A 288,358-nucleotide genomic window follows, 5' to 3' on the forward strand; every position below is an offset into this window, starting at 1 on the left:
TGGAGATATCATCTGAGGATACTACTCTTCCTGAACCTGGTCATTTACATGTGCGCTCTGATTATCCACAAACCTCTGTTAGACATCACTTGGGAACCAGTTAGAGGTTTTCCCTCTGCTCTGATTGTTTGTTGTCCTGCCAGATTCCGGAACGGGAATATTCCCCATCACTGGTGCTGTATTACAGAAGGGCTTGTTCATACCACAGCTGCCGCAGACACTGGGAAATTGATGTACCGCTTCTCCTCTTCAGAAAAGTGTTGATTGTTCAGGAACAATCCTCTGACTTCTAGGAGGAAAACATAGTGACACAGGGCCAAAACATAGCAAATCTGTTCCAACTTAATGTTTCTTGAACAGCAAATCGGCATATTATAATGTTTTCTACAGGATTGTGTGACACTGAAGATTGTAGTGATGATGAAGAAAATTACATTTTAAAATATATTCAAATAGAAAAAAGGTATTTTAAATTGTAGCAATATTTCGCATTCGTATTGTTTTTACTATATTTTGGTGATAATAAGAGACTTCTTTCAAATATTGTAAAAAATCTTACAATTAAACTCATGAAAGCAACTTCAAAAAGTAAGGTAAGCAGTAACAGGACACAGACAGTAAACATGACAGTACTTTTGCGATCTTTTGAAACGTTGAAACATTTCTGTTAAATATAAATTGTGTTTGACCATAAATCCATCAAAAGCATCTTCAAGTAGCAGAAAATTAGATTCTCTTTATACCTTTTTTTTTTCCTCCGGCTTGCAAAGTACAGGTGGTTGAACAGCAGTTTGGTGTGACACGCAGACAGGATGTGATTCCTTTAGGGACAGCTTCCCTCCGCTCTCTCGCTCTGCCAATGACAGCGTGTTTGACACCTAAAACACAGCACCTAAACACCACACCGATCCAGTGTGTGTGTGTGCGTTTCACACCAAATGTCAATGGTAGTCCATTCTGTCCTTGAATCAAGCTTTTTTAAGGACATTCTAATGCATGCCGTGTTTGTGACTGTGTTTTGTAACTGTTGTGAATTTGTTGACCTCGTAAGAAAGCATTTTACATTTACTTATACTCACATTATCATGTCTCAGAGTTTTGTAGATGTTCGTGACAAATTCCTTTCTAAGCATGCCTGTACAAATCTGTGTTTGTTTTTGTGAGGTAAAAACTTTTTGGGGGCAATAAAACATAAAAGAAGGTAAGTGTGGGTAAATGTGTTTTGTGCAGATAACTGCTTCAGTGCTTTTCCGTATCCCTTGCCACTTTGGACAAATTACAGCCTGACTTTATTTGGCGAAAGTAGGTATGTGGCTTTGCCCGCACACCGACCCATAACTACATCACTCATTGTGTTCAGGACCCTGGTCGACTCTGAGTGGTCCTTGACTCTGAGGGGTGGGTGACACCTTTGCCATGTGGAAAGACAGGTTTGATAAATGCATCCATTATGAGCTGGAAACAAAAGGGGGGATTTTAGCCCATGCGATAAACTGAAAGCGAGGAAATTATGATTCTGTGTAATTATCAAAGTCAGAAGGGTAACTATGTGCAAGCATTTTACAGTATGTGCATTCTCCATTGAAATAACTAGAAAAAATGCTATGTTTGATGATGTGTGTGACAAAGATATAATATGAAATTTATTAGACTGATGAATGTTTCTCACAGTAATTGATTGTGTTGCACATTATGAGTTTGAGACAGACAACAAATGGCTCATGTTTTGGACTGTTGTCCCCCATTCCTGTCAAATTGATAGCTTAAATCAAGAGAATTGTTCCTTTCTTCCTTCAGCGTTCCATCTCTAAACTCTATCTTGCAAACGGTGGAGTCAAGGGCTACTCCATCATGAAGCCAGCCTGCTCTATTTCACTTACAATTACCCATGATACCCTGTGGACCCTGGCACATCTGTGATAGTGGTCATACGGGAGGCCTGTTACTGGAATTGGCAGGGTAGATTCAGCCCCCAAGAGTCTCATAAACCCTCAGATCAAATCAGCTCCTACCTTTCGCTCAGGTTCTGTCACACTTCATCTAAAGAAGCAGGCATCTGCTTAACCTGCCATGCAGGAGCTGAGGAACGTCTGCTAATGCTCCATTTAGACAGGAAAAAAAAAAGACCCAAAAGCAAAACTATGGTTTGCAGTTATTATAAATGACCTACATTTCCTTTCTGATCTTAACCCCAATCAAAAGACACTTTGATGCTTCATTGCTAATGCTGCTAGGGCTATGAAATGAAAGATGTATATAAATGTTCCACATTGTAAATTGCATAAAGTGGCCTGAAGATTCCAGTCACAATTTAAATGTCTGAATATTAAAGCATTAGATAGAAAAATATCAAGGAAATTGGCCTCTGCAGCAAATGATGCAAAAGCTATTCTCACAATAAACATTTTTTATGCATTATGAACTATGACCTAAAAATATTAAACATTGTGTTACTTAAATAACACAGCTAAAATAAAGCTAAAATAAAAATATAAAATATTAGGTGAAAAAAAAATGGCTGGGCAACTTAATGAAATAAGTTTAAGTTGAAGCACTAAAATTACAAACTGTAAATTAATAAAAATTAAAACTGATCTAAAACTAAAACTGATATAAAAAATAATTAATTAATTAATAATTAATTAATTACATAAATAATAATAGTTTAACAAACAATAAACTCAAGTTAAAGTGAACACACACACTTGTGTATAAAATCATTGCCATTTAAAATAAATATAATTTTTCAGATTTATGTGAAATAGAAATCTTTTGTAATTTTATAATTACCTTTACTCTGACTTAAATTCAATCTGATGCATCCTCGCTAAATAAAAATATAAATCCTTTAAGAAAAAAACAAAACAAATATTTATAATTTATTCAGAAAATCCATGGCTAATTTTGAAAGTCTATTAATGTTTTGCCCACATAATTATGTTATTCCCGTATCTTTCTGCTGGGACAAACCAGTCCAATCTTGACCTTCTGATCGGCATCTACAATCTTAGATTTGCTCTCAATCATATATCAGATCCATCTTTTGTCAGCTGTATATAACTGAATGAAATCAGGACTTGTTATACTAGAGAAAATCAATCTGGAATGAGATGTTCTGCCTTACATATTTGCAGAAACAAACAAGAAGCTTTGGAGCCAGCCCATGATCTAAATCCAAAAAGCACAGAATTGATCAAGTGTAATGCAGACTGTACCAACACGCATGGTTTCGCCCGTATACTGCTTTAATAAGCAGGCTAGTTTAATGAGATAATTGGCTATGTGCAGTTTTGCACTCTTCCTTTGGCAGCCACTAGCTTCCCATTAGCCGTCTCTGTTCTAAACTCATAATAATATTCAGCTGATGACTGCCTACATCTAATGTCTCATGAGCTCTTGGGCAAGGCAAATTCAATTTCTGTGCCATAAAAAATGCTTCTGAAATAATCCAATCCCATTCCGGCTCATCTCTTTGCTGCCTGCTCTTTCAGGCAAACGCTGCTGATGCTGAATACTAAATGCCAGGCTTTTTAGCGACTCTCTATCCCTGTGCACCCAGCATCAAGGCAACAGAAGAGCCAGTAAGAATGAGCCTGTGATGAGCCTCCTCAGCTGAACGGAGGAACCAGCCGAGCTCAACTCTGGAGATCGATGATGCTCTCTTAGAGAGCCTGTGGCCCACTTTCTGAAGAGACACTGCTTTAATCTTCTAGGAAAACGATAATGCTTTTGTCCTGCCTCTTATATTACCATTCAGCATTCCAATGACGAATCTGCACATCGACGGCTTTCCAATAGGACTGTTCATTACTTTCAATTTATGTGGCGTTCTTAATCTTCATACAGTACATCAACGAAGCAATTCAAACAGTTTTATGTTCTAGCTGACAAGAGTAGCACAATTATGATGGAAAGGATTGAATATAAACACACGTGGGAAGAAAAATGGTAATGTAAACAGACCCAGCTTTTACTTTTAAAGCTGTCACCAATTCAATTGCAAAACTGCTCTCTTTATTTACTATGATTTTTGACCTACTGTTATTGCAACAACACCACTTTTTATGCTTCAAGCCCAACTCTATCATAATGTACACACTTTTAAGTGGTAATAGAATTGCTTAGAGAGAAAAAAATGAAGGAAAAAACTTCAAAAGGGACTAATGTAAGTCAATGTAGAGCTGAAAGCTTGAGTCTTCATGTGGGAGGGAGTGTTATTGGCTTTTTTCCCCCTTTTTGTAGTCTTTTATAAGACATTTACTCATTAATTAACTTATTATTTAATATGTTTTTTATTTACACATTTTATGGGGTTTTAGCAGTAAATAAAATATACAATTTAAAACAAATCCGAAACAACTGAACAGCACTGAAAGTCTTCTAAATTAGAAGTGTAAATTTATACTTAAAGGTCGATCTGCTATGAACTTGCACAAATGGACTCTTATGAAAGCTTATGATTTTTAGGTAAAATGTCCCTGAACATTGAATCTAGGAGTGGACATTCATGATGACGTCCATATATGTTGGATAATCCATACATTTTTGGCAATCTGTCACATTAGAAAATGTCAAGAAAGAAAACAAAAAGAATTGGGTAAAACGACACTGGTCCCAAAGGGTTACATTTAGGGGTCGACCTTCATGTTGATGTTTTATTAACAAATCATACATTTGTTTCATGATTTTTCAAGTCACTTTGTATTAAATTCATATGAAATCACTAACAAACACAATACTTAAACTCAAATGAGATTATAAACAACTTGATGGAGGATAAATGTACAAACTATACACATTTTGTGGGAAATGTTACTTTCTAAACGTGTTTTTACTTGAATATCATCTTAACTTTCACTTTTAGAAGACTTAGAAATAATACATTGCTACTTGCACTTAAGTGCTAACTGTAAGCAAATTCATTGGCCTTGTACATGTATTCTGCACTTGACAGTGAAACTGAATAGAACTGAATGTTAATCTATGCTGAATACTGTAGGTGTCAGGACACAGAGAGAAATATTTGTCTGTACGTATATTGAGAGACATAATGGTCAATGACCAGGTCATGTCAAAAGAGCAGCAGGTATTATAAGACACACAGGTCATATTCACATACTGTCATTCCAATATGGATATATTTAGAGTTATATTTATGTCCATGATGATGAGTTATGTAACTGCAACTGGCTGTTCAGGTTATATACAGTCCATAAAATTATTTATTTAAAAAATAGAGCTATAGTTTCAATTAACTCATGACAAATTAAATAATTATCAGAAAAACACAAATACATATAGGACTACTGTATATTGAGAATATGGAGCTTGAAGAGGGAAAATAAATGTGACCCTGGACCACAAAAGCAGTCTTATGTCGCTGGGCTGGGGCATATTTGTAGCAATAGCCAAAAATACATTATATGAGTCAGAATTATTGTTATAATTATATCTAGTATGCCAAAAATCATTAAGATATTAAGTGAAGATCATATTCCATGAAGATATTGTGTGCATTTCTTACTGTAAATATATCAATACTTAATTTTTTTATTTGTCATTTGCATTGCTAAAAATTCTCAATATTATTATTATTATTATTATTATTATTATTATTTGCACCATCAGATTCCAGATTTTCAAATAGTTGTATATTGTCACAACTGAGCAAAAAATATGTAATTTGGTGTAGATTTTTATGGTCAAAAAGTAAGATGAAATTGATAGATCAGTTGTCACTCTATATTTCCCAATAATATGTCATAGTCAGATGATATATAAATGTTTAATTTTATGATAAATAATCTCTAGACAATAATCAATCAATAATCTTTTTATCGTGGGGTCAAAAAAAATTACACAACTAACACATATAAAAAAAAAGTGTTAATCGTATAATATGACTATATGAAAGTGATTGTTTACAACGAAAATTTGATTTCACTGCAAAAAGACCTGTGTTCAACAATGTAAAGGTTGCTACTTGCTAAAAAAGATTTTACAACAATTTTTGCAGATTGTGTACAACAGGTTTTTCAGCAAAGTTTGGTTGATAATTTAGAGGCCTTAGAAATGTGTGCATCAGATATGATGCAGTAGGCTTCATGGGGTTAAGCAATGGAATACATTATATATTTTTAAAATGACAAACCAGCCCAGATTTTGTCCACCCACTCGCAATTCACATTTTAATGACAATCAACCCAGTCTGGCAACAGAATCATGCGAAAAGAAAAAACTTGGCGGTTTGAGAGATTACTGTTCTAATACCTGGAAGCTAATTTTGGTTTACTCAGCTCAGCTTTGCCTAATTAGAGTTTGCAGAGAGATAATACAGATGTTTAAATAAAATGCATTAATGATTTACTTCATAAAATATACAAATGAACCCGCTGGAAGATCTGCAGCAAACGTTTACCTGGGTGGCATTCAGAATAACAGTTACCAATAAACTCTTTCATCACAGAAGTCCTTGCTGCTTTAGATAAGACTGATTGTTTGACTTGAGCAAATGAAGGATCTTTATTTATTTTCAATAGCAACACTGAGCTGTCATGGCAGCGAACCCCTCGAGTGTTTCTGAAAGGCAACGAGAGATGTGTCGCAGACTGATTCTTCAACATCTCTATAATCAGAAGAGCTGAGAGCCGTTTTACTTGAATCAGATCAAATAAAACTCAACAGAGCTAAAGCGAGAACAATATTCCACCGCTGTTGTTTTTTGTTGAAGTCGGTGCGGTATTTTTGTTCTGAAAGTACATCATTGCCCACCTTATTTTGTTTTCATTGCCACAATCCCTCGGTAGCGCTCTAAAGCAAGTCTCAAAACACACTTCCTAAATGTTTAGTGAGTATATCACAGGCTTTTCCACTCAGCTCGCACTTTCAAAATGTTCCAGACTGCGAATAATGGTGCATTTAAACTTTCAAGGATGGTTTTAAAAAGCAGACAAGTATCATTTATAATGCTTGGCTACTGACATGATGAATGTAAGGAACAATGTATCTAGATTTGAAAATAAAGTCACCTTGAAAGTATAGAATGTAAATGATTTTCAAGCATCTGTGGTAAAATATTGGATATTTTCATTATTCGGTTGTTGGCTAATTGGATTCTCTTGCCATGTTAGCTTGTTATGCGTGGTTGATGTCTTCTTTCTCTTTACAGGTAACTAGTGTATCATAGATGCTTCAGATTCTTGACTTCATTTTGAAATGTGGCACACCTCACTTGGATATTTTCACTGCACTGTGTCAATGTATTCCCAATTACTAGCAAGAAATATCAGCGGTGTATATGTGCAGTTTTCACTTAGCACAGGACTGTCAACCCTTCAAGAGCTCCTACTGGGAAGTTTTCACTTAAGATTTCAGAAGTCTCATTTGGCTGGAATAAAATTGCGATTTTGGACAGTTTCCTATTACCTTTGTGATTTTATACTTCTTGTCAAAAAGCTAGTGTGTTTGTGCATTTGTAAGAAGCTTCATCTGCATGTTTTACCATTCTTGGCTGGCACAGAGAATTATGGGAAATGTAGATTTTGTCCACATGCCATAAAATGGGCTAAATAGCTAGCTTCTTTGTTGTTCTTGATTGGCTATTCAAAATGCATGCAAACTAAACTGAACTGTGTTCTTAACTATTATTGTAATATTTCCAATTATTATGTGCAATACAAATTAGCTTTTGCAGTTATTCTTGAGATGATCTCTTAAACACAGAAGTTTATTGGCATTGATGGTTACATGAAGAACTTTAGCAAAGAATGAGTTATCCTTGCACACAACAACACAATCAGTGTAGTCTAACACATGGACAAATTACTCAGAATCCTTTAAAGAATCTTTCCATCTTTCTGTCTGTCTGTCTATCTACAGTATATATGCCTTATGTCCGAATAATTTCTACATTGCGCATTATCATTCTAAAGACACTAGCAAAAGTAAATTAAAATGTTGTTTATCAGTAAAGTGTTAAAATCAGGTGAGCTGTTTTTTAAGGTAAGGACAAAATTAAATCAAGGGCACTCAAGAATTGAAATGAAAAACAGTTGATAATTGGATTGCTCATTTACATCTCATTACCATGCTTTCATTAAGTCATGGTTATCAGAAATTCCTCACAAATTATAGTTCTTGCCAGTCCCAGATGCGAGCAAGAAGACAGAAAACACATGAAACATGGTTTAAAGGCCTTCTCTGAAATTTTTGCAGACATCCAAGAAGTATTGGAGGATTTTCATCTTTAAATAGCTCTACAGGTGGTTCTGAGCTGAAAGTCTTGCAGATAGTGGGAATATCAGCGCTCTTCCCCAGGCAGCTCCAGTCAAAGTGACACGTTTGACTGACCGCAGAGGAGCAAAACTCAAAGCTGCACCCCGTCCACTGGCCACACAGTGCACCGACGGCACACGGCTCTGCTTGACAGCGATAACACGGGCTTTGATCTAAATCCCCACTGTGTGTTTAAAAGATGCTGCTACAGCTGTTAAAGTTGAAGGAAGCTGGTGAGTGAGGAAAGGAAGGGATCAGAAAACTTGCTCCTGAAGTCTTGCCCACCGAAGCATTTGTGCTAGTTAAACTGCCCGGGGGTTGGAGAGTTGGGGCATGTGCATTGTCAAAATCAGCTATTTATGATTCAAAAGGTATCTGGAGTTCAGGATAGAGAGCCGGCTTCCTTCAAAACCAACTTATTGGATGGAGAGAATATTATCCGATTATGTAAACTACCTTCTTAAGCCTCGTTCATGCAAACAATACCATCATGTCGTATTGTTGATCATAGAGTGCATTCTTACCATTTGATGCCCAAGTATTTTTGGCTGCTATAGTTTTTAAAAAATAAATGAATATATTGCATAAAGTTGCACTCTTCTCAGTGGTGTCGCTTTGCTGGACATGTCAAGATTTATGGCAATGAATGCAATCACTCACATGGGGAAAATCATCACTCTGTTGCTTCAAATCACTGCCAGTCTGCTTGTTTATCAGTAACTTTTTTATTACGTTTATTGCATGTTTATTGCATTATTAGATCCAGCTGAAAATATGTGCATTATTTTAGAATAAAACTACTAGTGTGTATGACTAAAATGCAGTTTTACCTCACTGTGTCAAAAAACTGAGGAATGCCCTACTTTTCAGGTAAGTGGGTCACTGTTTAGCACATAATGACAGTCAATCAAAATGGAAAGATGTGCTGTTAAATAACATTATGCTAAATCAGTCCTCATCAAGAGCTCAGATGAGTGTCAGAGAGTTGAGATTATTACAGACAGAAGCAAAGAGGTGCTGCTATCACTTCATGATTTTAAGTAAATTTGCATTTGATTGGAGACAGAAATCAGACAACCCAGACTGGAATATTTATAGATGTAGAGTTTTATTTAAAGGGACAGTTCACTCACAAAAATGAAAATGTTTCCACCATGTTACAATAAATAAATAAATAAATGATCCCACAAATTGTTTCTTTTGGAAATTTGCCTTGACAGCTAAATGGAATTTAAATTAATAAATGCTAATTCAAAATATCAATAAACACATTAATAGTATAAAAAATAATAATATAATATCACTCCATTTAGTTTACTCTAAATAGTTATGCCTTCATTCACTGAAAATCAAAAAAGGCACTTTTCCATACAATAAAAAAGATTGGGGGTGCTGTATCAAAATAATTTCTTGCTGCTCAAAGGCAGATTTGCATGAGGAAGACTAAAAAGTTATTCAATGACATTTTCACTTTCACTCTTGTTCTAAAATCGCTTTTGTTCCCATACGATGAGGGTGAGTGAATTATTTCTTAATACTTTTTTTTTTTTTTTGGATAATTTAATATTTGAAGATTTCTCAATTCTGCTCCAAGCAGCCCCCCAGCACTGCATATTTTAGCTGTCCGACAAATCTGAAGCACACGGTTCAGCTTATAGAGCCTATACTAATGATCTGATATGTATAATCAGGTTTGCTAAAAGTTGGACACGTCTGAGATGTTTGGCGCTGAGGAGGATCCCTGGAGCACAACTGAGAAACACTAGTCGAGCAGTGGACGTCAAGTTAATACGCATTACTGTGTTGTGGACTCCCTTCTGCCTGCTTAACACTTGCTCATATTAATGCAGGGGTGTAAAAAGTACTTATAGTGCAGATATGTCAAAATGTATAATCAATCAAAGGTACACTAGCAAAGATATTTCAGTGAAAGTAAAAAAAAGTATCCTTTTCAATTCGATCTGGTGGTTTCCAGGCCTGCAACACGAGCGATAAAAACCAGTGGTGATGCAACATAGTTAAGAAGAGCTCAACTTTATGCAAATGAGAAGCAATATGATGTGGCAACTACAGCTGAGTGCAGATAGTGACTTGGCAAACTTTCAGTGTAATGGCTTTTAGTGTAAACAGAGCTCAGATAAATCATTATTAAGTTGTTAAAAAATGTTTTGTGGCAACTGACAGTGACCAATTAGATGACTGAAAGGATTGGAAAAATAAAAAGGACAGATGGAAGGTTGAATAGTAAAAAGCAGTAATATAAAAAGTGTGTGTATATATATATATATATATATATATTTTTTTTTTTTTTTTTTTTTTTTTTTTTTTTAGAAGATGATTTTACAATGGTCTGATAAATTAATTATGAAAATATGATTTAATAATTTAACCTTGTGCTGAAAATCATTTACCTAATTTGGTGTTTCTGGTCAAAATTGACTGGGCTTTTAAAATTGTTTGTAGATATCTTATTTTATTCCATATATTAAGTTTTTTATTCAATTTTTTTGTCAACTAGTTTTCTTTTAGCTAACACAGTTTTTTTTTTTACTGATTAATTTACTAACTGGGGGTGTGGCGGGGGAAATCCAATATTTGGTATTAATAAAGTATAACAAGAAATGTAAGAGCAATACTTGTGGGCCGGTCATTTTTAACTGGGAACACCACAAGTGAAACAAAGACTGGGGAAAAAAAATTAGCAGATCATGAATTTATTATTTTAGGTTAAGAGTGTATATTCCAAATGGATGGACATTTTATATGCAATTCAAATACATAAATCTTACATCTATGCCTAAATATTTTTTGAGTGAGTTTGCTATTTCAAGTTCCTCGTCTTTTAATCGGACAGAAGACCACAGGCAGGTGATGAAAGAAGAACTCACATTCTGTTCTTGTGTCATGTCATATTACATCTTACAGCAGTGAGAGTTTCCCTGTCCTCATCACAGCTCTCTCCTGCAGACACTTCCAAAAGCTCTTTGTGTTCAACACGTCTCCGGCCAATAACATCAAAATAACCTGCCAAATCCAAATTCCCAGCCTCCTCCCACCAGACTGAGCGAAACTCACTCCTGTGAATCATGAATCAGCCTTGTTGATCCTGATTCTACTGAAGAATGTAGAACAACCACCTTTCTGTCACAAAACTTGTCTATGATTTCATGAAAATAAGTACCGCCTAATGTATTTACATGCAGAAACTACATTTTTGACATATTGCTCGCAGTGTCGCTCTACATTACATTTTCTTTTCTTTTTTTGCCCCATAAAGAAAGACTTCCCTTGCACTTCCTGTTTCATTTCCCTGTCTTTGAAGTGCACGCCACCTTCAAAGATTGGAATTAACATCGAGTGCTGATGTTTCGGATGAGACTCACATCAAAAGGATGTGTGAGATGACTCGTAGCGCCGTTACTGGCAAATCCGTGCGGTCAATTTTGAGGAAAAAGCTTCACATAACAACAGCTGAAAATGCTTATAGACATTGGCTCCTGGCAGGGTCTGTGAGGAAAATGATGTATCTACGGAAAATTGGCCTGACGCTGCAGAACATACAGTACTTGCAGGTTTGGAGGCAATAATAAAGAAGTTTAGAAACTGTGCTTAATGATTCTTCAGTACTGGGGAAAAAGCCACAAGAAAAGCTACATGACTTCAAAAAGCAATAATTTAGCATTAATCACTTCAACATTAACCCACAACTGGATGGAACCTACATAGTTTCTTCTCTATATTTAATTATAATTCATTAGTTTAAGAGCAATGTACAACCATAATTTGAAACATCAAATTGTATTATTCATAACTTGATACTCAACTATCGATATTATAAACCCTTTAAAAAAAAAGATGTATATTTGACGTGTGTCAATACAGAAATATCAACAAATAAAACCAAATACCTATTATAAACACTGACAAATCTGATATTCAATTTATAGCAGTAACAAACTGAAAAATATTTTATTTTATTGTGATCTTCTAATAAGAAGTTGTATTATAAATGCTTTAAAATGAAAGAAGATCTCTCATAATATCTTAACAATTGGGGTGACAGAGTAATAATAATATTTATTGTCATATTATCTGATTTTATAAATGTTTTCAGGAATGTCTGCTGGTGTTGACAAGAAGTAACACAGATGTGAAAAGAATGATAAAACTTGCCACAGCAAAACCGAAATAATTCAAGCGAGAAGATCAGCAATGAAATATGAGAGTACTGTTCTATTGTGTGATTAAACCTGTGATGTAGAAATTGACAACAATATAAGAATAGCTAATATTGCATTTTATAGCTGAGTGCACCTTGATTGGAGTGATTTGCCTCTGGATTTCTCAATTATTTACCTGTGTTAGAGCGCTGTGAGATGTTCAGCGTACATATCGCAAGTAAACTATCTTGCAACTCGTTATTTTGTGCTTTGACACCAAAAACACCTTTTTTTTGCATTCCACTATGTTTTACAGTCTAGGCTTTAACAAATACACTTTAACACAAATAAAGCTACATTTGTATCGCTTGAAGCAAAGAACATCGTTGAAGTGCTAGATACATTTTAAAGATTTGGTTGTGCATAAATGAAATGCAATTTCATGACACTCACATGTGCTGATTTTTATCACCAGGACACAACACACTGTCTATGCAGCATAAAATCAGCTATGGTTAAATAAAAGCAAAAATGAAAACAACACTCATGCTTTAGAATGCAAGTAGTAGATGCAAGACCAATCTCAGTTCAGTATAAAGATATTGACATACAGTAACTGATGGTTTGATTTGAGTGGGAAACATTCTAGGATATTTGAAACTTCTTAGTATTACAAAGTCTGTACATGAAGCAGTTCTGGCTGAATTAGTTGTGGAAGCTTGGAATAATGTTTGAGGAATAAAGTGCCGTCTCGTAGTACTATTATTACAGTAGAGTTTTCTGTTGCCTCACTAATTACTGGACCAAAATCAATCCTACAAAGCACGAATGAACAGAATCATGCAGTCCATGGATGAACTTTCTCAATGACAGAAAAGAGAGAGCCTGAGGAATGATTTTATCACTAGTTCTGTTCTGGAGTGGAGCTGAAACCTGCTGTGAAATCACGTTTATGTTCAGTCGGTGGGGAGGGAAGAGCACGTCTTTGGTCAGTGCCTGAAATGTCAAGTCCTGTTAACATCCAGAGTGCTACTTTCAGACGTACCGGACCTTTCCTTCATCTGCTGGAACCTCGGGAGGTCATTTGCAGTTTAAGCAGACAGAGTCTTCACTCGCAGTTTAAAGTAGCTGTTGGCTAATCGCAACTGTGTACGTGTTTTTCAAACTAAACGCATCTCAACATCTTAAACTACCTCAGCAGTCCTTTTATTTTTAGGGAGATGGTTCAAAAACCTTCTAAATGTTGCTTAGGACTCTCTTCCATCACATTCTGTTGACAGATATTTCAGATATTGACAGATATTTTCAATACTTCAAAAGCTCCATCTGTACAAATATCTCTGTCAACAGCATCTGTAGAGTCCTTTTTTCAATAAAATTACTTGTTTGTGCATATAAACATTGCTCTTTCAACAAATGTAATCACAATATAGCAGGGTCGCATTTCCAAAAAATAAAGTAAAAACTGTTAAACGTGTTTAATTATTGCGACAGATGATGAACTTTGCAATGTAATAAAAAAGATAACCAAAGCAGTTATCAGCATTTATAGTTTTAAATAATTTGTAATTAATAAATTGGTAATTGATTATTTTTTAATGTGAAAATAGTTTTCATATGGACTACCATCAACACACCTAAAGGAAACCCCTCCCCCACCACCACCACCCACATGCCAACCAAGATGTATTTGAAGTGAATGGGTGCCGTCAGTCTAAAAAGCTGATAAAACATCACAGTAATTCACAAGTAATCCTCATGACTCAAGTCCATAAGTTAACATCTTGTGAAGTGAAAAGCTGTGTGTTGGTAACAATCAAATCCATCATTGAGGTGGACTAAGGTAAACTTTAAGTCACTTCTGGCCAAAATAAAAGTCGTCCATAATTACATTCCAGTGGGGGGAAATCAATGAATAAACAAATAAATCAATCTTCTGTTGTCCTCTCACATTAAAATCCTCTGACATACTTGTTTAGACTTGTTCTGGACAACTTTTCATGTGAGAATGCAATAGTATAGCAGTTATGACTGTCAATATAACATGTTAACATAAAGTGATAAAGAGAATAACACTACCCTTGCATAAATTCCTCGTAATAATTCCAAATAATACAATGTATTCACTTCTAAAGCCACATATTTAAAAATCATTCACAGTCCTACTCAATATAAACTCATGTTCAAACAAAAAAGTCAGATGTGGTGCACCTCAAGCTGTGTCGCTGTGAGCATTGCTGGAGGGCAGCAGCAATATGGAAGACTGAAGTAGAGACAAAGAGGAAAGAGACAGAAAAAGAGAGCAAGGTTGAGAAGGTGTCTGTTCATCTCCTGCATTCTAATCCACGAATGCACCTGTTGTCTCCCCGTCTACGACTGTATACACTCCGGTTCTTCTTTAGCCAAGACATTTGGAGTTAAACAAAGACATGCTCAAACATCCTGTTGATGTGAATGAACAATATTTCAGTCCCTCAGAGACTCTGAGATGCAGATTGTCAGTGGGCAGGTTTTTAAATCTTCCTATAAGCTGAAAATCTGTGTCAAGCACCTGTCCAGATGGATGTGCATATAATTATTACTTTTCACAATTTTCCAGACACCATGTAATTAACTTAGCTGATGTTTTTTTCTTGCCTTTCACATTATCGTGTCGGTGAGATTAGGAAAAGGAGTGCTGCACAGTGGAATACAGCAGCTGAACATTGTCTTTATAGATGACACGTGGGAAATGTTTGTGTTTTTTGTGTCTAGAGAGCTAATAATCTTAATGATATCTCTGGTCTACCCACATCCGTGGGCAAAATACACCCTGAGCATTACCACACACTCTATCTCCTCTTCTCCCACAATTCTCAGTGCTCAAGTGCAATTCATATTGATCCGTATTTCTAAATCCTGCTCCTAGGGACCCCAACTTATGTGACATTCTTGATTAAACTTTAATCACCTTTATTTAACTTTAATACTAAGTAAACACACTCCGAGTAAGAATATACATTGTAAGAATATGCATAGGCCTAAGTCCTTTCTAGCCTACTCTATATACATCAGTATGCAAACACAGTCCAGATGCTCAGTATTCATGAATCTAATGCATCTACTTATATTCTAATGCGCAAAAATCAGTAGACACTGTGCAAATGATATTAAAGGTTTGTGAAAAATGTGCAAATTGGTGGAAATGGTGCATGTGCATATTACAGTAGCCTACAGTACATGTTTAATCTATAGGCATGCACTCGTTTTCTGGACTATATAGCTCCGGAAAATAGAGCATTAAAGAGATTAGCACAATCAGAATGGCTCTTAGTGGTCAGTCATTCATGAACGATTCATTCATTGCATCTGTTAAGTTACAAGTAGTTCCCTATTGGAGCCGGTTCTTTTCAGTGAATTGAAAACGTCGAGCTGAACCAATCTGACTCTTAGTTCACTTCTTGACCAAATGACTCTTAAGTGTCGGTTCTTTAAAGTGAATCAAAAACATACAGCACAACCACTGTAGACTCATTCCCGACTGAATCGCTCTAATGACTCTATTCTTTAAAGTGAATCAAAAACATACAGCATGATCAATGTAGACCAATTTCCTCAGCGAAACGAAAGTTACTTCTTCTCAATGACTCGAACACAAGCATCTAACAACTCTGAGACTCAGATCAGTATTGTGATGATTATACATTTTTGATTGTTTAATATGTCTATACATGCACATATACACACATACCGTATACACAGAACTTCAAAAACAGGTTATTGCAAGTCAGATTAATATTGACATCATAGCCATGAGCACATTAACATTAATATATCAATCTCTATTCAGTATTATCATATAATAAGAGCAGAGTTTTACTAATAGAAATCCTTAAAACTACATCATAACCTGCCTGTATAATTTTGAGGTTCAATAGTCATGCTGTTTATGTGCAAAAAGACTTGATTTACAAAACAAGCTGCCATTCTGGAAAAAAATTCAGCAAAAAAGTTCAGTATGTGTATTTTAATAGAATTCTGTACATTATGTCTATGTTGAGGTGTGTCGTATGCTATGCCATTCTGAGTGAAAAATGTGTTTATGTTGTCGATTTAAACTATTGGTAATTAAACAAGACATCACAATTATGAATCAACACAATATGTTCATCTGTTAGTAATTTCACTTATAAACCTGTTGTTTAGAGGCCAAAACATACCAGTAATTTTGAGTTTCGTACACTTAAAAGTATCTTCAGTGGGTTTGCATTAAAAATTTTAAACAACACTTTTAAAGCTGTCAGTTCACTTCCTAAGTGATGCCTTGTCCAAGTACCCACACTTGTGGTCTTGAGCTCTTGAGAGTGCATGCAGTTAAATCCACACTATCTTGAATACTGCTCCGGAGCGCTATTCGATGCTTAGTGTATCCCACCATGCATCATGTTTTAGAATAAATCATGAGAATTTTTGCCAAGATCTCATGAGTGGTCAGGGAAACCATTACAATGTAAGCTAAATATTGATATAATAATTAGATATTTCATATAATTTGGTAGAAAAAACAAAGTGTTGCATATTTATTTATTTATTTATTTATTTTTTGGTTCAAAGATGAGTAGTGGTAACATTTGCAACAGCTTTTTATCACTTAATTCGAAACACCACAAATTAAATTGTGCCATGTTATAGGGACGACTGAACAGACATTTAGAAGTTAATTTTAAAATGCAAAGTATTAAAATCTAAATAAAGCTATGGAAACCATTTTTAAAACAAAGGTCCTCAAAGGGAGTGCAACTGGCGGCCATCTTGGCTAAACCACATGGCAGCTACTTTCTCAGGTAAGCACAGCAACTATTTACTTGACCTGTTAAATGTCAAAGATTGTGGGTTTTAATAACCAATGTCAAATCTGCAAAAAACATAAACCCCAAACTTTTGAAAAGTATAATGTCACTGACAGTAGTCCATAATGTTGTAGTGCATAAAGCTGTCAGCTGTTTGGTGACTTTTAGAACTAAGAGGCTAGTTTTGTCCTGCAGTGCTTTTATGACATCTCTCTTAAAAAAAACAAAATCTATAAAATCTTTAAAATTATTATCAAATATTGAAATGATGGCTTATGGATTTTGAGTTTGTCATCACGTCTAAGGTATTTGGCACTTCCCCATTCATCAATAACAAACCCTTTTCAAGTGGTTAATGAGTATTTTACTATATTTATTTTTATTTTCTTAGTTTCATTCTTTTATGTAAACAAGCTTACTGATTAGCATTTTTTTATTTATATATACTGAGCCAAGCCATTTTCTCATATAAACAGACATGAGAAACAGTTAATTGTTTATGGTTCTTTGCCAGAAGTGAGCAGCTGGCTGTTTAAGTCAGTGTCAGAAATTGACTTTTTATAGAGGGACAACTTACCACCCTGGAGTTTTTTTTCAGGGACATTTTTAGTTTCATACGGGCATGATTTTTTACCCATAATATGGATTTTTGGTTATACAAAATGTTCTTTTTAAAGTGCCCCATTATGGATTTTTTTAAAATTCCCTTTCATACAGTGAGTTATTGGGCCTCATTCATGAAACACGAGCAGAATAAATGATTTGGTAAAATGTTCATGAAGGCATTCTGCATAAATTTTCGAATTCATGAAACAAAAATAACATAATATAATCATGATACAAAATAAATGTACACCTGCTCCCTACCAGGTGTAAATGGTTTTTGTCAAACTGATGACAATGAATTTTGATGCACTGCCATAATTCATTTGTCCTTGGTCTCTTTTTTTTATTTTTATTTATTGATTGTTTGATCGATTAATTGCAGCTAAGTTGATAATTGTAAAAGGCAGTGCTCGTCAATTTTACTATTTACCCAGCCGTATAAATACCTAAACATCCTACTTGTACAATGACTGCCTAAAACGATTGAAAAGTCAATATTACTGGTTACTGCTTTTTTATATTTAGTTAAAATTTTAGATACTAGTAGGCTAGTACATTGCAGCTGTTAACATCCCAAACCATAGCAACTAAAGTGTCTCATCTGGAAAAATGCTGTGCCACCAAAGTGTTCTCAAGTGCCACCTTCCAGTCATTTTAAGAAGAGTGCCTGACATTTTTCAGCTGGTTAAAAACACTTTGGTGGAAAAAATGTTATTGAATATTTATTGATAGGCATATGGCCTAGTTTTTCCTTGCATTTATGCAATATACTGGAGACAAACCTGAGAAAGGAAACCAGAATATTCCACTGCATTCCTGGAGATGAAATTTGCGTAACTGTAATTCATAGACGGGGATTATGTTTATTGTGAATGAGCCATTTCATGTTGACGTCAACATGAAACATTAGCACATTGCCTGCCCACTTGTTGGTCTTCTCATGTTGGTCTGAATAAAAATGCAAATTCATTCTTTGCTACTATAGGTGTTGCTTTTGGAGTGGTAAAAATATGGTTTCCTCAGTAACACTGTACACAAAGCAGCACTGCGCTCACAAACACTGCTTTATCAGCCATTACAGGCATGATGACATGAAAATATCTGTCTCATTTATGTCCAGTGTCTTATATTACACAGTGTGCATCCTTTTTTTACTCATTTTTGACTCGCTTCATTATGTGAAACTTGCTTTGCATAATGTCAATGTGGAATTGGTAACAGAACATATGAGATGTTGATGGTGATTTTATATTTATATATCAATAAGTAGTGTAAGTAAAGAGCTTTTAGTAAAATAAATAAATAAATAAATTGTCTAGCGATACCCCTAGTAGCATCAAAAAAACTTGAAAATATCTGCAAGACTGGTTCACATCTATTTTATAGGACAGCCGTTCCAGTTAACTTTTTTCTTTAGCGTTAGTTTTTTACTTCACACATTAGAAAAGTTAAATTAATTCATACAGCGTTGTGTCAGCAACACGGTAGCACCGTGTCTAGTTATGCAAGAGCCGAAGGCATTTTTCACAAACTGTTCCTCTGTCAGGGGTGCAAACTTCCAGGCTGTCAGAGTGTCCCAATGACTTACACACTGAATTTAGCTGATAAAGTGTCTGTCACCCTCGACTCATGGGAAAGTCACAAGACTTCACTGAGAACCCTCTCAGAAATTGAATAGGCAAAAAAAAAAAAAAAGAGAGAGAGAGAGAGCTAGCAGAGAGCAAGAGATTTGTGATGTTGTGAAAACCACAAAGACAGAGAGAAGTAAGATTATTTTCTTAAATGTACAGGAATAATATACCCCAAAAATGAAAAATCTGCCATTATTTCCTCACCTTTATATTGTTGTAAACCTGTATACTGTTATTATTTTTTCATAGAGCAAAGAAGGAGAACTATTTGAAGAATCAATATTGGCTAGATGGCAGAGGGGAGTATTTGTTATTTTCTAAAGATTTCTATTTCAAATGAATATTGTTCTTTTGAACTTTCTATTGAGCAAAGAATCCTGAAAAAGTTACCACAAAAATAGTTAGCCGCAGAATTCAAAAACTGATGAAATCAGCATATTAGAATGATTTCTGATAGATCATTTGACAATGAAGCCTGGAGTAATTATAATAAATTGTAATAATATTTCACAATATTCCAGATTTCACAATATTTTGATCAAGTAGATGCAGCCTTAAAAAAGTATCTTATGTTCCCCTCATTAAAGAAATTGTATATGTGTAAAACGTCTTTAATGAGGGGGAAAAATCTGAATCTTTTATTTTTGCACAGAAAAAAAATAACTTCATACAGTTTTGGAAAATGCATAAGTACTGTAAATGATGACAGACTTTTCATTATTTGGTGAACTATCCTTTAAACGGGAAGGCTGCATTTTTGATTCAATACAGGTTTGCATACACATATGCAAAAACAGAGAAAAAGAACAGATGAAAAGAAAGCATTCGTTTTTTGGACAGCGTCTTACACAGAAGCAGCTGTGAATACTGGGAACTCATAAATAGAAAAGCAACAATTGCCATCTGCCTGGTGTGTGTTCCACCTCTCCTATTTTCTCTCTCTCTCTGAGGTTTATTCGACCTACAGCTCGATCCATCAACACACACAGAAGCATATTCCTCTGTCTTTGAGAGACTTTGAGAGCCTTTGTTCACGGATTTCATTGTGTTCATCAGAATGTTATACATGTTGTTACACTGCAAATGGTTTAATAATTGTGCTGTTTGTTTGGTGCTGTTTAAACAACCAAAGATCTGCATGCTCTATAATAGGTGTAGGATTTGAGTTCGGTGTGTGGTGGAAACACAACAGCAGCTAATTGCTACAGTGACAGAATTTCAATCCAGCAGTTTCGGAGTGAACCGCAGGAGACCTGTGGGTCCTAATGTCACATCTGCTGTGATTCACAAAGCAAAACTATTCTTCAGTTCAAACCTGTGTTTTTCCATCTGCATGACTGGGGCTCCGTTCCACAATCTAGTGAGCAGCCTTAGGCTCTGGTTTGTTCACATTGTGAAAGCTGCACCATAATTACTCTTATAAAATACATTACCACTCAAAGGTTTGGGGTAAGATACTGTGTGTGTGTGTTTATATATACATATAGTCCACTAGTGGCAGTTAAACAACAATAACTTTAATTCCTTTTTTATGCTAATTATGATTACAGGTCGAGATTATCAATAAAATAAATAAATAATAAAAAAATAAATAAATAAAAAAAAAAAAACTTGTAAACTAATACATTTTGATGGTTACATCACATAATCATTTCTATCTGTTTTGCTTTCCTGGTATTGTAAACTTACTCAGTAGCTAACCTGGTGCAACACTGCAATATATAGAATAACTAATGTAATAAAACATTGCCACATTCACATTTTAGCACCACTCACTGGGCATTTTACTTTGAAAGCATTACAAAATACACAACAAATAACAACATCATTTTACAGAAATGTCACCACATTCATATTTTTTTTTTTTCAGTGGCCATGGATTGGTAAAACTGATATATTTATTTAGCAAGGATGCATTAAATGGATGTAAAGTGGTAGTAAAAGACATGTATAATGCATGTTTCAAATAAATGCTGTTATCTTGGACTGTTCTATTCATCAAAGAATCCTGAAATTCCACCAAAATATTAAGCAGCACAACTGTTTTCCACATTGATTACGATATTAAATGTTTCTTGAGCAGCAAATCAACATATTATAGTAATGTAATGATGTACAAGTATGATGCAAAAAATTCTGCTTTGAACAAAGAAATCATTTACATTTTTAGAAAAAATGCATTCAAATGGAAAGCTGTTATTTGAAATACTAACTTATTTCACAGTATTACTGTTTTTAATCAAACAAAAGCAGCCTTAGTGAGCATTAGAGACTTCTTTAAAAAATAATAATAATAATAATAAATATATATATATAAAAACCCAATGACCCCAAACTTTAGAATGGCAGTGTACTATGTTTAAAAAAACAAACTGTGCTGAAATTCTAAGTTGAGTGTTGTGTGAAAAGTGCTACAGTATTTATATTATGCTTGGGATTGCTGCTTAAATGGAGCGTTCCTAATTGGTCACTTTCGAGGTTTAGTCTCAGTTTTAGAAGGCAGCTGTCTACTGCATGTAGGCTGTAGATAGCGAGACAGAGCTCTCAAATCTCATTTGTGCAAGCGCATTCAAACTTGCAGCTTCAAGACATGTCATGCCAGATTAGATGTCAGTGACGTCAGATGTTCTCACATATCTCAAATTAAGTTGATAACGTTGCCAGATTGACATTTTCTAAACAAGTCTAGAGTGATGTTTCAGGGCATACAGATAAAAGTTGGCTCTGTGAACCAATAGGTTTCATGCCCGGTAGCTGTTTTTTATTCCTCAGGCTTTGGTTATGTCTTACACTTCTGCAAATCTGTTTTGCGATGGTTAAAACTCTTATGTCCAGTGAGAAGCATGTAGACAACCAACAAAATGACACTTATTATATACTGTACAAGTTTTGTGGATCTCTTTCTATGTAAGGCACAAGCTGGCAGAATCCCCTGAGTTTAGTGGTTAGCTTCGCAAACAGACTGTGAGCTGTGACACTTCCACTGTAAGCCTTTGGAGACGCATGAAATATCTGGATGAATCTCACATCTGAAGGTGTCCCTGAAAATCTTCACAGCAGAATTTTTGATTACTCAGAATCATCATGCATAAGACTCAGAGCTGCACATTTTAGGAGACTGTAATCTGGTTTCATATTGATATTTTTCCTCCTCACATTCTGTGCTTTATAATGTAGTATATGGAAAACCTGTTGAATGATTTTCCTTATTTCAAATCATTTTAATTTTACTGTGTTACATTCAAATTTGAATTGCAAATCTGTATTCTGTTTGGTACCTAATTTGTTTTTGTTTTTATTTCTGAATTAATATGAATTGACATTTTACTCCACTCAGAAAAAAATGCTTTGCCTTATTAGCACACCACCTATGCTATAGCATTGCGTTTTACCTTTTATTTATTTATTTTTGCATATATTTGACAGATGCCTAGAATGCATTCAAGGAATTTATTTTAGTAGTTCAGGCATTCATGGGAATCAAACCCATGACCTTGGCACCGCTGCTGTTTGAGCAACAGGAATACCGTTAAAAGTATTTCTGATGAGCATGCAGAAGTAGGATGTTATTATATATATTTTTGGTCATTCTAGAAGTGTTGCCAGTTTAGACGACTCAAACCACCTGTTAAAAAGAGTTTGGAGCAGAAAATCTCTGGCTTGTGCTGTGAATGTTGCCAAACTAACCGTAAAAAAAACCATGACTGTGAAGAATGTGACTTTCAGGTAATGTAGGTGTTTAGAAAGTCCAGGTAAAAATCTAGCAAAAAGTTGCTGGAGAAACAGGTAAATCTTGGTAAAGTTTCTAATGTGAATTTAGCAGTAAATCATGTCCTTGTCTTCATCTAAAACTACATTTCATCCAAGACAGCAATTGAATTTGCTTTGAACATTAGCTTATGCACATATGTACACACATCCCAGGATTTTTCTCCCTTTCTTTTCTCCGTAGGACAACACTTATATAAGTGTTATATATTTATATATTATATATTTATAAAATATATATATATATTTTTTTTTTGTGAGAATGAAAGCGTTTTTCTCCCAAGTGCTTCATTTTGGAAGTTAAGTACAAACATGAATAAAGAATGAAAATTCAGCTATTACATTTTGTTGTGGATACATTTGCTATTTATGGCTGCAAAACAAGGTGGAGAAAAAAGGGACAAGATGTCTGTTCTTAAATGTCAGCTCAGAAGTCTATTTATTTATTTTTTAAAAATGTTGCTCGTAGATTAAAGATCAATTCTGTAATTTTTCTGTATTTAAAATGAACTGATTAAGTGCATCTTTAACTTGCAAACTGTGGTGTGGACGATCAGGAATCTGAATTCAGAAGTCACAGGCCATGTTTTTGATTAACTGTGAAGAACTGGCTCAAAGAGTAATTTATTTAGGAATCAGAATGCACCGGTTGTGTTTTTGATTCGCTTCGAAGAACATGGCTCAAAAGAGTAATTTATTTAGGAATCAGAATGCTGGTTGTTCAATTTTCATATTCTCATGGAGTCATTCTTTTTGGAATCAGACATCACTGGTTCAGCTTAAAGTTTTGCATTCGCGGCTATAGATGAAGTAGCTTAAAGAAATTCAGTACAGTTAAAATATACTGTAAGTTGTTATTTTTTAGGGCTGTGATTTTTGAGGAACTGTAGTGTTTAAATGTTTGCAAATTTCCTGAAAATGTCGGTTTTTATCGGTTGTTTTCAAATATTTGGTACACTCTCATTTGAATATGTCTGTCTCTAGCTTTCTCTTTGTGTATTTCAAGTCATAAATTTTTCTTTATGGAAATACAGAACTATTATCCATTGAATTCTAAAAGAATTTCAAATCTGATGCACTTGTCGACAGTGCTGTTTACAGAAGATATATGAGTTGTGAATGGAGAAATCTGTCTGGCCTCTCGTCTTGTAAGCGTTAGTTTGATGATCTCTGTGCATTGTTGCTCTCCACACACATTTCCAGAAACCTTTATAGAACCTGCTGTACATCTCCTATTATGTGAGCTGAAATGATAGACATCACATGGTAGAAGAGCTGTTGTGCTTCTAGAGGAAATTGCTAACATTATCCTATACCACTCGCTGTGCCAACAAACAGCACAAATTCACTAGCACTCCCAGCATTTACCGTCACTTTAGCTTTTAAAATCTCTCAATGCTTTTAATGGCACCTTCTCAAAGTGACTGCATGCAATTCACAAGGGACAAGACTTCCTGTGATCCATTTTAATAGCAGCACATATAATTTAGGAAGTAGACTGTATTTTCCCAGAATGAGTTAGAATACTGTACAGACCCATGGATCAATACGAGCACGAAAGCAGAACAGTCCAGAACACACCAGTGCGAGGGAAATGAAAGATCTCAAGGTTGCTCTTCAAACGTCAGCTGCTGAACATCTGAGAGCTCACACATGGCATGTCCTGCACATCAGTAGCATATTGAATCTTTTAGAACCTATGTTCATAATATTGAGAGAGATGGAATGGAAATCAGATGATGAGATGAGAATAATTATGTCGTGTGCCACAAAATAAGCAACCACAGGACTGCATATAAACACAAATTAAATAACCATGCAGATAAGACTATCAACTTCTGTCTGGTTATGAATATCATGTAGCTATGATTAAAGGAATAGTTCACCCAAAAATGAAAATGTACTCACCGTCAGGCCATAGTTTGTTTCTTCATCAGAACCAGAGAAATTTAGCATTCGGTCACTTGCTCACCAATGAGTCCACTGCAGTGAATGGGTGCCGTCAGAATGAGAGTCCAAACAGCTGATAAATACATCACAATAATCCAAATCTAATCCACACCCCTCCAGTCCATCAGATAACTTCTTGTGAAATAAAAAGCAGTACGTTTTTAAGAAACAAATCCATTTTTTAAACATTTTTTACTTAAAGCCATTGCTTTCTGCGTCTATTATGAGTCTTCTATTCATAATATTTATAGTGAATATTTGAATATATTGCTAGTGTCTGATACAGAAGAGAAATGTGCACTGATCAAGCACTGTTTACAAGCCCAAACAGTTCTGAACGAATATGTTGGTGGATTTTGATATGAGAAGACAATGTGGATGGCCTTTTTTGCTGGATGATATAATGGATTTATGGACTTTTTTTCATCCAGAATGATGGATTTGTTTCTTACAAACCTTCGTTTCACAATATCAATTGGATGGATTGGAATCAGATGAATATTTTATGGATTATTGTGATGTTTTTATGAGCTGTGTGGACTCTCATACTGACAACACCTATTGGTAAGCAAGCTAAATTTCTCCAAATCTTTTCCAATGCAGAAACAAACTCCTCTTCATCTTGGATGCCCTGAAGGTAAGTAAAGTTTCAGCAAATTCTAATTTTCAGCTCAACTATTCCTCTGAATACACTAAATACGAATAATGCAAAATAAACTAGATTGTGCCCTGACAAACACACCCTCCTGTAACCCCTCCAATGGATTCTTCAACAGAAAGTGACTTTAGTCACCTGGAGGGGCAGAAACAGATGTGACATGTGTCAGGAGGGGTAACTTTTCCTGTCACCTTTTAATGTGTATTCTCTTGGAAGACTGTGAGTGTGGGGATGTGGATGGATGGATTGATCTGACAGGCATGTGTGAGAGAAATGTATAAACAAGCCGAGGAGAGCAAGAGAGCGAGTCGGTGAGCAATGGAAAGAAAAGCAGAGAGAGAGTGGAAAAGCAAAATAAAGGTTGCATGACGGTGCACTGAGTAAACGCTCAACGGCTGCAGTGTTTCAAACCTTGCGTCCATGCCTTACTAATTAATCTATGTAAATTAGCAGAGAACACTTAGCCAGACCTTAATGAGCTGCCTGTCTGCAGCACACAGCCTTCCTCTGAGCATAAACCCTTCTCTCTGCCTGTCCCTCATCGGATCTTACAAGGACATTCTGCTTTAATTGGCACATGAAGCAGAAGATCTTGATCATCACAGCTGAAATCCCCTAAACTTTGTCACGGAACTGGTCCATCATACTTTAAATCATGAGACTTGTTTCATTAGTGATCAGAATGATGAAAATGTGAGAGAAAAAAAAAATTATGAAGGCTTATGAATAAAGGACCACACATTACGTCCTAGCATTTGTAGTGGTTTGTTTCGCAGGGTAAACGGAATGATGGATCTGTTTCTGATTGGATGGATTTGTGTAATCTTGTGGATTATTGTGAGTGTTTTTCACTCTCATTCTGATGGCACCCATTCACTGTAGACAATCCATGAGTGAGTAAGGTTAAGTATTTTAAGTTTGTTGAACTTTGAGATGTGCATATTACTTATGAATATGTTTGGGTTAATATAATATTGAATGCAGAGAATTAATATATATATATTTTTTATTTTTTATTTTTTTTCTAAGAGTATTTTTCATTGCTATCACATTTAACGTGTTCAGCTAAATTATATTATGACAGTTTCTCTCTGCTCTGTGTGATTTCATTACTTTTTGCAATAATGAAATATCTGTATTAAAGTAAAATGCAACAAATATATTTTTAATGTAAATATAGTTCGATTTTTCAGATTTAAAACTGTGTATAAATACATATTTTACTCATACAATTATCCATTATGTTCCATTGACTATTTTAATATTTATAAAAATTCACTATAAGTGGCAATGGCATTGTAATATTTAAATACTACATTTTGTGTTATTTTTCTATTTACTAATCTGCTATATTTAAGCAAAATGCTATATTCAATAGGTTGCAATTCAAATGAATTGTTATAATAATTTTCTTACACTGTTTATTTTTTAAATAATTTAGAATTTCTATGACTTCTGGGCTGAACAATCAACAAATGTAAAGAAAAAGTACAATAAACTATCCCTCGCAGCCTTATTTTCATTGACTTAAATATGTTGTTGACTAAAGCATAAACTACGTGTTGCATAAAGCATTGGTTGTCATGCACAGCTCACAAAAAAATATGATGCAAACTCAGGACACTATTGCACATCCAACAACCAGTGTCTTTCTCAATTTCCTTAAAACTGCTCCTTTGCTTAAAAATGGAAAGCAAATCCTTATTCTCCCATTATTTCTTGCATGGTTTGTCAAACTTGTGAACAGAGCTCCAATGATGAAACGGCTCTCATGGTGTGCTGCACAGTAAGAGTTTGTCATGAGAGAGAGAGTGAGAGTCAAGGCTTCTGACTTTTGAATAAAAAGCAGAAGCAGCATCGAGCCTCTGCTTTTCTGCAAGTGTGTCACCATGTCCGTAAGCTGCAGATATAGCCTTGTGCCAGAGTGGGTTTATATTTTACATAAAATTCAGTGTTACGACTAGAAAATCATCCAAATTGGTCTCCCCATTTCTTTCTTTTTATTCTCATACCTTAAGCAGCCGTTTTCAATTACCAGAGCTACTAACCCTGTTTAAACTCATTGATTACAATTAAACAGCGTTTGCCAAGAAGATCCAACAGAAGCATCCGATCTCTTTGTGTGAGGTCTCTTTATAGCCGGAAAGTGTTAGATATTGACTGAACTGCTTTCCTGGAGTGAAAGACTGCTGGGTAAGATATATCAGAGTCCTCCCGCTGGCACACACTTATGGAAATAGTGTGAGATATGAAATCTGGTCAAATTGATGTTTACACCAGCCATTTCTTATATTTATTTTCAGCTTAGTAAGATGGGTCTAGCTTGCCTGAAATTTCATTTCAATTAAATTGCTGTTTGTCGATTTAACAAGTAATTTCACAATAAATATCCTGCTTCGTTTGGAAATATATTACATTATTGAAGTAATATTGGGTAGAAAACCGCAATTCAGTGCTTTAATACAGAAAGAAAGCAATTAAGACTATTTCCCCCATTCTGAGTCAGTTTTATCTAAGTAATTATAATAATTTGAATTATCCACAGTGAACACTGCTACAGAAAACATGACAAACTAGCTGAAACTGTACATAGACTGTCATGAGAAATAATTATTGTTAAACTTATTTTTTGTTCAGTGCACTGAAAAGACCTAAAAATGGTCATGTAAATTTTTTTTTTTTTTTTTTTAATAAAAAGATTTTATTTGCAGTAGCATTACTAAATCAACCAACCAGAACCAAATCAAAAATTTTTATGAGTTAAACCAGGTAAAAATTGTTATTTTAAGAAACAACTGAAGGTTACATTACATTATTAATTTAGCTGACGCTTTTATCCAAAGCGACTTACAATTGCTATATATATATGTCAGAGGTCACACGCCTCTGGAGCAACTAGGGGTTAAGTGTCTTGCTCAGGGACACATTGGTGTCTCACAGTGGATTCGAACCTGGGTCTCTCACACCAACACCATGTGTCTTATCCACTGCACCATCAACACCAGGTTACCTATTGTGGATATCTACTTTACTTGCTACTAATAAAAAATTGTGCATTGACAATTGAAAACAAATGATTTTATTATAACTTAATGAACTGCATTATGTAAGACTGGGCTAGTTTAAATCCATGATATCCCCATGAATTCTGAATACCAGTAAGAGAAGGATGCTCATGAGTGAATAAAGCCAGCGGTACATATTTTCAGGCTGGTCTCAGCTTCTCAGGATTTGCTCAGAGATAAACGAATCTCAACAGTATTTGTGGAGGATCCGATGCATAAAGAAGCATCATCAAAAACTTATGAGCATAAAACCTGTGACTGTGTCCTGATATAGAGAGATAATCAGTTTTCTGGAGAACTGCTATCCAGGGAAAAATTGCAATGAAATATAAAATGAAACCCATCGTTGTTGGCCTGAACGTAAACCCAATCAAATATTCATGACAGAAGAAAGATTGCCGCTGTCAGAAATGTAAAAATGCTCTTTAACGGAAGAATGCATATGATCACCTTTGCTTCAAATCGTTCAGTGTTTTAAAAGGTGAAGGAGCTCAAGAGGTAAATTCTGATAATGGTTCTCTCTGGGTGGGTAAAAATGGAGACAGTTGAATATTGTAAGGTTAAATGTGGGCTTTTATTGTTCTGGATTGATGTGCTTTTGGTGCTATAAACAGAACATTTGTAGCAAAGATTTGTGAGATTGCCAGGCTATTGCAGTGCAGTTGCTAAAGTGTTCTGTATGGTTGCTTGGTAGAGTCAAAATTAGCACTCTGTGATATTCTGGTCACTATATGGCTTTGGTCTAATCTTTAATAGGATTTTTACATTTTTATCATCCAGTAGCTTAAAGGAATATGACACCTCTCCTCAACAAGACAATTTGATTTGAGGAATGTATCTTTATGTTTTATAATTAGTTGAATAGTTTGCCTATAAAAGAAAATTTTCTCACCCTCAGATTTTGAGAAGTTTGGCATTTCATCACTTGCTCATCAATGGATCCTCTGCAGTGAATGGGTGCCGTCAGAATGAGAGTCCAAACATCTGATAAATACATCACAATAATCCACACCACTCCAGTCCATCATTTAATATTGATTTCAGCAAAAATACATGTCCTCTGTCCATAAAGTTGCTTTCTCCAGAAAAATAAATAAATAAATAAAAGGTCTGGTAATCTGGTCCAAATCCAGGGAGAAATAAACACTTTTTTTTTTTTTTTTTTTTTTTTTTTAAGAAAATACAATTCAAAACAGTTCTAAACAAATATGTCAGCAAATGTTGATGTGAGAAGACAACAGGGGATGGGCTTTTTCACTGGAGGAAGAGTTATTATTATGGACTGGTATTTCGGCCAGAAGCAACAGTTTAGGGTAAAATTGCTTACTGATGGATTTATTTCTTACAAACACTTTTCTCTTTACAAGATGTTAATGAATTGACTAGAGTGGTGTGGATTATTCTGATATTATCAGCTGTTTGGACTCTCATTCTGACGGCACCCATTCACTGCAGAGTATCCACTGGTGAACAAGTGAAGTGCTACATTTTCCAAATCTCTCCTTGTGAAGAAATAAACTTTTGTTCATCTTGGATGGCCTGAGGGGGAATACATTTTCAGCAAACTTTTGGGTAAACTATTTACTTTATTATAAAACTTTAGTATTAACATGAGTTCAAATCCCTACACGAGCAATAGTAATAGTGATGTTTGCTTTAGCAAGCACCGCTAATAAGTTTCATTTACATAAAAAGCCTTCACATTTGCATAATAAACATACCATTCAGCTCTCCGCCATTAATTCTGCAATTTCAAAAATGAGGAAAAAGCTTGTTTGGAAGGACTAATTAACCTTTAGGTTTTGTTTTCATAGACTAGTGGATCAATTGCCTTGTCTAATATAAAAAAAGAAAAAAAAGTGGCCTTTGTTTTTCTCCCCCTTTCTCTTGACATTTATGCCTGGGCCATATTTGTCCCCTGCTGGGAACATTATTGGCTTCTCTAATTGTTATTAATTATGTGCTTAGTATCTGAATACATTAGTAGATATGTGCACTGCCGCTGTGTATGTTGGCTTCTGTAGGACAGATTTAATTACAGCTTTTGAAGATCTTCAGATAGAGGAAATGGTTTAATTGCTGTCACAAAGAGATTTTTTCACTTCCTTTTAATTATTATTATTATTATATATATATTTTTTTTTAAATATGTGTGTTGAATGACTATACGTTTATCCCATTTATGCCATTTTCTAAACATCTGTGCTTCCCTTAATGGAAGCATCTGTCTTAGCATTATCATATTCAAGGCATGCCGTGATAAATCACAAAGATGATACATCGTCTTCACATTGAGTTGCTCTTCCCTGGGCAGTTTTGTAATGGCTACACCTGTGGTGTGTTTGTGCTGTGAACATTTGCCCTGAAGTGTATTGTGCTGTACGGTGGCCAAGAGAGATCAACACGCTGCAACTTCAGAAAACACATGCAAATTGAAAAAACACCAGCAAATAAAGAAAACGTCTTAATCAGTTTGACAACACAAGTGTTGCAAATCCCCACAACACATGCAAATTAAGAAACGCACTGCAAATAGCACTGGCCACAACGGAAATGTTTCAAGGCGACCAAAAAAAGTGTCAGACCCGGCTGGGATTTGCTTATTGTGCAGTGTCTACTGGTGAGCTGTTGGTGAACTGAAGGGTGCATTTTTATTTTTTTAACACCCTGATTGCATGATTCCTTAGTATTTTGGATATCATTAGCCTAAATAAACTGAATCATTACATGATTAACTGTGAAACGTTACTATATAAGATGGCTAACTTTAATATCCTCAACTAAATATAATTTCAAGGTTAATGAAAATAAATTTGCAATGCTTCATTAATTGTTTCTTAATTTGCATGTGTTGTGAGGATTTGCAGGGGGTTTAAAATAAAATAAATTAAGAAATTACATGCAATGTGTGTTTTACCTAAATGCAGCCCACAGGTGGAGTTGTGCTGAACAGGATTTGAAGTCACTGCCAGTGGAAACTCTAGAAACTCAAGCTTTGCTAAATTCATTGTAGGTTTTGTCTTTGTGCATGAAAAGTAGTTCTAGAAAATGAAAATAATTAGGAGCAATGTAGTTTGTACATTTGGTTTTCTGCTGGTTGGTGGCTTTTTTATTATTATTATTCAGTAGAACAATAAAGTGGTCCTTGGTGATTCATAATATGCAATTCAAACAGCTACCAACACTTTGAGAGTCATAAAAATAATATCAGAGAACACAGAAGATATACTGAGGTCTTATGAAGTGAAACGATTAGTCTGTGCAAGAAACATTATTTACAACATTATAACCTGTCATCCAGAGCCTCAGGAAATGGGGAAATCTGATTATTTTCAGCAAACTGGTTCTTTTGGACAGTTCGTTTCAATGAACAGGTTCAAAAAACTGATTCACCAATTAATTTAGGTAATCGTGCAATGATGAAAATATACACAATTATATTGTTAAAGCACCTGTTAATGTGAAACACAGATGTTTCATATGTCTAAAGCATATAAAGTGAATTTATGCAACTCACCTTTTACATAAACCATGAAAAAACACAAAAACTTTAATTTCACCCCTTTTCTCAAGTGTTTGATTATAACTGGCTCATCTGTCCTCAGTTCAGTTTGCTGTTGGAGGAACCAAAGCACCGAATGAGTTGCCAAAAATCAGCATCATAGGATCTTATCCACTGGCATTTATAAATACATGTCAGTATTTTGGCTCATTTCAAGTCAGAGTGCAATGTGCAATGTTTCGGACAGTTAAGCCTGATTTGGTGAACTGGTTAATCCAATGCATTAAATAGAATCAGTTCAAAATAATGATTTGTTCATTTGGCAACTGTTTCTTTCACAGACCAACCATTCTGCATCATAAAACCTCAGTATATTGTCAGGAGCCACAAGTATTATTTTTGTGCTTCCTGATATGCTTTTTTTAGACTCTCAAAGTTCCGATAGCCACTGCCTTGCAGTTTGTTAATCATAAAGGATCATGGTTTCATCTAAAAATCTTCTTTACTGTTCTACTAAATGGAAAAGATGTCCCATACAACTTGGATGGCCTGAGGGAGAGTAAATTAGCAGCCAATTTTAATTTTTAATTGAAGTTTTCCTTTAAGACAACTCGCTAAAATGAAACAATGTAACATAATCAATTAATTTTAGATGAATGAGTCACGAGCTGCAACTTTTTCCTTTCTGTTGTGGTCTGATTGGATGTGAACGCAAGAAATATATCTCTAAATCAGCCCTAATCAACTAAGTCTACAGTAGTTGTTCAGAGATTACTAACTAATCAATGTGTTATTTTACACATCCTTATTGTTATCATTTGTAATACGATATTGTAACATATGGCCTTCCTCAGTGCTGTCCAATAATGCATACATTTTCTGAACTTTCTGAGTGTATTATATTGGAAACACAATCCGCTGTGATTGACTCCAGGAAGCTGTTTTTGTATGCTGGCCATACTGATTAGTTTTGGATGTCTGCAGGCAGTCAGTGGAGCACAAGGAAAGGAAAGAACAAGGAAAGACATGATATAAAGAGAAGAAAATCACAGAGGCAGATAAATAATTACATAACCCAGAGTCTATACATCCAGTGGAACAATGCTGTACGATTGGCAAGGTCATGTCAGATGAACTCCACCAACACTCTACAGGCTAAACCACCTAACCATCCTTTATATTCTACAGTCCTAAGTTATTTATTTCAGATCATTTCAGTAATATTATGAGCATGCACATTGTTGTTTGTACATTTTACACAGCAGAGACCAAAAAGACTACTTTCTGTGGTGTTTAAACATGCAAAATATTTAAAAAGTGATGTCATCATGATATATTTTCTAATGTGTGTTAACAGTTGTTTAAACTTGTAGTTAGGGTGTTCAGGATGGTTGTCAGAGTGTTGCTATGCCGCTACCAGTGTGCTTACAGTGGGTTTTATGTTCCTAGGGTGTACAGAGTGGTTTATAGTCGGTTTTATGTTGTTAGGGTGTACAGAGTGGTTGTTGAGGTGTTGCTGTGCATTTACAAATGTATTCATAGTATTCAGGGCGAGCGTGATCTCACCAAGTGTTGCATATTCCTGGATCAACATCCTTGTTGATCCTGGAACAATATTCCGATCAATCAATCAGAATTGAGATATAACTTTTCAGGAAATATCTGTTTTACGCTTACAATTAGGGTTAGGTTCTCCTACACCCTTATTAATTAGCTATCATTTCCAACTGTTTTTGTCCAACTGTTTTCCAACAGTTAATGTTTTTAGCCTGTTTCTTGTTTTTGGTGGTTTTTAGCATAGTGTTCACAGTGGTTACCAGAGCATTGCAGCTGTAAATGTGTTCACAATAGTTTTTAGTTAGTTGCTAGCGTGTTGTAGATGGTTGCTACTAACTGCTACTACAGTTGCAACTACAACTTGCTAGGTGGGTACTTACTGCCCCAGTCTAGTTCTGGTCCTTAGATGGCTCAAGTCCCTCTTTCAATACAAATCCATGTATTTTTCCACTCATTTTATTGGCCGCCAAAACTCTAAGGCCTGTTTCACACATCCTGCATCTGCTACGTGTGAGTGGCGCGTATCTATTTTGGTCCCTATTTTAACATTTTACAGCATTCACGCTGACAGACGAGCAGCGTGGTGCTCTGTCCCAGAGTAGAATATCACTGAACTTATTTTTGCTGCATGTCACACATCAGAAAACATGTTGAATATAAAGTATAAACCTATTTTATCAACCCACATGCAGAGACAGACTACACAACACATTATATTCATTTGTCAAACATTACATGATTCAATATTATTTACACCATAGCGATACATTAATTGCAAGTTCCTTCATGAAATCTTGATGTAATATAATGTTTTAAAGCGACTAAATGCTGTTAATAATAATGAATGAAATATACTTTCTTTCTCTTTATATTTTTTACATTTACATTTACATTTATTCATTTTTAGCTGACGCTTTTATCCAAAGCGACTTACAATTGCTGTATGTGTCAGAGGTCTCACACCTCTGGAGCAACTAGGGGTTAAGTGTCTTGCTCAGGGACACATTGGTGTCTCACAGTGGATTCGAACCCGGGTCTCCCACACCACAGACGTGTGTCTTATCCACTGCGCTAACACCACCCCTTATTTTTATATTATTTTTATATCAATAAGGTACACAGTTATCCTATTTAAATCAATGTGATTAACGAGTTAGGTCAAAAGTAATCAAAAAGTAATCAGATTACATTACCTTAAATGTGTGATCCAATGGATTACACTATGAACTACAATTTTAGTAATGTCATTTGCGATCAACAATAGACTACAATTTGCAATCTACTGTATACAGCACTGGTAGTAGCTCACCCTTTTATAATTTGGGGCTGTTGTTATCAAAGATAATTTTTCAATCTTTACATCCGAATGTCTACTGAAACCTAACATACAACTGTCTCACTGATTTAAGTCTCAGTTGCACCTGATCTTTCTAATTAAAAGCAGTTGAATTTTTCAGGAGATAGAGACTGAATAAATTCTACTCTATTATTTCAAAGCTCTAAGATTACAGACTAAAGCCTTTCATATCAAAAGCCAGTGATATCTGGCTGAATAACTGTTAATTCATGGATAACACTAGCCCACTGGCACAGATTTAAAACACCGCCTCTATTATATTACAGATTCATGCTGAAAATCAACCCAAAGGTGACAAGCTCTCTTTTGGAGACTCCTCAGAAGCGGGGGATTTAAGAATTACGGGTTTGCATATGTTAGAATTGCACTGCTGCGTTTCAACATATTTCTTTGATATGCATTGGTAAGGATTATCTTTCTCCTTACATCTGACGCGATTCAAAATGTGCGTAGTAATGAGAAATGGTTTCTTCCATTGCTTTAATGTTCTGCAAAGCCAAAAATACGCTACCAACTTTGAGAAACGCAGCCACAAAGTTACAGCAATTAGTTGCATGGAGTATCAGTGCGATACAGGCAATAAATCTTGTGTCATGTTGCATCTTAAAATACATAAGACCATACAGTATGGTCAATTATATCCATATGCGTTTACAATACATAAATCCCTTTGACACTAACAGATTATACAGAGCGATATTCAGAGTTTCACTTCACCTAATTGGCCCTTTTCTGGACCGAGGTGCAATAGATGCATCTGCCTGGGAGTAAATTTGGGTCCTGATAGTGTCATCAATCACTCGGCCAGCAGCTTTGGCCGCAGGCTCGCACAGTGCCAGTGTGTGAGGATTTTCAGTGCCACGTTGTTTTGGTCGGGAAGACCACAGTAAGTGGCTTTGTGCAAGCTGACAGTCTGCAAACAATAGTGCTGTTCCAGAATTTATGAAGATGCTTCTTCTAGAATAAAGTATTGCATAACTCCTAAATAGAGAAAAGAAATCTATAGCAGTCCTTTAAAAAGTCCTTTAAAGGTGAAGTGTGTGATTGCTGCAGTACCAAACAGGACTTCAGAAATATGGACTCATTCATGAGCATTTTAAAAGAAGAATGTGTTTTCTTTGAATTTATATGGATGTGAATCTTTGGGTAAACAGTGATTTGATTCAAAAAGTATTTCACTTGATAAGTCTGGTTTTATTTATTTATTTGTTTATTTATTTATTTATTTATTTATTGATTTTCATTTTTATTTTATTTGTTATTTTATTTTTATTTATTTTTTTTACACACTGTATAGAGATTTGACCAAAAGTAAATGTGGACTTTAAAAAAGTATTCCATTGGAAATTAATAAAAAAATTATAAAAAACATAGCAATTATTTTACCCACATATATAATATAATATAATATAATATAATATAATATAATATAATATAATATAATATAATATAATATAATATAATATAATATAATATAATATAATATAATATAATATAATATAATATAATATAATTTTATGTTTAACATAAATGAATAACATAATGTTCATAAAGTCATAGTTTATAAAACTTTTATATTTTAAAGTGATTTTTGACAGAAATCGATTATGCCAAGTCATATTTCAAGACTGATGCAGTTGCTTTAGCAGGATATATAATCCAAGCCTTGGGAAAATTGGTGAATTAGTATAATCATGTCTAAATTGTAATAAATGGTATAAATGGTTCTTTTCTATGAAATAAGATTGCAGGTTTTTTTTTACTAAATCTGAAAATCAGTTTAAATAGTCGGACAAATGTAGAAAACAACTCATCCAAACAAAAATCCATCAGTTCTCATTACTGTTCTGAGGCTACTGACTTTGTTGTTCCACCTGCAGAAGAATAGTGTATTACTAATTTGATGAAACCGTCCAAATGCCTCGAATTGATCTTGACATAAGGGTAAATCTGTAGTGTAGCGGGTCTAATTCCAGCGATTGCTCTGTCGACGTCTCTCGAGGCAGAGATTTGTGGTTCACTTGCTCTCACGTGTAGTGGATATACCACTGTCAAATATGAATGTTATCTTACGGCTGAGCAATGATGTGGAACAAAGAAGGCCCACACAGAACCACAGAGATTCCCAAATACCTCAACATCCGCTTTTAAGATGCAGTGTTTCATGAAAGTTTAACAAAATGTTGTAGTTTTTTTTACAGATCAGACAGGAGGGGTGAAAAGTAACAGAAATAAATATGTATTGACACCAAAAGTGACCTGATGCCCTCAGTAAATTATTTTATTTATTAGATTTAAAATGCAACTTGTAATATATTAAATAAAATGTATATAAATAGGCAGACGGTGTGTTTATGAATCATATGCATGCATGCGTAAATGTCTTTTTGATGTCTTAAGGTGTTGAGAGTTAAGATATACAGGTGTTATATGGGGCTGGGGAAACTGATGAGAGTTATTTGGCATTAATGTGATGCTCTCACACACCTAATATTGACAGGGTGATGTCAGAAAAGCCACTGCAGGAGTCTGAGCTTATTTAGTGACATTATGTGGCGATCTGAAAGGTCACAGCATGGGCAAACAGAAAATAATGAAAAACGACAACACTGCATTAACCAAGGCAGCATTCTGTATACTATTAAAAATATTTTGTACAATATATATATATATATTGCTTTTTTTGCCTTTAGGAATAAAATTCAGAAGCTTAAACAATAGGAGCATAAAAACTTATTCTAACTTTAGAAAGTATTCCTGAATTATTATTATTTATTTTTTTGGCATAAATACATTTTTCATATTATATTATATAATAATTTTAAGTTGTGAACTTCAGCAGGAAAATCCTCTTGTGGATCTAATACTACAGCTGCTACTACTACTACAGTTGTGGATTTATACATTTTTACATTTTATTCTGTTTTTCAGGTTTGTGTCTTTATTTTCTATATGTAATTGCGTAATGAACAGTCTTGCTTAAATTAAAAGGAATAGGTTAGTAAAAAGCATATGATAAATTTAATTCAACTTATCTCCCAGAACTGAAAAATCATAATGCTAGACTGAAATATGATTGAAAAAAATTCTGGTTTCAGACTATAAAGTTTCAAAGAACATGTAACCTTAACTTATCTATATTTCTGTATCAGAAAAATCCTTGTTGCTTTGCAAATAAAAAATAAAAAATGTTCGCAGCATAGTGGGCTACATTTCTGGTTTTACCAGCACTAGCTATTAAAATCACAATTAACGTGCGTTTTTGTAGAGAATCTTGAACTGAAGCTGTCCATTAGTGATGTACAGCTGGTATGTGTGTTCGGACAACACAAATAGATTGCCAAAAAACAACAGAGATATGAAGCAAAGAGGTTGGGAACTGATGGAGCGAGAGAGAATAGAGATCCGGAAAGAGAAAACAGCAATGAAACTGAGAATGAGTCATGGTCTATCGTTGAGAGAGAGTTTCTCAGCTAATGTTCATCTTCTGTAGATACTGTATAGCCAGATCTGTGACTTCACCAGAACTTTCTTTGTACGTGTCATAACCACACAAATCTCGCTCCCATATTAATAGAGTGCAGTTTTTTCGATCAGATTGTTATGACTATGCCGTGAAACCTGTTGAAAATGCCTGTTTTATTATTTATTTGCTTACACTTTATTTAATTATAGGCACTCAGTGAGAAAAGTACAGACACACAGTAGCAGAGACACTTCATATTTGTTTCATATTCAGAAACTCTGACATAATTCCTACTGATTTAAATCAGTTTCAGTTTTGTGCTTGTGATGCTCCTCATGTAAATTAGATTTTGTGATGATACAGTTGTAAATAATTATCAAAGGCCAACTCCCGACAACAATTTAGACATTTATGTCATTTTCTTTAAGTGTACACTATCGACTAAACTTTTATAAGCTTTTGAATGTTTCTTATGCTCACCAAAGCTGCATTCATTTAATTAAAATACAAAATAAGTAGTAATATTGTGCAATATTATTGCATTTTAAAATAACTGTTTTCTATTTTAATATATTTAAAAATTTCATTTATTTCTGCAATCAAAGCTGAATTTTCAGCATCATTACTCCAGTCTTCAGTATCACATGATCCTTCAGAAATCATTCTAATATGATTGTTTGCTGCTCAAGAAACATATTTTCAATGTTGAAATGGTTGTGTAGCTTAATATTTTTGTGTAAAGAGTGTTTTTTTTTATTACTTATGAATGGGAAGTTCAAAATAACTGACCTCAGATTTTTGAACAGTAGTGCAGATATCAAGAAATCAATTTGTGTATGACGTAATATGGGCTAGACTTCATCTTTGAATTGCTATGATGAGATCACTCTGTGTTACAGTCATTTTTGTAGCTTGTTACTGGAATGGTTGCTGTTAGTGTAAAAGCAGCTGAGTTTCCATCATGCGACTGAAAATGTAGTTAAGTTAGCTAGTCACTCCCTAACATTTAACTGTTAGAAAGTGATACAAGTATGTGTTTTTCACAGCACCTGGCAATTATGTGTTGAAATCGGTTGGGCTTTATGCCAGACGGTAGAAAATTAAGGCTTCAGAAACAAAGGAAAATTGCAAACAAGACATCATAGCAACTATATCCGCTGCCTCCTTGTTTTCATTCACTCATCCCTCCATCCATCCACTTGACCCAGAAAGCTGGAGCACTGCTGTGACATGCAGGGAAAGCACAGCTGTTCCTTTCTTCACAAAAGCAGGCTGAGAGGGAATGAGCTGGCTGATATCCCACTGGCTCTTGAGCCTTGAATTCTTTAGAAAAGCATAAAGACAATGTAGAGTCAAGGTAGAGATGGAGAACGTCATGGCTCAGTGGGAAATGCATTCAAACAGTGAGAAGGGTTGAGAGTTGTCCTCTTGTAAGAGATGCATTCTGAAATATTCATGTGGGAAAGTGTGAAGGAGAGCATGCTAAATGGCACAGATAAATGCCAGTGTTTTATTTCAGGTATCTGATGGCTCTTTTTTGATGATTCTTTTAAAGATATTTTTTTTATGAGATGTACTGCTCGGTATGATATAAATAAGAACAAATAATAAAAATGATTCTGACAGTGTTTTGTCCAAGACAAATATCCCTTCAGAACCAATAAAGTACCATTTTGTTCACTTGAAGTTTACTTTCAGGCTGCTGGAGTTTCCAAGTCTTCCCTGATAAAATTTTCAGTTAAAGATGGCTAAAAACGCTACATGACTTTTAAAAGCTGAACAGATTTTAAAACACAAGCTATCATATACTTGCTGACTTTGTAAAGTTGTAAAGTGAGGAAAAATGGGGCATCATATACCAAACTTAAAAATAAAGGTGCCTCTCGATGTCATTGAAGAACCTTTTTGTCTAAAAATGGTTGCATAAAGAACATCTGAAGAACCTTTCTGTTTCAAAAAAGGTTCTTTGTGGCGAAAGAAGGTTTTTCAGATTATAAAAAGTCTTCCCAAAATGTCCAACCATGCATTGTACTGTCTCTACGTTACAAATACAGATTCAAAAACAGACAAAGCTATTGGCAAATATGCAAGAGTATGTTTATACAACAATGATTGTACTAAAAATGGAAACATTGCTTTTCATTTTTGAAACATTTCATGTACAGACGACAACATTGTCAAAACAATCCACAGTCCATGAAATTCACATTGCCTGTGCACACACACATTCCTATAGACTGAAGATGTAATATGCATGCATTACATAACATTTTTTTTTTTTTTTTTTTTGTTTTTTTTAAATGCCGTTTTCATAGTTTAATAATCATGATTCTATTTTTGGAGCAAAATAATTTTGTTTAACCATTAACGTTCAGCCCAAATTGGCATTTGAAGAAAATGACCTTCAGACCTCGAGATCTTCTCAGGTTCCAGGAAGGGTTGTGGAAAACCCTGGGAGTTTGATCTAATTACTGTAGCTGAATGCTAATGCACTTAACGTGCCTAATGGTTCAGGACTTGTCTCATATAAGCTTACTCGGTTGACCAGACATTTAAATCCAAGATGCCATGGATCAAGGCGAGCTAAAACGTGCTAATGACCATAATTGAAGCACTCTCTGAACTGAAGCAGGGTGGAGTGTATTGGCTTGACTTCAGGCAGCATTTTAATTAGCAAAGTTGTTCCACATCTTGAGCTGCAGGTGGAGGACCACAGGGATTGACTCTTCGAAATATCATTATGGTGATTAGCCACAGTGCCGTCGGAGAGGATTACAAGCGCTGTAACACTAGATTTGATGAATTAATGAAAACTGTATGTTTCTTGTGTAACCGGAGTGACCCGTGGCTCCTCGAGTTGTCACTTTTGATACAAAGAAGCGTGTTTCTTCTTCTTCAGTAACTTCTGTAGCTTCCCAAGGGCATCTGCTCTTGTTCACGAATAAAGTGCAGGACGGCATCCATCTCGGCAAGATGGTGTGCTATCAGCTGGCCACAGATGATGCATCAATGTGAGCTGCACAAAGGGAACGATATCCACCGGAGGAGGAGGAGAAAATACTGAGACACCTGAATAATGGAGGAAAGCGAAAAGAATGAGCAAATTTACAGAGCCTCCTCTTCTCCAGCTGAGGCCAGGGTAACCAATAAACCCTCATCTGCTATCAGAGGAAAGAGGAGTTTTTTGTTGCTGTTGTGTGGTTTATCACACAGGCCTCTGCAATAGCACTAATAACTAGAGCTGTCCGCTCAACAGGTTTATTTGTGCAATTAATTGGAAGGAAAATAATGTGATAAAATAACTAGTCATGCCCATGAGACACTGCATAAATTTAACAGTAAGGTTTATATTTAAAATGAGAGAAAAAAATGCTATTTAGAATTCAGAATTCCAAGTTTACATTGCATTTCTGTATTTAGATCTCACCATTTTTTATTTATTTATTTATTTCGTATCAGGAAAAAAAAAACTACATTTCACAATTTGGAAATTCCCTGTAAAATTCTGAGTTAATATTTTGCAGTTCTAAGTGTATGTCAATTCTGAGTTTATATACAGTAATTCTCAGAATTGTGAGAAAAAAAGTCAATTGTGAGACAAAAAGGTCATTTGTTTTACATGTTTGAAATGTTTACATCCATGACAAAAACAGGCTTCCATTAAAAACTATATTTTACTTTTAATTTACAGTACTTTGTTTAATCATTGCTTTAGTGATTGCTTTAGTAATCCCGGGCCTGCAACCTCGGTGTGACATGCTAATTCCAGTCACCTGTGTCTGTGACAGAAGTGAATTGAATCAGAGAAAAGAGAAGTGAGATGGAGATGTGTGACAGACTGACATAGATGAGAAAAGATTGTAAAGATGTTAATGTGTCTCAGCAAACAAACACATCTCGGCAGCACAGCGCCGGTACCCTGGGTCCTCGTCTGTCTTGGCTGGAGCAAGAGAAGCGGAGAGTGGCAGAGGACTTCTCTGGAACTTTCTCTGAGGATTAGGAGCTTATGAGGGGGAATTTCTCTCTGTTCTCGCCTGTATTTAGGCCATCTCTCCAGCTTTCCATTTACTATAGACTGGAACAGACTGAACTCATTTCAGTTCAGTTCAGTGCTGGGTTTACTGTGAGAAAGAAAAAAAAAAAAAAAAAAAAAAAAAAATGTGTGACCAGAACAACTAATGACTTTGAACTCTTTTAGATCAGTAAGCTTTTTTAACATGAAGTGTCATTTTTATTTTTGTAAATCACTGTCATAAAGATCAGCAGCACATGCACAATTCACATATCAAAGTACTGCTCACAAAGGCAAAAGTATAGAAAACAATAAACTCTTTACATATTGGCCAGGCCGATGAATTGTCTGAAATTTGGCAATTTGAAATTACTGGCATCTGATTATAGTCATAAATGGTAATTCCCCCTCGTATCAGTTCTAGAAAACTGTCAACTTTGTCACTTATGCATGTTTCAGTTTTAAATTGATTTAAACCTTGAGCTGTGCTGAAAATCCTTGATTTGCTTGTAAATATCTTATTAAAATCTTGGATTCAATCCTTTCTTTTATTTAGCTCAGGTTTGTATTTCTGTATGGAACTGACTGATCATAGGTCTCATTGCTCTGAAGTTACATACCTAAGTTTTTGAGCAAAAAAAAAAAAAAATGCCTACAATCGACCAGTTCCAAAAATAAATATAAAACCTGTGCTCTTTGGAAGAAAACAGCCCATAAAAAGATTGAATCCTATATTTGGTAATAATATAGCATATCTTAATGTTTTGACTGGGAAACCCACAAGTGTAGCAATGGGAATCCTCAAAAAAGAACAAAAAATACCAAAAAAGTTTGGAAAGTTGCTATAATCTGTGTGAAGTCAGTATATTGTAATCCAATAATGCATATCAATATCAATAATTGTAATAATAATTAAAATAATAATAATAATAATAATAATTAAATAAATACTCTAATCCATTCCAAATTGAGTGGAACACAAGACTTAATATTAAAAATATAAAATTACTTAATATTAAAAAATATAGCAAAAAATTGGTTGTTTGCATTTTGGAGTTAATGTTTTGGCCAGAAACCAGGGAGAAAATGAGATGCTAGTGAAAATGCAAAAATAAATAAATAAATACATATTAAATACAAATTGGATATGGTTTATTTCCCATCACTTCATTTTCAGGCGCACTACTTGCGTGCAGATTTTGTGTAATTTCCGGAAGTGGAAATGTATGATTTTGCAGATTTATATGGAAATGATATTCCTCCCACCCTGTAAATCTCACACTGACACAAATGATGCTTGCTTAAGGGAATCCTGCAGGAATGCTAAGAACACTGAAGCACACTGTGAGCTCAGATGATCAGCATCTGCTCTATTTCATTCTATTTTTCTTTGCTTATTATGCATTTTAATTCTTTTTTTTATTAACCTTTTACTTTACCATTTCTTTTTTCAGTTTCCTACACACTGTAAAAATCTGTTCTGTTATGTAACCCTTAAATATGCTTTGTGTGGAAACTAAATTAATTAGTCAAAATATTAATGATAAATTAACCTTACTACATTCTGGGTGCATTTTAATTATTTTATGTTCATAAAACGACCTTTACACAATCATATCTTATTTTATTTAGCGTGCCTTTATGTAAATATCCTCAAATGACTTCTGTGTATGAAATGTGCTTTATAAAAAAACTTGACTTGCTTAGGAAACATGGAGGAACTGTATGCATAATTTTGTCTGTTCTTGCAGATTTGGGGATATTTTATGGAGCTGTTTGTTGTGAAATCATTAGTGCTTGAGAACAGATAGAAGCTGTGTGTTAATCCAATAGTACCTTGAAAAGCAGCACAATCAGTGCATTTACATCCCAAACTGACCGTCAAACAAGAAGTGCAGTAGTTTGTGATCAAAATTGTTATCATTTGTTTTGCTTTTTCTTGTCATCACAGCTTCAGGTGACAGCATAAGTGGAAGATGCATTGAAGACTGAAGAACGAAATCCAAAGAGCTATATTATTGTCCCATAAATTACAGCTTTATGGTCCTGTAATCAAATTCCACTCCAGTCTTGGCATTTCTAAATGAGGCTATATGACATCTTGCTGTGCATCATGAAGTCATTTAATGGTATTATCACTTAATTTAGATGGACATTTATCTAAACTGGTATGATATGAATGTTGTGCACTACATAATAAAAAAGCAATTTTTTTAAGGGCAAAATTTATCATTTTAGTTCAGCTTGAAGTACCAAAATAACTTAAATATTTTTTTTTTCTCAGAATTGTGAGATATAATGTTTGACTTTTTTTCTCACAATTCTGATTTTATTTTTTTTTTTATTTTATTTTTATTGTGAGATATAAAATTACAGTTGTGAGTTATAAGTCCAATTGTCAAAAATAGTCAGTTTGTATCTCGCTACTCTGACTATATACAGTAAGTCACAATTCCTTTATAAAGTACTATGGTAGCAATTCTGACTTTACTGCTAACAATTTATATCTTGCAAAGAACAAAGGCTTATAAAAAGTATTATATCTTTCAATTCAGGCTTTATAACGCAACTGCAACCTTATATTATGCAATGCTGACTTTATAGATCAAAATTTCAAATTTACATCTTGCAATTCTGAGAAAACAAGGTCAGAATTATGAGTTTATAGCATGCACTTCTGGGTGGGAGGTCAGAATTGTGAGATAAAAAGTCAAATTTTATTCAGTAGCGAAATCAGACTTCTCTGTCGAACTCTAGATAAAATAAATAAGTGATCCTACACTTCTCCTAAAGAAACACATTTGAGGTATCATTCATGTCCGTAGCACAATTGCAATGCTGAAGTTTAATATTTCAGGTAAGAAGATTGTTCAGAATCCTAACCCTTAATACGAACAAAGTAATAGCGATGCTTGTCCTCTTTTTAGTGCTTCCAGCATGAAGAGGAATTCTGGGCAGCAATAGGAGAAATATGAGAGAAGGAAAAATGGTGGAGATTATTCACTGCCGGTGTGAGTGACTCTATTGAGCTTAGCTTTAGATCAAATAGACACGCTCCATTAGGCCCACATGATGGTAGCTGTAAAACATTTCCATATGAAAAGGAAGGAAGGTCATTTCTCCTTTCCGCTGGGACAGTCACACACCTCTCGTGAAAGAGAAAGAACCAGAATATCTGCAGGCCGGGTTATATGAGCGGGCAATGACATAAACTCGTATACCTAACTCTTTTGATAGGCTACCGCACATAGATTATGCTATTTAAGAACGTTCCTTTATGCATCTATGAACAGGAGAGTCGAGAGAGTTTAGCTCTGCAAATATTAAACTATGATTCTCTTGTGGTTTGGTAAAACAGGCTAGTTACACAAGATACAAGCCACTAATTTAAATTAGCTGAAGCAACATCAAGCTGCTCTTTTGAAAAAGTAGTAATCTACGACTAAAATAGCTAATTAAGTTCAGTTATTTGAAACGAGGGATAGTTCTATGAAATCAAAACATTCTATTCTGACCTTCTTTCTTCTTTGGAAAACAAAAAACTATATTTTGAAGAGCTGTTTTTGTTCATGAACAATACTGAAACAACACTGGACCATGATTTTGATTCTTTGATTATTTTTGTGTTTCACAGAATAAAGAAATTCATACAGTTTTGCAATAGTGCCATCAAATGATTAATCTAAAATAAGTTTTGTTTGCATAGTATGGGTGTGTGTACCATGTACATTTATTATGTATATGTAAATACACACCCATGCATGTATATATTTAAGGAAAAAAAATACGTTTATATATTAAATATGTTTATATATAATATAAGTTGAATATAAATGCAAATGCATGTAAATATTTTCAAAATATATAATGTATGTGTGTGTATTTATATATACATAATAAATATACACAGAACACACACATATATTATGTAAATACAATTTTATTTTGAATGCAATTAATTGTTTGACAGCACTAGTTTGGAACAACGTGAGAAAGGAATGAAAAACAAAACATGTTTAAAAAAGATGCGAAAGAAGATGGGGATGAAGGGGAAAATGTGTTCGTCAAACGGTTCACAAAAAAATAAACATGACATTTCTGTCTACTCTAGGCATTTTTTTTCTTCTTCTTTCATTTTACTATTGACATGTATATAAAAATACACTTGTTATACAAATAATGTCATAAAAATATGAAGGAAAAAAAGCATGTTGCTGGAAAAGCTGTACTGCTTTACAAACATCTAAGTCTCTGAAAAATCTAGTTACATTGTTTTTTAGTTCATTTCTCCCCGGCACTACTTGATCAAAACTGATGAAAAGTGATTCAAGCCCTTGCGCTCTTTGCTTGTTGATCTTGTACTTGTGCACCTCCAAAAGGCCTCATATTTCAGATGTTATCTTGGAATATTGGTATTAATAAGGTCATGTCTGCATAGCATAAAGCACATGCTCTTTTTTTCTGTTGTTGTTGTTTTAATGCAGAGGACATATTAACTTTTCACAGCAGGATTATCCTGAGACCTTCCTCTCCATGTTAGTGAACTCTACAGGATTAAAGACGGAGAATAAAGACAAATGTTTTTCCACAAATACGGCTCTGGAAGATCCCGAGGTGTAATCTCGCTGTTCTCAGCACTACACGTGGACCAGAGTGAGCGATCGCTCTCACTTAAGTCAAGATATCATTACTGGGTCATCCCTCTCTTTCTCCGTCCCATCAAGAGGGAGATTTTATCTCCTAATGTGACTCTCCCAATGAGGAAGGCACAGAGAGAAGACAGATATCAGTCAAAGAAGCCCCTGCCATTATCTGCTTCCACCATTTTTCTAACTTTTCTATGAGGTGGGCTTTTGAGGGTCATGCTTGCTTGATGGCGAGAACAAGCCTCATCGGTTTCTGCAGAAGCTCCAATATGAGATGCCGTTTGTTTCCTCATCTGAACATGCTGACTTGTTCACCAATTGATCCTCTGCAGTGAATGAAGAGTCCAAACAGCTGATTAAAACAACATGACTCCAGTTCATCAATTAACATCTTGTGAAGCAAAAAGCTGTGTGTTTGTGATAAACAAATGCATCAAGATGTTTTAAAATTCAAATTGTTGCTTGGACTGGAGTCATGTAAATATATCATTTAAATTTGTCATTTTTGCTTTGAAGATAAACAAAAATCGTATGGGTTTGAAACGATATGAGGGTCAGTAAAAAGTAAACTATTCACTTAAGTATGGTTATACAGTAGGCAATAATTTCAAGACGTTAAAGGGATAGTTCACCCAAAAATAAAGCAATAAGTCCCAAGAAGCCATGGTTTACAACAGCTAAGTTTTATAACAGCTAAGGGAGTCCGCTTCACGTCGTGGCTAACAACGCCCCCTAGCTGTTATAAATTCAGTGTAAACCACAGCTTCACAGGGCTTATTGCTTTTATAAAATGGCTATTCCAAGGTTTCACAGAATAAAACTGAGCAAATAAACTTAATTTATGATATAAATAAAAACAGTATTCTTCCTCAGAAACAGTTGTGGTTCCAACAAAGTGGTTGCCGAGCAACACACAGAAGTAAACAAAGGTGTATGTTTGTAGTGTAATTTACAACCGCTTCTAACGTGGCTCAACCAATCAGAATCAAGGTCCAGAACTATCTGTTTTATAATGAACATTCTGTCATTAATTACTCACACTCATGTTATTCCAAACCTGTAAGACCTCCATCTTCGGAGCACAATTTAAGATATTTTGGATGGAAGTCGAGAGCTCTCTGACCTTCCCATAGACAACAAGGGTGCTACCACGATAAGGGTCCAGAAGCATTGCAAGGAGATCAGTTAAATTATTCGTGTGACATCAGGGGTTCAACTGTAATTTTATGAAGCGACGAGAATGCTTTTTGTGCGCAAAAGAAAAAAAATTTAATTCAATTTGTCTCCTCTGCATCACCCTAGCTCTGTTTTGTACTATATCCAGCACGATGTTCTGTGTCAGTTGCACTGCACGTATACGTTTACTATGTTTTTTGCAAAAACAACGTATAGGTGTCCCACAGCTGACACAGAACAGCATATGCTGTTTGTGTCAAGTGGATATTCTCCAAAATGCCGCTAGTGTGACGCAGAGGAGATTAATTGTTGAATAAAGTTGTTATTTTTGTTTTCTTCGCATACAAAAAGTATTCTCGTAGCTTTGTAAAATTACGGTTGAACCTCTGATGTCACATGGATTACTTTACCGATGTCCTTGCTATGTTTCTGGACTTTGATCGTGGTAGTACCCTTGTTCAGTGTTGTGTACTCGAGACTCGGACTCGGTCTTGGACTCGGTCTCGAGACCGTATTTTAATGGTCTCGGTCTTGTCATGGACTCGTGTGCATTTTGACTCGGTATTGACTCGGACTCGAACATATTAGGAATCGGACTTATGCCCGAGTCCACTCGAGTCCCAATCAAAATATTTCATGATTATTACTGTATGTTAATGTTTATTTGAATTGATGTTAAATTGAAATTGATTGACACATCCAATGACTGGTGATTTTCTTTTGACGTGAGACGTTAAGCCAGCGACACACCGGATGTGTGGCGCAAGCGTCTCAGCTGTGTGGCGTGTCTGTTTTTAATTCGGCTCCCATGTTAACAGGTTAGATCTTGCAGACTGCCTGCGTGAGACACGCGTAAAACCCGTGCATGCTAGAAATAGAACCGACGCATATTTTTAACGTGACACGCGTGCATGTTGGAAGGGTTTCCAGGCAAAATATACTAGGAAGATATGTCATTTTGTACACAAATACATATTAATTAATGACATTTTGATATTTGAAAGTCTATAGGTTGGCATAAATTCAGATATAAATGTAATTTAGAAAATAAATTAATAATGATAGATTTTCAAATATTGCACCTGTCAAACATACTCTATTTTGTCCTATCAGTAGGTGTGTAAAAAAAAAAAAAAGTTGATATTGTTGTCATGAAGACAAGAGCCTGGTTTTTCGGCTGCCTCCCTCTATGTCACCTACAGCAGCAGCAGCGCGCCAAGCGCCGCGTGCAGGCACGCTTCTGGTGTGTAAAGACAGAAAACGCGAAGCAGCCACCACGCTTCTGGCACGCAGCAGAGATGCCACGCAGCCAGTGTGTCACCGGCCTAAGTTACCCTCCTGCCATCCGCCTGTAGTGATCCCGCTTTCCAGAAAGCCACATTGCTACATTATTTCTCTCAACTGTGTTATTTTTTACAAAGTAGGACAAAATGGTCACAGAAAAAAAATCACAAAAAAAATCGTTTAATTAAATTATATAATGAATACAGACACAGACTGACTGTCTCAACACTAAACATCTCCCCCCCCAAAAATGTCTGACAGAATGCATTGAACTTATATGGCATTTCATCCAGCTTTCTTCCCCTGGCACATACACACTTTTGCATGAAATTTTCCTGGACAGTCAGTCGGCTCTTGTGTGTATGCCCTCCGTAACTAAAAAAAACTTGGACTAGTGTGTATTTTACCCTTAAAACGCACCATCCAGGGAAATTAGCATTAGATTATCCGATGCTGTTACAGAAAGTGATAAAATGGTAACTGTTGTCAGTCCCCGCTTCCTCTGCGCCAGTAGAGAGAGTTTTTAGTCTGGGTGGATTGATCATGAGACCACATCGTGCTTGGTTGGGTAGCAGGATGGTCTCCTCACTTATTTTTATGAAAAGTAGTTGTAAAACTACAGTTGCCCATCTGTAATCTTCACAACATCTAAAGTGAACATAATCCAAGCCATTGTAAGGATATTAGCAGTCATTAGTTAAGCTTCAAGGTTAAAAGTTATGTAAAAGCTGTTACAGTTGAACATTTACAGGTATAGTGGTACAGTTATGTTACTTGTACTAGAAGTGTTATGTAGAATTACAATATAGAGTCATACAGTAATGTTATGTGTACTAGAAAGGTTATATGGATGTGTATAGTGGTACAACGATGTTATGTGAAAATGAGCACTTAATATTGACAAGTAACAATTCATAATACTAATAAAATTAACTTTACACCACATACTATGTGGCCCTTTTACCCTTTATTGTTTCCACCTAACATTTTACATACTCTTGAAGATTTCTATAGGTCTTGTCTGAGACCCAATCTCTCTGGTCTCGGTCTTGACTCGGACTCGACCCTTTCTGAACTCGGTCTTGACTCGGACTCGACCCTTTCTGAACTCGGTCTTGACTCGGACTCGACCCTTTCTGAACTCGGTCTTGACTCGGACTCGACCCTTTCTGAACTCGGTCTTGACTCGGACTCGACCCTCTCTGGACTCGATCTGGACTCGGACTCGAATGAGCTGGTCTCGACTACAACACTGCCCTTGTTGTCTATGGAGGGTCAGAGCTCTTGGGATCTATCAAAAACATCTTACTTTGTCTTAAGGGTTTAGAACGACATAAGGGTGAGTAATTAATGACAAGATGTTCATTTTGGGGTGAACTTTCCCTTTAATATTTACATGAAAGTAGAGTGGATTTTTCAGTATAAAAATGTTTGATTCCTTTGTTATTAGAAGGAATAATATATCAAAGGAAATATTGTTCTTGTCTCAGGCAGTGCAGTCAAATGTATTTTAGTTAAGCTGCTTTCATTTTCCCTGACAGACAGTGAGATGAATCCCATGGTCTCACCAGCCAATCCTTTTTTTTTTTGTTGAATGAGCATTTTGAGCTTTCACGAACAAATGTTTTGTTATCCTGATGTTTCCCAGCACTGCAACATCCGAGGATGCTCTTAACGAAGGTCTTTGAGGATGCTCTGCTCTCATACCTATAGCATGCATCCTTTTAAAAGCTCCACCAGGGGTTTGTGGGGACAATGCAAAGCTCCAAACATTTCTGCAGAAAAACATCTCTGAGCACTGAGCTTCAGAGAAGTGTTTGAAATGGCTGGTCTGGATGTGGCTTGGAGCCAGAAATGTCGAGATGTTCTTGCCTCTACTCAACTTCTTGTTGAAGCTGTGTTTATAAGCATTATTCTCTTTTTCTGACAGACTTCTTTGTGGAAAAAACCCAAGAAACAACAGGACTGCATTCCGGTGGGTTTTCAAAAGCAGCCACACATTTAAAAAGTAATTTGTGTCTGTTTATGTTTACCATTATGGCGTGATAAACCATTAAAGCATAGTGGTTCTCCAGTGAAAATGATGTTCAATACCCCAGTTTGTTTTCAAAGCTTTCTGGGTTTCAGTGACCCGTCAGCTTTGCTCTTATCTTTACAGAAGCAGCCGCTTGGGATGAAAAAGGTCTGTTTTGTGTACATATATTGTTAATGCTGTCTATCATACTGTAAGCTGTGCTACCTAAGGATTGTAAAGTTACACACTGTGTTTCTCTTGATAGCTATGAGATGGCAATGTTTCATTATAACAATGATAATAATGGAGTGGTCTTGTTGCTGGATAAAGTTCCTCCTGACATAAATGGAAAATATTGCTAAATCAATCTTCTAATCTGTTTCATATAATCAACCTTTTCTTGCTCTATTAAAAGGACATTAGCAAGGTTTGCTGTTGTTTCTAAAAGAGCTTCAGTAAGTTGAAGCTCAGAATAAAACGGACAGATTTTTAGTGCGTCTTTCAGTGTTTCGTCCTCTTTCCTCTTTTAGAGGTTCTTATGTTCCCAGCACACTGAACTATTTTGTTCAAGTCTACATCACATTTACAATAGCAACCATTCAATAAATATGCACATCATACCACAACGCAGGTAACAAAGATGCAACATCAAATGCTATGCAATCTTAGAGGAATAGTTCACTCCCAAATTAAACTGGAACTAAACTGGAAATAAAATAATGTAAAAGTTATAAATGCTATACTTGTATGCTGTGCTATGCTATGTGTTCTGAAGTCACATGAAAGCTTTATGAGTCATTTTTCACAAATCTGTCGTATACAGACATTTGGACTGTGTTTATGGTTCTTGACAAGGATGCTGTTGTGTGGAGAAGAGATACAAAAATTAAGAAAAATAACAGCAGGTTTAATAAATAGTGAAAGATTTTTTTTTTTTCATTTTTAGGTGAACTATTCATTTAAAACTTTCAATCTTGATTTCTGATTATTATCGCACACTGTGGTCAAAACAGAGTTTATCACATCATTAATTAGGGCCGTTTAATGCCTGTGCTGGAATCTAGTAGCTATTCATGAGCTGATGCAATGTGGGTTAAAATGTGGAGTAAAATATGTTGTATCCCTTGGCACCACGTGGTGGACATGATAATTGGGCAGCTTTGAAAGCCCATTTATGTCTGGAGACGTGAAAAGAATGAAGCTGATGTCGGGAAGATGTCAGGCATGTGTCTGGTGGTATTCAGGTAAACAAACTAATGGGCAGGAGTCCTGAAAGCTGGTTGAGAATCAGCTATCGCCTCTGAGTTTGGGGAGATCAGATTGGTTTAGATTTCTGTGCATCTGTAGTAGTTCTAACAAATCCATTAGGGTGCATTTACTGGTTCGTGTGTGGTGATGTGAGTGATTCTTGCAGATACTTCAGTCCTGCATCACAATTGTGTAAAGTAAACAGCCAAGTCAGTGTTGTCAGATCTCGTTAGAAAAACAAGCAAACATGTCTGTCAAAATAAGCCTAAATGAAAGAAACCAGGATCTAGAAAAGCGGCTGAAGCTGTGAGGATATCTGAAAAATGTTATTAGTGGTCTGTCATATTTTATTGAGCTATAGGGGCCTATCGCTAGCAAGCCCCAAAACACAGCTGTATTTTTTTATTTTATTTTATTTTTCTTCAGTGAACACGAAAAACATTTTTCATGCATAAAGGTACATCTTATACAAATTGTGTGCTTTATTGCATGCCCTTTGAAACCAAACAATAATTTATCAATATTCATATTGAAGTATGGAACTATCAATTCCCAAAAAAAAACACAATAATTATTATTTGTATACAAAAAATAAATATGAATAATAATTCTATTTTTAATAAAAAATAAGTTATCCTTCGATCAAAGTAATCATAATGCATTGGTATTGCATCTGTTTGGTCACTAAAAAGATATCAAATTATTATTTATTTTGTTTATTTCTGTAAAAAGGTCTAAAAAGGTTTGGGACGATAACTTTCATACTGACATGAACATATTGGAACTAAGAACTTTATTATACTGGTTCTCTTTATGTCAAAGCTATTGCAGTTAGCAGCATATCACCACTGCCCAGTTTTACGATGCAATTAGTAGTTCTTTACCCCCGATGCTTCATTTATAATGGACTTTTGTACTAGCACCGAGCATTCAGGCTTAATTCCCCTGGCTATCAACGTACCCCAAAGATTTGCTTAATTAAATGTTTACTATAAATGACTGAGTCAATGGAAACCAATTAATTCTGTGCTCAACAACACTGTGTGTCCATATAGGAGTTTAAAATAGGAAGCGGTTTACATGCAGACTATGCCAAGGTTTCACGGTGAGTTTTTCAATCTTAATCATTTTCTAAAAGGGAGTGATTGTTTAAGACTGTAATATTTTATAAAGGCAATTTTAGGTCGTCTGTGAATATCATAGAATTTTTTCCGATCTTAAATCAAGTCTTGTTTGTGAGAGATATTACCTCTAGTAGTAAGGGCTATTGATTTTGTCCTTGCTCGTATCTGAATGTAGGACAGGGACATATGTGAGCTGCCCCCTCAGGACAGTCATTAGTAAAAGGACTGACTGATAGAGGCAAACTACTGGAATGCCTTTTCTTGTCGCACCGCATGCTATAACCAGGAGCATTTTTTTTCTTCTACCATAACTCTCTCCCTTCAGATTATTACAAATCCACCTGCCATCCGTTGGTTTAAGAAAAATTGATATGGGCCAAAACTAGATTTTAAAGCATCTTGAATACGAGAACACTTTAAAGTAAAATCATTGCCTTAATGCTTCACTGCTATTTTAGTTGACAGAAATATGTATTTGTGTAAATTTATATGATAATGAGTTATGTTTTAAACCAGCAAACCAGGTTAATTTGCTTTAAGATATTTTAAGGTTAATTTGCTTTAAGAAATAATGTGCATTTCAATAAAGCATCTACATTTTATTCGTGTTTAAGATATTTCTATTGCATTCAGCCATGCAATTGGTTTAATCACAACTTCTGTTATCAATGTAAACATTATACCAACAAACTAGAGTTTAAAAAGATATCATATGTCTCATAACTTTATATGGCAGAAGAAAATACTGGATGTCCAAAAAACTGTTGTTATATTTCAAAACCAGTGTTTTTGTTTTTTGTTTTCTCAGCCAGAGAGAGAACTATGAGCATGAATTTAAAATAGAAAATTGAATCATGACAGTTTTTCCTGCCTCTACGACTTCACTGCATTTTTATCACAATATCTCAAAACACGCTGCCTTATAATTTACCTTGTTGTTTCCATTTTTCACCTGTTACGCCATCAGACAAAGTCAGCCTTTCTGGAAGACTGCTACAGGACACATATTTAAAGTAATGTACCAAGCTGCTGCAGAGTTTGCCAAGAATAGCCAACTGTTACTGAAGTCAGCAGTGTACAGCATTTTTCAAATTGCATTATGATTATTGTGCACATAGTTTTCAGGTAGTTTTAGATGAAGTTTAGCGAGTGGCACCACAGGACAGGATGTTGTCAGAGGTCAGACTCCCATCTAGTATCCAAGTAAATCTCTTTCCATGAAGTGAAAGAGTCATGCTGCAGGACTGAATACTTAACCTGGAAGCAGTTCTACAAAGCATTATAAATGTTATTTTTAATAGAGTTAAATCTCTCCTTCTTCAATTTACAACATGTGGAAACTGTGTTTGTAAGTTATTTTAGAATTAAAAATAAAACAACAACAACCGAAATATTGCAGTGACCATGCAAAGATGGCGTAAACCTGTGGATTTAGTTTCTGCCACTGAATAAAAAATAAAAAAGGTAACTGCGACTTTTTATCTCACAATTTTTACGGTTGTTTTTCTCAAGTTAAAAAGTCATAATTGAGAGACATAAAGACACAATTTAGAGGATTAAAGTCAGACTGCGAGATATAAACTTACAATTCTGACTTTTTTTCTCAAAATTGCAAGTTTATATCTCGCAATTCTGACTTCATAACATGCAGTTGCGAGTTATAAAGTCAAAACAGTGAGATATAAACTCGCAATTCTGAGAACATATCAGCCCCCCCCCCCCCAAAAAAATATTTTTGACTTTAACTCGCTTTTAAATCATGCAATTCTAACTTTATAACTCACAATTACGTGTTTATTTCACACAATGTTGAGAAAAAAAAGCTAGAATTGCGAGATATAAACACGCAATTGTGAGAAAAAAGTTCAAATTGTGAGTTTTTATCTTGCAATTGTGTCTATACTGTATATCGCAACCTTTTTTTCTTTTTTTATTCAGTGGCGGAAACGGGCTTCCATATAAACCTCATATTTTGGGGTTGCTTCAAGTAAATAATTGAGATCACATGGGTTCAGCTAACAAAAAAACCTTTGCTAATGATGAGGTTTAAATCTTAAGTCTAACTTTGGTCACACTCAGTTTTAATGTTATGTTTCATAGGGAACAGCCATGCAAATGTGAAATACTTGCTCATTTGCAAATGTCTCTGTAATATGCAACAACCGAAAGCCACAGAATTGCTAATAAATGTTATCTTGGCGCTTCCCATAATTCTCACTCATTGTGTTCTGTCACTGGGTTTTAATAGAGCACCATTTGCTAGTCTCTTTCCAGTGTTTCACTCCCAGGAGTGAAAATCCATTGATTTAATAGGCACTGGGAATCATTAGAGCTCTATTGCTACACCATTCACTGTGCATGATGGAGCACTCGCCTACCTGTAAATAAAGGTTAGACAGGTGAACGCAGAATTGGGCACTGCCTATATCTCAAAGCTGAGGAAAGTTTAATAAATGTGCAGTTTCTGTTAGCAGAACCTTTGCACTTAGAGGGTCGACAATACACCAATTAAACAGCACTGTCTGAGAAACAGTCTGTTGAGTTTTGAGAGATGATTGTTTGGTGCCAACGAGCTCTTGGCCCTCGCTGCCTCTGCTCTGCGGGCATATTGAAGTGTGCTCCATCACGACAGGAGATGCATATTAAACCAAACACAAAAAACGACTGAACTGGATCAAGCACAGCAGTATGCCACAGGCTGGATCTCACGGGGGAATGACTTGCTAATCTTCTCCAAATAGAGATGTTGCTCTGGGATATGATGGGATGATGCACAGGTACAAAGTATGACGTTTTAAAAGCTCAAAGTATAATAGGGGATAATTATCTTTGGTAAAACACTTATAAATTATATTCTTTTACAGCTCAAAAAGATGAATTGTATGAGGAACAAGTGTGGAGTAAGTGACTGAATAAATATTAAAGCTGTTAATCAATTAATGCTTTGTGAGTTTATTCTGATATCTGTGTCCTCCATCAGCATGGAATGCATTGTTTTGAATTCAGAGAAATTCAAAAAAGTTTTGCAGGGAGCAAGAAGTGAATAAGTTTGGAGACAGCATGTCAGAAGAAAGCTGATCACAAAACAAAGCCTCCACAGATGTGTTCATGATGGCTCAAACTTGACTACACCAGCTTATATAACACAATGTTTTTTTGTTTTTTTTTATATATATATATATGCTTTTTGGTTTTTTGAGTGTACAAAATATTTTGTACTTCTTGAAAGTTTTGCGAAGGGCATAAAAACTATGTAACTAAGCATGAAATCGAAAGTGATTAGAACACATTTCCACTGCATAATTCAGTCAGTGTTGTTAGAAGGAAACCTTCTTTTTCTACGCTGTCCTTCATCGTAATGTATTTGTGATTCTTGAAATTTTCAACTCTGGTTAGAATTAAGACTCTCGAATATAAAACATTGTTTCAGGAGCCTCTAAAAATCCACTCTAAACTCACTTCATGGATCAATATTCACAAATGATAGATTAAATGAACTTGACTCTCCTGTTTCCTTCAGAAATACATCAAATAATTACACATATGTGAAATGGGTTGCAATAGTCATTCTATGTTGACTTTACACTAGATGTAACAAGCTGCATCAACTCTTCTTAGGCCCTTTTTATGCTGTAGCATGAAGGTAGTTTATCTGGCTAGCCAGGTAAAATGGCTCAGAGATCAGATCTGGGATGCATTTCCCAAAAGCATATTTGCTAACTAAGTTAGCAACTTTGTTGGTTGCAATACAATTTCCCACTGACAACCAACTAAGTTGCTAACAGGTTAGCAACCATGTTTTTGGGAAACGCACCCCGGTTGAGAGATCTCAAACCGAAATTTGACCAATCAGCTTTAAGCAAATCTTGGACACAGTAAAGTCACTTCCACAGTTTATCTTGCTCCAAATTAAAGGGCACTACATAGTAAAAATAAATAAACAAATAAAATCATCTGGCTTTTTAATGATGATTATGTACTATTATTATTTTATTTAATTATTTTATATAAATAGTTCCCTTAATACACAAGCCATTTTAGTTTAATAATTATTATTAAGCTTTCGTTTTAAATGAATAAAAAATATATGAAGATAATACGCAATATAAATAAGCTTTAGAATCAATATCTTTAAACATTAATACATATGAGCTTCGATTTTTGAGTTGCTTTATAAATATTTTCAACGATAAACTTCACATCTTTTACTTGCACTGATATGGCAAGAACTTTTCTTTAAAGGGATAGTTCACCCAAAAATGAAAAGTCTGTCATTAATTACTCACCTTCATGTCATTCCAAACCTATAAGACCTACACACAAATGAAGATATTTTTGATGAATTCTGAAAGCTCTCTGACCTTCCAATAGACAGCAAGGATCCTAACACGATCAAGGTCCAGAAACAGGGTAAGGACGTCGTTAAAATAATCCATGTGACATCAGTGGGTCAGTCGAAATTTTTATGAAGCTAGGAGAATACGTTTTGTGCACAAAGAAAATAAAAATAATGACTATTCAACAGTTCGTCTCTTCAGTGTCACCATGGCGCGATTTTGGAGAGTATCACATATGTAAACAACATATGCAAAGTATGTACGCAGATACATTGTTTACCTTCAGATCAAAGCATTGACAACGTAAACAACGGATCCAATACGCTCTGCCTACTGACCTAATTCTTAAAAATTAAGAATATTATTATAAACAAGGCCCTAGTATTATAAAGTGTTACCTTTCTATCTTTGTGCAAGGATATAAGCTGTGAGCTTTCTCTCTTCAGCAATAAATCACAGAGAACTTTAAATTAATTAACTACCGAGATGATTAATTACGAGGGGCTTATTAGATTAGTGTTAGGAGTGGTGGGTCTGACATTTCCAGAGACTGAAACATCGCTGTAACAAGTTCATATATTAACAATTTTTGACTGAGCCAGGCAAACACAAACCATTCACCTTGGAATTACAGCAGTTTTCCCGGGAAAAAGATCCTATGTTATAATAACCAAGCAGACATGCTGTTAGCACGGCATTAACGCCAGTTGGGTAATTCAAGAGTAGACCATTTTGCAATGCGACCTCATGGCGAGTATTTAATGTTGTTAGCATTTCTATCACTTTGTGCGTTTGATTTCCTCTTGCAGGTAGTTTGTGAAGGCAAAGGAAGACCCCATGATCCTGTCAACTTTCATTTAGGAGCCAGTGACAACAGCCTTACTGCATTAAATCACTCTGTCGCATGGTATTACTGGGCGAAAGCTAGCTGAGCTTGTGACTGAGTAAGCCTGCTGATAAAATCACTCTCTGCTGTTGCACTGGGGTCTGCAGGCTCCAGATAGGGGCTCAGACACCCGGTGCAATCCAAGTATGGCAGGAACTAACAATTAATTGCTGGGGTTAAAGTTTGTCAGCAGCACCACAGCGTTAATGTAAGCTGATGTAAGCCTCGTTATTACTATGGTTTTCAGCTTGATGCGAGCTGTGTGGTTTCACTCTTTTCCTGCAAGCCTATTTCTGGCTTTTTCTTATCATTCAGCATTAACATGTCTAATCAACAAGCCCCGGAGAACAAATGATAAGGCTAAATGAATGGAAGTCAGCGAAGCACTGCGATCCAAATAGATCTCTCTGGTTCATTTCTTCTGAAAATGAATAGCAGTATCAAAGAGTAATAAACTGCTGTGTCAGAATATTTGTGTGTTGTAATTTTAATAACTCAAAGGAAACAGACTCCCAAGTGACAACTTGATAGCCTCACAAAACGTTTAAATGAGTCTGTTAATAAAGACTTAAAGGATAAGAATAAAGAGTTATTTGTGGTATAATGTATTTTTTGAGCTCTGTAACTCATATGTGCCTGTGTTGTAACTTAAGTATACATGTTTCCATAGACTTTCTGAAATATGCTCTGGTCAAGCTCTAATCATTAAAACTTACATGCATAGAGCTATGTAAGGAAAAAAAGAAGGAGCTAAAATTAAGCACAAATTTCACCCTTGCCAACCCTGACTGCTGCTGTTATATCTTTATCACTCTGACCTCTGTAAATCACATCAATAGACTCAGCTGGATAAAGTTTGCTGTTCTTCTTACCATCAGACAGCAGATTAATTACTATGATAGAGTCTTTACCTGCTGCGTCAGTTTAATGTTGTTTATGATAAGCCAGAGGACACTTTCCAAATGCCAGGTGTCCTAAAATGCATCCGACAGCCTCAGGAGTACAAAAGTCACAACATGTTCTCTGGCTCCAGGCATTTTATGGAGCTCATGCTTATGAAAACTACATTGTGACGATGAAGGAAATTGCAGTCATAAGTTTGGACATAGTTCAACTCAATTTTAACAAAAGTGAAGGTGTCCTAAATCATGTTCAGACAGAGTAGTCAGTCTCCAGAATGCCCAAGGCCACACGAAGCATCCAGACAGTGAGAAAACTCGGTCATCTGAAAATCAGAAATGTTAGACATGCTGTCCTCAACAGTGCACTTAAATTGGAGGTATTATTATGGTTTTTGAAATCTTTTACCTTATAAATGTATGAATGGAGGACGAGTTTCCTGAAGGAATATTTCCACCAAAAATTCTGCAATACTTTACTAAACCTCTTATTATTCAATGTGACCATTATAGCTGTATAAAAGTATTTGAGGAAGATAAAAAGCTACACAGAAAAAGCGTAAAGTTAAGTAAGTAATGACAGAATTCTCCTTTCTGAGAGATTTATTCGCCTATAATTAAATTAGCATGGCATTCTTGCATTATTGCATCAAAGTTCAAAGTATATCAGAGTTTCTTTGGCTCTGCAGGGAAACCCCAAAGGACAAACCTAATCACAAATATATGTTTCAGCTCTTGTTCCTGTGTAAAACACAGATCTGTCCATCAGTGCTGGGGTTTGCAGTGTTTACACAAAGATAATAACACCCTTCAGTAGGGCGGATTTGAGGTCATTCCGACCTATCAGCCTTGTTTTTTCCATGTATTTTCGACACGCTTGGCTGGAAATACAAACAATTAAGCTTATAAAAGTGCTCAACCTAAACTCAAACAAGTTCCTAATTAACTGTTTTGGGAGGTCAGCAATTATTGTTGTTCAGTTTACATCCCGAGCATCGGTGCATTCGGAAGGAGCTCCAGTCAGGTTTGTGTTGAGTCGGCTGGTTTACAGCCCTGGAAAGGGCACAGGGGGGATGAGAGCGGAGCATCGGCATTTGTTATGCCTTAAATAATTCAACAACACAATTCCAAGGCTTTTTGTCATCAGTAATTTCTCATACAGTCTATTGTGACAGAACAATTTTGTATACATGTCACATGCATCATTATAGAGAACAGAACAATGCTACAAACTGCCTCAATCTTTTTTTTTTTTTTTTTACAGAATATATTTTAATGTAATGTAATAAATAATGGGATTTTTGTGTAATTATAAAGTGAATAATAAATATAAATGTATGTATTTACATACATACATACATACATACATACATGTATATAGGCCTACTGTATAGTTGTCATTAATGTTTTAATAATAAAGCATGTTTCATTATTTTATTATTGTATATATTATTGTTGTGATTACTAACAGTAATAATTTTAATAGTTATTATTTTATTATTATAAATGTATATATTCAGTATAAATTAACCTTTCATTACTAGTGATGGTGATTTAGTAAAAAAGCATGTTTTTCTTAATTATTACTACCATCAGTTTATAATACACGGCTATATTTTACATTATAATACATCTATATATTTTATATAAATGAATATATATATATATATATATATATATATATATATATATATATATATATATATATAAACACACTCACTGTAAAAAATTAATCTGTAAAATAACTGAACAAGTATTGGCAGGTCATTACACACAGCATTATCCATTAATTTTATTAATATTACAGACATTTCTGTTAACTCTAAAACACAATGCAATGAAGTGTAAAATTCAAAATACTGGTAAAAAATATGGAAATTCCTTCAAATTGTACAATATATTGTGCCCTATTTTTATATATATTTATATATATTTATAAATATATATTTATATATATATATATATATATATATATATATATATATATATATATATATATATATATATATATATATATATATATATATATATATAAATTATATTCCGGTCAATATCCGATTATGCAATAAAAACTGTGCAAGCTAAAACACACGTGCATACCTCCTCAATTAAAACGCACCTTAAGGTGTGTTTTGCACTGGGACATAAGCCCTTACTAGCCACAAAGTAAGTCAAGCACGAAATTCAAGGTAAACCAATTCCCAGGGAGCTGATTTACAATGATATTGGTGCGCTGTAAAAGTTCAGTAAATAAACCCTTAAAGGAACAACCCACTTTTTTAAAAATAGGCTCATTTTCAACTCCCCTAGAGTTAAACAGCTTATAGACTATTTTCAGGCACTGCGTATATCACTGCATCTGCTGCACTCGTGGCACGGCAACAAAGTTCTTTGATTATTACGCCGAAATGCATATTTGAGCAAGATGCTAACGATCTAATCAGATTCAATAATCTATGCTAAGCTAAAAGTGCTAGCGCCAGACCCGGAGACTGGCTGAATGGATTCAAAAATGGTATAACTCAACTGTTTAACTCTAGGGGAGTGAGTTTTAACTCTAGAGTTAAAAAAGTGGATTGTTCCTTTAAGCACAAGCCAGACAAATAAGCATTTGTATTTTTGCTGCATGTCATTACTGTAAACCGCTGTTATGACATCTAAGTGTCTGATCATCCCAGCTCAATAATGTTCTGCTTTAATTTGAAGGTGATGTCATGTGCCTGTTATTGTTGTTCTTGCTGTGACGAATCATCGCTTGCTTTCTCTCCCCCGCCGTGTAAAGAGCCATCACATCAACACAACACAACCTAATCACAAACATCAATCTCTTCTTGCGCCTCCTGAACACTAGTAAGATGTCTCGACCGAACATAATACAAAAGCATTGTTCCAAAACATAGAGAGAGCTGCTGATGGCTAGGATGCAGTCTTGGAAGACGGCTCCCTGTGTAGGCAGCAGAAAGTACAGCTCAATTGTTTATTCAGCTGAGTTTCCAAAGTTTAAAAGGCCTGTTCTCATTACTCCCATGACTCAGTCTGATCTGTGTATAAATAGTTCAGTGAAAAAAAAGTGCTATTAATTTTTCATGAACATGGAAAAGTAGGGCTGAATATCAATACAGCTAATGAAATCAGAGTAAAGGGGTAGAAGATAAAATGAGGGACGGTCACTGGAGAGAGAAGAAAATGATGGAGCAACACACTTATCGCCACAGCAGTACATGATACTTGTCTTCTGGTGGAAAAACGTTACTGTGATTACATTTTTTTAATTCTAAAAAGGAGCAGTGCAACCAAAAAAGAACATTTAATGATCCTCGGGCCATACAAGATGTGGTTTGTTTCTTCATCACAACAGATTTGGCAAAATTTAGCATTGCATCACTTGCTCACCAATGAATGCTCTGCAGTGAATGGGTGCCGTCAGAATGAGAGTCCAAACAGCTGATAAAAACATCACAATAATCTACAAGCAATCCACACCACTCCAGTACATCAGTTAACATCTTGTTATGTGAAACATTACTTGTTTGTAATATACAAATCCATCACCAGCACATATTTATCTTCAAACTGTTGCTTCAGGCTAGAATAAAAGTCCTATTACCATAATATTTCTCTATCCATAAGTTAGTTTATTATAGGTTTAAAACAAATGAGCTAAGCCACCTAAGGTCACCAAGGACTCTAAATTCATATATATATATATATTTTAATTTCTAACTTATTATTTGTGGTATATACAGAATTAAATCTTATGATTGAGCATCTAATGTAATGAAAAACATGAATAATAGACATAATGTTCAAAGATACTGATCCAATGACAATCGTAACTAGACTTTATGAGCACTTAAAAGAAACACATCCCAGCTAATGTGTATTCAGAATTATGAGAAATAGTTTTCATGCAGTATAAGTGGTGCAATTTACATTACGTCTGTGGTCAGCTCATAAAGGCTAAATAATTAAGGTGAGTGAGATGAAGGCCTGTTTTTCTTCCTCTTTCTATGTGGCCAGCTTATTCAGTGTGATTTCTGAACTAATTTAATTTAGTTTATTACATTTAAAAGCTTGTGCTGCTCCCCACATCACTAGCAGAGGCTTTCATTTTCAAAGTGTCTGTTTCATTAAAGCACACAGAAACACTCCCTTATATAACATAATAGCATTTCCTATTTTCTGTTTCCCTCCTGTCATCTAGTAGCCAACACTCACATTGTTCACTGTACAAATGTAACTAAAATGTGCCTATAATCTAGTTAAATTAATTAATATTGAGCCTAATGTTAATATTAAGGTGAACTGTATAGCTAGACAAATATACAAAATTACCAATGTGAATATAATAAAAAAAAAAATAAAAAAAATAAAAAAAAAAAATATATATATATATATATATATATATATATATATACATTATTATACATTTTTTTTATTTTTTTTTGGGGGGGGGGGAGGAACTTGCTCACTGAGACTAAATTTATTTGATCAAAAATACAGTAAAAATTATAATATTATGAAAAATTATTACAATTTGAAACACCTGTTATCTATCTTATCTATTTGAATATATTTTAACATGTAATTTATTCCTGTGATGCAAAGTCTTCAGTGACATGATCCTTCAGAAAAAAATGTATATGCTCATATATTATTTTCATATACATTTTCATATACATTTTAATTATTATTATTGTTATTATATGTATTTTATATTTTTGTTTGTTGGAGAATATGAAGTGCCAGGAACAATCTTCAGAAATAAATGTTAGGTTTGTGTCATTTTCTATATGACTTGATTATATTTCTGCCTTTGCTGCACAGATGATGTGAACAATAAGCTATGTTAAGTAACCACAACAAAATGCTCAGCCTTTCTCTTATCTGCAGACAAGCAGCACTGCATATGTTAGACACTGTAGTAAATCAGGCTGCTGAAAGCCAAATCAGACCCTTACATTACTGTTGATGCCTATACGGCCGCCGGGGCAGACGCATTATACACATTACTGTTTATACAGTGCTGGATGTGATGAAGAGTGTGTAGCTGCATTTAAAAGCTGCTGGCTTTAGTTAGAGTCTATAAAAAAAGGGGGGGAAAAGTCAATTTATATTTAAAGACTGCCATCTGCTGGTCATTAAAGCTTTCTGGATTACAGTAAATAAACTTGGCCTACTAAATTAGGGTGCTAATGCACAACCACCTTATTTACTGAATTTTGTGATTGCTTTTGGGGGCAATTAACCTCACTGGACCTTTCCAGACCTAAAAAAAAAAAAAAAAAAAAAAAAACGTCATAAGTTAGTAGGCGCGCTATAATGTGACCAATAAAACATCTAAAATAATACATGCTGGGTGCATTCAGAGAAATAAAAACATTTGAATACATATCCCCAATGTTCCTGAAGTGGACAGAGGAATAAATCAACAAAAAACTAGTTCTACATGAATATTCAAGAGGATCAGTCAGCTTTGTGGAACGTTTGTGTAAATATAAACAAAGCCTAATCTTCTGAGTGACACACAGGAATAGCAGAGCGGATTACTGCTGGCCAGTAGCTAATTAATAAATCATCAATGAATTAATTACATATTATGCATTAATTAGGATGTAGAGAATCATTCATGTGTACTTTAAATCACTGCTCACTTCCTCTGTTTCTCATTAGCAGTGTGGTACGGTGTGTTTTGGTGCTGGGATAATGGTTCAGGGTAATGACTCCCCTTTGCAGGATGTCTCTGTTGAAATACACTCTAATTTTGTCCTGTGCTGCTCTCCGTAAAACATTGATTCACAGACATCTGCCATATCCACATGGGTCTTGCACATACCTGTCAAGTTTTGAATTTGAAAATAAGGGAAATTTTCCGGCGCCCACCGCGAGCAGTCCCACCACCCCAACAAAGCTCCAGTATCCCTTACATTTTAAGACAGGTGTTATAGCCCAAATGAAAACACAAAACGGTATATATGAAGAGCATTTATTTAAAGGCTTATTTGCATATTTTCTGTTAATTTTACATTGCTTGTCTTTACATTTACATTTTATTTTCATTCCACACATTCTTTTAATTTCATATTGCTTTTTTTTTTTTTTTTTTTACAGTTTTTCTTTTCATTTCACATAACTTTTCTTTTACTCTTTTAGTGAGTTGTTGTACAAATTTGTTGCAGACTTTGCATTCTTTAAAAAAGTAAATTCGCTGTCGCATTTATCACGGTATTTACACATGGGTTTTGGTTTTTTGGAAGGTGTGCCTTCACTCTCTATCGTAGCATCCATCATCCGTCTCTGTTTTTTCTTTTGTTGTTGTTTTTCCCGAGTTATAACTCATGTCATCTGACCTCACACACCCCTCGCGACAGGCTACTGCAGGTGGCAGTTATCACGAGACTATAACAGAGCTCAGATTGGGAATGTTTTTTTTTTTTATTATTATTTTATTAATAACGCAGGTTAAAATTAAAGAATTAAAATACGGGAGATTTACGGGAAAATACTAATACGGGAGGACGGCGGGAAAGAAGGGTAAAATACGTGACTTTCCCGGCCAAAACGGGATACTTGACAGGTATGGTTGCATACAGATAAATAATTCATCTGATATTATTCTGTATGCTTTATTTATGTTCTTTAATGAAGAGCCCAATGTGATTTCCTCAAATAAACTAGATACGGTAAGGCACAGATTTGATATGAATGCTAAATTGGCTTCACACAGTTGATTTTATTAAGAGTTCAGAGATAATTGCAGGGGTTAATGGGCAAGCTTTTGCTCATGTGTTAATCTGCTCAAAACATGAACGATGAACAGACTGCTGCTGATTGTTACACTGCACCAGCAACTCTACATCTGTTTAAAAAACCCTTTCTTCTCACACAAATATAGTGTCTCCTCCATGTGGCGAAACTAGGAAATAGCCTGGTGAATTATAAAGTCATCATACTCCGAGACAGTGGCGGCTCCAGACAATTTTGATTGGGGGGGCAATGGGGGGGTCCTGGTCTTTTCAAGGGGGGTCTCATGAAAACCAACAAAAAATACAGTGGACATGGCTAATAACTGCATATTTCTGCTACTAAACAACAAAAACACCTTTGCAATGTAAACAAATGACAGGCTACATTTGTTATTCATATCCTTCACACTGCATTTTCATATCAGGCATTTTTATTGACATTGATTTTTTTACATTTATTTCCAGAGAGATATTATTGAGTTTACAGGCTAAAGTGGTCTTGCTGTTGTAAACACTGTTGCTTTTGTAGAAAAAATATTTGCATCACATTTAAAATATAATTATATTTTAATTCATTTCTGAATTGTTTTTATTTTTATAATGATAATTCAGAGAATGAGAAAATCTGAATAAGCCTTACCAGTGGGGTGATAATTATTTTTACGTGTTAAAAATAAATAAGTACTGTAATATAATAAAAGTTTAGTCAAATAACATAAAAAAGACCAGACCCCTCGATGCCTGTGAAACTTTTCTCCCTCAAACAGCACGCTAGTGTTACTCTACACTACAGGCTACACACAGCAATATAAACAACGTATCTGCATGTTCTCACATCACATCGTTCTTGTTAAATAATAATAAGTAAATAAACACCAAAATCACTTCGCTGAGAATGAAACACCACTTACCAGCTGCCACGGTGTTGAAAATATCCTCTAGCAATTAAAAAATGCGCGTGCAGCATGAGGAATCTTCCTGGTTGGATGAGGTCGTAGTCAGGTGAACTGTCATCATGTTGGTCATTTTATTTACGGCAAAATTATTATTAATAAATTGTAATAATATTATGATTGGGCGTGGGCAGGCATTCACAAAAGTTTATGTTATTACAACAAAAAAATTGAGGAAATTTTGCTTTGACAAAAGGGCACTTAAGGGGCAAAGGAGCAGGTGCTCAAGTGAACCGGTTCTTTCGGACAATTCGATCAAATAAACCAGCTGAAAAAAAATGGTTCACCGGTTCTTTTGCGCTCGATGTAATGCCGTTGTCATGAGAAATCGAGTCCGCCCGAGAAATCGAGTCCGCTTAGGACCCCGAGTGATCCCATTGGCTCAACGAACATTTAATGGGTATTATTTTTTAGCGCCTGATTACAATTCCTGCTAAATCGCGTTTTTATTTTTGTCGTTTGAACTTTGCTATAATGACCATTTATGTACTTTAAATTACATGTTTCATAGACTAGTATATAGCCGACGAGCTGTTGTGAAAAAAAACATTTCTCGTTTTTTTTTTTTTTTTTTTTACTCGCGTATCAGTATAGCATACAGCTTACTCGATGTGTGTGTGTGAATTTATATTGTTAATCTAAATGATATAATATCGCAATTGCTTGTGCAGAACCGTGTTATTGTTGTATTATATACAGATATATTATTATTTTATGTAAAACGAATGTCATATTAATTTTACATGAAGTATGTCAGTATGCCTATTATATTTATATAGTGATACAAGGAATTTTTCCAGTTTGCGGAAGCATTGGAATGCAAGCTTGTATGTCTTTTAAATTCTCTGTGTGTATTTTCCTCTTCATTCTTTCTTCTTTTCATATGGACCATGAGTCTGAAATAAAGAGTAATAATAATATACAATTTAGTATAGTAAGTGAATAATGGTTGTTTGTGCACTGAAAGTAACTAAAAATACAGCTAGATAGTTTATATAGATAGCAATAATTGCTATATAATTATAACTTGCAATTATAATATAATGATTCTACTGTTGTTGTTTTTTTTTTGTTTTGTTTTTTACATATAAATGTTCAAGCAATATGAACACTATCAATGTAAGACATTTATACATTTTTCAAAATGCATAACATTTTCAAAGAATCTTTACAGAAAGACATACTGTTGTTTCTATATGGTCAAAAACACCCTCACTGTTTTAATAGTTGGTGCTAAATGCATTAGTCGTCATACATACAGCAAGCAAGCCAAAGGCAACGGTGGTTAATAAAGAAAAATCTGTAAGATGTCGATACTGGAGTAAAAAAACCTTTGGAGAAACCAAACTAACCAAAAACACTGGGGACCAGTTCTCCTCTGTATATTCAGTCTGAACATTTGGTAAAATATCATTGGTAGTTAACAGTGTTACTGCATTGATTCAGCTGTAAGGTTAGAGGTTAATTGTGCCATGTACAGGCAGCAACATTGTTTTCTCTGTGGCCCAGGTGAGGCATGCAGTGGGAGTGAAGAGTGCTAAGGTGCAGTCATCCATTCATAAATTCTTGCTTTTTTGCTGAAACTGGAAACAGTTAATCCTATGTGAAGTCCATTGTGGAAGATTGGGGAATCATCAGTCTCAACGTAACTCGAGAGCGTCTCGGGACAGGGCTTCTGTGGTAAAGAAAAATATTAAAATGTTTAGGAACTGTAGTATAATAACAATTTTTTTTCCTCTCTGCCTTTGTAATATACAGTATGCTGGACGAATTTCTTGACATCATACAGAACGGGTTCAGAATACAACAGAAGCAGGAAACATCAAAAATCGCTGTTAACCGTAGAGCATCGGTTTACAATTCTTGCAAAAATCAAGTTATGATTTATGTGTATGTTGTTATAAAAACAATCAAACAGACGTAAATGTTATCTGTTAAACTCAGTCTATTTTGCATTCAAACATTGCTTTAAATAAAGAGGCAGGTGATTTATTTGAGCAGAGCTTGTTTTCTGCCCCCACTATTTGGAAAGGCTAAAAAAATATGTATATATATATATATATATATATATATATATATATATATATATATATATATATATATATATATATATATCCTATTTTCTATTAAACAAAAAACTGCTGCAATGAAAATCTCCTTTTGATTTATTGTGCCTTAATTTACTATTAATTTCATTCATAATTATTCACTTAATGAACGTTTTTATAAAAGTATATGTGTTTGTTTATGTTAAATAAAAGATAAACACGAGAAAATAGTCGTATCTTCACTTAAAATGCATCTTGAACAATCGGGTCCCACCTAGCGAGGACCCCTAAGATGGCGGCCCTCGCGATGCCTGTGCGCAAGTCGCAACGGAGGCAGTTGTCACGAAGGACACAAGACAGGTAGTAATTCACACTGAAAATCTTCGTGTGATTTGTGGACGAGTATGACAGAACTAGAGGAGTGCTTAAACCCGTCCTGCACACGCAGGCATTTGGGTGTGGAGGGGAGGGGCGATTAATGATTTGATTTTCTTATTAACAACTAATATTATCCACTGTCCTTGTACAGTAATACGACACTGACAATACACACACAAATAATAGTAGTAACGTTAGTAGTGATAATAATAATGAATCATCTTAGGGGTTTTCGCTAGGTGGGACCCGATTGTTCAAGCCTTTTTTCTTGCGATCTTTGTCGATGAGGTCTGTATTCATTGTTCAGGCGTTTTATCAACTCCATCTGCTATTTTTTCCACATATGAACGGATTTTGCAGGTAGTTAATACGTTAATAATATAGATTTTTAGAGAACATTAGTAACTGTCTCGTGTCCTTCGTGCGGGACAGGTGCCTCCGTTGCGTCCTGCCTACAGGCATCGCGACGGCCGCCATCTTAGGGGTCCTCGCTAGGTGGGACCCGATTGTTCAAGATGCAATTTTAAGTGAAAATACGACTCTTTTCTCATGTTTATCTTTTATTTAACATAAACAAACACATATACTTTTATAATAGCGTTCAGTAAGTGAATAATTATGAATGAAATTAATAGTAAATTGCAGCAGTTTTTTGTTTAATAGCAAATAAGATATATATATATATATATATATATATATATATATATATATATATATATATATATATATATATTTAGCCTTTCCAAATAGTGGGGGCAGAAAACAAACTCTGCTCAAATAAATCACCTGCCTCTTTATTTAAAGCAATGTTTGAATGCAAAATAGACTGAGTTTAACAGATTACATTTACGTCTGTTTGATTGTTTTTATAACAACATACACATAACTTGATTTTTGCAAGAATTGTAAACCGATGCTCTACGGTTAACAGCGATTTTTGATGTTTCCTGCTTCTGTTGTATTCTGAACCCGTTCTGTATGATGTCAAGAAATTCGTCCAGCATACTGTATATTACAAAGGCAGAGAGGAAAAAAAATTGTTATTATACTACAGTTCCTAAACATTTTAATATTTTTCTTTACCACAGAAGCCCTGTCCCGAGACGCTCTCGAGTTACGTTGAGACTGATGATTCCCCAATCTTCCACAATGGACTTCACATAGGATTAACTGTTTCCAGTTTCAGCAAAAAAGCAAGAATTTATGAATGGATGACTGCACCTTAGCACTCTTCACTCCCACTGCATGCCTCACCTGGGCCACAGAGAAAACAATGTTGCTGCCTGTACATGGCACAATTAACCTCTAACCTTACAGCTGAATCAATGCAGTAACACTGTTAACTACCAATGATATTTTACCAAATGTTCAGACTGAATATACAGAGGAGAACTGGTCCCCAGTGTTTTTGGTTAGTTTGGTTTCTCCAAAGGTTTTTTTACTCCAGTATCGACATCTTACAGATTTTTCTTTATTAACCACCGTTGCCTTTGGCTTGCTTGCTGTATGTATGACGACTAATGCATTTAGCACCAACTATTAAAACAGTGAGGGTGTTTTTGACCATATAGACACAACAGTATGTCTTTCTGTAAAGATTCTTTGAAAATGTTATGCATTTTGAAAAATGTATAAATGTCTTACATTGATAGTGTTCATATTGCTTGAACATTTATATGTAAAAAGAAAATGTGTACAATTATATTATAATTGCAACTTATAATTAACAATTATAAACTAGCTGTATTTTTAGTTACTTTCAGTGCACAAACAGCCATTATTCACTTACAATTACTGATTTGTAATAGTACACATAACTGTTGTACTATTTTATGTACTGTGTTATATGAGTTAAAGTCAATTACAATTGTAATTTCTGTCATCATAATGAATTTATGTAGTGTGATAATTGCTGTATGATTTTCTTTGAAAACAATAGTTTCTTAAATAATATACAATCAGCAATTGCAATACATGAACTGCTTGTAAGCAAAACCATATATAACAACATAAGTACTTATTACAATATTGAAAAAAATGTTAAAAATTACATGAATTAGGTAGTAAGTCAAAATAAATAATCAAAGTGTGTGTGTGTTTGTGTGTGTATATATATATAATATTGTACGTAGGTTTGTTTTATTAATAATTATCTTTCTACTATCCCACAATCTTTTGAATTTGTGGGCTAAACGTGTTTTATTCATCACAACAATTATTATTATTATTATTTTAGAACTGGAAAATATATTCAAAAGCTGTGCTGAGGCGTTCTAGTAACCGAATATTAAAACTAATTACAATGCATTATTTATGAGATGTTGCTAGTTTTATGACATTTAAAAAACATTTTGATCGATTACATTCTGTATGTTGCTTTTATTAAATTATTTTAGCTTGAAACAACAAGCTACCGCAGCTCCGATTAGCCATACAAGTTATCGCGATAACAACTTTTGATCAGGCATTTAAAACAGCTACCGCCTTGGTCCAAAGCGGACTCTATTTCGCGGGGGGACTGGATTTCTCACCACACCGTCATTGGCGATGATTGCCCTTCATTCAAGCCTTTGGTTTACCCGCGCTTATAACATTAGCAAAGAATCAGTTCAGAATCAATCACCAAAAGAATCAGTTCAGTTCAGATGCGCTCTGTGTCAGTCTGCTTCACGCTGAATCACGCATGCGCAGTATCATCAGCTCATCGGTTCTCGAATCGGACGCGTCCGACAGAAACGGTTCTCGGTTCAGTGTATGAATAAATGTCGAAATAATTATTATTTATTATTGTTCTGCGTAGTTTGAAGAGAAACATTTTTGGATCTTTATCCCGAATATATATATTTTTTAATCAGGAAGAGGCTGGGGGGTCAAATGGGGGGTCAAGGCATTTTTTGGCAGGGTCTTGAGACCCCCCAAGACCCCCCCTGGCGCCGCCGGTGCTCCGAGAAGAGTGGATTATATTTATTGAGGATTGATTTAAAAATTAAAATGATTTTCAAAAATCAAATTCATTGAATAGCTTTACTAAGATGAACTAACTCTCAAATGCGTTAATGGTTTGTTCTAATGAAAAACGGACAGTATGTCATTTGAATTGCCAGTCAACAAATACATTCAGTGTGTCATTTTTTTTTTTTTTAACAATAAACAAATAAAAAAACAAAACAAGGGCGTTTGGTTTTGCGTAACTCACGGCGTCTGCGCAAACGTCAGCGCAGCGACGACGCGACGGGCGCGCGGCTCGGTTGGTTAAATGACGTCACTGTGTCATGTCGACGGGCAGCGTGCGCCATCTTGAAACGAAACCAAATCACGGGCTGATCCCGCTCGCCTCCGCTCACTCTCATTCCGCGCTCATTCGCACTGTCCGCCCGGCTGTGGTCCAGGATTAGCCGCGCTGAAGGCTCGAGGAACAGGCGCAGGCGATGATGGCAGGTAAACGCGCCGCGCGGGGGTTTGAGTTGGTAGGCGGGGGCGCGAGCGGCAGGAGTGCGGCCTAAACATCAAACCAGACACTAAATCAAACCCACATCCACTGCGCTATCTCAGTATGCATGCTCGGGCTGGCAGGGCTCTGGCTTCTGCGTGATTAATTGCTTCTGGGAGGCTGATCTGAGCATGCATTTCAATGCACTTGTGTTGTTGTTTTGCAGGGGCTGGTGGAGGCAATGATTTCCAGTGGTGCTTCTCCCAGGTCAAAGGAGCCGTAGATGAAGATGTGGCAGAAGGTAAATAACTGTTTGCATTGGTTTAAAACACCTTTGGGTGAGTATGCATGAGTGATGAACACATTGGAAGAGTTTTTTGTAGTGAAGGGTGCATAGCAAGGTATGATAGGAAGAGATGGAGTCAGGAGTGTTACAGATCCATGCCCAAATTTCGTAATTACTCTTCAAAAAAAAAAAAAAAAAAAAAAAACGTTTATAGAGGGAAGTTAATGGACAGATACTCTTGTGCTTGAAACTTTGCATTGCAGTGCTGTAAATATTGTTTATGGAATAACATAATGCTTTCGATGTTCTTTATTTCTAAGTTTCTTTGGGTAAAACCACCTGCTAAATGATTAAATTTAATAGGTGTAAGAAATAATGCGCAGAGGCAGTTGGTCATTGTCATAAAATAAACACAGACCACTTATTTTCTCATGATTTATATATATTTTTTGTTGTCCTGATTAAATTCATATGGCTATATGCATACATGTGCAATTAATGAACATGAAATAGTGTGTTTAATCAAAATTTGATGTTTCTGTGGTAGGAAAAAAAAAAAGTAAAAATATTGATGACTGGAGTTGCACTCCTAGGTGTGTCCAAATTGTTATCCAATCAAATGCTCTTAAGAATAATAATGCCACTCCCCTTTTATGCTACTTAAGGTGTGTTACAACAGCAGGATTTGGCAAAAATGTAACTAATAAACCATAATTCCTTAGTTGAATATTCACTGTGAATTTATATTAAACATTTTCTGAAATGTTAATTTACGTATGCAAATGATGCATCTAATTAAAAAAAAATAACACTGATTTACATGCCTTTTCATAATGCCAGGTTAAATACATATTCACCATGTTTTAAGACATATAATGTTACAAGTATAAAGCAAGTGATGTATGAACAAACAAATGTCTATAAAAGTCTTTGGAGTATAGATAGGAATGAACCTTTAAGTTTGGCGTAAGTTCTGCAGAATTGGACATTTTTGACTTAGAAAATCTTTTAAAGATATGTATTGTAATTGAAATATAAAAACTCAGTAAGTGTAAGATGGAATATTTTGGATTTTTCTTTACAGTAGATGTTATGAAAGACGACGTTATGAAAGCAAAATGGTCTTAAATTAAAAAATAAAATAATAATTGGCCAGTTAATAAAATTGCCTGAAGTCAGACTATCATTGACAAGTAGCAGATAATTGACTGCTTTTTTTATTTAAATGAAACTATCAGTCAGTTTCATTAGGAAATATGGTTGCATGGGAAAGAATGCAATGCTCGTCAAACTATTTTTTGAGTTTTTAATCACGTGATGGTGATTGTTAGCAAACAGGCAGTTAGCGAAGTACAGTAGTAACAATAAATCCAAATCAGAATGTATTATTATGGCATGGCACTTTGCAGATTGATGGATTGGTCTGCTGTTGGGCACACGCGTCAGTGAACAGTTTTGCTGTTTTCTGGGGCTCCTGTAGGGAAGCACATCCTGCCTTTGAAACAGTGGAAAGCATGTCCAACTGGTCCGACCAGCTCACATTATCCATGTGTCGTGTCCGAGGGTGCACTCCGCTCCATCCAGAGATCAGTCATTGAGGCCTTTCTATATTATTTTGCTAAAAATATCAAATCATGTCACTCTATAGGAGACAAAATGTAGCTGTTCTATTCCGTTCAGAGACCTTCGTAAGGAAGTTTAATGTTGAAACAAAAGTTTTTAGTATCTTAGTTGAGTGTTGTTTGTATGGTGGCAGTTGGTTGTTAATGTTTTTTCCTCTTCAAGCTCTCTGCTTTGCCCTCTGTAAAAAATAAAATGAATTTCTAGGAGACGGACACATTGACTGGTGTAATATCGTGCTAGAGAAGGTTATTTAGAGATCACTGTTTGGCCAGCTTGTGAGGTGTGATTGTTCCGAGCGATAGCCTAATCCTTCTTTGTGGAATTCTGTGGAAATGGAATTTTGAGTTGTAGTGATAAGGATGCATGCGAATTTGGATTCAAAACAGTACTGTCCATATTGTGTGTATTTTTAGCGGGCCTTCAGACTGTGCTTGCAGAATGCAAACATTAGAATTAAATTTGCTGTGACTTTCTCACGCTCAGCATAATAAATGGCTCTGGGATAGTCGCTGGCTCCTTGCCATCCAAGTAATTCCTAAGTGTGAAGACTTCCGGTTTTCTCTGCACTTTCTAGTGGAGGTTTTTGCTGGTTTTGTGTGTTTTAGAGCAGGAAACTGAGCAAAAAGCTGTTCTTATAGCCTTATTAACGTGTTGCATATGATTTATTGAAATGTGCAAAAATGAGTTCTTATTGACTTGATATTTGTTTGTTTGATTCATCAATTAGATGAAAAAGGTGTTTTATACCTTGCAATGAGAGCCATTGTTGTCAAGTAGATTCAGAAAGCAATAACTAATGCATTTTTACATATTTTTCTGTTATTTAACATTATTTTACAATTTTAATTTACAATTTTTTTTATGTATTTTCTATTTCTTAAATGATTTTATAAATGTTTTATCTTTTTAATTCCTTAAATAATTTAAATTTCAATTTAAAAAAAGTAATAAATATAATACAGCCATTTGTGTGAATTAAAATCTTATTAGACTTTTTTTTTTTGTATTTCTGTGATTTATATTGTAATTTAGCCATTTTTTCCAACTTCAAATTATGTAAAGGTAAACTTTGGTAACAAACAAACAAAAAAAAAAAAAATTCTCAGTTTCTCACTTCAGTTTTATTGCTGCAGTGCAAAATGGGATTGTCAACCAGACCAACTGATCAACACTTTCATGACAACCTGTCATAAATGTTGTATACACCTGGCAAACTCAATTATTTGTGTTACAGTTGAATCTAGTCCAACTTAATTAAATGTAAACTGGTATGCACTTCTGAACTGCTACAGATATTTTGAACAATGCAACTTGAACGTGTACAAAAAAGTTGTACAAACCCTTCAGCTAATGGGGCATTGGAAAGTAGACTGCTGTCAAAATTTAAATAAATGTTTTTTTTTTTTTTTTTTTTTAAGTCAGTAAATTAAAATAAAATTTAGTCTTACATCCGATTTAAAGAGCCCGTATTATGCCATTTTATAATTCATAATTCTTATATCATTTTGGGAGTCTCCTACAATAGGATTACGTGCATGCAAGGTCAAAAAATGCTTTCGTTTCTTAAAATATGCATTTAATATCACCTTATTTTCCAGCAATTCTCAAACGATTCATTTGAAGAAATTCAGTCTTTCCACCCATTTGCGTGAGCGTGCTCTGCTCTGATTGGTCAGATGGCCTCGTCTGTTGTGGTTGGTCTACAGCTCACAGCATGTCAGAAATGATTCCCATTTCAATATTTCTGTGTTTTGAATGCTCAATAGAAAATATAAACATCTATTATTTATCATACTTACAGGTTGTGATTCAGTGAAGCAGCTTGTTCAAAAAAACAGGATACTGATCTATCTTTCAACAGCAAGCGTTTTGTGAATCCCGCGTTAAACTCCGATTCAGATCAGAGAAGCAGTCGTTTGTTGAATGACTTGTTTGTGGGCGGGGTCAAGTTGTTCGCGCCTGGCCAGCGTAGAACATAGGCGCACATTATGCAAATGTGTTACCCCGTGATATGTAGCCGTCACAGAAGTGGGATTTGAACTTGAATTAAAAACAACTCGTTTAGGCTGTAGAGAGTCTTCTTTATTTTGGGAACCAATATCTTTATTCATGGTGTGCTTTTCAACTTTGCAGATTGTTTACATTCACAAGCAGCTACATTACACACTGTATGAAAGGCAATATTGGAAAGGGCGTAATAGGGGCACTTTAAACATGAACGGGGACATGTATCGACAGGGACGTGTATTTATACAGTATCGTCATGGAAAATATCACAGTACTATGTTGTATCAAATTTTATTTTTCCACCCTTAGTGTGTGTGTGTGTAGATAGAGAGAGAGAGATATGTATATAGTCAATAACATTTTGTAGTATACATTTGTCCAATAATTGATATTAAGTAGAATTTTTTTAAATCATGGTGAATGTATTGTTTTAGTTGCTTGTGTGCTGTTTCTCCACCCCTGAAACACATTCAAACAGGAAGTGAGTCATTTGTTTGTGGGAAGGACTGCAGTGCAAACTCCGTTTAAGTTATATGTGGATGTTTATAAGGCCGAAATTCCTTCAGGATCTCACATGAAGGGTTCGTGTCATGTGTGGAGGGATTCCCTCACGGTCTGTCCTGTCCAACATGGCACCCTCCGCTCACCAGCCAGCGCCGTCCATACTGCAGATACTCTCAGGCTCTTAAATCTTGCTCTGCTGCTTGTGTGCTGCTGACAGACACAGCCTGGAACTGTTCTATAATGGCCTCTCTCTACCTTTCAGGATGGGTATGTGTGCATGTATCTCCGTCTGCCTCTTACACTGGGTTCTCCGCTTGTTTTTGAGCTTTTCCTAGCGCTAACGGACTCCTCTGTGATGTAACGTGTCGTTTGGATTACTGTAGGATGCTCTAATTTGATGGTTTTGGGAGGTGCTGATGTTATGTTGCTGTAGGTTGTGGCTGATGTCTGATGTGGATGTTATTCGTTAATATTTGCTCGAGTGGTTTATTTACGAGATGGTCCTGTACCTGCCTACGCTTCCCCCGCTGCTGCTGCGGCTGTCTTGGTTTGTGTTGTGATACAGTACAGAGGTGTTTCCTCTCTATCTGTACTTGTGTCATCTTCAGATGCACATCACACGATGAAAAATCAGGATAGTTGATGACCATGACTCTTTACGCTAGATTGAATTTGACAAAAACATGTCCAGGGCAGGTCACCTTAAACTCCAAAATTAAGAGGGGGAAATAGTGCATATATTTTGCAGAAATAAAATGAAGGTCTATTTTAAGGACCAAAAATGTTTTAAATTTGTGTATTTATGACCGTTAAACCATAATTAAGTAGTCATTACTGTAAGAAGATAAATCAATATTTATAAGATATATTTTGTTTTATTTAGATTTTTGGTATGTGGAACTAACCGTTTTGTATAAAATCATATAAATAATAGCAATAATAATAATTATATTAGCTATTTTTTTCATAGTATAGATATTTGTCAGTTGTGTCATATAGCAACATATCAGTTAAAATTGGTGCAATCTAATGTGCACTCATTAAAAAACAAACTTGTTTTTAATTTTGATTAGTACAAAAGTTTATATAATTTAAGAAGGTGATAAATATTTAAATGGTATGTTCATATTAGTTTGCATTCATTAAATTGTAACTCTTATATTATTATTGGTGATATTATCATCTTTAGGGTTGGGTACCGAAACCATTGGCACCTGTACCAATATGGAACCAGTACCTTTGGAACCGGTATGCACCGAAACCGAATCAGCACGCAGATTTCGGTGCCTCTTAAATGCCTGAGCGATCGATTTAAATATTTGGCTTCGTAAACTGCACACAAATTTGCCATCGCCTCAGTCAGTCTGCTTAAATGTTATATGAAAACGGCAGTATCTGTGCATATTTTTGTCATAAATACAGTTGACAAAAGGTCACGAGGGAGCAATCGGTTTCTCATCTACTGTAAAGTTTTCGCTCCGTTCACCGTTCATCACACCACAGCTGTTTTCTCCAGCAAAAATCAAGCCCTTAACGCATATAAACGTATACTTTATACTTATTTTAATATACTTAATCTATTTATACATACTTTATGCATAAACTACTGTGCAAAAGTCTTAGTCTTAGGCAATCCGTTGTCAGACTGTATGTGCATTAGGGCTGTGTTAAAAAAAAACGAATTTCGAAGGTGAAAATTAATATTTGTGTAAAAGTTGATTTTAATTTGGTTACATCTTATTTGCTATCATTAAGTGGTGATGACTTGAACAGTAATGTAACAGGATGTTAAGAGGATTGTCATCAGTAAAGCCTTTTTTTCTGTATGCTGAATAATCTTTGTATTGATGTTGAAATATGACCGGCCATGTTCTCCATGTTTCGTGATGTTTGTGAGTCATCAGATTACTCTGTCACTGGTGTGACTAGAGATTGATTAATCAGATGATACACAGATGGTCCATAACACACCGAGACCACCACCTGTTTGTTCCTCATTAGCTGATTCCTTCCACTCTGGATTTCTCTTAGTTTAGTTTCTTTAGGCACCTCAGGTGTGGTGTTGCCAGTCCGAGACTCGAACCCACAACCTTAGGGCTAGGAGTCAAAATCTCTAACCAAATGAGTCCCCTCAAAGTGGTACATTTATTTTGTGTTATCCCAAACACTCTTGAATTAATAAAAATTAAAAAACACACAAAGTTACAGGGGTGTGTAAATGATATTCTCACACAGACTTTGATGGTACTCAACACAGAAGTTCTGTGAACTGTGCTGTTTCTGTATAAACTGAAAACTGAAAACTTTTTGCTGTTCGTCAAAACAATCTTTTTTTTTTTTAAATTCATGCTTGTTTTTTAAACCAAACCTGTAGCTAAAGCTAGCTCTGAACTGAGACCGAAGGAGCTACTGAATCATTTAGGTTTGCTCAGATTAATTCATCACTCATCAGCGTTTTTCACCTGATGAAGAGTTTCCTCAATATATCCACAGTGAAGAAACCAAACGGTCATTAGATTTGTTTCAGTTTGGTTTTGATTATCTCTTGTCCTGTGTTTTTGGCGTGTGATCCTTCAGCTAAATGAAGCCTAGGCCTGTCTCCATTGAGCTAAATGTTCTGTTTCAGGAACATTGAATCGTGCCTCTGTTTGTCCCTGTGTCCTCCCCTCCCCAAACGAGAGAGATCAGAAGGGGTGAAGCGGCAGGAAATGATCCACACGGAGCATAGATCCATTTTACTTCAGTTAAAACATCTACACTTAAATGTGTATGAATGAGACTTTAATATAGCATATATCGGCACAACGTGCATTGATCAGTGTTGCAAAAATAAGACCAGGAACATGCATTTAGGGACAATTTTGGCGTCTTTTTACTTTTTTGAAGCCGTGCATGTTGAATGTATGACAGATTCGGGATATAGGTTAGTTTTAACTATGGTTTGAGCTTAAAACATTTCAACTTAAGCATGCATGAAGATGAGTCATGAATAATGAATATTTAATGAAAGAAAAATGTGATTTGTCTTTGGCATGATATTCAATGATTAGTCTTGCACAATAAAATCAAAAACATTCATTTAGAAAGTTAATGTTGGTGTCAAAGCTTTCTTCTTTTTTAAAGCTGTGCATGTTTAATGTATGAAGTAAATAATTGTCTAATCTTGCTTTCTTCCTTTCGGATATGCAGCGGACATTATCTCAACTGTTGAATTTAACTATTCGGGGGAGTTATTAGCCACAGGAGACAAAGGGGGAAGAGTTGTCATATTTCAGCGAGAACAGGAGGTGATGCAACCCAAAGATTTTTACTGCATTTCATTTTTTATTTAGGAAGTGTGATTCCATGCGTTTACGTAAGTGTTCAATGTTTCTGTCCACAGAGTAAAAACCGCCTGCTCTCAAGAGGGGAATACAACGTGTACAGCACCTTTCAGAGTCACGAGCCTGAGTTTGATTACTTGAAAAGTTTAGAAATCGAGGAGAAGATCAATAAAATCAGATGGCTCCCGCAACAGAACGCTGCACACTTTCTCCTTTCTGCAAACGGTATGAAGACTCTGTTGTGATTTTGCCTTGAAGTGTCCATTCATCAAAAAAAATCCTAAACAATTCTATATTTATTTTTTTGTCGCAATATTTCTGTTTTTACTGTGTTTATACATAAATCAAATGCAACCTTGGTGAAAATTAGAGGCTTTCAAAAACAACAAAAATCTTACCATCTCAAAATGTATGAATGGTGGTGTATCTATAGCTGTTTCAAAATTATTTGAGCTGCCTACCTAGACAGAAAATGACACATTTTGCTCTGATTAAAGGAAAATGTGGTGCTTTTTGGCTTAATTTCCTCTTTTTAGAAACAAGTTTTGGATGTGCAATTTCTCTATTACTGACTTGCTTCTTTTTTTTCCTCACAAAGATAAAACCATCAAACTATGGAAGATCAGTGAAAGGGACAAACGAGCAGATGGATATAATCTTAAAGACGAAGACGGAAGACTGCGAGATCCGTTCCGAATCACAACACTACGGGTTAGTCTGCCGCTTCTCTTCAGATGACATTTTGAGTTGAGAGCGCAGCCAGTGAAGCACAGGTTTTTAGTTAATACATATTTAATAAGATTTAAAGTCAGATGTTTCCAGAACCTGTAGTCTGTAGAGTACATGCCATGTGATGTAAATGCGCAGTATAAACCCAGCTATCAGTGGAGCAGGACTGCACCTGAGAAAGAGACGCGTTCCAGACAAGTCAAGACAAGTACATTTTTGAAAAACTATACAGCAGTGTGCCATAATATAATCGCAACCTTGTATAGGTTTTATATTGGTTGTTATATTCTATTGCATATTTAGTGCTGTCAAACGATTATTCTCGATTAATTGCATCCAAAATAAAAGTTTTTGTTTACATAATGTGTGTGTACACTGTCTATGTTTATTATATACGCGCGCATGTATATTTAAGATTTTTTTTTATTATATATTAAATATATTTATGTATGATAGTATTTATATTAATATAATTATATTTAAATATTTTCAAAATATAAACTGTATGGGTGTCTTTGTATATACATAACACACATTATGTAAATAAAAACTTTTATATTGGATGCGATTAATCGTTTGACAGCACTAATATATTTATATCTATATTATGGGTGTAACGTCACACGTATTCGCATTGAACCATTCGGTACGAGGCTTTCGGTTCAGTACACACTACAAACCCAACGATTCGGTCGAATACTATTATATTTGGAAAATAAAAAGATTAAAATGTGTAAAATGTAATGTTCTCAGTGCCACTGTGCTCAACAAGGCAGCCCACCACCCAAAGAAAAACACACTATTCCTAGCTCACTGCAATATAGCTATAGACTTTAATTCAATTACCAGACCAGAAATAGAGGATCCTCCAATAACCAACAGGTGTGCCGTTTGGGACCACTTTGGTTTCCCCGTAAGTTATGAGGGTGATGATAAAAAAAAACAATGGTATGTTGCATCTGCTACACGACATTAAGCTACATCAGCGGCAATACTTCAAACATGCCAAACACATTTATGCTGAAATCACCCCATTGTGTCAATAACTGGAACTAGATGAAAACTAGAAACACACACGCTGCAAACATAGCCAAGGATATGAGACCTTACTCTGTAGTGGAAAACATGGGTTTTAAGAACATGCTTAAAGATGCTTTATATAGGATTGTGACAGAGTTGTTGAACTAGGTATTGCAATCCAAATGAAAAATATTGGAGAGGGGTTTTTTTTCACCCGGCCCCTCCCCCTAAGACTTGACACACATGCAGGTTGCCAGATTGACGACACCAACAGGAATGAGCGCACTTGATGATGAATGATGAACACCCCAACCAGGGGTGCCTAAATACAATTAGGTAAACTGGCAGTGGGCAGGTTTCACAAACCATAACAGAGACTGACATTCCGGCCCGGAAATGCACATTTTCAAAGAAAGAATAACTGTAGCATTGTTTTTCAGATAAACAAGTATGTTAACTTACCATGTTTCTTAAATATCTGCAAATGGATTATTGTATTTTTATGCTTAAGTGGAGTCAAAAACTTACCAACAGCATCTTTGTTGTAATTGAGCCCCATAACACTATTCCTTCACGATTCCTGCTTTGTACAAAATAAAACAAAAGCCCAAATAGAGAACCAGTTAGCCGAAGCACCAGTGTTTGCTCTTACAACGGACTGCTAGACGTCAAGGGCTACACAAAGCTTACCTGACTGTAACGGCACATTACCTTACCGCTGAATGGGAGATGAAAACTCCCCCTTTAGAGTCACACAAGTGAGGATTTGTCCAAAGGAATGACAGAAGCAGTGGAAATGTGGAAGCTGGAACGAGCTAATGTACCTATTCCTGTCACTGCTGACAATGGCAGGAATATAGTTAATGCTGTTGGAGCTGCTGGACTCGCAACACAAATAGGATGCTTTTCCCATGTCATTAATCTCAGTCTCAGAAAGCAATGGCAGTGCAGCAGATCTCTCGCCTCCTGGCAAAGATCAGAAAGATTGTGACCTTCTTTCACAGAAGCACAACAGCGACCCATGTGTTGAAGACAAAACAGGAGTTGCTGCAGCTTCCTATTCACAAACTCATCCAAGATATACCAGCTAAATGGAATTTATGCTACGATATGATTGAAAGATATCTTGAGCTGCAGACAGCAGTGTATTCTGCAGTGGCGGGCAAAGCTTTGAAGAAAAATGTTAAAGACTTTGTGACTTTGTTTAAAAATGACATGTCATCACAGTTTTGAAAACTGAGTCCGCTCCATCTGCGTCCATGTTCCTGCCTAAGAAAACGATGATCCTGAAATCAATGGTACTGTCTGATGATGACAGCACAGCAGTGAGAGATGGCAAAACTGAAATGAAATCAGAAATGACCTGCAGCAGAGACACACAGAACCTGGTCTGCAAGATTACCTACACAAGAGCACCGCTTTGGATCCACGATTCAAGTCATTGCTACACTTGGATTCTATCACTGGCCTGAGACTCTGACCTTCTCACCACAGAGATTGAGCACTGAACAACAGGTACTATTTATATTTTGCTGCTTACTATATTTTTGATCTAATTATTTGCATTCTTATGTTTTTATTTCAATATCGTTGACACTGTGAGTACACCTTGATGTGTTCTTTGTAATCTGTTCTGTATTGTGGTATTCCATGTTCCTGTGTATAACCTTCCCATGTGTGATTAATACTAACCTTTTGTAGTGAGTCCCATGCTATGGGGTATTAGCATCTGTCTCACAACTCTTCAGTCAGTCCCAGTCTTTGTAGAAACAAGGTTACACTTGATTTCTAACACCTGATCATTTTATTTTACTAGGGTAAGATTTTTATAGTTTTTTTTTTTTTTAATATTTCTCCAGGGCCAAGCCACAGGCACCACAGAGCCACCTCCATAGAGACTCAGACAGTGGACCTGGAGCCCTCAACATTACCTCCACAAGAAAAGAAATTGGCCATGACTGAGCTGTTTGGAGGACTGTTCATGACCCATGACCAGGAGCCAATCTCAAAGTCTGTGGTCAAAATGGCGAAGGGGGAGATGCAATTGTTCAGGGAGTGGATGCAGATCCACTGAAATGGTGGAAAGCCCAAAAGCACTTTATACCCTCATTTTGCCATGTTGGCACGGCGTTACCTGGCTGTGCCTGGAACATCTGTCTCTACCAAGAGGGTGTTTTCCACTGCAGGTGACATCAAGCAGATCTGTGCTGTCTGAAGAAAACGTGGAGACACTCATCTTTCTGAAGAAATCGTACAAATTGAGTAAAAACACAGAGTTCCATATAAAAACAAAATTGTGCTTTTCTTGTATATTTGTTTATAGCTTATACTACAATATTTCATTCAGTTTTTTTATAAGGACTTATTTGGTTTTGGTTTTTGTTTGATATGCTGCTAAGAAGACGGGCCAAGTATAGCTCCATCATTGTTCAAAGTAAAATAATAAAAGATCATACTTTGATGTAAAAATCAAGGAAATGTATCTAGCTCCCTTTTTTTTTTTGCTGTATCGAAAACATACCGAATCGTGACACCACTGTGTTGTATCGAACCAAATCATTATTTTTGTGAACAGTTACACCCCTAATATATGTTTATGTATGCAAATATTAACTTAGAATTTGAGAGGGGAGTTAAAGAAAATATTTCATGTTCTTTTCAATGTGTACCTTTTCTTGGCTTAATATTTCGTTGTTGTTTCGCAGGTTCCTGTGCTGATGCCGATGGACTTGATGGTGGAAGCAAGCCCACGCAGAATATTTGCTAATGCACATACATATCACATCAATTCCATTTCAGTAAATAGTGATTATGAAACATACCTTTCTGCAGACGACCTCAGAATAAACCTCTGGCATTTAGAAATCACAGATAGAAGTTTTAGTATCCTTTACCAAATCAGTGACGATCAGTTTTTTCCCCTCTCTGTTATTGAAATGTGCCTGATCTGAATTTGTCTTCTATGAATGTCTATACTATAAATTCCACATGCCTGGTTTTCTTTATTTTTATATGTACCTTTTAAGACTTGTAAGTATTCTCTATGCTTGTGAAATGACGTAATATAGTTGCGCCTATATGGTCCAATATATTAATCATTTAGACTGCAATAGGTTCACAATACAGTATGTCCCCTTGATCATTTGTATTTTACTGTAAAACATACAAATTTTTAGTATGTGTGGATTAAGACCTTTTCAACCGTTTCTTCAGAAACCGAGTCCCCAAGGAATGACCGAGGCCTGCATCTCTGACACGGCTCAATGACTTTAAAAGTGTGTTTGAAGTCATTTCTGTTGCTTTCCTTTACCGTTTCCCTCCTCAGACATTGTAGATATAAAACCAGCCAATATGGAGGAGCTGACGGAGGTGATAACGGCGGCCGAGTGTCACCCGCACCAGTGTAATGTCTTTGTGTACAGCAGTAGTAAAGGAACCATCCGCTTGTGTGACATGAGGGCCGCCGCGCTCTGTGATAGACATAGCAAATGTGAGTATTTTAAGTCAGTCCAGTCTCTCTTTTTTTCCATTTGTCTTTTCCCCCCTCTTTTTTTCCCTTTTATATTCTTCCGTCCCTTTATTTCCCATCAGATGGCGAGTCTGAACTCTTTACGTGGGAATGTTCCCTGACACACTGTCCTTTTCTCCTAAAACCCGATCAGACTCTCTCACTAAGAGGCAGTGGAAAGTTCTTCTTTTGTCGGTTTTTGCCATCCACTGTTTAATGTCAGCATGGCCTTGTGTTATGTAATAACTGGATTATGTAATTAATCGAGCACTCCGTTTACTCCAGACCAAAAAAGCAAACTCTCCCCATTTACTTCCTGTCAGTACAAAACAGAACACGAGTGCATAAAACTGAAGTGTTTGGATGGAATGAATGGACTGTTAGCATTATATATCCAGCATTTTATTTTAGTTTGTTAACTGTTAGTGTGTATATATGCAATTCAATCCTTTATTTGTGTTATTTTACCAAGTATTATGTTCTTTACAAAAAGAAGATTTGACGTTATGATTTATTCTAGAATACACATTTTGGCATTTGGCAGTCTGCTCTTTTTGATAGGGTTCATTTCTGGTCCATTGGTCACACTAAATATATGAAGATCAAGTCAAATGCATTGTGGGATATATACACGCACCACTGTTCAAAAGCTTGGGGTCAGATCTTTTTGGTAATAATAATTTTCTAAACACTCAAAGCTCTTTACTTTTTTTTAGGGGGGCATCTCCTCAACCACCTGGTAGAAGGCACTTGTGCTCACAAAGAGTATTTATTTGCTTTAAAAAAAAAAAAATTGTAAAATTGTAAAATTATATTCACAAAAAAGGTTGTATTAAAAAAAAAAAGAAAAGAAATTCATGCATTTATTTTTATATTTTTAAAATGCTTTTTTTTCTATCTTTCTGTCGTGTAAAGCAAAACGTTTGAATTTTCAGTATTACTCCAGTCTCAAGTGTCATATGATCCTTCGGAAATCATTGTAATATGCTGTTTTGCGACAAAAGGACATTTCATATCAATATTGAAGAGAGTATAAAGATTCTACAGTCACTTTTGAGCAAAAGTATCCATTTGTTTAAAAAAAAAAAATCTTTCTGATCCAAACTACTGGTATTATTCTTTTTTTTTTTTTTTTCTTTCTTTTTTTTTTACTCAAACAGCTTTTAATGTTTCTGCTGCAAGTCTGAAATGTCATCAAATGTGTTTTTTTTTTTTTGTTTGTCCTAAGTTTTTGAGGAGCCAGAAGATCCCAGCAGCCGGTCGTTCTTCTCAGAAATCATCTCCTCCATATCTGACGTCAAGTTCAGCCACAGCGGTCGATACATGATGACCCGCGATTACCTCTCTGTTAAGGTTTGGGACCTGAATATGGAGAACCGGCCCGTAGAGACCTACCAGGTACAGTAGAGATCTTATTGCAACAGCTGACATTCCAGAGCGTGTACGGTCATGTTTTCAGAACATGGTGTTTCACGTCTTCAATTAATACATTCTTCAAATACTGCCGGCACCTCCCCAAAGTTACACACGCTGCTTAAATATCATTTTGCAAATGATACGACAATTTCTTTGTTAGTTTTTGTTGCTGATTCACATTTGTTGTGCTCCTCTGTTTTAGGTACACGAGTACCTACGTAGCAAGTTGTGCTCTCTCTACGAGAACGACTGCATTTTCGACAAGTTTGAGTGCTGTTGGAACGGTTCAGACAGGTGCGGATCCGTATTTAATAACGATGGATTCTGAGTTCACACTGAATTTTACCCTCCCGGGTTCCAAGAACTTTTAAAATGTATATATAGTTTTAGTTATATAGAGATAAATTGTTTTAAGAGAAATATTATGACAAAATAATTAGAAATTAATATATAATTAATAATATAATAAAATTGTATGTTATACCAGTGTTTGGAAGTTAAACATTCTGGCAAAATATTACATTACCTTTTTTTTAATATATATATATATATATTATGCACGTGTGTATGTGTGTACACACACACACATATTTGGAATCACTATTTTCAAATATTTGATTAGTTGATTTAATAATAGAATATCGAATATGCTGTGAATTTATTATATATATCGTTTTTTTCCAATAATTCTCTATGTTTTCAAGGCTGATGTGGTGCTAACGTGTTAATGTAACCAGAGGGTGGCGTTGCCAATAACGCACCTAAAAGCTTTTTTTAGACAATAGAAGAACATCACATTTTTATGCACGCGCACACTGTAGATTTGTGTCGAGATTTGAGTCAAAACTTTTTCTTTAGCGGCTGATTTCCTTAATCTAGTGCTAGCAGCAGCCCACCTGTGACGAAACTAATTTGGGCCGAAGGTAGATGCACACACCTACACCAGGTGTACATTTCAGCCAGAATTGTTTGATTCAGTTTTTATTAAAATCTTTATAAGATTTAAAAGTGAACAATTGTAATGTTTACTTTAATGTTTATCCTATATGATAACAGGATTTTATTTCTGATTTGGTATTGAGGAAGTGGTACTTGAACACAAATGATGTGATTGAAAGAATCACTGAATCAGGTTTTTTAAACTGAATCAAAATTAAAATAGTGAATCAAAAAATAAGTACTACCTGGGAATCAGATTTCTGATCCTGCATCAAAACGGTGTTATACTTGAGATACAAACAAAAAAGATCTAAAAACGGTTTGCAACCTATTATGCAGATAGGAAAAAAATAGTAAATGCATCACAGTTTGCTTGAATGTAATTGAAAACGTTGGTGCAAAAAAAAGAAAAAAAAAATAGTTTTACATATCATTTGCAACAAATTGACATTTTTTTTTTATTTTCTTTTTTTTCATCTCATCGGCCCCTGCAATTCCATCCTCCTCAGTGCCATTATGACGGGTTCCTACAACAATTTCTTCAGGATGTTTGACAGGAACACGCGCAGGGACATCACACTGGAGGCATCGAGGGAGAACAGTAAACCCCGTGCCATTCTCAAACCCCGCAAGGTCTGCACCGGAGGCAAACGGAAGAAAGACGAAATCAGCGTGGACAGCCTGGACTTCAACAAGAAGATCCTACACACCGCCTGGCACCCGAAAGAGAACGTCATAGCTGTGGCCGCCACCAACAACCTGTATATATTCCAGGACAAAATGAATTAAAAAAGAGAGGGAGTGATTTAAAAATCAAGAAGAAACAATAATCAAGAAAACGAAACATCCCTTCCTCCCCGTTCCCCCCGCACAGGTCGGAGGACGCTCAAGAAATCTCGTACTTTGCAATGATAAGCCTAGTAGTTAAATCTGTAAGAGAAATATGGCCCAGTTATCAACCTGACAATGAAGCAAAGCACTTCAACTTAAGCAGTGAGCTGAGAGACGGACTATATATCAGTAATTCACGATGTTCCCAAACTAAAATGAATAAGGAAAGGCTGATATCAACAACCCTCCAGTAAAGGAACAGACATCAATCAGCATTCACAAAAGTCATACATGTATTTGTCTTTCAGCTGAGCCTAACGTTTTTTTGATCTGATGACCAAAAGTACGGAAGCGCACCAGGATGAGTAACGTCTCGCTGTCAGTCGTATGTATACTCGCTGTTCGAAATTCAGGCCTTCATGAGCGCTTGTTTAATGCCTGTTAACATTCCTTCCTCTGGGCCGACTCTCAGGCCTTCATGTTCTACCTTTTTAAGCACTTAAAACAGGTCTCCATTTTGGTCAGGTTTATTTTGTTCGTTTCTTTCGGTTTTATTTTTGTTCTGTTTTGATTTTATACTTTTTTTCTTGTTTTCTCATGCATAATAATATCTACTCACTGACTGTATCTATATATCACACCATCTGGTGTCGAACCACTTAATAAAAGTAACGTAACTACAAAGAGAAAGCGTTTTCACGTTATGAGCAGGTATGTATGATTTTTACGTTCTGTATTTGCATGTAATCTGCATATGTAGATCTGGAGCGCAAGTGGGTAAAATGTGAAATCATCCTGCCAAACCCAAATCTGCAGCATTATTGGGGATTACCATAAAAAAAAAAAAAAAAATTGGTGATTGAAATGACTTTCGACGAAAACAAATTGGCCCAAATTTTTTTTTTTTTTTTTAACTTTATGAATGCAACATTAGCTTGTAGGTCGGCTGAGTCAAAAAAAAAAAAAAAAAAAGTCTGAAAACACAATTCCCTCATAATGTTCAGCTGGGAAGCAAATCTCCATATTGTACTACTTGAATTTGCAGTTGCACTGTTTGATTGAGGACATTGGCCATGAAATGCATCAGTATTGCTGTCTGTTTCACTTGAGAGTTTTCATTTTACGTATTTGTTTTTTGTTTTGTTTTTTTTTTTACTTTCGTAAAGGGATTCTACCGCCTTAAGTCTTGTCTGTTTGTCCTATAACAGTCCTCAACCGGTCACCTTGAGGACTACATGATCTCAAAAACCCGTTGCCCATATGATGCCCAGCTACCTTTGACATGCATTATTTTTTTATTTTAGCACTCCATTTGTCTGTTCATGTGCTGCTACGGTTTGTGAGGCTTAGTATTTGGACACTAATATACGAGATGTCGGTGGCGACTGTCGCGAAACACTCAAATCAAAACCACATCAGAATGCGGTTTAAAGAAACCGATGACAACATACAGTTTGTGCGCTGCTGAATTTTGACATGCGGCTGCAAAACTGATGTCAAAATGACAAACGTAACTTAACGGTTGACAAATACAAAGTTGTTGTTGTTGTAGCTGATTGTGACGCTCTTTAAGTCTGGGAACTGACAGGTCGGATACGTACTCCCAGACCTTGTTCCTTGTTAAATGATGATGATGCTAACATTGTGAAAGTCTACACTTGTTTGATTATTTTTGACCAAAGTTAAATAAAATTTTAATTGTGTTTATCTGAATCGACACCCTGCCCAACACTTCTTCAAATGATTTCAGGTGACCTTAGCAAATTTGGTTTTTGGAATGGAGAAGAAGTATATATGTGACCCTGGACCACAAAACCAGCCATAAGGGTAAATTTCTCTAAATTTGAGATTTATACATCATCTGAAAGCTGAATCAATAAGTTTTCCATTGATGTATGGGTTGTTTCTGAAGACTGTATTTGGCCGAGATACAACTATATTTGAAAATCTGGAATCTGAGGGTGCAAAAAAATCCAAAATACTGAGAAATTCACCTTTGGAGTTGAACAAATGAAGTGCTTAGCAATGCATATTACTGATAAAAAATTAGGTTTTGATATATTAACGGTAGGAAATTTACAAAATATCTTCATGGAACATGATCTTTACTTAATATGCTAATGATTTTTGTCGTTATCCCATTCAATTTGACCCCTACAAGTAACTCCAGTGACTTAAGACTGGTTTTGTGGTCCTGGGTCACATTTTTTTTATTGTGCCGTAAATACTGTTTATACATTGCCTTCTATTTAAGTATGTGTCTATATGTAATGATAAACTAAGAAAACTTTTTTTGAAAGAAGTCTGTATGAGTATTTGAGTTTGTTTGATCAAATATGCAGTTAATATTTTGAAATATTATTCCAATATAAAAAAAATTAGTGCTGTGAAACAATTAATCGCACCCAAAACAAGTTTTTGTTTACATAATGTGGGTGCTTTGTATATTATGTATAGATATACCCACATACAGTATATATTTTGAAAATATGTACACATAAGTATCCTGTAACATGAAGACAGAATCCAGGAGAGATGTTACAGTTGGCAGACATTTATTTATTGATACAAAACCACTGTGAAATTTACACACACACTGAATACATTTCTTAAAGACTACAAAACATGCACAGATTTACACAATTTCCCTTGAACTCCTTGCCTGATTCATTAACAGTTTTATTTAAGGCAATCTCTGGGCTGAAACCCGGACCCTTCAGAAAGACAAAGAACATCTGTGATCTCAGTTCAGGTGAGGAACTTGATTCAACAATTTCTCAGCTTATATTGGACATTAGAGATTTCAATAACATTCAGAAAAGTGTTGATATGGTACTCCACGTTTTGGCTGTAAAGACCATTGCTTAAATTGTATAATACTGTGAACAGCTTGATTCCCAAAGCAAAAGTCTGTTTTTGGTGTCTGAAACGTCATAAATGCAGAAACTACCTCAAGATACATAGAAATGGTGACAAGGTAAAACAAGTCCTATATTGTTATATCATCAAATGTTGAGATATACCGTAAGATATACATACAATCCCTGTTTTGATATGGTTAAATCTCTTCCCAGTTCACAGTCTGCAGTTACACTGGAGATCCCGCATTTTAATTTCCCCTCTCTCATCCCTTATTTCATGATCCTCTCATTATATTCTCAGTAGTCTTGGTATGAGTAAATACAAAATGAAGAGGATGCATGACATCTTAGTCTATCTGACGTGCCCATATAATTCTAGCATAGCCTTCCCCGTGCCGATAGCCCTGGAATGGACAGGCATTATGGGAAAGGCCAGTGGAATACACAAGGGGGAAGCGAGGCAGTGAAATGAAACGTCAAACGTGACCTCGTCCTATCTGCGTCTACACAAGCGCTGATTCACGACAAAGCAGCTGAAAATGGTGGATGTGCATATATGAGATTTGTCTTGTTTCTTGTCTCTCCTGCTCCCTCAGAAGGTGCCAGAAGTAGTAATGCGCCTTCCGATGTACACCCTGAAAAGACAAAATTATTATTAATCAGATGTGGCCTTGGTGGTCATTTTAGGATCGGTCCTATGACATGCATTAGATGCGCTTTCAGCTTTCTCCTCCAGGTTTCTCCATTCTCGGCAGCTTTGAAAGCAGTTGTAAATCAGTGGACTTGTTTTTGGATCAGCAGAGCTGAGAGAGCCATCAGCAGAAAACTGCTAAGTCATGCTAACCCCTGTGGAGCGCTAGCATGCAGAACGATCAAAAATAACCCTGGATTTGTCACTGTAAAAAGATCCATATCTAGGATTTTGAAATCAATGTTGACAAATCTAATGTTTAAGATCAAACAATTACACTTGACAATTGAATTTCTGAAAAAAATTGAAGAAGTGAGCATTTTAGCTTATTGCTTTGTGGTTGCTAGGGTGTGCCTTTGATGTTTTGGGTGATTGTTTATTGGCCCAAGTTGATAGAAACCACCCACAGCTCCTTAAAATATTATATTCCCTGGATATGGCTCTAAGTCATGGATTTTTTTATTTAATTTTATTTATTTTTTGTTTGACAGGCACAATTAATATGACCTGACCATGTAGTTATTTTAGACATCTATAAAGTATATTTAATAGTATATTAATATATATATATATATATATATATATATATATATATATATATATAAATCATTTTATTTTACTTGTGTACAATTTTTGTCATTTTTGTACTTTAACTATCAGTTAGCTGCCAAAACAATCAGGGTTATTATTGTTAACCTTAACTAAAACCATAAATATTGCCATTAATTGAAATCAAATTAAAAGTATTTCAGCTAGTTGCCATATCTATTTTCATTCAAGGTCAAAATAAAAAAAACTGAAATAAAATAAAAAATGTAAACTTAATTCATGTGTCTAAATTTTCTATTACACAAGTTACTGGTTTGTTTGTATGTTTGTTTGTTTAATTGACTCACCCAAGACCCACAGCAAGGATGTGCGAAAGAACAAGAGAGGGCAGGAAAACCTTGAGGAATTCTGCGGAGAAGATTCCTCCCTTCTTCATCACACTGGTGTTCCTCATGCTGAGGGTGCTGGAACGCTTCGGGTGTCTCAGCACAAACTCCCTACAAACACATCATTTACTCTCATCTGCTTGATCGTACTCATTATTAATATAAGATGCTTTTCATGCCAAACTGGTTTATTAAGAATATTAAACCATATGTTTTCTCGAGGTTTAGGTACTTGGGCGGCAGGTTTTCCGGTCGACTCGACCAGTCCCAGATCCAGTCTGCATTTTTCTTCATCAGGATCTCCACCTCTTTTCTCCTCTCCAAATAGTCTTCCTCTGACTTAAACCAAACCACAACTAAATTAGACAAACTAACAGAAGACTTTCCTGTTTCTTGTTATTTTATTTGCCAGCCAGATAATTAAACTGATCTTAAGTGATTTTGACTAATAAATAACCATGACTTAGAAAAAAAAAAAAAAAAAAAAAAATTATATATATATAATACATACATACATGCATAAATAAATACATTTTGATTGTTTTTAAATACCATGTACTTCTGTTAAAACATAAACTGTTGAGAGCAGTGCACTTAGTGTGTTCATGCTTTATTGCACCTTTGCTGCTATTTAAGTGGGATAAGGTAATGATTAAGGTTAGGGACAGGTTTTGTGGTATGGTAGGTTTAAAGATGGGTCAAGAGTGTAATCATATTAATTAAATAATTAAATGCAGTGTTTTTTTGTAAGATAAAGAAAATGTAAAAACATGTATGAATGTACAGTAAGTGCACTGTATCAAATTAATCATTTAATACTAGTAGGTTTAAAAACTCTTAATAATAAATAAATAAAAGTGTGTCCAAAATTTTAGAACCATAAAAAAAATACATCTTTCTAATTGATTATTTCATGACTGTTTTAACTTTTATTTTAGGCCAGGAAACCACTATTTTAAATTTCCTTTAGTCTATTCTTCATCATGGAAACATTGAATCATCTAAATATCAGTACGAAGTAGTTAAAGGCACTTAAATTCTAAGTGGATTCGAAATGTTTTAAAGCCATAAAAATGCATATTTTATATTTAATATTATTATTATTATTTTATTATTAAATATAAATTGTACCTATCAATATTGATTTAACATGATTTTCTTTTTCAGAACTGAAAAAAACTAAACAAAACAAAAATGCTATTTTATGTTCCCTGGTGATTCTACATTTATTAACCATAGGGATCTTGAATCATACTTTATAAAGAATTCATCTACTTACAGGAAAGCAGTAGTACAAGTCATGACGAGGTTAAATATACTGCTAATATCTACCTGTGAACTGTTCTTTCCTCCAGAGCTGTGGACCTCGGAGCCTCTGCGCAAGTGCGATCTTGGAGGACTGGTGAGAAAATGATTTTAAGATTTATTATAACATGCTCATCCTAGCAAACTAACATTGTGCACTAAATGAAAGTCTGCTTGTACTGACCTGTCACATGGCAGGCTTCCTCTGGAGCTGCTCCTGCCCGACTCGTGCTGAGCATCCATCAGCATCTTCTCCAGGTCTCCGCTTGGGGCGGTGCTGGCAGACTGTTCCTCAGAAGCTCCTTTAGGAGTGCTGCCACCTCCATTATTAAAATGCAGCTCCACCCAGGAACCTGCAGCAAAACCAAATAACACCTAGGTTTTAAGTGCTGCATTAAGATTTAATTGCTGTAGTTTTAAGCCTATTTTTGGAAGTTCTTTATAATATAAATGTTAAAAATTTTATATATATTTTTTAAAGCCTGGGTCATAATTCTGACAATGTCATGGCAGCTGCATTATTTGTATTTATATATTTAATTATACATAACACTGCCTGCAAATGTTCCTGTTTAGTACACTTAATCTTCTGCACTCCTCACCCATTGTTGGCTTTCTTAAGAGGCAATGTATTGCAAGCATCGCAATCCATAACTTATGAATATTTTATCTACACGACATTGAAAACTGGGCTGGGCATGAATCAGTGATCATGACACAGCGACCAGAATATCCAGAAAAAAAAGAGAACATGCCAGCACTTGAGAGTCAAGCCAGCAGTCAGAGGAAAATAAACACAGCTCTGGCTAAAAATAGCTCATGATGTCAAATCATGTTTTCATTCAACATCCAATGAAATTAGGCTGTGTAAACCCCACCTCTCTGAAGTAGTGATGGAGACTCCTTTCTGTGAATCGGTTCTTTAAGACGGTTCGTTTTAAAGAACCGGTTACACTGGTTTAGTGATTCTTTGCGCTATTCCGTGATGACATATTTATACATTTTTAAGGTATTTTTTAATTTATATTTTTTGTGTACGTTATACTAATAAGTTTATTTCGATTAAAAAAAAAAAAAAACTGAACTATTTCGTGTTTGGCAAAACACTGTCCAATCAAGTCAAATCATTATGTCATCCGGAAAATATCAGATTCGGTTGTTAATTCTTATCAGGATATGATATATATCTAAAATAATATTAATAATAATAAAACATAAATAAAAGACGCCGTGTTCTCTGTTCAGTGCGTCCGCAAGTTGCCGAATCGAGAACGGTTCAGTTCGATTCCTGAATGAATCATTCAAGAGATCCGGCTCGGAGGAATGATTCATTCACAAATCGCACGTCGTGTAGCTTCCATGTTTATTATTGCAAACCACATGCGTCAATACCATAGACTGTATAAAAACAGGTCAATACTCTGTTTTTTGCACACACCTGCTTCTTCTTACCACATAATATGACGTTAGATATTAACAAGCCACATTACATTTTTATGTGAAACAGGAATTTGATGCATGGCATGAACGATCATCGTCTAATCACGGACATATATATTGCTATTATAGATGTGGTTTTGAGTAGAATCATGCATAAAATAACATTAACCTGAGCTGTTTTGACATACCCTGAAGGTTTTCCTCAGACACACTTTGTTTTTCAATCGACATTTAGCTCCCTTGACAGACAAAACAGTCCGCGGAGGATGATTCAGTCCGTCTAAATCCGTATCAGGAGTCGAGAAGATACAGAAACGCGCTTGTTTGTCGATGAGAACGGCTCTGATTTATATATTCTGCACGTCTAGTACCGTAAACAGCATGTGGTTTCATGTGACAGAAGTGGATCGAGATCTTTATTTCATGAATCCACACAGCTGGTGGTGACGCAACATGCGGCTGTGCTGTGGATGGAATTACAGGGCAAACAGAGACAACATTGGCACACTGGCACGAGGGATGCCAGATTGCGTGAATCCCCCTCTGAGTTGTTGCCAGGTTGTACAAGACCTACTCAAGGTCAGTGGCACAAACAAAGATTCAAAGCAGGTTTATTGTAGAGTTTATTTAATTAGGCTTTCTGTTTTTATCGGACATCTTTTATTTATGTTATTTTTATTGTACATTCTTCGTTTTAATTTGTTTTATTTTCAGCTTGAAACTTGTGTATATATATATATATATATATATATATATATAATTATTGTTTTACTTTTTTATGTCAGTTAAAAGTGTGAAATGGACAGGAAAGTTCAGTACGCTAACATAAATCTCTTTCAAGGTTTTATAGTCCTCCCTGGATGATTTATTGCACTCCTTGCTCAACCAGTGACATGAAGCTGTTGGAATTACTATTTTGTCATAACTGCAGGTGGGAGTAATGTTTTGAAAAAATATTTCAAAACTGTATTTTTTATTAAATGTAATTTTATTATCAGTTCTGTTTAGTGCCACTAGTGGCCTAGAAATGAAGCACTTTAACAGCAGTCATTTCATGTTTCGTTCTCCCGTCTTAGCTCTCCATTGCCATCTCCAGGGCTGGAGGATGAATCACAGCACTATATTAGAACGATGATGTTTTTCTGCAGTATTATTCAAGCCATGCACAACGATGCAGTTTCAATCAGCAACCATATGGAAGGAGCAGCATGCTGTGTGAATCCTGAATCACTTCCAAATAAACAAGAGCTATGCAACGAGTGGAGTAACACAGCCCACATGTATGTAGTTGGTTGTTATTTAATGCATAGGCTGGATGATGACGTGATGCTGTGGGACTGTGATGCAGTTGCAGTGCATTGACCAGCGGGCGGCTACAGTAGCTGTCTCTCTCTTTCAAGGCAACCTTGGATAGAAGCCAGCCTCAGCCAGCCTCAACGCATCCCACAGAACTGCCAGATCCAAGTGTGTATGCATGTGCACAAGCCTGCGCATATGTGTGTGCGTGCCATCCTCCCCTCCTCCTTCCTGCCGGCATCATCCCTCGCTCTCCATCAGGGATGGTGAGGGAGTGTTTATGGTAAGTGCGAGGAATCAAACATCTCTTGCTTCAAAATCTCTCCTCTAACATGCAGTAACTCCCTCCCGTTCCTCCTTTTTAAATTTTTTTCCTTCCTGGTGATCTGCCGTCTGTATTGCTGAGGAGCCAGCCGTCTGTGCAGACCACAAGCAGCTCGGTTCTAAAGGGATTCAAGCATCTGCATGGAATTCAAGGCATGACAACATGCATCCCTTGTCGTTTCAGAGCATGTGCTGTGAATCACACAGAATGATGGAGGACCAACAGCTCCCTGGATAAACCCTGCAGACTAAAACAACAATACAACTCAAACCATGCACTTAAGGTGAGTCTCAATCTTTATGCATTGAATTCCTTTCTAGCAGTGTGGCATCAAGTATACCATTAACATATAACGATCCCGTTATCAGCCTGCTGGGATATTTGTCAGAGCTGTCAATGCGAGCCGGTGCAAAAGGGGAGATACTGATCAAATGATGATTGTAGCTGGTACAGGATCCCTTGCGCAGGTTGGAATAATATCCACAGACTGGCGTCTGCACACTGAGCGTTTGTTGAAATGTCCTCAGAGGGCCATCTGCGATGCAAAGAGACTTGTTCTGCTTGACGTTTATGTTCTTCAAAATCCTGGCAGAGAAACACAGCACAGGTTGCATAGGTTGTATTTATGATGCAAGCGAAGGATGACGAAATGTGCATCTGTTTTGAGCATGTGATCAGCAGCCTAAAGGGGTGAACTCGTTGACTTCAGATGGGTGGGTTTAGAGAGAGTTTTAAAGAATGTTTTGAATGTAAACAACAAAATAAGAATGCACATGGACAGATTTATGTTTTAAGCATTGTTTGTAATGCAAATAATTGAAAGAAGGCATGGATACGAACTAGATGTTGCTTTTAAAACGAGTTTGTATACAAACAGGTCAAACTAAACTAAACAGTTTTACATCTCAATATATACATTTTTAATGAATGAAACGAATAGCATTTTATGTTTTATTTTATTTCAGATCATGTTCATTTTATTTCAAGTAACAATAAATGTTTAGCCAACTAACCCTTTTAAGTTTTAAGAGCAGCTACACATTTTTAGCATTCATTTTAGAGCATATTGCATATTGAGTTACTGAAATTCACTGATTAGATGCTTCAAGTAATCTCACATCCAAAATTTTAAAGAAACAGTTCACTTAAAAAATGAAAGATCTGTCAAGATCCCCATGCATCCCAGTGTTGAATTATCATCGGACCATAGCAGATCTGTATCCAGGAAACAGCTTGTGATATTATTCAGCTTTGATAAGGCGATAAGAATTTAGTAAGGGATCCGGCTGAGGCGGACAGTATTTGAGCTTTCCTCAGAGCTGTCATTATAGCTGTTTTATGTGTGAAAAGTGCCGTTATCTTACCTAATGATCCACATAATGTGTTCAGTTCAGCTGAGAAAAGCTGAATGGTATCTTTCATCACGTCTACAGTGAGATTATGCTAAAGAATAAAGTTAGAGATCCCTACTTCAGTACACGCTCATACTTAGTACTACACATAAATTATGTAATTGTTCAATTAAAAGGCTATAGGTACATTTTGGAACTGGTTATTGGATTTTCATTTACATTTTAAAATTGTTATCAGTCTGGCCATTATGTCGATTTTAACTAGTTCTAATGCTTAATTTAAACACAGTTTGATACTTGTTTAGGATGTTTGTCTATTAAACTGTATTATTTTTAGTATTTTAGCATTTAGTAAGCTATAGTCCTTCTGATTATTTTCAGTTTTTAAAATAGAACAACTGTCAAATGTCAGAAGTGATTCAGACATACAGTAGCTGTGCTGCTATGTCTTGAATGGAGTCACAAAGTACAGACGTTTCCAAGGATTTGATGGAGACACGTGAAAAAGTGCATCTCTGATGTGATTACATGCTCAATAAAAATGTGGTAAACTGAATGCTTTCAAAGCAAATGAATTACTTAAGAATGCTAATTGCGTTATATAAATGCAATTTATATCATAAATGTAAATATAAAAGTGTTTTAAACTTACAGATGTTTTAGAGATCTTTTCGGCCCTATTTTGTCCTTTTCTGGTGATCTGTAATTTACAAGTCAGTTGGCATGTTGCTAGATTCCTCTCATCTCTAGTCTGCTGAGAAGATCAGTCAAACATAAAGCTGAAAAGATGTTTTTGTGGGGATTGGATGCGGATTTAGGATTTGTAATAGCGGTGAGCTGAGAAAAGCTTCCAGTTTCTCTTTCCAGAATCTACACTGCTAAAACAGCGACCGGGTCTTTTTAATATAAAGCACTTTTGGTGCTCAAAGTTTGCTAATTGCTCTACAACAAATTTGTCTCAGATGTTTCTCCATGGAGGAAAAAAACAAACAAGAAATACCTCAACTGTTGACATACTGCTTAGATCGGTTGATTAGAATACATTTGGATTTCAAACTTTTGTATCTTGGCAAATTTACCACAATGAGATCTCTTCTGAAACGATAGAGAAGGTGTGAGGTAAGGTGTTTCTCACGAAAAAAAAAGAGAAGAAGCAGACTTTGGCTCCATTTGCTCTTCGCTTAATTTAATTTCTGCCAGTTGAGATGTGATTTGAGATCATTTATTGATTAAACTGGAGTCCAAAAGAAGTAGGACGCCAGCTACTCCCACAGTCTTTGTGCTAATAAAGTTTTAAACACTTGAAAAAGAGCAATCAGTGTCAATTAGTACATAATCTGATGTTTATACAAGAGATAAAAATCACTATTATTATGAGAGGACTTTTATCATTAATGAATCAATGGTAATTTAAACTGAAGAAATTAACAAATCAGTGCTGGCCAATTAGCATTTGTGTGACATCAGTGATTCTTCCCAGTGCTTATAGAAATGTATCTCTTCTAGTTCAGATCAACCTCACGTTTGTGAAGATGCTTTTGACAGGTCAGGATGTGAAAGAGAAAGGTGCTGCCTGTTATAAACTCAGTTACACTTCAGTTTGACTTGACAAGCAATGTAACGGAGTTAAGAATATTTTATGAACTCCACAGAAGTGTTGCCAGATCTTACTAAACCTCCGATAAGGGGGAACGTCTCTAAAGTATTAAATTAGATATTGATGGAAATAACCATAACACTGCCACTCTCTAAAGAGCAATGGCTACAGAAAATTATTCACACAATATTTTTTTCAGATAATATGTACTTATGTTTATATTTACATATTTAAGTGGAAATTTTTTTAATGTTTTTCAAATTTTATCTGTCAGAGAACAGACTCTCATTTGGTATTCAGCTCATGTGTCTCTGTTTTGTAAGATGTGGGTCTGTGACTTAATAAATGGCACTAATACAATTTTCTCTGTTGTAAAGTCAACATGCAACTCAGTTTGCAGCCCATTTTACTTTAGTTATCCTTATGCTTTTAACCGTCTAAAACAAACACCAAAATGAAGCCATGACATCAGCTGAAGGTTTATTGCAAGGGCAGAGCAAATAAATGTTTTATTCCTCTATTCCAAATAAGAAAAAAATGCATAGATGAATTGTTCCAGGATTGTGCATCTAAAGTAAAAATGGGTCGTATTTGATTTAATGTTGACTTTAAGATATATACAATGGAGAGATACTTTTAATTAGAATTTGTAGCTGTTGACTCAAAATTTTCAGTTTTCTTGAATTTGGATTTAAAGTTATTGTAAAAGATGTCTTGTGCTGATTTTAAACTTGAAGACTTGATATCAAATATTCTGTGGCTTTTAGTCAATTTCTGTTCGCTTTAAGGTCATCTAGTGTGGTACTTAAAGATGACAAAAAAATACATTTAACAGAATGGAAAATTAAGTGCTTTATTCTAGGAAAAAAGGAACAAAATACAATTTATGACCCATTCATCATTCCTGATTTAACTGGAAATTTGTCAACAGAAAATAAATTGCATTAATTGATGGGCTTTTTTATTTGTATTTCAAGCTGATTTTCTTCTAGTAAACCTTTTAAATTCTTGTTTCTTTGTGAACTGCAGGTGGGTGGAAAGATGTAGCTGAGGATCAAACGGAAACCAATCTTGACCGTTCACAAACTCCGGTCATCCCTGAAAGGGGCGGGGCCTGTGGAGTACCGCCCAACATGTCCAAGAAACCCCCCAGTGGGCGGAGCAAAGGGGACCGGCATGATGCCATGGCAGCATTGCAGGCAGCCAATGAGGAGCTGAGGGCCAAACTCACCGAAATCCAAATTGAACTGCAGCAGGAGAAAACCAAGGTTTGAATCTAGAGCTCTTTACGATTCACACGACTCCATTTCAGATGTATTATTATTTTTCTGTGTTATGTAGTTTGACTACATTCAGGCTGGAAATGGCTTGTCAGCGGCAGCGCTTTTTTTTTTTTTTTTATGTTGACCTCATTTCCTTCTGTTTATTTGAAAGATGTATTTTCTCTAGAGTTCAGTCTCTTTGTTGTCACATCATCTTTTTATGTCACAATGATTGCCTTTTAATTCTTGTTCTCTGTGGATGAAAGGATCGGAGCCAATGTTTCACAGTCCCTAGGACAAAATATTTGATATTTTCTTATTTGTAGTACTGGCTGTATAAATCTGTAATTGGCATATATTACCTTTCAAAAGTTTGGGGATACTAAGAAATTTGGACATGTTAGAAAAATGTTGTGTTTAGCAAATATACATGAAATTTGATCAAATGTCACAGTAAAGACTTTATATGTGTTGTTATAATAAGTGTTTCATGGTTTTCACAAGAAAATATTAAGCAGCACAACTGTTTTGACTCTGTTATATTTGACACAGGGTCGTGTGACCCTGAAGACTGGAGGAATGATGCTGAAAATTCAACTGTAATATTTTTACGGTTTTTACTTTATTTGTGATCAAATTAATAAAGCCTTGGTATGAATTAGAGACTTATGTCAAAAACATAAAAAAATCTTTTGGACCCCAGACTTCGAAACGGTAGTCAGTTATAATGAAACATTGATTTGGTTTAAAACCAGCCTAGAACAAATGTTCACCCAAAAATGAAAACACTTTAATTATTTATTATATAATTTATTAATTATTGATTCTCTTTACTCACCATCTTTTTGTGATTTATTTATTTATTGAAGTGTAAATAACTTTTATTTTTTAATTATTTCTTTTGACAAGCAGAGCACCCATGCAAGAAGCACTCGAGCAATTCAGTCCCTCAAATGTAGTTAAACCGACGTCATGATCCTCTTATGTTTTATGGATTGGGTTTATTTTGTTTAAGTGGCTGCGTGTGTGCTGTTAACTGCTTTATGGCTTCATTAGCACTGGGAAACAGTGTTAAATGAGGGTGAAATAAACTATAGGCATTCTGTCAAAGCAGGTTCACTGTCAGGCTAGCTTGGAAATGATTTCGCTTAGTCCATTACATCTCATAGATCACCATCCACGGCCTGATGATTGACAGATGGGTGTTAACCTCTGTGAACACTTCATTGGATTCCATTGAAGATTAGCACAAAGTATTAATGTCTTAGTTATTCTGCTGTGACACTGAACTGAAAAACTAGTGTACTAGATGATCTAAACCTGCTCATAAATTGATCAAAAAAGACTATATAATAATTCAGAATGCTATTATAAGTAGTTTGTAAATCCATTTAAAGTCCAAAGAGGTTCAAAGTCTGGGAAAGTTCAGTCGTAGGCTTTTGAAACTGATTCATAAATGTTGGTTTGCTGTCGTTGGTAGCGTAAGGGCTGCTTGTGTTTCATAATCGAGGTTTGCTGATTCTTATGCATGATGATCGCAAATGGTGCATGTAAAATAATAAAGGATATACCGTATGTAAAGATTTATGTCACATGATTAGGCCAGTCTATGTAAAACTCAAAAGTAAAGAGAGATTGTATAGTTGTTGTTTCTTATCATTTAATGACATGATGATATAATACAAAGTATAATTTAATTTATTTATTGACTTATATATATTGAGTATATGATTGATTTCAATAATTTTTGTATAACCATAGACCACATATAAGCTCTTTTTCAGCTTTTATGTATATTTCATTTACAGTATATTGGCTTTGAATGTGTAATTAAATCAAAGCAATACATTTTATAGTTTTAGGTTGTTTTTGTTCATTTTTGTTTTTACACTTAACTTGCTGTGAATAATTCTGAATGCCGGTTTTTACTAAATATGTTTTTGCTAATTTTTTTCTTTTGAAAATGTATTCATCAAACAATCTTGGAAAATGCTGCTTAACTGCAAAACTATTAAGCTGCGTATCCTACGTATGTGTTTCTGTGTCCGCTCATTAAGTTGCAGTATGTGTGTGTACATACTGCGGTGGCTCTCAAGATCAATACACACGTCAGGATGAAAATAAATGAGAGCGAGGTGCTGCCAGAAAGGGCACCAGAACGTACTGATGGCCACCAACCAGCATTAATGCTCAGAAAGGATTCTGTACTGTACATTTAAATATCACACAGGTTATTAATGTACCAACCCTTCTTCTTGAGCCTTTCATCATCTGAAACGTTTAAAGCAGTCACAAGGGACATCATTATTACTCTAATTAATCATCATAATGTCAGCCACATTCATATTAATGCTACCATTAAGAAAATGTCGGACTGATTTTAATAAGTGCTATCAGACAATGTATAGCGAATAGAATAATGAGGTTCAATTATCTCACAGTGGTCACCATGTGTGTGTGTGTGTATGTGTGTGTGTGTATTCCGTGCACATATCTACAGAGATCCTGCTATTGTCCTTGGTTATATTCAGGACTTTTTTTTTTTGTTTGTTTGTCTGATTCTGCTTGCTGATGCAGTATTATCTTTGATTTTAAAAGCAAAGTGTAAATGATCTGGAATAATGTGTTTTCTCCCTGTGCACATTCTTCAGCTGTGGGAGAGCTTTATTTTAATATTCTGTTTCTGACCCTTGTACTGCAGAAGTGGGAAAACACTCTAACAGGCCAATTACTGCCGGTGCCGAAAGTCAAACACACTGCTGTACCTTGTTTTCTGTAAAATTGCTTTTCTGATTGCAGGAACATGAAATGCAGTGTTCAGGAGCAATTCAAGCCATAGGTATTGGAGAGAAGGAGAGGGAAATTATTCATAATTTGTGATAAAGAGTGTTTTGTGTTTCATTGTGGAGATCTGCAGGGAAATCAATTCAGAGACGAGCTAGTTTTTGTTAAATAGCCAAAAGCAAATCTTGAATTCTGGCCTGCATGTGAATGAGTGAAGTCTCTGAGACTTACAGAGAGCCTGGAGAGAACAACACATGCTTATGACTGTAAAGTTCAGCCATAAATAAAAAGGGTCATTATTTACTTAACCTTGTCTTGTACTGAATACTTTCTTGTTTCCTCAGAACACACAATTTGAGATTGTTTTAGGTTTTTCTTTTAGAATGAAAAGGAAAGTTCAAAGTGTGATTTGTGAACAAATCATATATTGAGTAAGATCTGTTCAGTGAATCTGTTAACCTGATTCACAAAACCTCATATGAATGATTCATTCATGAATCAGATTGATCCGCTTGTCAAGTTCAACTCAAAGTGAATTATCAACTCAATGGAGGGAAGATTGTCAGTAACTAATGTGTTCAATTATGAGCTTTTTCTCACTGTAAATTTCAAATATTGGAATAAAGCTTCATTGTTATTGGATAGAAAGACTAGCCAGTACATTCTTCAAAATTTCTCCTTTTGTGAGTCATGAGTTTATAATGGCATGCAGATGAGTAAAACTAATGACTGACTTTTCATTTAGAATTATTCCCATGGTTATTATAGTATTATATACAATTATAGTTTTTGTTGATATTTATTTAAAAAATGTTTTTTTTTCTTCCTGTTTAAATTTTTCATAGTAGTTTTAGTGCTGCATTCCATTTCATTAAGTTAACACTTCTAAATTTCTTTGGGATTTTTTTTTTTTTTTTATATATATATATATATATATATATATGTGTGTGTGTGTGTGTGTGTGTGTGTGTGTGTGTTTGCATGCGTGCGTGGTTAAATATTTCTTGTATTTATATTTTATTTCAACCTTATTTCAGTGAAAAAAAAAAAAAAAAAAAAAATATATATATATATATATATATATATATATATATATATATATATGCAATTTAAGCTAAGTGCTCTTATAAACACCACACTTTACCACTGTCGAGCACAAGATGATTTCTTAGACTTGTTATGTGATTCAGAGATTAACTGCAAGCGTATACGCTAGTTCTCAGGCCGTCAACATGCACACACATGAAAATAAAGATGTGTTTTTGGTGAGCGCAGTGACAGCGCAGCGCTGTGTAAGAACTCCCAGCTCCTCATAGATGTATGCCGTCAGACTGCTGCTTGCAGAGTACGTCAATGCAGCTATTGTGATGGGCTTCCTTAGACTGACAGTAAGAGGGGATTTAGGAGCTGTCTCTACTGTTGTCAGGTCTGAATGAACAATACTCTTCATGTATGATGGAAGAGACTGTGCTGGTGTCTCACACGGCATGTCTCTGTCTGTAAATACTCACTACTGCCTGGAGTCGAGCAGAAAGCAGAGGATTGGTGGGGATTTGAGGCATGGACTGCTGTTGAGAATAGACCTTAAGCATTTCTATTTTTCTTGTGAAATGCACCATATCTGCTGAATGAAATACAGTACTTGTTTCTTGCTAATTTTGGGATGCTGTTCCAAAAATTTCAGTTTTGCTGTAGCATGTCATACTTTTTCAGAAAATATGATGTGCATTGCATTACTGCTTTCGACAACCTTTTGAATTTAATATTTGAAAATATTTTTTTAATCCTTTGCAGAATGTCGATTTCATTAAAATGAAAAAAAACGTTTGACATTTGACTGCTTTTGTAATTTTTGTAATTATAAATGGTTACAATGTACATGGGAGAGAGTTTTGTGTTATTGAGTACTATGTGTTTTGAGAAAATTGCTCTTATTTTTCTTTTTTCTTTTTTAAACACTTTTTCCATTATTATTTTTTTCCCTCCCCTAGTTTCAGTCCTATTTTCTGACCCCTGTTTCAGTCTCCCTCGGAGCAAAATGTCAAGATGATGTCTGTCAGAAAAGCAAGACTGAGATTCAGATGTTTTTGATGTTTTTCTCTGCCATTGTGTTTTGTTTCCTTCGAACATCAAAGATTGGCATCTGTGGATCCTTTACATGTTTTGTTTAGCCCTTTATCTTGCAGTGATAGAGAGGCTACATTACAAATAATGTGCCACAGTCTGTTCTGATAAACTGCTCCCTTTTGGTAATGCATTATTTTACATTAAATAAAGATCTTTTCTGGGTTGAATAATAGTTAAGCTCTATTCACAGCATTTGTGGTATAACGCTGATCACACTGAAAATTATTTCGGTGGGTTTAAAAGAAGAAATGTGAAGCTTGACTAATTTGTCTATCTATCTGTCTGTCTGTCTAGTGCAAAGAAAAGTGAGGCTCGTAAAACTATTCTTACACCATCTATATGATTGATCGATCGATCATTCATTCATTGCTCCTTTTATTAGTGTCATTTTTGTTTAAAACTAGTTTTGAGAAATAAAAGTACCTCTCATATTTTCTACTACTAGGTTATTAGGATAGTAATATTTTTTTATTGATTTTAGCCAATATTTTAAACCTATTATTGAAAATTTGTTACCTTGTTGAACCTTTGCTTAACTCGTGAAATAAAATAAAATTAAATGAAATGTTTATAAAAATTATAATAAAAGTAAAAAGGTACTTTTTATTTGTATGGTGTTAATAATTTCTTTACGTAAAAATTAATTAAAATTTTCGAATGCACACTTTGGGCCCTATTTTAACGATCTGAAACGCAAGTGTCAAAGCGCGAAGCGCAAGTAAGTTTGTGGGCGGGTCTCGGCGCTGTTGCTATTTTCCCGGCGGGATAAATGGCTCTTGCGCCCGGCGCAAATCTAAAGTGGGTTGGTCTGAAGCAGCTTCATTATTCATAGGTGTGGTTTGGGCGTAACGTGAAATAAACCAATCAGAGCGTCATCCAACATTCCCTTTAAAAGCAGGTGCGCAAGTTCCATTATGGATTGCTATTATTATGGCGTATTTACCAGGCGCACGCCAGGAGCGGTTCACAGCCGAGGAGACTGATGTTCTTGTAAGAGCAGTGAAAGACAGAGAAGTTGTGTTATATGGGGATGGGAGAATAATTAGCCTGAATAATTTGTATGCTAGATTTAGGCCTATGCCTATTTTGTTCACATCTTCGTGGCACACCACAATGATTTCCGTCATCTCATGTGTTAATATTTTTTTAGTGTAACAATTTATGATTTGCAAAAATAACTGTTGCATCTGTGTAGATTACATGAGCAAAGTGTATGCGCGTTGTGCACGCTATACATTATGGTCAAGCATGCGCCCTTAAAATAGCATAATGAACAACGCGCAACGCGACACTGACTTTAGACTAGGTTTTTTCTGGTCAGTGGCGCAATTGTTTAATGGAACAGCAAAATAGCACCAGGGATTGTTTGCGCCGGAACACGCCTCCTTTTTTGCGCTGAACCGCCCAGGGAGCGCAAGTTCATTCGCTAGTTTAGCGACGTGCGTCTGTGGAGGGAAAAGCGCGCTTTGCGCGGGTGCAAAATAGGAATGACACATGCGTCGGTGTACAAAGTCAATTGCGCTGGGTGCAAGATAGGGCCCTTTAAGTTATAAAATGACTACATTTAAAAAATGCTCAATTTTTTTCTGGAGTTATCAACATTATGCCACAAATGCTGTCAGTAGCGCTCTGAACTGATACTAAACCCTGAACATTAAGGTCACAGCTGGCTGTTCTTCACCAGAGGCTAATGCTAACTCTCTCAGAGGCTAACTCTCTTACGCTGCATTAAAATGCAAACTCCCTGTTGGCACAAAATTACTTCTCTTTGCTGTTTTAATCCTTTGAAAACAGGCCAAGGTGTCCAGTGAGTGTCTGACCCAGTTCTGGTCCAGGGTGGTGTGTGTCAGCCTTCTCATTTCACCTCAGGGTTACTGTCTCCATCTGGCTGCCAGCCGAGCAGAGATAGATTTATAAAAGGCGATGGAGTAGAGACTTTTTCTGCTTTCAACATTAAAGACATTCCTTCAGACTCCATCCTATTTTTTTTTTTTTTTTTTTTTTTTGTGGTTTTTGTGGTTTTTGCTACGGCAAGCATGTCTTTTATTATTGCTGCTTATTGGGTTAGGAAAGTATTTAACATTAAGTATTCAACTTCTTCACAGCTTGTAATACCTACCATGTGGCTTGTGGAGGAAAATTCAATGTGCTCAGATTTACAATTCCTAATAAAATGGGCAAAATAATATCATAGCAAGGCTTGACACTTACTTTTTTTTTTCCCCAAAGGAGCATGTCATGCCAAGTTTAAATATTTAGAAGCATATATAAAAATAATTTTTTCCTGTAAGAGTGGGCATTTGTAAACTGAATGTGTCTGGCTTCCGGTGTGATTCTTCCAGCTATTTAGCTGAACAGAACAGCTCATTTTGCTACTTTATGTTGCAAACTGGTTTTTCTTACCATATTATTTGAATGTATTATCTTAAACATGAACATATTGGTTTGAAGTGCAAACCGTTTGATCGTTTGCTGCACTTTATTCTTCTCCTTATTTCCCTGCAGCAGTTAATAAACCGGAAATCTCACAAATTACCAGAAAATGGTTAACTTCCACGTTGATAATGTTTATTAATTTTAATAAAGGGTTACAAGGAAACATATACAAGAAAAAGGTGTTTAAATTCAACAGTACTAATAATCTAACTGATTATTGAACTAATACTAGTAAAAGCTAGTCTATAACAGTTATATTGGATAATATTCATAGACTCTCTTTTCTTTGATGGGGCAGCCCATAAGCAAGAGTTTACATTGAGTTGAATGCTAGATACAGTAGCTTATTACGTCACAATACTGTTTCAAAATACCAATGATAACCAATATTTATCTTCAATTTACATATCTCACACATTTTGAAAAGCTTGCACTGTCGAGCGCTGCATAGTGCAGTTATTATCAAATTGTGGTGTATCTTGTAATGCGCTTTCTTCTGTAAATATATACTAAACTGCATCGGTTTTGCCTTTGAGGATCATTACTCTTTAAAAAAAAAAAAAGTATGTCAGATCTGTTTTGCAGGTTCTGTATTGCTGACACATTGAGCTCAAGTCTGTGATGTAGATTCAGTTTCATCCTTCAATGTCTCATTGCCTTTAATACACTAACACCTTCTTGGCTATATCTGTTTCATATGTGCAGGGCCTAAAATATTGTTTTGTGTCTGAATTTGAAGATGGCATGTCTTTGTTCTGTTACTAGTGTTGTTGTCTATATTGCTTGCCTGGGAGCATGTGTCAGATTCTGTCAGAACAGAGAGGACGTGTCCTAATGTGATCCCCTCGCAGGGTCATGTCCTGACACAATAACTCTCCTATTTTTAGGACACGCTCAATATATTCTGCACCACACTGAATTATGGAACATTGCCCACAAGCTGTAGTGCAGAATTGCGTTGCATAAACAATGACTCAATATTCATCATACTTTATACCAGATTTAATGAATTGTTTCCAAGTATTTATTATAGTATCCCATTTTTTTTTTTTTTTTTTTTTTTTTTTAATATGCATATAGTGTGTGAGAGCACCATACTTTCAATTAAATGCATTGTTCGATTTCAGTGTTTAAAGTCTGTCTCAAAGTCTCAAAGTGATCCCATTTATTTTAGTGAAGTTCATATCCATTTCCCCAGGTCAGTAAGCTGGAAAGGGAGAAGTCTCAGGAGGTCCGTCACGAGCAGCACAAGTCCACGGTGGTGGTGACTGAGTTAAAAGCCAAGCTACATGAGGAGAAACTTCGGGAGCTCCACAGCGTTCGAGAAACACTCCTGCGTCAGCACGAGTCCGAACTGGTGCGGGTGATTAAGATCAAAGACGGAGAGATCCAGAGGCTCCAGGCGCTCGTCAGTGCTCTCCGAGATGGATCCACCGATAAGGTACCATTGGCATGGAAGTAAAACGAAGTAATTCTATTTTATATGTACAGAGGTTATCATTTATTTACAATTCCTCAAGTGGCTGCAGTGTCCCTTTAATTCAAAATGACCACAATATTACAAAAATAAAGACATAATTCTGAAAATAAAATAAATTAATAAAAAAATGTATGTTAAATAATAATAATAATAATAATAATAATAAAGCATTCATTATCAATATAATATTTATAATTATTGTTATAGTTATTATATTTATACAATTATAATTTAATAATAATAATTAGAAATGATGTTATGCCATCTGTTTATTTTAATAACATCAGTAAATATTATTACTGATTTTATATATTAGATTTATATTAGATTTTGGAATTACCCAAACTGTGTTTTTACAGATATATTTTTTAAATGTATCTTCGTCGTCGTCGTCATAATCATTGTTAGTATTTGTTATGCGGCTGAATTTTAAAATGGCAATTCTTCTTATAATACTACTACTAATAATAACTAGTGATATCATTCATATTATAAATACTAAAATCTTATGATTGCAATATTATTAGTAACAGAAGTATATTATGTCATGTCAGTGAAGTTGTTGTACTCTCCTTTAGAGACTTACCAAATAAATATATATATATATATATATAAGATAACGGAGTTAAATTATGTAAATGTTGGAAAACTTTAGCGATAGTGAATATACTTCTCATATGTTCAGGTGAAGTCTGCTCTGATGGTGGAGGTGCGAGAGGAGTGCAGGAGGACTTTCGAAGGGGAGCGCATGCGACTGCAGAAGGAGATCTCCGAGCTGAAGCTGGTGAAGAGGCAGATGGAGGAGGCGTTAAACGTAGCCGTTCAATCCGACAAGATCAAAGCCGCCAAGATCCGCAGCGTCTACCATCTCCACCAGGAGGAAATCAACCGCATCAAGAGAGAGTGTGAAAGAGAGATCCGCAGACTGGTGCGTAATGCGCTTTAGCACATGCACTATTAATCAACTAATTCATCTGTCAGTACATTGGTCTAAATACATACCCTTTTATATATTTGCTTGGGTGGCAGCTAATAATTAAAGCTGGTCAGGTTGAGCAGAACACTTACCCCAGGTTTCTTCACAGGGATTGTGTGTACAATTAATGTGCTGATTGAAAATCTTTTGTTAACTGACAGAGCTTCATACGCTTTACATGGCACGACCACATGGGTGGTGCCATGATGGAAACAGGAAACTGGAAACATTTCCTATTGGTCAGTCTCATAATTTGATGAAAGGAATAATTAATTAGCATTTATTTAGCAAAAATTCACATAATGAGTACAACATGCTTCTGTAATAATTCAAATTGCTGTGCAAGTTCCATTCAATTCAAATCAGTTGATTGAAGCCCCGCCCCTAAATCCCGCCCACTCTGGCTTTTTTTTTTTTTTTTTTTACTTATACAAGCTTTATAACTACAAAGTTTAAAGCAATGCTTGATTTTCAGTCCGAAGTGTTTATAAAGTGTTTGGCTATTATACTTGTGTGGGCTGGAAGGAATTATGACACATTTTATCAACATTATTTTCTTTAAATGATTTAAAAACAGCAAGCGCTGCAAATCAGTATCAAGGAAACAATCATTTACCTTTGAACAAAACGTGGGTATTTTTACTGATGTTTGAGTGTAATTCCCTGCCATGCGCTGCCATGCGCTGTTTATACTAAAGCTTCAAAGTTTTATATCCGTTGGTTCACATTTTATATTTAGCCGTACGTGTGTATCTCGAAATGGCTGTGTGTGTCCTTGTGTGCTACACTTTAAAGTGAAGCTGCTTTCTTCCCTTCAGTGCCTTTCTTGTTCTGGGCTTTTTGCCATCAGTTTTTTCCTGGAGTCTGAAAATATCTCTGCAGTCAGTGGCCGCTGGTATCGATCACTCTCGTGTGGCTGAACAATCTACTCTGTATCGCTTCAGGATTTACTAAATGTGAGAAAGATTGTGGAAAACAGAGTTGAGTCAGGACTATGAGTGATATGTGTAGTACAGGTGACCCAAGTGATGGAGAAGATGCAGGATGGAAGTATGGATATTTAGGGCTGTGTATATGGTAGATATATATATAGGTTTACGTTTTTACATGACAGAGAAACAAAACATTGACTATTGCTTGTTTGTATATTTTTTGTTATAAATAATAACTGCTGCGCATCGTCACGAAAGCTTATCTTTTTCACGTGTTTTTAAGCCTTACCGCTTGTCGATTTAAACATTAAAGCATCCAAAAACAAGACACGGAAAAGCTGGTTACTCGCACTCGCGCGCTGTGTTCGGTGCGTACGAGAGAGATCGAGAGCCGCGTATCACGGACAGCGACACTGAACCGAGCTCTGTATTAATTCAATTCAATTCAATTTAACTGAGCAAAACTGTGCCAAAAAAAAATAAATAAATAAATAAATATATATATATATATAAATATATTTATATATATATATATATATAGAGAGAGAGAGAGAGAGAGACAGAGAGATAGAGAGCGAGAGAGAGATCGAGTGATATGTAATTATATAAAGTTTAATACTTTGCATTTGCCCATTATATTAAGATTAAATAATTACTCATACCATGATATAAGATTTTGGTAGTATTTCTCACCCCAATAAACATTTTTGTCCCCTTGTCTGTCCCTAATCTTAACCCATTCTATGAACTCATTTTGGAGCTATTGAATAAATGTTACTGTTGTATTATCTGGTGAGTTGTGAATGCAGAAGGTCTGTATATGATTAGAGGCCTGTTTCATCGTTGTTTGTTAAGGATGTATTGATCTTTAGATTATTTATTGTATTGCAGGGCCGGCTGGAGATGTTAATCACATAATCACGTTTAGCGAGCAGGGTGGCAGGGCATGCCAAGGTGAACACGGCTTGTATGTCCACGACTGTCCTTTATGGACAGGTCAGACCACCCAACCAAAACTACAAAGCAAGCACATCATTAGAGATTCTTGCTGAGCCAAGCACTGTTTGTGTTACCAGCAAGAAAGATGCCACAAGCCATGCAGCTGTTTGAGGAAAGGTCTGTTGTTCGTTTGGTAGAATAAAAAGAAAAAAAAAATCAGCATGCAAGCAACCAACCAATAGTAGAATGAAAGAATGAACTAGCAGGATGATGAATCACACAAGGCGTTTCCTGATTGGTCAGCTGCAGTGATGACATCAGCACCAGTGTGAAGGATGCTAAGCTGGCTGTAGAAATGATCTGATGGGAGGGAGAGAGACACTGTGCCTGTGTGATTTGAAATGAGAGACGTTCGGATCTTGGTTGAATTAAATAATGGGATTTATTCTGGTCTGGGTTGAAGTGAAACATCAATCAAGGTCATTTTCTCATATTATGTGAACTCAGAAGGCCTTGGTGTATGAGAATTTATATGCATTGCTGGTACACAGTCTGAGAGTGATGGGAGGAACACATTGAATGCTGAAATTGTTGGTAGGGCATCTGATGCAATCCACAGGGGAATGCTGGACATTGACTAGTGGGATGTTGTTTTAAATAGTGCAGAGTCTCCAGAAAATGCCTTATTTACATGAGCTTGACTCTTTATTTGTTACACAGATGCAAATGTGAAATAGCTTACTCTTACAAGTTTAATTCCTGGCAATGTGTGTTTTTATGTATTTTACACTTCGTAGTAAATTAAAAAACATTGCTATTATCTTAGCATGTAATGTCTTTCTGGATACACAGCAAATACATTTCAGTTGCTGAATTTTTACACTTTTTGAAAGATTTTGTTTTTCATTTATTTTCATTTTGTTTATTTTATTTTTATGATTTATTTGTACCAATATGTATTTGTGTATATATATTTATATATATATATATATATATATATATATATATATATATATATATATATATATATATATATAATTTTTTTTTTATTTTTTTTATTTTTTTTTTTTTTATTGACTTATTTATACTTGTATATAGCATATACACTGTAAAGAAATTACACCTATTTAAATTTGAGAGCTTTAATTAAGTTGCTGAATTACAATTTTTAAGTATAATCAACTTGGTTGTGCAAATCATTTGAACTGAAATGACATTAAAATCACTTAAAAATCAAGTAAAAAAAATCAAGTTGAAATTGCTCAACATATTTTGATGAGTTAAATGAATGTGAAAAACATAAGTTGCTATGACTTATTGGTCATATAACCGTAAACAGTCACCTAACCATAACACTCCATCAAGCTCATAGCAGCATGTTAAAAACATTCTGAATATGTCAGAACTGCCAACCACCCACGGTACTTTAGCAACATGGCAGTCTGTTTTTGCATAGGCAAACATAAGTCACATTTTTCAACATAGTTTCTCTCTTGTCATTCTACACAAGACAGATTTTGTTTATGAGTTTAATAAAAAGTGTGTAATACCTGTGCCACAAGCATCAGCAGATGGAATGCCTGAACTAATAATGCATGTTAATATTTAATAATGAGTAAATAAAATGCACATCACCTTTTATAATTCTTGGCAATATTTATTTTAGTGCCTTGGAAACTTGGAGTGAGACTCTCTTCATAGTTCCAGTGCATCACTCCTCTGCATGCAGACTGTAAGTTTATTAAGCATGTGTGAATGTGAATGGGTCATGTTTAAAGGCTGGGTAAATAATGTCGAGTGCATGGATAAGGGGCGTAACAGGATTACTTTCAGAAAAGGAGAAGCAGTCTGACACATGAAAGAGAGACTCGGTCGTCTGAGGCGTTGAGATGTCAATTAGAGAGGGGCTCAGACGCTCACGAGGGAAGGGGGATTACAGCTGTCCCGCCTTTTCTGAGGAGATAGCTGTGCCTCGGGCGTTTGAGGGAATTCGGATCAGCCTGGTGTATTGTTTGGAGAGGCTTTACATCATTAAATATTCTCAGAAAACAAAAAAGTGAGCTTCTTCGAGTTTCTTGTTAACAGTAACGCACAACGCGCATTAACACTAGTCCAGAAGTGATCCCATCAACAAAAGTGAATTAAAAATGACATTATCGAAAACCAATACCACCATATCTCCAATATACAAAAATATTTGTTGGTGCATGCTTCAATAATTTTTCTTTTCTTTTTTTTTTGCCTTTTTTTTTTTTTTTTTTTTTTTTTTTTTTACAGGATGACAAATGTGTTGATAAATAAAAGGAAGGAAGATTAATTCAAATATAGTAATTTTTAAAGCTTCCTCATGGTTTACCCTGTGTATCATTTAGATATTTGTCATTTAATAACTGATTCTCCACACTTAAATGATTTAAATGTCTCTCTCCTTCGTTGATGTTTAATATAATATTGGTTTAGTCCAATAACGATTCATTATGGGAAGGGCTTCCAGGATCAATGCTGAAATAGAACAAAGTGACTGACAAAATGCAGTGTAAAAAAAATCAGATGTTTATGAAATAATGATTAGAGTTATAATTATTCATGTGAGAAGAAAGCGGCTGTGGAGTGATGTAAAACTACCAAAGCACTAGCACTAGGTCAAATATACTGTTGAGCAGCCATTATACAAAAACATCTGACTGCAATTTAACCAATCAGAATCAAGTACAGTAGACATGATATGTAATAATAAATTCATATTCATGTTGGTTGGCTTCACATTCAAAGCACGGTCCCATGATAACGCCATTTGATGAAAAATTAGGACATTTCCACTGAGCAGCAGGGCTTGCTGTGTTCAAATCCATGTTAAGCAGCGCACCGACAGGAGTTTGGTGTCCGTCCCTCACGGGTCTGGAGCCCTGCGGTCTGGCCCGGAGCCCGGATACTGAATGTCCACGGCTGATATTTTTTGATTAAATTAATTCACCATGCACATGAATCACCAAGGAAACAGTGAGGCGTGTGTAATGGCATACATCATAATCAACGTATTCATGAAGCTCATGGAAAACCAGTGTGTTTAAAATGCTAATGTGTTGTGTAATGTAATGCATTTCTTTCTCTATAGCCAAGGGATGTACTATAAGAGAACAGGACCTAATTTTCCCACTGAGCCATGTAGCGCTTTATATATCACAGATAAACATAGACACACACTGAGATTTCCTGTGAGATGCTCTGAATAAAGTAGTAACGTGTCAATGTGAGTCACCTGACAGAGAGAATGAGTCATTGAACACCAGAAAGAGATTCAAAAGATGTTTTCTTTCATTCTTCTTCAGTTTGCTTTCTACAGAGAATTCAGCTGAGGGGGGTTGAATGTACATCGGGGCTAGTTGTCACAATGTTTTTATTTTTGCGGGTTCATTGATTGTTTTGTTTCATCATTGTTTTATTGTTTACATTTTGGGTGAAAATGCAGTCGTTTATTTTTTTTGTACCAAGGCCACATTTTTTAATAAAAAAATGCTGTAAAAACTGTAATATTGTGAAATATCATTACAGTTTGAAACAACAGTTTTTTTATTTAACTCCAAATTTTAGATTGTGAGGAATAAACTCTGCACACAATTCAAAATTCTGAGTTTATATCTCATAATTCAGATTTGTTTTCTTGGGATTATGAATTTTCTTATCATGCAACTTCAGAATTGAGAGAAACAAAGTAAGAATTGTAAGATGTAAACTCAGAATTGCAAGAAAAAAGTCCGAATTGTGAGACGAAAAGTTGGAAACAGGCTTGCGCTGCGTAATATCTTTGTGGAAATCATAATGCGTATTTTTTTAGGTTTCTTTAAATAGAAGGCAAAGAATCGCATTTGAAATAAAGATCATCTGTAAAATTTTAAATGTCTTTACTGTCAAGTTTGATTCAGTGAATTGTACCTTTTTTCTCCGGATATAAATATTAATTAGGTTAATCTGTAAAAATATATTTGTCTGTATACAAAAACAGTTTTTCGAAAAATACACCTGAAAAATATTCTCTGGAGTAAAAAGTGTGACAACTAGCCACAGTCTCTCCCTTTTCAGTGAGAGTTTGAATGGATTTGATCAGTCCATTAGTTCACACTTTATACTTTACTGTCAAAAAATATTCAGCTGATTACCATTTCCATGCAGGTTTTAGAAATGTATAATTTTAGATGTATAAATCGTATGCAGTGTTTGAATCCGTGCATAATTGGAGTGTAAAGCTTCTTTTGAACTGCTGTGTTAAAGTCTGTGTGAAGTATTTCTGGACTGTGCATGAGGACATTTTACCAGTTAGGTGATTTTATTAGAGCTGTGATTTGTGAAAGGTCAGCCTAAAGATTTTACATTTGTATGTTCAAATGTAAAAGGAATTCTCACAGAGAACTGAATACTGCTGCAAACCTCCATATAATGAAGCACAAGAGGTACAGTAGCTATAATATAAATGGATGTGTGTATTTGAGAGGGAGAAACTCAAGGCAGAGAAAGCAAGCAGCACAGTTCATTTCTTTTAGTTGTGCTTCTGTTTGCTGCTGTTTAGTTGCTGTAGGAGTTTATAAAATGGATTTATACAGTCTTTCTCTTACTGATACACTAATACGATGGGATCACTGTGTTCTTATAGACGTGGCTCGTGCTCTGAGTGTCAGAACACATCCTATAGCACAGAAAAGCCTGATCCTCTATAGGTTTCGTGTGCAGAAGCACTTTTATGTTGATTTATGTTGCATTTGAACTCCCATACTTTAGACCATTTATGCACTGTTAGAAACACAAAAAAGACACAACTGTTACTGGAGCAGAAACTGTTCAAAAGGTACTAATATGTAGACTTTAGGGGTGTACACATAATATGCTCCATTTAGGGGTAAATTAGGTATTTTGAATGGGTTCTTCCCCAGTGACAGCATTCGAAAATAAAGCTTAAATAAATCTTTAATGTGCACTCAGCCATTTTAAATAAATAAATAAATAAATATGTTTGTATGTATAGTACAACTAGCTAAAAAAAAATGCAATAACAATTCATAAAAACTGTATAGACAGTTTATGGATTTTGTGAAATAAAATAATACAACTAAAGCAATAAGGAAAATTAAAAAATAAATAAATGATGGAATATTGTAATATATTATTGGTATAAGCTGGAATCGCTGAAATAAATAAATATATTATTATTATCATCTTTATCATCATTATCATTTTTATTATTATGTCAGCTAGTCACCATGGCAACATTTCTCATTTTCATTTAGTCTGATTTGATGTACCAAAATAGCTTAAACTGAAATAAATATGAATAAAAACTAAATGTTATGTTTTTAAGGGGATGAATTAATTAATCAATAAACTATAAAAATTGTCTTACTTGAAATAAGAAACATTAACTGAATATATATATATATATATATATATATATATATATAGATAGATAGATAGATAGATAGATATATATATATATAGAGATAGATAGATAGATAGATAGATAGATAGATAGATAGATAGATAGATAGATAGATAGATAGATAGTTGACAAAGGAATGTTTCTGATTTTAATTTAGTTAAACTTGATGTACCAAAAAAAAAAAAAACAACTAAACTAAAACTGATTAAAAACTAAAAATGGAAAATTTTAAATATACAAACTAATTCAAAATCGAGTCTATAGCAAAGTCTCAATGATTCTCAAATAACCCTGGCCTGCTGTGTGATTTCCTGTCCTGGGTGAACATGGTAACTGTGTTTCCTCCTGTGGACTGCCGATCATGTTTTATATCCGGTGTAAGGCAGAATGTGTGTGACTGTGCTGTGTTCTGTCCTGTAGATGGATGAGATTAAACTAAAGGAGCGTGCTGTCTGTGGGCTGGAGAGAGAGCTCAGCGCTCAGGCGGGCCACACGTGGAAACTACAGCAGCAGAAACAGGCTGTAGACACTCAGCTGGCCCTGCTGCGAGACTCCAGCCCCAGACGAGAGGGCCCTTATTCACTCGCTGCAGGGGACGCAGCAGAGAACACGGCTAACCCTGTAAGCACCTCTCCTTCATTACTAAACCTCGCCGCTTGCTGCACCTCTGCTTTCATTCTGCTCTCCTGCTCGGGTCCGTTTTCCTCAACCCAGATCTAGAGCTATATAAAGCACTACAGTCTGTTTTCAGAAAGTCTCATTCATATTCTCCATGAACTGCTTTTGAGCAATAACATGGAAAGTCTTCAAGACAGATTTTTTTATTTTATTTTATTTTTTAAACATTGTTTTTGTTGCTCATTTTGGAGCTGGCTAGTTTTGGGTTAATGGCATATATTTTTATTAGAAATATTTGAATGCCTATGGAGAAAGTAAAGGGGGAAAACACTTACAGAAAAAAAAGCATTAGGAAAAGTGGTCAAATGACTGTTGCATTTTACTGTTTAATATTTATCAGCTATACGTTATTCACCATCAGTCCTTGAAGAACCTTTAACAAAATTTTTATTCCAAATCAATCCACGGTAAGAACATCAAAAAGGTCATTAATGTGCATGTGGTATTAACATTATACACAGCAACTGTCTGTCCTTGCATGATTTTAAGAAAAAGAAAATGTGTGGTTGTAAATTCAGTTTTGTGCAAAGGTTCAAGGAATGTAATAGATCTGGGTTTGAGGAAAATATTGTTGGTCCAGCTGTTTGTTTCATCTGCTGGAGTAAACACGGATCTGTCCCGAGATCCTCACGCTTGACAGCACGACTCTAACATCCCTACATCACACATTATTAACCTCTTATTGCCTGCGCAAACTCATCTATAGACATTAGTGACAGATTTTCATTAACAGCAGTAACTTTTTCAAGCTTAGTGTTTCTTTTCACTATGTTAGTAATGTTTGTATCAGAATGATCAAACCAAATACAACATTACTGGAGATCATCATTAAGTCTTAATTGAATTGTATATTCTGCACCTAAATTAACCATTAAAAACATGAGCTGCTGTATTTCTAAATGCCAAATGCCTGGCAGTTTTGGCTTTGTGCATGTTAGGTTTGGGCTTTTATTTATTTCCCTGCACACATGATAAAAAATTTATTTAAAACAACTTTATTTACTGAGTCTCCTGCTGCGACTTGAATAAGGGCCTATTTAGTTTGCTATATATTCTATTTTTAATCTTTCTCTGGAGTCTAACAAAGACATTTGTAATATTTGTTGTCTTTACAGTGGATTTCCAAAGCAACTTAAATTGCATTTAAGGAATTGTGTTTCTTTGGATTGCACAATTCTTCTTGTTGAGCTACAGAAATTGCATATCCATATATATATATTTGTCTTGTTTATTAGTTTATTTTTTATTAATTTTTTCTATAGCTTCATTGATGTGTAACAGACTTGTTGGTGTATTGTGATATTAACTTACTGAGAGAAGCAGTGTTAGTTTTAATTCAATTAATAGTATTAACAATTATTTTAAATATTACAATGTAAAATAACTGTTTCTAGCTGAATATACTTTCAAATGTAATTTATTTCTATGATGCAAAGCTGAATTTTCAGCATAAATACTTAATTCTTCAGAAATGTTCCCTATTATTTAATGAATAGCAAGTTCAAAAGAATAGCATTTATTTGAAATAGCAATTTTTTGTAACCTTATAAATGTCTTTACTGTCACTTTTAATTAATTTAATGCATCCCTGACAAATAATGTATTTAAAAATATATATATACTAATTGAATTTGAGTGCTGTATAACAGCCTTGTATCAACATGTTAATTGTACTAAGAAAATAATTTAGTCTTAAAGCAGCTGTTCATCATTTCTGTGGCACCAAACTAATGTTTAAAAAATGATGACTCCAACAAGTTTAAACTCTCCTCGGGTTGCCCATTTTCTAGTCAAAAATATAATGATATAAATATACAGTTATAAAAATAGACTTAGCTGTGAGATGGGCTTTTCGGTCTGTTATCATGCAGCAGAGAGCAGACGGCTGAAGGTGAGAGTGTGAGTGTGATCTTTCCCACATGTCAGGAAACGCATGGATGCACACACTTTGTATTCACACGTTCAGTCTTGCGTCTCTATCCGAGGCTTGTTTCTCAGCAGCAGAACTTGCGTGTCTCTGGCTGTGGGGTTGATGTCTGCTTCTGCTGTGGTGGAGCTGCTGCTTTCATTTTCTCTGCAGGAGAAGAGATGGATTTGAGCAGTGACCTTTCAGCTCTTTTTCAGATGTGGCCATGCCAGAGAACTCGTTCTCTATTCCCTCCTCCAACTGTTTCTGCAGTAACCTGACATTATGGGATATTTCCTAAATACAGCAACACCAAATGGAATTGAAATAAAAGAAATAAAACTGCATATATGTCAAGACTTTGGTGTTTGTCAGAGATGTTTAAGGAAGCTTAGAAAGAAAGAAAGAAAGAAAGAAAGAAAGAAAGAAAGAAAGAAAGAAAGAAAGAAAGAAAGAAAGAAAGAAAGAAAGAAAGAAAGAAAGAAAGAAAAAGAATTAACATAAAAAAGTGTTTTTTTCCAGTTACCTGCAGTTGTTTTTTTTTCCAGATGCAGCAGTTGGATGAGAAAGACGCTCGACGTTTCCAACTGAAAATCGCAGAACTGAGTGCTATTATCCGCAAACTAGAAGACCGCAACGCACTTCTGTCAGAGGAACGCAATGAACTGGTGAGTCTGTGCTAGTGTGAATTATTATTATTATTATTATTATTATTATTTATTTGTTAACGTAAAATATTTTTATTCTGTTATCTTTTATGTTTATTGTTTTGCTAAAATATTTATTTATTTATTTATTGTTATCTGAAAAAATGTTATATTTGTATAGTATTTTTTGTTGTTGTTGTTGTTGTTATATTTGTTCTGTTTAATGTATTGCTATGGTAAAAATCTATATATATTTACTATCCGTATGTATTTACCTTGTTATAGATCTATCTATCTTACTCTCTATCTGTCTATCTATCCATCCATCCATCTTTTGTTTACTTTTGTCCAAAAACGAATTCATTCTTTAAAAAAAAAATACTCAATTTTCTTTTCCAAACTGTGATTGCTTTGTGCACAAATGAGCAAATATAAATAGTGTGTGTCTTTTGTACAATGTTAACTGTAATAAAAGCATAATAAAGGTTTTTTATTTTTTATTTTGTATTTTTTGCCTTTCTATGTGTTATGTAATAGTGTGAATGTTCTCTGTAATGGTGGAATGTATGTGCGCAGTGATGAATGACTTTAGTGTTTCCTCCTCTCAGTTCAGACTGTCTTAAAGATCAACAAAGAGTGATTTAAACATGGCAGCTGAAACCTTCAGCAAGGGTTTGGACCACTCAATACAGTCCTCAACAATGACTTGATGTTCAAGTAGACTGAAATAGCCAAGTCATTTTAGATTTCAAATGTACAGTCCAGGTCATTTAGTTTTGCAACATCTCTGATCACATTTTGAAAGATAGCGTTGTGTTCAAAACAAGTAACTTTGAAGGTTTTATTTGTAAAAGTATTTTCTGAAATCAATACTAGTATAGCCGTCCTTCCTAAACTAAAGATATTCATGCATAAGTATTTAAATATTATTTAGGGTTACTGCATGCTTCTGCCACCTTAACTTTTTTGGTTACCCTCTGTTTCTGTGTGCTTGTGTCCAGTTAAAGCGTCTCCGTGAAGCTGAGAGCCAGTATAAGCCATTACTGGACAAGAACAGGCGTCTCAGCCGTAAAAATGAGGAACTGGCTCATGCACTGAGACGCATGGAGAACAAAGTGCAGTTTGTCACTCAGGAGAACATCCAAATGGTAATGAAGGGAACTGTATTTGCATAGTATGAGCCCTTTTTAATTGAGAGACTATATAGCATGATTTATTGCTTGTATTAAGTAGATACACCTGCTCTTTTGCAAACTAACAATTCAAAATGATTCCTCTTGAAAATGTAGTCATTGCAGTAAATGCATGATGAGGTGATGCTGGTTGAGCCGGTTCTATTTTGATCAGTTTATATCCAACAACTGCTCCAATGTCATTTGACATAATTGTCCATTTCCAGCTCAGGCACATTACTATTATTTTGATTGATGCCCTAGACGAAAGAAGCATCCATCTGCCTGTTCTACTACATAAACCTGTTTATATATGCTTGATACTAAAGAAGTATTTTTAGATTGAGTGCATAAAACATTAGCTTTGAATACTGAAGCATCTTTATGTAACATGGCCGTGTTTGCATGTATATAATTTGTCGGTTGAGTTGTTCTCATCGAGCAAGTGCACCACTTTGTTACTGTTCTTCTGTCTAAATGATCTGATCATTATGACAACTCCTCAGACATGAGTGAATATCTGTCAGTAGTCTCTCTGCACACATCCGGTCACTTGATGTTTTATTTTGCAGCGAGAGAAGGCCGGGACGATTCGCCGGCCCAGTTCTCTGAACGATCTGGATCAGAGTCAAGAGGAAAGAGAGATTGAGTTTCTCAGACTACAAGTGCTGGAACAACAGAACATAATCGACGATCTGTCCAAGGTATCAGAATTACTTCTCACATGGAAGCACAAAAAAAGTATTTTGAAAGCCACAATTAGATTAGGACATAGATTACATGGGGTCAATTTTATAAAAGTAATTATACATGCAAACTGTGTCTGTTTTAATTTCCAGGCACTGGAAACCACTGGATATGTGAAGAGTGTAATAGTGAGTCATTTTGCCTCTGGGAAATATTCACACTGTGAAATGCTAAAATATGTTTTTGCATATGAGCACAGTACGATACCTAACAAAACCCAGATGAAAATGTCTGCAGAAATATCTGTTTTCTCAAAGGGGGAATGAAATTAGCAACTGAAATGAGTGAGTAATGTACTGTATGTGAGGTTCAGACGTAAATAGTAGTAATGTAAATACAGCAGCATGCATTCCTTCCTTTCTTTCTTTCTGTAAAACTGGAAGTGGAAACAGCACCTTGTTCTTTATAGATATGAGATGTTCATGTATGATAGAGAACCTGATGCATGTTCATGTGTTTTGTTCATTAATTAAACCTTGTTTTGATCTTGTTTCTCAGGAGAGAGACATGCTGCTGAGATACAGGAGACAGGACAGCCTACGCCGGAAGAAGCCCTTCAGAACCTGTAGGGTATGCAGACATCAGCACTGAACTATGCATTCACAATTATCATCGTCAAACACATTTTTTATTTTATTTTAAGTGCACATAAGATAATCATGAAGGTGAAAAAAATAAAACAAAATATTCTGCCAAATAAAAACAACAACCACCAGACCTTTTATAAAGTAGTTTTCCCATTAAGGCAAAAAAAAAAAACCCTAAATTTAAAATCTTGACAATAATAAAATAAAAACATTATTATTTTATATTACTGCATAATTCAGCAATGTCTTATTCTTATATACTATTTACTCATACATTGCATTATTCGTGATTATGCATTATAAGATTAATTATACATATTTTTTATAATCACAGTGTGTATAGAATTTATGCTTGAAATTATAAAAAATTGTATTAGCTTATTTTGTTTAGTTTTGCTTATCATATACTTTTAATAATTATGCATTGATTATGCATTTATTTTATTATCATATTTTATGTATGAAATGTTTATTTTTTAAATATTTTCATTGTTGTTTTTTTTATATTTTATTGACTTATTGATATAATTTAATCATGCATTGAATATGCATTTATTTTTATATTATTTCTAAAAATTACGATTATAATTATTATATAGTTTTACCATTTTATGAATAAGCACCACTGCACCATTGATTTATCCTAGTGATGTTTTATGTATGTCTTTTTTTAAATTATATTAATTTACGCAACATTGAATATTAACCCTGTGGCTCTCACAGAAACTATCAAGAAATATATATATATTTTTTTTATGAAGAATATAAGCCTATTTGCTCTGTAAGTATCTGTAGCTATTTTTAATGTGAGCTAATTTAGATTATTTATTTTTTTTATCATTAATTATTTTATTTTTATTATTTGTTTCTTTTTTTTTTTTTTAAATCTCTCTCTCTCTTTCTCTCCATAGCCGGTGGTGGAGACGTTTTTTGGCTATGATGAGGAAGGCTCTATAGACTCGGACGGCTCCTCTATTTCCTACCTCACAGACCGAACGCCCTGTACGCCAGAGGATGACCTCGAAGAGGTGCGTGTGTGTGTTTGGCTGTGTTTGTGTGTCTCTGTAAACCATGAGCGTAAACCTGTCATCTCTCTGTGCTCAGGGAATGCTTAAGGAGGAGACAGAGTTGCGTTTCCGTCAGCTGACGATGGAGTATCAGGCTCTTCAGCGAGCTTACGCGCTCCTGCAGGAGCAGGTGGGAGGAACGTTTGATGCAGAGAAAGAGCTCAAGGTAAATTATTTAAACATCCCAGCCATTAAATATTTACATTCACTCCCTTTAACAACAACATCTCAGCTCTTAGCAGATAGCTGTATACTCCAATATATGAATATGATTCTTTTTGCAATATTACACCGTGTCATAACCAGCGAATGCAATTGAGCGTCAAGCTTTAAAAGCTTTTTTAACCACAACGAGGAAAAGTGCATTATGTCAGTCACTCGGTCTCCATTTCTGTAATAACATCTCTTTGGTACAAAATACTGATTCACAAAAATGTGCCACCCCCAAAATGTTCCTAGTTTAACTGTTAAAGACAAAAATTACAAATAAACATCACCATGAAATCAAAGTGGGCCACATTATTTTAAAGAACAATATATTTGATCGTTGTAATTGTTTCATTTAAATGAAATGCACCTGTTTGGGTAACTTAATAAATTTCATCTTTCCTCCAATCACCTTAGATCAATGTTCTGGTAACGCCCACTTTTTACAATCCAGTTAATTCCTGAAAATCTAAATCAAGTCCCGCCCTACATTTGTTTCTTTATTGAATATAATAGTTCACTCAAATACACAAAAAGTAAAATGGTTTACAAATGTCATTCTTTTTTTTTTTTTTTTTTTTTTTTACAGATGTGCAAAAATTATAATTGTTTGTCTGTTTTAGACTCGAGAGCAGCTTCAGGCCGAACTGATGCGGTATCAGACCAGAATATCAGATCTGGAGTGTGTTCTAAGTCATCAGGGACAGGTACAGCACCAGCACTGTTACTGCTAATAACATTTAGCACAGTTGTACTCGCATCATTCCATCAAAGAAATAGTTCACAAAAATGAAAATTGCTGAAAACATACTTACCTCACAGGCCATCCAACATGTAGAAGAATTAGTTTCTTCATTGGAACATATTTGGAGAAATTTAACTGTATGCTACTTGCACACCAGTGAATGGGTGCCGTCAGAATGAGAATCCAAATAGCTGATAAAAACAATAATCCACAAGTAATTTTTTTACAAACACGTAACATTTCAATTAACAAGATGTTAACTGATGGACTGGAGTGCTGTGGATTACTTGTGGAATGGTGTGATGTTTTTATCACCTGTTTGGACTCTCATTCTGACGGCACCCATTCACTGTAAAGGATCCAGAAAGATAATGAATGTGTCTTACAGTGACTTTCCAGCAGTCCTTGAATCACTGCTTGTTTTTAATTTTTTTCTTTTTCCTTTATTTATTTATTTTTCTCACCCAATGTCATTTGTAGTCTAAATCGGGATCTATTTTGTGGCAACACACACATGATGAAAACCCTAAAAGTAATCCCATATATTCATTTGCTTTCATATCATATGGATTTTTTCAGGATATGAAGTGGATTGAGGAGAAACAAGCTTTGTATAAACGCAACCAAGAGCTTGTAGAAAAGGTGGGTGACGTTCGTGTTCATCAGACTGATAGAAGACGGATATCACAATCAGAGCATGTTTCCTATTGTTTAAAATATTTCTATTAATAACTCAGTTTAATTTTTTTAAATTTGAACTTCATGACTTTGGGAAAAGTGTGTGTAAAGACAAGAAAGGCTTCTTTATTAAAGTAACAACGGCACCGGATTATAGGAATGACCGCAAAATGAGTCTCTTTCAGTAGTTCAGCTGTGGCTTTAATTAATTTCTTAAAGCCAATTTCAGGCAGTGAATGCTGCTCATTTGTTTCACAGACAGTTTCCTGTCAGATTACTTTGTTTTTGGGGTTTTTTTTCACCTCACACTTTGTATTTTTTGTTCCTAGATTAAAAATATGGAGACGGAGGAGACGCGATTGAAAAATGAAATTCAGGATGCAAAAGACCAAAACGAACTCCTGGAGTTCAGAATTCTTGAACTTGAAGTGAGTATGACTTGGAGATTTTTGTACTCCAAAATGTGTCGTGTGTTTGGAGGTGTGTCAGACACAGATTTAATCTACAGGAACAGAGGAATAATAATGATGCTCTTTTTTTTTTCCTCCAGGAAAGAGAGAGAAGATCTCCAGCCATAAACTTCCAGAACATCCACTTTGCTGAGGGCATGAGTCCCCTGCAGTTGTACTGTGAGGCAGAGGGTGTTACTGTGAGTTACTGAACCATATGCCTCCCGTCTCCATTGAGAGACCAGGGCTAGTTGTCAGAATTATGTAACTATACTATTTCAAAGTGCCCCTATAATGGGTATTGAAAGGGTCATATTTTGGTTTTGTGAGTCCCTAACAACAGGTTGACATGCATGTAAGGTCAAAAAACACTTTCATTCTCTTATAATATGCATTTATTTTGACCTTACTTGCTCAACGACTCCCAAATGATTCGCTCAATGATTTATTTTTACAAACCCCAATCTGCTGTGATTGGTCTGATTGGGTCTCCTTTTCATTTAATCTCACCTGTAATGCCTGATAAAGCAGTGTTTGTTTAGCGCAGTGCTTCTTTGTGTACAGCATTACCGGGCACCTAGTGGCAGAATGAATTTGCATTTCCAATCAGATCAACTGGAAAAGACCAACAAGTGAGCAGGCAATGTGCTAATGTTTCCTGTTCAACATGAAACGGCTTGGGATTCAATGAGTCAGAGTCAACTCTTTCTTTTGAGAGACAATAACTTTACACATGGTGCACTTTCAGATTTAAAACTTTCCATGACATTATAATTCACATACACTTTGTGTTACTCACTGCATGGAAGGTAATTTTCAAAAATCCATAATAGGGGCACTTTAATAATGAACGATCGGGTTGGGGCAAGTTGTCTCAATGATACTGTGGTAAGAATTTGATAGTTTTTTCATTATTAATTCAAAATTGTTTATTATTATTTTAATTTAATAATATTAACATTATATTACATTGTTTTGTAACATTTTTAATATTATATATATGTGTGTGTGTGTGTGTGTGTGTGTTATAATTTTAAATAATTATAAAACAACAATGCAACATTAATATTAAATGAGTATATATAGTATTTTAAATGGTATTAAATAATGATTTAATATTAATGTTGCATTGTTGTTTTTAAAATTATTTCCCGTTTTCGTTAAATCTTAAAATATTTTTTCGATGTCATTGTACAACACATTTTTTATATATATGTTGTGCGTTTTTATCATATAAATTAATTATATTATATTAATTATATATTTTTTATTTTATATATATATATATATATATATATATATATATATATATATATATATATATATATATATATATATAGTATTTTGTTTTTTTAAATAATTATTTTATATTTCATTACCTTATGTTTTCACAATTGTTTTACCTATTAAATCTTTTAAAATAAATGTTATTACATTATGATCCATATTACAAATTTTAAATACAGTCCTGTTTTGCTTTACATAGTATTTTATATTTTATTAAATAAAATAAAGATTTAATATTGTTACCTAACGTTTTTATAATTGTTCTACTTATTGAATCTTTTAAAATAAAACTTTTTTATATTATCCTACATATAACAATTAAATACATATTTTTTCCCCTTTTATATATATATAATTTTATATTTCATAAAAAAAAATATTTAACATTATACTAATTTATTGTGTTTTCAGATTTGTATTATTAAATCTTTTAAAATAAATCTTTTTATATTATAGTACATTTTAAATACAGATATGGCGTGTCTTTTAAAATATACAGCAGATTCTTATAGTGACAACTTACCCCACATAGTGATGATAACGCTATTATGATATTTAAAGATATAATAATATATTTTAAGTTAATAATCATCTAAAAATACAGAAAATTATGAAAACCAGTGCCACAGAAAACAACTCTTACTGTAGATATTTGACTAGGTTTTAATTATTTTAAGGTTCCTGTTGGTTTTTATTGCACATATCAGCTGAGAATTTTATTTATTTTATTTTTTTGCACATTTTCCATTAAGTTTTTCTGAACTGATATCAGTCCAAACATGTAACAGACTGTCAGTGATCCAGCTCAGATCTAATCTGCTGATGTTTGGAGAAGAATTTGTGGTTTAATATCTCTCAAATAAAGTCTTTCTCACACCACAGGACATTGTGATCACAGAGCTGATGAAGAAACTCGATATTCTGGGGGATAACGCCGTAAGTGTATGTTGATTTCATATGTAAATGTGTGTGTTTAAACACATGCCTGGGTGTGTTTGGTACACATGCATACTGTATCTCTGTCACTGATGTCTCGTCTTTTCATTGGATGACATGCACAGAATCTGACCAATGAGGAGCAAGTGGTGGTTATTCATGCCAGAACAGTATTAACATTAGCAGAGAAGGTATGTTTTTTTTTTTATGTTAATTTCATGCTTTTTTAATGACTGTTAAATGTTTTTGTATTTTGACGTCTCTTGTGTCCAGTGGTTAGAGCAAATTGAAGTCACCAAATCAGCATTACAGCAGAAAATGTTGGACATCGAAAGTGAAAAGGTAAATGTATTTAAATGCATTACACGCTTTAATTTCCATAAGCTCATCTTACTTATTTTGCCCCAAAATAAAAGAAAATATTAATTCATTCATTCATTCATTCATTCATAATAAGTTATTATTTAGAAATAAATTATAATTTACTGTAGATTTTTTTTAATGATTTGTATTACATCACATATATATCTATAAATACTTGGTGGTTTTGGTATAATTAACAACACACACACACACACACACACACACACACACACACACACACACATATATATATATATATATATCCTTTTTTTTATAAATATTTTTTTTTTATAGAATTGAATAATAATAATGATAATCTCACTCACTCATCTATGTAGAATAACTTTGTTAATGTGGTGTTTTTACATCAAAATAGTTATTTCCTCTTGTCTTTTTTCTCCCAAGGAGCTCTTTAGCAAACAAAAAGGATATTTAGACGAGGAATTAGACTACAGAAAGCAGTCTTTGGACCATGCACATAAGGTAAGGACTGTACATCAGATAACACATGGCCAATAATCCATATACTTTATTCTCAAGCACTGCAGAGGGGTTTGACTCTGTTGTGAGAAGCAGTCCTGTGCCCCCTGGTGGAGAGTGCATGCCATCTCTGGCCCACACCCCTCTGTGTTTCTCTCAGCGCATCCTTGAGTTGGAGGCCATGCTGTTTGACGCTCTGCAGCAGGAGGAGACAGGTGGGAAGGTGTCCGAGCTGCTGACCGAGCAGGACCGTGATTCGCTGAGAGAGGCTGTAGATCAGTGGAAGAGGCAGGTCTTGAGTGAATTACGAGAGAGAGATGCGCAGATACTCAGAGAGAGGATGGAACTGCTACAACATGCTCAAGCGGTACGTACTATGTGTGTGACTAAAAAGCGTCAGTATTTCGTTTTGGCCAATTGTTACTAGAGCTAATTATTGATGTTTTTTTCCCGTCTCAATAGAGGATAAAAGAGCTGGAAGAATGGATAGAAGCGCAGAAGCGTCAAATAAAGGAGCTAGAAGAAAAGGTAATCATATAGAGCACTTTATCATTTTATGTCAAGATCAGCACAATCATCTTCTCCAATAATGTTTTTCTCTCAAGTATAAATATAATGTTTAATTCATACTCTCCTCTTTGTTCTGTTGTGGTGTTTGTTTTTTGTTTTTTTTTGTTTTTGTTCCCATGTTCAGTTTTTATTTTTATTTTTATTTTTTTCTTTAGCCTTCATTCTTTGGTCGTAGCTCTTCCAGAAAGCAGGAAACGGTGCCATGCGGCTCAGTGGACTCCGGTAATACATGACAACTTCATACATTCTAGATTATAGGAGATTATATCTTAAATCACCCTTCTTCCACTTAAAATAACATTGTGGCTGAATATGTTAATATAACAAAATAACAAAACTGCACCAGAATCCTACAGCTACAACAGCTGTTGTTAATGTGAAATCATAAACTAGGAAAAGAAAGTTTGTGAAGACCGAATTGAATGTTATAACTAAACTAAATGTTTACAACATTTTGAAGGTTATATAGTTTGAGCGGAGTATAAAAAGATTTAAAGACTGAATATTAAAAGCTTTGTAGTGTTTATTATACACTACCATTCAAAAAAGTTTTTTGGGGTCAGCAAGATTTAAAAATAGCAAGGAGTTTCAGTTGGTTTTAAACATTTACAAAGTTTCTATTTAAAACACATGCTGTTCTTTTGAACTTTCTATTCTTTAAAAATCACACACACACATACATATACATACAAAAATAAAAAGATGTAAAGAAAACATTATAAATGATCATGTCACTGAAGACTGGAGTAATGATGCTAAAAATTCAGCTTTGCATCACATGAATAAATTACATTTTAAAATATATTAAAATAGAAAATGGTTATTTACAACTGTAATAATATTTCACAATATTACTATTTTTACTGTATTTTTAATCAAATGAATGCAGCCTTGGTGAGCATAAGAGACGTCTTTGAATAAAATATTTAAAAACTTCGATTCAGGTTCTAAGTGTAAATGTTGTTTTTGTTTAGCTCACAGGCCTCAAGTGTTCTTCTGTTCCAGAGGAGGGTGGCACACGTGTCATCAAAAGTCCCAGCCATCTCTTCTGCGCTGATACAAGACTTCAAACTGTTCACATCAACTCTGGAACATGGACATGGAATATGGTGCTCTCATCCTTGTGGACTAAAACTGTTTTTATCCAACTGACCTTTTGAACTTTGCTTTGTGTGACCTCTGTGCGTGTGGAATTTAAGGCGTTCTCTCCTTTCCCTGCTAAGCAGGTGGTGCTGGAGGCTGCTTCCCTTTGGAAGCCTGATGAAATGAGAGGTGTTACGTTCAGTCCTTCCTCCCACTGTTTACCCTCTCTCTGCTTTGGTTCTGGTGGTACAGTGCGTCTGGTGTTTGCGTGGTGGCACTCGCCCGCTCCTGTGCATTGAAAGAAGTGGAACTGAAAGATTAATCCTGGAATTATAATTATTGTCTGGTTTTCTAATGTACAGGAGCAGTGTTTCAAATAAATTTCTAAGAGGAAGACTGAAAAACTGAGAGGATGTTTCTGCGTCTTTTTCTTTTCATTGAAAATAAAGCCACACAGAGGATTCTGGGGTACAAACACGCCTCTGAATGGAAAGGTAAGATAAGCTTGATTTGTACATGCTTTGAATATGCTTTGTTGTGCAATTAAACATTAACATATTTGTTATATATTAGTACTTCTGTACTAATATACATTAATTAAAAGTTATTTGTTTTATTTATTTCAAGATCAAGGGTCTGGTAAATAGAAATACTTGGGCTGTATATAGTAAAACTCTATAATAATAAATAGCAATATTATTTTTTTTTATATAGTAATACAATATATGGTATATGGTACTTTTTATATATAGTACCTCTGTTTAATTAATTAATATATATATATATATATATATATATATATATATATATATATATATATATATATATATATATATATATATATATATATATATATACTAAATATAACATGTTATAACATGTAGATCTTATAAATATGTTTGTGTATATTATCATCATCATCAACATCATCATTTTTATTTGTTAAATGCAAATTCAGTTAATCTGTTTGTCCAAGAGGTTTTATTTTAAAAGGTTGGTCTTTAATGTCAGCAACAGTTCTGTCAGTAGAGGGCGCAATAGAGCAGTTTATAATTTTCAATTTTAAGGGTTTTAGACAAATTTGCAACAATGTTTTGTAGAGTCTGAGTTGTCAGAACTTCTGGAGAAATATTTTAGTGTCTAGCAGTACATATTAAGAGGTTAATGAAGTTTTAAAGCAATAGTGAGCTAAGTGGTTTTTAAGAGGCTAAACTAATAGAAATCATAATGTTATGAAGCTGCCATGTTGCTGAGCTCATATACTTTCCTGTCTGGTAAGATTCAGCTCTGGCATGGATGAGAGAGATAGTAAAGGAGGAGAGGAGACCGTGGTAAAATCTAGGTTTTCTGCCTCCGGCAGCTTCTTCCATCTCACTCTGTTACATCTTGCAACTAAGAAATGCCACAGCCTTACAATCAAAGAGAAACCCAGAAAGCGGAAGGCTCCGGAATATGGGCTGCAGCTCACAGATACCCAGGAGTCCTTTGTGTTTTCAGAAATAAGGAAATGAAAATAGATGTCTTTTACGATCGCTGCCTTTGAATGTTGTGCTTAACTATAAAACATGCAGGAAAACCCATTTTTTGCTACATGACGTGAATTTAAAAAGTGCATTTGATATGGAAATAAACAGTATGTTAGTTTATTCACATGCACTCTCCTACTAAAACTCTTTTTGAATTTATGACTGCTTGTGTCTGTTTTAACAGTTACATTGCACAGTAGTTGACAAAATTGTATAGATCTGTTTAGATACAATGCGTGTAAGAAGTGGTGAGATTGTGTCTCTGGTCACGTATGAATGGAAATGAATCATGTATCCATTATATTAGATGAAATGCAAGCCATCTTTCCTCAGGCTATTGTTAGACTGCAGCTATTGTGCTTTTATATGATCCATTCTGGCTGTAAAGTGTTTTAACGCACTCACTCCGAGGCATTCAGCATATGGGGCAGGAGTTCTCTCCTTTGGGCACATCTTCAAGCCTCCAGATGGACTTTCCCAGATCTCCACATGCACAGATGAGACCAGACACACTGTAAACGACATCTGCAAGCACTTGTTCTGTGCAGCATCTGTCTGTTTAGCATGAAATTGCAATACTTTTTTCTAGTACAACCTACTAATCTCTGAAGCATTAGAACAGAAAAAAACTTTTTATATATAATTTAATAATTTAAGGCATTGCTTATCATAACAATAGTGTTATACCCTCTATCTGCATTATGCCATGAACAGCAGACAAGTAGTGATCAACGATATTTGAGGGGAACTTATGTGGCAACATTACATTTAATACAACAATACATTTTATATAGCTTTTAGAGCAGTTTCTTTTTACTATAATTGTAATTAGTAGTAGTACTTATGCTGTTTGAAAATCATGCATGCAATATTATTTCCTAAAATATACGGTGCTGTCTTGTGTATATGATTTTCATGCAGCACTAATATTATTTTAAATGCATAGTCAGTATGTCAAGATAATGTCACAATTTATACACTCATTTACTTATAATCACAAACACTCGGTATTCATGGCCTCATATTAATTTATATTTGTACAAATGTTAAAATAATCAAAATATTTAAATATCTGTATTCCAAAAGGATATATGTATAGATAGATGTATGGATAGATAGATTCTGCTCTTCTAACGCTTTATCTTTTGTGAATGAGATTATCTAAAGAGTCAGTTCCAGAAACAGGACTTAGTATTGATTCTATCTGATCGGACTGTTTGTAAAATAATCGATTTACCTTAATCTTGAGGGAGCTCGTGTTTTTGCTAATCCAGTGAGTGGAGGATTTCAGCACCACGCCTCTCTGGACAGCTCCTATAACAGCACCTGTCTCTCTCTCTCTCAGTGGAAGAGTGTCTCTGGAATACCAGCTCAAAGATTCCTCAAACAGGCTTCCCATTTCTCCTGTGAGCCATGGCTGAAAGAAGACTCCTTCCCCAGGAGGATGACCAGGGTTCCCTGCTGTCCAGATTGGGCACCGACAGCCCTAAACCCCGGGTGAAGTTCGGAGGGATGTTCTGCAACATCGAAGGAGCTTTCGAGAACAAGACCTTGAATTTTGAGTCGTACAGTCCCAGTTCTGCCAGAAGAAACCCTCGGGGACGGGTGGACGATCAGAGGGACAATTTCAGCGACACGTCGAGCCTGAGTGACTTCAGCAGCGTGAGTGAAAAGGTGCGCACCCCGTCCTGCAGCTCACAGGGTCAGACCCTCGTGTACCCCACCGGACCCGGTCGCGCGCAGAACGGGCGACGAGAGGTAATCACTCCTGTTGCAACTATTCTTGTGTGCTATCATACATCTCTCACTACATCTTAAAGTATGCTAAGTTGTTCAATTTCGGTTTACCCGTTTGTGTCAATGATTTATATAAAAAGGAGACTCAGACACGTTAGTACTTGTGAAAAAAACTGTAGATATATATAGTATATATATATATATATATATACTGGGTAATATTGTGATGGTGTCAAGCACATGTATTTTAACCCTTTCAGATTATAAATTCAAAATAGCCGTTTGGCTATATTTTGATTCTTTTATTTTACATTTTCTTGGAATACCAGTTTCTAATGTAGTGGTGATAGTCTTTGTGATGGAATCATGTATCTTGATGACATTTTGTTTGTACTTGGTTCAATAAAACAATCGCGCATTAGTGAAACATTCTTAAATGTCTAGTAAATTCCTCGGGGAAAAAACGACAAATAACGCATTCACATTGTTTAATAGTTAACGTAAAATTTTTGAGTTGAAAGACGTGTAATACCTTTTTTTTTTTTTTTTTTTACAGTTTTTCATAATCAAAGTTATTGTAAAGTGAATGATTTATGAGTTCGCACTTGTGACCAAGAATACAGTAATTTAATATAGGCGATTATATAAAATATCCAGTTTTTAAACGTATTTATTTATTCATTTAACTTTTATTTATTTGTTTTTTATTTGCTAGTTTATTTATTTATGATAACTGGATTCTCCAAAGAATAAACATGCTCTCTTAACTTACTTTTTATTAAATTAGTTAATTTGTGCAAGTCCACATTTTATTTAAGAACAAGTATGTAGACTGCTCTGTAGGTTCCGCCTCGCGCTGGGTGTAGGATGGGGTGTGAATACTGAAGCAGCAGATGGTGAGCAGACACAGACAGAGGGCGGGGTGCTCTGGACAGCTTTTGTCTACAGTGACTATTGATAATTTCACACTTAAATTAAACCCCGATTCGCGGCACCCGTTCACGCGCTGCGCCTTTATTCTGACGTGAGCGCAGCTCCGATCATCATCACCATCATCATCATCATCATCATCCTCCCGAGTCCCGGCTCGCGTTCGCGGAAATCAGAGCTGCTCCCAGACCGGTGCCATGTCTTTCCAAGGCAAGAAGAACAACCCTCGCGTGACGGTAAGAAATGTTAGTGATTTAAACCCGAGGCACCGGCGAATGTTTGCTGGCTGCAGTAACGGAGACATGATGTTGAGGAGGAGGAGGATGGTTTTATTGTGCAGTCAAGGGTGAGCCTCCGCCGGCAACAACCTGCTGTCCTCCAAACACTGCTGAGAAAGCCGGTGAACATTTAAGAGCTGCACTAATGCATGCACCGATGTGACAATGTAGATGAAGACGCTGCTTCAGTGTTAATGTGTTTAGTCTGCCATGGCGGCGGAACCGGTGGCTTATTCCCGGTGTCTTGTGTCCGTTGTGTCTTTTAGTCATTCACGTCGGCTCAGTTCGGTACCAGTCGGTATGACGTCTTAATTAATATAAAATACAAATTTGGCTTTTACGTTAATAACGGGTTTGCACCGTTTACGCCCTTTTACGTTTACGTAGCGAGCGTTGATTTTTTATTTTTTCTTCTCCGGCCTAGACTTGTGTCTGGGGGCCCTGCCCATGAGCCCTGGCTGGCCCCTGGCAAACATTATGGGATGGGACTTTGATTAATGTATAGGTCTTACAGACTATATATCATTGTATGCCAATGTATAGCTACTAACTCATTGGAGATATAAAAATCTGTCTGTTGATGTAAAATATGCTAATAATAGTACAATGAAAGGCCACTAAATTACCCTCTCCAGCAGCTGTGGTCAGTAATTATAGAAGACAGAGCACATTACACACACAAGCACAAAACACCATACAGTGAATGTAACACAAGCAGTTCAAGTACAGTACTGACAATACAGGAATATAAAAATAAAAATAAAAAATAAAATAAAATGAGGTAAAACAAATATGGGGGAAATTCCCATTCCCCATGATTTAAAAGGTGGTTTAACTACATTAGTTAAAAACAAACAAACGAACAAAAAAACAACAACAAAAAAAAGTTTCTCTGTTAGTAAAAGTATTAACTATTAACACTGTCAGTTTTTATGTTTTTTACTTTTTAGTTTTTTTTTTTTTTTACCATTTAGTCTTGCATTCAAAGTAATGATTTTGGAATAATATAGAATATTTAATTTTTATTTGGATTTTTTTGACAGATAGATCAATGGGAATAATTGTATAACATTTTAATTTGTATTATGTTAGAAACATTAATATTTTATTTCTATTATATATTATTTCTTATATCAGTGAGTTAAACTTACCATATTATTTTGACATAGTTACTTTATTGTAGCTGTGTTAACTGACATCAAGAATAAAATATATATTTTTACACTTTTTTTTAATTGTATTTTTAATAAAATTTTGTAGGTGTTTTTTAAGGGGTATTACATAATTTCATTATTTAATTGCTTTTTAATATTTTTCCATGAATGTTATGTATTACCTTGTTACACAAAATAAAATGTAGTATGGTAATACATATTTTAAATGGATACTAATATACTGTAGTATATACTTATTTATATATATATATATATATATATATATATATATATATATATATATATATATATATATATATAAATCTCTTTTCATTTTATACATTATTTTACAGTAAAATTGCATGTATATGACAATTACAATAGACAATAGACCGTTATATTGTCATAAAAAATAAGTTATGTTAAAGACAATTAACAAGTTTCCATTGTAGCATTTTTACATTCTTTTACAAATGAAGTATTAAAATACTTTTTTTTTACCTTGTGTAGAGGTCAGTATTGCATACTTTTCATAGTTAATTTTATATAAATAATAATAATATTTGAAACAAAACAGTTTATTTATATGATCATGTCAGGTTCTAGTAATGATGTGGTATTATAGTGTATGCTTCACCAATAACAATGACCCAAAGACAGTAAAAGGGTTAATAAGCAAGGATTCATACATGTGCACTGCAGGAGTGAGAGAAGCCAGAAAAGAGCGCTGTTAGTACAGCCAAATTGGATCCAATTCCCTTCCGCACAATTTGGCATTGCAGCCTGACCGCTGGAGTCCCCTGTCTGACCCACATTCAAACCACAGAAACACGCACACTCAGCGTGACTTTGATTTGGAAACATCTGCATAAAAAAAATTAAAAAAGAAAAAAAAAAACTAAAGTGATGCAAATTACTAAAATGAGTTGCATATTCATGCAATGTTTAATAATCTACTCCTATCCTTCATTACTAAAGGCTCTGGATATTCAGTACTTTAAGATGAAGGGTTGTCCTGTTGTTACACGCTGCATCCCAGACCCCTCGCTGTCTGTCTCGTCTCTCCTCAAGCAACGTTATGGCCCAGAATCGGAAATGCTCGGCAGGGATTTTGGCGGTGCCAATGATGGGCCGCCCATGGAAGTGTCACATTGTATTAAAATGAAGCTCTGTGGGTTGCACACCACCCTGGCACAGCGAATGTGGTGAAATACCCTTGAGCAAAATTCAAAAAAAGTTTATTTTATTTCTTTCTTTATTTAGCCATGTCTGTTTGGACTTTGTGAGAGTTAGGTTTTGTGCTGTGTGTGTGCATAGATCCATTCCAGGGTTGATTGAACAGGCATTGGTCTCCTGTAACTGGGATTATAAGAAGTGGTGCAAAAACAAAAAAAAAAGGACAGTGAAAAGCATCAGTCACTACGAATTCATGCAAAACAGCAGCAGTCATGCATGAATAATAAAGTAAATAGAAAAGTGTTGTTACAGATGAATGGAGTTGCCTGTTATCTTTCCTTTGTATTCTCTGTCTGGGTTCTTAAATGTCTGGTTTTTAAATGATATAATCTTTTGATTAGCTCCTTAAAGAACGCTGCATATTGCATAAGACAATTTGCATGCATTATACAGCTCTTTGTGCATTGAAATCACTTTATATCTACATCCAAAGCTCTCTGGAACTGGGTCAGGATGGTTTCAGTGAAATTCAAAGCATTTTAGTTAAATTTAATGATCTTTTGGGTATCTTGAAGCTGAATATTCAAATTCCTGATGTCAGTGATGGCAAACCTGTGTTAAAGTTAGAAATGTGCATATGCAAATATTTTTATTTTCTCTTTTAATCTTCTATGGTTGAGTGAGCAGATGATAACATTTGCATTTGCAATGAATAATCACTTTGAAGTTACATCACTTTTGAAATAACACGATGCACTAAAGTAATTTTTTATGTCTTCTTTTTTCCACAGAGCGATAAACTCATTATTAAAGGCGGAAAAATCGTAAATGATGACCAGTCATTTTATGCTGACATTTATATTGAAGATGGAACCATTAAGTAAGATTTTATTTTTTCTTAAATCTACACTTTAGCCAGAAAAACACATTCTTATCTTCTAATCTAATCTCTACATTAAAAATGTTTTTTTTTTTCTTTTATTTTTTTACTTTTATTTTAACTGCAGTTAAATTCAGGGTGGCCCGGTCTGCATAAACAAAACTGGCCCAAAGGCAATTCAAAAATAGCCCAAAAACCCTATTTTAGATTTCATTATTTAAATTTTCTGCATGTTTTAAACAATTTCATACTTTACACTTAAAAGTATCTTATTTATTTTTTATTCTTTTTATATTATAGCGAGGGTAAAAATTAAAATAACCCTAATGAAAAATCAAAAGTAGTCCAGAAACATTAAAAACTTTATTGTTTATATATTTATTTTAATTGGTTTTAAATTTTGCATGCTTAAAATACATATAAAACCTTATCATCTACCCTCAGTTTTATCATTATTGAATATAAAATATTTCAATGCATGCATTTAAGTTAATCAGTTATTCGGGAAATAATCAACCCACATCATCAGATTAAACGTGGTCCTGAATTTGGCAGCCAAATTATATTTTACATTTAATTTAGTAGATTCTTTTGTCCAAGGTGATTTGATGAGGGACATCCCAAGCAGTTTGTGTTGATTTATTACTCTGGCTTGCAGGCAGATTGGTGAGAACCTCATCGTACCAACTGGTGTGAAGACAGTGGATGCCTACGGGCACATTGTGATCCCGGGAGGCATCGATGTGAACACCTGTCTACAGGCCCCTCACCTGGGCATGACCCCCGCAGACGACTTCTACCACGGCACCAGAGCTGCTCTAGCGGGAGGAACCACCATGATCAGTATGTCATGACATCGCCATCTTATATGGACAGAGGAGAAGAGAGTAGAAGACTTACAGTAGTTATCAGATCATTAAACTCAGAAAGGAAATCTAGTGGGACAGAGTAGGGTCTCTGCTAAAAAGTGTGTGTGCTGTACAGTATTAGGGCATAAGAGCTTGTCAGGTCTCATAAAATCAGTTGAATTGGGGTCACAGAGCTGTCACTGTCTGTTCTCTTCTCCTAGGCTTAACTTTCCTCAGATAAACTACTGTACTGGAGTCATTTAGGACACAAAAATCATTGGGTTTAAATGCATCATTTCAAGTAATAGTGAAACACAAAACAAATCTTGATTTAATGGAGAAGTTTTAAACAGTCTGTGTTTGGGTTGTTAACAAAAAGGAACACTAAACATTTTCCCCATCAAGATTTTTTTGTGATATTGCTTTTATGCAACAGTTAAAGAACAGGTTAGTACAGAGTATATGACATTTTAAACATACTTTAAAATATATAACACTTTTCAAAGAAAAAAAAAGACAGAAACCTGTTGCTTGTTTAAACAGTAAATGTGGTGCATGTACCAGACATACAGAACTTTTACAGCAATTTACCATGTGAAAATAACTATTTGTGTCCCTGGACCACAAAAAAAAAAAAAAATGAAAATATTGAGAAAATCACCTCAAAAGTTGTCCAAATTAAGTTTTTAGCAATGCATATTACTCATCAAAAATTATATATATATATTCAGGGGCAATTTACAAAATATCTTCATAGAACATTATCTTTACATAATATCCTAATGATTTTTGGCATAAAAGAAAAAAATATTATTTTGACCCATACAATTGTTGGCTATTACTTCAAATATGCCTGTGCTGTGCTGTTAATTTACCCTTCCACAAAAGAGGTCTCACATCAGAGTAAAAAGTCAAAAATTCATGGCATTAAATGTTGCATGCATTGCTAAAAATGGATGTCTCCCTCTGTATTTTTGTCTTGTTTTCCATTGCAATTATCTAAATATCCATAAATCAAGATCCATTTACTGGAGATGCGAAATTAAGATTAGTTTTTTTTTTTTTTTTTTTTTGACAAAATTAGCAAAATTAAGTGAGTTTGTTTAACCAGAACAAGCATCTGTCAGTATAGGTATATTAAAACTTATTTTTCTTATCTAAGTTTCTTATTTTATAGAACTAATTAAAATCGAGATCAGTTCGAAGTTGTATTTTCAAACTTTTTTTATTCATTTTGCTAATACATTACATTGTGTTCCTTAAATTTTCTATACTTGGTCTTTAAAAAACTTACATTTATGCCCACAAAAACCAGCCCACAGAATCCTGTATGCAGCTTATAAATTTAGCATGCATAATTATGGAAGAATTAGAAAAAGTTTTTGATGAGTTATTCTGTAGCATCTCAGACTGCTGTCATTGCTTGAAATATTGTCAGCTACCCATTTATGACCACAAGCATATGTTTGTAACATATTAAAGGGATAGAAATGATCATTCTGTCATTGTTTGCTCATTAATGCAGGTTTAGAACAGCTTGAGGGTGAGTAAACCATTTTTTAAGCGTGATTTTAATCTGTATGCTCTGCTCATCTTTTAGTTGACCATGCTGTACCTGAACCAGGAGCTAGTTTACTGGCGGCGTATGACCAGTGGAGGGATACGGCGGACAAGAGGTCGTGCTGTGACTACTCTCTGCACCTCGACATCACTCGCTGGCATGATGGGCTGTTTGAGGAGCTGGAGCATCTGGTCAAAGATAAAGGTGATGTGAGATTTCAGGTGTGACTTTGATGTTTTTAGCTTTCTACGTTTTTGCTAGGTTTTCTTATGATTTCTTTTTAACCAAATAAAAACACATTCAGCATTCAGCCTCAAAAATATAAATGGCATAATAAAAACACAATTCTGTTTTAGGTGTCAACTCCTTCCTAATCTTCATGGCTTATAAGGACAAGTATCAGAGCTCTGATACACAGGTAAATACAAGGCTAAAAATAAAGAGATGTTTAGTCTACAGTTCAAAAGTCAGAGGCTCAGCAAAGCTGTGTTTGTCTGAACAGAAATTCTGTAAAAACAATAGCATTGTGAAATAGTATTACAATTTAAAATAACCATTTTCTATTTGGATATCTTATAAAATATGATTTAATTTATTCATGTGACGCAAAACTGAATTTTCAGCATCATTGCTCCAGTCTTCATGAGCCTTCAGAAACCATTCTAATATGCGGATTTGCACAAGAAATATTTTTCATTATTAATGTTAATGATAGTAATGTTGTGGAGATACAAAATATATATATATTTTTTAGTATTTCAGGATTTCTTTGAAAAGAGCAGAATTTAAAATAGATATCCTTTGTAAAAGCATTAATGTTTTTACTGTCACTTTTGATCATTTCAATGCATCCTTGCAGAACAAAATCTTGAACATTTAGCAATGTAGGTTTCTAGATCCTGTTCCCAAGAACTAACACTGTCTGTGTGTGTAGATCTATGAGATGTTTAGTGCCATGAGGGAACTGGGTGCAATCGCTCTGGTTCATGCTGAAAACGGTGACATCATTGAGGAGGTAACCTAGAAAACTTCAATGGCCAATGCATTTTGAGTCCAATTATGTTCGTTTATAAAATATACCAGTTCCCTTTATTCTCCATACTTAAATGCATTGTTGGTTCTCTTCGTAACCTCAGGAACAGAAGAAGCTTTTGGATCTGGGAATCACCGGCCCAGAAGGACACGTCCTGAGCCACCCGGAGGAGGTTAGTCTTAAGGGATTGATCTGTTCTTCCACCGGTGAACATCAGCATCACTTCTGCTGTTCTTCTCCAGGTGGAGACTGAGGCTGTGTATCGAGCCGTCACCATTGCTAAACAGGCCAACTGCCCTCTCTACATCACAAAAGTGATGAGCAAACCAGCTGCTGATGTCATCGCCAAGGCCAGGAAAAAGGGTACGAGAGTTGAAAACGTTCTGCAATACTGTACCAGAATGACAAAGGAAACCGTGAGAAGAGGCAGTGAATATTTGTGTCATGAGCATTGATTTGTTTTCAGGCATGGTCATCTACGGAGAATCAATCGCAGCCGGCCTGGGAGCGGACGGATCGCACTACTGGAGCAAAGACTGGGCCAAAGCTGCTGCATTTGTGATGTCTCCTCCGCTCAGCCCCGACACGAGCACACCGGAGTACCTCAGCTCACTGCTGTCCTGGTGAGCTGCTCAAATCAGGCCAAATACCAGCTTCTCCGAAACATACTCTACATATAAAGATTAGGGTTGGCATGCCTCTTGCAAGGCTGCAAATATTTGATAAAACATGCCGGAAAAAACAGTCATATTCTGAAATATTATTTCAGTTTAAATAGCTGTTTCGATTTTAAAATGTTTTCAAATGTAATTTAGTCCTATGATAACAAAGCTGAATCATTAGTACAGTCTTCAGAAATCATTCTAATATGCTGATTGCTACTCAAGAAACATTTTTTTTTATTATTATTTCCAGTGCTAAAAGGTCTTGCTGCTTCATATATTTTGTAGAAGCCATACTTTTTAGGATTTTTTTTTTTTAATAAAAAGTTCAAATGAACAGCATTTATTTAAAATGAACAGCTTTTGTAACATTGTCATATATATGACCCTTAAATATTTATAGTACATGCATAAATATACACAAGTATCATAATATAATAGCTATATGTGAATTATATATATATAGAGAGAGAGAGAGAGAGAGAGAGAGAGAGAGAGAGATTAATTGCACTCTTTTTAAATCTTTTAAAGTTGAAGAATAAAGGCCAGATTTAACAGCTTGCATAAGCACAAGCCCTTTTTCAGCATTAAAAACTTCCATCAGGATTTACTAAAGAAAGCACTAAAAATAACTGTCCATGTATTGCATATGCATTTGTAGGAGTTTCCATTTCAGATGCTAAATTTATGGGAGGGAAGTACTAAATAAACCATGCAAGGTGATCTACTAAGGTTTGCTGGTATTTGTGCCATTATTTAACACCCCCCCAAAAGCATGTCCTATTTTGTGCCTACTCGCACCTAATTATCATCCACTCTGCTTGTTTGCAACCTTACGCTAATCTGTGCAGCTGTTGTTAGACGGCATTTGTCATTATAGAAATGATCTTTTCAACTGCATCTTTGTATTTCATTTGTTTATTGTCTGTAAACTATGCACAAAGCAGTCCAATATGATCTGTGTAGAAAATCAGACCTCTAGTCTTCAGAAAGCATTATACTTACTGACCATCATGAACTGTTTTAGTGGGGATCTTCAGCTGACGGCCAGCGCTCACTGCACTTTCAGCACGGCACAGAAAGCTGTTGGAAAGGACAACTTCACCCTCATCCCAGAAGGGACCAATGGCATCGAGGAGCGGATGAGCATCGTCTGGGACAAAGCTGTGGTCGGTCTCACAATACAGTCTCTGTAAAAGATGTAAACTTCAACACTGTAAACCACACAGTTTAAAGTTTTTATTCCTTGTGACATTTTGATCCTCCTGACATCCTTTGCATGTCAGGGTTCAAACATGAACTACTGAAAAAACTACTTTTATGCAAATGCTTGCAACTTCCATTCATTCGTGACAGTTCATTGTCTTATTAGCAGTCTCCGATTTTGTTTTTCTGTCACATAGGCAACGGGTAAAATGGACGAGAATGATTTTGTTTCAGTAACGAGTACAAATGCTGCAAAGATCTTCAACCTGTATCCTCGGAAAGGCCGAATTGCTGTTGGATCTGATGCTGACATTGTTATCTGGAACACCAAAGAGACGAAAATCTTCTCTGCCAAATCCCACAACCTGGTATGAGAATTTCATCTTTCATCAGAGGGAAGAAGAGATAAGCCATTAACAATGTTATTTTTATGCATGGAATAAAATGGAGTGGAAACAATTATGTCTAGCTATATAAATATTAGATATTCAAGTGGAAATTCATACTCCTCCTCTGATTTAATTCTGGCCGTGTGTCACCGCAGACTGTGGAGGTGAATATCTTCGAGGGAATGGAGTGCCGAGGTTTCCCTGTGGCGGTCATCAGTCAGGGCAGGATCGTTCTGGAGGACGGGAAACTCAATGTGACAGAGGGGTCAGGCCGCTTCATCCCCAGAAAAGCCTTTCCGGACTTTGTCTTCAAGAGAATCAAGGCCAGAGGCAGGGTAAGAGAGTCTCATCCCAGGGGTCAAATAACAGACTTATACAGTTGAAAACTAAACTTTTGTGTTATCAAGTTTCACTTTAATAATCAAATATTTTTTTTATTTCACAGATGGCTGATGCCCGTGGGGTTCCTAGAGGAAACTATGATGGCCCTGTTCATGATGTCATCAGTATGACCAAATCTGTGCCAGCCACTCCCACCACTAGAGGGCCCTCGTGTCCAGGAAAGACCCCACTGGGACCAGCACGAAATCTGCACCAGTCTGGGTTCACTTTATCTGGTAAGCACCTTTGATTTAGCTGTATTTGCTGTAGAGGAAAAACAGCACGGTTTTACAACTAAAAATCCTCATTTCCACCACAAATTATTTTTTTTTGAATATTTGTATAATGTGTTTATTTATTTTTACTGAAGTGTTTAGCTGTATATTCATGCAGTATGTAAAGTTTGGTTTTATTTTATTTTACATTTTTTCTTTTTTAATTAATTATAATATTTCTTGATCACTAAACCAGCATATTTGAATTTAAGGATCATGTGACATTAAAATCGAATAAAAAATTCACAATATTACTGTATTTTTGATCAAATAATTCCAGTCTTGTTTACCATAAGACTTCTTAAAAAAAAAAAAATTATCAGACTGCTATATTATATAGTATACATTACATTTATATTATATGATATTTAGCAAGATTTACTTTTAAGTATATTTAATTTGCGGTATTTACATGCTATGTTTAAGCATTTGAAATTAAGCACCTTGTAAATGGGACTGGTACTGAAATCACAATAAAAATTATTTTAAAAAGAAAAAGAGAATTGTTTAATTATGAGAAAACCATTTCAGTTGTGGTCATGAAAAAAAAAAAAGTTTTTTTAAAAAATGCTTTAAAAACTTAAATCACTGCCAAAGCTTTCTGTGCAAATGGACTTAAAATATACATTAATATATAAAACATATAACTGTCAATAGTATTATACTGTACATACCATATTTTTTTAATTTAAATACATGATTTATACATGACTAAAAGATGTTTGCGTTTAAAAGACGTAACGATTCATCTTGGACCTTGTGGGTTTGGTTTATGGCTTTAAACATTTAGTGAAAAATGTATAATGTACATCCAGAACAATGCTGTTTCAAAAGTAGTGTTATGTGTAATCTCTGTCAGTCTCTGACTGTGACCTACATCAAGTAGACATCATTTGAAGCTCATGCAGGCATTACAGACACTGCCTCATTACAGTGAACTCTGTATCATCATCCTTTTCTTTTTTTTTTTTTGCACATGCTCAAAGGCACTCAGATGGATGACCACATCCCCAGGCGTACATCACAGAAGATCGTAGCGCCACCTGGAGGCCGTTCCAATATCACATCCCTCTCATGAGTCTCGTCCACCAGGGGATCCAACAGCAGCCGTTTCGCCTTCTTTGGCTTCCAGTTTTATATCACCTGAATCATGCAAATATTCGTCACAATAAACCCATAAACCCTGCCGACCCAATAGGCTATGCAGCAACTCACTATAGCTTTCCATGAATTCATATTCACTATATAATCTGTCTCTCCTCTGGCCAGACTCACTCATAATGTAGCATGCTCTTTTATCAGAGTCACCCAGAATCCATTCTGCTTAAGCGTAGCATTGATGGCGTAAAGACGGCTAGTGATTGTTGTGTTTGTGAACTACTGAATGAACTACTGAACCCATTCTAGTACTGCCTTTCAACCAGTGCTGTCCTCCTGCGACATTAGATTCAGACGAGACGCTTAAAGGAGAAGTGTGTTTTCTATGGAAGCCTGTTTATGCCACAAAGTAAAAACAAATTATAAAAATAAAAGCTTTTTCCTCACAATTTTGACTTTTTACCCTCAATTATTAGTTTATATGTTACAGTTCTGAGTTTTAACTTGCAAGAATGTAACTGCGAAAACAGCTTAATTTGAGATAGTATAATTCAGAATCGCAAGATATAAACTCACAATTGAAAAATATATTGTAATGGTAAGATGTAAACATGGAATCCTGGGGATTATAGATATACTATACAGTATATATAGATATACTAAGAATAATATATTAGATCATTAATGAATTATGAGGTATAAACTCAGAATTGTGGGATGTCAGTTTGGAATTCTGAGGGGAAAAAAATATGAGATATACTCAAATTGGTGAAATGTCAGTTTGGAATTATGCAAAAAAAAAAAAAGAATTATTAGATATACTCAAGTTGGTGAAATGTCAGTTTGGAATTCTGAGGGGAAAATTTTATTATGAAATATAAACTCAAAATTGTGAGATGTAAACTTGGAATTCTGAGGGGGAAATCTGAATTATGAAATATAAACTTATAATTCAGATTTTTTTTCTTCTCAGAATTACAAGAAACAAGTCATAAGTACCTTTTATTCAGTGGTGAAAATGGGTTTTCACAGTTTTCTGCACCAGTAGTGATGCAAAATTGACACTTCATCTTTAAGAGATTGTGTTTTGTCTGTGCTTTAAAGAAAAATCGAGAGCTACCTACTGATGGTCTTATTGCTAAGATATATATATATAAAGAAACCGTTATTGTTAGGTTTGTCCATGTATCTGAGACTAGAGCAAAAAAAAAAAAAGGATTGTAGACTTCTGCCTCTAACTGCATTCATGATTTACCGTTTAGTTTTGAAGGCTAAGACTCATCACACAGATACAGCAATCAGCGATGCATTTTTTGTATGTTTCTAAGACAACGTTTGGTGCTCTCAATCTATAGATCAACACATGCCAATGTGTTACTGTGAGGAACAGTCACTTTTTTGAACCCAAATAAATGTTTTTAATTATTTTGAGGTTTATACTCCTGTAATGCATTTAATTGCCAACAGTCTTTTTGTAGTCTTAACCTGTATTTGCTGGAAATCTCCATATTAGACGATGTCATTTTCGTGAGATATTTCAGAGTTGAAGGTGAAGGTCAGTGAAGCTGAAAGTGATCTGTGGATTGTCTTTTCTACCTTCTTGTGTTCATTCTGTAAATATATTTTTTGTTTTTCATTTTTGTGCATGGTTTGCATGTCCTCAATAAAAATACAATTAAAGAAATATTGCAATTTTGTGACCATTACACAATAATGTGTTTATAGTTTTATTATTAAGATCTTAATGACGTCACTTTGAAAAAAAAAAAAATAATCTATTGAATTTCCATCACTTTCCAAATGAAGATATATATTATGACAAGCTGTTCAGGAAATAATTATATTTATAATATGAAGTCTGAATATGTAGAATGAAAGTCTGAATATATGGAATGAAAGTCTGAATATATGGAATGAAATATATATATATATATATATATATATATATATATATATATATATATATATATATATATATATATATATATATATATATATTCAGACTTTCCATATATTCAGACATTTGTTTTATGTATTGAGACTTTCATTAAATATATATTCAGACTTTCATTCCATATAGTCAGACTTTCATTTCATATGGTCAGACTTTCATTCCATATAGTCAGACTTTCATTCCATATATTCAGACTTTCATTCCATATATTCAGACTTTCATTCCATATATTCAGACTTTCATTCTATATATTCAGACTTTCATTTCATATAGTCAGACTTTCATTCCATGTATTCAGACTTTCATTCCATATAGTCAGACTTTCATTCCATATAGTCAGACTTTCATTCTATATATTCAGACTTTCACTCCATATAGTCAGACTTTCATTCCATATAGTCAGACTTTCATTCCATATAGTCAGACTTTCATTCCATATATTCAGACTTTCATTCTATATATTCAGACTTTCATTCTATATATTCAGACTTTCATTTCATATAGTCAGACTTTCATTCCATGTATTCAGACTTTCATTCCATATAGTCAGACTTTCATTCCATATAGTCAGACTTTCATTCTATATATTCAGACTTTCATTCTATATATTCAGACTTTCATTCTATATATTCAGACTTTCATTCCATATAGTCAGACTTTCATTCCATATAGTCAGACTTTCATTCCATGTATTCAGACTTTCATTCCATATAGTCAGACTTTCATTCTATATAGTCTGACTTTCATTTCATATAGTCAGACTTTCATTCCATATATTCAGACTTTCATTCCATGTATTCAGACTTTCATTCCATATAGTCAGACTTTCATTCCATATAGTCAGACTTTCATTTCATATAGTCAGACTTTCATTCCATATATTCAGACTTTCATTCCATATATTCAGACTTTCATTCCATATAGTCAGACTTTCATTCCATATAGTCAGACTTTCATTCCATATATTCAGACTTTCATTCCATATAGTCAGACTTTCATTCCATATATTCAGATTTTCATTCCATATAGTCAGACTTTCATTCCATATAGTCAGACTTTCATTCCATATAGTTAGACTTTCATTTCATATAGTCAGACTTTCATTCCATATATTCAGACTTTCATTCCATATAGTCAGACTTTCATTCCATATAGTCAGACTTTCATTCCATATAGTTAGACTTTCATTTCATATAGTCAGACTTTCATCCCATATATTCAGACTTTCATTCCATATAGTCAGACTTTAATTCCATATATTCAGACTTTCATTCCATATAGTCAGACTTTAATTCCATATATTCAGACTTACATTCCATATATTCAGACTTTCATTCTACATATTCCGACTTCATATTATAAATATAATTATTTCCTGATGGCTTGCCATAATATATATATATATATATATATATATATATATATATATATATATATATGATCATGGCAGTTTTTAAATATAAAAACTTTGTTAGACATGTTAATTATTGCAGAAATGTAAATGCATTTAATTTTATTTAATTTTATAAAAGCATTTGAAAAAAATAATATGGGTAAATGCATTGCAGTATGTGGAAATTTTCTATTATCATGATTATTGTGTGCCACAAGGGGTGGGGTCATTAGGCCATGATAATTTATGTTAATTAACATATTGTAAAGTAATAATAAAATGTAGTAGTATAACTTCCACTACAACAGTGCAATGGTTATTAAAAGCAAGCTTTGTTTGCCAAAATTCTAATGTTTTGCTAATAACCACTGGTAAATTTTCTTTCTTTCTTCTCTTTTTTTTTTACTTGTATATTAGTATTGTGCAATGTGCACACAGACGTTTGCCAATCTTTTGCACTTGACCTTCCATCTGCAGTGTGATGAATGATGTCATAGCAGATTCTTTAATTGAATAAAAAAATGCAAAATAAGAAAACATGCAAAGTTATAATCATGAAAATGCGACATGCAATGTTTTAAAACTTTATTGTTGCAAAATGATGGTTTTATCCACTATTTAAAAAGATAGATTATTTATACTGCACAATATTAAGCAGCAATCTAATATTCTGAAAAGAATCTTACATTCACAGATATTTGCTCATTTACATAGTGTTAGGTTTCTGTTGTAAGATGTTACAGATGGTAATATACTTGATGTTGTAATCTAAGGTTCTCCTCTGAGCATGCGTCTCGAGTTTGCAAAGTCATGATCACAGGAAAAGGTAAAGAGACTTCTGTGTGCTCTGGCGAGGCGAGCGAGTGTCTGTTTTCTCCAGAAACACGTGTCATGGTCTGGGGCTGATGAGGCTGGACAGCTGGAGATGTCATCAGTGCTTTATTCAGAGTTCACAGAGCTTCAGCACAAAGACCACATCAACAACAAGCATTAGCTCCACCTCATGCTGGGAGTTTCTTCAGCTGTACTCAGAAGCTTTGAATTTTCTCAAACCTTGTACTAATTAGTCATTTTTCAGATGCACAACCATTCAAAAGTATAGGGTCAGTAATTTAATGTGTATTTTTGTAAAGAAATTAATACTGTTATTTAGCAAGAATGCATTAGTTTTTATGATAATTAAAATGATTGTATTTCATAATTACTATTATGATAAGTCGTCTATGATAATTAGATACAACAATAAAAACACACAATGCACGCCGTTACAACTTATTCCTATTTCAAATAAATGCTTGAACTTTATATCCTAAATATTATCACGATTTCCACAAAAATATTAAGCAGCACAACCGTTTTCAACACTGGTAATAAATTTTTATTTTTTGTTTTGTTCCCCACATGCTTCAAAATGTCTTCTTTTGTTTTCAGCATAAGAAATTCGTACAGGTTTGGAACAGCTTGAGGGTGAGTAAATGATGACAAAGTTTTTAGGTGAACTATCCCTTTAAGTCATTCTTGTACTACTTCAGTCCTTCAGACTCAGAATAGTGTGTATCATGAAATGTTTGTCGAGTTACTCTGTGTACACAGACACCTTCTCCGCTAAAATATGCAGCGGATGTCTTTTACATGTGTTGGAGAAATATGGAAACACTTTTTCCGTAAACTTGTGCTTATACTTGTAGAGCAGAGAGTTGTCTCCGGCGTCTGAGAACATGACTCTGCCGGCCTCCCAGTCGAGCTGAACCCGGATCTTCTGAGGTTTCTTCTTGAGCGTCAGAGGAGCGCTGCTGGCCGTCCGCGCGCGGTACTCTCCTCCGTACAGGCAGATGGTCCACATGCCGCGCTCAGGGCTCGGCGGGAACCACTCTTTACGCTGCACGCTTTCTTTCACCACCCCCAGCGCCCACTCGCTGCAGTCGCCCACCTCCACGTCCCAGCTGTGCCGGCCGGAGCCCAAGCCCTCGGAGCCCAGGACGCACTCGTAGAAGCTGAAGCGTTCGGGGTTGTCTGGGACCTGCTGGTCTTCCTCCATGTAGCGGATGGAGGTGAGGTCGTCGGACAGAGCCACGCAGACGTCTGCGGTGTTGGGGTCGAGGATCACAGGAGCTGAAGGTTTGAAAGGTATTTAGAGTTTAGTCACTGGCAAGATCAGTTTTGAGGCAGTTGCAAGTGGTTAAAACGGGATATCTATAAACAAAAATGCTAATTCTACATAAATTCTAGCTTGTGAAACTAGACTCCTAGAAGGCCACTGGGCCATGACCACAGGAGCCAGTCGAGTCCTCCGCACAATCTGACTTTGCTGCAGCCTGGAATTGAGCTGCTGGGTTCATCTGGCCCCGGTTGAGCCTGGTTTCTCCCAGGGTTTTTTCTCTATTGTGTCACTGATGGAGTTTTCTTTCCTTGCCGCTGTCACCTATGGCTTGCTCAATATCCAGCGATATCATCAACTTGAATGCACAGATACTATCTGAACTGAGCTGGATGATGAAATCACTGAATTCAATGATAAATTGCCTTTAACTAAAAATTGAGTGTCATTTTGCATTATTGATGCACTATTTTCCTAATTAATGCTGTACAGTTGCTTTGTCACAATCTGTATTGTTAAAAGTGCTATATAAATAAATGTGACTTGACTTGAAATAATTAGTAGCTACAGTGTAAAAAACAAAAAAAAAAAGATTATTGGAGTAGGTTTCACATGAAAATACCATTCAGTCTTTCTACTTCAGCATATTATGTTTAATTTTATATATCCTTGCTGTTTCTGTGTAATTAACTGTGAAAAAAATATTATTTTTTTTTGTACACTAAATATTTTTAGTCTATTTGACACTTTATTCCCCTTTTTTATTTAATGGACACTTTGATTATATATATATATATGCAGTCCATCCTGGGACAGAAACAGAGGAGCTTCTTCAGATCAACTTAGGTTCTTACAAAACTGACAATGAGCCAGAGTCAACAATTCAACTCAAGTTAATGTTACATGTCAACTGACTTCTTGTTCAAGTAGTCTTGTGGCTGCAGGCTTCTAAACTACTAAATCTATCACTCTGCCTCAGTTTATTTAATGTTATAAAATGATTGATTGAAAAAGATATTTTTACCGTTCTGAAGTCTTCTTGTAGTTCTGTAACAGAAGGATCAGAGAGTTTTAAAAAAAAATCTCCTGCTCCGGGTTTTCTTGGACTGAGTTGATATGCATGCAATATCTAAATATTACTATTAAAATAATATAGCTTTATTTTGCTACCTTCAGAAATGCCATGTCATCAGCGCTCATGGCCTCTTCAGTTGAGCTAATGGCTCAAGTTTTGAATAATTTTACGCCATTTTATTTTATTTTATATCACAGATTTACCCACATAGAATGTTGTGATGTCTTGTAGCTCAGAAAGATCAGTGTTTATAACATTTATTAATTTACGTAATGTGTTACTTGCCATTTCTTTGTAATTAATTGGGGGGAAATGGTGTTGAAACCAATTTTTGCTGTAATTGTTCATTTTGAACAGACTTTTAAGGTCTAAAGTATTATTATTTTTAATGGAAACTGAGTTATTGTTTTATTGCACTACTTATTGCAGGTACAGTGACAGTTTTAATTTATTTTTAATCATTCCTTATTTCTAAATATTTCATTCAGAAACTACACAAACAAAGTTACGGACCGCAGCTCTGATTGGTTGTTTCTTACCGGGAGCGGATGAATTTCTGCAAATGGCAATAGGAGCACTGGGAGGAGCCAGAGGAGCTTGATTTATTTCACAGATTATCTGTCTCATATTCTACTGTCAGGACATAATGACAGGTTTAACAAATATGTAAAAAATATATTTTCACAAAAGTTACCTACTGCAGCTTTAATATATATATATATATATTCTATATTTGAAAACCTGATGTCTTTCTTAGCTCTTACTGTACGTGACGGCGGTCTGCATCTTCTCCCACACTCTGAACTTGAGCGAGCCGATGTGTTTGGCCACATCAATCAAAGCTCCAGAGATTTCCTCTGGATCCTGAACGGTGCAGTCCATCCTGGGACAGAAACAGAGGAGCTTCTTCAGATCAACTTAGGTTCTTACAAAACTGACAATAAGCCAGAGTCAACAATTCAACTCAAAGTTAATGTTACATGTCAACTGACTTCTTGTTCAAGTAGTCTTGTGCAGCAGGCTTCTAAACTACTAAATCTATCACTCTGCCTCGGTTTATTTAATGTTATAAAATGATTGATTGAAAAAGATATTTTTACCGTTCTGAATTCTTCTTGTAGTTCTGTAACAGAAGGATCAGAGAGTTTTCAAAAAAAGTCTCCTGCTCCAGGTTTTCTTAGACTGAGTTGATATGCATGCAATATCTAAATATTACTATTAAAATAATATAGCTTTATTTTGCTACCTTCAGAAAAGCCATGTCATCAGCGCTCATGGCCTCTTCAGTTGAGCTAATGGCTTCTCTTAAGGTCATGATCTCATCTGTCAGTTTGTCCATCTTCTCCTTCATCTTCTGGCTCTTCTTCTCCTCTTCCTCACTCAGAGCTCTCAGCATGGAGATCTCCTCATCATGCAGGAACTGATGGAGATTTTCAAAGTTCTCCTTTATCAGACGCACTGTGTTCTGGGCCTGTCTCTGTCCAGAGGGTTTAGAGACTCTCAGAAAATGTTGCCACCTTGATGTGTTCATGCAAAATGTTTAAAAATGTAGTAAGAGTAATTAAATATCTAATTACTGTAGTGCATAGTCACATGAATAGTATCGTGAATAGTATCATGCTTCACATTTAACGGTTCTGTTAAAACATGCTAAAGTCCCAGAACTGACTGAAAATCCTGTTAAAGTTGGCTTGTGTTAATCTTTTGTCTCGGAGATGTTACCCTGATGTGTTCTGAAGTTTCCTGGCAGGTTTGCTTGGCTGTGTTTAACATCTCCAGTTTCTCCTGCAGGGGTCTGAGAGCTGCTCTCAACTCCCTCTGAGAACAGTAGAGAGTTACGGTCAGTTCTCACTGTTTATCTCAAACTAGAGCGTGCAAAATAAAAACATCTTGATAAAACAGAACCAAAACCTGCTGGGACTCAATCCTACAATTTAGTGCCACTCTTTAATTTAATTTAGGTATAAAATAGTTATTTAGTTATTAATGGAAATGACTTGTAAAACTGCTGTGAATTTTTTTTTTTTATTATTTATATCACACATACAGTATTGTTCAAAATAATAGCAGTACAATGTGACTAACCAGAATAATCAAGGTTTTTAGTATATTTTTTATTGCTACGTGGCAAACAAGTTACCAGTAGGTTCAGTAGATTCTCAGAAAACAAACAAGACCCAGCATTCATGATATGCACGCTCTTAAGGCTGTGCAATTGGGCAATTAGTTGAAAGGGGTGTGTTCAAAAAAATAGCAGTGTCTACCTTTGACTGTACAAACTCAAAACTATTTTGTACAAACATTTTTTTTTTTCTGGGATTTAGCAATCCTGTGAATCACTAAACTAATATTTAGTTGTATGACCACAGTTTTTTTAAAACTGCTTGACATCTGTGTGGCATGGAGTCAACCAACTTGTGGCACCTCTCAGCTGTTATTCCACTCCATGATTCTTTAACAACATTCCACAATTCATTCACATTTCTTGGTTTTGCTTCAGAAACAGCATTTTTGATATCACCCCACAAGTTCTCAATTGGATTAAGGTCTGGAGATTGGGCTGGCCACTCCATAACATTAATTTTGTTGGTTTGGAACCAAGACTTTGCCCGTTTACTAGTGTGTTTTGGGTCATTGTCTTGTTGAAACAACCATTTCAAGGGCATGTCCTCTTCAGCATAGGGCAACATGACCTCTTCAAGTATTTTAACATATGCAAACTGATCCATGATCCCTGGTATGCGATAAATAGGCCCAACACCATAGTAGGAGAAACATGCCCATATCATGATGCTTGCACCTCCATGCTTCACTGTCTTCACTGTGTACTGGGGCTTGAATTCAGAGTTTGGGGGTCGTCTCACAAACTGCCTGTGGCCCTTGGACCCAAAAAGAACAATTTTACTCTCATCAGTCCACAAAATGTTCCTCCATTTCTCTTTAGGCCAGTTGATGTGTTCTTTGGCAAATTGTAACCTCTTCTGCACATGCCTTTTTTTTAACAGAGGGACTTTGCGGGGGATTCTTGAAAATAGATTAGCTTCACACAGACGTCTTCTAACTGTCACAGTACTTACAGGTAACTCCAGACTGTCTTTGATCATCCTGGAGGTGATCATTGGCTGAGCCTTTGCCATTCTGGTTATTCTTCTATCCATTTTGATGGTTGTCTTCCGTTTTCTTCCACGTCTCTCTGGTTTTGCTCTCCATTTTAAGGCATTGGAGATCATTTTAGCTGAACAGCCTATCATTTTTTGCACCTCTTTATAGGTTTTCCCCTCTCTAATCAACTTTTTAATCAAAGTACGCTGTTCTTCTGAACAATGTCTTGAACGACCCATTTTCCTCAGCTTGAATGCATGTTCAACAAGTGTTGGCTTCATCCTTAAATAGGGGCCACCTGATTCACACCTGTTTCTTCACAAAATTGATGACCTCAGTGATTGAATGCCACACTGCTATTTTTTTGAACACACCCCTTTCAACTAATTCAACTAATTGCCCAATTGCACAGCCTTAAGAGCGTGCATATCATGAATGCTGGGTCTCATTTGTTTTCTGAGAATCTACTGAACCTACTGGTAACTTGTTTGCCACGTAGCAATAAAAAAAATACGAATAACCTTGATTATTCTGGTTAGTCACATTGTACTGCTATTATTTTGAACAATACTGTATATACGTTTTTATATGTAGCCTATATATAGACATATGTATATATTACCAAGACCTGCACTCAAAACTACACCAAATTGCGTGCTAGACCTCAAGATGGCAAAAGTTGGGATGATTAATCAGCCGCGCAGCAGATATATCGGTCTATCACTAAATGACAAGATTAATTGCAATATCGGCCAATTTATCGGTCAATTGCTATGACATCTATTTACATTTAATCATTTAGCTGATGATTTATAACACAATATTTACTCAATTCACAATAAATGACTATAAAAATGTTTAATATTAAAATACTCAATCTGTATTAACATTTAAAAATAAAAATGTATAAATATATAAAAATATATCTAATTATATTTAAAAGTGAATATATATATATATATATATATATATATATATATATATATATATATATATATATATATATATATATATATATATATATATATATATATATATATATTACACTGCACACTAATTTGCACAATAATTTGAGATTTGCCTAAATTTCATGATATAAACCTCAGAATGGCAAAATATTGGATGAATTATCATTAAAGCAGATTAAAAATATATAAATTATTATCTGCTGAAAACCTAAAAAAAAGTAAAAAAAATTGATCATTTCATGTTAATCGCTGCAACATTAACTTTTTTTTATTAATTTTTTTTATACATGTTTTTTTTTATGTTACATTTAAAGCAATATCAAAATATCAACTATAAATTACTAGTGCTATCAAACGCTTAATCGTGATAAATTGCATCCAAAATGTTTGTTTACATAATGTGTGTACACTGTGCATATATTTATTTTGCATATAAATACACACACAACGTATATTTAGAAAAATTTTACATGTATATATTTATAAAATGTACATTATATACAAATATATTTAACATATAAACATGTGTGTGTTTATTTAGATATACTCAATATACAGTATACACACGTATGTAAATAAAAACTTATTTTGGATGAGATTAATCACGAGTAATCATTTGACAGCACTATATATTACATTATATTTAAAATTTTAATAAATTTGTATTACATTATTTAAATATTTTAATAGTATTGTAAACATGTCATAACATTACTAGACTGCAATTACAGTTTGAACTCAAAACTGGACGTGGCACAATAGTTTAAGATTACACTGAATTTTGTAATGCTTCAAACCTCAAAATGGCAAAGTATTGGAAGATTTATCAAGTCCTTTGTTTATTGCCTAATAAACTCAAAATGGCCAAGTATTGGCCAATGTATAAATCATAACTAGAATCATGCAAAGTTTTGATAACAGTTGCTCCAACCATAATTTTATAAAATATTGTAACTGACACTTTTGATAAAGTTTTTTTTTTAATGCACCTGTTTCTCACCTTACATTCTTCTGTGGCCTCTTCAATGGAGCTGCACTCGTGAGCTTCATGTTCCTCTCCCTGACACTGATCACAGATCAGCTCCTCGTCCTCCATACAGTATTGAGTCAGTCTCTCTCTATGCTGTCTGCACAGACCTCCATCCTCCGGCGTCTCTCCGCCCTCCACAGCGTTTCCCACCCGCCGCGGCTGCCCTTGAAACAGTGAGTCGAGCAGCCCCTTCAGCACGCTGTCCAGCAGCTCACGGCCATAGCACTCGGTACAGCCTGACCCGTCCTGTCCCAGCTCATCCCGACACAGCTGCAGGCAAGCCTGGCACAGAGTGTGTCCGCAGGGCAGCGGCAGCGACCCTTCACCCTGGCAGCCCGGGCACAACGAGTCGCTGGAAGGTGAAGAGGGTTGATCGTCTGACATTATGGTAGTTCTCTGGATGTTGTTGTCTTCTAAATGTCCTTGCTCTCTGAGTGTCTGGTCTGCAGCTCTCTGGTTGTTACACAATCACTGCTGTGCACTGGGTATCAAAGGAAATCCCCGTTTGGATAGTTGGTGGTCTATTTATAAGCGAGTTATTTTGAAGCAAGCTCCAAGTTGTTTATATGCAACGGTGTCTATGTGGAGAGTTTTGCTTGGTGCAGATCGTAGGGCAAGAGTGTTGCTGAGTCACAAGTGTGTGTGTGTGTGTGTGTGTGTGTGTGTGTACTGGCATTAAAGTGTAAAGTGATACCACTTTCCTCAAGTGCTCTAACATCAGTCAAATCCCAATCAATTTAATCTGCACCAATGCAAAATTTCACCACACTGACAGAAGCAACGTGTTCCTCTGTTTATCTGTCAAGTCCTTTCTGAAACATTTGTGAAATTAATGAAAACAAAGCAATTAAGTGTAATTTTCCCTATTTTTATTTTAAATGTGCATGGTAAAGTTTATCAAATTATTTTATTGTTTCAAAAATTAGTAATATATGATAAAAAAAACAAAGCAGCAAAACTACTTTTATATAATTTTCTTCAACATTGATAAAAATTTTCTTGAGAAGCAAATCAGAAATAAAAAATTCTGCATTTCCATAATATTTTATATATACACGTATACATATATGAGAAAGAGAGAGGTCTTTACAGTATGTTTATGTTTTTAAAAGTATGTAAAAATACATAGACACACTTAGGTAGAATATGTATCAAAACCGTTTTATCTTTTAATCTTTTAAAAGTTTTTATCTTTTTAACAAGCCCAGGCTTGATAAATAGAAGAAAACTGCATTTCTTTTTCAATGCTTCCCCCACATGGTCCTTACACACATTGATCAAAGTAACTAAATTAAAATGTAATTAGTTCCAATCATTTTTTTTTTCCTATAAGCCTGTGGACATATGGCTACATGTGGTTCTACATCTACAAAAAAAGATGATAGCTTAGCATGCAACTCTCAAGAGCAAAACCAAACATACTCCGTGTGTTTTACCTTATACTTTATTTGCGTTTCATGTCAAGGGTGAAAACTTGCCTACAGTAAGCAACTAAAGGAAATATACACAGCAATTCAATCTACACTCTGAAGAGCCAACTGTACACATTATCTGATCACCATTACATCTTTCCTTTAGAGTCATTTAAACGGAGCAACTGTTTTCCCCGGCAAATGTTAAAAATGCAGATTCAAGGCAAAATAAAATACAAAAAAACAATGATACAGTCTTCAAATCACATGACCTCCGGCTGTAGCTCCTCAATAACAATAATTACAGGATTCAGTGAGAAATTTGATGTTTGAGATGCAAGTTTTCTCCAAGTGCGTTTTTCAAATGAGATGGTAATATTTTAAAGTGCTTTTAAAAGATTAAATGCGGCGAACAAGACAAGCGTTAGACAAATGAGCATTAAACAATGAAATAAAACTGGAGAACTGTTGAGTGCCGTCGCTTTTCTTCAGTACAGCGAAACTTGCACGACACCAGATTCATATTGCACACAAGAGGTCATAAAACACCATCTTCAATATCCCGCCGCTACAGTACTACAGTCATTGACAAGACAACTAGTAGGATCTGGATCCAAATACATGGAAAAACAGAGGACAATGGAAAACAAGTACACTGGAATATATATATACTTCAAAAAAGATAGACAAAAGAAACTCAACTGCAAAATCCCTAGTCTATAATAAAACAGAAATAAATAAAACATTACCTAGTTTCAAGTGCAACGAAATGAAAACATGACCAAAAATGATTAAATAAACCCCACCCACCATTAAATAAGCCCCACCCATTAAAATTAGTGAATGAAAGGCAGTAACGTCGTGCTGAATGAAAAGCATTTGAACTGTAGAGAGCCAATCAGCAGGTCTATATAAGCCAAATGCAAAAACACAAGGCAACCAAAACCACAATCGCCAGAACTAAATGATGTGTGGGTTTCCCTGGGTTGTTTGCAATGCTCAAACCACTGAAGATTCAATCGCAAAACTTCAAAATATGGACCCTATAATGGACTAAACTGTACCAAAACACAAGTCAAATCAAAAGGTAAAAACTCAGGAGTGTAGGTACATTGTGAATTCAATGGCTGTCTGACCATTGCACAAACCGCGCTCCAACAAAACCACAAAATGACACTATACAAGGTGTAAAACTAACCTTTGTCTCTAAAGGGGACAAGGACGGGATGTGATCATTTCCCATTACCCAAATATGAAACCTTTGTCACCATTTACTCAACTCTCATGCAGTCCCAAACCCTAATAAATGTAGCTTTTCTATAAAATAATAACAAGTAGTGAAAAGGATTTCCAAAAACTAAATAAGACAAACCTATGAAAATCTCATTTGCTCAAATAATGCATAACGTCATGTTGTGGCAGGTGTGATGTCAATGATGCCGAATGCCATTACATCTCAATCAAATGACAAAGCACAAAGGGCAAGATCTGAAGTGAATAATGAATGTCCAATTCGACTTCAGAAGACGTGGAATTAAAATATCATGGTATTTTGTGATATTCTGGAGCTTGAAATTGTCTATGTCTATGCCTTTTAATTAAAAAATGTAAAAAAAAAAAAAAAAAAAAAAACATGAAAAATGCAAACGTTCGGATAGCTTTTCATGTAGGATGAAAGAAAAGTCTAGCAGGTTTGGAACGACATGTGGATGAATACATAATAATCTAAGTGTTCATTGTTGGGTCAACAATCTCTCAAATTAAAAGCTAGGTTCCCTGCCTACTAAAAACAAACAATGTAACCACAACCTTAAATATTAACCAAAGTTAAATATTGAAATGAGCACATGACATTAGTATTATTATTAACCTAGCTACAACTCATCTAAAAGCTCAGGCTGTGACATACACAGCTCTTTACTTCGTAACAATGATTACTTGTTTTGTGTTTGTACAGTGCTTTAAATATACCTGCAGCTCAGGTGCTTCTACATCAAGCAGTTCCATGAAATGAGAACTAAAAGGCTGCATCTCGTTTGTCTACTTTCAGACGACCCTTTCATCATAATTTAAATCTTTCTTCTGAACATCACTACAAAAACTAGTTCAATGGTTCATATATACAGTTCAACTGTAGTGTTTATCTCACGTATTTAGGTGAAATGTTCAATAGAAGTTTCTCAAAGCAAGAGAGAACAAGCAAACTCTCTAAACAAACCCAAAATGAGAACGCACATAAATAAGGCTCAAATAGTAGGTTTTTTGTTTTCTTTGTTTGTTTGTTCTTTTCCCATTTTTCATTAATTTCTGCCTTTTTTATTCTTTTGCAATTTTGTAATACATTCAACTTGGCACAGTGAGGGACGTGGAGAGCGGGATGTGAGCAGAAACCTACTGTGCAAGAGTGAAGAGACACACGCTAGTTACACACGTTTCCACTGGTGCAAAAAGCCTGATTTTTTTTTTCCTTTACATTTTTAAAGGGAAGATATAAGAGATCAGAATGGAGGAACATCTGTACAGCCCAGAGACGGTGATATTATTTCATGTTTCATACACATATATACTTATATTCATTTTCATATGTATAGTGTTGAACCCTCCCGTGCTGTGGAATGCCTGTTCAGCTTTTTGGGATGATATCAGCTTCAGCTGGGGCTACTGGGGTTAAATTCAGCATTCAACAGCTGGAAAAAGTGAGAAAGAGAGAGAGAGCGAGAGAGGGTGAAAAAGAAGACCCTTTTTCCCATTTTACTAACCCATTTGACCTATTCGCAGCATGTACTCACTTATTTTACTGTTTGACTACGCCTCCACCACGGATGCCCACTGATTGGTTGTTCTGGAAGAGCCCCGCCCCTGAGCGGTTGACATTGGGGTGGGTGGGTGAGGCGACAGGGGGCTGACCGGGTCTGATTGGCTTGGCTGTGATAGGAGGAAATGACTAGTTAGTCAAGACAGAAAACAACTTTTGATTATTACTAAACTGTTCTACTAAATCTATCAATCAAAAATCTCTTAAAAGACAGAAGGCTGGAATTTATTATACACTTATGTGTGTGCTAACCGATCTGTGCGGAGTGTCCTCTGCGGGCCATGTTCTTGGCTCTGACGGCCTCTTTAATGCGGTCCACCTCCTGTTGGTAGCGTTTGCGGTCACGGGCTGCGTTCTCTTTGGCCTCTTTGAGTGCAGACTCCAGAGCCTTCACGCGCTCCGCTGTCGCCCGCAGGCGCTTCTCCAGCTTGGGCAGCTCACAGCGCAGGTCAGCGTTATCACGCACCAGCTGGACAAAGGAACGAAGGACCACAGTAAGCATGTGTGTTTTGAGAGTACACCCATGGTGATGTTCTGAGTGTGTGTTCACCTGCTTGTGCACTTTAGTGAGCTGCTCAAGGTTGTTCTCCAGGAACGAGATCTTCTGTTTTTGTGCCGCACTGCCACCAGTGTCATCGGAGTCAATCTCTGCACTCTGAAAAATATGTTAATGCATAATTCAGGCATGTCAATAAAGCCATAACTGGAGTTTATGACACCCATTAGCTTTGATGGCAGCGATGTAAACTAAAGGCTACTAGCCCTAAAAAAATAAAATAAAATAATAATAATAATAAAAGGATAATCAATAAAAATTAAAGGTAAATAAAAAGTGTAATAAAATTCTAATAACAGTAATAAAAACATAATTGTCACAAATTTTAAACTTCAAGTAAAATAAATCATAAAATCATTTAAGAATTATAACAAATAAATAAAAATTACAAATACATTTAAACTTCAACAGGAAATTAATCAACAGTGTTTTAAAAAAGACACCTATACTCAAGAACCTAGAAAACCATCAAAAGTCCAATGTTAAGCTTTTAATAGTAACTTATCCACATTGAAACTATGTAATTATCAGGAGAAATTAAGAGAAGAATGTGTACGCAATGGTTGTACCTTCTTCACCCGTGTGGCCAGATCCTGAACAAAGAGTTTCCTCAGGTTATGAAGAGTCTGCAGCTCTTTGGCCTGAGGAGAAGAGAGCGATCAGAGCGTGCACACATGCAGACCAAGATGCAAGAAACATGAAGAAAATGACCTACCACTGTCTCCTCCAGGCCTTTGAGATCCTGTCTGGCCTGTTCCCTTCTGTCCTGCATCACCCTGTAAACATATTTGAGCATTAGCATACCAGACCCATTTTTGGCACATGTGCATCTACTCAAACGTCTGCATTATCAATGCGTGTCGTACGTGAGCTCGTGCAGTTTGCGGCTCTTCTCCTGGTCAGTGGTTTTGAGTTTCTCATGCTCCACCTTCAAGCGCTCTTGCTCCAACATGATCTTCTGGTTCTGACTGTAGCCAGAAAACAAAGGATAAATGAGCCCATGTGGCCTTGATTCAGTGCCTGAAGATGTGTATGTTTATGTCTTACTCCTGCAGTTCAGTGATGAGTTTCTCTTTGGTCTCCAGCTCGTCTCTCAGGTTGCTCAGCTGTTTCTGATGAGCTTCTCTGTGGTTCTGAATCTGCTGCTCAACGGCATCCTGTCCAAACGTGCAGAAAAAGAAACTATGAATTACAAACTCTCTTTTAAAATAAATGAAACATCTCTTAAAAGCCCCCTTTCTGAATCTTGCAGTCTAAATGATTCAACTGCAGAAAATATATAAACAGTAAATAGTTTAATGAGCAAAACTCACTAAAAATGTCTGGAGAAATCATTAAGCAGTTAATATGTTGTTATAAAATGCTTACCTTGACATTAGCACTTTGTATCTCATTCTCCTTCTCCATTGTATGAACTTTCTCTGCACAGGGAAAAATAAAAAACTTATTTTACACACAAACACAGTCTCACCACAAGAGGGCAGTAAAAGTTGGTCTGTCTGAGCCACACAGTTTTTTAAATGGGTATCAAAATGCAATTATGAGAAAAAAAAAAAAAAGAAAAGCATGCTTGTGTTTTTGTACCCTGTGTGCTGAGTTTGACCAGTTCCTCATTGAGAGAGTCTACGTTCTCCTCTAGCTGTCTCTTCTTGTGTTCAATGTTTTGCAGGTACTCCGTCAGGGACTTGATCTTTGCTTCATACTGTAGACAAACAGAAATAAATCTCAGGATCTTTTTAAAGCTTCCTTCTAGTGTTGTAATGGAGAGCATGTGGTGTTTCCATTTAGCTACAGTCATAAATTGATGATCTAATAAACATAATTCTGCTTTAACTAGACGAAGAGCTGCATGAGCGCTCTAAAACTAAAGAAACTAAAACGGGTTTGAAATGTTCTAAGACTTTTTGATGAACTACTCTTGCATTTACCTGAGAGATACGGAGCTGGCAGGCAGCGAGCTCTTTCTCGTTCTCATCCATCTTCTTGTTGCTCTCAGCCTGAACGCTTTCCAGCTGTTTGCTGCGCTTCACCAGAGTCTTCACCTCCGACTTCATCTTACTGATGTACAGACGAGCCACGGTGAACTCTTCATCAATGAGACCTCCACCCTCATGCTGCGGAGACAACATGAGGACAGAGAAAGAAAGAAATCATTGAGGTTAGAGAAGAGGGTGAACAGTTAAAACAGGAATATAACAAGCAAAGATGAAGAGACAAAATATTAAAGGAAAAAAAGTTTCATAAAGGAAAAAAATATGTACCACATTTTCCGGGCTATAAGTCACATTTTTTTTCATAGTTTGGCTGTTCCTGCTACTTATAGTTAGGTGTGACTTATTTATCAAAATTAATTTGACATGAACCCAGAGAAATGAACCAAGAGAAATGAACCAAGAGAAATGAACCAATAGAAAACATTACCATCTCCAGCCACGAGAGGACGCTCTATGCTGCTCAGTGCTCCTGTAGTCTACACTGAAGACATTGAGCGCCCTCTCGTGGCTGTAGATGGTAATGTTTTCTCTTGTTGCTTGGTTCTAAATAAATGCGACTTATAGTCCAGTGCGACTTATATATGTTTATTTAATTCATCATGACGTATTTTTGGACTGATGCGACTTATACTCAGGTGCGGCTTCTAGTCCGAAAAATAATTTATAAATATGTATATAAAATGCGAAAGAGAGGCTGTTTTTTTTTTTTTTTGCCGTTTTACCTTAATGTCATTGCTGCCTACGGCGATGCCAATCTCTGCCAGGTCTTTAAGCAGCGATGACATCATCTCCGTGACTCTCTTCTTCTGATGGTTGGTCATTTCCTTCAGTTTCTGCAGCTCAGAGTCGATGGATGCAAGAACGCTCTGCAACAACACACAGCTCAGATCAACAACCAGTCCCAAGACATTCTAGTTACCCGGTCACGTTACATATATTACTACACAATTTTATATATAATAATTAATGGTTTATCTTTCGTATTGTTAATTATACATCATGAACATTATTATAATTACTATTACTTGACAACATTAGATTTTATGTGTCTTCTAAAGATTCAAATCTAACTTGATGTCTAGACAAAAAGCAGGCAAGAGTAAATGACAACTTTTTGGTGAAGGTGAATGAAACAATAGTGAAGAAAGTAGTGTTTTCTCCTCACAGATTTCTGGTTGAGCTCTTCATTCAGGGCTTCAAACTCCTTGGTCTTGTCCTCCACCTCCTGACTCTTCTGATCATAGTTGACTGCGAGCTCCTCCAGGGCCTGCAGCACCTCCTTCACCTCCTCTTTAGACGCCTCGTTCTCCATCTGAAGACGGGTGAGCTCCGCCTGCAGGTTGTCATGGTCCCTTCGCGTTGAGACCAGCAGCTACAACACAAAGATTTTTGTGTCGGATCATCCGTGTCAAATTATTGAGGAGAGAGAAGAGGGGAACGTGATGGGAACTCAACACAACATGTAAGGAGCATGTGCACTAGACCAGAACATTATTTATTATTTATAGCTTTTAATGGCAAAGGGTAAACCCCAGCTCCTAAGTTTTTAGTCTCCAGATAATTCACAGCCAACTAGTAGACAGGACACTCTTCTTATTAATGGGAAAATAAGGTAAATCTGATGTGTGGTGCGTGTTTGAGTCTGACCTCTTCCTGATCCAACATCTGCTGCTTGAGTTTCTCAGCCAGCTGAGACTGCTGATTTATCTCATCATCCTACAAGCAGACAGCAGGGAGTGAGAGAAACACAGAATGAATGTAATGAATGAGAGCACGCGAGCGCTGAATGGTTTAAACACTGGAAATAAAAAATAAAAAATTATAAACTTTAGTGACGATGCGACACTGCCTCAATTGTGCAAGTGACAATTCCTGTGTCAACTGTGCAGCTCACTTAGTGCAGACAACAATTGTGATTTGAAGCCATTTGCACATTATGAGAGAAAAAGACTCGATCACGATTTTTGTCAAATAATTCCTCACAGAAAGTTTACAAATTACTTTAGAAGCTATTTAATTAAGACATATAAATTGTACTTCACCTTCAGCATTCAACAACTTCACTGAGACGGTGCCTTACCTCTCAAGGCAGGCGCGTCATGAGCTTGAAATCATTTTTTTTTTTTTTAAGATCGGTCTTTTTAGAGACCACCGATTGAACATCCCAAAGTGATTATTGTCTGATATTGATCAGTAGCGGAACAATCAGAGTAACCCTATTTTAATGTTTTCTACTTGAAGAGATTTTAAAATGTATTTTATTCCTTTAATTAGCGTGTTTTCTGGACACTTTTTTTTCATAGTTTGGTTGGTCCTGCGACTTATAGTCAGGTGCGACTTATTTATCAAAATTAATTTGACATGAACCAAGAGAAATTAACCAATAGAAAACATTACCGTCTACGGCCGCTAGAGGGCGCTCTATGCTGCTCAGTGCTCCTGTAGTCTACACTGAAGACATAGAGCGCCCTTTCGCGGCTGTAGACTGTAATGTTTTCTCTTGGTTCTAAATAAATGCGACTTATAATCCAGTGCAGCTTATATATGTGTTTTTCCTCATCATGACGTATTTTTGGACTGATGCAGCTTATACTCAGGTGCGACTTATAGTCCGAAAAATACGGTAAAAGCTGAATTTTCAGCACCATTCCTCCAGTCTTCACTGTAACATGATCCTTGAGGAATCATTCTAATATGCTACCCATTTGCTTTCTGATTATTATAAATGTTGAAAACAGTTGTGCTGCTTAAACTTTTTGTGGGAATTGTGATATACATGTTATTTTTGTCAAGATTTTTTCAATAGAAAGATCAAAAGGACAGCATTCATTAAAAAACAGAAAACTCTTTACGGTCACATTTGATCAATTTAAGGCATCCTTGTTAGATAAAAATGTTAAATCTGAAAATTGGCAAATATCTCAAAATGGCCATAAATGCCAAAAGCATCAGTAGTTCATCTTACCTTGTCATCAAGCTGTTTGAAAAGTTTGGCCAATTCAGCCTCACACTTATCACGCTCCGCGTCAGTGAATTTAAGGCCGGGCATGCTGGGAGACGAGGTGAATTTATCATTATTCATCACATTATCCAGGGCCAGAACATCAGCGTTTGCCTTCTCCTTATCGTACTGCTCCTCAGTGGGAACACTCTCACCTAAAACACACACAAAACACAGTTCAGTTGTGTGCAGTTATCACTGAATACAGCTGAATGAGTAGGAAGCGTGTGTGTCATCACAGTACCGTTCCTCCAGCGGTTGAGCTCGTTCTCCAGCCAGGTGATGGTGTTCTTTAGGGTCTTGTTCTTCTCTTTCTCCTTCTCATATTTCTTCTTCCACTGCTCAGCTGTCAGCTCCACATTCACACACACGGTGTTCTTGATGGTCTTTGCTCTGAAAACAGAAAAAAAAAAAGAATTACTTGGCGCTCAAAACAAACGTTTCGTTAAAACTCTCAGTGTGTGTATATCTCATCACCTCTGTCCGAACATGAGCGTAGTTTTGGTCTCGGCCTCGTTGAAGGAAGATGGAGAGCAGCAGATCACTATAGTGGTCCTGCAGTTTCCCCCCAGCGAATCCTGCAAGATCCTCGTCATCTTACTGTCTCTGTAGGGAATGTACGTCTGACAGGGCAAAGAAATATTAATTCATTAGCCTTCTATCTAAGAAAAAACAAACACTTTCTGCCGAATTATGAAAAAGGCATAATATTATCTAATTTGGTGATGCAGAGTTATACTGAAATATACTGTATATATATATTTAAAAAAAAATCATGATCATGTACAGTTTTTTCCATGTATATATATATATATATATATATATATATATATATATATATATATATGTATATATACACACATGTATCAGCTTTAATGCATTTATCAGAACAAAAAATAAACTTACTCCATTTAATGTCAATGAACTTTGCATATACAAGTTATAAATAAGTTATGAATTATTTTTAATCTGTAATTTTCTGTTGCGGTTTGGATGTATTAAAACACCCACAGATGCAGCAGAAAAATCTGAGTAACATCTTAATTTTCTTCCATAATTATAACCTTGCAATCAGGATAATGCATTAAATAATATCTCCAGAATCATTAATGTGGGAATCGGCTAAAAACTGAACAAACAGTTGCAATTTGGCTCTAAATTATGTATTTGTAGCAGTTTATCTGGTGATTAAGGGATAATACGAAACTTCTTCACCTAACTGGTTTTATGTAACAATAGCATATCACATTTTGTAATAAAGGTGCTTGAGACAAACGCTCTCTCATTGGAATCGGCACCTCAAAATTAGTACGAATCAAGCGTTGGATTGCATTTAGCAAATATAATGCAGGGCAGTGAAATGTACAACTGTCCGACTGTACATCACACCTACCGTTCCTTCTGCCAGAGCAGAGATGACGTTTCCCAGAGCGGAAAGAGATTTGTTAATGTTTTTGGCTTCATCCAACACAGCTCCCTCTGCTCCAGTTTTACTGACCTGCAGTCAAAAACATCAAATCAGAGCCAGTGCCGCCACAAATGAAATATTAATAAGCAACTACATCACATATACTATTATGGGTCCTGAAGTGAAACCAGCTGTGAATAACAGAGGTAAAACTTCCTGTGAGAAAACGGAAGTGAAAAGCGAGAAGCAGAAATACTACCTTCTCGCTTCCTGCTAAATCCACCAGGTAAAGTTTCCCACTCAGTTTCTGCTCCGTCTGCGTGTTCTCTTGCTTGACGTTTATCAGGAAGATACTGTGACTCCTGGAGCTGTGCTCGTTCATGTCTGACACGCACCACAGAGAAAGAATAAGTTTCCATTTCCACTCAACTTTAAGTGCATGCACACAACAGGACACTCTTTTAGTTGAATAAACATCTCAAAATAAAACAAATAAGAAAGAAGGTCCTTAAACTACTCTCTAAACTAATATAACTCAACGAGAGCAACAGGTGTGGAAAAGTTCAGCCTGCTAAAAACAGCCATGCAGTGTCTGACTAATTTGCATGGGCTTACTTGTGACAGCCACATGTCTGTTGGATTTGCCTTCATCAATGGTGTCCATCACTTCCTCTGGGCTACACACAAACCGTTCAGTACAACCCTGCAGATGGAGAAAGAGATTTGTACCACTCCTTCACTAATACATGCACAGTTAATTACTGAAACACGCCTCACCTTTACATAGGGAACTCTGTTCTTATCTTCATGTACAGACAGATTGGTCTTAGATACTGGAAGAAAAAAAACAGATTATTATTAATTTTAATATGATTAAACAATTTCTAATAAGTTAAACCATGCAAAAATGATCTAATCTCTATCATATTAAGTCATACGTACCATCCAGCAAATCCCTGATCTTGTCCAGGTAAATCTCAAAATAGGAGACCTGCCAATGCAGAACAGCTCTGTGAATTTCATTACCAGCAGTCTGACATTATTACACTGTTGTTTAAAAGTCTGGGGAGAGTATTTTGTTTATATATATATATTAGTGGTGGGCCGTTATCGGCATTAACATGCTGCGTTAACACGAGACTCTTATCGGGCGATAAAAAAAAATATCGCCGTTAATCTATTCTCAACGTTGGGTTAGTAGCTGGGTCTACAATAAGCAAGCTATGATGACTTTCACCTTGATATTTTATATAACCGACTGGTTGAAGCCAGCCTAACGGAAAGCGACACTGAACCGAGCTCTCTTCTGCGAAGTTCTCCTCAAAGTCCCTCTTGCACCGGAACGAACAAATACAAGTCGCAGTTTGAAACAAACAAGATGTGAAAGAGCCCGATTCAGTGCTCGCGGTGTTCTGGTGTTCAGGGCTCACGCAGAGAAAGGCGTCTCGAGATGCTAAAAATAAGCGTTTTCAAGTGTTTTGATCAAAACACTTGAACATCGAATTTGCTTATTTTTGCTCTAGTGCCGACAAATACATACGGAATATGTCAAAATATCCACATTGGAAATTATGCTCGAAAAAAAAAACAGTTGAGGAAAAAAAATGGGATGTGTATTATATTGGATGCGTTCATCGTCTCTTAAAGTGACCGCGCCTAATTTAGCTACTGGCTGCTGTAATGTTAATCCAAGAAAATGAAAGAAAGAAAATCACTCACTGCTCTTGACTACTTTGTAGTTTTAACAGTCAAACCAAAAATTATTCAGACACCAGATATATTTTTTTATATATATAGCAAAACTGTAATGTAAGAAATGTTGAAGGTGTCTGAATAAATGTAGGCTTCATTGTATATTTCATTTTTATATTGAATACTATCCAGTGCTTTTTTACATTTAATTATTTAGTTTCTGTACCTTGACACCTACAAACTTGAAAAACTTAAACATTATGTAAATAGCACAAATAAATAAAAATAAACAAACATACAAATTAGACAATTTCAAACAGGGCCCACTGATACAACCTTCACCGGGTCCCCGCTGACCCCAGCTACTGCCCTGCTCACGCCTGTTCCACACATAATCTGTCTGCAGTGCGTATGCAGTCCATATTCTGAATGCCGATGGCAGAATTCGAATGAGCCATTTTAATCTAGATTCATCTAGATTAATTTCAAGATTCCTTTCATCTCCAAGATTCCTACTTTTTGTCTTTTGGTCAAGTCATAAATTCTGAAAGTGGGAACTGAATAATTAGCCCTAATTTCTTGTGCATTTCAAACCTTGATATGGAATTCCAGGTTTTCATCCATAGAGTAAATGTAGTTGAATATATCCTGGACGATCCGTGGAATAATGCCCATGCCATCTGGATCATGCAGGTTCCCCTAAACGATCACATAAACAAATATTTAATTGTCATGATGTTGTGATGATTTATGGTACAATAAATGCACTATTAGTCATGACTGGCAAAAACATTAGAAGAATATTAAATAAAAAAAAAACAGAATCAGCAAGAAAACAATACAAAAAAACAAGAAGTTTTTCTTTTAAATAGCTAATTGTTGAAAATCATACTGCCTGTTGCTAAAAAAAAAAAAAAAAAAAAAAGAAATTCTTTAAGACTCAGAATTTCTTTATTCTCACCTCCATGGTGTGTGTTTTTCCAGAAGAGGTTTGCCCATAAGCAAATATTGTACCGTTATAACCCTCAAGCACATCTGCAGGGCACAACACAGCAAAACATTCCAGTTTAATACAAATAAACTAATAATTTGTTTATGATTTAATGCTGCAGCAATGGCTTACACATGGCAAAAACAATCCAACTGAATCACCCAATTCAATCCACATTCTTTCGATATAATGTTCACAAGGTTTTAACAATTGTGTCTTAAAAAGTCAGAATACAAAAAAATAATAATAATTGATTAATATCAATATCTTAATATTAATACATTATTAAAGATCAAATATTAAAGGCATCATTAAAGTTTTTGTTTGGGAGTCAATTAATTATATCTACTTCCTGAATCATGATCTGGTTGTTGTGTCTCCTGGAGGACTCCTTTCTCACCTTTAACGATCTTCTGAGCACAAGCGTTGTAAACCTGCTCCTGAGTAGTGTTAGACTGAAACACCCGATCAAACATATATGGCTTTCCCTGAAAAGAGAGAGACAGACAATAAATGATACATTGTTATGATATATATATATATATATATCTGTGTGTGAGTGTTGAGTCAGTTAGAAATACCAAGGGTCCAACAAAACAAGGGGAATCTGCTTTTAATTATTAATCCACCCTCATGTGCTAAAGCATTAGCAACATTTAAATCTAGACTCAAAACTCATCTGTTTAGCTGTGCATTTATTGAATGAGCACTGTGCAAGGTCCGAAATGATCGCACTATTTTATGCAACCCATTTTATTAATTTGATATATTTTTAAATCCTTTTCGAAGTTTTTAAATTCCTTGTATATTATTTTTGTGATTATTTTATTATTATTATTATTTTTTTTTATGTAAAGCACTTTGAATTACCATTGTGTATGAAATGTGCTATATAAATAAACTTGCCTTGCGTTGTGTGTAGGGGTATAACGATCCACTTGTTTTCTCGATGCATCAATTACAAACCCAGACGATTCATATCCATCGATCTTGAAACATGATTTTTGAATCGTGAATCGCCAATCTCGGAAAGTAATTGATTCAAAATGCTAAGAATCGAATGAATCACGATTTCTATAGCGATTCAATGGTTTCAAAATATATACACATTCAATTACTACACGCACAAATCAATGGAGACCTTGAAGAGTGTTCGTGAATCGTGCCTCTAATCTGTCTTAAACTAGAATTTAACAATGAACAAATGTTTTTTTTTCTTTATAACCTTTGGTTCTTTAACCATAAAGGCAATGTAATTTGCCCCCTGACTAAACATTTAAAGAATTCAAGGGAAACATTTAAATAATCCTGTGAATGCACTTAAAGAATGCAGAATCTAATCGTTTTAATCTAATCAAATCAAATTAAAAAAAGGATCTTTAAAATGGAAAAGTTCCAGTTCTGAAGTATGTTAATTCATGCACTGGACACTTGGTCAGTTGTGGCATGGAATGTATGTATGTATGGAATGTATGTATGTATGTATGTATGTATATATATATATATATATATATATATATATATATATATATATATTAGTACACACACAGTCATAAGACTCAAAGTTGATCCTTGAATGTGTTTTGTTTTGAATGTGGTTGAATGTGATCCTGTGCTGTTTTTTTGTTTTTTTTTGAGAAATGTCTTAGAGAATAAACTAAGCATGAACCTCATTACTACAGGCTAAAAAATATATATCCTTCCCTCCAGTTACAAATGGCTCGAACCTTTAATACAAACAGCAGTAAATCAGGTATGAGATTCAGCTGTTGTAACACAATAAGAGCATTTTATAAGAGGTCTTCTTCCAGACATGAGCTCACTCTGTACAGCTATAAACAGATTTAACAGTGAACGTTGTGTTTATTAGCAGCCTTGATTTCAGAATAATTATTTTTATTTTTTTACTGGTTCTCTAAAGGTATAGCCTAATGACTAGAATTACACCATCTGCAAGAAAAATGTACAAGACAAAGGTATTCTCATCAAATACAGCATAATAACAGTATGCAACTGATTTTTTAAAATACCAATAATATTTCAAAGTACAGTTAATAAATCACTACTACTGTTTTATATAAAATGTTAAAAACTGTGAGCTTGTGAATTGTATGTGACAAGATAATACTGAACGCACCTAAATATCTGTACATATTTTACTTTAATAAAAAATGTAACAAGCAAATCAGTCTGCAAGTAATTCAACCAGTAACTGATATGAATCTGGACTAGACTGCATCATCAAATGACTCACTCGCCTATATGAAGAAGAAAATAGTACTTCCTTAAACACTGTCAATAAAAAAGAGACTCTTTCTCACAGATGACATTGTTTGTCAGCGGGGCATCTCTAAAATAGAGATAAAGGCACAAATAATCGACACAAGAAAAGACAAAGTGTTACCAGTTTGAGAATGAATATATTCTTACAATATAATCTCTATTCGGTAGATGGCAACTTTCCTTGATAGCATTAATCTTGAAAATTTCCCTAATTCTCATTAGGAAATAAAAAATAAACACGGTGATTTGATACCCAAGAGCTTGAAAGAAGAGCCATACAGATTATATGACATAAAAACTGGGTCATGGTCCTTTTTTTGTTATCCATGAGCTCTCAGTGTCATTGAATATGAGATATAAAAATACTGCAAGAAAAGACAAGAAAGGAATAAAAAACAAAAGCAAGTAGAAGTGAACAAACTGTAATCTGATTTACAAGCAAATGACTCTTAAAAGAATCATCTCTTTTGATTCTTCAGCACTTCTTGGTTTAAATCAGTCTGACAAATTCTTCACCGAATGAACTTTAAAGGTTACAGAAGCAAGTTCAGCGATGGATCGGTTCATTAGCAGGGACACTTCTTCATGATCCTAATTGGTTGACGTGTCCTCTCCACTCCAGACTGACTTCTTATCAACCGTCCAAACGGCAAATTTCCTCACCATGCCACTGTGGCACAGATCTAGATTAACCAGGTGAGGAAACAGCTGTGAACGTAACACAACTAAACAGATTAGTCTTCCTGAACAACCTCTAACACAACAATACTCTCACATCCACCACAACACAAGCCTACATCGAAATTTCATTTTAACTAGAGGCTTCCATAGCCAATGGAAATATTAAGATATCGTGGATCTATAAATCTCTATTTGTACACACAATCTCAGCAAATGACACAAACACACAAAAATGCTGAATTAAATGAGCCTTAATTTACAAAATCACTAAAAAATACATGAAAACAGACAGTGTGCATTATGTACTGATAATCTTTTATTATCATTTATGCACCATTATTAATAATATAATCGGCACATATATTTATATTTTTTACATATTATTTACTGTTCCTGATAAATCAATAAATTCTACCCAGCATGCTGCAGAAACTTTAGAGATTTATGATTTTACAGTTTTGATTTTACATTTTCTCCTCCATCATTACAAATATTAAACATTTTCATTGTCATAATCAAAGACTATTTAAAATATTACTAATGCACAACATCACAGCTTTGGAATCTCAAATGACTTATGTTAAGGTCTTCAGACAATCACAAGACTACATGAAGAGTGTTTTTGTGTAGCCGAATGTCCCGAGGCCTCCTCCACGGCCAGGATTGGAACAGCACTGTTTACAGCTCTCAGTATTCCCAATGAGAGATTATAATTGTGCTCCTAATGGTCACAGAGACAGGAACGATCGTCACATGTTAGTTTCAAACATGCATGAGAGCGTGTGCTGTGCTTGCGTAGAGACAAATAGAGAAAAGGAAGAAACAAGGATAAAAAGAGCTATAATTACAGCTTATTCCCTTATGAACTAACAGTGAAATGAGACGTATATCAACACAACAAGACATGCATAATCCCAATGCTGATGCTAGTATGTGCCGCTGGACAGACCGGTTTGGTTTCCTTCGTTACAGACAAGATTTACTGCCCAGTTTATGACCTTATCAACCTGCTGAAAGCCATTACACCAACACACGCACGCTCCATTACACCAGACTGGGAGAGCTGCTCTGGTGCTTGATGCTGACTTGCTCAAAACAGCTGGAAGACAAAACTCATTTGGCCGACTCTCAAATACACACACACACAAAACCTGTCAGTGCACTAAGTGTTGGGCAGACAGTACAGTGTCACTGCAGAAATGAAGCCCAGGATGAAAAATTCTAGACGCGTTTTTGCAATTTAACACAGTATGAGAGAAAAACGACCGGGGCAGACTGTCCGGTGTCAACAGCAAAACCACAAAATTGCTCCGCCTAATACTCAGCTGCGCACTACAAATACTGCAAGAGGGAACTTTGAGTCATGCCTCAACACCTCGTAAGATTATATTTCACTCTAACAGATAGGCCTATCTATACTGCATTTGGAGTTCATACGAGTACTTTAAATGTATGCAAAACGCCAGAATGAGGATACTTTAGTGCCATTCAATATCTACAATTTCCAGAATTTTTTCCTAACATCCAAAACCGAGAAAAGACTTTGGTGCATTCAAGCCATTCATAATAAGATAATGAATAGCTTTATTTATCATTTACTCTTAACCTCACCTACACATATTTTAATAAACTAACCTAAAACCTGAGATGTAGGAACATTTGGATTATACAGGCCGTAAACAAACAAACAAAATGATTGAAAGAGGGTTGACTTCCATTTCATGCTCTAGAAATACACATGAATTACTTTGTTCCTAATAGAATAATAAAAAAAAAAATAGTAAAGCAAAAAGCAAAAAAAATAATTAATTAATTAAAAAAATAGTAAAGCCATTATAAATGTCTTGTCTTTGTTCATTCAAGTAACGTTAGGCCAAATCATAACAGACTGATATCAGTGACTTGTATTATCACAGTAATCATTTATAACTCATATTAACGTTAATTTCGGTATGAAATGTGAAATACGTACATATTTAGTTAACTTAGCTTTTGTTGATTTTCTAAATGAAAACAAAGCGATTCATATTAGCACAGGAGCTAGCGGATACTTAACCGTTTAAAGATAAAAAATCCATTTTGAAGTGCACTAAAATACAAAATTACGCGCAAAACTCTTAGGTTTTACTGTTTTTAAGCTCAAAATCAAATATTTTGACATTGTGCTGCATTAACGTTACATCTGAGGGCTGTTAGCCACCGAACTAACGATGATTTCAAACTCCTTTCCTTACGATTGTGTTACTGAACGAAGGCCTCAAGTGCAACATTTCCCACACAGAACAATTCTAAAATACGCATTACGATCACATTTACACGCAAACAGATCTTTAAGATGATATTTTGTGTCGGGACACGTCTGCAGGTGGTTAGCGGATGCTAATAGAAATGGAAGGCGGGTGTCAGAGCGGAGAGTCACTGTGATATCACGTTATAAACTCACCCCGATGACCACATTATCTTCTCCTTGGAATTTGGGGATGTATTTGTCTCCCCTCATCACCTCCGAACCGTTTAAAGGCCGAAAACGGCACATGACTTTGATGGTGCACTCGGCCGGGTCCGCCATCTTCAGCTGTGAGGAGGAGGAGGAGGAGGATGAGGGACCGTCCTCAGCTCGGTGCGTGTGCTCTGTTTAGGTGGAAGTGGGGTTTGACCGAATAGGTTCTGGATGGAGGAAGTGCAGTTGCTGTCACACCCCCTAACAACACCCACACACACAAATACTGAAACAAGCAGGGGCAAGTTGTCACACTGGGAAGCAGTCACAAAGGCTATTTCTTAGTAATTCAGCCCTTTTAAGAAGAATAAAAATGCAACAACCTGGATTTACATGACAGTTTCAGATCAACATTCACAAAAAAAAAAAGAAAGAAAAAGAAACTGTTCTAAAATCACTACTCAATCTTATTGAGACCTTGTGACAACTTGCCCCACGATGAATCAAATGCACTCTTATCAAGTCTCAAATTCTACAACACAACTCCTTGTTTCTGTTTTTGACATTGTACAGTGTTTTATACTGTATACTATTCCAGTAAACATCAATATGGGCACACACACACACACACACACACACACACACACACACACACACACCGCACTATTCTTTGCAGACGCAGCACTGATTCTGGATGATGCAGGGATCTGTTGGATCCTGATGGATGTGTGATGCCAGGGGATGTCCGAGATGCTTTTGCAGAGCTGGAGGCTGAAATCTGCTGGATATTGGATGGTTAAAATTAAACATCCTGCATCAGCTCTGATTCATTCACTTTGATTTAGCATAGGCTTGTTGATGTATTAGTATACAAAGAAAATGTGACAGAGGAATATTCCAGATTCAGAACATAAAGTTAAGTTCTATTACCACATGAATGAAAATAAGTGGGAGTATTATATGCCGAATTCCTGCCAACCATAACGTCATGCTCACAGATGTCGTTGGTGGAAATTATTCATCACAAGTGCTGCTTGGACACATATACCCGGCCGGGTGTGGCAGGAGGACACATGCATGGAAATATTTCAAATCCCTACGACTATGAGCAATAGTAGCCATGCTTGCATCAGAAAAAAACTAATAATAATTACAGCATTTTTAGAGTGGTTGCTGCTTGTGCAGAATTAGTTCTGAGGTATATACATTATTGTGGTTAGAAATATGTTTCTCAGTTGCACTACTGTATTGTCACAGATGTCCCGACCAGCTGCTACTTCAAAACACATTTCATTAGTCTGAGATTGGGGAGTTATTAGGTTACAGAAGGCAGAAAACATCAATGAAACACAGTGCCAAATAAAGTTAACATGAAAGACACGCAGCCCATTCTATGTCTGTAACATTTTGAAGTAAAATAGAATATTATTTTAGTTTTGGTAGAAATTGATACTTTTATTCAGCAAGGATTCATTAAACGGATTAAAGCTTCAGTTTCAAATAAATCCTGTTCTTTTGAACTTTCTAGGAAAAAAACATTCTATAATTTTCCTTTTGAAAAATCTTTCTAGAAAAATTTTTAGAAAAATATTTAGCAGCAAAACCGTTCTCAACTTTGATAACAATAAGACGTTTCTTGAGAAGCAAATCATCATATTGGAAAGATTTCTGAAGGATCATGTGACACTGAAGACTGAAGGAATGATGCTGTAAATTCAGCTTTGATCATAGAAATTAATTACATTTGAAAATATATTAAAATAGTAAACAGTTATTTATATATTTCCACAATAATCCTGTTTTTACTGTATTTTTAATCAAATAAATGCTGCCTCAGTAAGCAAAAGAGACATACAATCATTTCAATTGTATATATATGTGTGTGTGTGTGTGTGTGTGTGTGTGTGTGTGTGTGTGTGTGTGTGTGTGTGTGTGTGTGTGTGTGTGTGTGTGTGTGAATTGAGCAAAACAATAGGATATGCATTTAGAAAATCCATTTTAATGTGAGGTTGTCTTTGAGTTGTGTGACTTTGTGACTTTATCATCAAATCATTTTTAACATTTGAAGCAGTGGACATGATCCTGTAACTCAATGGGCTGAAATACATTTATAGTATCAGCCTCAGCTTGTACAACTGAATTTCTATTAGGGGATCAATAAAATGCATCAATCTCTGTGTCCTTTCACTAAACCCTTTCTGCAGGAATGTGTGTGTGTGTGTGTGTGTGTGTGTGTGTGTTTCTGTTATCTGTGGCCGTCACACTGCATGACCCAGTCACGGCTGTTGCCACTCTTGGTGAACATCAGGACATCAGCGCAGGCGACAGAAGCTGGAACGGCACGTCTCAACAGCACGGTTTAAATGGACAGATGGATGAGAGAGATAGAGGGAGAGATCAATAGAAAGAAAGAGAGCTCAGCAGGGATTCAGAAAAAAAACAAAACAAGAAAAAAACAGGCTTTTCTGGGTGTTTCCAATCTAAGGGACTTTCTCATTCTTTTGACCAATAAGAAATACCAGGGCAAAAAAAAAAAAATAATAAAAAAATAAATAAATCCAAATAATAACACTCAGATGATCTCATTTGCTTTACATAAGTAGCAATTTATGGTGTAGTTTCATTATCATTCATTATGTTCAAACCCATGTGTTTTTTTTTTTTTGTATTATTTATTTTTATTTTTTATGCTTATAAAATTCAGATCACATTCATGGTACTGTTCTTTTGTTGGTTGTGAACTGTGGCTGTATGGAAAAGAGCTTATTAACAAAAATAACAGCGTTTCTGCACATACATAAATAAATAACTTTGTCAGTTAAATGATTTCTTTTTTTTTTTTTAATACACACACGTCAGGAGGACAGACAAAGCATAGAGTGCATGTTGTGTGTGAGTGTGTGTGTGTGTGTGTGTTTGAGTAAGCCTGTAGGAAAACACCTGTTCTGGTTGGACGTGATCCTAAATCCCCCTGGTCTGTGTTTGGGGTGAGGCTGTGCAGGCTTGTGATGTTCATTCTCTGCTGGACAGGAGCTTAGAGCAGATGTTGTGATTCATCAGGCCCTTTGTCATACTATTTGAGAACAACATAGTCTGAATATTTGTAAAGCCTTTAACTCCATTACAGAGTAGAACAGCGCCACCCTGTGCTGATAACATGGAATACCAGGTCAATACATGGAGATTTTCATGCTGTTCACGTGGAGTACATGCATACCTCTCACCACACAGTTTTTGTTCTAATTTGTAAACTGTATTTGTTATAATAGAAATAACGTCTTCTTTTAAAAAAGTAGTATATGATGCAGTATACAGTACAAATCAGTATTCTGTAGGTGCATTTCTTTCTACTTCAAAATTTCTCATTTAAACATGAAACTTGCCATTTCTTCGTAATTCTTTGTGATTTATTTATTTATTCATTTAAATAATAAAAACGTATTATTCTACTTATACATTATTCTATGTATAAGTTGAGAAGTTTAAGTTGAGAAATGATGTATATGGAAAATATATCAATTATGAAATTTTATTTTTAATTTTGTTTTACTCAAAATCTTATTTTTTGCATTACATGCTTATTCAATTCTGTAAGTGGAATTCTGTTACCAAGTCCAAAAAAAAAAAAAATCCCCATTTTGTTTTGAGTAAAAATGTCTAATCAAATGATGAGTCAAGAAGAAATAACTGTAAACTTTGACTGAAAACTGAAATACTAAAAGAACCTGAAATTGATTATGCAGCATATTTGTGCAAAATTCTACCAAAAGTCATACGTAATAGCATGCAATTCTGATACATTCCATGTCCAGGAAATAGAAAGGCACAGTTGCAGAAAACAGAATAATTAGATATGAGAATAACAAAACCGAATGCAACTGGTGCTGGGCATGGGGGAATTGGAAATAAAGAATGAATATTGAGAGAGAATATTCAGAGAAAGATAATGGATGAAAAGAAGGAAAGACACAATACTCATTATTTTGTCTCTCAGTTCATTTGGGCCTGTCAGTTTGACTGTCATAACATGCTATGTAATTATAACTGTCGGCTGCAGGACGCAATTAGAGCTGTGTCCAATAGTTCTGAATTACGCAGAGATAATAACCTGCTCTCTCTCTCTCTCTTTCTCTCTCTCTCTCTCTCTCTAACACACACACACACACACACACACACACCAATGGGTCATAACTATGAACCGAATCAGCTCTGAGATTAATAACATCACAATAACTATACATAATGGAGAAAGTTTATAGAATTAAGAATATAAAAAATCTTGAATTATTTACCTGCACATTATTATATTATAACCTTTTGTATTTAGTGCATTAAAATGTATTTTACCTATTCCAATCTGACCAATCTAGGGTAGATCAGGGTAACAATTGTTAACTAAAACTAAAACAATAAAAGATTACTTAAACTAATCAAATTAAACCTGAACCTAAAAAGTCAACTTATTTTATTTCAGATGTCATTTTTGTATTTCTGTGCATTAATAAAAAAATTACGAAACAAATAAAAATGACAAAAATAAATTACTAACTTTAAAATGAAAAGTATTAACAAAACTATATAATTAATGATGCAAAAATATCACATTATTTATAAATTTTTCGCCTAATTATACATTTTATATAAAAAATAATAAGTCATTTCATGTTATATATTATAAATATTTAAGAATATTTAATTTTACATAATTACATGTTTGAATGACTATGCATGCATTTTTTCCTGTAAACACATCACAGGAATATATTATCTGTCAAAAACAAACTGCAGTAGCATGTTAAAACAGGCATTAGTCTTATAAGACATGTGACTGCTGGTTCCTGGAAACTCGAGAGCAAAGGGAAGATGTAAAAATGTTTGGATGTGATGGTGTATGAATTTCAAATGGATGATAAATATACATCACATTCAGTCTCTGTCGTGTCCACACCTGTCACACATGAGTGATGACTAATACATCCCGTTACCATAGTTACCCCCCCCCCCCCATCATTAAGTGGGAGTTAAGGTACCGTGACGGGATTGAACAAACTCATTGTTGTCATTTAGGAATTATAATCAGCACAAAGCTATAGATTATCCCTGCTGCTAATATGTGGGCAGCTGTTAACATGGCCAAACAAAAGAGAAGAAGAAAAGGTACAAAAGCTGTCACTTAGGAGGTATATTTTTTTAAAAGGTGTGAATATGCACCAGTTAGATACCATGTATTCTTTAGGTATTAATATGTTCCTTTAAGGTACTGATATGCATCTTTTAGGGGTACATAATGTACAAAAGAGTACTATTTAAAATGGTACCACCCCAGTGAAAGCTTTTGGACCTTTTTTTCTGACAGTGTGAAATTAAAATTTAGACAAAAGTCATTTCAAACGTGTTAGCTGTCTTATTGTCTGTGAAATCCAACAGGAGTAATTTTTAAAGAATCATTAACTGAACAACTGTTTACAGTGCATGACAAATACACACCTTAACTGACAAAATAATAGAAATTGCACATGACTCATGCAATATTCTATGTGTCTTCTGGAGGCATGATAACTTTAAATGAGGAACAAACTTTAATTTGATTCAATTTAAGTAAATTTAACCAATATATCTAGCATTAGATCACTTGCTCAGCAATGGATTATCTGCAGTGAATGGGTGCCATCAGGCTGAGAGTCCAAACAGCTGATGAAAACATCACAATAATCCACAAGTAATCCACACAACTTCGGAAGCAAAAAAAGACAAAAAAAAAAGTGCTTTCTGCAGTGGAAAAAGTCATCTTGTCTGAATTAGGAGAGAAATATGCACAGATCAAGCAGTGTTTGTGAAAACAGTTCTAAACAAATATGTCAGTGGGTTTTGATGCCGTTATTATGGACTATGGACTTTGGATTTGTTTCTTACAAACACACAACTTTTTACTTCACAAGACATTAATTAATGGACTGAAGTCATGTGGGTTGGTTGTGGATTATTGTGATGTTTTTATCAGCTATTCTTACGGCACCCATTCACTGCAGAGGCTCTAATGGTGTGTAAGTAATATAATATATAACAAACTCATCTACAAATTTGGCCTTTATTATTATTCCTATAAAGCATTTCCACCAAAATGACATGCAATGCTCAGAGTTGTTGCAGTAAAACCATGGCTAAATGTTCATAAGCATTGTTTTAACATTTTAGAAAGAACTGGATGGGCCACTTATCTTTATAAATTAAAACAAATCATGTTTGTTTTACAAAGTTCAACAAAAAAATGTTTCATGTTACAACACAAATAAACTTCCCATCTTCCCAAGTTCTCTTCATGTTCCACCTTCATAAGTAATTACAGTAAGTCCAGGTCACTGTGAACTTGAAGTAAATGACAGATGTTTCTTGGCAACTGAAACATATTGTATGGTGTTGCACAAATGCCTTTAGACTTCAGCACAAGTTACTATAGCAACGGCTGCTATTTCATTTGCAAGGTTTTGTGTTAGCATTTTCCTGTTGCTTTCAATATACTGAAGGTTAATTGTTTGATCCCAGCAGGCTGTGTCTGTGCAAACGGATCAAACTCGCCCACTTTCCTCTGGTCCTCAGAAGCGACACAGAATGCAAAACTAATATAAAATATGTCTGCAATGCACCACTGCCATCATACTTCTGGGAATATCTGGTGTGTTTGTGTTGATGCACTCTGGGCCTTTTCCGGGTGAGAAACTGTGTTTAATTAAATGTGACGTTTGCATGGAACAGCATTTTTCCATGGATCAATTTGCCATCTAATTCCCATGAATGAGTCAATATAACTAGGATCAAACCGACTTAATCAAGATAATATGAAAATTAACATGCAATACATTTTTGAACCACTAAGTGGCGCTTTAGCACATCAATAATAAATACTCTATTATAGTAGTAAGAAATGAAACATTTTCGAAAACATACTAAAACATTTTGACATAAAAATGTCCAGAACACATAATATAATATAATTATATGATAATATAATATAATATAATATATAATAATACTATCATTTAAATCTATAGTTTAATTTTCTTTTTGTTCAAAATATTACAGTAGAGAAAAAGAATAATAATTGAAATATATACAATAATTGGATAAAAAAAGTTTGAACTAAAAATGTCCAGAAAATACTGTTTATATATAATATAATATAATATAATATAATATAATATAATATAATATAATATAATATAATATAATATAATATAATATAATATAATATAATACATCTTATTTAAATAAATGTTGCATTTTCTTTGTGCAAAGTATTAGTATATATAAGTATTCGATTTATTAAAATAATAAAAATATATTTATTTCTTATGATTTATGATTTGGGGGCTAAATATGAAATATAATTATATTTCCTTAAGCAAAATGCGGCCTTTTTTGGGGACCATTGAGACTCTTTTTTATTTACTTTTTCCATTCATACATATGTAAACGTGTGCTGGTGGATTGTTTTAATGTATGAAGATTTTTTTTAAATCAGTTAAAATGTACTTTAAAATAGCATAAATAAAAAGCAGCATAATAAATATTTTGATAATGTGTTTTTGAGCTATTAAAAGACCTCAGGGTCTCTCAGACTCAAACAGGACATGGACTAGCTGGATAGCAGCTATAAACAGACTGCAATGATGTCAGAGTAACATAACGTAAACTGAGGCACATTCATAGACTGAATGAGTGTCTGTACAGTAAAGAACAAGATTTAGAGTTGTCATTCGTTATCACTCTTTCTGCTTTATTTCATCTCTGTATGCCTCATCATCATGACTCCATGCTTTTTCTCACCGTCTTTTCACACTCCCAGGCGAAACATCTGTGCTGTGAAAAATATTATTTAATAACTTACAAAGCCAGCTTACATAAGATTTAAAGATGTCCTGGCAAGAGCAGAGCACACTTGAGAAGTGAGAATTCATTTGGATAGCACTCAGCTTCACAGCGTTATATGCATGTGTTACATGGCACTTGAATGAGCTGCAAGTGATGAACTCTAACTAAAAAGAGGCAAACGTCTAATAACACAAAACAGATAATGAGAGATTTGAAAACGTTTTTGATGGAAAACCAAAATATTGTACATGCAGTACACATAATACTGCAGAAACAAGAAATTCAGTCTTAGAAGAGAGGAAAAACAGGAAGAAAGAGAACAGCTGCAGATCAAGTGTTTCTCAAGCCCACTGGCTCCAGCTTTGGTGTCTGGAATCAACACAAGCATCATATTCCATCTGAAGTTCCTTTATTATCCAATATGAGAATGATAATACTACTAAATCAAAGCATGAAAGCAATAAACACGTCTGGAACAGAACAAAGCATGAAATATGATGATCTGGGACCTCTTTTGACTTCACGCTGAATATTTGCAGACATAATTTGTTTTGAGTGTTAATTCAGTTTAAGAATGTCATTTAACTTTCAGTCTAAAGCATAAGAAATAACAAAAATGTTACACTTTCTATTGTACAATTACAGTATATGTATCTTATTTATTTAAGTTTGTCTGCAGACGTAGTTTCAAGCATAATCATTTACCTCTAAATGATGAAAAACAATTGTAATCAACTTGCAGTGTCTCTGAAATAAACAGTGTTGCGTGTGAGCATGTTCTGCGATGTAAAAACATGGCACGTGTTCCTGTGGACCGACTAGTTTGGGTGAGTAAACAGACGGACGACTGGGATTAGAGTCAACACTAAAGATCTGAGCTAAACCTCATCTTAAACCTGTGTTGCTTTTCTCAATGTGGTGGCGTATAATAAAAGGTTGGAAGCTTTGTTTGAGGATTTTGTATTTGGAAATATATATATATTTTTTAAAATACCTCATAATTCATTCACTATAAAAATTCAACTCAAAGTAAACATTAAAAGTATAATCAGCTTGGTTGTAAAAGTCGTTTAGTAAACCTAAACTACATTAAACCGACTAAAAAAAATCAAGTTGATTTCATATAACAATATATTTTTGTTAAAATAATGTAACACCATAAGATCAATTCATAAAATACATAAATACAATAATAAATGCAGAAATCTAAGACAATAAATAGCCTTTGCTCTCAAAACGAGTCAATCCTTTCTAATGCACTGACTAGCAGCAAAGCTGAAGTGTGTTATGAAAAAAGAAGAAAAATAAATCTGTTACACAACAGTTTTCATGGTGTTAGTGTTTGTGAAGTCTGCTAAAGATTATCTGTCAATACAAAAGCCTATGATAAACACGACCTACAGGGGGCACTAAAGGCTTGCCCCATCTTACATGTTATCCTGTATCAAAATCCCTTATAGTAATGTATAAGTAATCATATAGCTTCAGCCAAAATTATGTGCTTTTCAATAACGATGAAATTATTCTTAAAATGTCTTACTCTAATTGTAATGATTTTACAGGAGTAACAAATACAGTCTAATAGTGTCAGTATAAGTCATATAGAAGCTCAGTGTTGTGATATGCTCAATGTAAATGTGAGAACAGACTGGGGTGCTGATGATAATCCGTGAGCAAACACACCTCATGTGCTCAGAGGGGTAAAGGATCGCGTGACGGGGGGCTTGTGTTAATTCAGCGTCCTGCTGTGCTCAGGGGTGGAGGATAAATCTAATACTCATCTGATCTGACTGTGGGGTTTAGAGGCCTGTAATGGAGCTAATAATACTAAAGCAGAAGATGTGGATGTACTACTCTTACTTTTTTGTATTGGGTTATTAATGCTAAAACTAAAACAGTTACAATAATAATAATAATAATAATAATAATAATAATAATAATAATAATTAAATACAAAAACACAACAAAATCACAAAATGGAAAATATAAAAATAAAACCTAATTCAAAATATTAATAAAAAACTATCATGGTATTTCAGTGATACTAAAATAACACTGGTATGTGTACAGAATGCAAATTTAATATGAATATCTGGATTGCATGCAACATTTGCCAAGTGTGCACACTGTAAAGAATATTACATCAGAAAATGCAATGCACTCAATTCAGCTTTCCATTTCCAGTCCTAATATAGTTTACTATTCAACACTATACTGTATACTGTAAAAAGCATGAGGAAAAGTATGCTCTCTCATTATGCAATGATTTCAAACTGTATATGCCACATTTGTCACATGATCTCAATACATGGCATATTCAATTTAGTAAATGATGTGTAGTTATTCCACATAAAAGTGTAAGAATATGCGGTGTGCATAGAATAAGAATAGTATGCTGGTATGTTATTCCAAACAGTCTGTGTGTGTGTGTTTGTCCAATAGGGAACCCCAGTCACAGTGCATTAGTCTCACAGGTGCAGCTCATTAAATATAATTAACACACACACACACACACACACACACACACTTACAGTTCAGGAGTGTTTGGTCTGATGAGTGAAGATGGATGTGGGTGTAGGTTTAAAGCAATAAATACACATCGTTTATTGAGTGTATCGGTGTTAGTGTGTGTGGGAGTGAAAAAACAAAGCCTTTGTGACAAAGCCCTAAAAATAGATGAGAAAGACTGCAGGAGCTAAACAAACCCACTCCAACATCCATCTATACTAAACACAAACACACGTTTGTTTTTGTGAAACATTTTTGTGACATCCAATAGGCGTAATGGTTTCTATTCTGTACAAACTGTATATTCTATGGCCCTGCACCAACCCTACCCCTAACCCTCACAGGAAACTTTGTGCATTTTTACTTTCTCAAAAAAAAAAACTCATTCTGTCTGATTTATAAGCGTTTTGAAATATGGGGACATGGGTTATGTCCTCATAAGTCACCCTCTCCTTGTCATACCTGTGTCATACCCATGTCATTATACAGAGTTGTGTCCTGATATGTCACAAAAACAAGAGCACACACACACGCACACACACACACACACACACTGTCCCTCATGTTCTCTCTCTCTCTCTCTCTCAATAGTTCACTTAAAGGAATCACTCGTATTATTGGTTTACAGCCGTCCCACTGGATTGAGCTATTGATCTGAAGAGAAGTTTGCAGCTCAAACACAATTTGAGAAGATTAACAGCTTAACATACTTCAGCTACAAAACAAAGAAAGCAACAGAAAGAACTAGGCACAAATGTTGGCTTGACAAAGACTTGCCTTGGAAGTGTTAAAACAATCTGATGTTTAAAGCGGTTAAAGCCTTACTTGGTTGTTTTTGTGGCTCTTGCACATTTTATATTTATATTTTACTAATATATAATAGTAATATATATTACTGCTGATTTGCATCCAAAATAAAGTTTTTTTTTGTCACAATATGTGTGCGTACACACACATACAGCATATATTGTGAAAGTATTCATGTGCCTGCATGTATATATCTATATTCAAATAAATTATATCATATTTAAATATTTAAATAATACATGCATGTGTGTGTGTATACATACATAATAAACATACACAGCAAAGCCTATGTTATGTAAACAAAAGCTTTTATTTCGGATGCGATTAATAGCAATTGACATATAATGACAAAATAAATGACCTCACCTACAGACAGTGAGAAATTTGGTGGATATAGGTTGATAACAATAATCAAATTTAGGTTAACGGTAACAGAATGTTGTCAAGACAGCGTAATATATACTTGTTCATCCCTCGTTGTGTGTGAAAAACAAGCTGGAATCTACAGCTCTTCTGAACCTGATTAAAGTCCAAGGTTTCTTCTCCTTCTTTTCCGAACAATAATGCAGAAAGAATGTGGCGATCTATCAGACCAGCCAATTACTGTCATTATCCTGAAGCTCTACTTCAGAAGCACACTACACATCGACCACCGCATCGATCAGACGGACATGCTCGCTTGGAAAACGACTCTGAAAGATTTAGACTCCCTGCTCTGAGAATCTTAAACAAAAAAAGAAGTATGAAGAGAAAGACAACAAATCTTGAATTTAACGTGAAGCTCGTGTCATGCATGAACAAAGTTGAGAAGTTACTAATGGAAGTGCATAGACAGATAGACAGAAAGAAAGACAGATATATAAAGATAAATGATAGACAGATCCTTAGTAACTCCCTGGCAACCACCCACAACACTCTTGCATCATGGCAGCAAGTTTGTCTCTTTAATCTGAGTCTGAAAGAGACTCTTTGTTTCATGAATCCACTTTTAACTGAAACGGAGAGTTGAGGGCATCTCCTCCAGTTCGTCTGCATCTCTCTCTCTCTCTCTCTTTCTCTCCGGGCGGATGAGTGTTAGGCAGGTGCATCAGACACAAGGCCTCTGTTGTGAGCCCTCTCACTGATCTGTCTATCCTCTCCTCTCAGTCACTATCTATCCTCTCCTCTGTCTTTCCTTCAATCTCTTTGAACAGGTGCACACAAATCCTCTCCCCGGCAGCCAAAACACACCCTGTGCCAAACATCTCAGACACCCAAAAAAAAAAAAAAAGGAAAACAAAAAATGTTGCAATTTCCAGTTTCCCAGACTTCTGTCCAGAGGTTTCTCACCACGCACACACACACACACACACACACTGCTGGAAACTTGCTTTGCTCTCACAATGCATTAAAGAAATAGAATATTTTATATTATTCACTGCTAAAAGTTAAACTGTTTCCAGTTAAAGTAAAAAAAAATAAAAAATAAAAAGAAAGTAATTTTTTTTTATTTCAAAGAAAAGAAAATATAAATATTACATGAATAAATTAAAATAAAATGTTTTTCCTTGGAAATTAACAGAAATAAAAACTACAAAAATTACTAAATCTATCAATCCATCCATCTTTCTCTGACTACAATGAGTCGATGCTTACTGTTTTTCTAATATTTTTCTCCACCGTTGAAACAAGCTCCCATATTGAACAGTATCACACAATAGACCTGTCACTTAGCCTATTGACAGGAGGTCATCTTCACCAATCACACTTCATCCCTCCTGTCACCTGACTCCAAGCCTAACGATCACCTTGGAAGGAAGCAGCCGTTGGCACGGGGTCTTCTTCAGGAGTAATGTGCTGTGACTGCTGCAGTACGGCTCTATTAGAGAATAATCAAACTGCCATTTTGAATGGGCATTGATGAATAGCTCATACTCCAGCGTCTAATCAATCATTCCACACCACAGCGCCGTCTGAAGACAGCAGACAAATTGGATGATGTGCCTTAGCCTGAAAACAATTGATGAATTTCACAGCATTTCTTTGTTTTTTTGATTTCGCATCAAGGCAGCTTCAGTCTCATCTTTCTCCGGCTCTGATCTTCACAGCGTCTCTGTTGTTGTGATGAGTCACTGGTCTTGACAAAGGCACTACACAAATCAAACAACTTTCTCATCTGCTCGGATAAAACGAGACGACATACTGCCCTGCATGTTTATTAGGAGTCTCTCTGACGTTAATGAAGGACGCGTTTTGAAGCCATGAAAAGTCCATACGCATAAATTCACCACCTTCATGTTTTCACTGGTTTATAATGCAATGAAGTCAGAGCTTGTGCAAACTGAATACTGTGATTATGTTAATGCAATCATGCTTATAATCAGAGTAACCTGAAAACAGTACTGCGGTATAACCATAGCAACAGAGGTCTTTTGTGAGTGCCTCTCGTTTTCTCCTGGGAAATGACAGAAAGGTCAAATCATTTTTCTCACCCTTCAATCAACTGAAATTACTCGGCAAGTGAGAATATCACAAATACACAGCGGGATTCTCAACTGCCACAATTTAATTTTAGGTTATAGCATCTAGGCAACACACTTGCAGGCTGTGTTCAGACACCTAGTGAGCTGCCTACGCAGGCAGCATTTTAGGGTGCACACCTAAATCAAAGTGTGAAAATTCCCTTCTCTCACAAAAATAAAGGTTCCATAAACAATGCCATATATTAGAAGAACCATTTTTGTTTCCCCAAAGAATCTAATAAAACATTTTATTTGCCTAATATTTGTGTATTATGCAAATTTATGATCATAGCAAATGTCAAACTCTATTCAAATGCAACTGAGTTGAATGAAACATAGCATTCCAAATCAGAGCTGTTTAGGATTCAGTCTAAGAAGGCACACAGGATTTGGAACAAAGCCTCATGCACTTTACGTATCACTGGGTTTTTGCAGTGATGCCATTAAAGAACCATTTTGGGTTCTGTAAATAAACTTACATTGAACTGTTCTTAAAATAACTACTTTTTAAATAATTTAATATCTGAAAAATGATAAATAACCTTATGTGCAATTGAAAGATTCCGCTGATGTTCAAGGCTCTTCACGGAACCTTTAAAAGACAATTAAGAACTTTTATTTTTAAGAGTTTGCTGTACAGAAATAGCTGTAAATACATACGTAAATTCCCACAAATTCTTCAAAGAATCAATAACAAATAAGAGAATCAATGAAAAGCAAATGAATTCATGTGGCTTTCATATGGTTTTGGAAATTTCATGCAAGATTCAACTAAGCTTTGAACACACGTGTGCACAGATCTCAGTCATCACTTTCAAAAAGCTTTGATGTACCTTGATGTACATTCATGGGTTTAAAACTCTTTCCGGTTTTTAGTTCACCAGTTACCTGGCAGCAGAGCGGCTTCCTGCACATTCACTGACCTTGATTTCATGGATAAAAGTTTTTCAAATATTAATACTTTAAAGCCAAACTGCTTCTATCATTAAATAAAATAATAATAAAATAAATAAATAAATAAATAATAATAATAATAATAAGGGTTTGCAAACTTAGAAAATCTATCTATCATCCATATATATACATACAGTATTGTTCAAAATAATAGCAGTACAATGTGACTAACCAGAATAATCAAGGTTTTTAGTATATTTTTTATTGCTACGTGCCAAACAAGTTACCAGTAGGTTCAGTAGATTGTCAGAAAACAAACAAGACCCAGCATTCATGATATGCACGCTCTTAAGGCTGTGCAATTGGGCAATTAGTTGAAAGGGGTGTGTTCAAAAAAATAGCAGTGTCTACCTTTGAATGTACAAACTCAAAACTATTTTGTACAAACATTTTTTTTTTCTGGGATTTAGCAATCCTGTGAATCACTAAACTAATATTTAGTTGTATGACCACAGTTTTTTAAAACTGCTTGACATCTGTGTGGCATGGAGTCAACCAACTTGTGGCACCTCTCAGCTGTTATTCCACTCCATGATTCTTTAACAACATTCCACAATTCATTCACATTTCTTGGTTTTGCTTCAGAAACATCATTTCTGATATCACCCCACAAGTTCTCAATTGGATTAAGGTCTGGAGATTGGGCTGGCCACTCCATAACATTAATTTTGTTGGTTTGGAACCAAGACTTTGCCCGTTTACTAGTGTGTTTTGGGTCATTGTCTTGTTGAAACAACCATTTCAAGGGCATGTTCTCTTCAGCATAGGGCAACATGACCTCTTCAAGTATTTTAACATATGCAAACTGATCCATGATCCCTGGTATGCGATAAATAGGCCCAACACCATAGTAGGAGAAACATGCCCATATCATGATGCTTGCACCTCCATGCTTCACTGTCTTCACTGTGTACTGTGGCTTGAATTCAGAGTTTGGGGGTCGTCTCACAAAGTGCCTGTGGCCCTTGGACCCAAAAAGAACAATTTTACTCTCATCAGTCCACAAAATGTTCCTCCATTTCTCTTTAGGCCAGTTGATGTGTTCTTTGGCAAATTGTAACCTCTTCTGCACATGCCTTTTTTTTAACAGAGGGACTTTGCGGGGGATTCTTGAAAATAGATTAGCTTCACACAGACGTCTTCTAACTGTCACAGTACTTACAGGTAACTCCAGACTGTCTTTGATCATCCTGGAGGTGATCATTGGCTGAGCCTTTGCCATTCTGGTTATTCTTCTATCCATTTTGATGGTTGTCTTCCGTTTTCTTCCACGTCTCTCTGGTTTTGCTCTCCATTTTAAGGCATTGGAGATTATTTTAGCTGAACAGCCTATCATGTTTTGCACCTCTTTATAGGTTTTCCCCTCTCTAATCAACTTTTTAATCAAAGTACGCTGTTCTTCTGAACAATGTCTTGAACGACCCATTTTCCTCAGCTTTCAAATGCATGTTCAACAAGTGTTGGCTTCATCCTTAAATAGGGGCCACCTGATTCACACCGGTTTCTTCACAAAATTGATGACCTCAGTGATTGAATGCCACACTGCTATTTTTTTGAACACACCCCTTTCAACTAATTGCCCAATTGCACAGCCTTAAGAGCGTGCATATCATGAATGCTGGGTCTCGTTTGTTTTCTGAGAATCTACTGAACCTACTGGTAACTTGTTTGCCACGTAGCAATAAAAAAATATACGAAAAACCTTGATTATTCTGGTTAGTCACATTGTACTGCTATTATTTTGAACAATACTGTATATATAATAATAATAATTATTATTATTATTTAGGATGTTACAAAATATTTCTATTTTAAATAAATACTGTTCTTTCACATTTTCAATTCATCAAAATAACAGTTTCTTGAGCACCAATCAGCATATTAGAATGATTTCCAAAGGAGCACGTGACACTAAAGACTGGAGTAACAATGCTAAAAATCCAGCTTTGCCATTACAGAAAAAAAAGTTAATAAAATACCCTTTAAAATATCTGAAATTACAAAGCATTTAATTAAAATAGTGTTTCACAGTGTAACTGTTTTCTTTCAAAAACATTCAAAATTCAATAAAGAAACATTCCAAAAATAAATTAATGAGTTAAAAAGAGTTTTAGGTGGTAGTGTATGCTGTATCTAAAATATAGAACAGCTCTAGTCGAGCCATTTTCACATCACCGCTTCCAGGAACCAGCCTTACAGTGAAAACTGATGAGCTGTGGCTTTTTCTTAGAACCCAAACGATAACAAACACTACATCTCTCTCTCCAGAAGGAAATACTTATTAAAAACCTCTTGTTCTGTTCAACCAGACCTCTGTTTCTCCTTGAAGCCCAACACACACACACACCACTTTGCATCTTTGATCCTGGCCTCTTGTTGGCTCATCACGTTTTCCTCCTCGGATCAAAGCGCACGTTGAGAGACTTGGACAGAGTCCATCGCACACAAGCAGTCAATAAGCATTTCCAGCACTTACTCCTCCGCTCTGCCAGAAGACGACACCGGAGTCCTCCGGAATATTCACCTTTAACTATCTCTGTCAAATCAGGACGAGTTCTCACCACTGATCTATATATATATAACTATATTCTATGTTATAGATCAGTGGTTCTCACTCTAATAAAATCTGCTCATGACCAATGTTAGCAGGATTTTATTATGGAGTTGCTTTTCCTGTACTATAATAGGATTATTAAAGACCCATTCACCAAGAACAATAACTAGGACGAGCCGTTGAATTATTAGAAAATAATGCACACCCGAGGTGACGATGCGGCCACAACAAGAAGCTAAGTCATTTTTATCCAATGATCTGCTATATTTATATATATTACTGTCTATATATTACACCACACACAGAATATTTCCATGTTATTTATGACCGTATCTTAGGTATATCATACTTGCAGGGATATTTCAGAAAACTTAGTGGAGCAACCTCATCTCAGGATGGAGGACAACATGTCCAGTTGTCCATCATCAGCAATGTGCACAGAGCTTCAGACTATTTCACTCTCTCCTTCATCCTGACATTCATACTCACCAATCAACCACATCTGAGCAATGAAAAATAAAGTCTAAAGCTGCAGAGCATCATTAAACCTCAACCTAAACACTCAAACGATTTTTAAATATGTTACTATGGTAACAGGCGACTTCAGTTTTCTCAGCTGAGGTCGATGAAAACAATATTTGGCTTTCTGGCACGCAGGGAGATGATTTGGCATTCATATTGAAATTCAGCCTGCTAGATCTCTGAAAAAAAAAAAAAAAAAAAAAAAAAATATATATATATATATATATATATATATATATATATATATATATATATATATCTATACACAGCAGAACAGAGTAAGAGATGGAATGCAGAAAATGCAGCAAGAGCTGACAGATTGCAGTGTGTACAATGTTTTCCTCACAAGATGAAAATCAATCCCCTACTGCGTTCATACACATTCCAGACATTAGATTTATAAGAGGACTGTCCTCAGTTTCTCTAGCCGCGAGGTCACATATAGAGATTATTTCAAATAGAACACAGAATGCCATTCACAAACCCATTCATGACACACTGGAGCTATTTCTGACATAAACAGGATGTTCAACCTGAAACTGAATGAGACTGGATTTTATTAATTAGGAGTTGATATGAAAAAAAAAAAATGAAAGGGGAAGTTGACCTCTGTATAGTTTAGCTTTCATAGGGGTATATTTGTCATATCGACTTCACCTGCCACAAAAGATAGTCAGAAGAAAAGGGAAACTGAAAATGTAATTGCAATGGAGGAAATTTAATGCATGAACTTTGTCAATTCTAACGTTTCACAGTTTGCGAAGCACACATCCTTGCACCGTGATCCGGTCTTGTGGCATGTGTGTAAACTGGGAATATCGAAGATCTTTAAATGTGCAAACACTGGAACCATCAGTCTGAGAACATTACAGATTTAATCATTTCAATTAAAGTGCTGCAAAACAAACTATTCTTCCTAAAATCTTTGGCAACCATTTTTGTGAATGTATTGTTTATTTTAAATTATTAAAACCAGGGATATTATATAGGGATACTTCTATAGTACACTCAATTTCTTGTAAAGCTTGTATTTTTGTTTTAAGAATTTATATGAATGTTTAATTCATGGTGCTTAGTATTAGAAGCGGTCACGTTTGTCTAACAGGGCTTCTGTTACAGCATCATTTCCTTTGGAAAATCATTTTGAGTTTTAAATAAAAAAAAACATCTGCAAACAATGTACAGGCCTAATATCTAGATGACGCGAGGAACATCCTATTACTCAGAAATCTTGCTTATTTTTAACCCAACACCAAGATTTAAAATCTGACAGATTTAGAGTATTCTTTATAAATCTTTAGAGAATCTCTTAACACCAAAAATAAAATAAATAAAGACATGAAAAAAGGGCTACATGTATATCATTATTAAATACATATATGGTTTAGATTAATTTTGAGAAATCTCTATTGCGCACCCAGGCTGCATTCATTTGATAGATACAGTAAAACAATTTATACTGTGAAACGTTTGTTTTAATATGTAATTGAGTTCTGAGATGCAAAGCTGTATTTTCAGCATCATTACTCCAGTCTTCAGTGTCACATGATCCTTCAGAAATCATGAAAATAGGATTTTACTTTTAGATTTCTTTTAAAAAAGGCATTTCTGCATGATGAAAATCTTCCGTAGCATAATAAATGTCTGAAACTTTTGATTAGTTTAATACATCCCTGCTAAATAAAAGTATAAATTCTCAGAAATTCGGTCACTTGTTCACACAATAAAAACTCAACTCATTAGTTCACATATAATAACCTGGGCTTTATTGTCTGATTCATGTTTGAATTGTCACATATCTTTTTTTTTTTTTTTCTTATTCAATATTTTTTCTTTATATTTTTTTTGCCTCCATCCAGATCAGACTAGAAAACCCCTGGAGGAGGATGATTCAGTTCAGCCAGTGGACTGGGCATCGGAGATCCCAGCTCCGCACAAGTGTGTACCGCAGGACCGCGGTCTTGAGCCGGAGCATCCTCTTCACAGAAGAGACTGAGCAGGACATTCCCAAAGGAAGGCACAACCTTTAACTTGTGGGTTTTTTTCAGGCCTTGAAGTAGTCCAGAGTCTGCTGGATTAATGCGTTTAGAGAAGAAGGCCAAGGAGATGACGTTCATTTGACATCCGCTTGTTTTCTGCTTCTTGGTATTGGATGATGACATTAAACCGGAATGATGACTTGGATGGGCGTTTATCGGCTGTTGCGCGTGACGTTCAGCAACAAAAAAATATGAAGTCTTCTGTTAACAAAGCGCTAAATACGCTTCACCACAAGAACAGGAAAGAAAAAAAAAAAAGAAAAGAAAAACTAACAAATAGAAATGCAAAACAAGATACAAAAATAACTATAATATAAAAACGGGGACAAACCAAACAGTTTCCATCATATGAAAAAACAAATTGAATTTATACAAAAAGCAGCAATATATATATATAAAAAAAAACAACAACAAAAAAACCATAGTGCTTAGTTGACTGGAAGCATTGGAAGCTCCCAAAGTGAAGACTTCATCCCTTGTTTGAATTTGTTATTTTTGGGATGATAACAAATGGAAGATTCCTATAACCAACCCCCTGAATTTTTCCCTCCCATTAACCCCTGAACCTAAAGGGCATCGAACCCCAACACGTCCCATTCCTCACAGAAGAGGAGGGGAAAATGAATAAGAATAATGATAAATAAAAAAAACGTAGGAAAAAAAAAAAAATGGCATGATACCATCAATGTTCAATCCGTTGAACGCGAAAACGGGGAAATTTAGGAACTGGCAGCTACCTAAACACTTACAACACCACAGGAAACAACTGAGGGACACAGTGTACGAAATAAAAGAAAATAACCAACAAAAAAAGAAAAGAAAATCATTGTAAACACAGCACAATAAATAGGTAGAACAGCAGGTTTCCTCACCATGCACATGACTATTCACACACTCGACGTTTACCTCACACACTCCCCCTCATTCACCATTTACTCTTTTTGATTCCCCAAGTGCAAAACATCAACTCAACAGTTCTGTATTCAAGTAGCGTATATACAAGGGTGATGATGGTGGTGGGATTTTACAAATATGTAGTTTCTGTACATCAAATATTAGCCATATTCATAATTGACATCACTTCTCTTAACTGAAACAAAGTATATTTAAAAAAAATAAAAAAAAAGTCACAGGGGCAAAAATAAAGAAACAAGAGATGAGATTTTCTGTCACACGTTAAGACAGTCGCTGTGGAAACCTGCTGTCCTTTTGCTTCCTCGAACCCAATTGGTGCACAGCACCAGAAGAAAAAAAGGACGCCCAGGCAGCGGTCACTACGTCACCTCCATGGCCACTGTGTTCTCTGCTATACTGTTGAGGGACTGCTTTTCCTGCTCGCGATTCTCCCTGTAAACAAACATGTAACGGATCAGTAACCTGAGAAACAATCCCATAGAAAGTGACTTGTATATACTTGCACAACTCATGCAACGTTTCCAACACTGCACATTCAGGTGCATGCAATGATGAGAGAGCAGTAAAGCAACCACAGATGTTTAGATTTTTGTGAACAATGATTTTTTTTTTTTACAATTTTTTCAGTGAGCAGATTTATAATTTTCTTGCATTATTTTTCATTAATATCTAATCAAATTTAAAAAGACTTAAATCTTACACCGAGGTGGAGTCTGAAGTCATTTTTCATGCTTTTAAGTCTTTTTTTTTAAGACCTGGATAGTTATTGTTGTAACAGAATATTTGCAAAACCAAAGCATACACACAAAATACACTGCTACTATTACTATTTGCCAAATATGAATTAATTTACTGTCACTAAATACAGTTAACACTTAATGTTACGGTTGCTAAATGTGGTTTAAAAACATTGCAAAAAAAGCTGCATGTTGTTTGTAGAAACTAAATATTTGCGAGAAAAAAACCCAAACAATTAAAAACAGTACTTGATTGTCACTGCTTATCGTTTGCTGAATATAGCAAAACTTGCAAAAACACTGGACAGTTACTGTTAAAATACAATTTAATGCTATGATTATTATTTTATTATTATTATTATTATTATTATTTTTTTTTACACAAAACAAAGCTTGATTAAAGCTTTGTACTAAATGTGTTAACATTGACCATAAAACCAGTCTTGTTAATTATTCAAAATTGAGATTTATTCATTATCTGAAAGCTGAATAAATAAGCTTTCCATTGATCGGACAATATTTGAAAATCTTGAATCTGAGGGTGCAAAATATATCTAAATATTGAGAAAATCGCATTTAAAGTTGTCCTAATGAAATCTTAGCAGTCCATATTACTAAACAAGAATTTAGTTTTGATATTCACAGTAGGAAATTTACTAAATATCTCCATGGAACATTAGCTTTACTTAACATTCTAATGATTTTTGGCATGAAAGAAAAATCAATTTTGACCCATGCAATGTTTTTTTTTGGCTATTGCTACAAATATACCCCAGAGACTTAAGACTGCTTTTGTGGTCCAGGGTCAGAGTGTAAAAAAAAAAAAAAAAAAAAAAAAACTCAAAATATTCTGTATTGTTATAACATGATGCAAACAAAAATGATGCTGATTGCAAACTAAATGTATGCAATAAAACAAAAAACAAAACAACAGATTGCCACTGTTGGCTAAATACAGAAAATGTGCAAACAAATTTTGAAGTACTAGATTATTTTGGTTTGCTAAAAATAAAAATATTTCCAAACAAAAAGCTGGATTTTTAGTGTTATAAAAGCAACTATTTGCAAACAAACAAAAATAAAAGCTGCAGAATGTAGGGCTGGGCAATTTTTCTGATTTTATAGATTTTAATGTATTTTTTTTTTTTTAAATCAAAGAATCACAATTTTGAAAATAAATATAACCAAATGTTAGAATTAGACACTTTGACAATATGCCGGTGATGACGGTAAAGAGAAAAGAATGATCCAACCGCATGTCGTTTTAAATGATTTACCGCTTACATGTGACTTGTTCATATTACTAGGTGACTTTCACACAGAAGCCACTTTTTTGCTGATGTGAAAGATGAAGCGGGCAGTGCAATAGGAAAAAACATGCAATTCAAGATTAAATTTTTTTTGCCGAAATGCCCAGCCATACTGGTTGTTACTAACTTCACACTTTATATATAAATCGTTTACCCAGTGTTGACTTTGGGGAGCTGACAGTTGCTGGCGGTGAGCTTCAAGGCAGTGGGTGGCACGTTGCTGAGACTTCTGGGAAGGTGACGGGCATTGAGACTGGCGATAGAGGGCGTGGTGACACTGAGTCGTAGGTTGTTGCCGATCAGGACCTGAGAGGTGGAGCTGGCTGTGTTGTTACCATGATTACCTATAGGGTTGTGGACCGTGTGGGCGGAGCTTGTGTTGGAGTTGCTAGTGGAGGACAGGAAGGTGGGCGGGGTAGCAGTCAATGTTGGTTGGCTAGAGGATGTGGCAGAGACGCTCAATCCCTTGTAAACTCCTTTAAAGCAAACAATAAATAGTTGAAAACAGTTTTACTACAGGACTCAAGAGACAGAACTCAAAAGATTTAGCTTGTCCTGAACACAAACCTGAAGCTTGGACGACTCCGTTAACTCCACCTCCTACACCATCTTCTTTGACCTTTAGGGTCAAAAGCTGGTCAGAGGTCATGAGTGCAGAGGCGGCAAACTGGGCACTGACTGAGTCCACCGTCTTGGACACAAGAGACTGAGGACACAGCAGGAGAGTGTTACACAAGCCATCAGACTTGAAGACACGAGTGACACTTGTGTGTCTCCGTTACACACCTGACTCGAGCCGGTGTCATTGGCCTGTTGTTGTATCTGCTCCAGCTGCTGTTTCTGCATGAGGGCCAGTTGTTCTTGATGCTGCTGATACTGCTCAGCCGTGAACGCTGGAACACAAAACAGAAATATTATACATCCGACACAGAGTCAACTTCACAGCATTTCTTGATCAATGAAAGAAACCAAAAATCTTAAAGAACACAAAAAAATTTGTAACAGTTGGGTGTTATGCATCACAGTAGGCATTTCTCAATGTCAAGGATACTTCCTTGGCAGGACTGATCCTTCCAAGTCATTTCCTTCAGAGGCTAGGTGAGACTCCTCTTTCGCATACGGAGAACACTTAAATGGAACCGGCTAGCAAGTGCACGTAATTGCGTCACTATGTCAGTGAAAATGTCCGTTTGAATAATGTTGTGAATGGTATCATTAAATTACTTTGGACAACTTAACTAGTTATTTATAAAAGAAATGCCGATGACGCAACCAATTGTTAAATGACAGGTCCGGTTCATTTAACCATTTATATTTGTATAATTTACAATATCAATACGGTGGTAATTTGTACTGGCATTTAAATGTGAAACTTTACTTATATTTACTACAGTTAACACAAATGTTTGGTAACGTAAATAAAAACCGTTAACACTCCGACTACGCTAACGTTCGATATTTTTTTCATTTTTGAACTAGATAGCAAAGCTGCACGCATTGGATTGTGGGTGATTTGAGAACGCGAAGGATACACATGTGCATCCTTTCCTGTGTATGGGATATTCTTCGAACGAAGGACTCAGAGGATCAGAGGATCCTCGACATTGGAACAGTCCTTCGACGGATGTCGATGACGTAGCATCCTCGAAATACTGGCTTCCGGGGATCCTTCCTTGACATTGAGAAACACCTAGTGTTTCCCATAGGTTTACAGCTTTTTATGGGGGTGAGGACAAAACAAAAAAAAACAAAAACAAAAAAAAAACAACTATTGAAGTTTATTCTTAAAATAGCCTTTTTTTGTGCATTTCATTTTTTTATGGTTATCAAATGAAGGCATATCACATTCATTTCATTTATCTTTTAATTATTAAAACAAAACATTTTTGCAAACAAATGCGATTTAATATTAAAACATGGAATACATATTTATTCCTTAATTTAAGTTGTAATAATTTACTAGTAGTACTAATAGTATTATGTACATTCTACTGAACAATATTTCTGGCACAGTGTCTTCTGGCACAAGCGAATCCAAACTTATTTTGACTGGTTTCCATGAATACCTTTACATTCCTGTGTGATAAGAGGCTTTTATTTACTTAAATGAAATGGTAAAATGCTCATTAAATGATTCCTAGAGCAGTTTTGGAGAAGTTCATCTATTTATGTCCTCAGGGTCCATTTAAGGGTCCATTTTAGTGTGCTTTCCATTCAAACTAGCTAAGAATAAACCAATCAAATCAATATATTCTCTAAATGTAATCCAGACCTTTTTAGTTACTGAAACAACAGCATTATAAAAGTTTCTCATCAAAAAGAGGAAAACAAGCGAGATGCAGCCATGTAGATGATATTAAAAACTGGAAACAGGAGAATAGACTGCATCATTTGCAAACGCTGAGCTCTGAACGAGTTTCATTTAAGGCTGGACGCATTTAATGAGATTCGATGAAAAGCTGCAGCTGTGCTACTGATGAACATTTGCTTCTCCTGGTTTATTGCTTTCCTTTGTCAACGACGAGCCCAAAGATGCAATCGATTTGTCCTCATTTAAATATTTTCTAATATGAAATTATTCACTGGTCAAGTTTTGGCAGACATTCATAGACTCTGTGGCTCTGTTAAAATCAAGAACTTAATGTTATTGTGTCTGGTTCTGCAAAAAGCTCAGTCATGCTTTTGCATCAATGTGAACAAAACACTCTGAAAACATTGTTCTAAGCCGCTGATGACCAAACGTTTTCCTCTGAACAGGCACAAATCAAACGTGTTTAAAACTTGCTCAAGTCCACTCACCTACTGCTGGTGGTCCCATGCTTGCTGTTCTGCCCAGTGTCCTGCCACCCGGCCCTGCACCGCCCCTCATCAACCCCCTAAACGTTCTCCGTGACAGCGCATCCCCTGCACCTGATTGGCTGGTTAGCGTCCGTGGTTTAAAGTGCCTCCAGCGGCACGCTTTGATATTTCGGAGGATGTGCCTCAGGTCTGAATACGTGGTATGAGAGGAAGAGGAGGATGAGGACTGTGATAAAGAGGATGAGGGAATGGTCTGGGAAGTGGTTTCCGGGTGGAGAGGGGAAGCAGGGAAGGAGAAGTCCGGCTCAGAATCAGTGTCTAGACTTTGGAATACTCCATTTAAATCCGAATAAGCTCGGTCCAGAAGAAACCTGAGGAACAGGTTAAATGTGATTAAATAAACACAAAGTACAATTCAAGAAGTCAGTGGGCATGAGATGGACTTGACTCACCTGCCGCCCCGTCCCAGCCGACGCCGTGCCAACCCGACACAGCGGCGGGGGATGGTGAGAGTGGTGAGGGAGTAACGAAACCGCGGGTCACATGACCCTCCTTCTGTGTCTCCAGACCAGGGCCAGTCGCCGCTCTGATCCAAACGGGGCTGTAGGAACAACACAAACTAAATGAGAATGTGACAGAATTGTACATGGAACTTAAAATACAGAGAAAAGGGTAAATGAAATACAGGGAACAATGGGCTGTGACTCTGTGAAAGTACTGGATACTTATTTGTCAATCATACAAATAATTAACAGACATCTTAAAAGGTACTGCTGCAGAACTAGCCTCTCAAGAGATTTGAAACCGCTGTAATGTCAGGATATGCTGACGTGGAGAGGAAAGAGGAAACGATGAAAGGATGTGTATCAAAGGAAGTGCAAGGTATGAGATAGTAGGTCAGCGATCGACACCTACAGCGTGATAAACACATCCTGCTTTCCGCCTGAAGGCAAACGCTCCATCGGGCTCGTTCTCTTCCTCGGCCTCTGATGAACCAGAATGTATCTGCAACAGGAACAGGAAGTCTGTTATGCACGTATTTCATGAACACTGAAGTCTAAAGTTGGCAAAATAACATTATAAAATCGAATTAATTTAAATGTAAAGTGTGCAGTCTCTGTGTACTAGTATTCAAATGTTCGGGGTCAGAGTATTTACGTCAATTAATGCTTTCATTCAGTGAAGATGCATTAAATTGATCAAAAGTGACAAATATTTTTTTTTCTTGAGCAGGATCATGTGACACTGAAGAGCTTTGCTTCACAGGAACAAATTATGGAAAAATAATATATAAAAACAAAAAAAGTTACTTTAAAATGTATCAACATTTCGCAATGTAAATACAACAGTGTTAGTAAGCATAAGAGCGTGATATTGTTATTGGATTCTCAAACTTTGGAATGATATTGTAGCTCTGTGCTCAAATGAAGCCAGTTTAGTTGTTTTAAAGTAATTCAAAACTTTTCCTTCAAACAGTGACTATATCCGGTCAAGCAAACGCCCTGCATGTGTACCTGTGAAAAGGGCTCGTCATCAGAGCTGGGGAAGTCGTACTGGTTGAGGTCTTTGGGGTTAAACAGGGAGGGGCCAGTGTGCAATGGGGTGGAGAGAGGTGTGATTTTGGGCTTCTTCTCATACTTCCTCTTTGTTCTGACCACCTCCATCTTTTCAGGCTGAAAGAGAGGGATAGATGCACTTATATGTACTGTATTTTCCAGAATACAAGTCATGTTTATCACCTGAAATGTGCTGCGACTTATTTTCAAAGCATTATACATTTAGTCATTATATTATGTAATTAATGACAAGCCAGCAAAACATGTGCCTAGCGCATACAGTATAGTGAAAAAGTCTTGGGTCACTAGTATTTATCAACAAAAAGTGGTATTAAGTCATAAATACTTGAAGTAAATATCAGTTTACATTTCCAAACATTATTTTTGCCATTATTTGTAATAATCCAATGAGAACTGACAGCAGCCAGTGCTCCAGACAGAGATCTGATCTGATCATCATCAGTCTGTCTGGAATAACATGAAGAAACAAACTGAGAAAGACCCAATCCAGAAGAACTGTGCCAATGTCTCCAAGACACTTCAATCTAATGTTTGGAAATGTAAACTGATACTTACCACTGACGCACTACAGCAAAACAGAAATAACTGACTGAAGTGGTGGTTGAGGAGACCCCCCCCCCCTTTAATGAAAAGCACTTTGAGTGCCCAAAAAAGTGCTATATAAATGTAAGGAATTACTATTATTAAAACCATTTTTTGTTGCTGAAAATACTAGTGGCTGAAGACTTTTGCACAGAACTGTACATATGGATTTAAGTTTAACCATCAGGTAGTTTCAATTTTGCTTTAAATCTATTTAGGCATGGTGTTTATAATACATCATACATTGATGTGACTTGTATATTTAAACTTTTCTTTTAACAATGCAATATTGACCCAGTGCAATGGAACATAGAACATTCAAAACCCATTTTACTGCCCCAATGTGAGGGATCAATGATATCAGGCGAAAAAGCAATGTTACTGTAATTTTGTCAATTGTTCCCAATAAGATCAGGAACACAGCAGTAGGGTAAACTGTACCCACCCTGGTTTTGTAGTCTTTGAAGTCTATGTGGTCCTGGTGGCGGTACTGACTGCTGCTGGAGAAGGGTATTATGGGAATCTTGTAAACAGGTTTTGCCATAGCAAGTGCTTCTGCCATCACCTCAGAACCAAAGTCCGGCATGGCGTTCCTGAAGCAAAAGCATGGATATTTAAGGAGGAAGCAACTGGTTAATACAAAAAAATTATAATATATATATATAAACTATTTGTAATCTCACTGAAAGGTTTATTTACGTGTACACACAAATGACCCAATGTAACATACTGATTAAAACTGACAAATGAATAATGGAGCTTGAACACGTGGCTTTTATGAACAAACAGGGTGAACCCCAATTACTCATTCAGCTATATAAAACGAGCCCCTTAATTAGGGTATGCAATGATGCCTAAGCCAATTAAAAATACATGACCCATTCTCAATATGCATGAACACGCACACAGTATAACACAATTACAAAAGCAATTAAGAAAATCCTGCAGTCAAGCAGGTTATGCATATTAAAATGCAAAGTAAAGCTGGATCGTGTATATTCATTATAATAAACACACGCAGATACACCACTGAAAATAAAAACATTTGTGAAAGGGAGTCTACGTACCTCTTCTCCACAACCTCCAGTGTGAGATGAAGCAGCTCTCGTTTGCTTTTTTCTCGTTTCTTGATCATCTCCAGGATAGTGACGGCTCGACTCAGGTCCCTTCTTAGTTTGAGCATCTTCTCATAGGACGCCTCGTCATTCTTACGGTTCTGGAGAATGACAGCATTAGTGAACTTCATTATTACTTAACCATCATTTAGTGGTCAGGATTAAAAGCCTTAATGACAATACAAGAACAAAGGGAGACCAAATTGTGGCGAGTGGGGCAGGGCCGAGAGGCGTGGGAACGAGGAGTGAGGCCAGGTGTAGTGATTGGAGATGAGCTACACCTGCGCCCCACCGCCAGTATCGAGTCCCACGTAGGAGATGGAAGGATATAAAACTGGAGCAACTATAGTGAAGGACGAGAGAGGACCAGGCCTGGGACATTATTTTATGTTTTGGCTTTTATTTGTGCGCGTCAGTCGCCGTGAGGGGCTGACGCGCTGTTTTGTTTATTTTTGAATATTAAAATGCTTTTTGATTGTGCGCCGGTTCCCGCCTCCTTCTTCCCGATGATTACAAAGGGAATATTGTTACACAAATGTTTTTGGCTTTTAACTTTTAACTAATTTGATTAATGTCGAACTGCAGTTGTAACAAAAAAAAATTGCTGTTGTTGATGCAATTTTTTTTAATTTTTTTTTTTATACCACATCAAAATACAGGTTTGCGCACAAAATCACATAAACTTCATATTTGTCAAATTGAAAAAAAACCTGCTTTATATTTTCAAGCAATTCATCTTGTAAACAAAAACAGGATGTGGTATAGACTCAAACCTATATCCCTTCGTAAATGCCACAGACTTTTGTTTTCATGATTATGCAAATGCTACTCTGGCACCCATTTATTAAGCATAAAATGAACAATGCTATTTGTAATTTAAGGAAACTCCCACCCCCTTTATCTTTCATGCTTGACAAACCTTTTATAACAAGCAGAGGAATGATTCCTAATTATACACCATAAGAGTATTTAATAATCACTATTAGACGTAATGAACTATGAAATTGTGTTTTTCTTTTTTAGTTCAGCAATGGTCAAAACTAAAAGTCATCTAATAATGCTACAGTTTGTTGGGCAGCAAAGACCACACAGAAGGACAATCATAAACTAAACCGGTGATTGTTTAGTACAAACTCCTGCAAGTCATAATGAGACAAACTTCAAAAAGTTGGAGTTTCCTGACACTTTAAAGCATTAGGAAACCAACACTGATAGGGCCATGGCTCCGTCCAGAACTGCTCACCTTTCTCGTCTGCATCTTCTCAGTCCTGCGCCTGAAGGCCACATAGGGGTCATTGGTACTGGAACCATCCCGCTTTTCCTGCTTGATGTTTGGGATGAGGGACACATTTTTACAAAGTTTCCGCTTCCTGCTCCAGTATTCAAACACCTCCCTGATAAGATCATCGTCCTCCTTCAGTAAAAGCTTTGCTTCCTGTAGGGTCACCAGCTGTGGTACAGAGAGAAATGGGAAACAAACAAAGATATTATTATTAATAGTAGTAATAATAGCAACAATAAAATATCTATATTTTACACACAAAAAAAATTATATATATATATATAGGTTGCATGATATTGGTGAAAAAAATGACATGGCGATATTGTATTTTTCTTCGATATATATTGCGATATTTTTTACTACAAACAAAAATGGGGTAATCACACTTACATTCTCATTTTAAATGATTTAAACATCGACACCATCGTGTCAATTGATTAATTATGCACGAGGGAGAGAGAGCAAGACAGCGCTCGTGTTGTTTGAAAACGGCTCGCTCTCTCTTGGTCTCTCTCTCAATTCAATTCATATTGCTTTTTTGCCATGACATACAAAGGTACATATTGCCAAAGCATTGTACATAGCAGAATAGAAACAAACAAAACAAAAATACATATATATTCATAAGTCTCTCTCGCGCGCTCTCTGTCTCCCAGTCTCTCTCGCGCGCTCTCTCCCTCTCTCTCTGCCCTGTTAAACTTGCATGTGTTTTTCAGTCCTGTCAATGATAAACTTTCACTCTATGATGGTTAAGCTTTTCAATTAATCCGCAAATCACATTCTTCAAGGCCGGGGAGCAGCTGGCCCGTGTAATGTTTCTTATTTCAATGAATGACGGATCAACTATGACAGCCTACATCGAACATCCTGCGATGTGACAATTGTGGATTCGTACATCGCGATATCGATGCTTAAACGACACATCGTGCAACCCTAATATATATATATATATTTTTTTTTTACGTTTCTTATGCTCACCAAGTATGATTATTACACTTTAAAATAACTTCTATTTGAATATATTGCAAAATGCATTTTATTTCAGTAATGTTCTAGCTGAATTTTCATCATTACTTCTGTCACCAGTGTCACATGATCCTTCAGAAATAATTCTAATATGCGGATTTGAAACATTAACTAATGAAAAATATATTTTTGTGCAAACCATGATGCATTTTTTTTTTATTATTAGATGAATACGGAGCATGAAGAACCGCGTTTATTTGAAATGGAAATCTTTTCTAACATTATATATATCTTGTTCAAGGTAAAGATGTACTATTAATGTATTATCAAACGGTCCATCAGCATTGTGGCAGACAGCTGTTCATCATTCAACTGCTCGAGATATCTGCATCAGTCAATTACCAATTTAAACTTTATAACTCCTGGTTTGTGGGATTTAAGGATCCACACAGTGACATCCTTAATTCCGAGGGAAAGGTTTAGCAGAATCACTTCAGCTTTCAATTTCAAGTTTCGAGCATCACTGACTGAAATCCCAGGTTTTTTACTCTGCAGTTCACATTGTAAGCGGTGAATCTTTTTAATAACCTGCTGTCCGCTGCCTTTCTCCAATCTGTCAATCATCTCCTCGAACTGCAGGGCCTCCACCTCCAGCTTCTTTTTCAGCTTATTCACGAAAGCCTCATCCTCCGAGTCCAGATCGTAGTCCGGCTGCTCCGCATCCAGACTGAAAGCTGTGGAAAGCAGCAGTGGAGGTTAAACACACTTGAAGAAAGCTTAGGACTCTTTTCAGATATTAGTTTTTCATTTAGAAGTTTGCAGCAAGTCCCAGGTCTGACAATATAGCCACTTTTCATCATTCTGACAAGGTTTAATAAAGGTGCGGTTTTGCTCAATCTCATTGGCTGGTTGCTTCTGAGTTATGATGAATAGGTTTCAGTCAGGTCAAAACCCTAGTATTTCCCACAATTTTTAACTGTAATAGAAGTCACAAGTGTTGCCTAAAATCAGGATTTAAAGGTGCTGTATGCAAGATTGACTTCCAGTCCAAATTCAAAGTATTGGAGAGGGTTTTTAAATCACCCGGACCCTCCTCCTAAGGCTTGACACACGCAGGTTGCCATATTGATGAAAACCAATGGGAATGAGTGCACTTGATGATGAAGAAATTAAATCCACTGTGATTTCCACCAACTTGCAACTCGGGGTGCCGAAATACAATTGGGTAAGCTGGCAGTGAACGGGTTTCACAAACCAAAACAAACACAGACATTCTGGCCCGTAATGCACATTTTCAAAAGAGAAAACTCGTCTAGAGACGTGTTTGGTTTTAATCAAGAGATTTGATCGTTGCGTCGATCTAGCTCGTTCATAAGCTGCGGAGATGTCGTTTTCAGTATAGCCCCCATTATGAAAGCGTTCCATCATTTCTACTGCTCCGCGCTCAAACTCGGCATCGTTACTACAATTTCTTCTAAGCCGTAAAAATTGGCCAATAGGAATATTTTTAATAAGTTGTTTAGGGTGATGGCTATTTGCTCTGAGGATAGTATTTCTGCTAAGAGGTTTACGATAGATCGATGTTCCTAAACCTCCTTGGAAGGTTAAATTAGCATGTTTCCTAAATATCTGCAAACATATGCTATTTTTATGCTTTGGCAGTGTCAAAAACTTACAGCATTTTTAAAGCAGTTTAGTGAGAGTGACTCCTGGTTAATATGTAGTATTAATGGATAGTGTTTAGTCAATATTTATACTTGTTTTATGACGACAGAAAATATAAATGGTAACAGGTTACTGGGAATTCAGTTGTATTACAGTATGTGACAGTTCAGAGAGTAGAACAGTTCTGAAGTATAGACTGTAAAAAAGACTTTTCCTTGCACTATAGAAAAGAAGCCAAAACATTCCCAGTATGGCCGCTGTCATCTTACAAAAATGACGTCATTTGGAGCACGAGTCATTGGAGCAGCTCAATCAAAGTCCCACCCAAACTCTCACAGACCCAATCACAAGCTTACAATCATGACACCACACCCCCTTTTAAAGCATTAAATAACTTATTTTAAGCAAACTTAATGAACACTTGAACATACATCAGCATGCTAATAACTACCTAAAATGACAATCCTTGGAAAAAAATGATTTGAAGTGTAATTTGGTTATTTAGTTTGTCTCGCCTCCCAATAGATTACATGGAGATGGCGGGGTTTATGACCTATACTGCATCCAGTCACCTGGGGGGGGCGATCGAAATATTCTTGTGCGGCAACACTTGATCTGAAGTGACAAACTTGTCTGAGTGCAAACTTTATGCAACAGCATTATAAATATGCAAATTAATGTGCGCGACGTCACCTGGCACCACAAGCCTCACAAAATCCTGTGGAAACCACGCTAGTGCATGACACACATCACTAATGGTTGACCGCAAAAATTCATGCCGATTGTTTAAGGTTGCAGCTGTTGCTGGAGCGGCTGAGAAATCCAATATCGGTCGACCGCTACATACAACTAGATTTACTCGAACTACATTAAAATAAATAATAAAACCAAAAATGAAAACATTAAAAACATTAGCATTAAAGTTAGTCTTGCAGCAAAGCATCTGAAAAAAATAAGTCACATGAGGTTTCTAATAATTTGTAATTGATCTTCTGTACAACCTTTCACAGACACCATTTAATTTTCTAAATGGGCTACCACTTTGTTGCATTATAGTCTATTATTATGGTGGCATCGATTTCAGATTTACCAGCTTCTAAATGGCATATACAACTTAGCTTTTGTCCAAAATAAACCCCATTTAGGAGACCTTTTAGACACAGTCTGGTATATACTGGAGCTTAAGAACAATAAATCAATGAAAACTCGATGGAAAAACACATCTTGTCCATCATGTGTATTTCAGAGATCCCAAGAGATGTCTCTTAAACACTCCCCCATTTGAACAGTGTTCCCACTACAGTTCCCACTGCCTCATCCTCACTTCCCCTCTCGTCTGGTGTATGCGTGTGTGTGTGTGTGTGAGCGCGCACGCACGAGAGCGAGTTTGTTCAGACACTCTTTGACAGCAGGACACCTCCTGCTCCTATTACAGACAACCCAGGGGCCGCCATACTCACTTAACTCAACCTTTCACTCTCTCTACCCCTAAAACACACACACAGGAAATAGCCAGGAATTACATGAGTGCAATTATAAAAAAAGAAAAAAGAGGTTAATGTTATAAAACTGAATGTAGAAATAGTAAGCCATTTAAACAGAAAAGATACTTTGAAGATGAAACAAAAACTGCCAGTAGGTGGCGGCTGATTTTATCACTGCATTAATTCATTTGAACGGCTGATTCATTTAAGATGGAAGCAAGTGACTTTTTGTGGTTCTAGTGTGAGACTTTTTATAGCTCTTATATATCATTGCGCTCGTTGTTTTTGATTGCTTCCACTGTCCTCATTTGTAAGTCGCTTTGGATAGAAGCGTCTGCTAAATGACAATGTAAAGGTAGTGTCTTTATGAATGGGTATTTGAATCACTGACTCACTAGATTAGTTTCAAAATGCAAGTTTATTCAATGAAACATTGGTGTGTTTGAATAGAGATGCACAGCAGCTCAGCTGTTACTTTGAAACTATTTTCGTTGACGAAATGAAACAAAATCAGGCAACAGTGCTTTAGTCAGATAAAGTCAGTCACTTAAAATATACTTCTTGTTTGATGAATTGTTGTATTAAATCAATATAACAAATTGCAAACTCCCTTAAATCAAAAGTGGTCACTCATCTTAGTTCATTGCAATCTCACAAAGCTCCATTTTAAATCACTGCACAGTCTCTTATTTACTCCCTCTCTACACTTTGAGAGGATACATCTATAATGCATTACTCAACACTGCAGAAACACGTTAGAAGTACGTCAGAAACCTTCCAAGCTCCTTTGAACACAAAAGCATATGCTGATTGAGTCAGTTGCACTGGTGCTCCTGAATATTTTTTCACAGTTGCATGCTGTACTTTTCAGTCGCAAATGTGACTAAAATGGTCTCACTATTTTTGGCTGAATTGAGATATACAAATCTGTAATTTCTACATTTGACAGCACCAATAAAAACAAAAACACATTAAACCAAATAAGTGTAAAAACCAATAAATTTTGTATGAACTGCAATAAAAAATATTTTATACATACATACATACATGCATACATACATGCATACACACAAAATCAATTTAAGAATAACAGCCTGACCATCACCGATTAAATTAATGTCAACTCACTGCTCTGGTCTAATGTCGAGAACGGTTTGTAATCGTGCCGCGCTGTAACAGAATCACGTGGAAATTCAACTGTAACCGTACCTGACAGTCCTTCAATCCATTCAGCCTGATAGCGGCTATATTCAAGTGCGAATGAAGACCGTTTCGCAGGAGATACCAGGTGTTCAAAAAAAATAAAATAAAAGATTATTCTGATCTCAATTTAAAAATGAATGCCAACCCAACCCAGGAATATTCAAATAATCAAATATCCCAAAGATGAACTAAGCTTTTACTGGTTTGGGACAACATGGGGTAAAGTGATTAATGACCAAATTTTTTTTTTTGGGTTGGGGTATCCCTTTAAACTTTAACAGAGACGGAGACCAACGATTGTATCATCATGTGAACAAATTATTATTTTTTTTTTAGAAATGATGATTAATAGAATAAATATCTATGGCCTTTATTTTCTTAAATCACCTGCAGTTGGCAGATGATGCTCAAAAAGTTTTCACAAACACATTACACAATCTTTGAAGGAAAGGGGTGTTCTGCGGACATCTTAACAACCAGATGAAGTCAAAGCACCCCAAAGTGCAGGACGTGGCAGATGGCAGAGCCTGCGATCCACAAACACTCGAAGAACAAAAAAATAAATAAAACCTAAACACCTGCTGTTCAGGAACTGGCAGACAGATGTCAGTAACAAAAGTCTCAATCACTTACATTCAAACGCTACAATACCTGTCCTCAATAACAACCCCACCTAAAATACTGCTTCATTAAAGAAAAACTAACTCATTAAGATGTGTACTCACGCTGTATGTGAATGAGCTGCTTTGGCATCTTGAAGTCTCCGGGGTAGAGCGAGTCATAGTAGGTGATGTTGCTCTTGGCCTCTGGGACGGGAATCACCATGTTATCCCTCTTCTCTCCATACACATGATGGGCGGAAATCGCCCTCTGGAGATGGTGCTCCTAGAAAGTGACACATGCTTCAGTATACATTTCCATACACAAAGTATGAATCATGCTGAACCAAAAAGAGAGTCTTACAGGGATAGCTCATCAAATATATTTCTTTTGTAATTTACTAACACAACAAACAGTTGCCAACTCTGACTTCAAATGGTATGGGAAAAATACTATGCAAATCAATGGCTACCAACAACTGTTCGGTTACAAACATTTTTCTAAATATCTTGTGTCCAGTGAAAGAAAGAAACTTATACTAGTGGGGGGCGAGTAGGGCTGAATAAATTTCCATTCTGGAGTGAACCATCCATTTAAAATAAAATTATTCATTTAGCGAATCCATTTGGAATTTTGTAATACAACAAACTGAAAAAGAAAATGACACCATTTACATCAACATTCTGCAATACTCTAAATTGTTGTTTATAAACACTTTGCAAACTGTATCCAGCCATATTCCAAACTACTTTATCCTCGACTGCATGCAATAAATCATTGAAAGATTCAAATCAACAGAACAAATCACTTGCCAATATAACGTAAAAGAATAACAGAACATTTACCAAGATATTTACAAAACACTTGACAACGTGTAGAAGTAGCTTGGGATAGAACTCAAAATATCAGTGTTTTGATTCCTTAAGACTGTAGCTTGATTGCAAACAATGGATAGCATAATTTTCTTCCATGAATATGGTAAAAAAAAAAAAAAAAATGCTGCAATGATCAGCCTTGGCTAATTTTCTCCCAGAAGCCCCATTTCTACAATAAGCAGTGGTGAATGGACGGTGCAAGAGTCCCTAAACAAAACTAAATTAGGCTTTGAGCAATCTCACACTCTATTACAACAAAAACCACACCGCGTTTACAATTACGCAACACTTTCTTGCTTTTCTTTACCTTCCCTGTGAATCTCTGATATAGATCTGCCCACAAAACAGGAGCTGTGGTTTCAGAGAGAGAACACAAACCATTTTAATGAAGTGACCTGAACAGGTTTTCAAAAACCTCTTCAAATAAACAGGCCACATAAACAGCATAAAACAATACAAACCAATTCTAAAACATAAAAGAGAGCACATCTTCCAAATATATACACCATGTTGGGAAATGAAAAACCTGAAATCAACAAAGCGTAACAGAACTCCAAAAATGTCCAAATCCTTTGCCCAGCTCGGCTGACGTCAGGCACCCTAGGAGCTCAGCTGAAATGATTACACTTGGCATAAGTTAATAAAAAACATTACACACGATAGCCTGAAACATTTCACCAGGGGACCGCAAACAAACTTGGGAGATAAAGTATGTGATGTAATAGCAATGAGCAAAAATAAATTAACAAAAACACATTTACTTAAACATTAAGATATTGTTTTTTCCAGCAGTCGTTAAAAACACTTTCTATAACCCAAACACTCTCCCTCACTCACACACTCACACACACACCCCTCATCTTAAATGACTCAGCTGCGATCCCTCACTCAAAAGGTCTTATGCAAGGAGGCAATTATCAGCAGACAAAAGCCAGACTTCCTTTGGCACAGTCCTCTGAATAACCTTCGGATAGCAAATGCTCCCATCGCTGAGGTTGACCCCAACACTGACCTCAAAGGATCAGAATTACAAACAGATGAAGGGTGAAAAACCAATCACAAAAAAAGAAAAAAAAAAAAGCTTTGAAAGTAAAAACGATCTCCACGTATCTCCTACCAAGATCTCATGGCCAAATACTGAATTAGGAATTCAGACGATCATATTTTGTATTCCTCCAACTAAATTTTTTTTCTCTTTTTTTTGTGTCTCTGCATCCTTGTCAATAATTGCAGGATGCACAGCTTTATACAGTCAGGAAGTCGTGGCCTAGTGGTTAGGGAGTTTGACTTAACCCAATGGTTGAGGGTTCGAGACTGCAATACCATGACTTAGGTGCCCTTGAGCGAGGCACTGGACCCCCAACTGCTCGCGGGCACCGCAGCATAAATGGCTGCCCACTGTTCTGGGTGTGTGTGTGTGTGTGTTCACTGCTCTGTGTGTCTGCACTTCGGATGGGTTAAATGCAGAGCACAAATTCTGAGTATGGGTCACCATACTTGGCTGTATGTCACATCACTAGGTTTTTTCTATCTTTCACTTTTTCTCAATATACCATGCTAGTGTGAAAAAGTGATCAACATATCAGATCAAGATAAACAGTGATTCAGATTTTTTTTTTTATAGAAATTCAAGCTTTTTTTTACTATTACAAAACTATGTAGAAATCTGCATTTGACACTCTAACGAAGGGGGGGGGGGGGGGGGGAAACTGTGCACTGATAAGTGAACTGTAAAATAAAAAAAAATTGCTAAAATTTTAATTGTATTTATTTCATGTCAATTGACCACTAAACAGAGAACGGAGCACACATGGATTTGATAAATTACTTAATATTAACTTAAATTCAGGGAGTAGGCCTACTTCAAAGGTCAAAGGTGTTCGGCTGACAATAATATTTGGGAATATGACTAATCTTATTTGATTGGTTTTGAATGATTGAAGTTGACATCCAATCCTCTACGGACACCTTAGCAATTGAATCGCCACTGGCTAGTGTATGTTTTTCGTTTACTCGCCAGATTGAGATATAATTTTTATATTATACATACATACATACATACATACATGGCTTGTAAAACTGCACAGTTTTTTAAATATCTGAAAGAACAACTCTCAACAGTATCAGTCTGTCAAGCATTATAATATTCCAGTATTATTTAATTATAGAACTTTAGTAATTATAAATAAACGTTAAACCATTTTAGAATGCATATTACTCATTTTAACTAGACTGATGGTGGTGCTTTTTGGTCATTCAGTGTTTCTGTGAAAAAATAAAATAAAAATAAACCTAACAAAAATACTGATAAGATGATACAAATTCTACTAATAAGAACTATAAAACACACCAAGGATTACTGAAGATTAATGAGCTGCTGGATTCATGAATATTAATCAGGTTATGTGCGTACACTCGAACTGATTTGCTAAATCAAAACAGGGACGACAACAGAGGAGCGTCAGCCAATGAGATTGCCCACTACCGGAAAACCCAGAAGTTCTTAAAAGCTGAAAAGTCCAAGGAAACGCCATTATTTTGACAGGAAAATACATCAAAGAATATCGTTTACATGTAGCACGTCAATTCTCTCTCTCTCCCTGCGTGTGTGTGAGACAAAGCAACGATGAGTTTACACTAGTTTACAATACGTCAAGTTTACAATATGTCAAATATAGTTGCATTGCACATTCATTCAAATGAACTGGAAAAGACCGATTGATGGAGAGAGAGACTCTGAAGCGCTCAAAGTGTTTGGCACACACTGGCGAGCAAAATCTTAGAATTTTTTTAGCCATTGGCTAATATTAGACATCATTTAAACACCCAGAGTTAAGATTTGCTCGCATAAGTGATTGATTTACTCATAATGTAGAAAGATGACATCTGAGCAGTATATAACAGTCTATTTTTTATAGTAATGCATTATAAAGGACCAGTTTGATGGTTTCATGACATTTCAGTTAAATTTCAACAAGGTGATATAAACTAGAAGTCTGCAACACAATACACATTTTTAAATAATAATATGATATAAACCATAAAGCAGAATCTGTCTACTTCCTAACACATTGCTACCACTTCCTAAACACCATTATTTCTACAGAAACAACTCCGCATGAAACCCAAACCCACAAACCCAGGATTATCAAATCTCTGTGTGCATATAAGAGCGTTTGTTGGTCTGGCTGATCCAGGATCAGGTGACATAAGGTGTCATTTAGTACATACATTTTTCCAAAGCAACTTGCTGAACACTTATTAGAGGGAAGATCTCCCTAGAGCAACTTGGTTAAAGACAACATGTTCCAGCATTTACAATCCATTTTACTTCCATGGTGTAATGGATTTCAGGTGGTGACAATATATCCAAAAATAAAAATAAAAGGGCTCTTGAGCACTAGGGCTGTGACGATGGCCATGACAACTGCGTCACCAGTACATGTGACGTCATGAACTATGCACACTTGTTTTGTATACAAGTGTAATAACAGTAACAGTCGCAAATTGTTTTACAATTTACAAATTACGCCATACACCGCATTTCCTTTAGATTGGCAGGTCTGAGACCAGGGAAATACAGTTAATGCATTCCGTAAATTAATGGTGTTGTGCGATGGACCTTGTTGGGAAACCAAATATCGTAATTCCTCAAATAAAAGCCTTTATTTACCTGAACTGCAGAAGGTAACATGCTTTTATTACAGGCAGGCCTTTTTCTCTAATTCCATCGGTTTGATAAATAATTGTTTTAAATAACCTGTTTTAAATTAAAAGCGATAGCGTTCCAGTGGACCGAGATCATAACATCAGCACAGAATCAGTTCAGAATCAATCACCAAAAGAATCAGTTCGGTTCAAACACGCTCTGTGTCAGTCTGCTTCATGCTGAATCACGCATGCGCAGTATCATTAGCTCCTCGGTTCTCAAATCATTCGTTATCTGGCTCTGCTGCACAAATTTTCCCTTGGCCTTTATTTGTCCGTGTTGACCACGACCCCTGCCAGTATAAGAGGCCCAGCGTTTATTTGACTACCGGTTTTTATTTGAGGAATTACGGTACTACATCACCGATCTGGTGACATCTCCATTCATGTCCCCCATCCACGATTTTACAAGTGTCTGTGATCGCAAACGCCTGGCTGGTCAGGTTTAGCGAGGCTTAGTTTCTCCAAACTGGCCAAGTACAAATGAGATCGTGATAAATGAAAGATGTCAACAATAATGTGGCAACAATTACGATTTTAAAGAGCGTGTGCAGACGAGGAATTTATACTTTCGCCTGGCTCCACTTAAAACGATTTGTTATGTCGTGTAGTGCTGCATCCAGTGCCGACTGATTAAAATTTATTCTATAGTATTTTGTTGTATCGCGCCACACCACTCGTGTCCTCCATTATAAAATAACTTTTAAAATGTCAAATCCACATTGTGCTTCTTAAGCTAATAAGTGCATTACAACATGTGTGTACACTAAATTTTTATAACTTAATTTGGAGACCAACAGTCGCCCATTACATGAAGTATAACCTCTAAAATTGGAACGCAAAATTTGAGCTCATAAATCATTTCAAAATACTGGAAATTAGCATCCTCAAACAGCCAATATAAATGAATTTCCCATGCTTATTTTAAACCTATTCTGTACAGAATGTTTTTAGAAGATTGAAAGGAACTCAACTAATAAACGATTTACTCTGTAACCTTTGAAAATGCAGCATATCAGTACACTCACCAATGAAAGCACGATTATGGAGTTATTTGTGGTCACAGAGAGTTCCCACGCGGTTCAGAAAGGACGCCTTGCACTTAATTTCACCATTCAGTACTGTTTTCTTCTCTTAGAGAATAGATTCATAAGTAAAGATAAGGCAGATACAAAAATAGAAGACCAAACAGTACATATGCATTATATCATTATAGAGCTTGTGTCAGGGCTTGAAAAAGATCTATGGGGAACTGGAAAACTTTTGACCCCTGAACTAAACCACCATTATAGATGACAAAACGTTTAACCACTGGCGCACAATCCAAATAAACGGTGTATCAGAGCTTTAACCAGTTATCCACATCCTAGTCCTTTTCTGCCAGAGAAATGTGACAGTCACAACATTTGACTTAAATTTTTGATTACGGGAAACACCGCCTGCAGCCATCTGACAACCCTGTGCTGCAAACATCCAGCAAAAATGACACCAAAACAAAACCAAGCGACTTTGTTCCCATCTTTCCAAGAAAATGCATTCAATTCAACCTTCTACAAAATGTGAACTTTAAATGCAACATTGAACAGATTCTTCAATTTTCTTCTACACCAGATCCGTTTGGTGGTAAATGCAGTAACTGATATTTAGGAAGGAACTACGATGGTCACACTTAAAACCAGGCTTCACTTCAATAAGAGGATACGAGTGAAAAGACTCAGCCGTAAAATTCGCCTCAAGCATGCATGCTTCACTTTCACAGGGGACTCAGGCTCACACTGAATTTCTATTAATAAGTCTTGCATAAATGGATTTCTTCAAACACTGCACACAGTTTTAATAAGAACGGGCTCAAACCGTAAACAAGCACCACTCGTGAACCTCCACGAGAGAGAACAAGACACTTGACTTGCTGCTGTCATTGACCATGTTTGCATGCACATTTTCTAGAGCTCTGGTTAAAACGAATAAAAAATAAATAAAAACAGCACAAACTATAAACCAAGAGCAATCTCTTCTGGAATTATTAAAGATATTCACTCAATGCAATAATTTTCCTTGAAGTCCTTTAGAGAAACGCAAAAGAATGCAATGAATTTTAAATATAGGCCATTTCTTCTAATGTTTGTAAAATAAGATGTTGATGAAAATTCCAATTAAAATCTGCAGGTGTCAATTTGATTCATAATACAAGATAGGATTATTTTGATTGAGGCAATAAAGTTAACATGTTTGCACGACGCTTACATAACTGAAATGACTAAATTCTGAATAAAATTGCATGGGAAAGCAGTCATTAACGCTAGCAGCTCAAGGGCCCTGATAAGAATTCAGATGAGAGGTTCTCATCAAGGGCTTCAGCTCAGCTCTCGAAGGTTTCTGCACCTTTAGACCAAGGCTCGAAGGTTTCTGCACCTTCATGTCCCTTTCATTCATGATTACATTGTTTTTTTTACTAAACTGTAGAAACTCCACATTCATAAAAAGCGAAAGTCAAAGTCTAGGCGATAAAACATTTTCACAAGCATCACCTTGTGGGTTCTCTACTTAGAAACACCTATTAATTTCCAGGTGTGTGTGTGGGTGGGGTATTCAAATAAATATATAAAATGAATAATTGACTAAAAATATGAAGTTGTGGCATTATCCACCTTCAAGTTGTTTAAACTCTGCATGAATCAATTTCTTGACACACACAGGACATGACAGCTCGGTCACCGTTCACTTCTGTTGTATGAAAACAGCATTGAAGTGAATAGTGACCAAGAAAAAATTCAGACACATAGAACTTGAACAACATGAAGGGGAGTAAGTTACAGAATTTAAATTTTGGGGCGAACTCTTCCTCGCAAATATTAGCAGATATTTCCCGTGACCGCCCTCTGGCTGCCGTTTGCCGCCACTGCAGGACTAACTCCAACAAAATGTCGGTTCCTCCGCGGTCACATGACTCCTTTTGTGTTTTGCTGCACGATTTGGGTCCGAACGGATTGATAAAACCAGACTTTCATACCCCAAATAGCCATCAAATAAATCCAACTGCATAAACCTGACGTTAAATTCGGTGCACACCGCAAAACGGCTCCAAAATACCGTGTAAAACGTTTCACGCAGAGTCGGCCATTTTGCTGCATCCAAAGGTGCGCAGGTTGACAGAAAAACAAATCTGTATCGCACAAAACAGGCGGTTGCATGGTAAAATTCGTACCGATTCCTCGTCCTTCTCCATACCGGTGGGCATCTGCGGCACGGTGCGGTTGATGGACGCGTACTCGTGCAGGTCTGGCAGATCCTCGCATCGGAACACGGGCAGCGGTTTGAGAGCGTCCAGCGCCCGCGCCCTGAACGACAGTTTACTCATTTTACTCTATAATTCTATCCGATCCCCTCACAATCACCCATAAAACCGTAACAGATCTCATGGAGGAGGGTGGATGGAGTCGGAGAATGACAACAGATAATGAGCTAGAGGAGCTCCAGCGAGGAGAAGCAGAGGCGGGTGTGTGTGTTTTCTCTCGCCGCCTCAGTGCGCCATTCTCAACATGGCGGACATTAAAAACTCCTCAGCAGACGGCGTTCTCCCCTCCTCCCTCACGTGCACGCGCTCCCCGGCCATTCCAGCGCGGCTCGTGCACGCGAGCGCGGTCACGAAACATGCGCGCACACATGCCGAAGTAATATAAAGTTAAAATTTTTAAGGATTACTTTTTTTTGCCATCCATTCATGTCGCTTTAAAACCTAAATAATTTGTTATATCGTGCCTGTTAAATATATATATTAATCTAAATAACAAAAAATATTTAATTTTAAATGTTTTAATCAGACACTGGGTGTAGGATTCAACGTCAATTGGTTTTATTTTTGTTCCATCAAAATCATATTATTTGCACATTCAACAACTCACTTCTGAGAAAATAAATCTTAAAATCTGACAGCTACAGGCTCTTGTGTTAGGACACGGCGCCCTCTTTTGGTCAAATCCAGATTCACCAATAAACTGAATGTGACTTCACCTTTTTGTTCTGCCAGAATACTGCAAACACTGCACAAGAAGATATTTTAAAGCTAATGAAGTTGTCTTGCCCCAGAACATACCACACATTCACCACACTAAATTACACAAAATAAGGGAGTTCAGCAAAGGAATTATTTTTAGGTCGAACAATGGATACGTTCAGTGTAGGCTAATATATAATTTACACACACAGGTACAAAATGCAGCACAATTTAGCAAGCATTTAATGGAGATTAAAATCATGTTGTTAACACATTGGCTTTTAGCCAATAAAATAAATAAATAAAAATAATATATACATATGCACACACACACACACACACACACACACACACACACACACACACACACATACATATATATATATATATATATATAGAGAGAGAGAGAGTATTATTTAAATTCTATTTATTTATGGGGGGGGGGGGGGGGGGGGGGGTATATTTACAGTTTATCATAACCCTCAGCTATACAGCAGTGTTTTTTTTAGTTCAACAGTATTTGTATTCACCAGTCATAAACTATGGGATACTGTCACACACTGCACCCCACAAAACATGTGCTTGTTGAACTATGAGATTATAAACATAAACGGCTTCTGAGCTGGAAGAGGACTTGAAACTGAGACACAGTTTGAGAAGCAGGTCACTTGAAAGGCCAAACTATTTTTTCTTTCTTTCTCACTATAGGTTTGAGGAGGATAACAAGTAAAGAAACAATATTGCTACGCTTCTTCTAGCAATCCCACCCTGTCATTTCTTATAATAGCACCATAAAACCTGCTCTAAAAACCACCCCTTTAAAGGGTAAGGGTTTGGCTGCAAACTAAAGTCGGTAGTTTTTAAATCACAAGTATGGAAGGAGACCGGTTTAAGAGAGAGAGAGAGAGAGAGAGAGAGAGAGAGAGAGAGAGAGAGAGAGAGAGAGAGAGAGAGAGAGAGAGAGAGATTCAGCAGGGACAGTTTATGAAGTTCTAGTGTTTTAAAGATACGAGCTAAAGGCTAGTTAGAAAAAGCCTAGTCAGGACTATTTGATGACCACACAGGGTTCAATCTTAATGCTGGTATAGCAGTAATATCAGGGCAAATTTGAACATAAATTGACAAAAAAAAAAAAAAAAAAAGGAAAATAAATAAATATGCACAATTAAGCTTCCATAAAGGCATAATTGATTTTTATTCTTTATCTTCTTAATAAAAATAAATTAATACAATGAATTCTAATATATACCAGAAGAAGAAGAAAAACACTTGACAAATTATAAAAATATATGTGTATATATATATATATATATATACACACACACACACACACACACACAGGTTGTATTAATAGCTTTTCAGACATACTTTATATTAAGACAGAACTGTAAAAAAAAAAAAAAAATGCTTCAAAACAACACCAGGGACCTGAACAGGTTCAGACTTATTCATATTGTCAAGTTTTTAATTACAGGGTGATTCGTCAGTGAAGGCGGAGAGATCATAGCCTATTCAAGGCCTCAACTACCACCAGACCATATGTCTATTAAACACCGATATATTGTGAAAAATAACATGCATCTCTCCAAACAATGCACACTTAGAAGCATGCAACACAACCAGCCTTTCTTTTAGGCAACACAGAAATTCATGTGTTCTAGTTAAAAACAAACATCTTTCACTGGTTTACTAGTTTCAACTGGTCATCTGCTGGTTTAGCTGGGTGGCTAGCTCTGACCAGCTGAAAAATAGCTTTAAAACCTGTCAACAGCAGCACAAGAACAATAAAACGTTTTTTTTTTTGTTTTGTTTTTTTGGCTAGTTTAAGCTATTTTTAGCAGTAGTACATTTATAAAACACATTGTCACTTCTGTTTTTTATGCATATATGAACACTGAAAAAAGTACAATCTCCATTTGTGTTCAGCTCCAGAGGTCCCAACAGGGAAAAAAACTGGCACCAACTCAAGAACAACCCTTTTTTTAACAGCAATGCGTTCACTTTAATAAAGACAAGCAGACGTTGTGTGTGGTGTTCAGTCTATTACTGAAGGTTTTCCTGTTCCTGTTCACACAGATTGAATATTTAATACGGCAGAAGAGACACGACAGGCCACTAGATCTGCCCAGGGATTAACATCTCAATAGCTTTTGACCACCACAGACAACACCATAATCTAACGCTAAAATATCCCATAGCTTCAATCTGATCATTAAAAAAGTTGTCTATAAAAACATAATCTGGAAACAGTAACTCACCCGTTTTTCCACCACCAGGGAGATGGTGACAATTAATCTCAAACATCACGTCAAGAGCAGACTCCCAAAGCCCCTCGAAGGAGCTGTGAAGAGAAAAGAGGACGTTCAGCAAACGCATGTCCAACTCTACAATCATCTTTTTTGGAATGGAATCTGGATCATTAATGCATCAGAAAATCCGTTTTCGTAAACCCGAAGATCATGTGATAATCCGCGCGTAAAGATCACCGACGTCTGCACCGCGCGCGCATCCGCTGCGCTTTCACTCTGAATTAAACCGAAGTCGAGACTGTTGGCAAAAGTAGCGGCCAAATGTTTCTTTAAAGACGAAGTCCAGCTCAGTCCCTGGAAAGATCTGGTCGGACCACTAAAGGGTTAATCGGTTTTGCGTGTTCATTGGTTGAGAAGAGACACCGATCACCTGTGGAGAGACGCGCGGTTGGTCGAGCGCTGAAAGAGGGCAGGGAGAACTTTAAACACACACACACACGCACGCACGCACGCACGCACACTCAGAGAGTGACAGAATTTATATCCTAATGATACTGTATTTAACACAAAATGACTTCTTTCTTTCTTTTTTATGTTAGGTTCAACATAATACATTATGTTTGTATTTTTTTTTCTTTTCAGAATTTAGGATTATATTATATTATATTATACTATATTATATTATATTATATTATATTATATTATATTATATTATAATATATTATATTATATTATATTATTTTTTATTAAGTAGCTTAACAAAGGTTGTAAATGCTCTAATATATATATATATATATATATATATATATATATATTAGAGCATTTACAACCTATTGGTGCATATAATATATTAATTAATAATATTAATAATGTTCATCGTCTACCTGACTACGTCTTGTATTAATTTTTTTCTAAAAATCCTGTCAAACGTGCACAAACTGACAGTCACCACCATAAGCTACTACTAAATATTGTAGAAACATAATTTTCTGTAAAGTTGCTTTGTAACGATTTGTATTGTAAAAAGCGCTATACAAATAAACTTGAATTGAATTGAATATATATATATATATATATATATATATATATTTATATCATCTTATTTGTTCATGTTAGTTAATGCAATAGGCCTAACTAATGTTAATGATATTGTAAAGTTTTATCAAAATATTTACTCTAGTCTGAAATTTTAAATGAACATTTCAGAAATCATGGACAAAGCTTAATGAACTACTCATGCTCACAGTCTTAGAACAAGCATGAGTGAACTGAGCTCATCAAGGACTTGTCTCAACATGTAGTCAAAACAGTTTATGACTTTCACACCCACAAAGCACTGGTGGCAGGAAATGATCTATAATTTACCCCCTTCAGTCCAGTTCATAGTTGTCTCAGTCTTCGTGGTGGAAAATTTGAATGTTTTAGGTGCGTGTTTGGTGCATCTTGACATTGTGTTTTCAACATATGTGTGTCTGTGTGTGTGTGTGTGTGTGAAGTCCAGTATTGTTGTGATGCAGGATAGCAGTGGTCACGTGATTGTAAGACGCCCTCTAGTGCTCACAGATAGACATGCACAGTGTTTCCACTTCCTCATGAGGATGTTTCATCTGGATGTTTGTTGACATGTTCATTTTAATTCACATTTTAATACAGTTTTAAGAAACAGTTCACCAGAAATAAAAAGATCCGTCATTATTTACTCACCCTCATGTCGACTCAGACTGATTTGATTTATTATTGCGGTTCATGGTGTTTCATTTTCATATAATAAAGTGAAAGAGCACCTGAACCTGTCCAAACATGAGGAAACAGCACTACACAGTATATCGGTGTTGTGAAAGTAACACATGGTCTTTCACAGGGAGAAAAGGTCAAAGAGCAGAAGTGTGACTTCTCAAATCTCCTGTTACATTTACATTTATTAATTTAGCAGCTGCTTTTATCTTAACCAAAAACATAAGCAATTCATTAAGTTCATTCCTAAGTGACCTTTGACCTTGAAACTGTTATACAGGAAGCCAGTGTCTCACATGGAGGCTGGTGTCTTTTGAATGAATTAATAAATGAATAACTCATCAAATAATGGCACACAATGCTCACAAAGAAAAAAAAAGGTCAGAAAACTGCAAGCTGAGCAGCTCATTTCAAGCGCTATAAGTACCAATACAATTGTTTACAAAAGGTTCATTTGTACTTGTTTAACCCCACATTTCCTACCAGACACTGAAATTAAATTCTTGTACTTTCATACTAAGCATGGGAATTCAGAAGCAACCAAAATGTTTATGGTTATTTTATCGCTCATTCTGTTTCATGTACAGGTTTTTTTTTCATTTTTGTAAAGTCATCACCACACATCATTAACAAATATTAAGCTGAGAGCAGGACGGCCCAATGCACAAAACAGCTTTATATGAACATGTATATTAAAGAGCTTTAAATATTTCCTACCTCTAGTCTAAACCCCAGAGAAAAAGAAAACAGTTGCAAAATGAAATAAAATCCATTTATGAGTAGAAGAAAACAGATGTAATGAGGATTATATCTAATATGGTGGGCAAATTAAAATGTATCTGTTTATTTCTCAGTATATAATACGCATAGGAACATTTTCCGCATTTTATCACATATAAATATTATTGCAAAAAGATATATGCATATAAAGAAACATAACTTTGCCAAAATAGTTCTGTCCTACTTATGTAACAGAAAAAAATATAATATATATTTGTTATATTTATAATATAATATTTATCCAACAGAGGGCAGTCACTCCCTATTTTTTTTATTTACTTCATATGTAAACAGTGATAAAGGACATATAATGTTACAATTTTATAGTTTCAAAGCAATAAAAGCATGCCATGAATGCACCAGTGATGACTGTGTCAAGATAAAACTCCCTAAAATGTCAAATAGCAAGTCAAAATATCTCCAGCCTGTATGTTCAATAATGCTTTAGTCTTGTTTCAAGACAAAACTAAGAAAAAACACTGATTATAAACCCAAACTTTGACTTTAAAAATATTCTTAATGTGAAGCTCAGGAGACACAACACAAACTACTGAAAGTTTCACCTGAAGCGTATCTTGATCTCTTTTGAACACTTTTTTGTGTTTGATAGAGCTAGTGTTGAGTTTTAAAGATCTCTGCAGTATTTCTGACATTAAGCCACATTATTTCCATTGATTGCTACTGTCAGAATGTTCTGTGCATCACTTAAAACATGTGTAGCCTTAATAACAGAGCGAGGAAAGTCCTTGAACCGAAGTGAAAATGCAATCCTTCATCTTCTTTTAAGGATGTCAGTTTGAAGGCTTTGGCAGATTCCACATCACATTGTTGTCAACATCATTTGCTTTATCTTTACAAGGATTGAACACTTAAGACACACTTAACATATCTGAATTAGATAAAAGATAGTTAGATAGTTAACTAATAGATAGTTTTTATTTTCAACAGTTTTGGGGTTTGGATTTTTTTATATTAAAAAATATATTTTATGCTCATCAAGGCTGCATTTCTGGATAATAAAAATACATTAAATAATATGATTATATTGTGAAATATTCTAAAAATATAAAACAGCCATTTTCTATTTTAATACATTTTAAAATGTAATTTATTTCTGTGATGGAAAGCTGAATTACTCCATTCTTCATTATCAAATGATCCTTCAGAAATCATACAGTATTATCAGTGTTGAAAACATTGTGCCTCTTTATCTTCTCATGGAAACAGTGATACTTTTTTCATTTTATGATGAATTCATTATATAAAATATGCATATATTCAACATTAGAAATGACCTTACTGTCAATTTGCTCTCAATTCAATGCATCCTTGCTGACTAAAAGTATTAATTCCTTCACATGATCAATCTACAGAGACTCATCCTAATGTAAAAACACAGTCATATGAAAAGAAGCAGGACAGAAAATCTGCAGATCAGACCATTTAAGATTATACTCTCTGCCCATTTGCATTTTAGACTTATGCATGACTTTTCAGTGCTAAAAAACATATATTAAAAATAGAATGGTGAGTTTGTTATCATCTCACATTCATCTGATTAATAAAGGAATGCATGTGGGAGAACAGAGCAGAGGTGCTGACCTGTGCTCTTCTTTTTATAGTGGAGGCTTTAAACTCCTTCGCTGTTCATCATGAGAAGGAGATTAATAATATGCTGAAGATCCTGAATAATTAATATAGCACCATCATATAAGTATGGATGCACATGATTTACCTGTCAGAAAAAGAAAGATTAAAAGGATTAAAAAGGATCATGTGCATTTTTCCTCTATTCATTTTTTTTTCTTGACATCCACTTATGATGCAATTCCTTTCAGTGATCATTCCTCTCTGATCTTTAGAATTAAACAGGTTGTTGATAGCACAGATGAGTGATAGCGCTGTTGGATAAAATAATGGATCCATGCTAACCAGCCAAACCTTCAACTTGCTAAGCAGCGATCTTCTGGCTCTGTGACAAGTCACTGAGCCCTAACCGTGGCCCAGAACCCAGCCATGACCCAGACCTCATTGATATCCGAGACCCAGGAGTAGAGCCTGAGCTGGGGCATCGAGAGGAGGCCCGTGACGCCCGCCGCTGGAGGTTTCGGGAAATTGAGCGGTGTAGGTTCTTGTTGGAGGAACAGGCTGCCATGCTGACCAGCCAAGGATGCTTGAGAGTTTCCTCAGCAGTCATCCGGTGCTCGGGCTCAAGGGTCAGGAGACGATCGATGAAGCTTTTGGCCAATGTAGATACTGATTTCCATGGCTAAAAGAGAGATCGGGAGAGAAAAAGTTTGCCAGTATAATTAAAGTCCATTTATATCCCCCATCCCACAAACTTTCAGACAGTGAAAGGTATTAAAAATAAAATAAAATAAAATAAAATAAACAGTGGAAATGCCATACAATAGGTAAGGTCAAAAATAAAATAAAATAAAATAAAAAAACAAATCAACAGTGAAATGTGCCATACACTAAATAAGGTTCAAAAGTAAAATAAATAAAATAAATCAACAGTGAAATGTTCCACAGTAAATAGTTGTTCAAAAAAAAAAAAGAATAAATAAATGTTTTTCTATCTATCTATCTATCTATCTATCTATCTATCTATCTATCTATCTATCTATCTATCTATCTATCTATCTATCTATCTATCTATCTATCTCTATCTATCTATCTATCTATCTATCTATCTATCTATCTATCTATATATATATATATATGACCTCAGCTGTTTATTGTGTATGTGTATTTAATACATTACATTTCAAATGCGCTGTTAAAACTGAACCCCATTCATTTCTGATATTGGGATCCTTCTAAAGTTTCAGTATGTTTTAATAATACATAATATAAATTTCTTATTGATTTTTTTTTTTATACCTTTAAATAAATAAAAAATAAGATATTTTCAGATTAACACCACTTGTCTGGAGAGAATGTTCTGACAGATATGAGCGTGATTCGGTAATCTTGAAAAGACTCCCAAGTAATGAAAAATCTTTAGCAGAATCCTTATATTGATCTCTGAATCAGTAACTCGGTAAGTTTGTAACTTCGCTCCAGCAAACCCTGCTGCCCACATTTTTCCTGCATGAAATCGATTCATTGCTGGTTTGGCATTCAGTCTGTGTTTAGAACAGCATCAACTCATCTGGTCTGAGAGCTAACACAGCACAGCTATGGCTGTAAATGTCACTGCGTACACATGGAGGCCGGACCGCCGTCTTCTGACCACCAATGACCTGTGCCACCGACGCTTCTGCCTCTTAAGCTGCATTAGATACACAACATGGCATTTCCGCCTCGTCGCCGTTTGAATGTGAGGACATTAGTCAATAAATGTCAGCGGTTCTCAATAGATCTGTGACTCATCGCTAATTTGAAGTTAATAACCATCTCTGGCATAAGAGAAGCACTCAGACGATTTTATTCTATGGTAAAACAGGACGAAAAACAAGAAAAAATGCAAGAGTAAACAATGTGAATTGCAAAAATGTATAAAATATGTGATGTATATTATAAAGTGGATGAGCGACGAACAGGAAAATGGCACATTGTAAACATCCTTAGAACAATACACAAAATTACCTGGAATAATTATTTGGAATGAACTTCCTTTCTTTCTCTCTTTCTTTCTTTCTTTCTTTCTTTCTTTCTTTCTTTCTTTCTTTCTTTCTTTCAAAATAAAATAAAATAAAATAAGATCAAATAAAATAAAATAAAATAAAAATTATATTAATTGAAAAAAATATATAAAAACCTAAATAAATAGCACAATATTTTGTAAATATTAAAACCAATAAATACAATTAAATAACAATAAATAAATAAATAAATAAATACATAAATAAATATTGATTGACTGATTAAAAAATATTTTGAAAAACTAATAAATAGTTAATAAATATTTTGTAAAAATTACAACCAATAATTACATTTAGATAAGAATAAACAAAAAACAAATAAACAAATAAATAAATAGTAAAAAAAAAAAAAAAAAAAATCCTTGCTGAAATATGCGGTAATAGAAGTGGCTAAACTGATAAAGTAGAAATGCAATCAATGCTTTTGTTGAAAAATAATCTTCATCCATTCATCTCTAACAAGGTATTACAAAACAACAGGACAATAAGAATAATAAATATGAATGTGAAAAAAATGTTAGAAAAAGTGTAAATTATCAATGTAATTATCAATAAATTATATATATTTTAAAAATATTATTAATAAATTCATAATTATTGATTAAACACAAAATAATTGTTCTGAATAAGATTAATCTATTTACTGAACATCGGAATAAAACATTAAAATGACTGTAGAAGTTGTGATTTTAACATCCTTTCCCACACATTATTTGCACCGACTGCAAAAGTTGATGATAACTACACTCTGTAGTTCACATGACAATATAGCATGAAGCACATGCAACTGTCTGATTGTAAGGAGTAAGCTAGCTTTCCATTCTGAACACATCTTCTCTCGCTCCCACACATTCAGTAAAGACTATAAATCAGCCATGAAATTGACAATTGCAAGTCGGCTGCTGACGAATAGATTTTAAAGAGCAGGTTTCATTCAAACACACACAGAAACACTTTTAAAAAACAAAAACGTGTGTGAGTTTTACAAGAAAACATTAAAGTACATTAGTTTTGCTGTGGTCTGTATCAAACGAAGTAAAGAATCCAGCAATTACATCAAGAAAAAGAGAGAAATCTGACATCAATAAAACATAGCGAGAGCCAAACGACCATCTCTGGTGTTCTGCGTCCAATCTACCATTCTGAGTCTATCATACCGAGTGATTGTGTATTCATGTGGTTAAATATATATGTATATATCTGCAGAAGTGTGGCTCCATGTGCATGTGTTTAACCTATAAAGGACAGTTGAATCGTTTCTAATTACACACCATAACAGCATCTGAATTCACAGCGAGATGCAGATAAAAAATGAACCCTGAAATTAGGCTTTAATGAAAAAGGTTCAGTCCTTATTTGAAGTTGTTTTAGGTTCTCCAGAGTCTTTAATAAGTGTGTGAATGCAATCTGTGTAGTATTTAATGAGAGAAATCATCAGGTCAAACGAGTGAGATGAAACACATTTGCGCTGAATTATCTCAGGTGTGTTCGGCGCACAGCGTGTCTCCACTGTGAGATGTTGTGATTAACATTAATATATATGAAATACAAGTAGGCAGAGAACTTAAAAATAGAATGCATATTAAAAATCCATAGAAACATTCATCAGAAACCAAGCAGTAAATGAAGATATAGGAATATATATATATATAAATGCATGTACCATAGTCTTGTGTTTTATTTTTTGTCGTTTCAAACATCTAATTTTTGAGTAAAAATGTAATTAACATGATAAAAGCTAAATGCTAATCTGCAAAGTACAAATGTTACAAATATTTTTGTAAATTGTAAATAATATACTGTATAATATATATATATATATATATATATATATATATATATATATATATATATATATATATATATATATATATATATAAAATATTATTTCAGTCTTTCTACATAAAATTTTCATTTTTAATTTATCTCGGGGTTTATATATATATATATATATATATATATATATATATATATATATATATATATATATATATATATATATATATATATATATATATATATATATATATATATATACAATTCTAAAATGGTTTTAAAGTAAATCCTACTCTTTTTTTTAATTACTTGGGTCAGCTTCAAACAGATGCATGGAAAGCTGCACAAAAAAGGAATGAAAACAATAAATACTCAATGCAATTATCCAAATGGGTTAAACGGCCAGACTTTAAGTGTGGTCCTGTGGCTTTATAGCTTCATATCCATGCAAAGGAATGACATCGTAGATATTAACCCACTTATTACAGTCTTGCTCTACAGCTACCAATTATATTGTGACTCAGTAGTCCCAAACCAAAAAATAAAAAATAATAATTCCCACATGTGTCTGATTACTGTCTGTGAGCAGCAGGATTACAAATAGCTTTATAGTTAATGTTCTTTCTCTTCAGGAGAACAGCAATTATTGTTGTACAATTGCACCCATAATTTCACAGCTCTGGGGGTTGGAAGTGATAAAGAAATCTGTGTGTCTGTGTGTGTTTGCAGTTTAAGGGTGATAAAAGCCTTGTGGTGGATCTCCTCTCCCCTCTGATTACCACCTCTCACCTCTCTCACACACACACACACATGCTCACACACACCCTTGAGATGAGGCGAGTGGACGACACATCAGTCAGGTAGCTGCTGGCTGTTTACACAGGTGACCGGATTTCACCTTCCCACACACACAAACTCTGTTTGCCCTTTAATTCACACTCGGCTGGATGTTTCATCAATCTGCTGCAGGTCATTCAAGGCATCTCAGTGCTGGTGGTCTGGTTAGGCCATCACAAGCTTCAATATGATTATTAAAGACTGTATTCAATATAAAAATGAATAAACTACCATTACAGTAGGCCCTAATAATTGCATACGTAAGGAAAAATGTATGAATGCCATTATGGCGTTTGATAACATAAATATATTCTGGTTGAAATCAAAGTTCATCAAGGCTGCATTTATTTGCTCAGAAATACAAAACAGTAATGTTGTGAAATGTTATTACAATTTAAAGTAAGTATTTTAATAATTAAAATAAATATTTGTCTATTTTAATATATTTTAAAATGTAATTTATTCCTGTGAGGCAAAGCTGAATTTTCAGCATCACTACTCCAGTGTTCAGTACTTCAGAAATCATTTTAATATGCTTTCTTGCTGCTCGAGAAACATTTGTTATTATTATCAATGCTAATATTTTTGTATAAACTGTGAAACATTTTTATGTCAGGATTCTCTGATGAAAATTATAGTCTGCTAAAGAAAAGATTTGTGTTTTTACACATGCAAAATATGGTTTGCATCAAGCCTCCAAAATGAAAATGAGGAATAAATTCTTAATATGTTTTTAGGTTTTTGTGACAGGTCTGATTTACCTTTTAGAAAATATGTTCTCACTCAGGCCATCCAAGATGTTGATGAGTATGTTTCTTCATCACAAATGATTTGGAGAAATGTGGCATTGCATCACTGCTCAGTAATGGATCATCTGCAGTGAATGGGTGCCGTCAGAATGAGAGTCCAAACAGCTGATAAAAACATCACAATAGTCCACACCACTCCAGTCCATCAATTAATATTTTCTGAAGTAAAAAGTGGCACATTTTTGCGAAACAAATCCATCTTTTTAAGACGTTCTTAACTTCAAACCTCTGCTTCTGGCACCCATTTACTGCAGAGGATCCATTACAGAGCAAGTGATGCAATGCTACCTTGCTCCAAATCTGATGAAGAAACAAACTCATCTACATCTTGGATGGGTAAATTTAGCACATTTGAATTTTGACTGAACTGTACCTTTAAACTCGCAAATAAAAACGCATATTGTGTGAGGAAAAGCATTGTGACACTCACATCTCCATGGAAACTGTAGCTGCCCCTGAGAATGGCCCTGAAGAGTCGTGGTCGGCTGCTCTGGTCGAAGGGCAGCGAGCCGCTCAGCAGGATATAAGTGATGACTCCCAGCGCCCACATATCCACCGCGCTGCTGCAGGGTCTCCGCGCCAGCATCTCAGGGGCCAGGTACTCTGGCGTGCCGCAGAGCGTCCTCACAGCCCAGTCTTTAGCCTGACCGCTCTTCTCAACATCTACAGAGACGAAATCTGCATCCTGAGTCATAACAGCTGTACCTCCTCTGCTCTGAAATGAAACCGTCGTCTTGTTCTCCCAGCAAGCGAGTCCAAAGTCTGTTATGATCAATCGCGAGTCCTGTCCCGGATGGTAGTACAGCAGGTTTTCGGGTTTGAGGTCCCTGTGGATGACGCCCAGTGTGTGTAGATAGCGCAGCCCGCTGGACACCATCATCAAGGCCTTGGTGGCGTCCCGTTCTCTGAAGGTTCCTCGGGCGATCACGCGCTCCAGGAGCTCTCCTCCCGTGGCCAGCTCCAGAACCAGATAGACACGATGCTGCGTCTCGAACACCTCGGCCAGGCGGATGACATTGCAGTGGTTCACCCGTCGCAGGACCCCGAGCTCTGCCTGACAGGCCTCGTGACCCTCACGACCTTTGACCTCCAGAAGTTTAATGGCGAAGGGTTGGCGTGTGCGTCTGTGCTCAGCACGTACCACGCGGCTGAAGCTACCGCTGCCGATCAGAGCCTTGATGTCATACCTAAAACAGATACGAACTGTTTTTAGTCATATTTTGAATTATTTTATTCATTTTATTTTGCATTTTCATTTTAATTTGTGACAATTTTAATATGTACTTACTATTATAATAACAATACATTATGCATAATTACATGCAAGTAGCCCTAAGAGAAACCCTAATCCTTACCCTAACCATATAGTAAGTATGTGTAATTAATAAATATTACTCAGTACTTAAATGTATAATTACACTGTAACACGGACACCTTAAAATAAAGTGTTACCATTATTTTATTTTTATTTAAATATGTTGATATATTTTTTATTAATTTTTTTAGTACATTAAGTTACAAGGTTATTCATAGCATGTTTTATTGATATTTTAAATGAGTTTTCTTTTTTATTTTATGTAATATTTTGCAATTATTTTGTGTGCTTTTTGTCATTTTTATTTATTTATTTAATTTGTTTATTCATTTATTTTTACATCAAGCTAAACTAATACAATCGAGAATGTTGCTTTGGGAGATATCTGATATAATATATTGAATTGAATTGAATTGAATTTAATTTCATAACCCTAACCCTAACCCTAATTCAATTTCCAGTTAAAGTAACAAGTGTTTTATGCTTTAAGTTTTAGGTGTAGTTATATATTTTATATGTTAAGTTATGGTTTATTTTATTTCAAGTCACAATTTTTTTTTTAATGGTTTTATTTTAGTTAACTTCAGTAACTCTATGCACAGAAGCATCTGCTATTAGAGACTATTTTGTTGCTGTAATTGGATTCATCAAATTAAATAACATCACTTTATTTCATAAATGAGATTTCATTATTACTTTTAGGCTTGGATTAAAAACTGTGAGTGGCACTGGTGGACTAATAAATATAATAAAGCATTTAATTATAGCAGGGATCTGTAATTGACACATCATGTTTGATATTTTAATTCTGCCATCCAGACTGAAATAATAAAGTTTACTGCATTCTTCACAAAGGTTATGTTAGGAATGAAATTCTAGCTTTGTGCTTACTGCATACTTTTGAGAGATATAATAATATTTAACATCTTACAGTTTTTACTGTATTTTTAATCAAATAAATACAGACTTAGTAAAACTTACCTTCTGAAGAAGTTTCAATGGTAGTGTATAAAACAAAACTTTAGCTTAACTTGCAAATGCATACAGAAAATGTACATATTGTGCACAATATAGCATACATTCTTTATACTAGTACTATTTTTGCAGTAAAGCAGATACTATTCTGCAAACAGAACATCAGTACCTCGCTGTGACGCGTGGATCAAACTTTGCACGAAACTTTGCATTAGGATTCGTCATCTGCTCCTCCAGATGAACCGATTCTTTGACTTCTTCTGATATTCCTCTCCGGGAAGCCCTTCTGTCACTTCTCCTCCTCCAAAGCCAAGCCTGTTGTTTCTCTTTACAGTTTTCCTTGTCAGTCTCTTGTTTCTTGAAGTTCACAACAGAGTTGATAAGGCAAAAATATCCATTTTTGGAGGGCTCAGGTAACACTTTTCCAGAGCTAGTTCCCATTATAAACACCTTATAGGGTGAGATGCGTGGTTTTAACCCATACAGATGCTCTTAGATGGGCTGACACTTGCCAGAGTGAATAAACCTTCATAGATCCTCCTAATGGATGCATGACTTTGGGTTGGTTGAAGAGCAGCTGTTGCGCACCTGCACACGACTTCTGCATTTCCAGCACAAGTGCAACAACTCACACCTGAGTGATAGCTGTTTGATCCAAGCCTATTTTAGAGGCCTTTTAACAACACCATCATTGCCCTGTAACAAAACAAAGAAAGCTTGATCAACTATGGAGTTATATTTATATAGCAATGAAAAGGCAGGTTTTTATAGAAATAAATAAATAGATGAGTACATTAAGATAAACTTTGTAAAATGCTGTTTGAGGGCATCATTTTGTCTTGTGAATGTCTGAGAAAAAAAAAAAAAAAAAAACATTTAGATTTTTTTTTTTTTAATTTGAAAACACTAAAAAAGTCAAATCTACTGTATAAATACAAATGACTAAGTTCAGATTTTTTTTAATTTTCAGTAAAAAAAGGGTACCATTTCATGAAAATGACTCTTCATTTTCCTTTCATAACTCTTTATGTATGGTTATTAAGAGAAGAAGGTAAATACAGAACATTAACATTAACGGAATATATTCATAGACAAATAAACACCCAATATATACCATGTAAATTTTAATGGCATTTTTTCCCAATAATCATTAAAATGTAAACGACTGTCTGCGGAAGACTTGACAATTCCCAGTTCATAGACCGGAAGTAGATTACCTAAAACAAATATGAACCCCTTTGAGATACTATAGTTTTTATTCTGAATGTTTTTATTTATAGATTTTCCATTTTCATTTTAATTTCAGTAACATTTTTATCATTTTGTAGCAGTTTGTCATTGTAATAATAAAACAAATAATAAATAAAAAATTGACAATTAATGTCAATATAGTTTTTATTACTTTTTATCTCAGTTTTAGCTATTATGTTACAATGTTATTAATAATATTAGTTTTATTGATATTTGAATTCCTTTTTTTTCCATCAGGCTGTTACCTTGGTAGCTTTCTGATATATTTAAGTTTATTTTTTTGTCAATTTAAAAAAAGAAGTCAGTTTTTACTCCTAGACTGAAAATAGATTAAAAAAAATTATAAAATGTTTGTGTTTATCTCTTTTAGCTTAAAAGTTAAAATAAATAAATAAATGACTTTTCTCCTCAAATTCTTCCATCAAAGCTAAATCTAAGGAATTTTAGCATAAGCTTCAAAGAAAAAGAAGATATTTAAATGCAACATAATTACAAACTTCATTAAGACTCATGCATTATAAAAGAGCAACAAACAAGTAATAAAATCCCAGTCACAAATCACAACACATTAAATCACACTGATTCATCAGAAGGAGCCTGACAATTCTCTAAGATTCAGACTAAAATGGTGAAGGAATGGGTAATTCATGTCTGAAGTTCCCAACTCCTGTGAGCTGTAGGCCTAATATTTCTGCATAACATCTGATCTTTAATCTCAGAAAGCACAAAGCCATTTCCCATCACATTTAAGTGTGCTGTAAATGAAGCAGAATAGAATGAGCTCATTTAAAATAATCTTTTGGTGCAGCCTGAAAATAATACTGCGGTGCCTTGAGTCATAGCGTCTGGATCCTTTTGGATATAATGAAAACACATCTAATGGCATTATACTGACACTTTAAAATAAGATTAATATACAGACGGCCACAAGCATGATTGATAAAGTAGATGTTCAAACACTCTGCCCGATGTCGTTTTCAATGCCTCCACTAGAGTGCAATATTGAGATTTCTATAAAGTTGATTGAAATAAATGGATGGAGAGCGTAATTAACTTGTTTTGACTGCTGCGATCATCCATCGTAATCCCCACATAATCCAGACCTAATCCATTGCCTAATCTGAAACCTTAATTGCCATGGAAACCACACAATACACTCATCATCCCTTCATTTACACTCATATGAAGGGCCTGTTTTGTTTTGCTTATGATGTCACTTATCAGGCAGCATGATAAATGCAGTCGACACACATGACAAAGTGAAGAATCAGACTCAATTATAATCGTTCAGATGGATTTGGCAGGAGAAACTTGAATTTCTAACCTTTGTCTGGTACAAGAACTTATCCTTGATAAACAGGAAATGAGCAGGAGGGGATGTCAGCATCCTGTTTTATGAAAAGCATCGCTATATTATGCCCTTAACTGCTAGTGTAAAATCGATACGAGTGGTCAAACAGTCTTGAGACTGAATAATCCAGCTAAATGCACTGATATGCTCAAACTGAAACAATTTAAAGCAGTTTTGTCTTGAAAAATAACAGCTGAGTCCAGAAGTTCAGAAATCTGGCTTACTGTTGAATACAGCATGCCATATACCTCATTCTAACCTTTTTTTATATCAAGAAAAATATTATAATATTACAAACATTATAAACTAAAACATTAAAATATAAAATAAAATATAAAATTATACATTCATTCTTGTTTGTAAAAAAAAAGCATATCTTCATCATTTATTAATTAATGCATGAGATGGTTAAATAGAAGTATACATGACATTGCATGAAGCATCCAATTATTATCTTGAAAACACATATTTTTATTCAATTTTGTGTTAAAACGTAAAGCACAAAAATACATGCAAAAATAACTAACACTGTACAATCAAGTTGAACACATTGCATTGTGGGATAAAGACTATTATAGTTAAACTGAAGCAAAAAAACAAAGAGCAAAAATATTGTATATGTATTTATAGAATGCACACTCATTATGCATACTCTCATGCATATTTCTTAATTTTGAATGACCTTTGAATTTTGTAAATAATCCACACTAACAGTGTATGTTTGTGTGAGTGTGTTTATTGCCTCCACCATTAAAGTGTACACTCCAGAGCAGCAACACAAAATGTGATCACAGCTGCTGGAGAACTCCTGTCCTTATGAGTAGAAATGGAACGTAATGGAACATGTCTCTGTGACTACCAATAACAATCCCAGTTTTATTAAAACCCAAATCCGAGTCTTACAGTCTTGGCAGTGAGATGATGAGGTTGTGGGAGAACGGTCAGAGTGCAGCATGGCAGACGTGTTACAAGGACTAATTCAGCCAAAACGGAAAAATCTGTCATCATTTATTCACCCTCATGCTGTTCCAAACCCCTTTGGTGTTATTTTTTCTCTGTGGGACACAAAAAGGACATTTGGAAGAATCTTCACGTACTTTAGAGTTTTTTTCAGCCAACAATGTTTCTGAATGTTGAGTCTGAATATGACTGTGACAGACTTTCGCTCTTAAATGGATCGTTCATCCAAAAATGAAAATTATTGTCATCAGTTACATTGTTTCTTTCTTCTGTTGAATACAAAAGATAATATGGAAAAATACAATGCAAGTCAAAGGCTACCATCAACTCTTCAGTTTTGGTTTGGAACAAGGATGAGTAAACAACATAATTATTATTATTTATTTATTTATTCAGGTGAACTCTCTCTTAAATTTAGTCATATATTACGCAAAGATTGTAAGGATGCATGATGCATGTATTATGATTTTTGTTAATTTTATAACTTGACAGTCATAGTGTTGAATAGCAAATATATGTGAAGATGAAAATGGAAAAATTACCATCACATGGGTTTGATATGACATAAGGGTGAGTAAATATTAGCAAGAAAAAATATACATATAATTCAATAAATATTTCAAAAGCTTTGGGTTGGTTAGACCTTCTTTCTTTCTTTCTTTCTTTCTTTCTTTCTTTCTTTCTTTCTTTCTTTCTTTCTTTCTTTCTTTCTTTCTTTCTTTCATTTTTAATACGTGTCTTTTGCCCACCAGTGCTGCATTTATTTGATTAAAATACCCTAATATTGTGAAATATTATTACAATTTAAGATGACTGTTTTCTATTTAATATATTTTAAAATGCTATTTATTCCTGTAATAATAAAGCAAAAAATTCAATAGAAATATGTTGATATTAAATTATATGATGAAGAAATCTTTTATAGCACCATACATGCCACTTTTTTAAAATCAATTTAATATGCCCTTTAACGCTAGATATTCATTAAAAAGAATTTTAAAAAAATGGACAGACCCCAAACTTTTGAAAAGTTGCATATATATTTAAAAGAAACCAAAATATCAATATCTGAAGGAACATTTTGACATTTTCCAGATAAGACATTTTCTATGTTCATATTTTATGAACTCAAAAGTGCTTTTAGAGAGAAATAAATAAATAAAAGCAGTAATACTGGCTGAAGGCGCTGTCGTTGAAACATATCCATTCATCCTTTGCCTTTAATGAACACTTCAAACTAAATGATGTGCTCTGAGTCTTACATATTAGCGAGACTTGTAATTGAAGAATTGATTGCAGGCACCGTAGTTCATTAGACATCAGTGGGCAAAAGGACTTATTTACCTTTCAGGTCCGTGCAAATTTGACGAAATCAATCACTCGGTCCACCCACTCACCTTTTCTTTGCATCCATTTCCCTAGTTTTCGTTCTTTCCACAAGGATCTGGTGAAGCTGTGTTTTTTCTGGTCATCCTGCTGAGCTGCTTCTGCAATAAGGAGCTGGGATGTGGCCCTGGGGCGTGAAAACTAAACTAATCAGTCTGGGGAGTGGGGCCGGCTGCAGCAGAGACTCCTTCGTCACAGCAATGGCCTGTTTCTCTCGGGAGAGCCTGATGAATACTCTCATTTTCCAGCGGACAGTCCGTCGGAGGAACAGGAGCAGAGGGAGGTGGGGTCGGAAGAGGTCAGTGGATAAATAGGCCGTGACGCCTTGATTGAGCGAATCATGAACGTCACACCAGTCGGTAAAAACTTGATTAAATTGAGGGATTGTGCTGCCTGTGTCCCTCGCTTTATGAAGCAGAGGGGATGCTCTGCTCTCTGATGTGCAATTAATGGACATGTCTGCTAATTGGTTTCTGCTGGTGTTGGCCTCGGGTGGAGCAGCAGGAGGGGTGGAGAGGAGAGCAGGTCTATCAGATGAGGAGCACCAACAACAGGCGGATAACCAGCACGAGGCATCCGTCCGTTTATCTATCATGCTCTGCCGCAGTTATGGATTGTGTTTCAGGATCGAGACTTTGGACAAGAAGTGTGCCAACAGTTTATCAAACAAAAGTGAGTTCAAAATAATACTCAGTAAAATAAAGTAGAATGTATAATCACAGATACAAGTATACACTTACAAGACAAAGAAAATAAATAAATAAATCTGCAAGGATGCATTAAACTGATCAAAAGTGACACTAAATACAGTTAGAATTTAGAATAAAAAAAGGCACAACTATTTTCAATATTACATACAGTTAAAAATATTATATACTAAATAAAATGTAAAAATATATAAAAAGAAAAAAATTACTTTTGAATTGTAATATTCTTCCCCAATATTACTGTTCTAACTGTATTTTTGATCACATAAATTCAGCCTTAGTTAGCATAAGAAATATTAACATTGTAGAAACATTAATATGTTCATATTTTAGTGTCATTTATTATCACTGAGATTTTTTTTCTATTTTGATTTGTAAATATATTTTCTATTTCATAATTTATAATAATTATAATCATATAGTAATTTAGCTGTGTTTTTGCCATTTTTAATATATAATATTTTGATATTTAGACAAATATGTCTATATTGTTTATTTTTATTTCAGTTTTAGTTATATTAGCACATCAATTTAAACTAAATTAAATTGATAAGTTAAGCTTAAGGTTTTTGTTAAATTTTATATAATTTTATAATGTTTATTTTATAACATTTTTAAATTATTATTATTATTATTATTATTATTATTATTATTATTAATGAATAATAAATAAAAGGTTTTGTAATAATTTGAATAATAAAGATTGGAATAATAGCAAGAGACATTTGAAAGAAATATCTTTTGTTCACCAAAGCTGAATTTATTTGATTAAAAATACAGTAAAAACATTGCAAATGTTTTTGTCTTTGTGAGCGGAAGAGACCTCTTTCCAAACATTAAAAAATTTAATTGATCAACTTTTGTAAACAGATTTACACAACAACAACAACACACACACACACACACACACACACGCACACACACACACACACACACACACACAAACATTTGTTTTTGTGAAAAGGGAGGACATCCCGTAGGCGTAAGGGTTTTTATACTGTACAAACTGTATATTCTGTCGCCCTACACAAACCCTACATCTAACCCTAACCCTCACAGGAAACTTTGTGCATTTTTACTTTCTTAAAAAAAAAACTAATTCTGTCTGATTTATAAGCGTTTTGAAAATAGGGGACATGGATTATGTCCTCATAAGTCACCCTCTCCTTGTAATACCTGTGTCATACCTATGTCATTATACAGAGTTGAGTCCTGATATGTCACAAAAACAAGAGCACACACACACACACACACACACACACACATATGCATTTACAGTACCTTGAGTAGTCTTATTTATGGTCTCCACATCAGTCCAGCTCTCCATGTTAGAGGTTTTCTATGAGAGGACATAAGTACAGAAAGCACAGTTATCATTCACAGACATCTGATATCTCAAGATTGTCTCTTGGTGACAATAAAGGAAAACACTACCTCAAAATGGCTAGCTAAGGCCAAAATAAGAGTATATATTGCTATCATTCGTCTCCGTGATAAAGTGGAGTACTTCAAAGGGGTTAAAATCACTCCACGCTGTGATGTGGTGTGTTGTGATGAACAAGGAGTGTTTTAATGCGTTTCATTCAATAGCCTTGACAAGCCCTGACAGATTAAACCATAACATTTGAACCACGGCAACAGTAAAAAGGTGTACCAATACTGTTTCCCCTACTATATTTCTTTCAGATTGAGAGAAAGTTTACTCAAAGGACTAAAATTAGTCTGTAGGGAACCATTCAATTAAACACAAGAGATATGCCACTTCTGCTCGGGCTTTCAGAAACCTAATATCCGTTCGGTATATCCATCAAGCCGCAGGGCAAACTTATTTAAGTGCAGACCCATCCAGAGCGTAAGAAAGTCACATGCTTTGAAAAGAAGCAAATTTAATTTGAAAATGGGGTTGTCAAATCACTTCAATTATACTGCACACTGAATTTCCATCACATGGATTGCACCGAATGGATTATGTCTTCTAATTACTGAGGAGCTTTTCAAGGGGAATGATTTCTGCCACTTTGATGTAGCTAAACTCTGCTTTTTCTCTTGGTTAAGTGCACTGGTTGCTACTACTATGAGGCACTTAGCAAGAAAGTAGCTTAAATGTTTAATCATCAAACATTAGCACCTTATTTAACAAACATTTTTGAGGACCTTCAGTCTGCTGCTCTTCAAAATTAAGGTCTGGAAGTGAGTGTGTTGAAACATGAAGTGAATTTATAATCAGCAGGTTTATAAAAAAACAAAGGCAAGATGAGGCTCAAGGAATATTTTGCCTGATTGTCCTCCTCCAAAGCTCTGAAATATCATTAATTTGTGTTTGGATTAAAAAATGGCACTCCTGGGAAGAACAGCACTTATTTCAGTCTGTTACTTACACATTACTATGGTGTGACTTCAATTGAAAAGCCCATCTTATAAGTTTGAAAATTGTATTTAACTGCATAGAAGTGATTTTGGTCAGAATAAAGTGGATGCATTGCACAATAATAAATTATTTTCTCTTTTCTTCTCTCCCTGGCAGGAGGCTTTTTTTTAATGCTATTGCAATATAATAAAGAGCAAATCAGGCACATTAACAGTATAATTCATGATATATATATATATATATATTGATTACAATTTTTTTTTCAAAATATGACAACATATTTAGTCTAATGCTTTTCTTTTCGAACTTTCTGTTCAAAGAAAGAAAAAAAAAGTTTATCATGGTTTCCACAAAATATATTTATAAAATAATATTAATAAATTATTATTCATTATTAATTTTATTATATAATTTTCATTACAGCAAAGACATTTATAATGTTATGAAATATTTTGTCAAATTAATGCTTTCCTTTTGAACTTTCTATTCATCAAAGAATCCTGAAATAAAGTATCATGATTTCCACAAAATATAGTTCTAAGATATTTAGCAAGAATAAGCCGTATGGGACAAATAAATTGTAAAATATAATGCAGGAACAGCATGAAGTAAAAAAAAAAAGAACAATAATACAAATTCTTAATTTTTGAGTGAAATATCCTTTTAAGATGATACTTTGGAGCTCATGCATCACACACTCGCACACACACACACATGCACGCGCGCACACACACACACACACACACACACACACACTGCGTAACATGGCTGTATATTAGAATGACATATTGCCTCAACAGCCATTGAGAAAGCTGATATCTCAGCAGAGTGCATCTTATCGCAAGAGCACAGCCCCTCTACATTACATCTCATATATTTATCTACATCTCCACTTCCCACATTTCATATTTATTTACACACCTCAACAAGACGGGAGGATTTCAGGTGTAAACTCAAGACCTGCAGTTATGCTGTTATGGCCCAAAGGGCACGGAAGTCCTTATCCACATTCACTACCTCAGTAAACCCAAGTACAAGTAACAGAGGGAAAAAAGAGTTAGAGGTGACATTTACACCATTTTGACTATGATCTTAAAACTTTGCCTTCACTCTGCTTTGTGGCTGAATCTGTTATGTAAAATACTGTCATTTAGTATAACACTGTCATGCTAAATGCAGTTAACTATACATTTAAGGGAATTAACATTATTATCAATATCGTGATATCACAATAGCAAAACTCTCTATTGTTTTTTTTTTTTTTTTTTTTTTTTTATACATATATTTAAACTTCTTTTTCTAACATAACAGGTGTTTAAAGTTGCTTTTTGGGCCATTATGCTTTGGCATAATGTTTAGTATACCTGAGTTGAAATTATGTGATCCGGATGCTGACAAATTAGCTTCAGTTGGCACTTTTTATTTATTTATTTATTTATTTTGAATGAGTCAATCACATGAGCACTAAATGCCTGCAATTCCCTGCAGCAGAAATAGGAAAAAAACAAATCCATTTCACACTGTTAAGACCTCTCCAAAAAAAAAAAAAAAAAATTCCAACCAACCAAACCCCTACCCCGCGGGTATCAACATAGAACATTTTTATCCATTCAAGGGTGTGATTTATCGATTGGATACACTGGATATATCTTTTCATTCATGCTAGTCTCTGCTCACTACCTCTGCTGTTGTCTTGTTAGGTCTGCACCCTAAAGTGTCCAATGTGTGATTCATTCGAAGTCTGTTTCATTCCAACATAAAGTTGTTGTATGTGGGAATGTGAATAAAGCATCTGTTGTGGTATGTGAGGAATCTCTCCTCAAACATCGTGAGGCTCTCTGACATCTTCGAACACTTGAGAAACCACTCTCTTATGAAAGTCACAAGATGAATGTAGTGGCCTGTTGTTAAGATTTAGTTTTCTAGGTCAGGGAAGTGATGTGGTCTTGGTCTTATTCCGCTAGCATCATGAAACAAGCTGATGAAAAATAAAGGCAGGGAAAAAGAAGAAAAGCTTGTATTGCTTCCATTTCCAGCTCTCAGTATTAAATACACATGGTCTGGGAGGTTGCTTGCCTGCCTTCTTGATTGCAGACTCCATTTGTTGGCGCAGCAGGTGCTGTCCATGGTGCTGAACCACAGTGGTGCAGTACAGCCACTGTCCATGGTTCTGAATTCAGAAGCTCATCCTATTAATGAATCCCAACCAATGGGCAATGTTTATCCAGCAGGTTCAGGGTTCACAATTTTATGTTGTCAAACCTGTAAAACAGAAAATGAGACTTACAATTTTGGGTTATTAATTATTTAATGACTTTTATTAATTTATTTTTTAAGAAAACAAAACAAAATAGCATGTTTTAGGTTTATATTAAAGATAATTCTAGTGATCTACTTCTGTGGGTGATATTTTATACGATGCATTTGTATAAAATGAGCAATGAAATTACTTTGTTAAAATGTGACAATTACTATATATATATATATATATATATATATATATATATATATATATATATATATATATATATATATATTGGGATTTTCTATTAATTGTGGGTGATATTTCATACAATGCAATTAATTTAAGGAACATTTTGCAATTTACTTTTTTTTGCAGTTTTACTGTGATTTGATTTCAAAATAAAATGAAATAAACTAGGGGTGCTCCGATCACGATCGGCCGATCGTTATGCGCATCTCGTCAGTAAAGCCGGTTTTCTAATCAGCGGTTAATTCCATCAGGTGCGTGATTTGACATAGAGAAGCTGTTACTACACAGAGCCGTTGTTAATAGAGAAGATGCGCAAATCACGTTAATTTTCAGCGTTTATTGGCCCATCTTCTCAGTTAACAACGGCTCTGTGTAGTAACAGCTGCTCTATGTGAAATCACGCACCTGATGGAATTAACCGCTGATTAGAAAACCGGCTTTACTGACGAGATGCGCATAACGATCGGCCGATCGTGATCGGAGCACCCCTAAAATAAACAATTATATTAAATGTCTAAACTACAACATCGGGTGTCATATTAGGAGATGAAGCTATTTTGTGAGTCTGGTTTTCATGTAAATTTTTTGTTTTGTTTAAAGGTAATCATTGCAATAATTGGCACTCTAATCATTTTAATAATAATGCTAAATGGCATCCAATATGGTATGTAAGGAGATATGATGTTACCTGTCAGCCTTACTGACAAGGCTATGGGGTACATAAAAAAAAAAAAAAAAAAAATAATAAAAAAAAAAAAAAATAATAATAATAAAACACTTGGGAAAGACAAATGTTAAGGAATATTATTACATTGAAATAACACTCCACACTACAGTTACTTGATACATTTTATTTGAATGCAATTAAATGGTTTTGCTGTTCATTTCTTTTTTCACAGTCACCACACACATTTATTGGAGGATTCAATGACAACTAACAAAAATAATGTAAATATTTGTAATGCAGACGTAATGATCACCATCATCAAGTTTATACTCTACAGGTGTAAAGTAGGATGAGGAAGTTTTGACAGCAAAATAAGTTGTTGTGATGGATTGCATGTGATGTAATACAATTAAAAGAAATTAAGGATTTGCATTTTAATGACATTATTATCATCAGTTAGACGGATTCATTAGTCTTTATTAGTTTGGTATCAGCGCAGACAAGTGCAGTCAGCAGAGCATGAGAAATGTAATGACATGAAAGCTCTTCAGTGTAGTGACAGCAACACACACACACACACACACACACACACACACATTGGGTCCAACGGCACGGAGATATGCTGCGGGGTGTCGATGCAAGCTGCAGAATCTAACTAGAGCTTTAAATGGAACTGTCATAACCTTAGATCATATCACTCACACACCATCATCAACATATCACATCATTTCATTTCATCTTGCCTTTTCTTGGCAGAAATGGCAATGACAGCTAGCAGATGGGTCAGGAGCTGTCATGACGACAGACCATGTCTCTCTTTCTTCTTCTCATGGCCACCCTCATACTTATTTTGTATTTATTGAGCAAACACGCCAAGTTTTATTCTAATTATTAGGTTTAATTATAAGCCTTTTTTGTATTGTCTGAAAAGGTTTAATTAATTAAGTCAAAGAGACACCCTTATTTTCCACGTTGATTATCATCCATTTATTTAGTGTACACACCAAGATAAGACAACTCTGTCTTTGGCTTGTGTAGGGAATCAACAAAACCTCACCAGGAATTGTTACAGGTGAGAAACAATTCTAAAGTCTGAAGCCACATGTTTGAGTGAGGAATGGACTAAATAGTAAAGGAACAGTGAAAATGTACTCAACTTCAGGCCATCCAAAATTGTAGATGAATTTTTTCTTCATTGGAACAGATTTGGAGAAATGTAACATTAAATCACTTGATCATCAATAAATTCATTGCAGTGAATGGCTCTAAATGGACCAAATGGCTCATAAAAACATAGAAAAAAAACTTTCACTTCTACATATTCAATCCATCAAGCAACAACCCATGATATTTAGCATTTAAGGTGCCAAATTTGAGTGAACAGCATAGATTCCTGTTCATTATACACTGCTACAGCTTTAGAAGACGATATAGTGTGCGAGTCATATAAACTACTTTTTAGGTGTGTTTTTGTTGTGTTTTCATCTTTTTTGAAGCTCATCAGTTTCAGTTTTTACTGTAAGGAAAACAACACCTCTAAGATCTAGTGAAATGTCTCCTTTTATACGAATCTGTGTCAACGTTGCCTTTCTAGCTTGAAAAAATGCAAAAATCTAATTTAAATTTTCAGCTTTTCTGCAAACAGTTTAATTCATTTCATGTTAGATCACAAACAAACAAACAACAAACAATCTGGTGTAAATAAAGCTCTTTTTATTTCCTCCTACTTTTTCATTCCTTATTCCTCTTTATTTTCATGCTGTGTTTCAGAAAGCAAGAGGAAATTTCCTGGGCATAAAAGATGACATTGATCAAATGCATTCTCACAGTCTTTTCTTTATTGGTATGCGATGAAGGCTCACGCTTGGCTGTGCACCAAAAAGTGCAATTTCTAATCTATCTGACAACCAGCAGCTCAGTTGCACATCACTCAGCACCCACGTAGTCTGCATCCTCCCCACTGAACGCATTTAACAACGAGATGCTCTTCTCCTGCCTGCCCATTGATCATGTGGCAAACTCAGATTCTCTCGACTACAACATATTAGGGCAGATGACAAGCAGAAAATGTTACAAATGAGCTCGTACACATTTGTCAGGTAGCGTAGCTGTCAGAAGGTACAAGCATCTGTGACGTGCTTTGTTTCTTGTAGTGAGTTGAATCCTTTTTTTTACCCTCCTTGCAAGTCTGCTACTCTACCTCACAGACTTCCTGGCCATTGCTGTGTTTCACGTATGTTCCATCTCTTCTTTCATATGCCCTTCTCTTTGTTTTCTCTGTCTCTAATCTGTCATGTGTAATATCTCTCCCTCACATTACTTTTTTCACGCAAATACAGAAAAACTCAAGCTTTTGAACACTGTCTTGCATGTACTCCTGCCTACCAAGTAGGAAAAATGTATATACGTATATTCAGTATTCACACAATATTTATGATTGTTTTGCTGGTGATTAAAGGAATTGCACACCTCAAAACGCAAAAATGATTGCTTTTGTGTGAAATACCATTACAAAATGAATAATAACACTTCCTATAAACTCCTTAATGATAGATTTGTTTGTTATAAAGACAGTTTTACATATCACAAGATGTTACTTGATGAAGTGTAGTCATGTGGATTACTTACGAATTATTGTGATGTTTTATCTGCTGTTTGGACTCTCCTTCTGACTGCACCCATTCACTCCTGAGGATCCATTGGCAAGCTGATTAAGAAACAAACTTACATATGACTTTAATTGCCTGAAGAGCCTGTCCTCCAACAAAAAACGACCATATAGGTTGTTTGTGCAAGCGTTTATTACGACCTATATTTACATTTTAAAGTTAATTTACAAATAATGACAGTATCACGTTGCGTCTGTCATCATGAATTGACGTATAACGTCATTACCAATCAAAACATACATTTATTTAAATGCAATGTGTGGGCGTTTTACACCGATCTCACAGTATTTCCTACATATTTTACTACTGTAGGTGGCTTATTCGTTTGAATGACCACACCTAACCCCATCCCTAAACCTAAACCTCACAGAAATCATGCTAATTATGATTAATTGAGCAGATACATTTTCGTGCACGTCCGTTTCCTGGGATCGAACCCATGATAGCATGATTACTTATCAAGGTATAACGCAATAATCGCAATTTATGAATTAAATGTATGCATTTAGCAGACGCTTTTATCCAAAGCGACTTACAGTGCATTCAGGCTATCAATTTTTACCTAAAATGTAATGCCATGGTGCATTACATAAAGGATTTCTGTACTTAAATAATAAATAATTTGTACATTCAAGTCATGTTGGAAAGATCATATTTATAAAACAACACTTAAAAGTAGTTCAAATGACTTGCACACTATATAGTCCTCTAAAGCTATAGCTTTGTATAAGGAACATGCCGGAATCAATATGCTGTTCACTCAAAGTTGGCATCTGAAATGCTAAATGTCACTGGTTATTGCTTTTCTTGTCACACAATTTCTGAAACCTGACACTCAAACATCAGAACTACACACCAAATCTGCAAGCCCACACACTAATTGTTGGAAACTCATGCAGACTCCAACAACTCCAATATCACACAAACATAGCTGAAACCTGGAGATGCACTGTCCATATTTATATTTCACATTTAAGCAAATAAATGTATGAACAAGTAATTGAATAATGATAGAAATAAAACTACACTACCATCCCTCTAGTTCTATATTTAGAATTGTTCTCTGGTTTCATAAAGGTATTATGGTGCAATTCAAACATTTGCTGTGCTTAAGTTTATCTGTTCCTTAAGACACGACTCCCGTAAACATATAAAATAGCAAGCATCAGTTTCGATCCTATCTCACCTGCACATAGGGTCCACTCTTGCATTTCCTTCCATCATAAACACACATATACCCTCCATCTCTCTCTCTCTCTCTCTCTCTAATGTCTACAATGGCAATTCTCTCTTCAAACATACCGTTAATTTCCCCAGGCATACGGCAGGGATTAGTACAGTGATCTGTCTTCAGGGTCATTCAGAGAAACACATTAGGAGGATCTTTCCCGTTCACTTTTATCTCTTCGCTGATCTGTGGCCTTTTTAAACATGGTATAGCGTATAGCATGACTTACACAAGCCTCTTTGGAGCCCAGCAGGAAATGGTTAAAGCTTTATCAAGACCCCAATCTTTGACATTTTGATGCTGGGTTTCTTCTATCTAGCCACTGGGAGTGAATGTTCAGGGGAATGTGAAATGATCATGCTTCCATGAGCTTTCAGGTAACAGATACAAAGTCAAGCTGTGGCTGATTCCACTGGTCTGGCCTGAAAGTGAACTAAAACAGGTGCTGATTCTGGAAACTCAATTTAAAGATGCAATGGGTCATTTACTTCTGTTTTATGGGATGATTTCTGAAAAAAGCATGAGTCAAAATATTTAATGGTTATATTTGGTGTCAGATTACACATACAATAAAAATAGAGGACAAGCCTAACTAAAAAAAAAAAAAAAAAAAAAAAAAAACATTTTGCATAACTAGCAATCGAAAGTTTGGAGACAATTTTTAACACCTTGATTAAGTAAAACTGCATAAAAATTATCAAATGTGACAGTAAAGACTGTAATCATTTTATAAAAGCATAATTTTAACAAACATATTAAGCAAAAATGTTTTCAACATTCATATTAATGAGAAATGTTTCTTAAGCCGCATATGAATGATTTCTGAAGGATCATGTGACACTGAAGACTGGAGGAATGATGCTGAAAATTCAGCTCTGCATCACAGGAATAAATTACAATTTAAAACAAATTCAAATATAAAACATTTATTTTAAATTGTAATGACATTTCACAATATTACATTTTTTTTTCTGTATTTTTATCAAATAAATGCAGCATTGTTGAGCATAAAAAAAACAGATACAATAAGCAAATGAGGGTAGATACAATAAGCAAAAAAGCTAGGTATTTAATAATGTGCATATTTCTATGAATATGCATATTCATCTTAAAAAAAAAAAAAAGATAAAAAAAATCACTAATTTAGCTTATTTTCTCTGAGTTCTACCTGTTCAAACTTGTGCCACTCTTTCAAACAAATAATGTTAAAGATTCACTTTAAACGAAGATTTAGAGAATGGTTATTAAACCTCCATAATCAATTTTAATGATATGTACTTATGCAAATCACGTTAACATTCACATGCAGTAAAGTTGACTCATCTGTGTAATTAAATCACCCTAATTATCATATATAGATTCAACAGTAACTTGTCCAGCAGTTCACAATGCTGGAAACAGAAAGTGTTTGGGAATCAGTCTGGAAAAAGTTCTTTTTGCATTGAACTTACACAATGAGACTTGAAAAGTTAACATGCATGCATCATTTGCCCTGTCACAACTGCATTAACATACTCAAGCACTGGGAATGGCCCAGCATTTCCATATCAGTCACTTTCTCCATTTTCCAGATGGAAGAAATAGAATCTGACGGTAAACTATTAAACTACTTTGCGCACATGAAGCAGTGAAGCTGCCCTGATATGCTTCTTTCTTTCTAATATGATATAACAGAGATAATGTTCAGAGACCGACTGACAGCGAAAGATCTAGTTTTATATTAAGAAGGATTAAAAACCTCATATAATGTCTATAAACCCACCCGCCCTTGTCAAATGAGTGTACTCATTAAACATTCAGATTCTACATATTACAGCACACAGCGGGATTCAGCATAAAGGATGTGAGATAAGTTAATGCATAATGTTTAATACGGAAAGCAGTTACAACAGACTACAACATCCAGGACCACAGCCTAACATGAATGAATACTTAATTGTGATGTATTTAACACGGACCTAATAGTGTTAGCTCGCTGGAGATAATCATATCACATTAACAAGCTCATGACATACTGCAGACTGCAGTGAAAACAACATCACATTAAAATCTTATAAGGCATAATGCTTTTGTAAACAAACCATGTAAATTGTGGCACAAAATACTGTCTCTGTTCCAAAAGCTAGTTAACTGCTTATATAGACAGCATTTCAAGCATCACAGAAATTTTCACAATGTAAAGACTGATAGTTGATACTTAAAAAAAAAAAAAAAAAAAAAAAAATTCCATAGTAATTCAGATGCCAGGGAAAGCAAGAGAAGTACTAAAAAGTACTAATAAAAAGGTTAAAAACAAAAACTATTAAATATAAAAATACATCACAACAAATATAAACAAATATGAACAAATATATATTAAACAACAACAAAAACTATTAAATATCTCAACCCTAAAAATGTAACCTCATCAATTGGGGATTTCAAATTCTCTACAGTTCATAATTTTAGCAATACTTTTCAGTATTTAATTAATTATTTACAATAAACATTTCTCTGCTTTCTCTGCCATTTGAGCTACTGAGGTTGTTGCAATGAATTGTAGGATTGCCTTCTCCATTTAGGTTTTTGAGTGAAGAAAGCATCTGTGGGTCATTTTGGCAATGTTCATTCAAAAACTGAGGTGCAGAAGCTCAGATTAATAAAGCCTACGGCCACTCAGTTCTAGAAATAAATACAAAACCTGTGCTAATTGAAAGAAAGCTGTTAATAAAATGGTAAAATCCAATATTTTGTAATAACAAGCATTTTTTTTGTAGGGCAGTCATCTTTGACCTGGAACACCTAAATACCAGTTTTTAGTACCAGGTTTTAGTCCAATGCAATAGATTTAACTAGTACTTTCTGAAAAATGAAAATCCTCTCCTCACAAAATGACAGGAACATGAGGGTCAGTTTGACATTCCAGCCAACCGATATTTCAGTCTGAACAGCTACTGACAATTGCCTAAAACCCCACTAAAACCAGCGAATCAGTAGAGCATGACCAGCTTAGACCAGAAAATCCACTCAGGCTGGTTTAAGCTTTATTTTTTCATGTATTTTATTTTATTTGTTTTTTTTTTCTCTGCAGACAAAACTGAATTGTATATGTTTAGATCAAAGAGGCCTATAATCAATCAGTTCCAAAAAGAAATACAAAAAACCTTTGCTAACTGAAATAAACAAGTTTATAAAAAAGACCCAATATTTGGTAATAACACAGCATAATGAGAGACTTACAAGCAATTTTTAAAACGTCTCCTGTGATTAACCAGGAAACCAAATCAGCAGGAAAGGATTTTCAGCGCACCACAAGGTCTATTTAAACACTTAAACCAGTTAAGACCAGCAAACATTTTATTAGCAGGGTTAGAAGGCAGCTGTCTATGTAGGAAGCAGAAAGTAATGCAGCTCACTGAGTTTTGGAACAGAGCCACTGTGTTGAGGCAGATAAAGGCAAGCGAGAGAGAGAGAGAGAATTGGCATGAATTTATTTGACAATGCACACAGCATACTTCGATAATTGGAAATGTTGAAAGGATTGAGGAAATTTTCCATTTTCATAATTCAGTAAATGGTTTATTCTTGCCCAAGTTCTTTATGCAACAAAACCCCAGATAACATGAAAATAGGCTTAAAGAAGCGAGTTTGGAAATGAGGGGTGAGGAGCAGTAAGTGCCTCAACTATTCACCTGAGCGTCATTATAAAAAGGTAGCGCTCAAATTAGATTTCAATCAGACATTTATGCGAATTTGCTGCTGAAGCTTTAGTCAAATAAGAATGAGCATGAGAAAGAACTGCTTAGGTACTCAGAATAGTGAGTAAAACTTGTGTGAAGGATAATAGATCATTCAACAATGCCAAACGTCTGCTTGTAGCTTTGATGTCAAAAGCAATGAAGTAATACCAATGGATTCTCACCTCCCTTTGTAGAAAGTGTGCGAACCGCAGTAATGCTGCTAGTCGGTAAACTTTTGCACATTAGCGCTGATGAAGAAGTGCCCATGTGTGGAACTGAGAGGTCTTTGCCCATTGACGTTAATCTCTGCATTAGCATCTGTTGGGCCATACGTGCACAGATAAACCTTTAACCAGGCCCATGGATCTTCATTACCACATGCCAGTTAAAGCTGCAATGACTGCCAAATGTCTCGGTTAGCCAGATGCTACGTTTAAGTGTCACCACTGCAGGGATGCGTTTAGGTCAATATCATCAAAATGCCTGAGCAGGACATTTTTCAAAGACAGTGAAATTTTTTTGTAATTGTATAGTCAAGAAATGTACTTATTTGGTAGTAACAACGTGTGGGCTTGTGAAAATAATGCTCTGTAGGTCTGCAAAAAATAAAAAAAATAATAAAAAATGACATGAAAATAATGAAATGCTTTCATACCTTTTGTTGATGTTAAAGGAGTTTGTTTAGCATCTTCATCTGAGCATATTTGGAGAAATGTAGCATCACATCACTTGCTCACCAACGGATCCTCTGCAGTGAATGGGTGCCGTCAGAATGAGAGTCCAAACAGCTGATAAAAACATCACAATAATCCACAAGTAATCCACATGACTCCAGTCCATCAATTAAAATCATGTGAAGTGAAAAGGTGCGTATTTGTAAGAAACAAATGATTCTTTAAGACATTTATTTTACTTTAACCAACAAAAATGGCAAAAATATGAGTCCTCTATCTATAATATGTTTTTTTTGCAGTGAAAAATGTCTGAATCAGGAGAGAAATATGCACAGATCAAGTGAAAACAGTCCAAAAAATTCTTAACAAATATGTTGGTGGATTTTGAATTGGGAAAACAGGGGATAGACTTTTATTACAGGATGAAGCATTGTTATGGATAATTGACTGTTATTTAGGCCAGAAGCAATGGTTTGTGGTTAAAAATGTCATAATGATTTATTTGTTTCTTACTAACACCCAGCTTTTTGCTTCACGAGATGTTAACTGTTGGATTGGAGTGGTGGGGATTACTTGTGGATTATTGTGATGATTTTATCAGCTGATTGGTCTCTTATTCTGACAGCACCCATTCGCTACAGAGAATCCATTGGCAAGCAAGTGATGTAACACTAAATTAATTTAATTCGGGTTGGACTGTTTCTTCAATAACCTCCTTTAGGTGTGTTTAGTTATTTATGCAATTACAGTCAGAAAAATATACATGCACATCTGATTAGTAAAGTTTTTCATATAATTTCATAAATAGGGCCCATAGTGTACTGCACTTTTCAGCTACCTCCTGGTTATGAACTCCAGTAAACCTCCATGCATGTAGTGAAGTCCAACATGCATAAAGATGCATGTTCATATCTTATGTGTCGTCTGAGTTTTGTTTATCATTTAGTGAGTGTACAACACAATCACAATGAAATGCATGCACCTCATATTTACACTCGCTTTTTATGGTTTCTCATAACTCAGAGCATCTGCGTTCGATGCCAGCTGTAAATGAAGATACGATTTGTTTTCCGAGCGATGAGTAAGATTACGCTCTAGTTGTCATGTTTTATGAAAGCATTTGTGGATTTCAAGTGCTGCTCATTCTTAGATCTTTCTCTTCAAAGAAAAACATGTCCATAGGTAACTGCTGGCAACCTTTCCTGCAAAAAGGGTTTTTCTCTGTCTGTATTATTCTGTTTTTGTAGCTCTTGCCTAATACTGTGTGAAAGGTCATTGGTCAACTTTTTAACAGTATATCAGATTACTTCACGAGTTCACCCTTACATCTTATCTGAAGGCGAATAGTAGGGATATTTTGGCGTGCTGTCCTGGGGAGGGGTCCGGGCCCGGAGCATAGCCCGAACCCAAATAACTCCCCCTATCCCCAATTTGGGATAAATAGATTAGAATTGAGGAGTTGGGGTGGAGGAGGGATGCCGAAAAACTGTCGTGGGACAGGAAGTAGGAAGACTGGATATATATATGCTTGTGTGCTATTTAAGATGATTAGCTAAACGAGATGCACCTGTGCCAAATTGAATGATTATCTGATCGTGCTTCTCCCGAACTTTGTTAATAAAACCACATTTGCGTAAAATGCATATATCAGTTGTCACCGAATAATGTCTTCATAAGATTATATTAATTGCTTGGTTTAATGATCAAAGCTCTGTAATTTTTATTATGGGGCAAAACCTGTATTTCAAAACAATAGTTGATACGTTTTTTACTCTAAATACATACTTAATATATTTTATTTTATCTAAGGTAATATTTTAAGTATTGTTTAGTTTAAGTTGACTAAAATAACTACAGTGTAATACAGAATTATTAAAACCCTAACTAAAATTAAAATGAGAACAGAATACATGCAATGAAAACAAATTCAAAATTTACGTGAAACAAGTATATTATTACACAAATAGGATTGGCAAGTATTCATCTTCAAATATTACTAATAGTATAACATGTATTATTATATTTACTTTATAAAAATCACCCAAAAATTCACAGTAACAAGACATGAATTGCAGCTAGAAGGTGGACAGTTTCACCATTATATTTTTTGTTTGTTTGTTTTTAACTCAAAAAGTATAACTATCAACCAGATGATAGAAGGCATGTCATAGATTGTGTACAACAGGGTTTGCGATCATTTAGAGGCCACTGCATATCAAATATGCAGGCTTTATAGGGTTAAATTCACAAAAGAACAGTTATCTAAAATGACACTGTTGGCATTTAACCAAACCAAATGCTGAGATTGTAAACGTTCACTGAAGACCCTTTTTCTTCAGCATAGGCCGACATTCTGTCACTCAGGAAGTCTGAAGTAGTGAAGCGCACTCCAGTCACTCTCGAATCTGTCACTCACCCGTCTGTCACGGTCGTTTCCATCGCACACTGTCACACAGCAGCTGGTGGTCCGGCAGAAGAGAGTCGAGATGGTCGTTCATTTAGACGGCAGATGTTGGATACAACGTGACATCGCTAACTTAATACATCATATCATTACGTTCCCACCCATCCACATGCTGCCCTACTTACTGAAACAGAGAAGGAGGGAAACTGATTCTAATATTCTGATAACTAAGATATGATGATCTAAATATTAGATTAATTGCTCTTACAAGGAATTTTCTTTTGTGCTTTATATCTCATTTGTATGCTGACTTAAACTCTTCATACTATAAAGTATATTCATGCTAAAATGCATGGCATCGCGTCATATAATTAATATATGAATGCTAATGCATTTGAAAAATAAACATTAAACCATTCGGCATCTTCAAAGTAATGAAGAGCTCTTCTTGGAAACATCTGCCTCTTCCAGAGCCATTTTTACCTTGAGATTTCACTAACCGGTCCCAAGGTGATTTTTAATGGATGTATGAAGTCAGTCCCTCTCAAGTGTCCTGCTGAGTGTATCTGGTGTTTAGAAACTTGGCCCATCCAGTCAGTTATGTAATAAAAAAAGAAAAAAAAAAAAATGGCATGCTGAATTTAGGGAGGAAGGAGAATTAAAAAAAATTACATTTATGCATTTAGCAGACGATTTTATCCAAAGCGACTTACAGTGCATTCAGGCTAAAATAAAATAAAGCAAGAGTTTGCATATTGCACAGATCTGCTGTTCTGAAATAACTCCCTGATTCTCAGTGTCATTTTCAAACTCCTCACAACTTGTAAAGATAGTTTTTTTCATAGTGTGAGCCATCACATCCATTGACCATTCAATTATCAAAATATGTCAGATGTGTAGGTTCCATAAATATCCATTGTTTGTGATGTTTGATGAATTGGCAAATTAACTGCCATAGTAATGAAACAGGAATCACAATCTTACCAATCAAGTCTGGAAGCATAAATAATGTATGGAGCTTTCCTGAATGCCATTTTCTGTAGAAAATAGAAACTGCAAATGGGAATTTTGTTTTTACATGTAACGCATTGTTACAAAACTAAATGTGCACAATTGGGCATATTCTCTTTTTAAATTTGCATTTAAAAACCTCAAGATACACAACAGAATTTAGCAAGAGAAAAAATGACATTCTTCTGTAATTGTAAGCAGTCAGTTTGCACAAAAAAGTAGATATATAGCATTTATATATAATATTTTGTATTCGTATAATAAAAACATTTTGAACTTCCATGGTGTAAAAAACGAACAAAACAAAAACATTTAGAGTGGTACAGCTTCACAAAAACAAACATACAAACAAACAAACAAAAACTGTGAATTGGAATGTAAAGAAATTAATAACTGTTATTGAATTTTTGAGAATTTTAATTGCTTGCTTAAAAGTGTTTTTTTTTTTTAAGTTTATAGGTCTACAGCTTATAGATAGATAGATAGATAGATAGATAGATAGATAGATAGATAGATAGATAGATAGATACTCTGTTGAACAGTACAGTTCTGTCTCAGGCTTTGTTTTATTTATATGTGCCTCTGCTATAATTATTTTTGCTTTGTTGTAATTTTTTCTCATTGTTGTGACAGGCGACTGTATATTGTGCAAACACAGGCTTTGCTCTCAACAGAACGATTGATAGTTTTGGTGATGAAGTTCAGAGAGAGTGTATTTTCTTCTCAAATGCTGAATATACTCATGCACACTTTTCTCTTTTGTAAGCATCTGAATCTAAGATAGTGAGAATATGAGTGCTCATGCTGCTATAAAAATGAACATGACATGAGAATGGAAAATGTGAGGCACTCTTATCTTTCCTTCATGTAATTTAATGCTTGTTTTTAAAGATTCATTTGGGGTTTGGAAAGTGAAGAATACAAAAAAAAAACAAAACAAAAAAAAAAAAAAAACAAAAACAAAAAAACAAAGGAGCTGCAAACCAGTCCTGTAAAATAACTTTGCAGCAGAATATAGTTGAAATTATGCAATTTTCATTTTTGGGAAAAATATCACTTCAATGTATGTTATTGAAAGTTTCTGTTTTTGAGCCAATAAAATGAGCCGTGATGCAATGTGACTAATCACTGCTGTCATTAATGCTTCACAAGAATGAATACAGTCCCCAAAACCTTCACTTCAGACTACCTAATTAACAAGAATGTTTTGCTAATGTTAAATTACTTCAAAATTATCTTTGCATGTTCCAAATATCCAGTTATTTTAATTAATTAATTAATTAATTTTTGCCTGGCTATGAAAATGTTAAGGAAACATTTAATTTCATCATTTGCAAACATTACTGAAACATTACTTCTTAATCTTCTCTGGAAGTAAAATGTTTCAGAGAAACATTGCATTGACTCAGCACCTTTACATATATACCAACATACTTATAATGCATTGAAATTACAGATTTACCACTTGTCCTTCGGCTGCATGATATGAGAACACATTGTTTATATTTCTTCTGTCAAGAAAAAAATGGGAGTTTGCGAAATATACTTCCTCCTCCCTTACTGCAAAGCACTCACTGTGGCTGAATTCACTTAAATCCGCCGTATAAGGATGCTATCCTGTCACATATCACACATGCATACTTCAATAAGCTGATAGAATGCAAGTTTCGGTGTTTACATGCTGTCTGAAATCAGAGTTATGGGTAAAAATGAGTGCTGTCAAACAATTAATCGCAATTAATCCAAACACGTCCAAACTAAGTATCCAAAATAAAGTTTTTTATTTTGTGTGTACTGTGTGTAATTATTATGCATATATAAAAACACACACATGCATGTTGTATATATTTGAGAAAAATATGTTATGTTTATATATTAAATACATTTATATATATAATGTAAATTATATTAATATAAACATACATGCAAATACATGAATATATATTTTCAAAATATATATTGTATGTATGTGTATTTATATATACAAAACAGTCCACACACATATATTATGTAAACAAACACTTTTATTTTGGATGTGATTAATCGCAATTAATTGTTTGACAGTGTAAAAATCTAGCTGTGTCGTTTGGTTGATTCTTAAGCCATTTATGACCTTACAGCAATAAAGGAAAATGGTGTAACGGGATTTACATCACCACAGGCATTGTAGCATTTTAGAACATTCTTATAAATGTATAAATTTAAATGTATAAATAATGTATAATACACATCAATAAAGACCAATTAACTTCTGAGAATGTTCCCTGTTAGCTGGGAATCTAGAACTTTCTCAACAAATATAACACAGAGGGAAAACACAAGTCTATTTCATGCTTTTAAGAGCCCAGCAAAAAATAACGCTTGACCTTGGTGTTGCAAGCACAGTGTTTCAACCATCTGAGTTGCAGGAATCTGTAATGTAATAAAACCACATACTCATTTTTGAAAACACAGACAGAAAACCAGATTGATAGAGGAACTAAAGAAAGACAGAAAGAAACAGAAGTCACAGTTGGTTGCCCATAAAACTATTGATTTCATAGGCAGCCTTGTGGAGAAATGAAAACAGCCTCCGGCTTTCAGACAGGCCTGTGGCACGTCATTAAATGAAGCCACGGTTGCGCCAGTTTCTGGTGTCTTCATACACGCCATGACAGCTTTTACACCTCCACTGCCAGCGTCTCGTCCCAGTGCATATTTTTCCCTGGAACGACGACTCAGCACTTTCCCATGACATATTACACAGAAACACAAAACACAATCTCCCTTGCTACCATGCATCTGCGTCAAAGTGAAGGAAACAAATCAGCACTGAGGTGTTTCTACCAACTAAATCTTGCCTTTGAGACATACCGACCAGACGAGGGAGACTAATTACGCTAGAGATTTACATGCAGAAATGGTTTTGCCCAGGCTAGCATTTTCATGGCACCTCATGAAGTCCTATTTATTACATACTAATATAAGCACAGGGTGGCATGCATCAACACAACACAGAGCGTATGGCAAATATAACGGCTTGATCGATGGGTTTAAAACTGTCATATTTGATGTTAAGGATTTACATGACTGGCAAAAGTGTGTATTTTAACACACACAAATACAAGTGCATAATATGACATTTAAATGTAACATGAAAATCTTTCTGAATACTAGATGCCAACAGGGTTCAAAAGGCACAAAATCACTGCTCATAAAACAACATTATAAAATATTGCCGGAGCATAGACAGGTTACAGAAGCTAAATCTTTGGCCAAGAGGTTTTCAAACCAAGAAAAATAAAATAAAATTGACTGATAAATACACAAAAGAAATGGCCAATTGTTCATGGTACATTGAAGAAATAAGCATGTGGCCATTCGAGTGTCGAAAATGGGCTATTTACGAAGAAACCATTTGGATTTTATTTTCAGGGAAAGGGACATTTTGCTAACAATATAAATATAAGCTGTGTCATTTTTACGTCATACTCAATTTAGTCAGCTAAATTTGTAATATGAATGTTTAATTGTACAATTACATTTTACTTTGCTCCATGCTGGCTCTGCTTTTATTTCATTAATCTGACAAGTGCTCTGTATCAGCTCACACAACTAGATATGCAGAGAATGCGATAACAATCATTCCTTTACATTTACATTTACTCATTCATGAATGAATGAATGAATTAATATAAATGAGTTGTAAATTTTAGATGCTTTGCCAGAAAAAAAGAAGAAAAAAAAGATAAATGTATATATTAATTTCTACAAAATAAAATAACATAAAACAAATATTTTAAAATAAAAATTAACTATTAATATAAATAGATATGCAGAGAATGCAATAACAATAATCTTTAAAATAATAATAATAATAATACATAAATAAATTAATAAAATGAAATAAAAATGTATATATATATATATATATATATATATATATATATATATATATATATATATATATATATATATATATATATATATATATATATATATATATATATATATAATGTGAAAACATTAGAGTATGAAAAATGTAAATAAATTCTGAAATTGTAATTTTTTTTCAAAGATTACATTGAAGATTACTTCAAATGATACAAAGATAGAATGATAGTAGAACAAAATAACTGAACAACAGAGTATGTTTGAGTATGACATAATGACAAAATTTGAGTTTATATCATTAGTCAAATGAAAAATAAAGTCTAAATTGACCTTTCATGTTGCTGAACTGCTCTATTGTAACACACGGGAGTGAGTGCTGGGATGTTGATTATGTTTGGATTCTGTTCTAGACCTTCATCTGCAACAGAAAATCACAGCAAAAACGGTTTTGTTATGACGGCCTAAAGAACCACTGGAGAAACTGTACTTGAAGAGATCACACCTACAGTTTAACAAGACAAGGACATTCGAATCAATGAAGTGCTACATGTGCTTTGAGAGATGGCACTCAGAGGAGGAAAGGAAGTAGAGCTGTCTCTTTTTGCATGAGTTACAGATGTGAACCTGGAGAATATAACTCCGTGTGTGAGGCTTACACATTAAAAATAAGCTGCTAAAAAGGCATTAAAAAAAAACAATTATGTTATTTTGGGGATTCCTTTGGGAAAAACTGAGTGTGGGAGGGAGAAGGACATCTGTTCCTGAAATAGTCCTGTGCAACCGAGAAATCTGCACTGTCTGCAGTTTTTTTATATAGTTATCATTCACTAATTTAATACCCTATGACCTTCTGTGCTCTTTTTACTTAATATTTAGCCAGATGGATGATGTATAGCTTCGTTTAGTACATTGCTCATTTAGTTTCATAACTGAGGGCTGGTTCAAGAATCGACCAAAGGCAAAATCTAATTCGACTGAAAACACTGGGTGAATCCCACCAAAGAGGAGCATGTCATAAACGCTCTAGAGCGGTGGCCTGTTTTCTGCCTCAAGATGGAGTGCATGAGACGCTGTGTTTCCATGGAATCATGTCTGGCGGCATGGCAACTGCTGAACGATGATTCAAATGATGTTCTAATGACCAAACATGGAATATTTGTGTTACTAAAAGCAACGTCTACATGTTTATCAGAACAGCTCATAAGATTTGTGTGTTTGTAAAGAATTGACTTACAATTAATCTCTATAAAAATGACTCCGCATCAGTGCTGGAAAGGAACCGAATACATGTAATTTGGATTATACAATGGGATTCCAAAATGTAGTACTTGTAATTAGATTACATTACATTTTAAAATGCTCATAACCAGATTAAAGTCAAGTTAGTTACTTTTTTATGGATTATAACTAATTATTCAAACAATAGCAGTAAATAGTTTTAATTATTAATAGTATCAAACAAATTTTTTTGAAACCAGATTTGATACCCAGAAGGTGGCAAATTTCTTGGCCATTTCTTAGAGCAGCTTTAACAGCTTTAATTAATCAAATCAGAATTGCTATTATACCTATATGCAAGAAGAAACAGTGAATAAATATTATGACAGTACATTTTGGCAGATTGTTGACGTAGACAAATTACTTGCAAAATAAACTTGGGTGCATACAAATTGCTTGCATAATTCATGATACAATGCTAGCTATTGTGTGCTCTTATAATTATAAATTGGACACTTTTTAAGGTATAATGGATAACATAGCATAGGCCTTATCGTGTTTGGCTAGGACATACAATATGTTTCCCCTAATTCTTGTAATATTAACTTATATAAAAAAAAAAGATGAAAAGGGAATAAAAAAAAGAGAAAAGAAACAGACCAGGACTTACAGAGAAGAGCAAATGATAAATAAAAGAGTGTAATGAGCTGCTGTTTACTCAGAACAGCCTGAAATACTCATAGGCTCTGTTCCATAACCATATTAGCTACACTGAAGATTACTTTACTTACAAACGCATCTGATTTCTATGTATCATGCAACGTCATGTTCTACATAGGCAGCAACTTAAGTGTCATGCAAATAGTGCACACTATATACGATTTGATGATATGCATATCATTTCATTTGCTTCTAATGAGCAATTTTCTTTTGTATTCGATTTTTTTCTCTGCTTTATTTCATTTAACAAAAATGTTTTTTTTTGTTTTGTTTTTGTTCGAGTGATGCAAAGCTGAATTTTCAGCATCATTCTTCATGATCCTTAAGAAATCATTCTAATATGCTGATTTGCTACTCAAGAAACATTTTCTGAATAATTGAAATAATTAATAAAATAAAATCATGAATAAAACAAGAAGAAAAAGGAAATCTTACTGACTTCAAACTTTTGAACGGTAGTGAATAATGAATTAAATATGCATATTTATAATTGATGGAGTGGATTTTTCCACCGAGTTACCATTACCTCAAAAAGTGCTAGTGTGACACTGTTATAATTTGGCCAAGAAATGCATCATAAAAGGCATACAGTAACTGTATATCCTGTATAACTTTAGGTGTTTCAGCGTGTCTCAGGAGTGTGATGCTTTAAATATAGCCTATATGGCAGCTCATTAGATTTTAGAACAGAACATTGTAGATGTCTTGTTCTTTTATTAGTGGAGATATACGGGTCAATTACGCTGCAGTGAATATTCCCAGAGGTCTATGCAGCAATGCATGTGTAGAAGCGTCAGATGAACCTCCTGCACCCAGCGCCCGTCTAGTTAGCATGCAATCACCTGCTTCCAGATGTTCACACAAACACACACTTCTTTAACTGTACAAACAGAGACTTGCCCGTTTGTCTCTTGCTTTCTGCTTCAAATGTGATAACTAATGCGAGTGGAGTGTTTACTGCTGTTCTCAGTTTCACCTTGCACACTAGAATGCAGATCAGCACCTGACAAATAGCTTTTCACTCAAGTGCGCCACTCTTATTATTTTGAGGCAAATATACACACTTGTACCCTTTTGTCTGGTAGATGTGAATAAGAAGGAGGCACTCGATTTCACACTTTAATGGAAGGCTGTCAACTCGAGGTCAAATTCGTTTTTTCTTTTTTGTTATTGGCATTGAGATTGCTGTCCATTCTACTGAAAATAAAACGAGTCAAAACTGACAAAGACACCGGTCGTCTGCTCCATGCATATAGTTCAGTGATTACAGAACAAAAGTGCAATGCAAATTGAGCCTGAACATAAATTTAGAGATGAAGACTGTAACAGTTGACCTATTACAAAACTTAAGGAGCTGATAATCGAAGATTGCAAGTGAAGTTGTAAGAAATTGAATATAAATATATTTCAATGAACATTAATATGGAATATTTACATCTAATGCAGATGTGTTTTACACAACTGTTCTATATAAGTATATATATATATATATATATATATATATATATATATATATATATATATATATATATATATATATATGCACACAGACAGACACACATGATAGTAGTTTTAATTAAATATTTTGTTAATTTTATATATACATACATATATCTATCTGATATAATGTTAATTTAAAGGGTAATTTCTAATAAGTGAATTGTATGACCTTGCCCATGCCTATGTAGACAACAGTGTGTGATGCAGCTCACTGGGTTTTGGAACAGAGTCTTTCTTGCTATCTGTGAATGCAGCATGAATTCCCGTCACGTTCAGGCACAGTAGATACTGATATGCTTCTAAGTTTGAATTAAGTGACAAGACGGTGGATTTAATTTCCTTTCCAGCCCTTTACATCATGTTTTTAGGAGGACTCTTTGAAATTCAAAGCGCAAAGCTTGAGAATGGATAGTGGTCATTCATCAGTCCTGTCAGTTTCACACGGCAAACACATACAGGTTTATCCATTCAACGTGAGCCATTTAAACAGCACTTCCAAACCTCCTTCCGCCCCTCACTCAACGCTACGACAACGTTCCCGGAAATTATGACTTATGCTAATGGCTCCCGAAAGACCATAATGAGAAGTGAAATGGCAAAAAGCGAAGTCGTTGAACCACACAGATAAACACAAGGGGATGTTAATGGCCACTGGAATGAAAAGTCAATGGGAAGCATGAATGTCTCTATCCGCTGGGCCATTGCGGGTCCATTTGTATCCCAGTGGACTATAGCTAATGCGCAATCACGGCTTCCAATACAAGAAGCCCAATGAATAATGCACTTGATGATGTTTGTTTTCTGAAATGACGCAGATCCAGCAACTCATGCACAGCCCGAGGGATCGGACTGCTGAGTTCAACCTCAAACAACCGTTATGGAGTTTGTATTGAGAGACTCGTTAGCAGTGGGTGTTAATTTGGCCTGAAGACAAGTGGCAAGACACATACATATTTAAGTAATTTAAGTAAGTCATTTTTCATAGTTTATGTTGGTGGTATTGATCTTTCATTCTTTACCATCTGGAAATCAGCGTTGTATCTCATACTGTGCTGGGAGAAAAAAAAAAAATACAATAAAATGTACACACTCTCTCTCTCTCTCTCTCTCTCTCACACACACACACACACACATTCTGATCTATCAGAAATGTCTGAAATCACTCTACAACTTCACCATTATCTAAAGCTAAATTTATCAAAGCTAAATCTCAGTGTGGCAGGATCCTTTATAAATGATGATTTCAGCTGTATTCATGCCTTATGCCTTATTCATTCCACACAGGACGGATTTAAGACAACAGGAACGAAGGATCAGTTGACAGTCATTCTAACTCTTTCCCAACAGACTCAAATGAAATGCTGAAGAATGGTTTTGTGTTTTGAGATAAGGAGAAATTATCAGAGGGAGGATGCAAGTTCTCTCTTCGGGAGATCACACATTTGTTATTAGTTTTAATTCGTCTTCGCTGTCTGATCATGTGTCATATTAATCTTTGATCTGCACAGTATGGATCCCAGAGTGCTAAATTAGTCATGATTAGTCATGTGATCTACAGCATCTCAATGAAAACACAAACGCACAAACACAAACCACACATGCTGTATATGTTAAAGGAAAAATTGCTCTCCATTTGTCCCAATTTAATCTCGTTACCATATTGGAAAAAATTGTTGAGAAATTAATAACATTCCTATGGGGAATAAGAGAGAGGAAGGCAGAAGAAAAAGGGGAGGGTAAGAAAAATGAGAGTGACTAAGGGGTCAGAGGTAATTAACCTTAAATGACTGTTTACTCTAACGATCCTCCAGGGTTATTAAGACTGGAGCACGCTGCAGTCTGCAGTTCATAAAAACATCTTTAATTTTTCATTTGCTGGAACACTTTACCAACACATTCAGAGCTGTAATATTTCATCCCTGCCAGATATTTCCAGTAGTTAAAAGATTCAGCAGCCAGATTGGCCATTTTTTATATATTTTGGTGGGGTTTGAGGAATTATTGGGCTGGAAAACCAAAAAAAAAAAAAAAAAAGAGTCCAAATAAGTATACCCACACATAAAAGCTGTGTAAACATTGGTTGGTCTCTGCTTCAGCTGTTTGAGTCACTCTCTGCCGCTCTAGGAGACTGTGTAAACACTGTAACACAGACTCATGTAAAATACATGATGTGTTCAATCTGCCAAATGTCCGTCACAGACAGTGCCTTTATACAGACTGATTTATGTTTTCAGACAAATGATAAAGTCTCGTCCAGTGAAGAAGAAACACAGATGGAGATTTCAAAGATTACATCTTACATGTTCAGAATATCATACCACACTGCACACAACATAAACTGTGCATATAAAGTACATTTATGTACGAATTGCAATACCTAAATTATTGACTTTATCTGCCAATCTATTAATTATAAAACTGAAAGCTCAAAACCTGCTTTGAACACAGTGGTTGGAAGGTTGGCTGGGATAATAATAATCTATATTTATGTATCATGGTGGTTGTCTGGACACATAAATAGTCTGCAGTTAAGATATTGTAGAATATTTAAAGTATGATTATTTATGCAAATATATGCATATTGATAAAATGGGCACCACTCTCTGAACTAAAAATGCATGACATGATAAAGTCAAGTGACAACTATATGGTATTTTTATTTCACATTAAAACATGTAGTGAAAAGTACTCTAGTGTATAAGATAAACTTTTCAGTAGCTTCTGACCTGAAAGACAAATGGAAAAAGTGAAAAACAAGATAAACTTTAATAATAATAATGATAATATAAAACCTATATAAAGATGATCAATTTAAATGTTGCTTGCAAAATAAAAAACTAAAATAAAATACATTTTAATTATTAATTTCTTGAATTATGATGTAAAAGCCTGCATAAAGGGACATTTTATTGTAATTAATTATTATATAATCTATAATTAAATCATATTTAATCTATATTAAACTCTTTATTAACTTCTTAAATTCTCACATAAAAAACAGCAGACTGAGAAATAGTTTCTTAAAAAAAGAGAAAATTACCATAATAAAAAAATGTATAGTGATTATTATCAATTTAAATGTTGCCCCATTAGTGTGATTGAATGAGCATGTGTGCATTCATTTTTATCTCAAGCTGTTTTAATACGGACATAATTAAGGCAGATGTGAAGTCTAACTTCTCACAGTAAACAAGAACTTGAGCTTTCAAGAGCCCATTTTAATTCAGCTTCTTGAAAATAAACTACAGTATTATGCGTGCAAAACACATTTATTCAGACAGTGTTGTCAAATAAACCCCCAACCTCTTCTGACAATAAATCTCCAACATTCACCTGCTAAGAGATTTTTCAAGCGTTCCTGCCAATGCACTTAAATAAAACTGCCACCCGAAATGACTATTTCACTCCATCTGAGACAGCAGAGCCTCTGGCTTCAGTTTGATACACATCAGAGGACATTGGCATGATTTAGGCTCACATCTTATTGACAAAAGCACCTCATGAGCAAGTCTCACTCCTTCAGGAATGTTAGCGGTGTTGTAATATTCACTCGCAGTAATCAGACAGGCTTCTCATACATAGTAAAGCATCCTGCGCCTCCCCGTTCTCCTCAGCATGAGCTGTCAAACTCAAAGCCTTTGATAATACTGCTCTTTGAAGTCATTGAAATACAGTTAGCTCTGTGTTGAATTAAATACAATCGGATGGAATATACGTCTGCCCGCACAACACAGATGAAAAGAGCGTATATGGTCATGCCGGGTTGTTTGGGTTTCAAATCGACCTCAACCGAAAGAAAACAAATTCACAATTAATTAAATCTGTGGAGAATTGTCAGAGATGTGGCGTGGAAAGTAATGCATGTGATCTGACGTTACGGTGTGGCCAATTTAATTGCACAATGCTTTCACCATATAGACATATCATATCTGTACAGGTAATATTCAGTTATCTAACCAAAATAAATATTTTTCTGAATGAGAGAGAGAAAAAAAATACAGTTAAAATTGATCCAAATAATTTTTTTAAAGTAATCGTTCAGTCAAAAAAAGAAAGAAAAAAAAAAGTGTTGAAAATGTACTTACCCGCAGACAACATCACATCACTTGCTCACCAGTGGATCTTCTTGAGTGAATGGGTGCCGTCAAAATGAGTCCAAACAGCTCAACCAAACAGAGTTTTTTTTTTTTTTTCAGTGAAAAAGTTTTCTCATCTGGATCAGGAGAGAAATATGCACTGATCAAGCACTGTTTACAAGTGAAAACAGTCCAATACTGTCCTATGTCAGTGAATTTTAATGTGGGAGGAAAACAGGGGATGGACTTTTTCATTGGAGGAAGCGTTATTATGGATTATGAACTCATATTTTGCCCTAAAGCAAGTGTTTACATTTAAAACATCTAAATGATTTATTACTTACAAACACTTACAAACAGACTTTTTCTTCAGAAGATGTTAATTGATGAACTGGAGTGATGCGGATTACTGTGATGTTTTTATCAGCTGTTTGGACTCTCATTCTGACGGCACCCATTCACTGCAGAGGATCCACCTGGTGAGGAGTGGATGTAATGCTAAATACATCACTGAATGCTATTGATGTCATGCTAAATTTCTCCAAATTTGTTTCGATAAAGAAGCAAAATCATGTTATATCTTGTTCTGGTATCGCTAAGCTCTGTTTTTTTCCTCACTGAATATTCTGTTCAATTTACAAACACATCAGACTGAAGTAAAATATGTTGTAAATGTGATTCTTGTTGGCTTTAAACATCAAGCAGAACCATGTACAGCGTGATAGAAGGAGAAAGGGAATGAATTTGGCAAGGATTGTTCTGAGATAAGGTGAGATCACACTTACAAACTACACTTCACTTTGCACTCTCACACACTGACTCAAAGATAGAAACACTCAGGTGCACAATACTCAGAGGTCCTTTATCTGCTGATAATGTTTCTGTGTCTGACATGAGGGGTATGGAGGCCCATGGAATGAAAAGTCAATGGGAAACATGAATGTAAAAATGAATAAAATAAAATGGCTAATTGTAAAAAAAAGAAAAAAAGAAAAAAGAAAAAAATTAGAAATAAATAAAATAAAATTACTAAAATTAAAAACAAAACAAACATAAAAAATAAAGCTAAATTTAAAAGCTATGTTTTATTTTATTTTATTTTATTTTAATAATGATGGCACTGTAAATTATCAATAAAAGACTATAGCCCAGCAGGACTGCATGCAATCAAAACCAGAGCTGAACATCAAGAGAAAAAAAAATTGACAAAATAAAAACTCATTTAAGATATGGGGAAGAGATAATATTCAATAATAATAAAAAATTTAATAAAAAAAAAAACAGCAGAGTATTGCTGGCATGCATTTACCAGCTAAAAAGATGTATTTGAGAGATAAGAAGAAGCAATATATGCTGGCTGATTAGATCAGATCATTTGTATCATCTTTGGCAGGAATATTTCATACATAATTTAGAAATGCAGTGATATGTGGTCATATTTCTTCGTCAGGACACAAAAAAGTCAAATTAGGAAGAGGCAAAATTACATAAGGAGAAAGGTGGGAAAACAGGCGATTTTCAACTAGACAGTTTGAGTCTAAGAGAGAAGAATGATGGGAAACCATCACCATCACCTGCCCACTCGCCACAGATTCCCGGTAAGAGGATCTGGCAACCACACGCACATCATCAGACACCTGCGCTCACACTTACACTCATGCTCAAATTTGGCCTCACGCTTATTCTCATACAAACACCTACACACACAAACATACATCAAGCCACAAACATCTTTCACCATCAGCCATGAGTGTGTGTGGGCATACATTAGATACCAGGACCCACTCGGCTGGCACCAAACACACAGGGGAACGCCAGCTGTGGCTCCTCATCTGGGCCGCTGGATGTGCGCGCCTGTGCTGGGGAAGTTATTTGAAACTATAGCTTTTAAAATACTAAAAAAATAGAAACTATTAACAAAATGTATTTCATTACACTGGAGTTTGGGGACGGTAAGCAAGTAAATAAGTACTGTAAGTTATTCATTCATTTATCCATGCACTGTATGGCAAAAAAAAATGTTTACATATTGTTTTGTCAAAATAAATTTTTTTAAAATTCTAAAATACATAGTTTTTGTAAAATAAAGCTCAATTAAATATATTTTTGAATCTGAAAAAAAAATAACTTTTTTCTTTTGCCTTCATACAACTTGTATTTGAAATGTATAAAAAATTAATTTGGGGGAAGTTGTGGCCTAATGTTTAGAGATTTTAGACTTAAAATGATCGAGATGGCCAATCAAATCAAAGAACTTACTGTCACTGTCATAACGAAACAAGAGTTTGTGGAGAGAAGTAAGTATACTGCATTAGAATACTGTTTTATGATAGAAATGTTTATTTAGTGATGCAAACTACTCTAAATCATGATTCATGTAAATCATGAATGAACAAGAGAAGAGACGTTTGTGTTTTAGGCTATTAAACATACGAATAAGAGTGAATGTGAATAGTGTAAATTGATAACTACTTCATACAACTACAAACCTAGAACTTATTTTAGGATTCTTATTTACTTATTTAATTGCTTTATTATTATTATAGTTATTAAGCAATAGATCTAACAATTCTTATGAGCGTGTGCATGACTGTGATTCATGTGCAAGAATGTCAGTGAGCATGGCATCACAGTCGATCAGATGTGTGTCAAAGTTGTGTTTCGTTACAATAGCAATACCCCCCCCCCCCATACACACACACACACACACACACACACAACTGCAGAGGGCCTGGCATGTTAACATCGCACTCCCCTTGAGATTGCCCTGTGTCCAACTGTGCCAAAGCAACCAGGAGTATTTTTTTCTCTTTTTTTTACATCAGTTTCTAGACTTATTCAATTAGATTGCCAAAAACTAAATTAAAAATGCTAAACGAATAGCACTCGCTGGATTAAAAATGCAAGGGAACATGACAACAGTGTAGCATAATACTGTTTGAAATGTTTATCTTTACGTAAAATGTTCAGTTTCACATTCTTTTTATAAAATGCAGGCAGTATAAAGTACATAGTGCGCAGTAAGCTTGTATTACATGTGATTCATTAACAAATCTGATTGAATCACTGAACTTAATTGCTTGTAATTGAGGTCATGAAACACTCAAAGATGAAAAAAAAAACTAAAAAACATGGGAGCATTGTGCATTGATTATATAACATAATATTTACCAACTTCATTAATAGCAATTTAGGAAAATATCACTCACCCCAAGAGCAAGTCACAGTAATTAACCCATAAACCAGTGAAAAGCGTGTTAGGTCAGCTTTAATGCCGCATTGCAAGAAGACATTCTAAAGACAAACAGAAGATGAGAAAGAATTATGAGAAGTTTCACGATAATGACAGATCAAATGTTAAACACAGATTCGGTTCTCTGTGATGAAGATTAAGCGAGCACACTGAAAATACTGCTTCTATTGTCATAACACTCCTCCGAAATCCCATCTTTGAAGCTTGCATCCCAAGCGCCTCTTTAATCTCTGACCTTGATTCCAGCGAGGCATGTTTAAGGCTAAACAGATGCCATAAAAGGCTCGGAGGAATCAGAAATACTTTAATAAAACCACTTTGAAGATGCACTGATTTTTTTCCCCTCCCTTCAAAAATAAAAATTCACCACCCCTCCTCTTCATCCCGCTATTCTTTTTCTTGACAGCCTCCCTTTCTCTTTTATGTTGCTGAAACGTCAAAATCTGCCGTCGGAGCGAGGGGGAGAGCGATTTAGCAGCTGATAAGCAGTCAGGCATGGGCGACCTCCGCAGCAGGGCACCGATACTCAGCCCAGAGCAAACTGCTCTCCCAGCAGCCCTTAATGGACAATATCATGTGAAATCGTCTCTATTGTTGAGACGCCAGGAAGTATCAGGACTAAAGAGAAGCATCTTGAGAGGCTTGAGTGGAAAGCCTGTCCAACTAGACTGGATTCAGAGCAATTCCCTTTGTGTAAACAAGGTTTGGATGTTAAATGCTTTTTAGCAAGAGAGCGATTGTGCTTGAGCTATGAACAAGAGCAGTTAAGGATTATGACATCAAAGTGAGAAGAAACATACATACAGCAATGGGGAAGAAACTGCATTCAAGCTATAGTTATACTACAAGCCACTAACAGAAAACTGACTATATATATATATATATATATATATATATATATATATATATATATATATATATATATATATATATATATATATATATATATATATATATATATATATATATATATCTCGAAGGGATACACTCAGGCTTTAAATATCTAACTGATCACAATCTTCAAAAAGGGTTTAAAATTGAAGGGTCAGGAAAGTCTCTTCTGCTGTCTCTTCAAGCCTCAGACTTTTGACCATATTATATTATGCTTATATTGTACATATCAGTGTCTGTCCAAACATAAAATGCTCTTGTGCTATAACTACTGCTTACATATTCCAATTAATATTAATAGGGTTTCTGTATGAAAGAGCAAGGTATACAACCACAAACACTTGATATCAATAAAAGTGTATTCTGACACATTGCTCATCCCAAAAGTTCAAATAAATGAGTTGCTCTTTGTACTAGAGCGTCTCGGCTCATTAGTTCACCATATGGCTATGAATGCTGATTAAGGCCTTTAAAACAATATATTTAATATAGTATTTTATGCATAGGTCTCTTTTGTGATATGTGTGGTATTGAGTGGACTTGAAGTGACCTTCATGTGGTATGATAACTTGAAAAACTTGTTTTATTTGACTGATTATTTATTTTTGCGATGTTAAGGTAAGATGCAACAGTATTTCACATAATCATAAAAAAGAACAAATTGCATAAGAAAACATAAGCTTCATGGCATTGAGCAGACACAATGATTTGAGATCTAATATTAATTCACTGTTACCTAACAATAACTTTGAAACATGCATATATGAGGGCTAATCTGTTTAAAATCAACTATAATGATCATGAAAACCATCAATTCATACATATTTTTGTAAACTTATTTCAAATAATAAACAAAACAAACTGCAGCAAAAGGCATTATTTCCGGTGATATAGGTTTACAATAAGCTTTGTATTCTGATAAATAAATATCTTTTTTTTTCATGGCATCTTGCATATTTTGAATGTTAAACTAAAATGTCTAAACTAAAGAAGAAGAAAGTAACACTTGGCAACGTTGTTATCTCACTTAAAATCAAATATATCCAAGTGCACTGCTGCCATAAAAACCATTGCCACTATTGACTTCCAGAAACCTAGCCAGCTGTGCATATTGAACCGATATTGTTGAGAATCATTCGGCCATTCATACCACAACCCATGTGTCTACTGCACCACCTGAGATTGCAGTTATTTTTATCATGTGATGAAAATAGCGTCAGGTTTGTTGTGTGCGTGTCAGTGGCGGAGCGTGTCGATGTCAGCATGTGGTCTTTGAACACGGGACTTCTAGGCTGTTATGGTAGGCATATGTTTTCCATTATTCCACTCCGCTGGGATTCAAAGCATAGTCTATATTGTGTTTTTTAACAAGAACTCAGGGGTGAAAGTGTGTGTATATGAGATTATGTACAGTCAGTCTGTGGAGACACTATGGGGGACAGATTCAGTATATGGTGACATCTGCATCCTCTTTTAACATACACAAACAAACAGCATCAGAAAGACTTACTCATGCATACACTCCTAGGGCTGACGGTGTACAGTGATGTAATACAGATGCGTATACCATCAATCAACCCACAATGAAAATCAAGCTGAGAGCTGATGAAAAATGTGTGGGAAGATGTGATGCATTCTGAGAAGCAGCTTCAGCCCATCAGTCTCCTGCAGCTCTCAAGTGTAAGAAAAGAGAAAGAGAAGACTCTTCAGCGTAAGGTTTATGTGGTTTGTAAACCTATATGTAACATCAGTTGTGATAAATGTGTTAGTCCTCCTCACCAACCGCTCAAGGGTTTTCAACACAAGGTACACTAATTTATGGAGACTACATCTGTCAGCATAAAAAAAAAAAAAAAAAATACACAATGAAAGTAGTCAAGACAAGTTTTTATTGCTTAAAAATATTCTCTAACACTACAGCTAAAATTACAATATCAATATTTAATGGAGAGTTAAGTTCATAAATTATATGAATTCATACTCACTGCAAATGTTGCTAATATGCTGTTTTGCTAACAAAGAAACCATGAAACATTTTAAATAAACTTTATTTAATTAATTAATTAATTAATTCAGGATGCATTAAATAGTTTAAAAGTTATAGTAAAGACATTTATAATGTTACAAGGTTTATTTTCAAATAAATGCGGCTCTTTCAAACTTTCTATCCAACAAAGAATCCTTAAGTATCACAGTTTCCGCACAGTTTCTCAAGCAGTCAAAATCTGAACTATGAGAATGAATTTAAAATGTTGTAGTTTTGCTGTGCATTGCATCACTACAACTGCAACCATCTAGTAGTGCACCTAAAGTGATCTTTTCAAAAACATTTGCTCAAAGAAGAAATGAGTTATTAGTGATAAGCTGTTGGCAAGTTAACAGTGTCAGTCTAAACGCCCCCCTCGAGGGCTGAAGTAATCGACATGTGTTTTGCTTTGTTGTGATAGATACGGAGGCACCCTAGGGCCACTATTAGTAAAACTGTCACACACTCCCTGAAAAGCAGTTAGAAACCAGTGTGCAAAAGGAGCTGAGACCTGCATCATAACAGAACATTACACAGCCATTGAGTAAAAAAAAAAAAAAAAAACCCCTCTGAAGAGACACTGAGGATGTGGCTTGATTGCTTGGACTGTTTTACTATTTGAAAGACAATTTATTTTCATCTCTCTGGAAAATAAATCAGAGGGAGTGTAAAAAGATGGAAATTTAATCAAAGTGGTGACGGATTTTTTAGTTAGTAAAAGGAAATCACAGTGCTAGTTCGCTCGCAGGGCCATGACATTTTGGAGATAATTTAACAGATTGCGTGCCATTGTTCTGAAATCTGAGCCAAGCTCTCTGTGAAGATCTGACAGGTGCCTCACGCGCAACACACGCTGTCAAATGGCATTTATCTTTTCCTCCATAAATTTAATTCCATTGTGTTGACAATGAAAAAATATCATCTCCAAGCTGGCAGTGGCACAAACATCCCAACGCATTAGAAAAAAACAAATTGGCTAGGTTAATCATTTCATCGTACATCAATCTCACTTCCTCTGGAGACAGTGAGAGTTTTAGATTTCACACTTTGCTGGCCTGCTCGGTTGACTTCAGCCAAAATAAAAAATGCTACATTAAAGGACTTTATTATGACTTTTTATTTGATTTTCCCCTCATATATACCACTAATTGTTATGCACAGTTTGGGATTTCACACACACACACACACACACACACACACACACACACACACACACACACACACACACACACACACACACACACACACAAAAACCCAACAAAATTTACAAATGTAGATTTGTATTCAGGAAGTTGTGGATAAACATAAAAGGTAATGTTACTGATTAACTGAATAAACAGCTCTAAACCACAATTACCACAAAAGAGCCATTCTCTTCAGCTTATATTTCCATTTTGTACCAATTTCCTAGGAAATGACAATTTTGTTCTCTCAAATACATGGGGATAGGAGTGTTGCATGATTCAGAAAATTGCTAATTTGGTGCTGAGTCAAGCAAAACCAGCTGAAAAAAAAAAAATGCTGATTATTTTCCTCTGGAGTAAATGGGTGCCAAAAAATAAGAGATAAAACAGCTGATCAAAGCATCACAATAATCTGCAAGTACTCCACAAAGATCCAATCCATCAATTACCATCTTGCAAAGTGAGAAAGCAGTGTGTTTACAAGAAACAACTCCATTATTCATATCGCGTATTCTTCAGAAAAAGTTGTCTCATTTAAATCAGGAGAGAAAAATGCAAAAAAAAAAAAAAAACCTAAAACAAACACTGTTTACAAGCTAGAACAGTACAAAAGAGTTCTAAAAAATATGTCAGAGGATTTTGCTGTGAGAAGATAACCGGGGATGGACTTTTTCACTGGAAGAAGCGGTTTTATGGATTATGGACTCATATTTTGCCAATGAAGCAATGGATTAAAACACCTTAATGATGGATTTGTTTCTTACATTCTCACAGCCTTTTGCATTACAAGATGTTAATTAATGTACTGGGGACGTGGATTTCTTGCGGATTCCTATTATGTTTTTGTGCGCTGTTTGGATTCTCATTCTGACGACACCCTTTCACTTCAGATGATTCATTGCTCATCAAGTGAACTAATGCAAAATTTCTCCAAATCTGTTTATTCAATGAAAAAAAAAAATGATGGCCTGAGTGTGAATACATTTTCAGCTAATTATATTTTGGGTGAACTATTCATATCATGGCAAATCTTAAAAGATTTGTCCAAAGTGTGTTAATTAAACCTCCCCAACTCAGTCAATGAACGATGCTCCATTAAACAGTAAGAGAGGAACTGTTTGTGGAGAAGAAGTGTGGGAATGTGTCTGTGGTGTGTTTTGGGCTCCATGGCTACTAACTCAATTTTAAGTGTGTCATATTAGCCTGGACAGAGATGTGACGGGTTTTTAGCCTCTGTTCTAATCCACATTCTCCCCACTCTCTCCTCGCAAACATTACATTCCGGACACTTTCAATTTAATTATTTAAGTCCCACTGTGAAATCCTGTACTGTGCAAAATATAGAAAGAGGACAGAGAGACAGGAGTGTAATTCAGAGCAAGTGATAGCAAAAATGCAGATTAAATATGTATACGGGATAGATAGACAGACAGACAGACACACACACACACAAATTATATATATATATATATATATATATATATATATATATATATATATATATATTTGTGTGTGTGTGTCTGTCTGTCTGTCTGTCTATCTATCTGTCTATCATATTCATGATAGCAATATACATAAATATGTATACGGGATAGACAGACAGACAGACACACACACACACACACAAATATATATATATATATATATATATATATATATATATATATATATATATATATATATAAATTAAATATATACAATATATTATGAATATTTCATGATAGCAATATACATAAGAAAGATACAACAATTGCAGCAAATTCAAAATTGGAACATATATTTAAATTTACTACGATATTGTTCATATGAATATAGGATTAATCATTGAATTTTTCATAAAATGTCGTATATTTAAGCATGATTGTAAATATGCTTTATTCACATAGAAGTTCAACAGACAATATGTTAATAATGATCAACTTCCATTTAGACACATTATTTGAGACCACTGGGTGTCTTTAAAGAAACATTCCCAAATGACTGTTTTGGAAGAAATAATTTGAGCGAATGATTCAGCGATTCACTTATGAAGACAGAAGACATTGCTAAAAGGATCAATTGGGTGAATTCAGTGACTCATAAAACAGTCACTTGCTTCATTCCTAAATCAAATCATTGGAGCGAGTGATTCAAATGACTCACGTGTAAAGATAGACTACTCATTAGAGGGGCTTTTCATGAAGAGTTTACAGATGACATTACATTTGATCTGTCTGGCATATCATGTAACAGATGAGATGAGAAAATCTGTACAGTAGCTCCATCATGCCATTTTACTGGTACAAAGGGATTTCCAATTAAACACACACTAAGGGCTACATCATTTAAATATGTATAGGCTTATGTCAGCCTGCCATGAACATGAGCCTGCTCATTAGCCTGGTTATTAAAAAACAGACACAATCCTCCATGTAATTCAGCAACTTTGCGACACCAATTAAACCGACACAAAACTCAGAAAAGTTGTGTCACTGTGACCCTCTTCTTTATCACTTCTGTCGAGGATGTAAAAAAGGCAGCGGCAGCTTTTGTCTCGCTGTTTAAGTAAGCTAAAGCAGTCAAAAGCCACCAGTGCGACCCGTCACTCAGACGCTGCTAAATTAGCTTTCCTACATGTCATGTTAAAGTTGCCAGATCCTGTCTCGACAGGAAGCCGCCCTGAAGCTCTTCCTGTCAGCCTCCATATCTCAGCCCAGGTATCAGGCGTCTCCACGGGTGCAACAAAGTTCCCGAGAGCGACTGCAAGGTGAGGCCAAGAAAAACATTCACCTCTTTTTCGTTTTATCTCTCGCTGGGCCAGACATGCAAAGGGCAAGATGCACAGCTTTGCTTTTCTCTCTTCGCTTCTTATCTCAGCAGAAAACAGAGAGGGCTACTCACAAAGGGCTGTCTATTTTTCACTCGTCTTGCCTTCTGGCATTCCTCCGAAATGAGAAGACCGCTCTTAACAAGGGTCACCTGCCAAGGAAACATTCTCTCTTTTCACTTTCAGGTGATTTTCTCTTTGCTCTTTAATTCTTGTTGGTCTATTTTCACCACGGCACAAAGAAAGCTCATTTGGGGCCTTGCAATGTCAGATCATTCTGTGTAAACACTCTCATCTATACTATCGCCAGTACACAGCCCTTCAGTTTCAACAACAAATGAATGATTCAGTGCACAAAAAAACAAATGCAGAAAATGGATGAAAAGCGAGGTCTCTGTACTTATGAAAGGGGATATCTGAAATGCACATAATAAGGTCCATGTCTGTTTCTTGCATGGATTCAATGCATCACCAAAAATAGAGTATGCATTTATTCGAGAAAAGACCAGAATTTTCCTGCTGGCCTGTTTTATGCAGGTTTGGTGCTGGTCTACAAGTTTGATGTTTTTCACTGGTAATATACAGACTAAGGATGTCTTGAGGCATAAAAACAGGGATTAGAATCTAAACATTTGAAGTGATTTCAGAAAGAAAAGTACGATTACAGATGAAAGTGAGAGTATGCTGGCTTATGGTCAGCAACATCATAAAACACGTGCAACATGTTCTTAACATATATAATTTGACAAATCTGCAAACATAAGGATGATTGGGATTTCATAACACATCTTGCAAACATACACATATATATTTTTTTCTTGATGTAAAGCAATCAAATTTGTAGTAGTAGTAATAATAATAATAATAACTTCCAATTAATTAGTATAAAACATGGAGAGCATGTTAAATAAATGATTTACTGTATTGTCAGGATCGGACTGTCTTTGTTGTGTTTCTCCCTCATGTACCTTTGTTTGGTAAATCTTGTTCCTCTTCTCGATGTCTAATTAGTTATTCTGTGCACCTGTGTTCCTCCCAAAGTTCCTCGTTATTGCCTTGCTAAGTCATGTATTTAGTTCCAGTCTGCTTTTTTGGGTCTAACACTAGTTTTGTTTATCCATGGCTCCTTCGTTCCTTCTGGCAGCGTATTGTGACAATTGTATTGTATACTGACTTATTTATTTTAACTGACCCGAGTTAAAATACTGTTTTCAAAAGTATGGGCCGTTTCCTAGTCAACGCAAGAAACGCGAGCAAGGAACGCGAGCGACGCAAGCGACACGCTCCCTTTCATAGTCTAAACAGTGAACGCAAGCGTCACGGGCGATGCGTGTATGCAATACACTGCTCACGCAACAGGGGGTAGTAGAGTCGGGTCACGTGATATTCAGATCACAATGGCAACTGAAGAGGAGTGTATTCTGTTGCTGATGAACTATCGTATAAATGTGGATGAATACATATAAGTTCGCATAATTTTTCCTCTTCGCCAGCCATTGTATTCAAACCTTCTTCTTCTGTAAACACAATATACTTTAATTAATGTACAATACTTGCAATGTCGCCCCCACCGACAACACATAGTATTGCGTGAATCGGCGCGTCGCGTATCAAAAACTAGGATGACACATTTGGCTACGCACCGACGCATAATGGCGGCTGAAGTGTAACGATGCATAGCCTCGGGGACGCGTATGCGTACAGATGCGTTGACTATGAAACGGCCCTATGGGTTTGTAAGATTGATATTTATGCTCACCAAGGCTGCATTTATTCATTAACAAATACAGTAGAAACAGATTTTTTTTTTTAATAATTTTTATGCTTTAAAATAACTGTTTCTCCAGAAATCATTCTAATATTTTTTCCCCCTCTGAAAGAACAGTGTTTATCTAAAAAGCTAATTATTTTGTAATATTATAAACATATTTGTTACATCTCACTTTTGATAAATTGAATTCATGTTTTCCAAATAAATGATTCATTTCTCACTTTTTGACAGGAAAATGTTCCTAGATCCTTAATTTTAGCATCAATCTTAGAATGTTCTAGCAACCACTAACCAAACTTTTATGCAATGTAACTGTTATTTATCAGTTCAGCAGCAGCCAATCAGATTCTGTCTCACTCCAGGCAACGACAGTGCTGAACTATATCCAGATATTATTGCCGATCTCATGACAGGTGGAACAGATGGAACTTGCGTATTTCTGTCTTAGAATGACTCAGGAGAACGACTATAGCTGTGAGAGCTCGACAAGATGTACGTGCGATCCACCGTTTGAAGGTTATATTCATCCACGGCGCAAAATTCACAATCTCCACTGCACTGCCTGCTGCATCTGTTTTAGTCTATTTCTCCTTTCTTCCTCTCCCTTTCAGAAGCAGCTCTTGATCAGGAGACAGAAAGACAGCACGTATGCGGAGCCAACGGGAGAGGAGAGCGCCAACCACCAGGGGCAGCTCATAAAGCTCAGACAACTTCATAAAAAGAGGAAACTGAGATGCAGAGACAGAAAATTGCAAAAGTGAAAGAGAAAGGCAGATCAACAGACACACAGACAAAGGATGGACATCTGTACTGAAGCTAGGACGTGGCTTCTCTTTGTCTCACGCCGCCTCTCAATAGCCTCGCATCATGAGATATAAAGGAGATTCACAATGGCTTGTTGAGAGACAAATAATCACTATAGCTTCCCTGAGAATGTTTCAGGCTGCCCAGATCTATCTATCCTCTTTCCTGTGGCAGGAGAGGGTGCATAGCATCAGACTGGTGATGGTTCAGTCCGTTCCTTCCACTGGAACTGATTGCTCTCATTAGATTCTTTAGCCTCTGGGTCAAATCCAGCTACTGGATCTGTGAGCTCGCTGATATTCCAAAACCCAGGCCAATTTCCCTACTGTTTTCTCCCTCTCTTTCATTCCTTTTTTTTTGTCCTTCATTCAGCTGGATGTTGCTGGCTTCTCATGTAGTGAAGCGACAGAGGTCTGGCGGAACTGATTTTTCTCATTCGCTCTCATTGCAACTTGTTTATGCATTTTGTTTTTCACTAAGATGTTTATTCTTTAAGTTTTTGCCAAAAAGGAAAGAGAAAAGTTTGCATTTGCTAAGAGAAAATAATAGTGGTTGCAAGAAGAATACTTCTAAGTAAACAATCATTAAAAGTCCTGATTATTGGTTTTCGTGTACAGTTTAAAATTTTTTTTTTTTTTGATGTTCAATCAGCAAACTCACTTTTAGGAAGTCGAACACTGCTCATTTCCAAAATTATTAGCAGTTAAACTTATTTAAGGAATAGGTCAACCACTGGCATACACATATAATAGATGTAAGCAAAAAAAAAAAAAAAAAAGATTAATTGCAAAAATTAAAATGGAATTTTGACCAACTAATTTCTATGAATGGATTTGTAATATATATATATATATATATATATATATATATATATATATATATATATATTATAATCATTGTAGGTTTAACCATAGTAACTACAAAAAGTAGTCTAACAATTTTCATCCTAAATTCACAGCGAAATAGTGGTGCTATGTTCATGTAACTGAAGAACCAAATCACCTGAAAACTAAAACCGAAACTAGAATTAAGGTTTTTTTTTTTGTTACTGAAAATTTTACTGATATATAATAAAAAACAAGCAAGCAATCAAAAACAGCTAGTTGCCAAGACAACAGTTAAACAAACACACACACTACATAAAAAAATAAAATAAAAAAAACAGCATAATTACTAATTCATCGTTGTCATAATTCATAATATTGCTAAAAGTATCTCAATTATATTAAATAAGCACTGTATGGAACATTCACAGTCTGAAACCCAGGCATGAGAGGCAGCATACATTGAAAAATATAAATGTTATGCCTTTAGAAAAAAGCATCAGTCACTAGTAAAAAACAATCTATTATAATGTTATAAAATGTTATGTTGCATGATTTCTTTTTTTAATGACAGCTACTTAAGAATGGCCTTCAAAGAAAAATATGCTTTTACTTGTAGATGCTTTTACATCCCTTCACTGTAAGTGATTTGATTCTGAACAAATGAGTGAGTGGAGAAGCACTGAAAGTGATATGTTGATTGCGAACGAACTTTATGAACATGGCACACAGTTTATGAATAAGGATCTGATGACCAACAGTGACTGAATGAAAGCCGATTTTCGAGAAATACTTAAATAGTTAAATAGTTCTGTAGCTGCTTTGTACAAAAGTGCTTGCTAAGTGACAACTTTCAAACTTGCTCTCTAGTTTCCTGTCCAGGCCCTGATAATGGGAACCCCAGCCTGTGGTTACTTCCTGTCCCTATTGTATACCGTTAAATTAGGAGCGCCACTGGTGGGAACAGTCTCATCATCTCAAAGTTTTATTAGAGCCCAATTAAAAGTTTCTGAGTATCAAAGTATCTAAAAAATGAGTGATGCAGGAATTCATTTAAAATGCATTATATTGCACGTTTTCCAAGAATGTCTGGGATCTTTTTAACATGCCATACAAGGTTTAGCTCATCTGCAAAGCCTGACGTGCATATTAATTTATATTCCATTCTCCCTATATCACGAGCTGATGGCAAATATTAAATATGAATTAATGCAAAGATAAATGTTTAATGGATTGTCTTATTACACTATTTGAATGGAATGAGAGAAATAGGGTGGAAATTGCTGCATATTTTCAGGTCAAATGGACGGCACTGCTTTATAAAGCTATAATCTAGAATCCTAAATGTGTGTTTATAATGTGTCAATTACAGCATCCAATTAATGTCTTCACGGATTATTAAACAAGCCGTTGGCTCTGTTCAAAACCCTAGCAAATGCCTACTAAAAAATCAAATGCTAGTCAATTTAATAATTAATTACAAAATAATGGCAAGTAACACACTCAATTAAATGTAATTTTAAATAGAAAGACCATTTTTTTGTTATGGACTCAATAGACTTTATTTAAGTTAGAGCCATATTTCATTTATGATACAAAAGAAAATGAGGCTGTGAAGTATATACGTGCAGCGTGTTTAAATGATTGGTACTGTTTTTAACAACAAACCAAATGTTGATGAATGGCTGATGAAACAACTTCTGAAAAAAATAAAATAAAAATAAAGAAATTTAGTACAAAAAAAAAAAAAGTAATATGAAGAAAATCCCCCCCCCCCAGCCAAATTAATAGATAATATAATATTATACAAATATTACAAGTACTTTTGTGTGTGTGTGAGAGTGTGT

General features: G+C 35.3%; 8 protein-coding genes across 24 annotated transcripts; 3 read left to right on the forward strand and 5 right to left on the reverse strand.

Moving 5' to 3' along the window:
* Positions 1 to 73,837: 73,837 nt before the first annotated feature.
* Positions 73,838 to 91,903, forward strand: LOC127968986 (serine/threonine-protein phosphatase 2A 55 kDa regulatory subunit B delta isoform-like). The gene is made up of 10 exons (XM_052570513.1): positions 73,838 to 74,012; positions 74,231 to 74,305; positions 81,614 to 81,711; positions 81,807 to 81,972; positions 82,346 to 82,458; positions 86,202 to 86,379; positions 86,822 to 86,986; positions 88,233 to 88,402; positions 88,623 to 88,714; positions 89,869 to 91,903. Exons 1-10 carry the CDS (start codon positions 74,003 to 74,005, stop codon positions 90,146 to 90,148), a joined length of 1,347 nt encoding a protein of 448 aa, XP_052426473.1. The 5' UTR covers positions 73,838 to 74,002; the 3' UTR covers positions 90,149 to 91,903.
* Positions 91,904 to 92,728: 825 nt separating this feature from the next.
* LOC127968987 (BCL2/adenovirus E1B 19 kDa protein-interacting protein 3-like) lies at positions 92,729 to 97,870 on the reverse strand. Its single transcript, XM_052570515.1, has 6 exons — positions 97,611 to 97,870; positions 96,167 to 96,335; positions 96,010 to 96,076; positions 94,910 to 95,016; positions 94,639 to 94,788; positions 92,729 to 93,686 (listed from the first exon to the last, which is right to left on the reverse strand). Exons 1-6 carry the CDS (start codon positions 97,651 to 97,653, stop codon positions 93,644 to 93,646), a joined length of 579 nt encoding a protein of 192 aa, XP_052426475.1. The 5' UTR covers positions 97,654 to 97,870; the 3' UTR covers positions 92,729 to 93,643.
* Positions 97,855 to 134,368, forward strand: jakmip3 (Janus kinase and microtubule interacting protein 3). Of its 14 annotated transcripts, XM_052570496.1 has the most exons (27): positions 97,855 to 98,001; positions 98,264 to 98,353; positions 98,499 to 99,001; positions 99,227 to 99,326; positions 103,022 to 103,260; positions 111,800 to 112,042; positions 112,767 to 113,009; positions 120,777 to 120,977; positions 123,489 to 123,608; positions 124,589 to 124,735; positions 125,332 to 125,463; positions 125,599 to 125,634; positions 126,005 to 126,076; positions 127,005 to 127,121; positions 127,198 to 127,326; positions 127,991 to 128,074; positions 128,692 to 128,754; positions 129,120 to 129,218; positions 129,341 to 129,439; positions 131,409 to 131,468; positions 131,588 to 131,653; positions 131,736 to 131,804; positions 132,231 to 132,308; positions 132,466 to 132,672; positions 132,768 to 132,833; positions 133,031 to 133,097; positions 133,850 to 134,368. In XM_052570496.1, exons 5-27 carry the CDS (start codon positions 103,126 to 103,128, stop codon positions 133,930 to 133,932), a joined length of 2,616 nt encoding a protein of 871 aa, XP_052426456.1. In that variant the 5' UTR covers positions 97,855 to 98,001; positions 98,264 to 98,353; positions 98,499 to 99,001; positions 99,227 to 99,326; positions 103,022 to 103,125; the 3' UTR covers positions 133,933 to 134,368. The 14 variants fall into 14 exon arrangements, with proteins under 14 accessions (XP_052426456.1, XP_052426460.1, XP_052426461.1 ...); XM_052570500.1 differs by having other exon boundaries at positions 98,499 to 99,326; positions 133,000 to 133,097; XM_052570501.1 differs by having other exon boundaries at positions 98,499 to 99,326; positions 131,409 to 131,462; positions 133,000 to 133,097.
* LOC127968985 (dihydropyrimidinase-related protein 4-like) lies at positions 134,333 to 150,776 on the forward strand. 2 transcript variants are annotated; one of them, XM_052570511.1, is made up of 15 exons: positions 134,333 to 134,452; positions 136,830 to 137,242; positions 141,551 to 141,639; positions 142,298 to 142,482; positions 144,088 to 144,252; positions 144,405 to 144,466; positions 144,983 to 145,063; positions 145,185 to 145,253; positions 145,324 to 145,444; positions 145,548 to 145,704; positions 146,771 to 146,912; positions 147,147 to 147,317; positions 147,494 to 147,673; positions 147,784 to 147,955; positions 148,981 to 150,776. In XM_052570511.1, exons 2-15 carry the CDS (start codon positions 136,898 to 136,900, stop codon positions 149,070 to 149,072), a joined length of 2,031 nt encoding a protein of 676 aa, XP_052426471.1. In that variant the 5' UTR covers positions 134,333 to 134,452; positions 136,830 to 136,897; the 3' UTR covers positions 149,073 to 150,776. The 2 variants fall into 2 exon arrangements, with proteins under 2 accessions (XP_052426471.1, XP_052426472.1); XM_052570512.1 differs by lacking the exons at positions 134,333 to 134,452; positions 136,830 to 137,242 and adding an exon at positions 138,110 to 138,387.
* Positions 150,777 to 153,010: 2,234 nt separating this feature from the next.
* Positions 153,011 to 161,192, reverse strand: LOC127968792 (E3 ubiquitin-protein ligase TRIM39). Its single transcript, XM_052570131.1, has 6 exons — positions 160,683 to 161,192; positions 157,335 to 157,430; positions 156,859 to 157,089; positions 156,713 to 156,735; positions 156,377 to 156,495; positions 153,011 to 154,551 (listed from the first exon to the last, which is right to left on the reverse strand). Exons 1-6 carry the CDS (start codon positions 161,094 to 161,096, stop codon positions 154,016 to 154,018), a joined length of 1,419 nt encoding a protein of 472 aa, XP_052426091.1. The 5' UTR covers positions 161,097 to 161,192; the 3' UTR covers positions 153,011 to 154,015.
* Positions 161,193 to 162,138: 946 nt separating this feature from the next.
* On the reverse strand, positions 162,139 to 180,202 carry LOC127969228 (kinesin-1 heavy chain-like). Of its 2 annotated transcripts, XM_052571054.1 has the most exons (26): positions 179,989 to 180,202; positions 174,982 to 175,069; positions 174,552 to 174,625; positions 174,185 to 174,289; positions 172,841 to 172,889; positions 172,676 to 172,731; positions 172,514 to 172,601; positions 172,158 to 172,282; positions 171,884 to 171,988; positions 170,968 to 171,113; positions 170,735 to 170,883; positions 170,455 to 170,645; positions 169,137 to 169,205; positions 168,655 to 168,861; positions 168,212 to 168,355; positions 167,424 to 167,609; positions 167,080 to 167,197; positions 166,864 to 166,916; positions 166,543 to 166,652; positions 166,362 to 166,463; positions 166,211 to 166,271; positions 166,065 to 166,136; positions 165,490 to 165,594; positions 165,192 to 165,408; positions 164,914 to 165,049; positions 162,139 to 164,811 (listed from the first exon to the last, which is right to left on the reverse strand). In XM_052571054.1, the coding sequence occupies exons 1-25, from the start codon at positions 180,112 to 180,114 to the stop codon at positions 164,919 to 164,921; spliced, it is 2,877 nt and encodes a 958-aa protein (XP_052427014.1). In that variant the 5' UTR covers positions 180,115 to 180,202; the 3' UTR covers positions 162,139 to 164,811; positions 164,914 to 164,918. The 2 variants fall into 2 exon arrangements, with proteins under 2 accessions (XP_052427014.1, XP_052427015.1); XM_052571055.1 differs by lacking the exons at positions 166,864 to 166,916; positions 167,080 to 167,197.
* A 19,241-nt stretch (positions 180,203 to 199,443) lies between these two features.
* On the reverse strand, positions 199,444 to 227,158 carry LOC127969199 (enhancer of polycomb homolog 1). Of its 2 annotated transcripts, none has more exons than XM_052571001.1 (14): positions 226,810 to 227,158; positions 216,100 to 216,259; positions 211,611 to 211,756; positions 210,018 to 210,224; positions 208,727 to 208,875; positions 208,105 to 208,252; positions 207,015 to 207,173; positions 206,416 to 206,505; positions 205,953 to 206,101; positions 205,501 to 205,871; positions 203,488 to 203,594; positions 203,269 to 203,407; positions 202,856 to 203,177; positions 199,444 to 201,086 (listed from the first exon to the last, which is right to left on the reverse strand). In XM_052571001.1, the coding sequence occupies exons 2-14, from the start codon at positions 216,197 to 216,199 to the stop codon at positions 201,014 to 201,016; spliced, it is 2,160 nt and encodes a 719-aa protein (XP_052426961.1). In that variant the 5' UTR covers positions 216,200 to 216,259; positions 226,810 to 227,158; the 3' UTR covers positions 199,444 to 201,013. The 2 variants fall into 2 exon arrangements, with proteins under 2 accessions (XP_052426961.1, XP_052426960.1); XM_052571000.1 differs by lacking the exon at positions 226,810 to 227,158 and adding an exon at positions 223,763 to 224,144.
* Positions 227,159 to 228,610: 1,452 nt separating this feature from the next.
* On the reverse strand, positions 228,611 to 239,166 carry si:ch211-27e6.1 (serine/threonine-protein kinase H2). Its single transcript, XM_052571487.1, has 3 exons — positions 238,846 to 239,166; positions 236,817 to 237,573; positions 228,611 to 231,583 (listed from the first exon to the last, which is right to left on the reverse strand). Exons 1-3 carry the CDS (start codon positions 239,115 to 239,117, stop codon positions 231,266 to 231,268), a joined length of 1,347 nt encoding a protein of 448 aa, XP_052427447.1. The 5' UTR covers positions 239,118 to 239,166; the 3' UTR covers positions 228,611 to 231,265.
* Between the last annotated feature and the right edge of the window lie 49,192 nt (positions 239,167 to 288,358).

The sequence above is a fragment of the Carassius gibelio genome, chromosome B12 (assembly GCF_023724105.1).
Source record: "Carassius gibelio isolate Cgi1373 ecotype wild population from Czech Republic chromosome B12, carGib1.2-hapl.c, whole genome shotgun sequence".
In the NCBI taxonomy this organism is placed as follows: Eukaryota; Metazoa; Chordata; class Actinopteri; order Cypriniformes; family Cyprinidae; genus Carassius; species Carassius gibelio.

What these genes read in the sequence shown, in the direction of transcription:
- LOC127969228 (XM_052571054.1), bottom strand. Translation starts at nt 180,114, where the DNA reads ATGGCGGACCCGGCCGAGTGCACCATCAAAGTCATGTGCCGTTTTCGG. An exon ending in TGCTCAGAAGATCGTTAAAG is followed by an intron (nt 174,626 to 174,981) that starts GTGAGAAAGGAG and finishes TGTGCCCTGCAG; the next exon opens with ATGTGCTTGAGGGTTATAAC. An exon ending in TAGGCAGCAATGACATTAAG is followed by an intron (nt 167,610 to 168,211) that starts GTAAAACGGCAA and finishes TTGTCTCCGCAG; the next exon opens with CATGAGGGTGGAGGTCTCAT.
- LOC127968986 (XM_052570513.1), top strand. An exon ending in CTTTCTCCTTTCTGCAAACG is followed by an intron (nt 81,973 to 82,345) that starts GTATGAAGACTC and finishes TTCCTCACAAAG; the next exon opens with ATAAAACCATCAAACTATGG. An exon ending in AATCACAGATAGAAGTTTTA is followed by an intron (nt 86,380 to 86,821) that starts GTATCCTTTACC and finishes TTCCCTCCTCAG; the next exon opens with ACATTGTAGATATAAAACCA.
- jakmip3 (XM_052570496.1), top strand. Translation starts at nt 103,126, where the DNA reads ATGTCCAAGAAACCCCCCAGTGGGCGGAGCAAAGGGGACCGGCATGAT. An exon ending in AAAGAGAGATCCGCAGACTG is followed by an intron (nt 113,010 to 120,776) that starts GTGCGTAATGCG and finishes TCTGTCCTGTAG; the next exon opens with ATGGATGAGATTAAACTAAA. An exon ending in ATGCAGAGAAAGAGCTCAAG is followed by an intron (nt 127,327 to 127,990) that starts GTAAATTATTTA and finishes TGTCTGTTTTAG; the next exon opens with ACTCGAGAGCAGCTTCAGGC.
- LOC127968987 (XM_052570515.1), bottom strand. Translation starts at nt 97,653, where the DNA reads ATGTCGATTGAAAAACAAAGTGTGTCTGAGGAAAACCTTCAGG. An exon ending in GAGGAAAGAACAGTTCACAG is followed by an intron (nt 95,017 to 96,009) that starts GTAGATATTAGC and finishes GTTTGGTTTAAG; the next exon opens with TCAGAGGAAGACTATTTGGA. An exon ending in ATCCTTGCTGTGGGTCTTGG is followed by an intron (nt 93,687 to 94,638) that starts GTGAGTCAATTA and finishes TTGTCTTTTCAG; the next exon opens with GGTGTACATCGGAAGGCGCA.
- LOC127968985 (XM_052570511.1), top strand. Translation starts at nt 136,898, where the DNA reads ATGGCTGAAAGAAGACTCCTTCCCCAGGAGGATGACCAGGGTTCCCTG. An exon ending in ATCAGAGCTCTGATACACAG is followed by an intron (nt 144,467 to 144,982) that starts GTAAATACAAGG and finishes CTGTGTGTGTAG; the next exon opens with ATCTATGAGATGTTTAGTGC. An exon ending in TCCTGAGCCACCCGGAGGAG is followed by an intron (nt 145,254 to 145,323) that starts GTTAGTCTTAAG and finishes GTTCTTCTCCAG; the next exon opens with GTGGAGACTGAGGCTGTGTA.
- LOC127968792 (XM_052570131.1), bottom strand. Translation starts at nt 161,096, where the DNA reads ATGTCAGACGATCAACCCTCTTCACCTTCCAGCGACTCGTTGTGCCCG. An exon ending in ATGACATGGCTTTTCTGAAG is followed by an intron (nt 156,736 to 156,858) that starts GTAGCAAAATAA and finishes CTTCTGTTACAG; the next exon opens with AACTACAAGAAGAATTCAGA. An exon ending in TACAAGAAGAATTCAGAACG is followed by an intron (nt 156,496 to 156,712) that starts GTAAAAATATCT and finishes TTTCTGTCCCAG; the next exon opens with GATGGACTGCACCGTTCAGG.
- LOC127969199 (XM_052571000.1), bottom strand. Translation starts at nt 223,915, where the DNA reads ATGAGTAAACTGTCGTTCAGGGCGCGGGCGCTGGACGCTCTCAAACCG. An exon ending in CTGGAGGTTGTGGAGAAGAG is followed by an intron (nt 208,253 to 208,726) that starts GTACGTAGACTC and finishes CTTTTGCTTCAG; the next exon opens with GAACGCCATGCCGGACTTTG. An exon ending in TCAAAGACTACAAAACCAGG is followed by an intron (nt 207,174 to 208,104) that starts GTGGGTACAGTT and finishes CCTCTCTTTCAG; the next exon opens with CCTGAAAAGATGGAGGTGGT.
- si:ch211-27e6.1 (XM_052571487.1), bottom strand. Translation starts at nt 239,117, where the DNA reads ATGGGAACTAGCTCTGGAAAAGTGTTACCTGAGCCCTCCAAAAATGGA. An exon ending in GATCCACGCGTCACAGCGAG is followed by an intron (nt 237,574 to 238,845) that starts GTACTGATGTTC and finishes TATCTGTTTTAG; the next exon opens with GTATGACATCAAGGCTCTGA. An exon ending in GCTACAGTTTCCATGGAGAT is followed by an intron (nt 231,584 to 236,816) that starts GTGAGTGTCACA and finishes TCTCTCTTTTAG; the next exon opens with CCATGGAAATCAGTATCTAC.